The sequence below is a fragment of the Numida meleagris genome, chromosome 9 (assembly GCF_002078875.1).
Source record: "Numida meleagris isolate 19003 breed g44 Domestic line chromosome 9, NumMel1.0, whole genome shotgun sequence".
NCBI lineage: Eukaryota > Metazoa > Chordata > Aves > Galliformes > Numididae > Numida > Numida meleagris.
This window is the reverse complement of record NC_034417.1, coordinates 9938301-10226658: the sequence shown is the minus strand read 5'-3', so window position 1 is coordinate 10226658 and position 288358 is coordinate 9938301. Positions and strand designations below refer to the sequence as shown.

General features: G+C 37.8%; 7 protein-coding genes and 1 long non-coding RNA gene across 27 annotated transcripts; 3 read left to right on the top strand and 5 right to left on the bottom strand.

Moving 5' to 3' along the window:
- SPATA5L1 (spermatogenesis associated 5 like 1) lies at positions 6799–13881 on the bottom strand. Of its 2 annotated transcripts, XM_021407938.1 has the most exons (8): positions 12691–13881; positions 11983–12168; positions 10516–10674; positions 9796–10005; positions 9137–9364; positions 8489–8623; positions 7696–7821; positions 6799–7100 (listed from the first exon to the last, which is right to left on the bottom strand). In XM_021407938.1, exons 1-8 carry the CDS (start codon positions 13864–13866, stop codon positions 6948–6950), a joined length of 2373 nt encoding a protein of 790 aa, XP_021263613.1. In that variant the 5' UTR covers positions 13867–13881; the 3' UTR covers positions 6799–6947. The 2 variants fall into 2 exon arrangements, with proteins under 2 accessions (XP_021263613.1, XP_021263614.1); XM_021407939.1 differs by lacking the exon at positions 9796–10005.
- On the bottom strand, positions 72019–83305 carry LOC110404061. Its single transcript, XR_002442050.1, has 3 exons — positions 82026–83305; positions 75453–75578; positions 72019–72490 (listed from the first exon to the last, which is right to left on the bottom strand). It is a non-coding gene; the product is annotated as an uncharacterized LOC110404061 (long non-coding RNA).
- On the bottom strand, positions 94230–99522 carry DTWD1 (DTW domain containing 1). The gene is made up of 4 exons (XM_021407952.1): positions 98955–99522; positions 98062–98205; positions 97210–97483; positions 94230–95653 (listed from the first exon to the last, which is right to left on the bottom strand). The coding sequence occupies exons 1-4, from the start codon at positions 99228–99230 to the stop codon at positions 95424–95426; spliced, it is 924 nt and encodes a 307-aa protein (XP_021263627.1). The 5' UTR covers positions 99231–99522; the 3' UTR covers positions 94230–95423.
- On the top strand, positions 100366–221567 carry FAM227B (family with sequence similarity 227 member B). Of its 15 annotated transcripts, none has more exons than XR_002442044.1 (12): positions 100368–100676; positions 101811–101903; positions 103518–103767; positions 104420–104487; positions 105168–105238; positions 106307–106411; positions 107457–107534; positions 108485–108584; positions 109335–109436; positions 110054–110180; positions 112305–112428; positions 217462–217971. XR_002442044.1 is itself a non-coding variant. In XM_021407965.1 (6 exons), exons 2-5 carry the CDS (start codon positions 101853–101855, stop codon positions 106379–106381), a joined length of 444 nt encoding a protein of 147 aa, XP_021263640.1. In that variant the 5' UTR covers positions 100374–100676; positions 101811–101852; the 3' UTR covers positions 106382–106411; positions 107457–108478. The 15 variants fall into 15 exon arrangements, 5 of the variants coding, with proteins under 5 accessions (XP_021263640.1, XP_021263639.1, XP_021263638.1 ...); XR_002442041.1 differs by having other exon boundaries at positions 100369–100676; positions 105168–105223; XR_002442042.1 differs by lacking the exon at positions 107457–107534 and adding an exon at positions 220053–221567 and having other exon boundaries at positions 100370–100676; positions 105168–105223; positions 217462–217555.
- Positions 117637–147055, bottom strand: FGF7 (fibroblast growth factor 7). 4 transcript variants are annotated; one of them, XM_021407955.1, is made up of 4 exons: positions 146837–147055; positions 145740–145978; positions 119228–119331; positions 117637–118752 (listed from the first exon to the last, which is right to left on the bottom strand). In XM_021407955.1, the coding sequence occupies exons 1-4, from the start codon at positions 146899–146901 to the stop codon at positions 118558–118560; spliced, it is 603 nt and encodes a 200-aa protein (XP_021263630.1). In that variant the 5' UTR covers positions 146902–147055; the 3' UTR covers positions 117637–118557. The 4 variants fall into 4 exon arrangements, with proteins under 4 accessions (XP_021263630.1, XP_021263631.1, XP_021263632.1 ...); XM_021407956.1 differs by having other exon boundaries at positions 145740–146324; positions 146837–147042; XM_021407957.1 differs by having other exon boundaries at positions 145740–146239; positions 146837–147042.
- GALK2 (galactokinase 2) lies at positions 182783–234058 on the bottom strand. Its single transcript, XM_021407941.1, has 10 exons — positions 232955–234058; positions 230616–230704; positions 229422–229545; positions 224571–224661; positions 221574–221720; positions 208822–208920; positions 206315–206467; positions 200700–200910; positions 191753–191954; positions 182783–185222 (listed from the first exon to the last, which is right to left on the bottom strand). Exons 1-10 carry the CDS (start codon positions 233005–233007, stop codon positions 185015–185017), a joined length of 1377 nt encoding a protein of 458 aa, XP_021263616.1. The 5' UTR covers positions 233008–234058; the 3' UTR covers positions 182783–185014.
- Positions 234144–254998, top strand: COPS2 (COP9 signalosome subunit 2). 2 transcript variants are annotated; one of them, XM_021407942.1, is made up of 13 exons: positions 234144–234345; positions 243472–243585; positions 244593–244670; positions 245247–245372; positions 246680–246790; positions 246903–246980; positions 247859–248033; positions 249058–249236; positions 249399–249451; positions 251726–251823; positions 252586–252668; positions 253441–253499; positions 254245–254998. In XM_021407942.1, exons 1-13 carry the CDS (start codon positions 234292–234294, stop codon positions 254387–254389), a joined length of 1353 nt encoding a protein of 450 aa, XP_021263617.1. In that variant the 5' UTR covers positions 234144–234291; the 3' UTR covers positions 254390–254998. The 2 variants fall into 2 exon arrangements, with proteins under 2 accessions (XP_021263617.1, XP_021263618.1); XM_021407943.1 differs by having other exon boundaries at positions 234146–234345; positions 246701–246790.
- On the top strand, positions 262638–288021 carry SECISBP2L (SECIS binding protein 2 like). The gene is made up of 18 exons (XM_021407937.1): positions 262638–262655; positions 271057–271235; positions 272529–272853; positions 273390–273525; positions 273939–274168; positions 274267–274291; positions 275050–275165; positions 275411–275542; positions 275920–276003; positions 276960–277127; positions 277280–277421; positions 278185–278354; positions 279567–279699; positions 280460–280622; positions 281312–281532; positions 282218–282372; positions 282852–283071; positions 283530–288021. Exons 1-18 carry the CDS (start codon positions 262638–262640, stop codon positions 284201–284203), a joined length of 3291 nt encoding a protein of 1096 aa, XP_021263612.1. The 3' UTR covers positions 284204–288021.

Genomic DNA, 288358 nt, shown 5'->3' with positions numbered 1-288358 from the left:
ATGGCAGCGGTTGGGGCTGGGTGATTTTGAAGTCCCTTCCAACACAAGCCATTTTATGATTATGTAATAACGTTATCTGAAAATAACAGATTATTAAACCAAAATCCTTTGATCCTTAGGCCAAGGTACAGCATGGGTAGGGTCTATACAGCCTCCATGAAGTTCCCTGCAAAGGTGCCTGATCTTTGGACCAGGTGAGGCCAGTCGGCACCTATTCACACTAGGTTTCTTCTGAAGAGTTTAATTGGAGGTGATGGCTGGTTTATGAGGGGGAAATGCTTTCAGCAAATAATCTACCTGCTCTCTATTCAAATCAGCACCTGAAGGTAAACAACTGCTGAGTACAACTGCAACTCCCGCAGTCCATTTCCTCAGTAATGCTTTTTAATTTCCATTCCTGCTAGGCTTTTAGGTGATCGTGTTATCTCATGTTGCTGCTTGTGTGGGAGAGATGTGCTATACGCTGAAGACTTCGGACAATGAATTAAAACTGCGCTGAGTAGTGCAGTCACATTTGTTTAATCTGAAAGCTTTTTTGGGAAACATCCAACACCAGCTACTGCCCAGAATCAGTGAATTGTCCCCATCACTTGTGTTTGTTTTCTACAGCTAGTCCTAGGGGCAACAGCCTTCCGTGCTGAGACAGATGACAACTGGAGGATGAACAATTTCCTTTAATGATTGCACCAGTCCCTTCTGTTACTACCACTTACTACAGAAACCGCATGCACCAATGAAGTAGCTAGGTAGTAAAATACAGCAGAGAACCATAGAGCATGGGGGCTATCAGGCAGAGAAATGCTGACGTCAGCTATCACATGCAAAGATAACCAAACAAGGAACTCAGTGCAGCTCATGGATCCTGCAAATCTCATATCATTGTGGATAAGACCTTTAAGTACTACTATAATAACAAATATTTGTAGTTAAAATAAAGTTGCACAGCAAAAGGAATATAAAGTTGTTAGGTTTTTTTTGATTGCCAAGCTTCACCTCCCTTTTTGAAAGCAAAAATGAATTCAATTTTAGAGCATTTGAAATTTTGCTCAAAGATCTTGTGAACTTACAGAGTTCATATGTAAAATGATGGTCCTTAGATCCAGGCCACTAAGCCTGTTCCATGTCATGGCTTCTTTAAGGATATATATATTTAATGGTGCATCTGATAAGCTGGAGAAAGGGGAGACGTTAAAAGGAGGTTGACAAATATGTTTTATCCTTCTCAGGCCCTAACTCTCTTATTAACTCAGAGAAAAAGTAGATGTGCTAGTGACAGGCTGGGACAGAGTAAGTGAAATACAGATCAGAAATTTTAAAAGGACTCCTAAAATAAAAAGGAAATGTTATAGAAGGCTGAAAGAGCCGGCATTTCATAAAACCTGATTCAGATATCAGAATAGACATCAGCACTCAGGTTCTGCTATATGTTACTGCTTTATGAAAGCAGGTATTTTAAATATTTGTTGTAAGTTTCTGCTGATTGCTTGAACTTATGGACTTGCCCCATTTATTTACAAAGTTACATCAAACTTACACTTTTGGGGGGAATAATTATTCAGTTTGCATGTATACTGCAGAAAGTAACCTTCTATTCTTCCAAAAAAAACTATTTGCAAACAAGCTGTAATAATTATCAGCCAGCTGCAGCTAGAAAAGCATAACTGTATAGATTCTAATGATTTCAAATGGTTTTTAACACATAATTGAAAAAATCTACCAAGCCAGTAAATATTATAATGAAACTTTGTAATTCATATGAAAGTTGTGAAAGTACTAGAGAGGGTGAGAGAAGATAGTGATTGTTTAAAACCTAAAAACCTAGAACACAGGAAAGTAGAAGACTGAAGTAGAAAAGAATGGAGAGAGGGAAGAAAGAAGTGAAGTCTATTTCAACAGCCTCCAAATTGCACAAGGAATAAAAAGCCATGGGTTTGTGCTACATGGGACGTGGAAGTCCTGCTGTTCTCACAAAAGTCAGCCCATAAAATTCAACGGATTAAATCCTTACTGTCTTAACTCCGATGTCTGTGGAACGAGGAAATAGTTTGTATATTGCTTTATAGACTTATGTTGAGTAGTTCTGGGGGTGGATGCAGTAATTGGCCATGGTGTTTCCTACTTAGAGCAATCTCATCAGAACATTCTCAAGAACAGTCTGAGAACTCAGAAAGCTGTCCCAAGAACTAGAACATTCCTCATAAAATTTTTGAGGCGCAGAAAGAGATTTTGATTTCTTACATTAAGGAAAAACAACAACAATAAAACACCAAACAACAGCTAACAAAGCAGAACATTGCTTTACCTTTGCTATTACACCTCAGGAGAAAATGAGAAGCAACAGCCTGTGAACGGTGGTAGGCACACTGCCTAATGCACTGCCAGCAGACACCACTGAGAACTGCTTGAGTACAAAAAATTATGTACAAATGGCTTACATTTGTTTCCCTGATGTTGTTAGATACTTCGGTCAAAAGAAGTAATGGTATTCAAAGACCATACCAGTGATTTACTGAAGGATAAACGCATTTAATTCACGTATCAACTCAGAGCACAGCACAGCATGTTTTTGGATTGATACAGGCAAGTAAAACATGGAAATACACAATAACTTACAGAAAATATTTTACAATACTTCTGTTTAAATGCTTAGAAGTTATATTCTTCAGAGAACTGGATTTTTGTGGTTACACACTACCCACTTTATCTCGTAACGTCATTCCTTAAAATGAAAGCCAAGCTTGTACTCTGAAGTCCTGTAATTCCTATCACTCCTAAAAGCTGCTGAGTCATACTTACTTATTCAATTTTTACGCTGCATCTTAACACAAGTGTGGGATAAATAACACTTTAACTTTTTCCTCTCAGCATCAAATACATCTTTAAGAAAACAGAAATCCTCTGAAGCCACACTACTCTTGTTACGTGTTTGCTGCAGCAGAACAACCGCTAGCAGTAGGTTCACTGTTACTCTCTTGAGGAGGGGCTTCTTCAAATTAATTCGTTTCAGTTTTCTTTCTTCCTCTCAGCCAGAAACATGCATTCTGATCATCCAGTGCAGAGGAAACTTTGTAATGGAATGGGACACCAACAGAAAGTACTCAGAAAAGGATTGTTCTACCACTGGATGCAGATGTGCCCCCACTAACTTGTTGAGGATCTGCCTGCTGCATCATTTCCCTAGCCGATCTATCAGAAAACAAAAGGTTAAAGAGGAAGCGTCTCTCTAAAGAGTTTTCCTACTTTTAATCTCTTTCATTTTCTCTTTGTTGAAGAAGAAGTCCGTAATAGTTTGTACTGAAAGTGTTAGAAAAACAACTTGCTAGCTATGCAGTAAATTTAAGTTTCCATGTGAACTGCCTAGCAGAAGATGAAGAAATTAATGTTTAAAGTAGTTTTGGATAATGTAAATTTTCTAATTCTAGTAACTTGTTCTAAGTTTAAACAGGAACAATATTTAAATGTAACAAACTCCCTCATTTTTAATTCCTTTTTAGCTGTGCTGAAGTTACATTTTCACCCTGCATTCCTCAATATAGCCTTAACTAATCTATTAGACTCCTTGCTAGTTGAAGCTGAGCACGCTTTTAAGTTCTAGCATCAGCAGCAGAACCTTAACTTTGACATAAGTTGTCATTGCATCTAATGTAGGAAATAAATGCAAGCATTTTTGGCAACAAATGCTGCCATACATAGACATCTTCTGGCTACGCTTTGGTCCATATACAGTAGACATACAACAGAAACATATAGGATAAAGAGGGAGCAAACCAGGGACACTAATTTAGAACAGCTTATGGGTAGTCTGTATTTACAGAATTTACAAAGAATGCTGCAAAATGTTAAACAGATTTTATTATGATAAAACTACTACAAAATTAATTTTGAGAAAATGAACTATGAAATTCTATTAAAAAAAAAGTGTGAAAACTTTTTCCATATTCAATTGCCGTCTGAATGTTCAACATCTGACATCAAATGCCTACTGAAAATGAGCTTTGCAACAGATTTTTGGACTAAGTGGATGTTGTATGCCAACTTCTAAGGCAACATGAAACTCCTCATCCAGAGCCCAAAAAATGCAGGGAGACCCTAGAAATGTAGCAGAAGCATTTCCGCACACTGATTTCAGTAGCCAAGTTTGTGCAGAAGTGATTCCACTAGATTCATAGAGTACCTTTAGAGGCAACAGAAACTTGTCACTTCGTAAGCTTTTTGACACTTTCCAACTCTTCTATGGGTTTCCATTTCTGATGGATTGTTAAAAGCTGGAAGAAATTGAAAGGAAAATATGAAAGAAATCAGCAAAACCCCAGCATTCAAGTCCTCTCTCAATAAAACGTTACTCTTCCCTCCTGCAATATCATAGATCAATTTATCAGTGAAGGATTTCTAATAGCTTTACATTAACCTATTAGAAGTAATCAAAAGTAACAAGGGATGTGATATCAATAACTTGTTGAACAGAATCACTTTGATATTAAATAATAAACTCAAATATTATCCCCAAATAATTTCATTTTCCTCATCGCTCTAAGTGCTCTACTAAACTAGGATGTTTTTTCTTGCAGCTGCAGTACTCAAAAACATCCTTAGTTTTGTAACTCAGGAACAAAGTGAGGGTAACCAGTGTTTCCTCTGCAGCCCATCCATCCACTGTTAGCAGTGGAAGGGGTAAGAAGCAGCGTGGGGCCAGCACCACCAAGCAGGCCCAGAACAAAATACCTGAATTCCCCTCTTTAAATAATGTAGGGGAGATTCACTGCACAATTAGTTCCACTTCTAAATAAGTATCAGCTTCATGTTTTTTTTTTTTCTTATTAATATTTTCCTGGTTCTTACAGGGTTATTTAAGTGTATTCCTTGTGCTGGGAATACACACCACAGCACTATTATATGTGTTAATTACCTTCTGAGGCCGGGTAGGATCGACAGTTTCCCATGGCTCTGGATTGCCACTCTTGTTAATGCTTTAAGAGAAGATAAAGCAGAAAAGGTATTGTGTTTTAGGGTGTGAACTCACATACGTCCTTCCTTGTATGAGCAATCTATGATCAGCACATCTATTCCTGCAGGTAAGCACTTCCCTGCAACGCCTGTATACTGCCCTGGGAATTTCTCTTCTCAGTGTTGGGTAGGAATCAGTTACAGCTGGCTTTACTTGTGGCTTCCAGAGCACCAAACACAGCCAGCCTTGCTCAAGTGTAACGTGCAAGGCAAGAAAGCTGAGAATCAAAACTGAATAAAGACTCAAAGAAAAAGGGGATTTTAATCCTGATGGCTAAAAATGTTCGTTCCAGTCACATTAAAGTAAACAGCAAGTTCTCCAGAAGCTGTGGGAGCACAGGGCTTGGTGCAATGAGCGGCCGAGCCACCGGAGCACTAACGTACGGGAAGCGCACGCTGTCACACAGCCGGCCTGCGTCCCCGAGCCCCCACTGCCCCTTCCTGGGAACATCTAAAGCCAATTCACCTAAAGCAGAGAAAAAACGTGACCTATTCAAAGCTGAGAAACCATTCGCTTTAGTCTAAACGAGCGAGTTTCTTCAGTATTTAAGAGGCGCAGGTAACTTAATCTTTCCCGGCGCTCTGGAACTCGGCTCGGACTTCTGACCCTTCCCACAAAGCAGGGTTCGGGGCCGCTGCTGAGCAGCGCCAGGCGGCCCGAGCTCCAGCAGCAGCGTTCGCTTACATCACGTCGGATTTGCTGACGAGGGAATAGGCTGAAAAAGCAAGAGCCCCAACGGCAGCGCAGGACACGACTCCAACCAGGGGGATGAGCTGAAAGACACCAAGGGGAGAGGTGAGCCGCCCGGAGCGGTTACCAGAAACGCAGAAGCGATGCCCGCTGCGTCCCCGGCCCCGGCTCCCCCCGCGCTGCAGTACCACGCACAGCGGCAGCCCCGAGCGGAGCCGCCGGGCGCACTTACTTCTTTCTTTGCCTTCAGGATCTGGAAGAAGCTGGTGCTCATCCTGCCTGCAAACCTGCAACAGACCGTCCCGTTACCGCACCGCTCCTCGGCACCGCCGGGACCCAGAGCGGCACGGCACGGCACGGCACGGCACCCCGGTACCTGGCGGGGCGGAGCGGGATGGGACGGGCAGCGCTCTGCGGGCAGCGGTGCGGGCAGCGCTCTCTGCGCCCTATATACGCCCTGGATACGCGCGGCGCCGCCCACCCGCACAGCGCCCCGCAGCCCGCACCCGCCGGCAGCGCGGGGCAAACGGCGCGGGCGCCCCCTGGCGGACGGCGAGGGCGAGGCACGGCGGGAAGCCCCTGCTCACCGCCCGGCTGCGGTACTGCCGCCCTACGAGCGTGCTCCCGCTCCGGCCTAAGAACACAACATCTATAGGCCCTACGAGCACAGAAGGCTGACCCGCCTCTTTCCACGGCTAGGCTGCTGGCCCAAAGCGGGAGCCCAGTTTCCCTCTGCCCCAGCTGCAACGACAGAAGCTTAACCCCGACCCCAACCCTTTCCCTGGTGCTGAATTTTGGAACATCCTTTTAAGAAAGCCAGATTGTAAGCACTTCCCTCTAAAGCAGCTTGTCTTCTGCAGGGCACGGGGACTGTCTCCCACCTCAGATCCTGAAAGCTTTTCCACTTTTCTAATATTCACTGTCCTTTCCCGATGCCACATTTTAAGTTAAAAATTCTTAATGGGCCAGTGTTTGTAATCAGAATTAGGGAAGCCGCAGTAAAACAACGCCGTTTCACAGTACTTAATGTACCTCAAGTGCCCATCTCATCCTCTGGAAACCCAGCCCCAGCAAACAGTTTTATTCATCACCAACAGCACAGATTTTTCAGAAGTGAACTTTTACTGTATTTCATACAAACTGAAAACAACAATATAAATACAATATGAAAAAGCAGAAAAGACATAAGAGACTAGAAATCTGTCCCTGTGATATATTTAGTAATACTCAGGCCGCATAATTCCTCTACGATTCAAGAGGTGAATTCCTGACTATAAGTTTTTTCATAAAATTCCAAGTCTTTTGTGCTTAAAGATGGCCTTACAGTCTCCAGTGATTTTACAAAATGTTCGTGTTTTACAGTAGTTGCTTCAAGTCCATTCTCCTGCAATGCCAGCAAAGCAGCCTTCAAAAAAGAAACAAGAAAAAAAATATTATAAGTGCTCCATGGTTAAGTCGCACAGAAGTTATTGCACGTATTTTAAAATATTTTGCACAAAACCAAATTTTAGACAAACTATCTGCCAACAGCATTGTATGATTTATGGTATTTACCACACATCAGATAAGATTAGTGCATGTTCTACATTTACTTTTTTTGCCTGGATTAGACAACGCATCCTTGATCATTTTTAGACTTTCTTCCTTGACAATACCCGGTGTTTTTAGCTGCTTGCAGTACATGGAATACAGCTTCTCTGGATCTGAGCTTGAATTAGAAAGGCCATGTGAAGTAACAGGTAGCACAACTACTTCCGCCAGTGGGAGAATTTACTTCTACCAGAAAGTTATCAGAGAAAGCCTTTATACTGATTTGGCTTTTTATCTTAAGAATTAACTTTTGCTCGATCCCCTTGTTTTACTCATTCTCTTCACATTTTCAACTGTGGAACAACCTGTACTACAGATGGCTCAGTAATATCTATGAGTTAGTTCTCTTTTTTCCATTGAAAAGCCTTACTTATAGTTTATTTCACAGATTAGCCACAAATACTTCTTACCTCCTTGCACAGATTTTCAATATCAGCTCCAGAGAAGAAGTCTGTTAGGGCTGCTAGATCCTGCAGGGACACATCAGTATCTAATGGGATCTTTTCTGTGCAGATTTTCAAAATGGAAAGCCTTCCCTGTAAGGTGGCAGGTGGCGATGAGAAAACCAAACCAAACAAGAATTACTCCCACTCCAAAACAGATCCAAATTTAATATTAGAACTAAGGAAAATACAGAAATATACAAAAACAGAACTACCATTTTTTTGGTGAAAGAGTAAATAAAATATTACTAATGGAGATAACCATAAGAGTAAACATTATCTCATTTATGTCTATAATTACAGTTACTCGTTACTTCATGAAATGAGACTATTTTAGGCTGATTCCAGATATAGTCTGCTTTGGGTCATCTCTTATTTTTTAGGGTGGGGGGAGCCCAGGACAAACATTTATACCACTGATCATTTACAAGGAACAATAAAGATTTGAAGGAAGGACAGCTAGCTTCTTATGGTACTTCCTGCAGTTTGTTTTTGTAAGTAGATAGTTATTTCAGATTTTTGTCTATTTTCTATATGAGTAGTGTATCTACATAATCAGTTCAAATGTTACTGGTATTTAAATTACAAATATAATTATCCCTTTCTTTGTGTACCTTGAGTTTGGTACCTCATCTTCAGGGAGTCATCCATCAATTTTGAAATGCATTATTAGATTATGTTCTTTTTGTTCTTAAATTAAAGTACGCAGGCAATTTTTCTCTGTCCATATAAAGCCACGTATGGATTTGTGATACATCACCTTCAGATCTGGAGGTGGAATATAAATGACTCTGTCTAGTCTTCCAGGGCGCAGTAAGGCATCATCCAACATATCTGGTCTATTTGTTGCAGCAACTACCATGAGATCTCTGCTCAAAGTTTCCTGAAACTCTAGCTGAGTGAAGAGATGATATGAAGACGTTAGTGCAACACAGTTAAGTATAGATTAGATTAGATAAGACATTTGTTAACTACTAGTGACAAAAGAAAAGGGGAAGGGAGAACAGAAAAAGCATGTAATTATTTTCCTTTCAGTCTTAGTACTTTATTTTCCTTAGGGCAAAAAATGAACCCGTATAACAGCAAAAATGGTACAGTTAGTTTAAAATAACAATATCAAGGAAGATGATTTTTGTGACACAAAACGTACACCAACTATTTCTGTTTGTGAGCCTGTGTGGTGGGTATTTTGTTCAAACAGAGTTTCACCGAGGATCAGATGATATAAGAAGAGTGAGCAGCCTACACATGGTATTTTACAAAACTCAGAAACAATGATGAAGTAGAATAGAATCTTCTTAAGGTTGAGGATTTTAAGTTTAAAAGCGTGAATGACAACAGTTCAAATTTTTTGAACACCTGGGCCACACTTATCATTCTTCCTATATAGAAAAGAGAACATGGATACCTGTCTTTCCTCATCACTTAGTTCCTCACATTGCCCCTCAAGCTGTAGTTTATTTCCTCTTCTTTCTGTGACTTTCAGGCCAACACCATCCAACTCATTGAGAAGAACAGACAGGACCCGCTCTGAGACACCGTGGCCAGTTTTACCATGTGACCGAGATCCCAAGATAGAATCAATTTCATCTAGGAATATTATTGCTGGACTACTTGCTCTTGCTTGGCGGAAAACCTGTTTTTTGGATTTGTAAAATAAAATGTTAATGCATATGTTCTTTCAGGTACAGTGAAATCACTTGTTCACATATAGTCTTACTTTTACTAAGTAATGTGGATTTAAAGATAAATTAATTCACGCACAAAAAAAGGATACGTTTATTCAAAAAGCCATTCTGGCTTACATTTGCTATAGACAAATTCTGCTTCTGAATTAAATTCTTAAGTGAACTGAAAACAATAGGGTAGAAATACTTTCAAAGCTTAAAACTAGCATCATTTTAGGGCTCGGTTCCCTGTTCACATAAATGGAAAACCATAAGCTTTCTCTATTTCATAATCAGGTAAGAGTTTTAACTATCACTTTTTCAAGAGCAAAACGTAGACCTAACTAACAAAAATAAAGCAAAAGTAATCTTTACACCGTATAAAAATTGAAAACTGTACCTGAGATAAAATCTTCTCTGAATCTCCAACATAAGGTGAGAACAGTTCAGCACCACTTACAGAGAGAAAGGAACAGTGACAACTTGTGGCCACAGCCCTGACTAGTGTGGTTTTGGCACACCCTGACGGCCCATAGAGAAGAACACCCTTTGGACGAGACAGGCCCATCCTTGCAAATGCCTGAGGAAATTTCATTGGCCACTCTATGCTCTGTCAACATATAAACAAGGGATGAAATTCTCAGTAATGGAGCTAAAGATCGAAGGCAACCGATAAAATAGCTGGGCACAATACTCCACTCATTAGTACATACATTAATTCAGAAGCAACACAGAATGCTAATTGAGTCTTCCTTCCTCTCCCTTCTTCCATACAGCCACCCCTCTGGAAGGTCCCTCTCAGTCTCAAACAGAATAAAAGGCAGCTCTTGAAGGATGATATGCAAGAGCCACCTGTGGCTGTACATTCAGAAATGGACTGCTGCAGAGTTTTTCAGCTACTGAGAAGCATAGCAATTACTCCACTGTATTATGCTTGCTGCTCTTGCAATGCTAAATGACAAGCACTGTAATAATTTAACGTAGTACAAAATAATGCTTAAAATAAAATGTGAAACCATGTAATTTGCAAGATAATGCATTTCCGTAATATAATATCAGAACACCTTGGATGACAGGTCATCAGAAATTGCCTGTTTATCTGAATACATTTATATATTACCTGTTTTAACTTCAACTTCACATCTTCAAGGCCACCAATTTGCTCCCAAGTGACCGGTTTACACTCTTTGAGTCCAATGGCACTTCGAAAAGAGGACGGTTGAATTTTTCTAAAGGCTTCTTGGAAATCCGCCATGGTGATCACCACTTCAGCTGAATCCTGACAAAAACCAAACAAAGTGCATTAGTGATATTTTTACATCACAATTTTAATGCCTTATTAGCATAAAAAACACTTTGCAAAAGGCCAAATACAACTCATAATCAATTAAATTCCTGCCCTAACAAGCTCAAGCAGTGCATATACAAAGATGTAACAAGGTAGAATATATTCTCTTCTTGGCAAGTTTTTATAAGGAAAAAACAACTTTATCAGACATGAGTATTTTAGAGAGAACTGTTTTTCCTCCCTGAATCATAGCACCATTATGCAGTGACCAATTAAGTCAAAGAGATGCTAAGTCAGGGTTACTACATACAAATTCCTAGACTCTCTCGAATAATCGAATAAAAATGGTCTAACATTCATAACTCTCAAACAGACTGAAAAGTTCCATTATTAAACTGCAGATGCAATAACAGAACTACTACAATGTACTCCACCAAGGAGCTTGCAGTTCTCATGGTAAACAGGCCACCTACTTGTTCATTATTTTCATTTGCCCATCTCTTTCTTTCTAGGATACCAGGTTCAAATTATGTTATTATTTTCAATATTTTTATGGTATCTGGAGGAGATGGATGTTCTAGAAAAAAATATTCTCTTCTTCCTAACCCAGTGAAGACAGAGGGTTCTACCATTCCCTGCAGATGCTGACACTCTGGAACTTTTGCAGATATGGCTTAAAATTTCCACTCAATGGCAAACACATTCCTCACAATTCTTGTAAAAGTCAGCATAGACAGAAAGAACAATTAAAAAAACATAAATTCTCTAATTCTCTATTTACAATATCTAAGAAATTAAATTCCTGCACATTGTGCAATGGAATGCCTTGCATCTACCACTTAATGTTATATCCAATCAGGATCCAAATGGTATATTTTCACTGTTAGTTACACATTTATATCGCAACTTAGCTGTAATTTGCAGTTATTAAGAAATGGAATTCTAAATTGCTGAAAATTTCAGAAGAGAGCTTTGGTGAACATTATCTTAGCTTCCCAAATAAAACTCTAAAACTCTGCTTCATGCAATCATAAATATATATGCATATAAAGATAATAAAAAAAACCCTTCTGCAAAACCTTTTACCGTCAAAGAAGAAAATTTACTTTCAAGACACTTGAAGGAACTTAAAGGACTAGTGAAAGGGCAGGCTTACATTTATAACACACTTGTTTTTTTCAGTGTTCTAATTTCTGAGTTCTTCATCTTGTTCAAATTTTCAAGTAAAACTACGTGCTAAAGGAGAAAGGGTGTTAGATAATAGTCATGACTTTCCTCTTGATTGATCTGCAACCATACCAATGAGCTGTGGAACACAGCCTGCATAGCAGCTTCTCTGCAGAGCGCTGTAAGGTCAGCTCCAACATACCCAGTTGTCATTTCTGCCAGTTTAACCAAATCAACGTCCGTAGAAATGGGCATACTACACGTGAGCATCTGCAGGATGGATCTCCTCTGCATAAGTGTTGGTGTCCCAATAATAACCTAATTCAAAGAAAATAAAATTTCAAAGTAGTTATTTTATCATATTCCTCTCATTTTGTAGACCTGGGAAAGCAAATTTGTCTCTACTTTAAACCAGCTTCCGAAGATTTATACACACTTACACTGTAGCTAAAGAATTTAGGAGAAACTTGCTAGTAGCAGTTTATAAATGATGGATATTTAATGCATCTTTAATTTACACCTACTTTCCAAGTGAATAGTTCTGGTATAAACAGTTGTTCATAATACACTGCTAGTTACTGTCCATCAAATCCTGTTTTAAGGTAATAGAAACATCTGACTTAGCAGCAACATTATATCAATGTTCACAAGGGCTGAATTAGATAACGATTAGGTTTATTTAATCAAATGCATTATGTAAAACACAAGCCAAAAGGAAAAGCACCTTCAAGGTTGACTACGTGAACTGGGGGCTCATCTTTATTAACTGTCCCCTTGCCACCTCCCCTAAATAGAAAGAGAAAAGAGAAGGACTGAGCACGGATAGCAATGCTTGCTTACTTCTCTGTCAAACCTGCCCGGTCTTCTCAGCGCAGGATCCAAGGCGTCGGGCCTGTTTGTCGCTGCCACAACCACCATCTTATCCTCACGACCGACGCCGTCCAGCAGCGTTAGCAACTGAGCAACAAGGCGATCCTCGGGAGCGCTGCCGGAGCTCCCTCGCTTTGGGCACAAAGCGTCGATCTCATCAATAAAGAGAATGGTCGGGCCTTCGCGGGACATCTCCCTGCCCTTTCCAAAGACGCTTCGCAAACTCTCTTCGCTTTCTCCTGGCCTGGAGCCATACAGAGCGGGGCCGCTGATGCACAGCAGATACGCACCCACCTCTCTGGCCACTGCCTTTACCAGGAGCGTTTTCCCTACCCCCGGAGGGCCCACCAGCAGCACCCCGTTGGGGACAGAAAGCCCCAGCTTCTTAAACGTCTTTGGGAAACGGAACGGCAGGTCAACCATTTCCTTCAGCGACTCTTCCACATCGTCCAGCCCCGCCACGGGAATTTTTGCTGCGTCTTCCGTTAAGCGCCTGTACCATTCTAGCGTGATCACCTCTTTCACTGTTACGCTTGTCTGAGGGGTTATCAACCCGGCCTCCTCTGTCACGGGGTCTACGGAGAGGATTTCAATGTGCACCACGGGAGCGCGGACATTCGGGCCGACGGTCACAACGTAGTGAGGAGAAACGTAGACGTTCCTCAGCAGCTCGCGGACCGCCTCCCGCAGCCCCGCAGCCCGCCTGGGCGCTCCGCCCCGCAGCACCACGCGCACGGCCGCTCCCCGCAGGCGGCAGGAGGACAGCGGCTGCAGGCGGCCGGGGCTCAGCGTCAGCCCGCGCAGCGCCGCCGCCGTCAGCCCGGTGCTGCAGGACGGGTCCGCCTGCACGTACCCGTCCGCCAGGTCCGGCCGCGGCCACGCCGTGCACAGACAGCACCCGGCGGGCAGGGATATCCGCAGCGGAGCGCCCAGCCGGACCCCCAAGGAGGAGAGGGCGGCGGGGCCCAGCCTGCACCGCTGCGTGCCCTCGTCCCCGGGGTCCGGGGGGAGCAGCTTGAGGGGCGCCGGCTCCATGGCGGCCCGCTCCTTACTCACCCGCAGCCGGCGGGACGCCCCCAACCCCGCGGGACGCACGGCCCCGTCGCTTCCCGCGCATGCGCCGCAGCGGAGCGCGAGCGCGCGCATGCGTTGGAGCTCCGCCTCCTCTCTCACGCTCCCGCCTCCGCGGAGGGGTTGGGAGGCTGCTTCTTCTCGTGAGCTGTGTGTGCTTTCCCCTCCCTTCCCTTCCTTCACCTCACCTTCCTTTCCCTCTGGGGAGCGGCTGTTTCAGCATCCGCTGAGGGTGAGTCAGCTGTGACAGTGCTTACACAAAAACCTGCTAGGGCGCAAGATGAAGCCCTCGTCTGTGAAATCTGCAGTGTGCATAATTTCAGTCTCGTGAGTAGCTTTATTGTGAGTAAAGTTACACGCGTGCTTTATGTGCACAGACTCCATTTGAGACTCCATGTGCAGAGAACTGGGATCTCCCTCACACGGGGCAGGGAGGGATGCCCAGCAGGACCAGGGGCTGTCTATTCTGAAGGCTTCTGCAGAAAAGCATAAGAAAATCTTTCTGACGGTGTCCTGCTTTATCACATTCCTTAGCGAGCCGAAGGCTGTACACAAAACTGTAACCAGTGTGAGCAAAAAGAGGCAATGTGAACGTCACCAGTTCAGCTAATTCGAAATACTTCATATGAACTCACTGCAATCAAGCAGAGCCCCAAAATCATTAATGCAACTTTTTGAAAGTGCACAAGATTGCCTTTTTTTTTTTTTTTTTTTTTTTTTTAAGAGGGAGAGAATGGTATCTATGAATTTTTATGGGAAGCATTGCTGAATAGCTGCCCTGGATTGAAATGCGTATCTTTGAGTAGTCATGCTCCCGAAACATCTACAGACCCTGAAATCAATAGTGACAAAGTGGCAAAAAGGTGTTCCACCAAGAATCGAGTTTAAGCTGTCAAAAACAAACAAACAAACAGAACAACCCAAAAAAAGCACCCAAAACCCAGCAAAAAAAAAACAAAAAAAACCAACCAAGCCAAAACAAACCCAACACATTTTTCTCAATATTCACTAGATGGCAGCTGATCTTCAAGAATGACTTGTTTCTCCTTGCAGATCTGGCATTTCCAAGGGAGTAGTCATCAGCTCCTAGAGAAATTGAATGTTGCCCATCATTGTCTTCGCTCTGTTTCAAATATCAAACTGAAAATGCAGCACAGTGAGTGTTCAGATCATTTTCAGCTTCATTCCTCTTTCTGCTTTTTTATGTTTGGTTTCTTGCTGCTAATTTATGGGGAGGAATGTTCCCTTATTGTTTGCTTTCATATTTTGTGGGCCAGATATGCTTCTTTTAAAGTGTCTACAATACTGCAGTAATATTCTGAAGAGAAGGAATAATGTTTCTGTTTTTCTTTTGAATATACCTTTTGATTTTCAGTTGAATAAAATATTGTTTGTGATTCCCAATTTATTGTAACTCACAAAAATAACTGTCTTGTTTTATTACTTATTTGCATTCAGAATAACCAAGCTATTAAGTTGAATATATTTTGGTAACTTTGGTTATATTTTGTCAAACAGATTATTTTTTAAATTAAAACTGTCAATGTATTTAACAGTTTTTCTTAAAGGCAAATGGATTTGAAAATGTACGGTAATCATCTATAAACTAAATAAAGAAAGCTCACAGTAGGTACATAACATGTTTGTGCTTTAGGACAGCGTCTAGTGGAAGTTCTCTGGCAAAATGTAAATGCTATATTGTATGTATGCTAGATACTGCACATTTAAAACACCACATTCCATTATAATAAAACTTCATAGATAAATTGTAAAGATATTCTTCAAGAAGGATGGGAATGAGCTCTTGTATGTCTGCACATTTTTATGGGAGGGCCACCCTCAGTGTGTTTACTTCATTTTCTATTGAGAATCCAGTCTTCTATCTTTATATGGAAGAGATTCCCTTTGCAGTTAGTAGGAATTTTGGATGTGCAAGACATGTGAGGTTAGGCCCTTGTATTTCTCAAAGAAGGATGTGGAAAATCTCTGACTACTGCCAGACAGCTATTGTGAAGTTATTGCACCTTAGATAACATACCTGCTGCATCTCTGCTGGAAGTTATTGCCCTCACTGCAAACGCATCAGAAGAGAATGCGTGCCTGCACCTGAATTCTTCCAGTGGAGGGTCTGGTGTCTTCGCTTAGGTTGCCAAGGAAATGCTAAGGGACTACATTTTTGTGGGAGTGACTTGAGACCCAGCTGCATGTTGCATTCCCTTCACATATCTTTGGAGTAGTATCCTTTCCGAGAAGGGAAAAACAGACAGCTGCAAATAATTTCTTAAGAAACTGCTTTTGTCACTTTGTCAATATTTGGCCTTAAGCTTTTTGATTACCACTTAGTGATGCTTGGTTATCTGTTTCAGCTTAATACATAATCAGTGATGTTCTTATTTTTGACATGGAATGGTAAGATCCTTCTGTGCTATTCAATATAGAAATGAGAGCACACTGTGGAGAATTATACAAGGACCATACAAGACTGAGGGACTTAGCAAAAAAATGACAGATGAAATTCAGTATATGTAAGTGTGAAGTGATGCACAAAGGGAAAAGCCATCCTCTAGTCGCTTTTTTAACATCACGGTAGATGATTTCATGAAAATGTCAGCTCAGTGCTTGGTAAGCAAAAAGCAGATCAAATGATAGAAAAGGAACAGAGACCAGAATGGGAAACATCTCAGTCCTACTGTGTAAATCTATGGTTTATCTGCACATTAGATGCTATGTGCATTTCCGATCTCCTAACTCCAAATATCTCTGTTAGGACTGGAAAATGTTCAGAGAAGGCAATAAGAATGATCAGTGGCAATGGCTTCAGTGCAAGGAATGACTGGAAGTAGGTTATGACTACTCAACAGAACAAGATAAAATGTTGAGGTGAGGTGACTATGGGAGAGATCTCCAAAATTGTGACCTGAATAGGAAATGCATGCTTTAAGTGTTCCCTTTAAGAGCAGGAATAACTGGGGCTATTCAGACCTATGTTCAAAACAGAGAGAGATAATCCATCGTGTGGTAATAGTTCTGTAGAACTTCACTGAAGGATACTATGGATACAGATTTGTTTGAAGGTGCCAGGGGAAACTGAACAAATACTTAGAAAAGAACACTGCTCATGAGTGTTCTCAGGATTGAAAAGATCTGTGTGAGAAGAGAGCTCATGTAAAATTGCTAAAGAGCCATGTTTACATTGGTGTCAGAACCTTCTGTAAGCTGATCAAGTTGGAGACGGGAGTCTTTGAGAGTGTCATGCATGCTTATTCTGACTGTCCATTTCTGACCACTGTCCACACTTCTTTTTTTCTGTTCAAAGGCACTTTCTTAAAGCATCATCACATGCTTGTTCTTTAAGTTATGCAAAGAATTCTATAAAAGTAATTTGTTCCAGGCACACAAAGTGATACCTAAATGTTCCGTATGAACAATTTTTCCTCTTAGAAAATCCCATATAGGAGTGTATCATACAGGATTTTCTTGCAGCTTTCTAGGAATTTCCCAGTGGTTTTCTAGAATTTTTCCCAAATCCTTTCAAGGAATTCCCACTGTTGTTTCTAGAAATTTTGCTAGTGCTTTTCAAGAATTCCCCTTAGTCTTGATAGAAATTTTCCAGGTGCTTTCTGGAACGTTCCTTCCCTTGCTTTCTGGAGAATTGCCCCAGTGCTTCCTAGGAATCTTCTATATATCCTTCCACTTTCTAGGAATTTCCTAGAAATATAGATTGTATCCTAGGAATTTTCCTGGTGATATGTAGGTATTTTCCTCATACTTTCTAGGAATTTTCCAATGCATCCAGGAATACTCCCTGCTTTCTTAGGGCTATCCTCCAACTTTCTAGAAAGTCTCCTGCTTTCTAGGCATTCTGTTTGTTCTTTGTGAGAACATTCCTAGTTCTTTCTAGGAATCTGCTCAGCTGCCTAAGAAGTCTTCCCAAGCCTTCTAAGAATTCTGAGCATACTTTCTGGGAATGTCCTTGGTGCTTCCTTTGAAAACATACCTCCTAAGTTAAGAATATTTAGTATTTTGATTCTGCTTTCCATTGGGCTGAAGTATTTATTTTTGCCTTACAAGTTTATATGAGTTGCTGCCTGATATAAATAGCAGTTCACCTCTTTGTTTTTGTTCATATAAAAATGAATTGTCCATACATTACCAAGGCATTCTTCATTGGGATATCCTTACTGTTAGTAAATTATATTAAAGACAGAGGCATTTAAGTAATTCATTACTTTTTCTTCCTCCTAGCCCAATGCAAACAAAAAACTCGATAGTGTGGAAGCAAATACAAATAGGTTAGATACACTGGATACCTGTTACGTTACTCTGTGTATCATTGTTGACATAGTGTTTATTTGGTAAAATACATTTTCGTGCTTTTCCATCACTCATCTAGGCTCTCAAAACTGGGAAACCTGATCATATGTTTGTCCAGTACTCGTGTATGTCTTTAGTAACAGCACTAATTAAAGTAATGAGTGAAAACTTTGAAGAAAATAAAAACAACTGACTTCGGTGACTTTTTACTACTAAATCATTTAATATACTACAATCCATTTTGTTTCTAAATGTTCTTGTGTGCTACCTCATCTGTAAAGACTGTTGCTAGAATTAATATTTAATTTTTTTAAAGTGATAATTCTAAGATATTACTATTTCTTCCTTTGATGATGCCCTAGTGGTAGCATGCTGAACCTCATTCCAAACAGTAGAACTTAATGAAAAATCTTTAATGATTTGACAGGCTTTTCAGAAAGTTCTTAAAACCTGTCAGATCTCTGAATGCACTGAAGCCTTAATTACCCTGACTAGCTTCACCTGAGGCCTCCAACCCACACCTGTGCCCATGGGCAGATGCTTTATTTATACCCTAGACCGGTCTTTGTTCTCTGGCTGTCTGAGCTGTGTTGTAAGTGTTTGTCTTCAGAAATAGTTGTAATGTAGCTGTGCTTGTGGATGAGGGTCTACCTTAAGGTAGGCTTGACTAGCTTACCTGTGGACCTGTCTCATCTCTGCAAGTTTGTCCAGTGAGCTGAACTCCTGGCTGACTTGTGCTCTGCATTGCTTTGGTAGTGCGGGCTTGGGTGTGTTAAGTTTGGTTTCCTTGGTTTTCCCTCTCGCAGAGCTGATAATCTTTGTACTGTGATAAAAAACTTTTTTGCAACGTTGCTGGTATATCACTGTTATGTAGGAATGCACCTGTTGGAAATGTTCCTTATGAGTATGAGCTTTCTTCTTTAAGAACTTGACCTGTAAGATTTTATTTTTTAACTTGTTATCTAGGCCCTTAATAAATAGTGTTTAGTTATTACAGGTGTCTGCAACTACTTTTGAGTTCCTGAGTAGGTAGGTACCTGTAGCGAAAATGTTAAATCATGGCTTGAAGCAGTGATTGAGCACCTGGTGGGAAGGCAAGGCCAACCCCGGGGAGCTCAGGTACATACAATGCACCTGAGTAACCAGAACGGGTGGAGGCAGGATCTACCCCTTTGCAGACCTTGTTTGTGCTTTTCAACATCTTCATCAATGACATAGATGATGGAATTGAGTGCACCCTCAGCAGGTTTGCAGATGACACCAAGCTGAGAGGTGCAGTTGATACAGTATGGGGAAGGGAAGCCATCCAGAGGGACCTGGACAGGCTGGAGAGGTGGGCAAGAGGAAGATTCTTTCCTTTGTTTCTGTGTCTATGGCTGCTGCATTTGAGCATGTCCTCATTTGCTACAGCCTAGCACTTTGCTACTATGCTGTCATTGCTGTGCTTTTCATCATGTTACAGTGTTACTGTATCCCATTTGCACCTACTGTGAAAGTCAGAACATAAGTGATTTTCCTGCTTACATTTTTGTGGCTGATCTGTGTAAGTTATAGTAAGGCATAATGATGTACGCTGGTTGTCTTATTTCCTGTTGTGAGCTCTAACTTCCTTAGTGTAAGACTCTGAGGTGCTGGGATAAGTCGTGATTCAGCCACTTGAAATGAAGATTCACATGTTGTACTTGCAGACTAGGACACTGTGTGAGGGCAGAGCATGTAATCAGAAGCTGCACACTGATTATCATTTTGAATAAACCCTGGATGGGATTTCCTTATGGTAGCCTATTCTGTTGGACGAGTTTATACTTACGACTGCTACAACTTCTGCAACTTCAACACAGGACTTGCTAATGTGTGTAAATGTTGTTCTTTACTTTTTGACTCTGATTACATGTGAAATTCTACAGAATTGTTTCTACTTCTCTTTGAAGTTCAGGTATCAGATAATGTGATCAATTTTAGTGGGCCATCTGTTTAATGGTATTTAAATAATTGCTTCTAAATGCTATAGGACAACTTAATTTCTAGCTCTTAATCTCTGAAGTGCTTTTAAGAATGTATTTCATCATTTGAAGTTCTGATTCAGAAGAATGAAACTATATTCAATTACTTAATAAATTTTTAGAGAGCTTTGCTTGTCATTTATAGAGGTTGTCTGGCCTGCTTCTGTAGAAAATTAATCAGATGCAACAATGCCCTGAAGGAGAAAAAAAGCTAAGTTATTTCACATGAGTGTATTGTGTATTGAGTCAACAAACGTTGTCTTATGTTTAAATAAGCGGATGGTAGGCTGTTAACTCTATTGCTGGTATGTATTTGCAGTGAACTGGATAAGCTGGTTTCTTTTATAAAACAATAGGCTGGCTGAAAATGTTAACATAGATTGTTTGATTTAGTGATCACTGTATCACAGAAACGTACTGCTGGAAAAACTACTTATTCTGTCACTGCTTGGGAATTCAGTTAGTTATAAATTACTTCTCTCATTCTTCTTTTAGTGACTCACATGAAAGCATATTAAAATGTTAGAGTAGTTCTAAACTGCATGAGATTAAATAAATTCCTTTAAAAGTTTTCACTGATTCCTCTTGTAAAGAGGACAAGAATTCTAGGGGAGGTAATATTAGGATTTAGTTACATAAATATTTATTTTCTATACTCGTTATACTAATCACAAGCATACTTGATTAAAGATAGCTATGTTAATTCACAAGTCTCAGTAGCCTATTGTTGAGAGGGTCGGAAATGAAAATTGACAAAGCTGGCATTGTGGCCTCATTTCCATAAGGATACGTGCTCACTGCAGGAAGGGAATTAAGCATACTGTTTATTCTGAAATAGAAAACAAACATAAAAACAACCGCAAGTAGCCTAACTGTGGGAGATGGACAAGCACCTTCAACTTCCCCTGACCACTGAGGGCTTGACACTACCTAAGAAATGCCAGTTATGTTGGGAAATCTGACTTCAATTTATTACCAGTAATTTGATACAGATATACCACATACAGTGGTAAATCTTGATTTCTGTTAGGCGATTGTCATGAACTAAGTACAATGTATTTAGTTTTTCTGCTGTACCAATTGGCTTTCAGGCATCGAGTATACTGCAGTATTAATAGAAATCATCTGTGTTCTTTAAGAGGAACAAATAGCAGCCTAAGGAGAAAGGGACCAAGACAGCAAAGAAAGGTCAGAAATCTTGAAAGAAGTTTTTATGTAGAGTAGGAAAGACAGTCTAAAGAGAAATCTAGAAGTCTTTTGGACAGAAATCTGTTTCTTATGGGAGGGAGTGGGAATGGCTTCTACAGATTTTACTGGAGTATGAAATATCAGAATTCTATGTATTTTCTTTGTGTTTATGCTCAGTTTATACTTCTTCTCAAGAGAAGTTTCTGAAAATCCTTGGAGAGGCAGTCCATCTGACTGCTGGTAGGAGTGACTGTCTTTCAGTAGTATTAGTTTTTCCTTCTGCCTTTGGGTGGAGTCTTATGCCTTCAGCATTCTTCTTTCCTAAAACAAAGATCTTGGAACACAATCATGCCCACATATCAACATTTTTTCCCTTGTCATCATTGCTTAAAATTAAATAAAATACTCTGGGCTTGTATGAATTGTCACTTGTCTGTGTTCTTGCCTTTCTGTTTCAAGCTGCCGTGTTTTCACTTATTGCTGTTTCCTAATACTTCTGGAATGAGCCATGTTTTCTACTTACCACCCAACCTTTGATTACCAAGCTTACCGAAGTGAGATGGCTGTGATTTACAGGGGAAGTGGGAATGGTTGCAACACCACCAGAAGAGTTCCATATCTTCATGTTACAATGCAGACTATTTCAGATAGTTAAATATTCTTTTAAAGCATACTGATTTTTACCTGCAGCAGTTAAGTAATGTATCCCAAGTGCTCAAATGAATAGTAATGAGAGAAGATCATAGCTGGCAACTTCGATGGGTTACTTCCTTAGCTTATGCTAGGCCTGACTGTGGAAGTAAGATGACTTTTTTTTTTTTAGACAAGTCAGCGTTGAAGGGTCACACAAATTCAGTGACTAAACTGTGTTTCTAGATTTCTAGGTGTGAAGCCCAGTGGAAAGTGGTTGTGTTTACTACTCACACTGCACCATCTTCGATGGCTTTGTTTCTATTTGTGCTTTTTGGACAAGCATTAAGCTCCGTAGACAATCAGGTAAATAATGAAATTCTCCTTGATGTGTTGTTGGCTTAGTTTTTCTTTTAAATTAAATTCAGATACCAAATAGCAATAATCTGAATCTGTCACTTGTTTCTGTTAATGAAATTAGTGTTACCCGTGCTGGTTGTTTCCTTAGTATTTCACGTGGGTATTATTCCCGTTCCGTCATAAAGTTCAGTTGTTAAAGAAGTTCAAAACAATGAATACTGCAGATAACAAAATAATCAAGCTGACTCAACTACTCTGAGTTACATTTATTGATTCATTATCACTGTGACTTTCAGGTATTCAGTCTGACACAGATCTGTTACTGTCCAAACACCAGAAATTATTTTAAGTCTCATGCCAAACTACCTCAAACCAATATTTCTGGTTTTGGTTTGATCCAAAACAAGAGATCACTTGAAAAATTCAGCTTCAGATGTTCAAAATTGGGATTCAAATACTCCTATGAGGCTATAACATTTTCTTGCGTAACAGAATTATTTCTATTGAAAAATGAACCAGCAGCCTCAATAGTTAACTTTGTATGGTTTTTATTGTTCTAAAATCCTTTGTATGGCCTCCAAGGGACTGAATTTCTGGCTGGGATTTATCTAAAGAACAAGTTATTAAATGGAAAATTGAAAATAATGTTTTACAATTTTCCTACTGTTGAATGTAGAACTCTAGGGATGTTCAAATATCTCTTTGGTTGGTACTTCAGAAAACATTTCATGGAATTCATGTTTTTGTTGCTTTGTTAGAACAGGGCATCACAGAAAAAATGTAGAAGTAGGTAAGGTAAATCGTGTATACATTCAGTTGGTTTAAATTGCCAGTCTCTTGAAGAAAACTGGACACATTTGGTTTCTCAGGCTGTGTAGTACTGTCATGAATGTTCTGCTGCTATGATGAAAGCATCTATTGCTTGCTGCAATCTGCTTTTCTTTCTGTATAATTTTTGAGAACATAACAGAATTCATCAAACATCTAGCAAATGTCAACTAGTATATGTGAGCTTAGCTGCATAAAAGCAGCTTGATACCAGTGTTGGAAAAGGGATAGAACTGTATTTACACAGTGAGCAGGCAGCATCAGGAGAAGTGTTTGTAGCACTTCTTTTGTTTTCCTCCAATTAGTATGTAAGAGAAGGGACAGAGCAGCTTCGTTTATAGTTAGGCCTCACGGAGTTCTTACTACTGTACCAATATCCCTCAAGAGACCTGGAAAACCCATCCAATAGTAATCATTTGATTTCATTAGTAGCATACTCTTGCCTTGATTTTAGCGTAGGGAGAGGTAGTTGCGCATCTTCCATTGTAAACTTAAAAGAGACGTAGTAATGAACAGGCCTCAGCCAAACGTAAATTAATTTAGATTCAGTGCAACTTTTTGTTACCTTTGATAGTGAGTTCATGTAGAAATGACACAGTGAACAAAGTGACATTTCTGTTTCAAAATGGCTTTCTTTTTTCTCCTTCCAGAGAGCTCTAGTTCTGTATGTTGTTGGTATATTGTACAGTATACAACATAACTTGAAGGAATGCATCAGTGTCCTTTTGAGATGATCACTCAAACTTTCCTTTGTAAAAGTATCTATAGCACAGATTTATCAAACTTAAAAAAAAGTATTAAATATTACTTTAACATTTGAAGTAATGTTTTTAGTTATGGAATTTCTAACTGTTGGATCTGTAGTAGATGTAACTGAAGGCATAGTGCATAATTTAGCAAATGGCTGCTACATAAGTATAAAGGTTCTGTCAGACCTATAGCCTTTTAAAGAGTGAGCTTCTAAAAATGAGTTCCTTGGTCCTTTAGCTAGTACTGTGGGAGCTAAATTGATTTTTATAACTTCTAAATTGGAAACATATCTTCATGGACAACTGACGTAGTGTGAAATTCAATGAAGACAAATGGCTGGTAGTGCATCTGGGATAAAATGATGTCAGACCCAGGTACACACAGGGGAGCAGCTCTGCATAGAGTGATCTGGAGGTCCTTGCTGACAGGTTCAATATGAGCTGACAGTAGCTCCTGGCAGCCAAGAGGGCAAGCCTCATTTTGGGCTGTGTTAAACCCAGTGTAACCAGCCAGTCAAAACAGCTGATTCTCCTGCATTACCTGCATTGATAACTTAGGGATTTTGATGAATGTAAGGGATGAAGAATGCAGTTACCTCATTTACGTTGGCTTTCAGATGTTATCAAGGTCACCTCTGTTCTTTTGCAAGTATTATGGACACATCTTATTTTGAGGAAATAATTGCGGCGAGGCTCTCTTTTTCCCAGTAGAAAACACTGTGTTTTCTTTAACTTTTTCTGAATTCTGAATTCATCCTGTGTACGAGATAAACTTAGTGCTATGATGCAGATGTTGTAATTAGACTTTGATCCTAATTAACTTTTTCACTGTTGTGACTGAACAACATTCTGCTGTGTCCACTTTGAGATCTTATGTGGTGCTTAAAAGTGCATCGGTTAGCTAACTAAACCCAAGCAAAAGATGATTTGATTTGGATACCTACCTTGTTATTTTGAGATCCCTTCTTAACTATATATTCAAGTAAGAATATCTTTTAGAGAACTAAAGAGGCTGGAAGTATCTGCAAGAGATATACTTCTTCAAAGTTTTAAGCATCTGTTGAACTTGTGTAATGAATAATTCCTTTAAACAGCAAAGTCAGAAGCATAATAATATTCTTCCAAACTCATTTGTGGATGAGTACTCTAACATTCACCGACAGTGCAAATATGTACATGTTGTATTTTTATTATTATACCCAAGAAAACAAGAGTAGCAGAAAATGGGGACTGATTTTTTTTTCCCATCTCTCAAGCTAACCACATTAGCTCATGGGTAATCTGCTGTATCACTCAAATTGCTGTGGCAACTTGAAAAGCATCTTGAATATTACTAGCCTGAAGGCACTGTTTTATTTCCAGAATCTCTCCCAAAGGAGGATCCTGTCAAGAGTAGCTTCAACTGTAATTGAATGTAATACTTAAAGTTTGTGAAAGATTAAAGTGTGTGATTAAAAAGTAATAAAGTCACTTGTCAAATACAGTCTTGCTAGTGGTAAGCAGCTGTTTGTTACCATTGTGCTCAACTATGGTCTTTGAAGCAATGTTTGGGAAATGTACCTGCTGAGCTTGGTGGAACTCCATCCAGTCTCAGCAGATCTCAATTCAACTTCAAATGTCCTTGTATATGATAGCAAATAAGTATATACTGATTTCTGGAGTAAATTAGTTAAAACATATAGTTGTTACTACATGAAGATGTAGCCTTAAAAGTAGTACTAACAAAATTGTTGACGCATCAATACTGAAATTCTTGATGCATTAATACAAGCTTCTTATCCTTGCCATCTTTGTTTTCTTGACTAAAACAAATTCTTCAGTTCAGGAAATTCTTGGCAAAGTGTCTGCACTTCAAATACAAAAAACTATATGGCATCTCAGTTTATCTCAAAGGAAACCTTTTCTGCAGGCAGTCCTACAGAACCAGAACTTCTCACAGAAATAGCTTGCAAGTTATATTTAGCTTTCAATTGAATTACAGATTAGAGACTAGATTTGTAATCCAGTGGAGCAAGATGTGTGGCTGAGTAAACTTACAGCTATGCTCTCCCATAGATCCAAAGTACTGAAAGTGATGGTTGAATAAACTTGAAGATTAATTCTTTTAGTTTGGATGATGTAAGTAGATCTGCTTATTGAAACAACACTCAAAAATGAAGTTTCACTTTTTCCCAGACTTTTCAGAATGGGAAGATCTCTGCAGAAACACCTTTCCCTCAGAAGTGCAATGTATGTTTTATCCACTTGTTTTTTTTTCACTTTTTAAAGCTTTTTTGTTAGTCTTTCAAAGCTGTTAGAGGTTGTTTTGATTATTTTCCCTTAAGAAAACAAAGGATCAGGCTGTCTGCCACAGTTCTTTCAAGTTTTCTATTCAACTTTTACCTTTACCAAACCTAGCAAGAGGTTGAGATGTAAGGTCAAAATCGCCAGCATTCTATTTCCTCCATTGCTTAGAGACAACTTTTTTTTTCTAGAGCTACTCAGTTGGTGATTAATTCTCTTAGAGAATTTGTATGAGAAATCTCACTGATTTCAGTGAGAGCTGGATGGAACCCTGACAGCCAATCTAGGCACAATGCCTACGTTGCATAGAATGGTATATAACCATTCACATTTGCATGAGGCTTGTGAAGTCCCTGTGCAAATGGCTCTGTGTTTAGTTCCCAAACTGATGTCTGCCCATCAAAGTATTTTTTCAGACTGAGTGCATTGTTTTCAGTACTTACAATGGCAAAGAATCTGCTCTAGACTTTGAGCTTTGAATGTCTAGCTAGAATACTTGATGTTTGTGAACATAACTAGCAGTCAAGATTTTATTTTTGTTCATTTAAATGTGTTGTCCTCTATTGGCTGGTTTAATTTTTTTGGTCCAAATGATAGTGCCTTTGAATTTACGAAGAAGAAACTCTCTCCTTTAAAAAGAGTTGTTAACAGGGATGGAAGTATTTTCATGTACTTGCTTTTAAAAAGGAGCTGAGGACCTGCTCCATTAATCGTGTGGTTAATGGAAGAAAGCCACTTAACAGGGAGTAACTGGTACAAACATGGTGAGAACACCTATCCAGAGGATATCTGCACTTACTGCATCCCAGATTTGAGTCAGAGGGTAGGTACAGAGCCTTCCAGCTTCAGATTCTCCTGTGTCTCTTAATGTTTTACTGAAAAATATCTGTGCTACATAAAATGACACACTTCAGAGTAATTTACATACTTTTGCCTCTTTATTGTGCATTGTATTATCTGAGACTAATTTAAACCAGACCTTTATGAAGTCATCTTTCAGAAAAATTAAATACTGCCTTCTAATTTCCATTAAAAAAAAGCCAACTACAGTTGACTTCTGGAAAAATGTCTCTGCAGTGGGAGTGTTCTGAAGTTTTAGAAGCGTCAGTACCCTTCACCCATATTCTGACTTCCATCAGCTGCTGAAGTAAAATGATCTTCTGTCAGTCTTTTCTCACTACCCTTGTAAGGAAACGTTTCTTCTCATCCTTTGTCTGATTGTTTTTTTTTTTTCTTTTTAGCCTTAGTGATCTACTGGAATAATATTTCAAGTAAGTCCTTTAGATTTCCAGTAAGTATTACTCAATAATATACATGGATGATGTTTAGCAAGCAGACAATGTGCAGACCTTTCACTTTAATGAAGTATTCTTCAATCTTTGTTAACAGTAATAAACAAGAACATGCAGTAGAGAGCCTGAGAGGGTGCTGTAGCAATAGGGAAAGGCATGGTGAAAGCCATCATTGTCACTATCTCCTGCTGCACTGGAGAAAATGCTGGAGGGAGGTGGTTGTTTAGGAACTCCCGTTGCTTCTCTTGCCATCTGGCTCTAGGCAAAACTTCTCTGTGCTTCCCCTGCCTCTGCCCCCTGTAATGTGTGGCATCAGTTTGGGGACTGAAAATAAAATGTTAGGCATGCAAACCCATCACAACATTCTTTATGAAACAGACATAGGATAGGAAAATGTTTTAAGGCCTAAGGAGTCTGTCAAAGGGAAGTCATCTGTGAGAAAATCTTTGACAGAGAATACCATAATTATGTATCAGCTCAGAGACACACACTGTTTGCTTCTTTTGAGCAAGGAATACATAGGATGCAGCATTACCCTCAGATGTATGTGGGTGCCTCACCAGGAGAACTTGACTTGTCTTAAGATTTTATGTCTCACTTCCATTTCACAACAATAACTCAGCTTATGTTTTGTACATTACAAATCATATTTTTGCAAGAATTAAAAAAGTTATGAGACCAGATTTGTTATTTTTGTCTCTAACATACACTGTAAAAGATTTCTGAATTTTTCTGTTATGGCATTGTTAAGACTTGAAAGGATAAATGGAGAAAAATTTTCAGTAGTGAAGATAGTGTGTAGTAAAATAGTAAGATATAGAATGTACACTTAGTTAAGGAGATAGAAGTTTTATTTTCAGATATGTCTTCCTTCCAAATAAGAATTTCCAGCTTTTGTAGTAGTTCAGCTAAAATTATCCTGTCAGATAGGAAGTTATATTAAATTTAAATGATCCAGAAAGTGCTTCTGTTCTGTGGGCAAGTGAACCTGTTTGGCTTGTTGCTGCATTTTTACAATTACTTCAACCTCTGTGCTTTCTCTGCACCTGCCTTGCAGTGACATCTGCTGGGAGAAGCAGGAAGCCTTTATTGTAATTACAGCACTTTGGAATGGAAATTAATTGCTCTCTAAATTTGAGGTCATCTTTTTGTCTTATCAACATTACATACAGATGTAGCTATACTAATTGCAAAATACTCAGTGCTAAACTTCCAACTTAAGTATTCTAAGTATCATACTGTTGGATACTCCAAATAAATACTTATCCTTTTCTTCTGGTTTTACATTTGCACATTTTATATACAGTATATAAACATTGACGATAATTGAAAAGTGGGGAAAATATAGAGGAGAAATCACCTTTTATTTTAGTAGAGTTTCAGTGGTAGTGGAAATAGGCTGATAATTGGATAAGAAACCTCAAAGTCCATGCCTAGCTTTATAATATAATATGTTGCTTGAAAATCTGAACAAATTGCGATGATCACCTGGAATATATAAAGTGATACTTAAAAATCACTGTAGTATAAGCTGTTCCTGATTAGTTCCTTATACAAATATACTTTGTTCTGGAATTCTGATAATTTGTTTTCCTTTATGCATGATCGTCACTTATTTTCTGACAGTTCTTTTATTTGTGTTTCTTGAGCCAGAATTAAATGCAACACACCTGGATCTTTACTTGCTGTGGCTTATTCTATATGTTATTTTTCCTTAGGTCTTGTATTTTATTTCCTTTTGCCTTAGTTTCTTTTTTTCTGCCTTGATATATCAGTGTTTATTATTTAGGACAAAGGAATCTTTTCTACTCTGAGAATGATTGCCATACTAAGAAAGCTTGTTTCCTATACTGCAATTGAGTTTTATCTTTTTTCCCCTTTTTTTCATTTTTTTCCTCTTTTTTCCCTCTATTTTGAGTTCATCATCTGCTTCTCTGATTTGTGTTCTCTCTGGTCTCCTGTTTTATCATTTTATGCATGTTTTAAATGAAAATGCCATGAAATCTCATAAAGATTTACTGATTTTATATAATGGAACTTTATTGCATATTTTATAATTGGAGTCATGCTTTCTTATAGTTGATTCCACTAGAATCCTTATCTTGCTTTGCCACTGTTGTGCCTCTAGCCCTAGTATTAGTGATTATTGCAGTCAGAGATGCCACAGATGACTCTAATTATTTTTATTAATTTACTTTTACGTAGCTTTTCATAATCTGAGAGCCATTACCGCACAATATTGGTACTTGAACTGAGGCATTTCAGTGTACTGAGAAGGGGAAGTTGCTTAGCAAGCTTCTCAACGGAGGTGATAGATGTCATTCATTATCAGCTGACTTTAATTCTTAGTGACAGTGTGTAATAACAAATGTTAGTGCTCACCTAAAGTGGACTAGTAAATAAGATGTTAGATGCCAACATATGCTATAATTATTTATGTTTTAAATAGAGGAGATGAAAATGAGGAGGATTACAGGCCAAAATGTGTACTGTTAGATTCATAGTCGGCAAAATTCCTATGTTAGGTAACTTCATAAGTGTCGAAATAAAGCAGCCCATCTTAAAGTGGTATTTAGGAAGGCTGTGCTTAACCATGAACTCCCACTTTTGTCTCGCTGTGCTTTAAGTGAAACAATGTATCTGCAGACAATTCACAGAAGTCTTAAGTGCGTTTTAGTGCAGTAGAATTTGAAACTGCTTTTCAGATGACCCAATTGCTGAAGCAGACTGAAGTTTGGCCAGTCAGTTACTTGATAGTATCTGTTGTATGGCCAAAGCAGATGGACTGCATGATGCTCTATAAGTTTTTTCTGTCCTCTCTGATGTCTTGCCCTTAATCTTTCACCACTTGTACACCACATGCCCCAAAGCATCCATCAGTGCAGTTAGTCATAACCAAACGAGTGAGATAAAAATTTCCTCATTTTTTTTATCTTCGGCTTTTCTCTTAATTTTTTTTGAAAATAAACAGATGCTAACATTTCTTCAACTCCTCTCTCAAAATGTCCTTGCATAGCACTCCATGTTAAAATCACGCTGCTATTAGTGACACATGTAAGTCACACACAGAGCAGTAATGAAAAGCAGTCCAGTCAGTTCTGAATTTTGAATGCTATCACTATTATAATTATATACTTTGTATCATACGAGTGAAATTTGAGTAAACAGGATCCTTGCTGAGAAGGATATTATAGACAACCTCTATGAACGTACTCTTTTTCCTGAGTGTTCCTCTAATATCTATTCTAATAGATTTGACAACACTGGCAACACATTCACTTTTTCATTAATAACAGTTTCTGTTATTAAATAGTTTGGAAACTTAATAATAGAGAGCTTAGATCCATTGTCTTTTTATAGTAAACCGTGTGGGTAACTGTCAATCTTCAAAGCAGTTCTGTGTTTGAAAATGTCTGTATACGTGTATGTCATGTAAATGTATTTGCCCAGGCATTTAAGACAGAATGGTTTGTTTCCTTCCTAACTACATTTGTTCTCTTTCAAAGCACAAAGAATGGTACTATCTCACTTTATTTCTGCTGTCTGGTACAGACAGATTATTCCACCATTCAAATTTAAAAATAGAAGCTGGTTTTCCTGCAATATTTTAAACGTACAAACTCAGTATGATTACATAAAGTCTGAGTGGTGTCATGCATTTGAGTTCTCCTTTCCTGTTCTCATTATGACTGAGGATTAATGTCTGATGCCAGGGTGATTCTCCTCAGCTGGGATTTCTCCTGGTTATTTCTTCCTTCCAAACACAGAAGTAGGGTGTTAAGGACCTGATGAGTCTCTGGTCAGTCTTTGCTTTGTGAAATAATTTTGTGATCCCTGTAATGAGGTACCTTTACAGTTGTGAATGGTCAAAGTGTATTTCTCACTTCTTGTCTTAATTCTGTGTTCAACACAGTTGCTATGTAAACAAGGCCAGAACTCTGTAATTTCATTTGTTTCAGATCTTGTAAGAAGTACTGTCGTTTTTATTCTTGTTCTAAAAACTAACTGTTGGAAACTGCAGGAGAAATTAGTTCTTTTATAAAGAAAAATGTCCACGTAACAGAGGGATGCTACTAATAGGCTTAATACACAGCAAAGGTGATACGATGTAGAGATCTGAAACTTTCTGGACAGAGTTGTTGCACAGACAAACTGTTGGAATTGAGAAGGTGAGTCTTCCTCCCGAGCTAATCAGTTATCTGCAGCACAGCACTTCTGCTGTTGAAGTGGTTACGATGTGTTTTCTGAAAAAACTGTCCAATTTACATTTGTTCCCAGCTCTACTATTGTATCTATCAGGACATGAAAACTCAGTAGTTCTTGTGATAATTCTGTTTGTTCATTTAAGGGACGGCTTCTTTGCTAAGGATGTCCCTAGTGAGAAATGCACACCCCCGATTTCTTTGGATATCTCCTGAACTGCACCCAGTCTCTGTTGAAGTAAGAGTGTTAAGTGGGCATGTACCTCTCATTAATTACAGTGTGAGTTTTATTTTATCCATGTATAAGTTCTTTTCCTTACAAACATCTTTCTTCATACTTACAACGTACTTAACAAACAGATTCATCTTGAAAGTTATGAGTTCCCTGAATTATTGTCAGCATTCACAGTAGCTTCTTTTGGGTTTTCTTAAAAGCATTCATAATAAGGTTCTACATAGAATGAAAAGTTATTCACTGATTTTCCTGAAAGTTTCTGGTGTTTAAAAGGATTTGATTTAAACTACAAGTATATTTTAAAAATCACTTAGATTTCATTTTTCTTTAATTAAGAACACTAAAATGTAGAATGTGATCACTACAATTATTGAATATGAGTATTTAAGCTTAATTCTTTATTCTTTTTAGAATTACATTTTTTTTTTGACCATAACAATAAAAGTTCTCTCTAAGTATAGCATGTTTCATTCTAAAAGCTTTTCTCTGTAAGATAAGTAGATTGGCAGCTTTGGAAACATTTCTGTAATCATCTCTCAGAGCTCTTCAAACATGCTATTTTAGGTTTATTTTGTCTTAAAACAAATATTCAGAATATGTAGCTAGAACTTTTGACTATGAAAGTATTCCCTAAAAAGGAAATCTGAAGTAATATCCTGCTCATGATCTGTCTGCAAAATCTTGTAAAATGCATATTAGAGAAATGAGGGAAGGTGAGAGGATTCAATCTGGAATGGATTACTGAACTGGCAAAGCCTAGTTTGCATTTTGAAATATTCTATTCCACTGTGATTTTGTAATTTGTCTTGGTCATTTGTGTGTCATGGAAAAAGAAACCTACTTGCAGGTTTTTCAGCAGACTCTTGATGTGTAGGGGTAGATTCTCTTTTACTAATACCAGATGTCATTATTTTCCCGACTTGCCCAGTTTCATACTGAAAGATCCAAATTTTTCGGTATTTATGACTTCTTAATAGTTCAGCAAGTGCTAAACACTTGCTCTTGTATTACCAGGTCTCGAATGCCTTGCAACACCACTCCTGTTTTGATTGTCATTTTCATAGTAAAGAGTTTGATATGGCATGAATCTTTTTGCATAGTTAACAAGTTTATTGCCATAATTTTCTCTGACTGTAGGGAAGATCAATCATTTTTTGGGAGAGACAGAGTCACTGTATGCATATCTGCTTGGAATGCGGAGTGAAATGTAGGGGGCAGATCTCCAGCTGAGGATCTGCTCGTAGGAATCTTAATGATAGACAGACAACTTTTGATTCTTTTGGGTTTTCTTTGATCCAAATTCTTAGTTCATGAGACACCAACACTTTTCATTTTCACATCAACTGTTATGTTTTCACTCATGGACTGGAACTCCCTGACAGCTTTAGACTGTCTGGTCATGCTATAAGAGGAATGAAAAGAACAACTTTATCATGGACAGAATATGTCACTAGTATTGTCTCCTACTGCTTTTACTGTTTTTTTTGGAAGAGAGGGTCTACTTTAATGGCTTGTAGGAGACTGATGGGCCCTCGAGCTCTTTGGGGAATTGATAACAAATCAGAAAATAGAGCATGCCTTGGAAACTTAGAAGATTGTTGTCATTTTTCTTAGGAAAGTTGTGCTTTCTCCTATAAATTTGGATCCTGTTCTCTTGCTGCATTAGAGTAGTGTTATTCGAAGCAAAGGGAGGAATTATATTCATTACGTGAATGAAAATATACCCATATAAAGTACTCAAAGCCGCCTTCTTTCTTTACCATAAAAGGAATAAAAAGTCATTTTGCATCCTAATAATTTCCTGACTGTTTAGGTACAGGGACATTTTCATTTTGCAAGCACTTGTGAAATTTTATTTAGGTTATTGCTACTTCCTGGTAGAATCTCAGCTGTAGTAGGTTGTGCAGAAAGATCACTGCTATAAACAGATAAATGATTTCAGAAGTGGTCTGTTGTGTATATTTAATATATGTAGCTAGTTAAAAGCTATAAATAATGGAACTTACCAGGTGTGTTTCTTAGAGGAGTTTAAATTGAGTGTTATCTACAAGTAGACAGCAGAAGTTCTTATGCTCAGTTGTGACTCCCTTCCATTTAGAAATGGAGCAAGATTACAGTTAAGAATCTCTTGGATGTAGTTACTGCCCCTGAATTTTAACTGTAAAGCAGTCAAAGTATCATTGTACCAAAGGTTAACAACGTTTGCTAAACTTTTTTAAAAAAAAAGTCCTTTTACTGTGAACAAGTCTTTCGTGAACAGAGATCCCAGTGCTTAGGCTGACTTTTTAAAGGCTTGTTTAGACTTCACATGTCCACGACTACACACATGGGACAGAGTAATGCCAGATGTATGTACAGAGAAGAATGGCTGGAGCACAGCCCTGCACAGGTGGATCAAGGGATCCTGGCTGACAGGCTGTGTGAACCAACAGTGTGCTGTGGCAGCTGAGAGGGCAAATCATCTTCTGGGGTGCATTAACCACAGGGTAGCCAGTCAGCTGGAAGAAGCAATTGTTATGCTGTATTTAGTGTTGGCATGCCCTCAGCTTGAATACTGTGTGCAGTCTGGGCTCTAGAATTTCAAAAAAGTATTAAGATAGTTGAGTGCCTCCAGTGGAAGGCAACAAAGCTGGTTAAAAATGTCTCCTGCAAGAAGAGGAGATTTGGGGAGATTCAGGCTGGATGTTAGGAAATACTTCTTTTCTGAAAGAGTGGTCAGGCACTGGAATGGGCTGCACAGGGAGGTGGTTGAGTCACTGACCTTGGAGGTGTTCAAGGAATGTTTAGATGTTGTGTTGAGGGACATGGTCTAGTGGAGGTACATTGGTGGTAGGTGGATGGTTGTTCTGGATGATCGTGTAGGTCTTTTCCAACCTTAGTGATTCTATGATTCTAAGAGGATGAGGTCACTGTGTTTGTTATGTTTGGAGAAAGGGAGGTCAACAGATGACCACTGATCTCTACCTCCTTCTTAGAAGGGGAAGTGGAGAGGGAGGCGCTCATCTTTTCTTCCTGGTATTGTGATAGGACGTGTGGGAATAGCTACAAGCTCTTTTGAGGCTGTTCAGACTAGACATCAGGAGAAACCTCCTTACCAAGAGAGTAGTGGTAAACTGGAACAGGGTTCCTGGAGAGGACGTTGATGCCCCGTGCCTGTCTGCGTTTAAGAGACATTTTTGTAACACTCTTAATGATATGTTTTTACTTTGGGTTAGCCCCATAGTAGTCAGGCTGGATTTAATCTTTGTAGGTCCTTGCCAACTGGAAATATTCTGTTCTGTGTATTTCTTGATGATTTAAAGGTACATGGTTTAAAAAGACACTTACTGAAAACCAGCAAACTTAGAATTTTTACAGCCAGGAGGAGCAAATAAGCTTTTGAAGCTTTGAAGAAATGATGCTAAATCATAAGAGGAGAAACTCCAAATACTTTGTGGATCGGTATGGGTACAAATCATGTTGCTATAGACAGGCTAACTGGCCTATGCAGATTATTTTAATTTAATTTATTTAATTTTAATTCTAAATATGGGTCAGCACATGAGCAGCCAATTAAGGTATCTCTACTTGGTGCTATGTTGTGTTGTCTCTTACAAAAAGTAACGGATGATTTATACTGAGCTATGAATGTCTTATTCAAGAGCCTGTTAATTTCCTGTGTGGAAAAACTCAAAGTATTTGGTATTTCTCATGCATAAATACTCATTTTCTGTTTACTTCATCTCTGTGTCCAGGTCTGGCTCTATTCATGGTAAACATGGATACAGTGCTTTCCAGGGATGCTGTTTTGTGGAATCTTACATTATAAAGGGAAAACAAGATGTTATGAAATAGATTTTAATACTTGGAATTCTATTTTTGCTGAAGCCAGATCTTTATAAATAATTTCATAGGTAACAGAATTTTAGTGTGTGAATACTTGCTCTCAGTGCCTACCTTTCAATTCTCCCCCCCCAACCTGTGCCAAACTTCAGGAAGATATTAATGAGGTGACTTTAGGTGTAAGTGTGTGTAGATGGGAAGGAGCACAGAAGCTGTGGTCCAGGCAACTGTTTATTCTGAAGGTGGCCAAGTCCCAAGTCTAGGCTTGTTCACTTCCAAATAAGAATTTATGGCTTCAAGAAAAGACTTCTAATAACATTACTTAGCTTTGTCAGCTAGAGAAATCCGTAGAGAAACACTGCTCTATTTTTTCCTGTGTCACATGTGGCATTATATTCCTTGAAAAAGGTCATTGATTTTTCACATTCTACAAATATTTTGTAGTCTCTTGACCTTGTCAGATACAAATGAAGAGCTCTACTAGATAAGTGAATGGCTCTTCTAATGGTGACTTGGCTAGTCATGTAATTATTGATCTTTGTTCTTTGCTGCATAAAGGAAGGTTGACTGTAGAGATTTTTAAATGAAAAGGATCATTATAAAAGTAAATAGTTTTTAAGGATCCTACTTCATGTGTACTTTCTGAGGCATTGGCATTATAGCTTAAGACTCAGCGTATAAAGGATTACTTGTAACCTAAGATACTTAACAATGGATAAGCCTCAAGCAATTTTACTGATAGAGATAAAATGAGGTTTGCAATGAAAAGAACAATATTATGCTGTCATCAAGAGTGTAATATGTGAATGTGATTCTGTTCATCATTATTCTGTTGCTGTGGTCTTTTACAAATGAATTTAAACATCTTGTACCAGCTGTCCATATAAACAATGATCACTGCTTTTGCTACCATTAGATCATGCAGACTGACCCTAGGACTATTTGGAAATGTATTACAGTGACTTCATCAAATAGAGAAGATGGGAAAAGAAGTGTTACTCTGTTTAGTTACAGTCATATGGTAGTACTTAAATGTGCTAGCTGAAAAGCAAGTTAAGTTTTACACTTTCTCATTCAGCTTCATATTGCTGTCTCTAGGATGTCTGTACCATGAACTGCTGGTGTTCCAATTTCTATAAAAGAAACATCAGGCTCCTTTACATATGAATCCTTATAACTTTAGGGAATTACATCAGGGTTTGGAAAGAAGCAGAACTGTGTTACTTTGTCCAATGACTTGGAGTACCTGGAGTTCAGCTGCGTCTTCAGAAACTAGATGAGATTCTATTCATTGTTCTGATCTGGGAGACAGAGATAATGTTACTATGCTGTAAAATCCTCCTGCCCCTCCCCAGCACACATATGCAAACCATTCTGTACTCATGGGAAAAGTGGTGCTCCCTGAGGCTTAGCAGGAGTGGGTGGTGTAGCTTGCATCTGAGTTCTTAATGGCTTTCAGTCTCAGCTGAACCAAACCTGATGTCTGTCTGACATCTCTGCCTTGTGATAATGCCCCGCTTATAGCAGCTTGCACCACTCAACATTCTTCTAGAATGCTCCTGAGGTTCCTGCTGCTTCCCTCCTCAGTCCAAATGAGCAGGCTATTGATGTCAAAAGAAATTGCATAGTCAGCACACCAGGAAACAGGAGGGTCATCTTATTATAGAATTTACGTTACAGTGACACTGCAACTTTCTTCCTTACGGAAGAATCACGGAATTGTAGGGGTTGAACTCTAGAGATCGAGTCCAGTGCCCCTGCAAAGCAGGCTCCCGCCAGCAGGTTGCACAGATAGGCATCCAGGTGAGTCTTGAGATCTCCAGAGGAGGAGAGTCCACAACCTCCATGGGCAGCCTGTTTCGGTGCTCTGTCACCTTCACTGAGAAGTTCCTTTGCAGATTGGTATGGAACTTCCTATGCTTAATTTTATGGCTGTTGTCCCTAACCACATCCTTCTCTCCAAATTGGAGAGGTATGGATTTGAAGGATGGACTGTTTGGTGGGTTAAGAACTGGTTGGCTGGTCACAGCCAAAGGGTTGTGATTAATGGTTCTATGTCACGGTGGAGGCCGGTCATGAGTGGTGCCCCCCAGGGCTCAGTCTTGGGACCGGTGCTCTTCAACATCTTTATCAATGACATAGACAATAGAATCGAGTGCACCCTCAGCAAGTTTGCAGATGACACCAAGCTGAGTGGTGCAGTTGATACATTGGAAGGAAGGGAAGCCATCCAGAGGGACCTGGACAGGCTGGAGAAGTGGGCCCACGAGAACCTAATGAGGTTCAACAAGGCCAAATGCAAGGTGCTGCACTTGGGCTGGGGCAATCCCAGGTATTTATACAAACTGAAGGAAGAACTCCTTGAGAGCAGCCCTGCGGGGAGGGAGTTGGGGGTCCTGGTGGACGAGAAGCTGGACATGAGCCAGCAGTGTGCGCTGGCAGCCCGGAAGGCCAACTATGTTCTGGGCTGCATTAAAAGAGGAGAGGAGCACAGAGAGGGAGGTGGTGGTCCCACTCTCCTCAGCTGTTGTGAGGCCCCATCTGGAGTACTGTGTCCAGGCCTAGGGCCCCCAGTACAAGAAAGACGTGGAGCTCTTGGAATGAGTTCAGAGGAGGGTAACCAAGATGATCAGAGGGCTGGAGCACCTCTCCTATGAGGAAAGGTTGAGGGAACCAGGCTTGTTTAGTTTGGAGAAGAGAAGGCTCCAGGGAGACCTTATTGTGGCCTTCCAATACTTGAAGGGAGCGTATAAACAGGAGGGGGAACAATTGTTCACAAGGGTGGATAGCGATAGGACAAGGGGGAATGGTTTTAAACTGAGACAGGGGAGGTTTAGGTTAGATATTAGGAGGAAGTTTTTCACACAGAGGGTGGTGATGCACTGGAACAGGTTGCCCAAAGAGGTTGTGGATGTCCTGTCCCTGGAGGCGTTCAAGGCCAGGCTGGACGTGGCTCTTGGGCAGCCTGATCTAATGGTTGGCGACCCTGCACTCAGCAGGGGGGCTGAGACTAGATGATCTTTGAGGTCCTTTTCAACCTAGGCGATTCTATGATTCCCTTGTCCTGTCCCCCACAGACTGCTGAGAAAAGGTTGGCCATGTCCCTTTGACTCCCACACTTAAGTTTTTTATAAACATTAATCAGATCCCCTCTGAGTCTTCTTTTCTCAAGGCCGAATAGACCCAGGTTGCTCAGCCTTTCCTCATAGAAGAGATGCTCCAGGCCCTTTATCGTCTTTGTGGCCCTCTGCTGGACTCTCTCCAGGAGATCCCTGTCTTTTTTGTACCGGGGAGCCCAGAACTGGATACAGTACTCCAGGTGAGGCCTGACCAGGGCAGAGTAGAGGGGGAGGATCACCTCCCTTGACCTGCTGGCCATGCTCCTTTTAATGCACCCCAGGATCTCGGTCACAGGTCTCCAACTGGACTATGTACAGCCGATCACCGCCCTCTGAGCTCAGCCTGTCAGTCAGTTCTCAACCCACCTCAGCATCTGCTCATCTATCCCACACTTTCTCAGCTTTGGTATCAGGATGTCACGGGAGACAGTATCAAAAGCCTTGCAGAACTCAAGGTAGATGACATCCACTGCTCTCCCTGCATCTACCCAGCTGGTGATGCCATCATAGAAGGCTACAATGTTGGTCAAGCACGATTTTCCCTTGGTGAATCCATGCTGGCTATTCCTTATGACATTCTTCTCTTCCAATTGCTTGGAGATGGCATCTAGAACAAGCTGTTCTATCACTGTTCCAGGGACAGAGGTGAGACTGACTGGCCTGTAGTTTCCTGGATCCTCCTTCTTGTCCTTTTTGAAGACTGAAGTGACATTGGCTAACCTCCAGTCTTCAGGCACCTTTCCTGTTCTCCAAGACCTGTCGAAGATATAGAGAGTGCTTTGGCAATCACCTCTGCCAGCTCTCTCAGCACCGGTGGATGCATTCTGTTAGGGCCCGTGGATTTGTGCACACTGATCCCACCTAGACACTCCCAGGCCACCAACCAGCAGGGAGCTCTCCATTTCCTGGACTCTCTCTCTCTTGTCTCCAGAGTCCTGAGGGGGAGTCTGTGAAGGCTGAAGCAAAGGCGGCAATATGTCACCTAAAATATGTCTGTGCAGTTAAGTGAATGTTACTGCTTCTACTATAACCAACACAAGCAAAGTGGCAGGAGCACTGTAGACCTTAAATGCTTGTATGTAGAGGATGACGGATGGTAGCAGGGCTGCTAACTTTAGCATTTTTCATACAGCTTTGGAAAATAACACATTTTTCACTTGTTAGTGAGATATAGGATTTGAGGCAGAAATATGGGGAAAATCATATTATGTAAATATACCTTGAAAACTTTTTTTGAAATCTTAGGCTACATTTATTAGAAATCAAATAAAATGCTTTATACGTAACAGATACATGAATTATTTGTAAACATTAATATAAGTTCAGACACTTTGCTTAAGACATGTCTTGTTTTCCATCCACACGAAAATAATTCCAGTACCGATTATGGAACCACAAATTAAAATTATCAAAATCTGTCATAGCTGCATGTTGCTAGCAAGTAGCTGGGATTTTAGTACTGCTTGTTGGTACCTTTTGAATGTTGCCTATCACATGTTATGGGGACTTCCATTACTTCTAAGGAAGGCAGTTCACAGTTCATGTGCCTTCATACTGACTAACTGGAACAGGGTTATTTACTTGATTTTTGTTTTGAACGCAACTTGGTAGTCAAGCACTTGTTAGTATTAATACTCTTTAATTGTTTTCATACTTAACAAGCAAACAGTAGATGGTCTAGGCAGTATCATTTAGATGTAAGAATGAACTACGATATACAGCATTTGTTTGGGGATATAAAACTCTGAAGACTGTGGATCTAAGATTCCATTTAGATTGCTAGTAAAGATTAAAACCCCCATTTTGATCAACTAGTATCTTGACCCAAGCTTTGTTGTACAAATTATCAGGAGAGATAATTACATTTCCTACAACTGTTTTCTTTAAAGATTATCCAAATGCATTAGCACACCTGTAAAACTAAATAAAATTAAGTTAAATATGCTGTAACTAATATATGTTTCCCTACTTAAGATAAAGTGCAGAAGACAATAGAAATGGAAAACTAGTACATTCTGGCTCTAGATGAAAATACTGCTCTTGAACTCTTTCCAGAACAACATGTACTTGGATTGGTATTAAAGAAAAGTATTGTGAATGTCTAAGCCAGATGACCTAGCACATTGATAGTGCAGGGCATATTTCACAGTTACACAAATACCTAAACTGTTTTTCAGTCCATAAAACAAGTATATTAGAATCTCAGCTAAAAGCAAGCAAACCTGTTTTTCTTAAGTGCTTTTCTTCTGAAATTGACTCCAGTAGCTCAAAACTGCTGTATTACTGTTGTAGAGAAGCACTGTATTAACTCTTAATGAGTTCAGGAAACAAGATGTGAAATGCTGCTCTAATGTTTAGAAACCCCTCAAAGCTGCAGTTTTTATACCCAATATACCTTTGGGTAAACATGTCAATGGACTTCTACTTTGAGTTGTTAAAGTAATGTTTATTGATGAGCATGGCTTTTTCTTCTATTTTTAGTGAATGCTGTATAGAAGATTTTTGCAAATACTGGCAGTGTGAAATACTATTCAAGGAAGATTATTTCTTGAAGCCTGTTATCTTCTTTCTGCTTTCATTTTATCTCATTCTTTCTTCTTGCTGAGTTCCTGTTGTCTGGGATATTGCTATTCTCTACATATCTTGAATACCTTGACATTTTACCCTCTGAAGCCAGAAAAGGGCATGATACAAGTCCTGTTGTTCAATTCCAGATTAAAAATGTTGGTTGTTTCACTTATAGCTCTTGCACCACTACTCTGTCCCTGAAAAGTATTTTCTAGGCCCTCCTACAATTTCCCAAAACATGTTCCCCAAACAGTGAAATGCAAAAGGCAGACTTTTCATTGCTTGGTGGTTTCCTCGGAGACCCTTTCAAATATTCAGGTTTCCTGCAAACTTTGGTTATATCTTGAATACAATAAATAACTTAAAAATAATTAGCACCTCCCTGAAGTGTTTTTTGTCTTATTCTAGATGGAGCTAAGTTACAAAAATTTAAAAATAGAGGTTCACAAGTCAACTTTATTATAAGATCTGACTCTTAAATAAATACTTCTGCTTATTCGTTGCAGGCAAATGAAGAGCGTTGTTCTGGAAGCTGCCAAGAAAAAGGACAGGAAATTGTAAGTGTGTATCTAGGTGGATAAAGATGCCAGTGAAATCACTTAGAGTTTGACTGTCATATTGACTCTACATTGACCCCACTTGTCATATTCTTGTAGGTAGGTCATTATGAACATATATTCTGGATCAACAGATTGGTATGTGGAGGCCTGAGAGTATCAGAAACTTGTCTCCTCACATTGAGGTCCTGGCTAGAATAGAAAAATATTGGCTCTGGAGGAATTGGGAAAGTCAAGGTACCCATGAGAGAATACAAGAAAGGACTGATTGAAATAGAGGTACTTTCTACAGAGTAATTGGCAATAGGATGTTGTTAACATCTTGTCATTTTTCCTCATTGTAAAATTCTACTGAATCTTTTAAGTCCTCTCTCTTTTCAAAAACCCTTTTTCTCCTCCTTATTTCTTACAGGATATAGCCTTTGTTCTTTTGAGACACTAACTATTCACCTGTTTCCAGAGGGATGTTCAGGAAATTTTCCTTCAAAGAGTAAACAAGGATTTGCATTCTAGTTTTCCTTTCCCAGAAACAGAAGGGTTCTGCCCAATGGAAAGAGAGTATGTGATATTTCTAGAGCTGAAGGTGACTTAAGGCTTTCTCTACCAGATCTTGTACCATTGGGGAAGATGCTGGAAGCCTTCACAGGAATGTTTGATACACTTGTTCCTCTGGAGGAGGATGATTTCTATTTAAGCTATTCGAATGAATGAACAATCCTAAAACAATCTATTTGGAGTCATGGCATGTGAGCTAGAAGTTAATTAAGTTGTAGCATACCATTTAATCTGCATTTATTTTCATTCACTTGTGTGTTTTGAAAAACAGAAGGGGGTTGTTGTTTAATAAGCAATTAACCACGTAGGGATAGAACGGTATATTAGTTGAAATTTAGATTTCATTTGAAGAATTACGATAATTCACTACGTATTTGGAGTATCAATTATTATAAATGCAAGGATTTCTCATACGGATGAGTCAAATCTAGAAAATTTTTCTATCATGAATAGATGGTAGTAAATATGGACATCATAATTGCTTTTATAACTAGAGTTGCTTGTAACTTGAATGAAACATTTGTCTTCCCATACTTTTGTCAAAATTACTTGATGCTGACTGGGATGAATTTCAGGGAATATCATGTCCTTTCTTGGTATGTGGAAAAGGATTTCTTAGTGCTCTGTTTAGACATTGCATGGCATTTATTTCTAAACTTGTGCTTGACTTCACAAATTAAGTTTTGGGGGAAGAATGTGAAATTTAAGCCCCCAACTTTTTTGAACTTTGATTTTAGGACTTACTAAGCACAGAGGCTGTTCCGGGTGGAATAAAGGCTCTTTTTGTAATAGTGCCTTTAAAAGCTTATAAAAGAGTGAAAATATTAGTTTGATGCTTTGAATAAAACCTATTCTTTGCTCTACTAAACAAAAGAGTAGTTTTGCATAAACTTATACAGTTGTTAAAGTAATGCAAATACTTCTAACACTGGAACAAATGTTTATACTGAGCCAGTGTTCATTTCTTTAGTGTATTACTGAACTTTATAGGCATTACAATTTTTCCCAGTAAGAGCAGTCTAAAAATATCAGAAGCTGCATATATTTTAATCTTTTTTTCTGAATGAAAGGACTATATATGCCATTTTGCGTTTAATAGTCTTGCCCAGCTGTCTGATTTTTGACTGCTGTTGTGATCTGCTTTATGTAACTTATGGCAAGTTTACATATTTTTCGTGACTGTTAATACTAAATTCTATACTAGGAAAAGGTTTAGGAGTCCTTCACAAGAAAACATCCAGTGCTATGTGGTCACTGTGACAGCTTATCAGGAAATGAAAAAGGATAAAAATAAAATCTGTTTAGCGAAACATCTACACATGATTCAGTACTTAATTCTCTTGATAGCATAAAGGACTAGGACTGTATGTTTTCATTTCATTAACCTTTTTAAGTTAAGATAGAGCTGAAATCAGATTTCAAACATAAATCATTATTTAAAAAAATGAAATCACAGAGTAGCTGAATTCAAGTGTAGATTTAGCAAGGAGTCAGTCAGAAATCCACTACCCTGTTATGATCCCTATGCTGTTATCATCAGTCACTGTGGTGTTTTGTTATTTTTGTGACATAAGCAAATATACAAATGCTACCTTGTGTTGGTGTTGCATTCTCTAACCTGCTAGAGTTCATTGTTGGTTCTTTGCTTTTCTGCAGTAGATGACTTAGCTTTCACTGTGCAATGTCTTTGGGGCTATGAATTAGTAAAAACCATTTTACAAATGAGTAGTATACAGTTAAAGAAAAAATAGGTTAGTCATATCACATAAGAGAAATGGAGTTGGAATTTAGGAATTCTAGATGGCAATGAGACTGAAGTAGCTATGAACACACCCCACTACATGTATGATAATACTGTAGAATCTTCAAGTACTGAGAATTTAAAAAATTCTGTTTTAAGCTGGTATTAAAATGAGCCACTGATAGATTAACTTATTTCTGTACATCTAATGACAGTTGCTTACAATTAAGGTTCTTCTATACTGTGACAAAATAGGCAATGAAAATCAGCATTACTGAGGAGTGGACCACTCATTTCTTTCCAACAAGCCCGTGATTTCTTAGTCTTTGGTTTTCTTTTAATCCAGTGTAAATTGTAGTATCAAAGAGAAATACTGTGATATCTTAACAGGCTGAACAGCACGGGCAAATACCTATATGATAGCTAAAACAAGTTCATAGGAGTATGCTGCTTTTGCTCAGCTGTGGTTTTGCTTCATAGATTACTTCTATGCTCAAAAACAAGAGAAACTCTTCCAAATGGCTATTCAGCACAAGCAGGTTAAGTACCATCTCTGAATATACCAATGTCATTCTGAAAGTTATGCTTCCTATTTATTTCCATGGAAACTACAGCAGGCACAATAACACTGTTAGAATAGGACAAATTCAGCAAGCATCAATGAATATCAGCAGGTACCTGGAGAAATTCAGTTCCACCCCTTTGCTTCATACGCACTTCCATGTCAGATGCCATTTTGTCAGCCTGCCCCTCTGCTGCCATCTGTCACACAGCAACAACATGTAACAGAATATTGGTGGGAAGGTTCACCCTCTATTGCCATACCACCACCATCTGCCTCTGCTGTCACAGGCTGACATGAAATAGGTGTTACTTTTGGAGCAGCACTCATTCTCCAGGACAGTTCGTCTTTGGTTGTGAAGAGATGGAGACTGTAAAGATAGGGACATCACTGCATGTGTCTAAAACCAAATTGTATGAGAATATAGAATGGTGTGAGATGAAAAAAGGAAGCCATAAAACTTGATCTTCTGTTTTGCTGTTTTCACTTGAGCCACCTGAAGTTGTGGAGAAAAGAGCAAACAGAATTCAAATTCAATTCTGGATCTATCAGTGCAAGAATTACTGTAAAAATGTGACCTAAATAGATAGGATATAAGAAAAAACCTTCTTATGATAAGGGTAGTGAAGCACTAGACTGGGTTGCCCAGAGAGGTTGTGGGTGCCCTGTCCCTGGAGGCGCTTGAGGTCAGATTGCGTGGAGCTTTGAACACCTGATCTGTAGGTGTCCCTGTTCACTGCAGGGGAGTTGAACCAGATGGCTTCTAATGGTCTCTTCCATCTCAAATGATTCTACGAGTTCTTGTGTTTTCATTCCAAGAGGTAAATTGGATCATCCAGCTAAAAGTTCCTACTTCATCTTTTCTTAAATATTTACTTACCAGATTTCATGTGAATTACTCATTTGTTATTCTAAGTATCGGCATAGTGGCATAACACAGAACATGTAGCTCATGCTAGAGGATTTTTTCAAAGTGAAAACAAAAAACTGCCAGGAAGAGAAACATTTGTGTGATGTATTGCAGTCTGACGGGATCTTAGATTATCCTTCTATTAACAGTTTTAATTTGAAGGAACTTCTATCAAAGCAAAATGCATATTTGGGTGAAACCAAACGTGCTTTAGACTGTGTAATAGATAATTACTGCACATTGCAGCAAGCTACAGAGTTTGGTAATCTTATGTACACCAGTGCAGTTCAGTTTTGACATTTTATGTTGTGTTTCACTCTTAACCTTCAGGGTATGTGAATTAAGGACAGATGCTTTGTTAATTTGGAACCAGTGACCAAGCTTAGGACACTTGATTTATATCACTTCTGTACATGTGGGTGGCCTCTGATTTCACTCTCAGCTTTCTGTTCCTTCAAGCTGTAGGTTGCAAACTCTGTTGTCACTGTAGAAGAATTAATTCCAGTTGGCTGCTACAAGTGTTTGCTTTTGTCTTGCATCATATGACATCTAAAGTGCAGTTAATGGAATCTCTTTAGAATATCTACTCATCTGCTTTACAGTACTGTATGTTTGCTGGTTTTTCCAAATTTGAGCATTGCTTAATTACACCCATGGAAAAAATTAAACAAAAGTTGAGGGGGGAAAAAGCAATGGGACAGCTGAAAAGAATCACTGGCATTCCGATACACTCCTTAAATAAACACAAGCTGTGTTCCGTGGTTAAACATGCACTGTACTTGTCTTCAGCCACAGTTTTCTGTCTGCGGTATACAGTATTTAACCAGAAGATCATTCCTATTTTTACCAAAACATTTACAGGAATAAAGAGTATTCTGTCATAATGCCACTGAAAATGCAGCCTGGCTTAAGGCACAGCAGAGGATAAGGGTCTCTATCATAAGCAAAAGACTGGAAATACAAATTTTTCACTCCTCCACTAATGTTTTATTGAAAATCTAGGTATTGCACTGTGAATTTTTTTTTTAAGGGAATACTTGATAGATGGATGTTTCAAAGGATAGGTAGCACAATTTCACTCTTAACGATGCATTCTTGATTCTGACTCTAAGAGTTGGTTGGTTTGTTTATTGTGATAGCTTAAGATTGGGTTTTTGCTAGAGGGGAGAAAAACAATTCTTATCGGGTGAATCTGCAGCCTTAGCTCTAAAGCGTAACGAGTCATGTTCTTCCCTATGTGTAATCTTTGTTTAAAGGAAAGATAGGGATCTTATTGGCTAGTTTTCTGTCTTAGTCTATTTTCTGGGGATTAAATTAGAGCTTTTTATTTGTAGTGCAAAAAGCTTCTTGTTTCTCTGAGCCAGCCAGTGTGAGCGGCCTTGGAGGTGTTCATGAGTCAAGTTTGGCAGGTGATATGACTAGCTATGAAGTTTCCCCATTTTTCCCCTGAAGTCGGTGGACGTGTAGGATGCTCTAACTAGCGATTCAGAGCAGTCTCACTTATTTGCTGACTTGTCTTTACTGGCTGGAGTTGTAGCTTGGAGAACCTGTGTGTTCAATTCAGGTGCTTAAAGTTAAGATTATTTCCTTTTCTCTCCTCTTACGCACAGAGACTCAGCTTGCGTTTATGAGCCCCTAGCAGCTGAAATATGATGAATACCAAATCAGTTCTGTTACGGGACAGTATCTTCACAAAATAAGATAAATGGAGGAAGCAATACCAACGTTAGTGATGAGCAATTTGAAGTTTTAATGTAGCTCATACTGGCAGAACTTCTGTGACACCCAGCAGTTATTTCCAGCTCTTACTTTTTTTTTACCTGCTTCTCACTTGTGCATTTGTATTGCTAGTTCTTTCATTGTGTCTGTGGAAACCACCTGGCATGCTGTGGCTGATTTCAGTAAAGTCTGTCAGCACCACCACTGTTAAAATAGTTTAAATAATTATATATGCATCCACAGAATTACTCTTTATATATTTTAGTCTAACTTGATTCTTAGGACAAGAGATGAATTGCTTCTTTTCTGCGTGGAGGAGGGAACATTTTCTAGAGTCTGATACTTGTGGAAAAAAAAAAAGTTTTTGCATCCAGTCCATATTGGATGTTAGTTGTAAGTACTCTTTTCCTCTGTTTTTAATGTTTTCAGGTAAAGTTCATGTGAAACTCTGAGCAAGAAGTTGCACAAATTATAGGAGTTGCACATTTTGTATTTTTGTGAGTTTGTAACAGCTATGAGTTATCAATTCCATGCCTCTGAGCGGAGGGCAAGTTCTCAGAGTAGTGCAGGTACCCAATTTACTGCATATGCAGGGATTTTTGAAGGTAGACTTTCTGATAGACCGTGTTCTCCATGGCTTAAACCAGTAAATAGAATGCTATGAATATTTGAAGAGGTAATAAACTCCAGAAGGTTCTCTTGCTTCTCCTAACATGGTAGAATTTCTAGCTACAGCACTTAATGACCAGTTAGGGCAAATGAAGCTATATTCTTGGGCAAAGCAGTGTATTGTATTCAAAATGTGATATATAAGACCTTCACTGATGTCAGAATGCACGGAACGTTAATCAGTATGGCTGTTTTATCAACTGCTTCATATATAGAATTGTGTGTATATTCGTGATGTTGAATTTTACTTATGTTGTGCTCTTTGAATCTTGTTGCAGAGAGTACTTATTCCCTCTTTGAAATCTGCTTTAGTTTGAAAATTAACCCAAAATCATATATTCATGACATTGAGTTCTGGTTTCATAATTTTGATAGTCAGCTACTTTATGGAGATGAAATATAGCCTTGGCTAGAAAATAGAAATTAATGAGGTATGAAATTATATTTTTAAAAAACAAATGGAAGAAAATTTTTCTTATAAATTCTAGTGTTTTTCAGCTATGAATGAAAATGGTCAAATAAACTTTATTGTAAAGGAGCAGATGCCATTATGTTTGAATGGCTTCACCCATCCCATTAGGAATTAACGTTTTTGACATCCAACTGTCTTGTGTAAGTGCTTCCACTTGAGACATTAATTCAGAAATTTCCTTAAATATGTGTTAACATTCAACATATTCAACATCCAGTGATGGATGCGTAGTTCCAATGTTATTCTTAGTGCAAGCAGACACTTAGCTGCAGGAACATTTCCTGAATCAAGACTGGAATTTTTTCCTGCTCTAAAGATTTTACTTCAATTATTGTGTTCCCACAGCTGATCAGAGAAATAAAATAAATAATATGGGTTCTGAGGTTTTTATACTAATATTTTAAACAATTAGAATGTTTACTGTGTGAAAGTAACCCATATATTAGAAATCCAGTTCTTAATTAGTGCAAGTTTGTGAATGTGCATGCAAATAATCCAATTCAATATGTTATTTAAAAAAAGTACTCTCTGTTTTGGGGAGTCTCGCACAGTGTGGACTTAGAACAATGAAGAAAATTCTCATTTATTTCTTTTTTTAGGAATTTGTGTTCATTTAATATAAACCATTTCATGACTTTTAAGATGTCTGTGACATTACTAAACCATCATAATGTATACTTAACATTGGTTACGAACATAACTATTGTTCTCTCTGCAATTCTTGAATTTCTTTTAATCTTATCCAGAAGGCCAACATGTTTTTCATGAAAGCAAAACAGGAATCATTGGCATCTGATTTTTTTTTTTTTTACAGTTGTTTAGATGCTAGAATCTTATGTTTTCCATAGTTTGTAAGTATAACAGTTGCATGTATGTTTGTGTGTGGAGCCAAGGTACAGCTGCCATCTGGAAAGGCAACACCACAGTGGTATGTTTGGAACCACAGTGTGTTTTGCAGCATGCACGCGCTGAACTAGATGATGATGATAACTGGGAAGTCTGGTTCCCTTAGTCTCCTTCTGTCAGAGCACACCTGTCCTTTTGTAGCCATTCATTCTCTCCCCACTCTTCCTCTTCCCCTCTTTTTTCCCAAACAAATACATTTTTCATTTACTTAGTTATGAAGCTTTATTACTTCATAGTCCATGAATTTTTAATATTCCTTTTTTTTTCCCCACTGTGACATTTTACACTAGAATATAGAGAATGATCAAGCTACATTGTTGTTGGTGAAGAAGCACACAACACTTTATTTTATGCTTGACATACTGTAAATCTGAAAGTAGAAAAATTACAAAAATAAAAATATTTTCAAGACATACTCTACCATTTGTTTGTAATTTACACACATCAATAATAGCATCTTATGTTATTACGTCAAAATACATAGTTTTTGAAGAGCTTTTACACTAAATCAATTTTATTGTTTCGTAAATGAGGTTGTTTATCAAGTGGAAAGCTTAAAATTATCTGTGGCTGGTGCTGCCATCAGGTACATTAACCCATTTATATACCATAGTTGTCTGGCTATCCTTAAACATATAAATTAGCCTAATTTGCACTTCCACTCCTCTTTGGAATGAACTTTTAAATTTAATTAAAATAAAATCCAGTCATTAGTACAAAACTGAGCTGAATTGTGGATCCCAGAATTCATGCTAGTTATTTCTGAGGCATTAATTAGACAATTTTTGCAGTATTTAATCTTGAAAGAAATGTTTAGTATCATTGGAGCTGTAGAAACTCTGAATGCGTGGACAAGTAACTTCCGATTTGAATGTTTCTAATTCTCTTCTGTACCTCATTCTGTGTAATGCATTTAATAATGTTTGTAAATCTGTACTAATTTCTACTGCATCAGAGTTGCCATAAGGACAGTTCTTACAGACAAAAGTATCCATCTCAAACTTGTTATTAACGAATATACATCTTGGATGTGAAATTACACAAGAACTTCTGCTACAATATTTTCTTCAGCCCGTTTGAATAAGTGGATATTTTTTCAAGTAGCTTCCTCCTTCAGTTAGTAATCTTGGTGCTGTATTTTGTGGCAAGGCATATCTAACTGCTCACTTTCATATGCAGAGGTCAGTTTTTGCTTCCCTTTTTACGCAGTGTCTTTACTCAGGTAATTTTTGGAGTGGAATGCGCGGTTATCTTGAGTTGCCAATTCAACCACCAGGTGGCCATCAGCGAGCAGGAGTCGGCCTGTCCTGGGATGGCGGCTCTATCCCAGCTGTGGGGGTGTGAAGGGGAAAAGCAAAAGGTCACCTCTGGTCGCTAGCACTAATTCTAAGATTTCTTGATTGTTGTTACTACTCTCATTACTGCTGAGCTCTTGATTTCTGCTATTACTGTACGGTGTATTTTTGTACGAGCTTCTTCTTTGAATCAGTAACTTTACTACCTTTAGAAAAGCATACTTGTTTGTTGGGGGGAGGAATAAAACAGCAGAAATAATCTATGAGACTCAGATTTATATTTGGCTGTGGCTGTTTATAGAGTTTGGATTTGCTGAGAATAATTTATATTAAATTATCTCTATTATTAACGTTTAAGAAAGTTGAGTATTTGCTAAATTAAAAGAACTGATAGCCATATATAACAATATATTAGTTATTCTTACAGTTACCAAAAAGGGGGGGGGGGGAATAACAGGTATCAATTTAAGTTTTAAATAAAAAAATCTGCCTTCATGAGATATGTGAGCAGAGTCTCAAATATGTCCTACTGCTATTGTATTCTATCAGTACTTGCCTTTATAGTAGGTCATCTAGCATGTACCACGAAAAACCTAAAATATCTACTTTTTCCTTCTTGCAATAGGAGTAGTATATTTAGAAAATAATTAATAAAACATGCTTATGCATGTTTCATCTGTATTAGTGTCTCATCCAGGGAGGGCTTCTGAGTATTTCTGTAACTTGTAACTGCATCAGTATGATTTTGTAGAATATTTTAAAAACAAAACCAAAGGAGTCTCAAATCATCAATCATAGAATGGCTTAGGTTGGAAGGGACCTTTAAAATCATCCTAGCTCCAGCCCCCTGCTGTGGGCAGAGTTGCCAGCCACCACGAGTCTACCCAGAGCCCCATCCAACCTGGCCTTGAAAGCCTCCAGGGATGGAGCATCCACAACTTCACTGGGCAGCTGTTCTGGTGCATCACCACCCTCCGAGTAAAAAATTTCTTCCTAAGATCTAACCTAAATCTCTTCTCTTTTAGTTTCAAACCATTCCCTCACTATCAGACTGTGTAAAAGGTTGGTTCCCCTTCAGCTTATGAGCTCCCTTTAAGTACTGGAAGGCTGCAGTGAAGGTCTTCCCAGAGCCATCTCTAGGCTGAACAAGACCAGCTCCATCAATCTTTCTTCACAGGAGAGGTTCTCCAGCCCTTTGATAATCTTCATGGCCCTTCTCTGGCCCCACTCCAACAGCTTCACATCCTTCTTGTGCTGGGGGCCCCAGTCTTGGACACAGTTTTTCAGGTGGGGCCTCACAAGGGCAGAGTGGAGATGGACAGTCCCCTCCCTCTCCCTGCTGCCACCCCTTTTTTGATGCAGCCCAGGGTACTGTTGGCCTTCCAGGCCACAAGAGCACACTGCTAGCTCATGTCCATCTTTTCATTCACCGGGACCCCCATGTCCTTCTCAGGTGGGCTGCTCTCTCTGAGTACTTCTCCCAGTCTGTACGTACACATGGGTTTGCCCTGACCCAAGTGCAACACCAGGGGTTTAGTACAGTAATTCCTTAAACGGCCTATATTTTGCTCCCCTGAAATTCAGGGTCTTAACTCTGCTCTATGCCAGGCCTTTGTTACTCAAGATCACAGACTTGACCAGGGCATGGTTGCTACAGCCAAGCCTGCCTCCAATCTTAACCTCTTTAATGATCTCCTCTGCATTCGTGAGCACCAGGTTTAGTAATGCTTCACCTCTGGTTGATCTGTCCAATGCCTGGACCAGAAGTTGATCCTCAATGGACTCCAGGAATCTCCTGGACTGCTTGCAGCTCGCTGTGTTGTTTCCCAGCAGCTGTCTGGGTGGGTGAAATCCCCCATCAGGATGAGAGTCTGTGAGCCTGACACCTCTTGCAGCTGAAGCAAGAAAGCCTCAGGTGGCCTGTAGTAGACCCTATCCTTTACTGGTCTGATCCCTGATTTTAACCCACTACCTCTGTTTCTCAGAGACAGCTCTTCACAGTCCATCCACTGCTTAACATAGAGGGCAACTCCCCTGCCCCTTCTACCTTGCCCATCCCTTTGAAAAAGCTTGTAGCCCTCAGTCATAGTATTCCAGTTTGCAATTTGTCCAACCATGTATTTGTGATAACAATTTGGTCATAGTTTCCTAATCGCACTGCAGTTTCCATCTCCTCCCACTTATTTCCCATGCTGTATGTATCTAAATATTATTAAATTTGAAAGTGTCCAGATCTATAGTGGGACTATCTAATCTTAATTACAGCTACACCATTACAGCTATTGCGTGAGATGAGTAGCGCAGGATCAGTGCCAGTTAACTGAAATGCAAGTAGGCAGATGTAGTACAACTGTTTTTCCTGATTTTGTTAGGAGAGTACAACTTGACCTTAATATCATTACTGCATCAAATTAATGCCATTAAATTACCTCCAGCAGATTTTCTAAATATCAGCATTTTATGGGAATGCCAAAACAATTTGCTTTGTTTAGAAAATCTGGTTCCTGTCATAGTAACATACATTGCTTTCATGTGGAAGAGGCTTGAACTCTTCAGTATAAATCAAAAATTTTTTGCCCTACTGATTTAACAGAGCTTCAGCTTCATTCACGGGAACGTAGTTGCTTTGAAAGATACAAGTTTAGTAGCTTTAGTCTCCACCTCTTCTTTTTGAGTCTACTTTCCTAGTTTCCATGTATTTTTCTTTGCATTTCACAGCCTGTATCCTGTGATTTACAGCACTTTCCTTGAGCTTCCTAATACTTTCATTTCAGAAACGTTTTTCTCTTTGCGTTGTTGGAATATAACAGCTCTCACAATAAATTAAATTCTAAGATATTTATGCAAAAGCAGAATTTGCATTTCTGGCCGTATCACATATGTTGTTAGCTGCGGTATGAGAGACAAAAGCAAAAACAACTGTTGGAGGGTATGGCTGAGCATTATGTAATGACAATTGTAGCATTTAACAATAGGACGTACTTCCAAGTACTGAATTAGAGAAACACATATTCCTGTACTAAATGCTTATTGAACTGATAGCTCAGTTTATTAAGTCTTTTTGTTTACTTTTTAATTCACAGTGTCAGCTGAAAAGCTCAACGTTTTTCTTGAGTAGCCAATTTTAGGGAGTTGTTTACTTTTTAGCATTTAGTAGGTAAAAGTGAAATCAAATCTTTTTGCAAGAAAATGTATTTTATAATCTCCTTGTGTGCATTGAGATTATGTATAGTATATGTGTGATCAAGTCTGCATAATAGGGTGAGTTGTGATACTGAGATTTGCTACTAAAAGTTTTAGTTACTTAAAAATTCCTTTGATTTTGTTTGCTGGAAGACACCCCAGTCATTAAATGCAAGAAATGACGAACATTGTGTCTTCTCCTTATTGTAGTTACTAAATCAACGGACTTACCAGAAACTTCAGGGTCCTGCTATTAGAACTGATTAGGAGAAAGCTTTTGCAAGTTGACCATGTGTAAAACTGATGTGCTGTTGAGTCACTCCTTTACAAAATGCATGAATCATAGAGCTGATTAAGAAACACAGGAAGGCAATAGGAGATGAAGATACTGACAGCGTTATCAAAAGTAATGGGAAATTTGGAAAATAAAGTGTCAATATATAGTAGCCCTATTACTGAGAAAAATGTTATTAAACCTTCATTTCTGAAGGGAAAATAAAATCAGACCTGCCTTGATACCACTATTTGTTGCTTGAAGGGAACTATGATAAAGAAATACACTTATTTGTGTGGGGTGAACTTAAATTGAATCAGACTAAATATTTGTCTAATCCAGGGTCCTATCTTCAGTAATGACCAAAAGCAGATGCCTGGGAAAGAGCAAAAAAAATTGGGCAACCATTCAAAATTGACTGTGCAGCTTCGTCTACTCTATTCCTTTTTCTCAGGAAGATGTTTTATCTTTGTGTTTACTAGTTATGATGGATTTTTTGTTTTATAACTTTAGTCACCTTTCAAATTTGTAGAAAAGTGTGGCTTTTCACAACACCCTCCAAATGACTTTTTTTTTTTCCTAAAATGCATGGTTGCTGCTATAGTTAAAAATATTTACATTAAGTAATAATAGAATATGACTGAAGGACTTGAACAAGTTGGTTGTATGAAGGTAATGCCTCCTATTTTATTATTTTGGCCTGCAATGTCAGAAGCAAATGTTGGTGGTGTGGCAGCAGTAGAGGTTGAACCTAGAAAAAATGCATAGCTAATGGTGGTGGCTATGTTGAAAACAGTATTTTGTAGCTGATAATTTGCTCAATCAAATAGTGATCTATGTGTGCTTTGCATCTGTTGTAGTTTCCATGGAAATAAATAGGAGGTGTTACTTTCAGAGCAACCTATGTACTACTTTAGTTCTTTAACATACAATGGCAATGGCTATGTGAGACTATACAATAAATAAAACTTTTTCATTAATTGGTGGGAAGTCATAAAATTACATAGTAAGATAACTTCCCTATAATGGCTGTTGCATGTTCACATTTTCATCTTGCTCTAGGTAGCCTTGTCCTGTAACTTGCCAGAACCCCATATTCCAATAGCATGTCACTGAAGTAGGAAAAACACCAGAATAGGACTCCACTGAATATTCACAAAATAAATTATTCTACAACAGATTAACTTACTTTGACAGTTTCATTGTTGCCATCTAAACCCAGAAAAACTTGGCTAGTGTTATGTAAAGATGCATTTGTTCATCTATTTTGCTGTGGAGAATGGGGAAGTGATCTTCTAGAGGCAACAATGGAAAAGGAAAAAATTAAAGAGGATGTGGAAGAATAAAGAAGAGAAACTGTTGATTATGTAGTAGTAACCACAATAAAATAATTAGCTTAAATAGGGAATTTCTTAACCTACTGATACTGGAGGGACTGTATAAGCACTGAAAGCCAGTGTTAATATGAGACTATTCCCTCTTCCGTTTCAAGTTTGTTTTAGTCTAGGATAACGTTTTCCATTGTCAGGAATTATATCTGTTGTCTGACTCTGCGGTAGCTGAATAATCTGTCAGCTGTTGTTCAGCTATTTAGTAGAAGTATGTTTCCCCTCTTTGCTTGCAGGTGCAAGGGTTTGGCATCGGTGGCCAGGGGGGATTCAAAGCAGTTTTGGCCAATGGCTTTGTTTGTGCAGTGCTTCAGCAGCCCCAGATTGTTCGTAGCCGGTGTTATTATTTAAAAAGGTGCCAGTACTTGTGTTATTTCTTCTGTGTAATCTTTGCTTTCCCATTGGTGGATTTCTAGTTTATCTTCTGTGACTTCTCTGCTCAGGTTAGTTTCTATTTTCTAAGCTTATAAATGAACAGAATAGTGATTTTTACACATAGTGTACCTAAGTATTAAAATACTTAGGTTTTTTTACTACTATATTTCATAAAAATTACCTACCAAATCTAAATGTTTGAGAGACCAGTTGTTGAGAGAACAATTGTAAGAAGTTAAGTCCCTAAAATTTGTTTTGTTTTGAAAAAAAAAATTGACTAGTTACTAGACTTAATCATCCTTTTCTTTTTTGAAGTTTGTTGAGACATACTGCTATATCATGCTACTCTCTTCTGCTTTATACCTAGAAGGAAAAGAGAACCATATGTTCTGATTTAAAGGCAAATCCCAGGGCTTCTCTTTGTGGTTTTAAGGTGTGTGTAGATGGGCAGTCATGTTGTCAGTGCCTCCTAAGTAAAGTATATTCACCAAAAAATATGGCCAATGAGCATTTATACCAAGGTAAAAAGCTGTCTTGGAATTTCCTGGCTTTTTTTAAGACACAATCTAGATTTCTTATCTTTCTGTAATGCTTGATCTATAGGCTTTTTTCTTCAGGAAACTGGTTGGTGATTTAAGAAGCAGAGGAGAGGGCCAAGAGTGGAGTCCTTGCAAGCTGAACATGTTTTAAGTTAATACGTTGCTAGGGGACACTTGTAGGGGAGATGATATTTAGAGCTGTTTAATGCACAAATCCTGAATTTGGTCTATTGAGCATCTCAAATATTTTGAGTATGAAGACTTAAATAATTATATCCTCTAATCTTTTTCACCAACTTTGTTGATGAGCCTTAAGATTCTCCATTTCCATATTTCTTAGTGAGATAATATTTCTAAAGGAAAAAAGTTGACTTTTCAGTCTTTGTTAGATTAACTCTTTTTTTTTTTTTAACATGTATAGGCAGGATTCAGTTATGTCTCCTGTAAATTCTTTGGGCAAAATCTTCCATGTTCTGCTTGGAAGCTTTTACTAGACCTTAAAGATGACCATACAAACCTGACCAATTACCTTGTCTTGTCAGGAACCTTATTTCAAATGTCCAACAACAAACAGAGATTATAAAGCTAGGGCAAATACATAATGTTACTTTCTCATGTTACTTTCCTCACTTCCAAAAAGTTAAAGGACGTTCTGAACCTAAAGGTTGTGCTTTAATACCTGTCAAAGGCTTTGTCTTCCAACATTTACAATATCCTCCAGCAAGAAGTTTTACAGTTTAAGATTCCTTTCCCTGTTGCGCCTGCTGTCTGCTACTTCCATTCAGTGCCCCTTGGCTCTTGCCATTGAATTCGTCATGATTTTACAGCCATCTTTCTTCTACACACATCTATTTTTCAGCTGAAAAGTGCTAGTCTACTTTTTTACTTTTGGTAAAAGCTGATTGCAGTCTCCTTGTGTGAAATGTTGAGAAGTAGGTAAGAAATAAGTAGATAGCTTTGGCTTCTAAGGTGGTTTGATCTAGCAGGCAGGAGGAAGAAAAAGAGATGTGTTCCCTGAATACCTTGAATTATAGTTTTGTCTGTCCACATATAACTCCTGAAGCCAGGTAGAGGAATTGAGGAAAAACTCTGAACTGCAGCTGCAGTGTATATTCCAAAAGTCGCACAGTGGTAACTTTAGAAGAGGAAACAGCTCCTAATGCTGCTGGCACAGCTCCAGAAATGAGAGAATCAAGGATTGTGTGAAAGCATGAATAATTGTGAAAATATGTTAGTGTTCTGAGCCTTGGGATATAACCTTTCTATGTCTGTAGAAGGGAAGGTTTTTCAATAATTGCAGCAATTAAACCTTTGATTACAATTTCTAGAATTACATAGTACTGGAAAGCTTTTAGTGAACACTAGAAAAAACAGTATGCTTCACATGGATATTTTTGCTGTTTTGGCTCACCTTAGTAAATGTAGTACATCAGTGTTTTTTTTTTTTCTCTAGAGTTTTGGTTTGATTCAGATTTGAAGAGCTTTAAAGATCTGTTTGTGTCTTTAAATCTCTTAAAATCTGAAGACTTTCTCTTTTTTTAAATTGGTCTTTCATATTGTTAATAAGTGATGCTTTGTCTGATTTATAAAAGGCATAGCATTTGAAAGTGAATGAGCTTTGATTTGAGGTTGAAGATAAATATTTGCCCTGTCATTCTCTCAAATTCTGTGATTTCCGTAATTCTTGCTACAACATTGTGAATTTTCAGCATAGACTTAAATAAAACATTAAATGGTCAGGTGTGTTTTTACTTACATTATAACAGTTCCTTTTTGCTATTATATATCCCACATAGAAATTAAGTGAAACTTTGCATAATGAATAAGATTTTATTTATTCTGGGGAAAATACACTTTTTTTTGTAAGCAACATCACTTACTCTTTTCTATGTGCAAGCAATGAAAGATGATGTTAACGTTGTATTTTGCAGTCAATACTCTTTGTACTAGACATACAGTACAAATACAGGCGTCCCTGGATGTTGAGCTTTCTGGTGTGCTTTAAAGAAGCACATGAGTCTTAACATTACTGTTTCTCTAATCACTGGTGGTTTGTAAACGTTTTTACTTTGGAGCTGGATAGAAATATTCCCCTTCATTGTTCAAAAATTTTTAGTCTGTTTTCATGTCTTCACAACTGAATGGAAATGTGTCCTTTGCCAGGTATGCATACTGGGAAGGAGTAGAAGGAAGCAGACCCTTAGCAGGAACTTGTGTTGGTATACTGAAGAAGCTCAATAAGGTGATCTTATGCTCTTTCTCATTGAGCAGGCTATGGGAAACACACAGCCTCTGTAAAGAGTATGCACAGCAGTAAGTCACTTTTCTCATCAGGGTTGTTGAGAATCGTGCATACAAACACCAGTTGGATTGATAGTTTACCTAGGGAGACAACAGAGACAGTGAGTAGTGTAAGCAGTGACAGAACTTTGAAGCTGAGACAAAAAACAAAACAAACAAAACAAACAAAAAAAAAAACCACAATCCAACAACAAAACTAACTGGTTCTAAAGTTCAACTACTTGCTAAAATTATTGCTCTGTCTTTACGCTGTTTCCTATTTTGACAGCATGCATCTCAACATTACCGTTTGCAAAAGACTACATTCAGGTGACTTAACCATCTACATTTTTGTTGCACGTTCAGCAGTACTGTGAATAGGAAGATTATTCCAGAGGCTTTCTTTTTTTACTCATATTTTTTTCTGACAAGAATGTACCTTAGCAAGATACCACACATTGCTTATTAAAGTGGTAAAACACTGCATAGATAATTTTCTTCCATATCAGAAAGCAAATGCAGTATGCATATATTTTTATTACATGTTTAACCTGAGATCTTTATTTAATTCTGTATATACTTACTACATTTAATAAAGAGAATATTCTTTTGCTTCAAACACACTGTTTGGACAAATTGAAATTAATGTTTGTCTTGTTAAAAATACAAAAAAGGATTTAAAAATTTGATATGTTTCAAATTATAAAGCCAACTGTTTTCAAGATTGTCCTCCTTTAACAACAGGAACTTTTGGTATAGGTAGTAACGTGTTAAATCAAATATTTTTGGTGCACAGTGAATTTTAAGGCATTTAATTCCTTCCTCCAAATTTGAGTTTGTATTATTTTTTCCTAAACTATATCAGATTATCTCTGTATGTAATTCAATAATCACCTGTTATTAATAGCTCATCTAAAGAGCTTTATTGTATTAAACAAATTTGAATAACAAAATAATATTCCTATAAAAATGTGCTCTCTGAAACTGAGCTGTCGTATATCAGTTCTTATTTAGATTTTCAAGTTCCTCAAAGCTGAGGAGTATGGGACAGGAAGAAACAATCCAAGCTGCTCATGAAAAGATGCACCCATAATTTTGCAGGTCATGCTTCAATTCTACCTTGAAGTATTTCTAAATTTAACATCCGAGTTTCACTTTTATTCTTCCAAAGAGTGTTAATCAATAACTTTATGATATCTATTCTTTTGGTCTTGTAAATTCCATTTTCTTGAGTAATTGGGATATTTTTATTTAGGAAAGCTTTACAAAATGAGACCTACAAAAACATCTGAAGCCTAACCTTTTCGGGTGAAGTTTCTAAATCTTTGTTTTGCAACTCATTTTCAGGACCTTATTTGTAAAATGTAATATTGCATTTTCTTTCATGATAATATAATTAATACATCCAATGTAACCACTCTGTGCTGGAGAACACAGAGTTTTTATTGTAGGACAGGATTTGAATTCAAAATTATCTTTGCAAGCTGGGAAGGACTATGAGTGTGTGTGGGGGGAAGTATCATAAATCTAACAGGGATCACAGCAAGCTCTCGCACTTAGAGGTTAGGAGAAATTTGTTGCCTAAAAGCAGTGATGGAAACAGCTGAGTATCTAACAGTTCTGTCGAAGATCTTGGTGCCATAGTGTCATGGTTTTGTGATTTTCGGTTATTGGTATTCCACATCATAACATCATGTAGTGGACATACCTAGTTCTCAGAAGAGAAGGACTACTACAGTCCCCACGGTACTTTGCTCCTTTGTTACCATTTTCCAGCCGGAGGGAAAAGATAGAAGCTCGCAGTATAAAAACTTGCAGATCACGAGACCTCGTCCCTTTTTCCGCCGTCTCTCGTCTTGGCAGCACCTCGCTCTCCAGCCGTCTTATCGTCGGTAGTAGAGTAAGGCCTACCTTGATTTTGGGACATTCTCTCTCTCTGTATTGAATTTATCAGCTTAAATTGTAATTATATTGTATTATAGTGTGTTGTTTTGCATTCCGATATTTTATTTAGTAAATTAGTTTGTTTCTCCTCAGATTGTTGCCGCTGTTCTTTGCTCTCAGGGCCATCTCCCTACCCTTTTCCCCTTTCCCCTTTTCCCGGGACGTGGGCCCTTGGGTCCCCCGTCCCCTTTGTCACGGAATCGGGCCTAACGCCCGTAAACCGTTGACACATAGTGTGTTAAGATTTGATGTGAGTTAAAGATGCTATGCATTTGTAAGAGAAAGGAGACGTGATTCAAGGTGTTTAAAAAGACAGTCCAGTATCAAGTAACCTATCCGGTCTGCTAAGATTGGTATATCCTCAACTTCAGTATGATCAGTTTTGTTTGTTACATTTGAAGGTCAGTGCAGACCAGTTAAAGAGAATACTGAGATGAAGAATAATTACATGTTTTGAAAACATGACTTAAAGGAAAGACAGGTGAAATTGGGTTTTCTTCACTGAAAGATAAACTTTGATAACAGTTCTTGGGTATGTAGAAAGCTGTTGCAAAACAAAAATTGATTTTTCATGTCTCTTGTGAACAGGGCATACCTAATTGTAGCTGAATTAAATTAGATGCTTGGTAAATAAAGATAATGGAGAACTGAAAACGTTTCCTCAGATGGTGGAACAGTCATTCTTGGCATTGCCAGCAATCTTTTAGGTAGACTTCATGCTATTTTGACGTAGAAGGTAGTCAAGAGGAAGTTGTGAATCCTTTCAAGTCCTAAGATTCCATGAGAAACTGGATTATTTACTTATTCATTTTACTGGTTAACATTTGGTTTCAATCTTGGAGGTGTGATTTTGTTGGCAAAGCTTTTTCATGTGGAAATGTTTGACGGTTCTTACATATCTCAAGGCAAGAAAAACTTTTAGTGATGATGATTTGTATGCAACTTAGCTCACCAGGTCAAAAAAAGTACATTTAAGTTGTGGTGATATACATGCATAGCGGCATGACGTATCAATATACACCTGGATAAGATCTGGGATGCTTGCTAAAATGAAATAGAGATGAATTGTGTCAAGTTGCTCGCTACTTCCAGAAAGTAAAATATTTACATCAGTCGATGGAAGTACTGTAAATAACTTGAGAATGAGGAAAAGATGATGTTAGTTATAGAAACATGGATAAGATGTACAGCTTCTTGAAGGGTTACCATTCCCAATCCTGTAACTCTGCTATAGCTTTAGCAGCTTCTGGATGTCCAAATAACAGCTTTAGCCAAAAGTCATTTATAAATCAGGGTAAATTACTTTTAAAATAAATGTAATCCATGTCACTTGCACATTGTAACAAATAATGTAGTTAATGTTTTGCACTATTTTTTTCATTTTGATTTCTATTCTCCATTGAATTTATTGTGGATAAGAAAGAAAGATAATATTTTTGGTTTTAACACACTTGTATCATCAAAATACCCACAGGAAATATGGCATTAACTTTACCATTTGCTATGAAATCTGTATACTTCAAATAAACTAGCCCAAATATTTTTAGAGTAAACAAAAAATTAACTTGCTGTAGTTCGCTTTCATAAAATATATGTGCAGCATCTCAGAAGTCAGACAGTACAATACTACACAGGATGTGGTTATGTTGTAATAATGTATTATTCATTTGTCTTTGGAAAGTCTGAGAAAAGCCTTGACCAATGTAATAATTAGAAAACAAAACAAAATAAAAACCCAAACCACAACCAAGTTTCATACTTTATGGGTCAAGAGTTCCCCATTCCTGCTGCAGACCAGACCGATTTCAGACAATATCATTTTTAAGTAGCTGAGTAATATTCTGTCTTCCGTTGGCTGAGTAATCTATTGTACGTAAAGATGAATGCTTAAAATTTCTATTCAGAATCATTGTACATGGTTTTTTGGTAGTCTCTACGGAGAAATATTGTTCTCTAAAGAAATTAGTTTCACTGTGCATGTACTCATAGATTTTTAGAGAAACAAATACGCATGAAGAATGTTAAATTAACATTTCAAGAAGTTACTGTGTGACATCTTCAGTGTCTGGACACTGTATTGTAACAAAGCTTTGTATATTCACGTTGTTCTTTCAGATGAGCAATGCTCACAGAGTACTCATTGTTCTATTATTTTCAGTGTGCGGTTCCTTTTTTTCGCAGACGTTTATTCCTCAAAGGATAACTGATTACTTTTTTTTCCCCATCCCCATGTAGCATATGTTTTTTGCCATAGAATAGATGTGATCTGGGCTAACTACGTAGCTATTTTATTAATGTTTTTATACTTACAGGATAGCTAGATCAACAAAAAGGGCAGTGAAGACTGTTATTTTGGCAACAGTAAACAGGATGGTAACTTCTTCTGGATTGCCTTGTCAGTTGCTCAGTATTTGTTTCAGTGTTAGTGTTGAGATGTTACACCCAGAAACTGGATGGCAATCTAAGCGATTTCCAAACCTTGTGAAGTTGACAGACTGCAAAACGTGCATTATATGTCTGATATAATGGTGAATGCAAAGAGTTTGTCACAACATTTTGGTTTTGTTTGTTTAACAGAAGGTATTCAAATATAAATTCGGATGCCATCTAAAGGTCAATTTTTGTATAATAGAAATGTTGCAGCAATTATTGGAGTTTAAAAGCAAAATAGTACTTTATAACTCCATTTGCATACATGTTCATATGGTTCAGTTTTGTATCTTGTTTGTTAGAACCTGTGATGTATGTGAAACAATGGAATAATTTTTAAACCTAAATGAAGTGATCACTACATGTTAGAATTCATCTTTAGGATTTTTTTTTTAATACACATACACTTGCCTGGTCTTTGGCTGCTGCTTCTATTTCAGACTGAATAATGGATTTTCAGTGTCTGAGTGTCTGCTTTTTCCAGCTATACCAGTTGGTCTAATAATCTGGCTGTACAAACTTCATGCTTTATATCCCCAGATTACCTTGGACGAAACATTACAGCTGTGAGGATAAAGATGAAAGCCTAATAGTAAGAACCCTAAATTAATTCTTGTATGTTTTTCTTTTATCAAAAGATTTTATTAAGATAAGCAGTTATCTGGGAAAATGAAGAATCCCAATTTGCAAATCTCTGAACAAATTCAGTGATAGCTTACTTTATATATTCAATACAGACAGCATGAATGCACTAGGGATGCACATAAAGATTGACCTATTTGCCTTTTTAGTAGATTGCTTCTGACTATAATTTTCTGACAATGATGTCAGTTTCCAGAAAACCTGTAACCTATTTGATTTATAGAGGAAGTTATACTATAAGGAATTTTAATTTCTATTTAAGCAACCAAAACAAATAAAAATCTTAGAAATTCCTTTGCCAGCACGTCTTAAATTCACAGAAAATAAAAGATCAGTTATACATATGTGGCCAGCCAACATGCATAAAAATGCCTTTATTTATCATTTCTAGTTATTTTATTTTAATATGAAGAAATACTGGAGATTTGCATGGTCAAAATTCCTCAATTTATTCTTCTTTTTTTTTTTAAAAAAAAAGAAACAAAACCAAGCAATTGCCAGCAGGTTTCATATTTTATGAAACTTTTTTTTCCATTTATACACTTGCCATCTGTAGCCTTCTCTGTTGAACATGTTGGTATAGAGATGCTGCTCGTATTTCTTGTGTAAAACTTCTTAGTTTTCCACCGCTTCACTGAGATTTTTTCAGGAATTGATATTCAAATAAAAACTGCCTCCTACATGTGAGCTGGCAGTGCTGCCTATTGACGTGGTTCCTTTAGCCCTGCGCCATCAATACCTCTGAAAAATTAACGTGAAACTCTTCCTAATCTGACAGTGTTATTATTAAAATTGTCAATGTATTCATTTACTACAGGTACAAATAATCCTGCAACCAGCAAGGTAGCAGAGTATTAAGAATTTAGTACTGCATCTGGGATACTCTGGCATTTAAGTTTTACCTGCCATACTGTGTTTACCAAAGCTCTAGACCTGTAAAATGTGAAATTCATTATGAAAAAGAGCTAGAGATGCTTAGTTACAAATTCTAGTGACAATAAGGGAAGGTCATGAACCTTCCTGATAACTATGAGTTCATACACAGGTTTTTTGGATCACTGATCTACAGGGCTTTTTTTTGACTGACAAAACTGTCAACTGAATGAATTAAAATGTGTGGTCATTTATGCAGTTTGTATATTGAACAACATGAAACAGAGCATGGAAATGTGTGCACAGACGTATACGTGTAGGTCACTCCAAAAGTATTATCTCCTATTTACTTCCATGGAAACTAGGACAGATACAAAAAGCACAGAACACTATTGGTGGCAAGATTCTACTCTACTGCCATTCCGCCGACATCTGCCTCTGCCTTTGTGGGTCAACATAATAAAATAGGAGGCATTACTTTTGGATCAAACCTCATATTTACATAGAACTATATAAATATATATTTACATGTAGATATGTACTAAGGGGGAAGAGGCAGCTGTTCCATAGTCTGCTTTACAAAATGACCTCATTTCTTTATTAACACAGCACGGCTTATTCACGCATGAGCCAGGAAAAACAGTGTCCTTTCCTCATCCTGCAGTTGTGTTATTGGTTTTCCCACTTCATGTGTGAATGGAATTGGAGTTGTCACCTCATTGTGGTCAGTTCCACACCTTTTTCAGAGTAAACAACGTGTGAACTTGTATATGCAGTGTCTGAGCCAAGGCCTTTTTATAAACCAAACTTTAATTTGTTATTGTTTTGGCAGCTACAAATGTGCTTGTGAGACCATGTGGGCTGGCTGTGGAAGACACTATAAAAACTAACAGCAGAACATTCATCTGGAGATGTTCTATTTTATTTAAGAAAATGTAGAGCCCAATCCTGCCACCTTCTCTCACGCTAACAATCCCATTAAGGTCAGCCAGGAATTATATTTCTGTAAGGATTACTTATGTACATAAAACTTTACTGGATTTGATCAATGTAGGGAGTTTTCAAAATCTGTAAGGTGTTGTGATAACTGGGGCTGTTCAGCCTGGAGAAGAGAAGGCTCTAGAGAGACCTGAGAGTGGACTTTCAGTATCCAAAGGAGGGCTATAAGAAAGAAGGAGACAGACTCTTCATCATGGTCTGCTGTGATAGGACAAGGGGAAATGGTTTCAAAATAAAAGACAGGAGATTTAGGTTAGATTAAAGAAAACAGTTTTTTACGATAAGAGTAGTAAATCACTGGAACAGTTTGCTCAGAAAGGTGGTGGACACCCCCCTCCCTGGAAACACTGAAGATCAGGCTGGATGGGGCTCTGAGCAACCTAAAAGAACTGTAGGTGACCCTGTGTACTGCAGGGATGTTGGATGAGATGACCTTTAAAGTTGCCATCCAACTCAAATGATTTTATGATTCCATAACTTGTATCTACTGAAATGGTATCTGTGCCATTGGACCTGATAAAAAATTAAGTGATTATGAATTAGGGGGAAAAGTCTTTGTATTTTTTTGTATCTTTTATTTTGTAGCTTAACATAAGATTCGGAGCAGCTCAGAAAGCAAATGGTATCCTGGGCTGCATCAGAAGAGGGGTGGCCAGCAGGGAGAGGGAGGTGATTGTCCCTCTCTACTCTGCTGTGGTGAGGCCCCATCTGGAGTACTGCATCCAGTTCTGGGGCCCCCAATACAAGAAAGACAGGGAGCTGTTAGAGAGGGTCCAGAGGAGGGCCACAAAGATGAGCAGAGCGCTGGAGCACCTCCACTACAAAGACAGGCTGAGGGAGCTGGGCTTGTTCAGCCTGGAGAAGAGAAGGCTGCGGGGTGACCTCACTGCAGCCCTCCAGTACCTAAAGGGAGTCTACAAACAGGAGGGGAGTCAGATCTTTACAAGGGTAGATAATGGCAGGACAAGGGGAAATGGTTTTAAGTTGAAGGAGGGAAGATTTAGGTTGGATATCAGAGGGAAGTTCTTTACCAAGAGTGTGGTGAGATGCTGGAAGAGGCTGCGCAGAGAGGTTGTTGATGCCCTGTCCCTGGAGGTGTTCAAGGCCAGGTTGGATGGGGTCCTGTGCAGCCTGCTCTAGTATTAGATGTGGAGGTAGAGGGCCCTGCCTGTGGCAGGGGAGTTGGAGCTTGGTGATCCTTGAGGTCCCTTCCAACCCAAGCCATTCTATGGTAAGATTGTTTGCAAAGGAATATGTGAACGGGTCACGACATGAAGACAGGATTATCTTTGGGATTATGGGTTCCCCCCCCAAGCTGTCTTTGAAGTTGCTGTGTTTATTTTGAGGGACAGTATGAATTGAGTAGAAGAATTTGCTACTGCTCTTAAACTTACAGCCTCTGACAATTGAAGGTGCAGTATTCCTCCTGCTAGTTTTGATCTTCAGCTCCCCATGTACTATCCCATTGTATTACTGGCCAAACCACCGAGTCAATATTCAGCATAAGAGACATCTTGAAACAATTGCATTTTGGAAGTGATTTCAAAGCAATTTAGATTTATACAAGGAACTCATTAAGAAAACCTAATTTAAATACCGTGTCAATTATTTATGTACATAGACTATATATTGAAATGGTTTAAAATTTGAACCAGTTCATCTGAAGCAGAATCAATTTGGTAAAGATAACAAACACAAGTGCTTCATTGAACAAAGCATTTTCATTGCCACTTGCTTGCCACTGATGTTTTATTCAGAAGTCATCGGTAACCATCTTTTCATATCATTTCTTATAACGTTGTAACATTCCACTTTGGAGGTGCAGAGTGAATGTAGTTCAGTGTTTTCCACATCGTGTATAACATGCTATAGTATTTATTCATTTCCTTTCTGCTCTCCGTGTGTCCACAAAGGTTTTAAGTAAGTTCTCTTTCACAGGAAGAAGGATGCTTGGCCCATCCCTGGGCCAGTCCTGTTTAATTAACATCCTACATGCAAAAAATTCTTGTTTCTGCAAAACTTGTCCAGGATACAGATATCTAGGTGTCTTGAGAATAATAAACTAAACTTTTTTGTTGAACTCTACTAAGTCTGTATTTTTACGTAAGGTTTTTGTCAAACCTTGGCTAATTTTAATCTGAAATTAGAGTGGTCTGATACTCAGAAGCTGATGTTCTAACAAAACAGCAATGGGATTTGTAAAGAACTGAGCTGAATCAAACCATTAGTTTGCTTTTTTGAATTTGAACAATTCAAACCAAGATCTCATATTGCTTTATAGAAGACCTGCTCAATACAGAGTCTCAGCACTTACTGCAGTTTGTAGAGCTGCTGTTTGTCTTGCCTTCATTCTCACGCTAGACGTGAGAACTAAGCTGTTGATGAGAGAAAGAACTATCTCCAATACCTATATTCTCATGCTGCTACTGTTTGAAATGCCCTGTAAGTACTTGAGGTCACATCAGCCTTCACTCTGTCCCTGCCTTAATTCCATTGTCTATCTCATTTCCATGTTTCTTTTGTGCTGTGTTTGTGCAGGCTTAGATATCCCAAAGAACTGTGAGCTAATATAGATTCAGACCTCCCTGCCATTTTATCCCCTTTTTTATCCTCTCTCCTTCAGCAAATCATCTGCCAGCAATTTTTCCCTGTTAGAATAAAACTGACCTAGTATGTGTGCTTCTCTCACCTTCTGGCAGTGACTATGCCTAAGACGAGTTAATTGTAGAAACAAACAGAAGCTAAATAAGTTTGAAGTCCCTCCTTATTATTAAAAAATGAGGAATAAAAGTGCAAATTTTGCCACTGTTTTATTCTTTTAGACCCTTTGGACTAAAACTTTTATTATTATTCTTTCTTGTAAAATATAAGTTATCAATCTTTTTCATTCATTGAGAGAAGACACAAAGAAGTAGTTAAAAAACAAAACCATGCAGAGGTAAGCAGTTAATTTCTATATGATCTGAATTAGTTAGTGTCTGGCTATCCAAACTGAGATAATCTGAAGTGAGTAAACTCTCTATTAACAGCATAGGAAAAAGTAAGCTTACAGGACTGATACTCACTCAATGTCAAAGAAAACACAGAATAGGTTCAGTAAAGATTACTAAAGATAGAAAAGAGAGCAAAACTCATATGCTGCTATTTGAAGTGCTTTGATGTGCCATTTTTATTCCGTGATGGTTTTCAAACCAAACTTTTGTAGTCAGAATAAACTGAATCATATTGTGCAAAGCAGAAATTATCTTTTCATTTTCTCTCCAAATTTGAGAATGAATAAAGCAAGGTGAGGGAGGTTGGTAAGCAGCATAGTAGCTTGAAGACAAGCTGGGAGTTAGCTAACAGCAGCTGGGGATTTGCACACTTTTCCAGAGAAAACTGATGCTAATTCAGTGCCATCAGAAGTAATGGCATTGGAGAGGTGAAAAAAATTCTTTAACTGTGTCACATCTGGGCTGTGACTCTGGCTTATGATGCATGGCTGTTGCATCTGTATGCAAATGACCTAAGTATCAAGTTGTCTTGTGATTACTGTATACATTTGTATAGCTCTAAGTAAACATAATCGTAAGTAATATGAATGACACTGATCTCTAGCCATTCTGTGTCTTGCTTTTTTAACACTGCAGTTGCTACTCTGTCCTTCCCGTATCTCTAGGGACGTGAAACAACACTTCGTTCTGTACCTTCAAAAAGAAGCAAGTGGTCTGCTTTTCCTCTTTCCTGTTGGTGGCTTTTTTTTTCCCACCTGATTGTAGTAAAATTTGAATCGGATGAAGAATAATGGATTTAAATATGGATGAAGAAAGATCTTCTTCCACAGCATTAAAATTTGGTTCAGTAGATTTGTACTTTCATTGGTATATGTGTAATGCCTTCAGTAGGAAACATTTTCTGCTTACATATTTCAGAAGACAAATTAAATTCATGGTAAAGATTGGGTGGTATTTGCCTTTGAAGGACATTGAACTTCATGACTTAAGATGTGCCTTGCAGCTTCATCTTCCTACCTTACTAAGAGCAGGTGTTAGTTGCTGTTTTGTTTCACTTTCAGAAGGAGATGAAGTTAAATCTGTTCTTAGGTATTCAGCCACAGTGAAATTAAGGGGGGAAAATTGCAAGTCATGATAACATCAGCAGTCAATATTGTTTCTTTTTACAGAACCATAAACAAGATCATGAATCCAGTCTCCAAAAGGTCTCGATGACAACTCTAGTAAATTTAATCAATCTGGCTACAAGGATGAATAGTATTTTCCTGTTATGCAGTCTATCTCTTTTTTTTTGTCTGTGAAATGATTCAAATCTAATTAACCTAGTGTCAAGCTCTCTGATTTCCATCCAATGGTTCTAACACAGGGCTCTAAACAATGCTGATTTTTTTATATAAACTTATCTTGAAATATTTGTTTTTAGCATGATGCAGCATGATGATTCTTGAGGCCCCCTCTAACCTAAGCCATTTTATGATTCTTTGAAAACAACATCACCCAATCCCCACTTCAAAACACTAAATACTTGCAGCACTGTGAAGTAGTTGGAGATTCTTTCCTGAATTCCCCTGTAGGTCAGAAACAGTCAAATAAAAAGCCAAGCCAAGTATTAGATGTTGGTAACAAAAAAGAATGCCTGCTGTAACAAACACATATTCCTTAGTTTTTTTATGTTATCTTTATTCTAGTATGGTCCGTATAGCGACAGAAAATAAAGATGAGTAAACATTTTAATGAATATTTTCTGGGCTACCTCTTGTTCTTTGAACGAAAGCCAATAAACGGAAAAGATTTTTCAGCAATAGCTTATTGGGAGGAATAAGTTATAGAGGAGTGCTTAAGATGCACATAACTATGGATGCAACTTGTATGTTTCAAACATTTGCTTCCTTTTGGAGGTAATTGAAAGGTTTACCGTTTCCTAGTTCATGTAAAGTTCATGTAATCATCAACTGGTTACTTTAGCGATGGAATCTATGCTGTGAATTCCTGGAATAGCTGGGAGCAACTCTGTGCACTGTCTACATTCTGTGTAAGTGAGATGACAGTCGAGTATAGCCATATCAGCTGATCCACAGAATAAAAACTAATTAAGATACTGCAGATTCAGGAAGCACTTTACCCATGCTGTGTCCCAGCATCCTTGCTATGCATTCTTTTCTCAGCAATTGTTCTCCACGAAGCATTTAATTTTCAAACTACTGGTATAAATTGGAATGGTGATTCAATGTGTTGTTTCAAGACTTACTGCTTTAATCTGTCCTTTATAGTTATTGTTTAAGAGGCTTCTATTAGTTATCTAATTGACTTGGTTTATGTATTTACCTCAAGAGGTTTTGACTCTGCTTCTGTAATTTATATACTGACATCTGAGCTCTACAGTATGTAACATTTTGTGTGCACAATTTTGGTGCAGTTATTTGAGTGTTCTCTCATATAAGAGTGTCACTACTTACTATCTACTGTTTTCAGGTTACAGACAGAAATCAGTAATGTGGTCTGCTGATCATTTTGGCAGATAATGCTGTCAGGACGAGTTTTGCTTGTGAAGGTATAGTTGCTACAGATTATGTTTACACAGTAGGTTTTTGTGTTGGAAACGTGTATTAAGGATCTTCAAACAATATATATTTTTTCCATTCTGAGGCTGAACTCTGCATTCTGATACCCATTTCAGTGTACCTGTCAGAACTCATATCTGAGAAGAACTATACTAAAGGAGAACCATTGTGTGGCTGATCAAATCAGGATTAGCATTTCTTGTTACTGAAGTTTCAGAGTTGAAGTCTATATGCTGTGGAATGGGAAAGTGACCCTAGTGATGCTTCATTTAACTTTTTATTTTTATTTACATATGGCACAGATTGTATGGATGACCACCTGCTCTTACTGCCAGAATCAGCTGTTAAAAATGCTGCACTGTTGAGATAGGATATTTTTATTTTTTAATTAATTAATTTATTTTATTTTATTTTGCTTCCCTGAAGTTTGTAGCTGCTGATACTCTTTAAAGTGCTTTTGAAGATAAGGCGTATGGCAGACAGGGCATATGATGGAATAAGCATACATAGAATGCACTTCTCTATCTGTTTGATCTCTCTAGATGCTGATAATTGCTGGTGACATTACTGGGCTGGCTGCAGCAGGAGCTACAAAGTGAGGGATGTTAGAGGATTTAGTAGAGGGTAGAGTAAGAAAATATGGCTTAGAATCTAGAATACTGCTTAAGACTATAAAATATTATGATCAAATTTATACTGTCATTTGCACTGAAGGATGCCCTTTGAAAATAATTTTCCGGGTACGTGTAATGTGTTGCAGACAAAAGTCTTGACTTTAAGAATTTTAACTTGATTTAATGTACTACTAATTAACATAAACTTCTGTTTGCTTATTTGGATATTCAGGGGGGGAAAAAAAAGAAAGCAAATAATTAAACGCTTGAATGTGTTTATTCTCCAGTCTCCAGACTCAACTTTAGTCAAATACATCTCCCTGCTCCCATCCCCCTCCTAGTCCCGACTTCCCTTGTTTTCCCCACGTCACCTTTGGTCCTTTTCCATTCCTCTGAGGATGAGGTTGCCTGTAACCAGTTCGGTCTACCAGGGTTGCTCACAGGCCGCAGCCCCTCATGGCTGTGCCCAGTGTGGGTCATCCCTTGGGCTGCAGTCCCTCAGGGCTGCACTCCGGCGTGCAGTGCGGCTTCCGAGAGCGTCGGTGTCCCCAGCTGCCTGTCTCCTCAGTGCTCCCGGTGCCTCTCTATAGATCTCAGGTCTCCTGTCTTAAGCAGCATTTCAACTCTAAACATAGAATTATTACAGACTTACTACCACAGTATCCGTAGCAGAAAATTGAAGCAATATAGAAACTCTTCAGTAATTCACAGTGGATTATAATGTACTATAATCTACAACAGAGAAAATGTGCCACTTAATCGCTGCAGAATTTAAGTCGTTTATCGAAGAGAATGGAAACTGTGATTACTTGAGAAAGCAGGTAGGTTTTCCATTGGAGAATGTAGGCTGAGATATTTTAGGGACAGACTCCTTAAGCACTGACTCCTTAACAAAAACAGCCTTTTTCTAGTTTGGACAATTAACTTCAGCTTTTCTTTAGTAAAATAAGCACGCAGATAATTATTTTGGAATTTAAGAAACTAATTGTAGTGATCATTTTATTTTTGAAATTTTTGTTTCAAATAGGAATTTAGAAGCTGCTCAGGTAAAACTGGTAAGTGCGCACAGCCTGATTTCCCACTTCTTATGAAAAAGGGTTTGTCACTTTTCCTTTAACAGATCTGGTTATGATGAGAGAATCTGTTAACCATCATTGCCTTGCCTCTGTTAATACTGCAATGACTGTTTTTATAAAACAGAATATAATCCCACGTTTGTAATCTCCACTCCTTGTGCACAAGCCTCCAGAATTGGAGCAGTTTAAACTCCTTGGAGCAGAACCTCTAAAAGGAATTAACTGCTGAAACAGGAAAGAGTATTAGAAGTTATTCAAAAAAATGTCCCAAGAATGTACTGAAGCAGAAATGGTATTTTTTGCCCAACAGTGTAAAGAGGTGGATATTATACCATTATACCAAGTTAGATATTCCTTATAACTATTGCAGAACATAAACGTGTCCATACTAATATAACATGCTTACTGAATTAAGCAGGTATCTAGATATTCAGACACAATATGGTTATTATTTTGTTTTTTTCTGGAAGCAGTCACATGTACTATATATCTACCCAGTTACTCTTTTTTTTTTTCTAATTAAAATTATTGATCTTGTTTCATTTACTTTCGTAAATGTGTAGTTGGCAAATAGAGCTAAGATTCAAATTGTTAAGAGCATGTGGGATAATTGAAAGAATAAGTAATTGGGGAACTAGGATGAAAGTAAAGCAGAAATGACTTGTTCTGGAGAGTTTCACATTTATAAGGTGTGTAGATTAAAAATCAGCAAATTGAAGTGTAAGGGAAATACAAACAATACCAATGTTACTGTAAGAAATGAAAAGTAACCTGTGTTATAATAATGAAGACAGTCTTTTCCTTGAAGACACTGTATGTCTGTCATGGAATTCTTACCAATGTGTTGTGGAGTCCTAAAGCAGTCTTTTCTTTCATAGGTAATGAAACTACAAATTAGAATATTATCCAGACACCATTCCATCCTTGAATATTTTATGTGTTGTGACTTTTACAAGCATGGTAACATCATTTTTTAACAATAATACCAAACATGCCCTTAAATGCATCCTTAGAGCTTTATTAGCAAGACTTTTGAGCACTCCAAATCCAAATACAGAAGAAGAGTAAATTCAATTTAGAGATTTATTTTCAATTTTTCTTAAAAGATCTCATTCTGTGTCACTATTTTACAACAGATATGGTAGATTTAAACTCAAGATTATCATTTTTAGATGAAGATTAAGTTTGGATGTGATCTGATGAAGTCATATAATATAATGGTAACATAATAGAAAGGTCCAAATTTTTTGCTACTGCCAGAACATATATTGAAATACCATTTAAATAATTCATGTTCTACCATTTTTTCTTTTCTTCAAAACAATGCAGTTCTAAGTGTGAGACTGTTTCAAAAATATATGAAGGTGTAATCAATCTTCAACTTATTCTTTCATGATCTCCTCCCGTGTCACGTTTCCAACTTAGTTACAGGAATATTTTTCTTTTTAAATGGAAGATTATTTTTCTGTAATGATCTGATTCTAGAAGCCAAAACCTGGAGGCAGGTTTGACAAACGTAATAAAAGTGATGAAATGAAGACTGTTCATAAATTTGCAAGATTAAAGTGACATTCTTCTTGATAAGCCTTGATTTTTGTCCCTTGATTTTGCATCTCTAGAGTTTTTTACTAAATTGGTTGTCAAAATTATTTTAAATCAGGAGCTTTGGATCTTGATTAAAGACAGCAAAGTTTGCATAATTTCCAACTCTACACCTTGCAGAAGTAATGAGAACTTTGCTATTATTATTCGAATTTAATGAAAAAAAAATGACCAGTTTTACCTTCTTCTCTGAGGGAAAGAAATATTTCTGTTATTTTTCTGCTGGAACTTTGAAATACTTAGTTTTCATGTATCTCTTTCCAAATTTAAGTATTCATTTTACTTTTTGTTCTGAGTCGGGCTGTATCTGCCAAAGCTTATCTAGTATTACATATAATCAGTAGCTTACATATTGCTTGCTTCTCTTCCCCAGGTGTCCTGCCTAGATTTTCGGCCTATACTTCATGCTCCACGTTGCTCTGTGTTAGTATAGCAGCAGGCTTTTTAGGCACACAGAAGGTCTGTGTGGGGCTCAAAGATTTTTTGTAACTATTCATTTAAAGAGTCTGCTTACAGAGTGGGAAAACTTATCAAACTTGTGAGATTTCTGCAGCATAAAAATAAGTCAAATTCTATTGTACACAATGAGAAAAACCCTCTAGGCACCTGCTGTTCTCTGCCTTACACTTATTACTAATAATTGTAATGCTGTGAGCTTTCCTCTTTGCAGTACTGTCATTTGTTTTCCTCTGTAAAGAGCCTTTATTGAAGCAATAAAAAATGCAAGTAATTCAGTAAGTATGTGAGAATTTTCCTGAGGCAAGGTATCTTATTAGAAACTGACTTAGGTAGATGAGCATAAAGTATTAACGGAATACTTGCATGTTTCATTTTATATTTTCCTCACAACTGTCCTGTTCTGGCAAGCTAGATGAAAAGAATATTCCAACTAAAACATTTCAATTTTACCTTGTTTTGACTTCTGGTGCTGCCATCCTTGACTATCATGTCATGAATTGCTCTAGTATGTGTTGAAGCCAACAAGTGTGGCTGCATATGGGATGAACTGGCAACTGCAACATCCGCATAGCTATCCTGGAATGATGTAATGAAAAGAAATAATCGTTTAGGGCACAGTATTCAAGATCAGAATTCAATATAATTTGTTTTCAGAGCATGGCATTCGATTTCTTTTGGGTTTTTTGTTGGTCTGCATTTGTAATAATATGAAAGGATGTTAAAGAAACATGATCTTCATCCAGATGTACTTGCAAAGAATTTAAGTCTGAAGGTGTCTATATTTTCTTCCTTGGGATTGACCAGCGTACAGTTAATCTATGAAACACATTGTACAATGTGATTCTTATCAGACAATCATGAGGTGTTTTCAAATTTAAAGTAGTAGTTGATTTCTTATCCTCAAAAATAAGCACCATATGGTTTTGTAACTAGTTCCCTGACTGGCCTCCCAGCTCATTTAGTCTCTGGCTTCCTGACAAAATTGCTGACTTTCTTTGGTCATGCATCAGAGTAAGCTATTAGTTTTAAACAGAACCCTTAACTTGTAAAACAAAGCTTTACTAACTCATGTCTACAGTAATATGCAAATTTGATTTACTAGCATGTATAAAACAGGCATTGGATCTGTGGGGAACATGTGAAATGTTTCCAAGATAATACATGAAAGCTTTGACAACTACTTATTTTTCTTTCTCATCAGGGTGTGGTGAACACTGGTTACACAGACTTGCCAAGTAGAAAGGCTACTCAAGCCAGTAGCATTTATTCCAATAACATCTTGAAATTATTAAAGCTATTTATCCTGACAAAGAATATTTTCACTTTGAACAAAAGGATGATTTAGATTATGGGACTATTGATCATGTCACTGGACGAATTTTGGTGATGAAGGTGAGTTTCAACACCAGTTAAACATTTTTTATAAATAAAATAATAAAGTATTGTGTGAAAGCAGAGGTTTTCTTACTGAGTTTCACTATTCGATGAAAACCTGCATTTCAATATCTACACGATAATGTGAACAGAGTTTCTCGCGTGTTTCAAATACAGACAAGGCACTGATAGGACTAAAATAGATTTATAAAAATATTTGTAGTGTAAAAGCAATGTTGCACTTTTAACCTGTGTTTTTTAAAGAATGCATTAGTGAGAGTCAGCCCATTTGCTGAGCTGCTGAACTGTGCCTTAAGAACTTGCCAGCTTGTTTATGGATTCATCAGTATGCACTGAACAAAGGTGCAGTGGAATAGGTGAGCTGCATGTGATAGTCAAAAGGACTTTGGATAGTTTAAGTACTAGATACAGTACTTAATAGTGTGATACTACTGTGTCTTTCAGCCAAGGTCAGGAGAAGTAGGGCATTGTTGCTTGTAAGGACACAGGGGCTTTCTACTGAAGCAAGCAGTTGTTTAGCCTTGAACTGTGAAATGCATTTCAACCCTGAATGACAACATTAGACTACATCCTGCATAGTCTCTGTAGTAGCAGTGACCTTCTTCTACCCTTTGACCGCTTATTCTATGCAGTTAAACTGCGAGGTGGCCTTGAAATATATGAAAACTGAGATTGCTTATATGGTGACTGTGGCTTTATGTATGCAAGATGTTTCTTAAGACAGTCTTTTTGAGTTATGTTTATTTTGGATATAGTAGCGGGCAAGGATTAATTTCTATCGTCATGGTGAGTTAAGATTGACAGGAGTCCGTATCTGTGCACAGGTAGTATTAAACCCAAGCACATTCCCGCTAAACAAACATTTGCAGTTTGGAATTAGTTTGACCAAGAAAGTGTTTGTAAGCATAAGCTTACAAGATCAGCTTTTAAGGAATCCTTATGTTTTTAAAAGACTTAGGTTTTTTGTTTAATCTTGGGGGGTCGGAGTGGTTGTTTTTAGGCCAAATTTGGTGCAGCAAGAACACAAAGATGGTTTTTACAACCAACTGAATTCAGTGATCAGTATCATTTTACAGGCAAGGGGCTATCATCATTAGAATCAAGTAAGGGTCAAATCCCGTTCCATTTACTCGTGTAAATAATCCCACTAATTTCAGAAGAATGGATGATAATCTTGACAACTTTGTCTGAAGAATCAGTTTGTCATAATATAAAGAAACGCAGTATACTGTAGAAATCCATCTTAATGGTTGTTTTCTTCTGTAACAGAAAGGTAGGGTATGATTTCTAGAGTTTTCTCCCCAGACAACATCACCGTCTATTCCCATTAGGAAAAAAAAAGTTCAAGAATCAAAAATAACCACATTCATATGATCTAGGAAGATAATATTTTCTCTGGTGACCAGGAATAAGACCCAATGGAATGGCATGGAGCTATGTTAGGCTGGCTGTTAGGAAAAGGTTCTTCAGTGAGAAGGGTGAGCAGGTACCAGAACACGCTCTCTGGGGCAGTGGTCACAGCACCAAGACCAGTGGATTTCAAGAAGAATTTCGACAGCTCTCTCAGAAATATCGTTAGAATTTTGGGTGGTCCTGTGTGGAGCCAGGAGTTGGACTCAACAATCCTTGTGGATTCTTCCAACTCAGGATGTTCCATGGTTCTATGAGCATTTCTGTACCTTTTGATAGAAGGCATAAGGGAATTCATTCATCTTTGTTGTAGTCCATGTGGCATTTAGATGATGAGCCTCATTAGGAACAATTGTGTAAAAAAAACTGAGCTCCTGAAAGGTAGTGTGGCTTTAGAAAAGTAGCAGGCAGTGGTAAGCCATGATTGCTAATATATCATGTTGCTTACCAATTCAATGAAAGACTTAAAATTCAATGTTTTAAGATCCTTGGTGAATCACTGTATACCTTATGTTAAAAAGAAACTTCTGATGTTAATTATATATGCAATAAAGAGCCAGTATGATATAGATTAGGGAACCAATCCAGGGCCAATTGAAAATAACATAGTCTGTTCTCAAAAGCTTTTGGATCAGGGCCTGTGCATACTGTATAACTCCAGATGTCATTGTCTGTGTTGAAATATAAGTATGAAATGGAAAATGAATCATATAGCAAGGTTTTGATTATGTTGAATAACATTTTCCTCATAAACAAGATTATGCTTTTCACATTTAACTACCTCTAAAAACAATAATAGAATGGAAAAAGAGCAATACAAATGATTACAGGGAAGGATAGAGATAGCTCACCTTTTCAAGTGTTAATGACCTTGGAAGCTTTTGTACAAAGTAAGTAACAGCAGAAATATCTATTAGTTCAAGAAAAACAATTTTTTTCCTTTGATACAAGAAGCTGATCTTAAAGGAATAAAGAAGAGAAAGAAGACTGCTTCAGTTAGGGAACAATTCCATGTCCAAATTTTGTGTAGCATCCAAAAGACCTTCCTTACTGCCTCCTCCTAGGGTCACTGACTTGGAATGGTTCATCCAAAGTATTCTTTTAATACCCTAGTGCTAAGATCTGTTTTCTTTGATTATTGTTAGGCAATTTGTAGACAAGTTTTAAAGTTTTCATAAAAGCTTCCTAAAATGATAATCCAGCCGAAAATTAATCTCTTGTGAGCTCTAAGAGCCAGACTCTGGTATTCTTTCTGCATTAGGTTTTGTCTTGATTAGGGAAATTCATATTGGTACACTGATTTGCTCAGTGCTTACTTGGGTATCTTTTAACAAAACATTGTGCAAGTGATGACAAAATGTGTCTCCAAGTAAAATTTATTTATTTATTTTCAGCTTAATGAAATGATCTAGTCTTTTCCTAAAGTGGGAAAAACATTTCCTTAAACCCCCCAACGCATATGGTCAGAAAGACTAGTACTGGGAGCAATAATATTTTATCCCAAGGAAGCATTGTTGAACTGTTTGTGTGGTCTGCATCCTTTAATAGTGTTCAGATGCTACACTGTGGTCTGTATTCCTACTAATGCAGTAAAGGTTGTGAGAAGTCACTCGGGAATTTGACATATTTCATTTTGTTTCTTTTTTTGATGAACTATTTTTCCATATTTGCCCAAGTGGATTTTTTTATTACTATTTTTTTTTTTACGAAACGTTGTTTTGCAGTCCCATATCCACTTGCAGGACCCTGGTGTCCTCACTTCATCCCCAGGTTGATGAAAATTCTGTTATTCCAAAATTAGTTTTCTGGCAACAACAAGGTATACAAATTAGGCATGTAGAAAGATGGGCAGGAAATGTCTTCTGCTGCCACGAGTGTCAGTAACACAGTTTCAATCAAAGGAGAGCTTGGACTCTATGCCTTGTTTTATTTTACGGTTCACAAAGAACACTATTTCTTCTTCTGAATGTCTGTTGTTTTTTTTTTAATAGGCTTGGCAGGTATTTTAGGACTGACTTATTGCTTCTCCTAATCCTGTTTTTTCTGAAATCATGACAGTTTTTGTTCTTGCTTGAAATAGTGTTTATCACATTACCAGAGGAGTCACACCTGCCCTCCGTTTGCTTCTCAGTTACAAATGCAACTTCTATTAAATGTACTAACTGCTTCTTTCTTCTCTCGTGTGCTTCTGTCAGATTTTTTTTGAATTTCATTAGGAGAGACATATAGGAACAGAAAGAGATTAATGTCTTGCCCAAAGTGAATTACAAGTGAGATAAGGAGCTGTGCCTCAGAACTTTTACTCCAGGTACAAAGCAGTGCTTTTTTCCTCTTTACTTAGATGTGTGTTCATACATAGGAATTTTACTGGCAACCAAAGAGTTGTATAATGGTCATTGCTTTTGAATATAGGAAAGCTGACATAAACATTAGCTTTATACTTATACTCACTGTATCTATATTAAATATACATATTTCTGGGAGCAATAGGATGACCAGAAACAAGTCATTACCGAAACAGAGAATGTTTCTACTGAAAGAAAACTGTCTGACACAGTATTAGAACTGCATTTGCAACTGAAATAAGGTACAGAACTCAAAATGACAGTCACACCAGTTTTAACACAAAGGGACATGCAAAGTAAGAAAATGCCCTCACAAGAATTTACTTGCTCGTTCTGACCTGTAAAATCTGTATTTCCCAGCAGGTAGTTCCTTAATTACACAGAGAATGTTGTATATGTTCAAATCACCTACAGATTTTCCTATCTCTACCTTTTCCCTGAAGTGGTGTTTATAAGAAGATATTGTGCTTCTTGATGCCACTGGATGTTATGCTAAACAGGTTAGTCAATATTTTCTTTTGTTCAGCAGTTAATTAATCCAAAACTAGCAGGGTGGTCTTGGCTAGTAAAGCTCGTCACACCAGCAAGTAAAGGGCTTGATTCTGCCTGAAACATTAATGCTATAAGCAGTGAGGAATGAAGGACATGTGCAGAATCGAACCATCTAGGAAAACTCTTCACTTATATGGGCAAATATTTTTCATCCCTCTTTATTAGATCACAGAATATCTTATCCCTAGGGCCAGGGAGACAATATTATAGGCTTTTTGTCTTCTACTGTTCTTATTAGAGCATAGTCCTTTGTGATTTTGCTATACTTAATTCAAGAGAAAACAGCTTTGTGTTTCCAGTTCCGTGGCATTCAGTCAAAGTGACAATTAATTCATTTGCAGAAGTATCAGTCTGCATCTAGAGTAAGTACATCAGGAAAGTAACCCTGTCTTCTTTAACTGGTTATTTTTTAATCTGCCTCTAGATACATGTGTTGTTCAAAACTTATTAAAACTGAGCTATTTCTTATGAGAGGCAGAATTTCATTGGCAATTATCTTTACTAAAGACAGACAAAGGAAGTATTTGGGGAAGAAACCAATCTGATAATAATCAGAACTGAACCGTCCTTAAGGCTTCCTACATTCTGTTGAACCGTGCAGTACTAACTCTGGAAGAAGTGAGGTGTCAGATTTCATTATTCTTTAAACTTGGTTCTTATTAATTTATTAAAATACAAAACCATCCCTGAAGAAAAATCTGATGTATGTCCTGGAACTTGTAAGAAGGTCATGTGGCAGTTGGTATTGTTAATGACAAAGCTTATCTTCCAAACTGTTGTTTTACAGTTTTGTATTGAAACTTCATTCTTTGTAATGATATTATATTGACATATTAGAATAGTTTGTAATGTATATTTTAAAAACCTAAGTAAAATATTTCCCTCTGTGCTGTAATACACTGAAGTAACTGATCAATCTTATATGCAATAAATGCCTCAAAAAGTGAATACTGAAAACAGTAACATATAGTTTCAATTTATATTCTACACACAAATAATGGGTTTACTAATTCCTAGACTTTTACCTGATTAATTCTGGGGCATACAAATACAAATCGGAAGTTTATGTTTAGCTTGATTTTAAATAAACCTTTTTTTACCCATAAATAATCTTATGGATAAACTAGTTTTACATTTGTCCAGTGCAGCACAAATCTACCAAAGGTATGATGTCTTTGAAGTAATACGATAAGTATTTTTCTCTTGGGACAGAATATGAGGAACTAAGCATGAAAACAATAAAGAAAAAGGCAGTAATTGAGGCATTGTAGACTAATATTAGAAAACAATACATCAATGTTTGTGGTAATTAAAAACATACTCAAATGTGTTTCAGTGGATCCTGGAACTGAGTTGCTGGGATGCTCATTAGTTCCATGGTTTCTATTGATGTCATAAAGAAATATAGAAACCAGAAAATGCTTGAGAGAAGCAATGTGCAGAAGTCTTATAATCAGAGACGGATATTCACTTGCATTAATAAACAAGAAATCTTTCTTATTCTTAAATGTATACTATTAACTATTATTTCTTAGTCTTTCTGGAGATTATAAAAGTCTTTCAACGTCCTTGTATTCCTTTACAAAGAATAAAGCTTGAAGAGTAGCTATGCTATGTGTTCACCTGTTCATAGTTTTTTCACATGATGTATTTCAGCTCAGATGTGTGTTGCACAGGGTTATCTAGCCACAACGCTTCTGCTCTGGACTTGGAAATTGCCTTTGGTATGATTGGTATTGCTGGAGGGTGAGGTGCAAGCAATAGCAGGAGCACTGAAACCCTCACCAGAAGAGCTTGCAGAGGTATCTACAGCCGTAAACTGTTTCAGTTGATGTGAACTTGAATTTAAAGGAAAATAAGTATTTGAAAAGTTCAGCTTTAGTACTGATTCTCTAAGGAGGATTTTGTATCTGATACTGTGGAGGCCCATAGAAATCCTCGAAAATTGAGGTCGAAACTTGGTAAGACAAAAAAGGGAAAGACTATATTTTAGCCACTTTGTCCCTTAGAATTGTGGCACTTTTCTAATGCTCCTAGAGGCATTTTGCATTCTCGATTCCCCGTAGGCAAAATGTGTTTGGAAACTTGGATGGATGCATCCACAAAACTCTGCCCTGCATAAAAAATTGTTGCTTCAAAAGCACAGTTCTGGCTTACTTTCTTACAAACTGTCATCCTAAAATGTTCTAGCGATGCATTTTTGGAAAATACATAATTAGGTTAAAATTTCCTATAACTATTACATTTCTATTTCATTGTAAGAAAAGGAAAACAACACTAAAAAGTAAACAGTCCTTTCTTGCTCAACAGTCTGTTTATGCTTTGAGTATGAAACACGATGTAATGCTTTATCTTGGATCTGAATCATTTCATTTTGCAGGTCTTACCATTGCGAAACAAATTTAAACCTCTGATCTTCCTCAGACTGTAGCTGCCTTTCAGTCTGGTTGGTCTGTCAATGGGTCTTCTGTGTGCTGTTAAGTACGCAACTGAATATTCACACCTTGGTGTTCACCTCTCAGCCAGTGTTCTCAAAACTTGGGCACTATGTTGGAGTGTATGTTTCAGTGCTCATGTAGTGGCTAATGAAGAACTGTTAGGTACTCACTCTGTCATATGAAACTGTGGATGAAGTTCCCTAGATTAATATTCTTCCCTTCCCTGGAAAAAAAGGAAGAGAACATTAGTGGTTTCGACTTAAGCGTTGACAAGGAACAATACTGATGTTGGTCTTAAGGATTTCTTTTGCTGGATTTGCTAGAGGATTTGAGTCTCAATTAAATTCCATAGAGAGGTTGTGGAGTCTTCCTTCCTCGATATCTTCAAAAACTGCCTGAACATGGTCCTGGGCAGAGCCTGCTCCAGGTGTCTCTGCTTGAGCAGACGGGTTGGACCATATAACTTCTAGATGTCCCTTTCAAACTTCACCGTTCTATGATTCTGTGAATTGTGGAGTATGGCAGGAACTGAAGCATTTCCATTTCTGAGAACTTCTTCAAAAAAATTCCTACATTTGTCTTTTATCTGTGATATGTTTTTCTTCCAGCTAAATTAATTTCCCTGGAGAGCAGTATCTTTAGTATTTTTATTCTGTATCTGTAGCTTGTATCATTTTCCAGTGCATTGACATTAAAAGTATTTTAGTGCTAAACTTAATACAGCAGCCAAGCTTGCTTCCAGGTTCGGTGAACTCAATACTGCTTCTACCTGGGCACCATTAGTTGAAGATGTTGGCTTCCTGACAGCATCCATGGCTGGTATGGTAATTTGTTTGATCTAAGCTACACTCCTGGATTACTGTGCAGTCTTGGTGATAAAACATTCTACTCAATTATGGCAATAGGAACAAAATAAGAATTCTTGAACCTCTTCACTTGCAAATAAAAGTAACGTAAGGTTTTTGCACGCACATCCAGCACTTGCTGAATGCTCGCCATAATGTAATTTTGTGCGTTAACTGAAAAATTTGGCATAAATTATGAGGAATCAAGAAAGCACTCTGCAGAATGTTTATCTAGCCCAATAGAAATTCTCTAACAAGTCTGCAAGGCCTTATAGGATCCCACAAACCACATTTCAGAGATCCAGAACTTTTTAGCCAGCAGCACTGCTGTAAAATAAGCTGTGGATGTTTAACTAGTCAGATGTATACACATTCCTAGCCATTGCTGTAACTATGGGCCACTTTTGGAAAGAAATAAGAGAGTAAAAGTTTTATCCAGCAAAATAACAAATGATTTTAGCTTCTATAACGTCTGCATAATCTTTCAGCAAAAATTCTAAAGGCATTTAGACCAAGCTCAAAATGTATAAATAGTGATAATGGTTAACCAATTTCTGCTAACTGCATGCTTGAATCAACTTCTTGTTTTTCCTCACTTTTTGTTTAATATTTTAAGAATTACATACAAATTTCATTTTTTTCTCTTTAATTTTTACTAAATTGCAGGGAGTGTTGCTGACTGTAACTTAGGTGGGACAGGTAAGCCTGTACATATTAAATAAAATAACAAGAAAATAATTTGGCTGAACTATGTGTGCAGGATTTCTTCCTGACAGCTCTTGACAGTTACGAGCACCTTGACTGGTTCCTCTGGAGGGAGCTCCTGTCATACAACGTGTCTGGAAAGGAAACAAGGAAGTTTGGACCCTTATCTTGTGTGAGTCTAGAGTATAGACTTCGAACACTTAAAAATAAGATTCTGCTGGAGACTGGATGGCTGGTGTGCATGGTGTGGAGCTGTGCAGAGCTATCTAGCCAACTCAAGGACTGCAAGCAGTACATGTGTAATAGAGCAGCACTAAGCCTTTTTTTACCCTGCTTTTTAGTAACTCTTTTACCCATAGCTCAAGCACCTGCACATGGCTCTTCATTGTACTGTGTAAACTTGCAGACATTTCCTGTTGGTTATAGGCACGGTGCAATGGACATTGACTAATACTCACATAGAGGTTGAACTACTGCCTCTGGGAGTTGATGCTGTCAGATCATAGTGGAGGTGTTGTGGTATCAGAGAGTGTAGCTTTGCAGGAGTTGTAGCCATTCTGCACGTAAACTGTTGCTAGTGTACTTGAACTTTAAAAACAATTAGGAGAAGAAATAACAGCTAGGTGATTTACTTGTAAAATCAACAATATAGATTAATATTTATAATAATAAAAAAAGTGAATGGTCTTCACTTAAGATCTCATCCAGCAACCACCTCTGAGGAAATGAGAAACGTGCTGGTTTCATAACAAGAGAGAAGGAGATGTTATTTAAACAAAGAACATCTTTGTTTTGCTAAGGAAAAATATTAAGGTAGTTTTGGGAGTAAAAGATTTTTTTTTTCATGGAAGAAAAACAAGATTTTCTCAAAAGCTTCAAAATGTGCGATTTTTATGCCAAGTGAGATGCTCAAGCTTTGCAAAAAAAAAAAAAAACACACACAAAGAAAAAGAAATGCAATACTGAACTGTTGAACCATTGCTGTATTGGCTTCACAGCTTGTTAAAGTAAAGTTTAATGAGCTGAAGAATAATACAGTCTGCCTTCCTAAACAAACTACATGACAACAACTTATTTTGGTTTTCTTTCAATGGCATCATATCTATTGTTTTGACCCATATGCTCATTTTATACATTTGCATTTATGGCATGTCTTTGACAAATGTCATTTGGGGAGGGGATATGTCTCCGCACCTACTGCAGGAGGTAAACCTATGGAAATTGTTGGAACTTCAACTTGAACAAGCTGTGTCTTCGCACATCTCATCTACAGGATAGCATAGCTGGTGAGTTGAAATGACATTCATTCTTCCTTCTTTCTAATAAACTGCAAAAAGTTATAGTACTTCATGGACTTCAGTGAACAAAAGTCTACGGTTCGACATGTGTAGGAGAAAATCCTTTAATAAAACAGCTTTTATGCACTGGATTTTCTGAAACTGCCGAGCATTTGCAGTGTAGCCAGCGGATCTATTTTGTGCCTCAGCTGGAACCTGAGTTGAGGCATAGGCCTTTTCCCCCTGAAGTTACAGGAGGTAAAATCTTGGTATGTACCTACGTTTGCAACTGAGCAAATTTCCACAGCTGACCCAAGAATACAGTTGGCTTCTTTCAGATGCAGCTGCATACAGTCCTTAGCCAAATGGATGGGTCATCATGACAAGGGGCCTCTGAAAGGAGAAGAGATGATAAGGAGCAAATAGAAGAGAACTGCCAAAGTGCCTCCTTCAGCAAAGCAGGATGCTGTAGAGAGTAATGTTAAGTGCTGCTGTTTTTGAATAGCCGCATTAAAAAATCCAACAGAAAACACTCAAGTACTAGAAATGTTATTAGTCAAGATGTTTATATGCTCTTCCCCGAAGATTAAAGAAATTATTTTTAAAAGGCTAAGAGGATTTATGTGCAATAAAATGGTGAATTCCAAATAGAACACTGCAGTGTTAAACGTGAAAAAAAAAAAACCAACAACAAAAAAGCAATGTTCAGGGTGCTAAGGACTTGTGGTTTTAATATTCACTTAGTTGTTTGTTTTGGATTTCATTTGTTTATTTATTTTGCTGCATAAATCCTGAGTTTGTAAAGATGGCTAATCTTTCTAAATATATTCCATGACACACAAATAAGGAAGGCCATTTCTCTGGAGATGCATGTGATCTATATCATCAGGAAGAAAAAAAGACAAAATGGCTCTGAGGCTGGTGACTACTAAACCCTAGGTTCACTGATACTTAATTTCAGCAGCACCTTTGAGTCACCCTGTGCAAGCCATATTTATTTCATGTGAGAATTCTTCACTGCTTTATCTGTTTTAGGGCTGCTGTTCTCCACTGGACCCAGCTTAGAGGGCAAAATTGAAGCTCATAAATGCTTTTGGTCCAAGCAAAATCAGAGATGATAGTTCATAAAAGAAGATTTATAAGCTAAATACAGTAAAACTTAGTACTGTAGTATATCTGAGGCAGTAAATACAAGAGTTCAAAGTCAAATTTTTTCAGCAGTCTTAAGTTTTCTGACTTGCTGTCCGTCCCATAAACCCAGTTTGGAAAGGCAAGATGATACATCTATGTTTCATTGAGTTTTCTAAAATAGGTGTAGCTTCACAGCTGTAAATGAAGCTAATCTGCTTGTGTAATTGTATCCAACGCTGCGAGTTTGCTGTTGTATTTGCCTGCATTTTAGAATCTCTTAGAAACACCAGGGAAAACAGACATTTGTGTGTAAGACTGCTTTTATCAATCCCCCGTTGCTCAAAGCAGACCTATGGTTGTCTTATAACTGAAGGCTGTTCTCCATGTACCGGTACACTAAATTCCTTTGGCTCATGCCTCTCAGTCACTTGGAGGACTCTCGCAGAAGGTATGAAAATGGTGTGGCCAGAATATCTTTGTCTCTCTAATTGCCAGGCTCCTGGGAGCCATAGCCAGCCATGTGTGGAGATAATGAATGAAATGTGGTTCTACAGAGAAACTGATTCAAGCCAGTATCTATAACTTCTTCAGTTCTCTTAAAACAAAACCGGGAAAAATAAACAAGCAAACTAAGCAAAAAACCTATCATGGATGCAATATACATTTTAAGTTTTGGATTAAACTGCCTCTTTGCAATTTAGTTTGCTTGTGTGCCCTCTCTCATTTGAATTGTGTTGTTTTTCTTTAGTTGCTAAATCAGTGAAATATGTTTGTTACTGGAGTGCTATGTGGTGCTTCTGGGAAAAAGAGTGGCTCCTTTTGTGTAACTGTGGTGGTTTTGATGGTTTAGGTGGGGTTTTGGACAGCCAAGGTCAAATATACCACTGCTGACAAGATAAAAACCCTTACTGAAGAAGGAGACAATATCAATGGTATTATAAATACAATCCTGTTCTTCAATTAGCAGAAACTGCCATGGCTGCTTTGATCAACACTTAACAGTATCCAAACTTAAAAGAAAAAAGCCAAATTGCACCAGCCAAGGAGCTGAGCCATGATGCTAACTTATTTAAATAAGCTGCTCAAAGAAAATATAGTTGTTTCATAAAACAAAGAAAACAAAGCAAAAATATCAATACATTTTTCAGAGTTGTTTTTTTCCGTTTTTATTGACACAGCAATAATAAGGACACTTACTTCAGCAGATGAGTAAACTAGAAAATTACTCTTACTGTGTTCCCTTTGTATTCAAAGGGAGAGTGGTTCCTTCAGATATTGATTGAACCATAACATACCTATTCCAAAACAGTCCTTATTTTGCTGTAGATTTAAACTCTGTTTGCCTTCAGCTCTAAATGCTTTTTGTGCTCTGTATATATAGTATATATGTCAGATGGTCTCCAATGAGTGATCTGTATAAGGCCTTCTGTGTTGAACAATTTCCTCAAGTAAATTCTGAGATAATTTCTACAAGACAGAGGGCAAGGTAAATAAAGTTTTAAAATATTTCAGCCCTTTCTTCCTCTCTCTCTCTCTCACTCTCTCATTACAAGAATATCTGTTAGGTGCTGTTCAAGATGTACTTTTAGTAGTGTTTGGTTCTCCCTTTGCTGGTATGCAAATATGCTTCTACACTTGTAGGTTTTTATAAGCTGTAGATCAAATTTGTTAAATGAATAAAGTGCTAGGACTGGACAGTATTTGCCTTCATTTTCTATGAGTACTCAAATATGAAATGGCTGAACTGTTACTGTTGATGTGATCTGGTGGTTGAAAAGGTTCAGAGGAAGGGAAACTAGAATTTGACGCTGATTTAATGAGGACTCTAAGAGAATGAGCAGAACTACAGACCATGCAGCTTGACTTTACTGGGCAAATGTGTAGAACCATTTAAAAAATAAATAAAAGGAATTGGCAGGCATGTGGGTAAGTATGTTTGGCAGAGAATCACTGCTGCTTTTGCAAATGTCATTTTTCAAAAACCCAGTAAGAGTTTTTGATGGATTCAATGAGCACAAGAATAGGGGTAATCTAGTTGATATTACTGGCACTGTTGTGCCTTCAAACTAAGCCCCGATTCTTTATTAGTAGAGTTAATACAGAAATATACTAACCATACGTGAGAACCGTGGCTAGAAGTTTTAGGAATTACTAACAAATTTTAGAGCTGTGTTCTACCACTTGAAGTCAAGCTGTGGAATCTCTTGGATTACTAAAAACGTTAATTCCTGGACCTACAATGGATTGTGTGTGAATTGAGTGCTTCTCACATGCAGCGCCATGGAACTGAGGAACTAAACAAAACAGAGACTGTGGATTTGGAGCAAAAGTGAGTATTGAAATAAACTAAGTGTTATAACATAATGGACGTAATCCTCAGATTCCACATATGTGCTCTATTTAGCCTCACAAGGGCCTTGTGTTAGACTGCCTCTTAAATCTTAAGAGTATTTATTTTGATACCTTGAATAGAGAATGCACAAAAATTTTAATAGTTTTTATTAGCATATGTAACTGCCAAAATGCGATTCTAGATTTGAATATCAACACATGGATCTAATTTTTTTATTTAGATGAAACAACAAACTGTCATAATTTATTGTATGCTTGATTAATGTACTTTAGTGTTGTCTTGATAACTTGAAACAGTGGCTTTTCTTTTATAAATGATAGATTTTTAATGTACTTCCTTATTTTTGTCTCAGATGTCTTAGATATTTGGCTCAGTTCATTGGTGCAAGTGGCCCAGCAAACTCAGCAGAACTGGAAGATCCCAATTCTATTACTGCTGACATGCCAGCACTAGAACTCTGGAAAGTGAAAAGGGTGCTGGAAAACAGTGGCAGAACTCATACAGCATTAGTTATGGGAAGTTTCCCACAAGAAGAGTGCCAACATGTAGAATGATAAACAAGAAATGTCTTTTCTGAATTGACACATCACATGCAAGATAAATATACATAAGCACAAGTTTAACTGAACATGTCCTTTCTCTATATAGAGAAATCAGAATGCTGCAGGGTCCTAGGAAAAGAAATCCCATCCATTTCCATAGGACCATCCATAGATTGAAGAGCTACAATATTGTGTATTGCCTTCTTCCTTGAATCTACTGCGCTAAGCCTTCATGGACTTGAAAAGATTCTAGATTATCTTGTTTCTTACCCTAATATATTTTTCAATGTGTTCTCTTTTCATAATGAGCAAAGTCACTGTTAGGCTGTGCCTATGTTAGACATTATTGTGCATTTCAGAATTCAGCAATATATTTTTACTGTCAAATACCCTGGCAGCTGCTCCAGTCATTAAGTTAAAACCAGTTCCCAGATAGAATAAGCCATATTCAAGGAGAAGAGGAAGCTTTTGGCAATGCAAAGATTTCTATTCTGTTCTTTTGCCAACATAATTTTGACTGAAAAGAATGCAAGCATTTTTGTACTCTTAACTGACATAGGTATGCTAACTGAAGCCAACAACTGTAAATAGACTTAGATTTTTGTAAGATTGAGAGGAAGTATCACAATACTTCTGCTTGAATATGTAGACTGAGGTGCTTTACATGAGGTTTCTGAAAATTGAAGCTTGCTTGTCTGCTGTAAATAATAATAATAGACTGTAGCATTGCTTTTGTCCGAAAGCCTGTAAACAGAAAAGGCTAGATAGAGTGTTTCAGTTGCACTGTGATCACTGGAAAACACAACTTTGGGTCAGCCAGAATTCATGCTGTGTTTGGCAAACAATTTAGTCACAAAAATGAAGCTTAAAATATTTTTTATATTTTTGAAATACAGTATTTTTATTTAGCATTAACAACAGCATTTGAAATGAAGTCTGTAGTTTTAGCTTGAGTGAATTTTTGCTGGAACTCACAGTAGTGTTCCACTGCAGAAAAGACGCTATGTGGTTAGACAAAGACTTCCATTTTCAGTGAGGTGAAAATACAAAGTTGGTTCGCACTGGAGAACCAGTTTCCACCTCTTGCTGAGAGGCTTAAGGAATATTTCATTTCTTCCTCTGGCAGGTAGTGGTGAAGAAACCACATGGTTATGAGTGTTTTTAAAGTTTAATGTGTTACATGATTTTCAAAATTCTACTGCATCTGACTTATCTTCTGAAGCCATTTAACAATGGCAGTAATTTGTGATCCTTCACAACAAGTGAACAGGAAGAATGCTCTATTTTCTTCACATAAACACTTGGAATGTTGGTATTACTAAGTGTCACCAGCCAAAATCAATGTTCTTTGTAAGTTTTAAAGTACTGAAAATAAACGGAAATATTGCCTCTTGAAACAAGGGATAACTGTTTAGAGATTATATTGACAGTCATTCAGTACCTTAAAAGTAACCTTCTCTTCTGGTATCAATAATAGATTATCATCTTAATAGCATGTAGTCTTTTCATTCTAGCAGGAAAGCTTTCTTGTTTTTACATTGCTGTGGTCACTATTTTGCTGCAAAACAACCTGGATGATCTCAGCTGGCGCACAGCCCTTTGAGACACAGAAGTCAATGGTACCTGAGAGTGATGGAAAATTTATCATAGAGGTAGGTGGAATGGGTTTCCACATCAATTTCTGTTTTATGTAAGTATGTTAAGATCTTCATTTGCTAAGAGACGTAATTTTTAAAGCAAATCATTGAGACAAAAACCACAGCATAAATACCGAAACTCAATGTAAAAGGAAAGTATGAATGGATTATTATGCAATTGGGGCTGCAGAAGCCTAAGTGAAACTTAAAAACCAGATAGACTTGAGCTGAAAAAAGTTGCCAGCAGCAGTGGCAAAGGACTTAAATCAGGTAGGATTACAAGTTCTTTGGAAGGTTTCTGCTGTAGATTTGAAGTTGTCATCTCTTTTCAATCTCAATATGTCTTTACCCCATGCACTGACGTGACCTTTTATTCAACCTAAGCTTGGATGACTTTGTGCTACCTTCCAGGAAAGGAACTGTTTTTTGCAGTTCCTTCTTACTCATTTTGAGAAAAGGATTAAATCTTTCCTCTGACAGAGCATACAGGCATGCTAAAGTGAAGCCACTTCACGCTCCTGGCCAAACAAAGAACAATAATACCCACAATAAGCAAAAGCAGATGGCTTCAGTGGCAGGAAATGAATGAGCCAGACTGCAGGTAAAATGGCTTTCTGAACACATCTCAGAGGTTTGTAATGACAGGTTCTTTGTTATCTGGGGCCTCCCCACAGGAGGCCAGATGTCTTCTGTTGTGAAGGGAGATAGATAGAGATGCTCTTCCTTTTCCTCCCCCTTTAACTTATGGCTGTTTAAGTTACTGCTAATGGAAGTAGAAGCCTGTTTTTCCCCCTTGCTCTCTGATGTTTTTGGAAAGAGAAGAGATAGTTAGTGAAGGGGTATTCTGATATGAAAGGAAAGGCCCAGAACTGGCCTTTACCTCCCCGTGACCCTCATTTTAAAGAACAGGGAGGTCAGTGCTGCTAATTGCACTTGAAAGGATTAACCACTCGATTGCTTTCATTTGGTGGAAAAAAACTATTCATTAATCTAAAAGCTGAAAATATGCATCAGAGGTATCAAGACATTTTCAGTGTGAGGTGGATGACCTAGATGGTTTTGGCTTATACCAGTTCTGAAATTAAATAGAGGATTAAAATCTTTTTCTAGAGGGGAGAGCACGAGATGGAGAAGTATGTCTGGTGCTCAGAACAGATCTGCAGCAGAAATGACAATAACCTCCTTTTTCTGTCCTTATAAAAGGTTTTCACAGGAATATCAGCATATTAATTATGGATATTAGATGTGCTCGTATCACTTGGTATAAGAATAACCTCAGTGTAAGTCACAGTAGATGAAAAAGAACCTGAACCAATTCCTGGATGTGGAGCCCAGATTTAAAGTCTTTTCTGCACATTGTTTTCACTTGGGAATTAAAATTAATTTACTTTTGAAATAGACTCTTAATTCCCATTGCTCAAATAAAGCGAGGTACAGAAAACTTAAATTTGGAAACCATTTTTAACCTTACGAAACTATTTTCTGAAAGTAACAAACAACAGCTTATATAAGCTTTTATCTGACCTCTACTTCTTAAATAAAAAAACATGTTTTCAGCGAAACGTGTCTTGGAAGTACCTTCCCCTTCCCCCAAGATTTTTCTCTCTGGTTCTTGTAAAACACTAGGTCAGGGGGTTCATTTTATTTTTGTTTGCTTGAAGTGGATGCAAGTTTCCATCTCAAATTTGTGTGATTTAAAATCACTTGTATGATTTTTAAAAAAAAATACTACAGCAATCTTCAAAAAAAATAAAAACAGATGAATAAACTATCAAAATTCAAACCAAAGGAGACAGCATTAATCATTGTAAAAAGCCCAAATAACCTCTCAGTAGCAATAAAACGAGTAAGAAATGTGTTACTCCAGTAGCGTCGAGATGTGACTGATTTTTCTAACTCCTTGCTACGCATGAACTCACAATATCATTTACAGCTTTGCCATGTATGTGTATATATACTCATACATACATATGCAAATTTAAAAATGCTTTTTCTTATTCTGACTTCAAACCTATGCTTCTTGCAGTGCTGTCATAACTCATACACTTCATAACGTAACTGGCATTTCTTCTTGCAAATGGAGATGTGCTTTGGTTGTCCATAGAGAGACGATTTTATTTGCATTCACTTCTGCAGATGAGATTACAAATCTGAAGAGAAGTATAACCTGCAGGGAGTATATCTGTAGCTGGTTGTAAGCAATATTTACTTGGATTTCATCAACACCTTGAAGCATTAAAAAAAAATATATATGTTCAACAAATCAGTTGTTTGAGCCTGCATGGATTCCCATGTAATAGTAAAAAATTATTTTCTTGAAGTTTTTTCAGTGCAGTTTTTCTACGCTTACTAGGCTATGAGGGCACTCTTTCTGGAGAGTATGGCACAGACGATAATTTAGTCAGATTGCTAGAGGAAAATATACAACAGAAACTTTGGAACTTCTGTTTAAAAATAATCTATTATAGTTCTTCAATCTCTGTCACTTTGACAAGATCTAGTTTTTTGTCAGTAACACTTCTGAAAATACTCAGAAGTATGTATCTGCCTTATATTCTACCTGTAATCAAACATTTTTTTAATCTCTTAAGACTATATTTTTTACCAACATAATTTTATTTGGCAGAACAACCTAGTATGATAAAAATAGATTTGTACAATTCTGCTTGTAAAATAACAGATCCAGTATCTCTGCCAGCGCTACCTTTACTGCTAGAGCTTGGCAAAGGCACACACAGAATTACACTCACACATGATGACTCTGCCAGCAGTGCTGCGCATACCAGCAAGAAGACGAAGTCTTATTTATGCCATGCAAATCTGCACAATGCTGCAGAAGAAATAACAGTAGATTCACAGTCTGCCTAATTTAAGGAAGTCCTGTCAGGAACGCTGAGGTCAGAACCACAATCTATCATATTTCTTGTCTCTGTATTTTTAGCTTAGTTCCTGAAAAAAGATCTACATTTTCAGATAGCTCCAAGTGTGCAATGAGCCCTTTCTGCTGCTTAGAATACAAGAAAATACATCTACAAAATTTTACTATGATATGCCATAATGATAGAAGTGAGTGCTCCCCAAAATAAAAACAATCTTACATAAACACCTGAATTCTGTTTGAAGAAGTCTACAATTATCCAGGAAATCGAGAATAATTTTAAACCAACAGTACGTGAATGGTACTACAGAAATCATGCACTGTACAATGATGTTTAAAGAAATGTCTTTTTTCTATTACAAGGACAATTTTCTAGAATCAATCATCAAGTATGTAATTTATACTCCATTTACTCAATGTGGCTTTTCATTTACTGTTGTCCCCAATCCTCTATTAAATACCGTCCTAATAACTTCAGTAAGTTTTTGAAGTCATGCAACTGAAATCAATCTTACCAGATAAAACATACGAAACATCCAAAACATAAATAATAACAGAAGCTAGCATGCAAATTCCTTTTTTAGAGCTAGAGAGATCCATACGGGATGAGGGCCAACTCCTCCAATCCCCACCTGAAGAAATTCATTGTGATTAGCAGATCAGGTTCAAATACTACAGTACAGTATTTAGTAAACCTTTAATTTTTTTCAAATAGATAATTTACATCAGACCTGCTCATCTGAGTAGTTCTGCAGCCTTATGTGTGCATGTCATGCATACACAAGGTTACTTTTAGAGGAAAAGCCTTAGCCATGACCATCTGTTTCCAGATTTCAGTTAGGTAGAATTACATTATTACGATAGATCATCGTTACAAAAGAAAATAAAAGGTTGTTACCTACAGGCAGACAGTTTATTCCTTTCCTGCGCCACACTTGGCATTTTTAATCAACTTGTACATAAATGAAAAGAAAAAAAGCAGATTATCATATTGTCCTTTGTAGCTCTCTTTCAAAATCTCTTGGTGATAATCTACGAAGAAATAATAAATTGCTTCTATTGTGGAAAGGTATGTATCTGGCTTTCCTTTCTGATGACGCCAAAAGCAAGTTTTCCTTGTTTTCAACTCAATTTGTAGTAACCCTGTCAAGAACAAAAAATTGACATGGATTAGAGAAGATGGATTGGGGAACAGGATGCCAAACAAGCCTTCAGTTGTTCTGGCTTTGACTTTGTTGCTAGCCTGCTAGATGCCTGAATGCAAATAATTTCCCTCCTTCCATCTTCATTTTTCATCTGCAAAATGGTGACAATAACTTTATCTTCTTTGTGGTTCATTTCGAAATTTGATGGAAAAAATGCTATAAAATCTGGTTTACAATCCCCGGATACGCAATTAAAACCTATAGGATATCCTTTCATTCACTCCAGCCTCACTGCACTTGGGAAACTGCAGTTTGGCTGCGCGGTCTGATCAGATGGCAAAAGTAAGTCTCCCACCTATGAAAACTTAGCACTCTTCATAAAATGATGAATAAACTTCATTTTTGTAAAGTTAATAACTAAGTGTAAAACAATCTCAGTTTTGCTAAACTCGAGCATGCAGGACTCTGTATTAATCACATTTAGTCACTTATGTTACACTAAGAGACTCAAGATCTTATCAACAATATTTATGTAAGTTATAACGTTCTCATGCACGCTGAAGCCTCTCTGAGCCTTCGATTCCCTTTGTCCCTAAGTTAATATTATCAGACTGGGACAAGTCAAGAAACTCCAGTGCTGAAAATTTTAAGTAATGAGTAATTATGGCTTGTGCCTGTGGTAGTTAGTAAATCTATGGTCTTACTGCTGTGCATATTGTTATTTTAACTCTGTTGTTAATTTTCTGAAGGGGTCTTAGTAGCAGCTTGAAAATACTGTTTGAGGCAGAAATTTCACTCCCTTCCTGATCTTCTGTATTCCCAAATTTTATAAGTAGCTTTCAGAGTAAGGTTCACAGAATGGCAGAAGTTGGAAGGGACCTCAAGAGATAACTTTGAGTCCCACCCTCTGCTAAAGCAGGCTCCATGCAGCAGGTCACACAAGTTGGCATGCAGATGGGTCTTGAATATCTCCATAGAAGGAGACTCCACCACCTCTCTGGGCAGCCTGTTTTAGTGCTCTATCAACTGAACTGTAAAGAAGTTCTTCTGCATGTTTGTACGGACTTTCTGTCTTCCAGTTTTTGGCCATTGTTCCTTGTCTTATCACTACATGCTACCGAAAAGAGTCTGGCCTCATCCAACTGTCTCCCACACTTTAGATATTTACAAACATTGATCAGATCCCCCCAGTCTTCTCTAGGCTGAACAGATCCAGGTCTCTCAGCCTTTCCTCATCCTGGAGATGCTCCAGGTCCTTTATAATCTTTGAGATTGAGGCAGAAGGGATTTGCATACCTTGGATTCACCTTGTCTCCACTGTAGACTCCTAAATAATAAATCAACTTACATTATTTTAAAAAGAATGTGGAAACTTGTGATAGAATTCCCACTTATTTGCATTGCACTCTCCACTTTTGATTTTAAGGGAAGAAGAGAGATGAAAAGGACAAGGGATTTGACAGAAAAAGAGGATGCAGGGAATTTTTATATGATTTTATATACAGGTATTTCACTTAGCCATTTCTGTAGCAATAACAACTTTTTTCTTTTTACCTTGAAGTCTTTCATCAGTTATTATTTTGTTAGTTTGATTCCAGGTACTGTCAATAAATATTATTTTCTTCAGTTTATTGCATTCATTCACATTGCTTGAGATGCATTCATTTAAATCTTTTTCTTCTTTAGGCTCTATTCTTGCTTTCTTAAGAAATGGCTCTTTGGAGCAGTCATCGTCTTCATCACAAACGCCTTTCCTGGAGTATTTTTGGAGATGGAAAGCGATGTCTTTTACTGAGACTGAACTGGGGCCAGGAAAGATAAGTGCTACCTAAATGAAGAAAATTAATGAGATGTGAGTAATATGCTAATGAAACAGCAGGAGTTATTTCATTAAAGAATAGAAACTTGTGATCCCCACCCACAATCATTTAAGTCAGTAGAGGGGGAGAGTTTCTCTTTAAATATTAATATTTAAAATATATATTTTTCTAAAAGGATAAACGATTGCACTAAAATAATGAATAAAGACACTTAATTTTAAGGATGTTTAAATCTGGCCGATGCTGACTAGGATGAGCAGAACATCCATTTGAATATTTTTGAACATCTGGATATAACACCTTATTCTACACAGCATCATATATTATCTATGATCTAAGGTGCTTGAAACAGGAAATTCAAGGCACTTAGATGGTACTACAGTATTTTCAGGCTTTGCAGGACAGTCTGTAACCATTATACATCCGTAGGCCCATGCTTTGAGATGCTCAGCGTGGAATGGACTGAATAGTGCTTTTCTCTGTCTCTCCTCCCAGAAGAGAGCAGTATCAACTGCAGAAGGAGGCATGGGAGATAGCTCAGTGTTTCCCCTGCGCAAACCCCTGTTATTTATATGGAATTTCTTACTTCATGTCTTTTTTCTTTGTATTCTGGAATGCAAGGGTACTTGTAAATTGTAACATCATCAGGTGCCAGGAGCTTAGCATGCACAGCAGTGCTCTTGCCATCAGTTTCATTTGGGTGTTTAATAATGTCAATCTTCAAAGGTAACTACAGTAATAAAAAAAGAAAAAAAAACCTTATTACCACATACAAAACATATACATATACAAAACCCTATACAAAATTCAGGATAAATCCTTATGGGCATGTAATTAAGACGTATTTCCTTTAAATAGTTTTAAAATTATTTTTTTTATGTTTATAACTAAGCCAGAGACAAGTGACAAGGAGCACCTGTCAAATTCTCTCAGTTCATGTAAATACATAAGTATGCAATGAATGCAATTTGGAATGGTGTAGCACTAGTGTGGGTAAAAGCTCTAGAAACAGTTTCAAAAGATAAATAAGATATGGGCTTAATTTAAGCAATATAATGGTCTTAAAAATTAATACTCATCTGTATTACATATTCACCCTTGGTTATGGACAAATCACAGTACATTTTGTACAGGCTAGGGTTCTTACAAGCTGAAGAATGAAGGTAAATACACTTTTAAAAACAAAGTGAACTAACACTGAATGTGTTCGTGAGTGACTTCTGCTTATCTTCCCAACAATTAGGTACAAAAACATTTATGTGAAGAGTGGCACGCTGTCAGTGCCTGTACATGTAATTTCTCAAATATGAGCAATAATCTTATCTAAATAGAGTTTATTCATTCATTATCACTACTGTGTTAAAGATAACTGTTCATAAAGAATGAATCTGTAAATAAATGGTCGTAGACCATCTGTTCTCTGTCCCCAGTAACTAAAAGACACAAGAATATTACAAAAGATCCATAAGAAATATTAACCTTCACTGTTGGAATTTCTGTGGTAGGGACAGTTTCAACAGGAACAAAGCATGTATAACAATAAAACATCCTTGAACTACTGCATCGTGGGCATTTTGATCTCCCACTTTTTTTTGCCTTTTCAAGTACTTCCTGTGATGCTAACTGTAATTTTTGAAGCGGGTTATCTTGAAATGATGATGGAGTCTGCAGTTCTAGACTTCCCAAACATGCAATATTTCTTTTTGGTCCTTGAGGGTTTTCTTCATTTAGAATTGTAGATGAATTTAAAGACATGGTTAGCTGAAACAGACAATGTGGTTTATCTGTTAAGTAAAGATCTGTTATAGTATAATTTATAAGAGATTATTCTATATGATCCTATCAGCAAATGTATTTTCTGTAACAAAAAAAAGCACAATCATCTGATCCAGTTATTGTAGCACCAAAAACTCCAAGCAGACTTCAGGAGCATATAAACAGCCAGAGAGAACTTGAGATCTGTATTCTTAATGCACATACTCTGATCATTTTACCCAGATAACTTAACCTATTCACTTTTCTATTTTATTTTTTTTCTATGGGCAGGATCTACGTCTACAAGCTTGTGAAACACCGCCCAGCAGTTAATACCTGCAGCACTCCCCTTAGTTTTCAGCATGACTACTGACAAGGAATGAAACATCTACAGGGCAGAAAGCTGTAAGAGCTAACTAACCAGACCTAGATCTCTGTGCTGAAATTCATTGTGTACGGGACGCCTTCAGCCTGGCTCACTCCTGCTCCTCTCTGCTCGTCAGCCCGCGCAGGAGGAGCAGCATCCCGGAGCTGTACGCTGCCGTCTGCGCACTGCGCTGCACCACTTCAAATGAAAGCAGTAATCCCCGTGTTTACTTCTGGCTAACCGAGGCTGCCTTTTATGTCAGGGATCGCGCTTGAGAAATGATGTAACCCAACAGCCACGCTTAACGAAAACAAACAAACAGCGATTCCCCAGATGTGATCCAAAGGGAACTGTTTAGATAAAACCCAGTGTACCCTAATTGAAAAACAGCAAAGATAAAACGCTCAGCAAGTTTTACAATAGGAATTTAAAATTAATCCCAGATAAATTAAATACTTGTGCATGCTTTGATACCTCCCCCTCCTGCAGCGACATGCTTTAACTTTTGACGGGTCAGGAAAACCCACTGACATAAAGTCAAAACCCAGCGCGCGTACAGCTTTCCTCCTGCAACCTTTTTTTTTCAGTAGCCGGGAGCAAAAGCAAAGGGCCAAACGCGGCCCGCATCCCAGCACAGCGGGCGGCGGACACTACTTCCGCGACGGCAAAGGCCTCTGCAGAGCCCCCTGGCCCCGCCGCCCGGCTCCCGCCCGTGCGCCCTGCTCCCCGCTCCCCGCCGTGCCTTCGCCGTGGGTCGCGGTGCTCTGCGCCGCTCCCTGCCCCGCAGCCCCGCGCCGAGCCGGCTCCTAGCGCGCGCCGCGGCCGCAGAACGCCCCGGAACGCAAAGGGCGGGCTGCGCGCCGCGGGGGAACGGGGCCGGAAGGACGTGGCGGCAGCGCGGTTTGGCGGGAAACGGTTGCTAGGGGCCCTTAGCAACGGCACGCGCCGGCCTGCAGCGCGCGGCCTTTCGCCCTCAGCTCCTGGAACCTTTAGCGTTTCCTGCCCGGTACTTTTTTTTTCACCGAGTGTACGTAACTGCATGTTATGGCTGACGCCGAGAGCTGGGGGATTTTGTCACGGTATTTCTGTGTTGTTGTTGTTGTTGTTGTGCATCGCCCTCTCCACTTGCAAGCTTCTCTGTGGAGCTTGGGCTAAGTGAGGGCACTGCCCTGCAGTGACACCCCACGTCCTGTGGTCACTGGCTGCATTTTTAGGCTGAAATGTCCGTGCAAAAGCAGTAATTTTGGTATAGGGAATATTTATCTTGACTGAGCCAAAGGCAGTCTGCGGTATCTTAGTTGCAGGAGCCCTAAGGGAAAAAATAACATCGTGGGCAGACTTTTTGCTAGGCTGTGATCTGTTGCAGCCCGCAGACCTCACTGATGTTGGCCATATTGCAGCCGCTGGCAGAGAGCACCTGCCGGGGTTCCCTTGCTCTGCTTCAGCCCGAGCTGCTTTTCATGAGATGTACCATCTCCTCCTTTGCTTGAATGATTTCTTTGCATGCTTTACCCACCTGTTGGGAACAACAGAGGTCATCATTCAGAAGCTGTGTCTGAAATCGGTATCACTCCTCAGTATTTTATCAGGGTTGTTCTTTGCACTGTAAGCTGCCATCTTAGCCGTTCTTAGGAATGGATGCTGAATCACTTTTTGTTCTGAGTCCCTAATTTCACAATTTACTAAAGAGGTTTTTTTTTTTTTTTTTTTGAATGGGTGTTTCTTACATTCTTACATTTCTTACGTGTTCTTTGTGCTTGGAAGAAACAGTGTAAATTAATGTTTGAGTTTTTAATTATACTGAACCTGGTGTATACAAGTTGACTGATTTCAGTAAGACTTCTGCTCATCTACAATCCTCACGTTGCTGCCAATTTATAAACAAAACTGGAATGTATAAAGGCAAAGCAGCCCTACTTGGTGACACAACTTTCGCATTTTTTTTCCTGTGTATATTTTAGAAGTACGTAAATAATATAAATATCTTGCTTCTTTGCATGGATATATTTAGAAGAAAATGGAAGTTCTGCTTTTATGATTGTGTGTTCTTTAGCAAGTTTCTCAGCATTTAGGAGTGTGAAGCGATTCTTCTGGTTTTTTGCGGAAATGACTATGAACGAGCTGTATACAAGCTACCGTGATTGCCTTAACTGTCAGTTTTCATAATCCAAAGTTTAAATTTATGCTAATATGTGTTGTCTTACGGTTTTTAGGGCATTCTGGTAAGAACAGTTCTTACTGTATGTCAGTAGAAAATGCAAAAGCCTCCTTTGACTTTTGAAGAATTCCTCCAGTCTCAAGACTTGGTGAGTCTGACTGCTTGTTATTCTAACTACCCATGTGTACGATGGAGTGAACATGCAGGAGTGGGGTCATGAGCAAAGCCATGTGAATGTAAATATCGAGAACTAAGTTTGAACATAGATCGTATTTCCTAAACCCTCAGGCATTGGAAACTAAGAGGTTTGCAGCAATGGCAGCCTATCAAGAGAGTGGCCTGCTAACTTCTTTTTTTCGGAAAGGTAAACCACGGAGGAAGTTTTTTTCTGCTGTATAGCAGTTTTGTATTGTTGGAAGCATGCTTGAGTGATGACTGTGACCCAAGCTTTGTTTAAAATATTTGATCAGACCACAGCATTACTAGAGTAACACCAAGTCCTGAGCCCTAAGGCAAAATGTGCTGATGAGTATGACAGGGTGAAAAGCAACCTAGTTTTGTTTTTTAATGAGGTTGCTTTCTATTCTTGTACCAGGAAGAGTATTAGGGAAATTTTTAAATGTGCCTTTATATTTTGTTAAATAATTTAATATAATGTGAATAGCAACGATTCTTCCAAATTACATTATTTTTGAAGGAAACAGAAAATTCTTTTTGACCCGTCTACATAATTTGCAAGTATTGATTGTTTCAAAACCTCTAACTACAGAGCCATGAGGAAAATTGTTCTACTGCACTGAACCCAAACTTTTTATCTCACGCAAACAAAGAAACAAAAATGTTTAAAAATATTTTCTCAAGTGGAACATTTCATTTATAAGAATTTAATTTTTACTTAAGGACAAATTATTTAGAGGAACAATCTGATATAAAAATTGAAACATTTTAATTTTGGGTAATGTCAAAACAAAATATTAATATGTTTTAATCTTCCAGTTGGTTTTACTTGCCTTTTCCATTTTCATCCTAAAATGCTCATGTGTATTATTAGTTTGCTTTTCATTTGATTTGGCAGGGTGGAGGGACAGAATAATTTGTCTTCCTGTCCAACTATGATGGTAGAACATGCCATTGTTTTTCAGCTGTATTAGGGGGCTTAGAAACAAATTGATCATTCTGTATTAACACTTAGTATGTTATTTCAGGGGAGTAACCAATTTGATGATTGACTTCAAATGACTACCGTTGGTTTCAACAGGTTGTTCAAATGTTTAAGCAACTAGTTTTAATCCTTCACTGACCATGGAGCAGTTTCTTCTTATGCTTCCAAGGCTGTTCTCAACAGATGGAAGGCATTACTGTCCTTTCAGAGAACTTAAATTGCACATGATCTTGTTTGTCTCTTTAGAAACATAACAACCTTTTTTTTTTTTTTTCCTGAGTTATCTCTTTTTCTAACTAAAAAGTTATAGTCTTTTTAATTGCTCTGTGTATGCTATAATGGGCCTCCCTGGCCTATTTTTGTTTTTCCCTCTTTTTGAGATGATATAATCATCTCTGAATGCGGCACACGGAACAGCAGGAAATTGCAGTCTATGTTAGCAATGTTGCCAAGATCTGACGCTCTTAAATGTGTAAGTAAAATGTGTTTATTCTGGTATTGCAGCTCTTTATCCAAAATAAATTTCACAGGTTACCAAATTTAATCTTTCCATTTGTATCATACTCAGAAATAATTATTTTTGATATGTACTGATTGCAGAAGGACTGGCCAAGAGATGTCTTTTTGGATGAGCCTTATTCTTTGGTGGATAACTTAAGAAAAGACTGTTCCATCCGTGCTGTCTCTAAGAGTCTGTATGAACATGCTCCATTGACCTTCAGTTCACTCTCAGATTTGGAGAAGAGAATGAACACATGCCTTATTGTACTAAAGAAACATGCTGAAAGAATATTTTCATTACAGTGTGGACCAGCGTCTCTTGAAGAACAGCTAATTGCTCCTGAACAGAGTAATAGTCATTTCACTTTTTTAAAGTAGAAACTATAGTTAGAAAATGAGAAAAAAAAAATCCGAATGCCTTCAGAAGATGTACATAACTAGTGACTCCTACCTACTTCTTGGTAACAGCATAGAGTCATAGAAAAAAAATTAAGAATTTAAATGTAGGTAAAATTTCTAAGTTTAGAGTTTGCTAAATTCCAGAAATGTAAGTAAAGTTTATAGTGCATGTTCGAAGTTTTCTAGGTACTGTTTAAAACAAAGACATAGTTCCAGAGAATTGTTTACAGCTTTTCCTCATTTGCAAGTATGAAGTGTCAACTTTATAATTAAAACAAATCTAATAAGCTAAAGTCCCTGTGCTGGCTAGATCATAGGAATGTTTTGTTTCAGACCTAACCAAAGTGTCTATGAAAACATGTTCTCCACAGATCTTGGTGTTATGAAGTAAAGATGAGATGTGTAGAAAGACAAAAATGGTGATTTTCAAGTCTTCCAATCCTTGCAGTAGTGCAGTAGGATGATGCAGTGTCTTGTTTTGTGTGTGTATGCATCTAGACATAGTTACAGATAAATGAAATGTCTTTGATTAGAGCTTTTAGTCTATAAAATCATCAATCCAGATTCTATTTCTAGATGAAATTTGCTAATTTTTTTTAAAGAGATTCCTACTGAGCAAACTGATTCAGAAGAACTTCTGACTTGGAAGAGTGAGATGAGGAAAACAAAGGTATATTATGTAAATATGTATTTTTAATTCTCTTTGTGGGTTAGATGAGGAAGACAAAACTTGCAAGTCTTTTCCTTGGATCCAGAAGTTAGATTACATTTACCTTTGTATATTTTTGGGGTGGGAAAAAAAACAAAACAAAACAAACAGCCACATTTGGAGAAGTATTTTTTTCTTTGTATCTCTAAAGGTGTTTTGTAGTATATACATCACCTAAAGTCTCAGTTTTAGACCATTGCTCCTAATCTGAATTAGACTCAAAGTTCACTGCATGAATTTTCTTAGCCAAAAATATTATTTATATAATTGTGTGAAATAACACTAATTTTGAATTGTGAACTTAATAACTTTTCAGATTGCCAAACACGTTACTGAGGAGTCAAAAGGTAGAAATGTAGAAGTGAGCTTTATTATGTTAATTACGTTTTAAAATTACACAGCGTTCAACTTATAAAGATGTTTTGAACTGTAAGTCAAAGAAATACCTCTGATACCAATCCAAGGGAAGGAAAACTGAGATTCATTCAAACTTCAGTATTACATTTTCTAGACTGCATGAATTTAGGTGTACTGCATAATGGAAATTCCAAATACAGTGTAAATATGCTGAGTAGTTTTATTCATTTGATATATTATCATCTTCTCTTTGGAGCTTAGTTTGTGACTTTCCAATGAGCTAGGTGGGAGACCTGAAGAAAAGATGTCTGGAATTCTAGTTTGGAATATCTTGGCTCTGGTATGTTATTAACAGGTTGGTTGTTTTTTGCGATATTAATGTGAATACTGTCAGAACTGAGCCATAAATTACCAACAAGCAAGTGAGTTATTAAATAGAGTGATACATAGCTTATAAGACCATTCTATATTTGTTACTTGGTCTTTTAAAACTCGGCTAAAGATTCTGTTAAAGAAACTATTGAGATATGTAGAAGCGATAAATCCTCTGTTAGATTCTTCTGGGTCATTTGGGAAGTGTAAGAACATAAATACAAAGCATGGTTGCTCCTAACATATCTGCCAGTGGGATAGATTTCTCTAAGAGTTTTGCAGTCTTCATGTTTGAAAATTTCAAGAACATAGGAAATAAAGCCTTGAGAACCTGCACTGGTCTCTCTCCTGAGGTCCCTTCCAACCTAATTTAGCCTATGGTCCTGTGATATCAGTATCAGTTGGTCAGAAACCAAGTAACTATGGTGGTAATACAGACAAAGTACATACTGCATTGGACACGGTCAGCTAAAGAAAATACCTTAAATAACTCAGCTCATTTCAAATCAGTGCTACTCGCTAGGTAGACTCTTAAGCACAGAGTAATGTAGCAAGTCACTGCATATGCTGTATGACTGATCAGAAGTTTGTACTTGACTGGAAATTGATACCAGAGTAAATATGCCAAGTATATCGAAAATGCCAAGAAACAGTATCATCTCAAATTGAAAAAAATAATATATATAGGTTGAAAGAAGCAAAAAACCCAGCAAATATAAAAAAATGGAGTGGGTTTACTCGTACTTTCTAACAGGAAATATTTTTTTGAGAAATCTCACAAGAAACAAAGAGTGTCAAAGCTTGAAGGGATCATTTCATGTAATCTGACAGACTCTTATGGTAATAAAAGAAAGCAACTACAAAAGAAAGTATTTTTATAAAACGGAGTCACCAGCAAATGAACACTTCTGTTGAAGAATGTTTTGTAGGTATTTATTTAGAAAAATCTGCTCTTATTTTGAAGCACTGTTTTCTCAGTGCAGCATCTGTTTAACACAAAGGGAACATAATTATCCGCTTTAGTTACTGAAGATTTTTCTTTTCTTTTTAGAGTTGTCATTACCCTGGTTTCAAGGCAAAACACCTTTTAGAATTACCAAGACATTTGGAAGCTTCAAAACTTTGAGACTTAGTTGTAAAAGCTCAACATTGCCAAGTATGTACTCTTTGCTTCAGTATCCTAATCAGAAGCCGCCAATAAAGAGTATTGCAAATATCTTGACTCATTCATCTCAGTGTGTTCCACTTTCAGACATGTTTTAGTATCACTATTAGCATTTCTTGAAGTTACAAAACAGATCTAGGAGCTGTTTAATTTTAGGACTCATGATTGTTGAAGAATTCTTCTAGCTGCCCTGTCCCGTGTCCTGGAGTTGGCCAATAATAAAAGTAGTGAAACAAACAATATAAGATTCATATTAAACTTAAAAAGAATTTCAAAAACAAGGTAAACCCAGAATTACAACATAGAACGTAATTATTTTACAGTCTCCTTGGCATATATGTTACACGTCATGTTAAATGGCATGGTTTTTTTTGTTTGTTTTTTACTGTATCATCAAGTACAAAGATTCACAGCACTCAGGGAAAGACTGAACATTATGCAGTAGGAGAGATGCCTGCCTGTAACACCTCTGTCTAATTACTGCAGGAATTGTAAGCTTGTTAAAGTATGAATTTGCAGCAAGTATGTAAAACACTTGAATACTATTATGCAAATTAATTCCAAATGAATTTCTTCTGTGTGTGATCATACACTTGTACTCCGTAGCTGGGGGGCATGAGCCTCATCGCTATGAAACTGATCTTGTATTAGCATATCAAACAGGGCCTCACTGCATATGCTACTATATGCTCACGTCTCCTACCTGGGGGCATAAAAAGCGAAGATATTCCTTATTTGTTTCGTATGACCACAGAAGATAAATGAAGACAGTGTCCAGGAGCTTCTAGGTGCCCTGATAATTAATGCTAGATAGTGGCTCTTTTTCATTAGGTGAGGAAGGATTTATTTGATGATATGCTGATTCCTTCCATATGTGCGCACCCATCTTTTACTACTGATGAGGGATCCTTATTCTATCTAAGGATAAAGCTTTTGCACCTGCATCTGGACTCAATTAGCCAGGAAAATTGTAGTGGACAGTTTGGAGTATTATTGTAATTGTAACCTTTCTATTCTAATTTTCTACTCGTTTCAGTGGGGATTACCAATGTCTTCAAATTCTTTGGTTACTTCATTAGCAGACAAATGAGAAGCCATAGTCTCTTCTTGTGTGGTCAGTACTTTAATTAATGGCTGAAAAAAATAGGGGTAGTTTAGAGCTATGTCTCTGCTGTCTTTGTGATCAGCCTCAGGAAGTGATCTCTGTTCCCGTAGCCAGTTAGTTGACCCAGGGTGACTTTGTCCTTGGGAAAGGCGGTTTGTGGAGGTGACCCTCTGTCACTGCCACCCCTGCTGAGATGCACCACTCACAGCCTCGCTGTGCTTATGTCCACTGTTGGTATTGGGTCTCCATAAATGTTCAGTGAGCATTGGTAAATTTTGACGGGTTTAAAAATTTTGGCTATTTTTACTTAAATCTATGCAAATGTACCCAGATAGCCAAGTTACAAGTAATATCAAAATCCTTTTAGCACTTCTGCACTGGTTCTGGAACAACTTAGAATCAGTGCTTGCCTCCAAATGTCAATGGAAGTTTCTCTGGTGCCTGTATCTGCTCTGCTGTTATGATTAGTTACAGTATTTGTGCTCTAACGTATTTTTAATTATGTTAGGATTTAAATGCAACAAGTGTGATTTGCTGCCTTATTAATTTTGTGTAACTTAGTTTTTGTGGTTTCAACTCTATGTATTTAAACATTTTGTCTTAAATTGAGTGAAAATTAACTAAAAAAAACCAACAAAGTAAAACAAAAAAAAACATTGAAAAGCTGAGAGAGCTGCAGGTAACCAGCAAATGCTGATCTGTCCCAACTTAAGATGACCTAATGATGAGGTGCCCAAAGAACCTGCTTTTGTTCTCAGTAGAAGCTGAACATTTCCCCTGCAAGCTTTTTTTCTTCAGTATTTCCTGTCTGAAAGAAGGTTCCCACTTTCTTCTGGATTGTGTTCCAAATGAAAATCCTTGCACTTCCAATCTTTGGCTAGCTTTAGTTTGCTCTGTGGTTTTAAGATTTTAGAATTGCAGCATTCAGCGTGATCAGTATTTTATTGTTGGTTTGACAGAAGGATGCTCTTGAAGTCTGGAGAAGTTTTTTTCCTCTCAGAATCATCTGTTGCAGTGTTTCAGGATTTGTTTTGGTGGTGATTTCTCCAAAAGTTTAAGGTATAAATGAATTTGATGCATTCCTGGGTCTGTTACTATCAAAGACATAAGCTACAGATTCTACAAGCGATAGCTTGTTGTAGATTAAGACTGAGTACATCAGTTGTAGCCCCTTGACTAACTTACATGTAGCTTTAAGCAGCAGTAGTTGAACACGGGAAGAGCTAATTTAGTTACCAAGTTTATACCATGATGCCTATAATAAGCATTTAGATCAAAATTGGTTGTTTTACTTTGCTTACTTTGTGTACTGATGCTAAGACTTGCATAAGGTGTGATTTTGCAATATTTAGGTTAAGAATATAAATTAAAAATGTATATATTCTATTACCTCAGGTGATCACTGTGTTCTTTATTAAGAAAAGAAGGAAAATATTCAAATGGCAGGAGCCTGTGGTTATGTACACCGGCTTTGATTCAGTACAGCAATTAGATTCCATCTTAATTATTGGCTGATACACCTAACATATGCTTCAAATAATCCATGTTCTTAAGTACTGTTCTGAATCAGGAACTACTACAATATACTTAAAACCATCTGTTAATACGTTTAGAAGAAAATATTAGAGTTAGAGGGGAAATTATTTTAAGAATATATTTCAGTGTTGTTTCTTTGTATTGTCAGCGTCTCCCATAATAGGATACATAAACATGAGCTTTAATAACCTCATGCATCACTATATTAGGACACAACAATATATGAATTTCTGCTGATGCCTTCTTCTTGGGTTTATGTTTCCCCCTTTGAAGCCTAATGAGGAAGATCAGGACCACTTTTTGGACAGCATCATGGAAAGCTTTGTGGCGCTTTTTAGTCCTGTTCTCAGGGATAATAAAGATTCTTTTTTTCAGGTAAATGAACACTTAGTAATTCCATGGATATATAGAAAGATGCCGTATTTTGGCTCATAGAAGTATTAACATGTCACATAAACAAATCCACATGTATCCAGGTTGATAGTGTTTGGCTACACAAGGGAGCTGCATGTATGTAGAAGAGAGAGGACAGACAGAAATATTGAGGAAATCTAGAAATTATCACTTCCTTACTATGAAGTTGATTTTTTTGGCTCATATAATGTGTGAGTAGAAAAACGATGTTAAAAGATGAGAAATTTCCAATTTTCTTGTTTTTATTTAGCTACCATGATCACCTTACTATTATCAAAGAATACTTTATCCTAATTTTAGCCCTAATAATTTGTTTAAATCACTGTCCTCTCATTCCATCTTGACTGGGAACTTTGACATTGGCTGAGCACGTTATTGAGAAGTGTGTTCACTTACTGCTGGTACAGGTGCCTAATGTTTCGCCCAAGTAATAGGAGATAGTGCTGTTCTTTTTTCAGAAGAATGACTTTGCAATTACTACACTTCACTTGAATATTTTTACAGTAGCTAAAACAGATTGTAGTATGAAAGCTTTTTTTGTAGCTTTGTTAGACACAGTGTTATTCTTATTTTGGCAGGTGTATCCTGATTGCTTGTCGCAAGTCATTTATATCACTTCCTGTGAAGCATTTCCTGAATCCCTTAGAAGATTTGATGATGATTCTATGGACAGATTGGTAGAGTTAATTTTTCAATGGATATGAGGTACTGGTGTGGGTTTTTGTTGTTGTTGTTGTTTTGTTTTTTTGACCAGACCACCAGATGTGCATTTCAGTGAGAATCTACTGCTTCCCCCTCCCACCTCCATAGTAATAATATACATATCCATAAATATATTAAAAAAAAAATCAGTACTGGAAATGCTGGAAATACTATTGTCAAAGCTGGCATTTTGTGCTCTGATCTAGTAATAACGACGATGATAACAACATCTTAATTCTGATTGTTGGCATATAAACATGATTAAACATTGTAAAACAGCACTCTGGAAAGGAAACAAAGAATCTGAGCTGTCTATCTATGGCATTATTTCTCTCTTTTTAGTTTAAGAAAAAATAAAACTGGATTTGACCTTTCAAAATGCTTTTGGCAAAAACATATGGAGCAAACTATGTCTATAACATACTTTGATTGCTAACCTGTGCTGTATAAATGTCTTGGCAATCCGGTTTAGTATTCTGTTGTCTGAATGCAGCTGATCCTGTGGAACCATTCTGCATTCTAATTATTTATTTGAACAGTGAGATTGGCTGGACAGGACCTTCCAGTGTTTAATAATGATGAAGTCTTGCTGTGAATATGAGAAATTTTGGACAGCCTGCTTACCTTTCTATCTTACTATTGTGATACAATTTAGCTACAGTTTTGCAACTATTCCCATGTAAGATGATTGAGAATTAAATATTTTTCCCCATTAAATTAAGCAATTTCAGTGCACAGTTAAATCTGAAAGTCCAAACTCCTTATGCGTGTTGTATTAGAACTACGAGTATAGCGAGAGCTCTGATGTCACTGAGTGTTTCAAAGCTGAGTGGATGGCAACTGATAATCTTTTTAGAGCTGGTGACTATCAGGATAATGCTGAAAAGAAAGTGTAGTATTTTTAAAGTTATGTATACGCTCTAATCCAGTCCTTTTATTGCAAGTACAGTACAAGAAAAACTGTATTAATTACTGAAAAAGCTGCTGAACATAGTAAGCATAGGTTGCTTTTTAGTTAAACAGAAGACTAGGAGATCTTCCCCATTGATATTAGTAGATGGCCTTGAAGTTCTCTCTCTATTAAAATCCCCAAACCAGAAGAAAGGTATAAACACGCATACAGGATTCCTGACTGTACCTGCTTCTCTTGGAAATGGTATTACCATTAAATATCTCCATGTCTTAACAGTGTTTATGATTCTTAGATTGTATATGTTATTTAATATCCATTTCAAAACTTAGATTTAGAGTAGATTTCTATCTTTAGTTCTCGTTTATTTAGATTTCATGACAATGTGGAATTCATTATCTTGTATGTTGAAGCTGATTGACAAATGCAGTAGAGATGTGTTTTTAAAGTAGGCACAAAATACAAAAATATTTTCTCCAAACCTTTCTCTATGTCAGTCAGTGTTTCTTGGGCAGAATTTTCTTTTTAGTTACAGACAGAGAAAATTATGTATAGAAATAAAAATACCCTGAAAAATCTAATTTAAGGAAGGTTTACATATTTCAAGGTTATATGCACCAAACCTCAACTGGGCCTTTAACTTGAAAGAGCTGCATAAACCCACAGTGAAATCTGTAATGTGTAAAAATAGATAATGGATAGAATTAACTGAAATTTAGTCAGACTGGAAAAAAAATCCTGAGAAACAAGGATATCGCTGCTATGGCAGAGATTCTATATCTGCATGAAATTTATAGTGTGGGAGCTGTGCAAAATTCTACTGGAATGAATGCTGAAAACCACTGACTAAAGTAAATTATGTATTGCTGCCAGAATAATTCACAACCTCACAAAAAATATGCAAATGTATTAAATTACTGGAATTGGAACAACCACAAAATAAGGATATTTATCCGTGTACAAAATCAAGCAGAAGTAGAAGGGAGATTGCAAAAAATCTCCATGAAGACACTGGTTGCCTTTAAATATACGAATATAATTGTTTTAGTTATCAGACTTTGTTCCTTAGCTTAAGGTTGAGCATAAGCATAGCATTGTTTACATTGGAGACGAGAAAGAAAGTAATTTTAATTTAAATTGGGGTGAATCACAGAGCACTTTTCAAAGTAACATCAGCATTTTTCTCAATTCAATTTTTGTTTTTTGTTCTTTTTCAGGTCTAAGGCCAAGGAAATGTGTATGGAATAAGTGGAATCTTTAAGGTTACCACTGTAAATTGTAGAAGCGAAGGTGCTACTGCTGACATACAAACTAGTGAATCTGCCAGCTCTGCAGCAGCTCGTAAGTCTTGTAAATATTTTTAAATTCATAATGCACATTATGTTTATGCATACTGTAATGTAAATTCTTGTACATCACAAAATCTAATTGTCAACATAAATTACTAGTAATATTTTCGCTTTATTTTTGCACAGAATCAAAATGTCATAGCAATTAAAAATAAATGGATTGGTCATTTCCTCTAATCCTATTAACAGCTATTTTTTTTTACTACTCCTTTCTGTAGCACATGGTTCTCATTTTCATTCTTTCTTCTACCTCTTTGTCCTCCCTGTTCTAGTGAATCAGATCTGTGGCTGTATTATTCTATGGTGCTAGACGGGTGTTCTTTGTCGTCGCTGCTGTATTAACATCTTACCTCACAGTTCTTGTGCTGATGCTGCTTCTCACTTGCTCCCTTTCTGAATGTGTGATCTGATGTTTTGTTTCTTCAAGTTAGCCAGATTATTCTATCTTCTATCATATCCCCCATGTCTGAAGTTTCTGTTTTCCTTCCTCCTTTATTCTGCCAGTCTTTTCTTGCTACTCTTAGTCTTCCTTCTGCCCCCAAAGCTTTTATCTGCCTTTTTTTTTCCTATCCTTTTTTTCATATGCTCATGCGGTTATGTGCTTTTGTGGATTTAGATCGCTCCACCATGACCAAGGTAAGGAAACCTTATTTTTGTTGTAAAACAATTCAGAGGTAAACATCTGTGAGAAAACTTATAAATTTGCATGCAGGATGTCATTTAAGGCAGTGACGTCTTTGATTCTTTACTTTTGCATTTTTAATGTATAATTGAATACATAAAATAGGAATATTCGTAGCTAGTCTTAAAGATAAGCTGAAGAAAAAAATTAGAAATTCTTTAGTGATGGAATCAACCTGAATAGGGTAGGATGTCTGTGTGCAGATCCCCAGCCACTAGCATTTTCAATGATACTACTCTGACACATCTTCCATACAGTTACGTTAAATGGTTAGGAAAAGATAGAGGCTTCTCTCATATTTGTTAAGGAGAGAACGTTTGGAATGTGCTGTACTCAGGAAATCCTGAATTAGTGAAATACTGCACACATATCAGAGGTAAGGAAGTCTTCTAGCGTGTGCCATCATTTCTCCACAAACCTTCTCTTGAAATGTAGATGTAAGACAACTGTGTGGTTTTTTATGGGTGCAATGGGCTATCTAAGCAACAAGGAAGAGTTGCTCTTGAGAGCTCGCTGAACAATTTGGTCTCTACAAATGAATGCAGCTTTACAGAATCTTTATGTGGATTGGCTATGCACCTCTGTGACTTAATAAAGTCAACTAGTTCACTGTCATTATATATTACCTGTTAGCTTTCCTGAATAATTTTCCATTTTTTCCTTTAGTAGTTCTTTTCGAGTACAACTGAAGGGGAAAAAAAAGGGAGAGCCACTGTTTCTTTTAAATTGAAAGTCAGTGTTACTCTCTTCAAGTTACAGTCTTGAAAGGAAATTCTTGTTTACAAAATCCACTTTTTGTGTGTTGCTCTGTTTGCAGCACAGGTTTTAGAAACAGAAATGTATTACGTTGTTGAAGACAATCATCAGAGGAACATTTGGGTTTAAAATATAATATGCTTTTACAAAACCAGAAGCCAGTGGAAACATTTGCATGATTTTTATAAATTGCCATGGTTTTCTTCCGGTATAATCATGTTTCCTTTGCCTTTTAGACCTCGGTCATTACAGTACTTTGCTAGTATGTGAAAAATAAGAATATGAAACTCAGTAGAAAGTGATTATTTGCAGAGCAGGTTCAATAAATCACCTCAGTTGTTGATTATAATAATACTTCTGGCCTGAGTTTGTTTCATTGACAGTATTTTTTGAAGTCACTGAAGCTATTGTGGTCTTAATGCTTCTTTGCAAAAGAGGATAGAATGACTTGTTTTTTCCTATGAAAATATAATAAAAGGGAGAAGCCTTACTATTTTAGCTCTTCCTATTATTATCCTATTCTGTGCTCTACCACAGTGCTTTAGGCTCGCAAGGCACTCTCAGTTTTGTTTAATAGTCTCTTGTTCTAATTTATGAACACTGAGAAGCTTGTTGCTTGCCCAGATCTACTTTGGTGCGTAATGTCCCATGAAACCAATAGGAATAGAGTGTATAGGCAAGTTAGCTGTCATATTAGTGTATTGTGTCTTACACAAGAATTGAGCGTCCATGGTTTCCACATGTTCAAGTTCATCTGGAGATCTCTTGTACTGTTCCTGTACTATGCAATAATATCACAGCAACTCAGTTAGCCATAAACAAGCTAACCTTGTTAGCTAGCTTGAACACAGACAGCAGTCTAACCATGACAATATGGTGTCCTGTGTTATGATCGAAATCACTGTGAATGTGGGCAGAAATTCAGAAACATCCTCCCTGCTGACTTGTGCCCTGCTGAGATTATTACGGTGATTTAAAGCTAGCGTGGAAATATGTTTAATGTATTAGCAGCTCACATCAGGCTTGTACCTCTTTTACTTACATATGGAATGGGACTTTGAGAATGGCTTCCTTAAAGTTATGTATGAAATTTATAGCAGAACCAAACTTCAAAGGCCAGTAGATGAATCATGACAACTCAGCAGTCACTAGCTGATGACTTGCTTTCTATCTATCAATACTGATGCTGTCCGAGGTAATAATGAATTGCGAGAGAACAGGGACTCTTCAGCCTGGAGGAGTGGAGAGTCAGAAGGCATCTTATCCATATTTATAGAAACCTGAAAGGAGGATGCAAAGAAGCTGGTACTAGGCTCTTCAGTAGTGCCCAGTGCCAGGACAAGATGCACAAACTGAAACATATGTTCTGTCTGAACATCAGGAAACCCTTACTGCGCTGGTGACTGAGCAACGGAACTCTCCTCAGACTATCCTTCCTTGGAGACCCTCCAAATCCAAGTGGACGTGGCTGTGGGCAGCCTGTTTTTGGTGGCCCTGCTGAGCAAGGGGGTTTGGACCAGAGGTGCCTTCCAACCTTGAGCATTCTCTCATTTTGTGATTCTGTATTGGACTTCGGTTTGAAAACATTGTGAACTTTGTGACAAGTATATGCATTATACTTCATTCTCATCAGGAAGTAATTTTCTCTGAGTTGAGCCCTTTTTTCCTCCTCTATATTATGAGTCAATCTTGTCAAGTGCCAGGACTCTTAGTAAAAGCATTTCCTAATGAAAGAAACCTATTTTGGTGAGCTATCATCTGCCTTCTAAACAGAGTTGGAGAAAACCTATTTTTTATGTCTGGAATCTAAGCAGGTTTCGAATTGTCTGGAATGCTTGAGATTTACAAGCTAGCTTTCCTCAGCCAGGTATTGCGAAGTTCTTTACAGAGCTTAGGTTTTAACACTTGATGGGTTTCAGTTGCCGTATGACTGATTTGCAAATCAATCAATTTGCAATCAATTTGGTTTGCAAATTTTTCTAATCAAAATCTGCAGCGCTTTTTTATATAAGACTATTCAAATATTTCTGGATTTCTGCTTTGAAGACAGTTCTAAATGAAAGGTATTGTGAAAATTGATACACTGGGTGGATCTGATCCTGCTTTCTGTTAAACTTTTCCACTCTGTACTAGAGTAGAACAAACTAGGATGTGTTCCAGCCTTTAAGACTGTTTGTTAAAATGCCAGAAAAAAAATTGAAGAGAATCCATGAACAAGGGCAAAATTCTGATTTTTTTCTCAATTACTACATCTCTGTTACTAGGTCAGCGTAATGAAGGTATTGCAACATGCTAGGCCATATGACTGTGTGCTACTGCAGGGATTTGAGCTGGGGCATCTTTTCCTGAACCATTCACCTATGGGCTGTATGTCAGATATGACAGTAAAATGTAAACCAGCTTTGGCTTACCTAATAAGGATGGTAGTATAATAATCCATTATATAAAACATAGAGCAGTACGTGCAAATTACCTTTGGGATTCAAGAATTGCTTGACTGTATGCTTATATTCTTGCACAACCTAATCAAAAGATCTTTAGAAGAACCTCTCTGTATCTAATTTAAGCGCTTTTTTTGGCATATGTTTGCATATGAATGTACATACTTGCACACAAGTTTAAACTTCAGTTGAGCTTTTAAGCACAGTCTTGTAGGAGATTTTGCTCTTTCCATTTTTATTTCAAAGCTTCATCTAAGCTGATTTGTATCTAGAAACTTTTGCTAGTATATTAATGTTGATTGTGAATAGGAACTTTATTTCAGTGTTTATGTATTCACAGAGAAGCGCAGACGGTTTTCAGCAAAAAATATTCTCGGATAGTACAGACTATTGTTTCCCCTGAACAAGCAATAGATAAAGCAGCAGAAGCACAGTGGAGGTTTACTGATGTAGTTGTATTGACAAATTTTCTGCATTGTCTCGTTCATACCTACACTTCAATTTTTGATATGACTAAGTCAAAATCCACAAGTAATTTCCAAATTATAATATTCAATAAGCAAATATTGTTAAATATATACATATTTCTTAAAGAGAATTGTTGCAGGCAGTTCTGTGTGAGTGCAGTTACAAAGGTGTCTCAATATGTAGAAAAAATGTTTGTGTCTACATACCTGTGCTGAAAAGTAGAGCATTTAAGTCCATTAGTAATTAGACTCCATCCCAAGTTGGTAATGATCATGCAACAGCTGTTTTAGCTAAATTTTGGTGATCTTTGAGCACAAATCACAATGCTGAGAAAACTTGTAGGCAAACTGAACAGAATGAAGTAACTCTTCAGGCACGTAGGGCTTAGTTGAACACTTTGATACCTAGAGAAGTAAAATATCTCTTCTTCATCATGTCACGTGGATCTGGGCTGGTGTTTCAGATTAGCCATATGGGTTCTTACACTGCTCTGTGAGCATAGGTTCCACCATCTGAGGATTTATTCTGCAACTTTCTTTTACCTAGTATAACTCTGAGCTGCTATTAAATCAACTTGAGTGTGTGGCAAAGATTTTTTACGTTTTTGCATTGTTTCCTTTGAGATGTCCATTGTGCGATTCGCTGCAGGCTGTCATTTTTGTCTGCCATCCAATGTATGTTGGCAAGAGGGTTGTGTACTAGACTTTGTGTCTGGTCACAGAAAAAAATTCATGCGTCTCAGCCAGACCATTTTGTTATTTCTTTAGAATTAAAAGCATATGAAACAGATGCAGCTTAATAAGTTCTTTTTTTTTTTTTATAAATAACATTTAAATAACTTAAAACAATAAAGTTCAAATACAACTTAAAATAAAGTTTAATGCTGTAACAACAGAAAAAGCATGTATAACGTTGGAAAAAAAAACAATATTAAAAGCTGTATGCCCTAACAGGAATTATACAAAAGATAGGATATGTTACATAAAATACCTTAATATGTCTGAATTTTTGCTTCGTCGTTATATAAATTGTTACTTTGTGAAGAGTGAGATGAAGTACGTTATTTATTCCTATTATTTTACATACACTATTTTGAAACATCTTTTAGAGCAGCATTAAGTATTTGTTTCATTAATAGATAGGAACATTTTGTAGTAGAGTAAACTTATTTTTTCCAAACTAACTCTTTTATCTGAATGCAACAATAGACATTTACAAGATTATATATTTTTTTTCTGATCATATAGTTTATGTATAGGATATCGGTTTCTTGGGGGAAGTATTTAAAATACTGCTCAGCCTCCACACTTACTATTGACTTGATAATCTGACAACTCGTTCCAGCAGCCTTAAAGTCTGACATATTTTACACAACATTATCATCTGCTTATTATTATTATAGCAGCCATATTTAAGAAGCAGATTGTTTTCTGTTTTTTTTGTGTGTTTTTTTTTCTTTTAAATTAAATATTATCAGATAATCAAGTCATGACTTATTCTTCAGGGTAAATTAATTTAAGAAACTACCCAGTTAAAATGACTAAGATAATGATTGTACAACTCTTTAGAATTTTTTACAGCTTTTAGTTAGGAAATCTGGTTTTGTGTATATTTTCAAATCTTTTCCATGTAGTCTCTTAAAAATAAACATAAATGCGCAAGTCCAGCTTGTTCAGTTTCTCAGTAGTATTCCAGCCTCTCTTGATACCTTGTCAAATAATCTTCTTAAAAATAATCTTCCTGCTGGAACTAGTTCTTTACAGATCATGTATGATTAGGATATTGCCAGAGGAAGAAAGTGGGATGCTCTGTGTTCTTTCTTTGTTTTTTTACCCTTCATGGGAACACCTTTGTGGTTTAATGTAACAAACATCTCTTTTCCTTTGTGTGTCCATTTTGCAGAAGCATATGTATTATAATGATTTTCTTCAATTAGTTCTATGAAGTTGCAATCCTCATTGCATACTTTCTGTTGAGAATAAACAATTTAGAGTAAAATAAGTACAAGAGCTTTTAAATAGATTCATAGAATACTTAGATTGGGGCAGATGGGAGAAAAAGATGCATCATACAAATGACATATTTTTAATGTTATGAATATTAAATGAATTGATAGATTAGTAGTAACCAAATAGTATTATTAACAATGATAATAAATAAATTATGCTTCTGAAGCCTGAGTATTGAATACTTTAGCTTTATATATCTATTCCCTGTTAAAATTTCACATTTTAAAAACATACACAAACTCCAATAACTGAATTTTCAAAGTGAGTATGAAATTCATACACACATGGGATACATTTTAATTTTTTAGGAGTTTATTTCGTACAAACTGTTTCTTACAAAATAATGACGTATGTTTTTAAGATAGTTCACGATGATTGTGAGAGAAGTTAGCGTGGAGGTTGCTTAGATGATTGAGGAGAATTTAGCACCCATACCTTTCCATAGAGTCTTCCTGACTTGTTCATTGCTAGAAAGTATTCACTTTCCACTCCTTTGATTGCCACTATTCCAACTGCCACTGTTCGGATTTCTAGAATACCTGCGAAAGTACACAGGAAAAATTACACTAATGCAAAATATCTTTTCCAGTCAACCTGTAAGATTTATAAATTTTAAATATCTACTGAAATCGAGATGTTAGTATAAGAAATTTTTATATTTTCGAAGAATCGGTGTATCTTAGAATTTATCATACTCTGGGTTTCATTTAGAAGAATTATATCTGTAGCCATCAAGGTTCAAAGAATTTGTGTAAAGCCTTTATTTTGAAGACACGTGTAGCTGTATCACAAGTGAGCAAGTGTAAAACCTTAGTACTTGCAAGTGATAGGAAACAGACCACAGTGTCTTACCTAAGATAAAATATTTGTTTGACCTTTGCAAGCTTTTATGACTGGTAGGAATGGGCAAAGATACCTGTATTTGAAAATAATTAAAAGTTGCACTGGGAGCTTATTTATTCAAGACTAAAAAACACCTAGTGTTTTTCTATATATTGCTATAAATGACTTCATTTTCATCTGGCTGATGTAAATCAGCAACAGCTTTCTGCAGTCACTATGATACATTTAAGTTACTTGCAACGTAAACGTACATTTAGGTTAAATTAAAAAGTCTGAGAAAAGGCAGGAAGATGGTACACGGTATTAAGGAATGCCAGGTTGTTTTCAAGCTTAAATATTACCATTGTTTTGAGCAATGGTTTCAATTTACATTTCTGAGTCTGAGATGTTTTTCTCCATTTTGGATCACATGCAGAACTTTGTGCAGTAGCATTTGTATTGTGACTTACTGTAGGAAAAAGAATCCTTCAAAGCCAGTTCAACCAGTGGCAGAAACTCAATAGCTAAGCATGGGGAGAGGAGTGAGGGAGGTGGAGAGAACTGTGTTAGCTTGTCACCTGAACGATCTTCCTCTTGAACAAAACCTTTCCTTTCAGATTTGTATTGACTCTTTACAGCTACCTCACATGATAATATTTTTTTCATTAGTTATTTTTTAAGAAGGCATGAATATTTCTGATATTTCTTTCCCTATACTTTTCTATATCTTCATGTTTTTTGCTTTCTTTCCTTTCTGTCTTGCTTTCTTCCTTTTCCTTGATATTACCATTGTATCAGTCCTGGCCTGTTATTACCTACTTTTTTTCGCTCCTGTTTTCCTCACCAGTAGATCAGTTACCTCTTCTCCTGGTGTGTTCCCTGCTGGGCATTCGTTTCTTTGAACGTTTATACTTCTTTATGCTAAGCCAACTTTAAGTAAAGCTTTCAGAATTCTTTGAGAAGTTCCACTCTGCTGCAGTCCTAACAACAATTCTTACAAAGGGCAATTTCTAACCGAAACTACAAAAATTATATTAACTTTCATTTAAATTTCACTTGAGAGAAACCACAGTGAGGCTGAAAAACAGATGAACATCTGCATCTAGCCAAACAAAGAACATGAGAGTGGAAGGGATCTCTGGGTCATCAAGTCCAGTTCTATGCTAGCCTGGGAATTGCATCAGATAATTCTCTTTTCATAAACGTTGCCAATACTAAATTGGAGTTGTTATTTCTTTGCCCCCAGTGTTTCCGCCAAAGGCTGTTCCAGAGCCTGATTTATTTTAATGGCTACAGACTCTGTAGTAATTTGCAATCTGCATTTTTTCAGTGACAGTTTATATCCATTTGCTCTTCTGCCTATGCTAGCCATTATCTTAAGGAGAGGGCATTTTTTTAAAGTTTATGTTTGAATTTTCTATTTATACAGAACTAAAAAAAATGAAAGATTCAGAATGACTTTGTCATACTAATAGGAATGGAGATTTCCTTGAGTAAGCTGCTGTTGGCTGAAGATACAGGAGTAAGAAATACTATTGCTTTTAAAAAGCAAATGCCAAAAGCTTTTGCCTAAGGCAATATTTTTATTATAATTTTTATTATATTTTAGCTTTTTCTTTAAATGAAGTGGATATTGACATACTAACCTGCTGGAATTACTTTATTCCATTTTTGAGTACTTGTTTTTCTACTCTATACTCAGTTCAGATAGAAATGGCTTTTAGTGGAAGCTCAACACTAACTAAATAAAACTCAGAATAGTTTTTCTGGTTGATGGGCTCAGGATAGAAATAAGGGAGGGAGAAATATTTTATGATCCTCTTGTATAGAAAATATGGATGGCAAACTAAAACATTAGCTATCAAAATTATATTCTACACATTCTTTGAAATGACAGTATATGGGATAGATTAATATATTCATGTATTAATGTATTCAGAGATCGTTAACATGTCTCTACATTGTTAAAATCCAATCTGTGCATAAAAAACAATGGATTTATAATTAAAGACATAACTTTACATTCATAAATTATTATGCATATATGATACTATTAGCTATATTATTCTTTGCTTTTCAGAATTGCAAGCAATTATGTGCCCCCAGAATTAGGGCTAGCCTCACATAAATGACATTTCACACCCTGACTCAGAGGTGATACAACATCCAAAGATGTTTGTAGGCCGTTGAATGGCACATTCCTGAAGTATTCTATCTGTGCATCTCTCCATAAATTTTAGTGAAGGAATATAACATAAATAATTATGCAGTAATTATGTCACATTAAAAATATTGTACTATTGGCAATGCTAAAGACAAAGAAAAGAGACCACTGATAGTTCAGTGCAAATAGTGCTTGTGTATTCGTGATTCTCTTTAGAGAATGTTGCGGCCTATCAAAGACTGCGCATGTGCTCATTTTTCTGTTCCTAGTTCTAGATCATTGCTATTCTGTTGTGTCTTAGCCAATCTCCAAAAGAGAAATTTTCCCTTTCTAGCAACACATTTATTAGATTTGGGTCTTTGAGGCAGCATCTCATATGCACCTTTTTACTTGAATCATCACTAAGCTTCTCACTCTATTTTAAGACATATGACCCAAGTTCCCTAGCAAGATGACAGCATATGGTAAACCTCTTTTCCTTCTCGAGTCTCTGCCTCAGTAACTCTTGTATTTATTTCAGAAGTGTAGCATTACTCCAATTAATTACAATTTTCAATTAAATCATATAGGAAAGGAATATATTTCTAGCAAACTTTCGGAAAGTTAAGACATTACATAGAATCTTTTGTATGAAACTCACTTGTTCTGTTCATTACAAAGCGTCATGGACATTCAAGAAATTAAAAAGTTTTCCTTTAAATACAGAAACTATGCAAAGAAGCTGTTCAGGTTGGGAAGTCATACGCTGAAGGTTTAATAATTTATCCATACTAGCACTGCAGTTATATCACATGATTAAATTTAGCGTCAATATCAAAGGTCTTCCACAGACTGGGAAGAATGATTTTTGAGTAATACGGACAGAGCATTCGTTACTTTTTTAACTACTTTACAAGGTGCTTCTGAGCACACAAGACAAGGTGATCAGCATTTTCCTCCCCACCTATTAAGTAGTTAAAGGAATTTTAACACTTACAAGCAACATAATATCACTGTGAAAACACCCAATCTACTTTTCTGTTTATTTTTTAATATTCAGCTTGATTTGAGGTTGAAGAGATGTACATAATGACATCACCGTTTCTTCAAATTACAATTTTATAATGTATGTTGATATAAAAATGAATTTCTGTATTATAGCACCAAAGTAGGAAATTGCTAGAGGTTATATCAAAGAATAAAATAACATCCATAAAGTAGAGAAAGTGCATTTTGGTTGTCCTTCTTTATTTAATTTCCACTCAGAGTCTGTATTAAGTCAGGATTAAGATATCAAGATTACTGTATATGGCGTTATAGTCATATTGGGCTGTCTTCATTTTGTACGTGTTCCTAATACTCCATTACTACAAGAGAAATTATATGATGGCAAACGGATGCTAAGGTTTTTTGCTGTGTATAGGAACGTGATCTATCAGTAGGTGTCACAAGGTGAGAAAGCTGTTCAAACAGAATTTTGGTCAACTACAGATATTCCTGTTTCTTCTGTCAGTTCTGTAATCATCTGTAACTGGTAATTCTTGCCAATAGGATGTTGAGCAAAAATAAATCAGGATTTGAGATGATATGGTCATCCTTATGTTCTTAATGTTTATTTGGTAATAGAGTTTTGATTGTTACATTCAGCCAAGTCTGTGAATGAGATCTTTTTATGAGACCTTTTTAGGTTTTCTTTCTTTCTTGTTTTATAAACTCACATTTCTTCTCTTTTTTGCTTTGAAATTCTGTATCACTATTAAGTCTTTGATAGGACTAGCCAGGAACAGCATTTGATTTACTGAGAAGTAACCCAATAATCTCATTTTTCTATAAATGCAGGAAGGTCTTTGATTTTGAGTAACTGATGTTATTAAAATCAGCAACAATACAGCAGTTTACTTTGAAGATTAATTTTATTAGTTTTATGAGGATAGTAATTTCAGTCAAGCAATTCTTACTATTCTAATGAACCATTTTTAATGCCACTTCAGACATAAATTTACATGAAAGAAAACGTGTTAGTTTCATTGTTCCTCCACTGTGAACCTAAGTTTTCGTGCTTAGTTCTTGTTATCTGAATCACTGGAAGTAGGTAAAGCTCTGTATCTGCAGAAAAATGGTAGTAGAAGAAAACTTACTATGTTTTGTTGTTCTTTGTAGGCAATTCTATACCTAAAGTGTATAAACCGCAATATCTGTAGAAAACATACTGAGCTGTCTTTGTCTGTCCCCAAATATCAGTTTAGCACCAGATACTTCAGGGAAATAATAAAGAAATAAATGTACAGTCAGAAAGTCTGCTAAGGATAACCTCTTCTCCGCAGTGTAATAGTATAACATTCACTGTCTTATTCCAGCAAGTCCATTCTTTGAGGCTTCCTTTTGAAGTAAAAAGTTCTAATCCTTTCAATCTCTATTCACGAAAAGGAAAAATTCTCCAAGCCGGGAGGGGAAAGAAAAAATTCTTATCCATAGGTTTTGAGAATTGTTTAATCCAGTTGCTCTTTTAAAATTCTAATAATTTCAAAATTCCTTAAAGACATGCTGAAATTATTGAGATGCTGATGATAGTAAATTCACAAGGCCAAACTTCAAACAAGTCTTGTATAGCATTGAGTTAAAAATAAAAATGTAAACTATGTTTTCCAGTTGCTTTGCCTGAAGAATCCCTGTAAAAATTTAGGAAAGGTTTAAAAGAAGGCTGGAATATACCACAAATTAACTGGGAAAGAAATCAAATTAGAGCCAGAAAGAGAAAAAAAAGACAAACAAACTGAAAATGGGCATGTAAAACTGAAAACAACTGTGATTTCTATTAAATCAGCATGAAATTCCAAACAATTTTATATGGTTGTACGGTCAGTGTATCAAGTATAGCTCAGAATTGCCAGAGTGAATGAAGATTCCTGCAGACCTGAAAATCTGTCTGATGTACTTAAAAGACACTCATCTGAGATAGGCTATGATTTCTCTGTAGAAGATGGTGACTACGGATGCTTGCAGCAGTCTTTTCAGCAGCTGGGGGAAATTAAATATCAGACAGCTGATATAAAATCCAGTAGAAAAAAACTAAAGACACAGAGCAACCCTTTAAGTTGACACAGCCGTTTTAGTGTGTGGAATATACTTCAGTTTTTGGAGACAAATGTGTTCTGGTCTAGAATGGCAATTGCACAACGCTTTATAAATATACATGTGTACTTCGGGACTTATTTCATGACTGTGACTTGGAGAACAGGACAGTACCTTGGACTGGAAATTCAAGTAGAAAAATTGACATTTAGCCATATCACTAGTACAAAATAGAGCATTCTCCTGTAAGATTTTTTTTTCCATTGCTGGTGGTATTTGATAGTTTTGTTTTGAATCACCTTGGATTTCTTTGCTAAAGAACAGAGAACAAAAATACTCGGCGAGCTATCTTTTCACATGGTAGGGAGCTGCCTCAGTACATTGGGTGATAAGATTCAGGAAGGTTTAAGAAGAGCTTTTAAAGAGCATTGTATTCAGTCTCTCATCAGTTGGCTCTTTTCCCAAATGTTTCATATGTTGCTGGTACCCTCTGAATGTTCCATTGTCTTTCTGGTCATTACTTCTGTTATTTGTTAGTATCAGAATGTCTCTAGGCATTAATACAGAGGGAAATGTTTACATCCAGTAGATTTTTCAGCAAGGCCAGCTGCAATTTTGTCCCAGTATTTTTCTGTTCTGCTAGGTACAAGTGTTTAAGGGTAAGACAGAATTTTGCCTACTGCTAGGAAGAGTTCTGTAGTCTTCTAAATGTTCAAAAGAAGGGAAAACAAAAAGGAAAAGTAGGGTTTTTAATAAAAGAAAAACAAAATCAAATGTCCAGAAGCTAGCTATCATTTTATGTTTTTACTATTTTCTTTTAAAAAGCTAACTATATATCTAAAACTAATTTTTTTTTAAATTCTAAATGCTTTAAAATACTTTATAATATATGTTTATGGTACTTAATTGTCACCTCTCTCAGTACTGAAGTTGAAAGAACATTCTGTTGTTGAATTTTTGAGGGAAGGAGGCTGGCACTGACAGCTAAACACTTGTCACTTATGTGTTTGCAGATCCTTTCCTAATCAGGATCATCTTGAGATAAAACATGAAATTTCAAATAGGGAAAGAGAAGGCAGAAAAAACTTAGAGAATAAGTCAAAACAAAATAAAACTTCTAAGATATGTCTGACTTGTGTTTCTAATTAAATTTAGAGTACGTATTTATGAATTCAAGTGACTTTTAGAAATATGACTCAAGGCCAAGAAAAATGCTCTCATTGCTTACAAGACAGTGCGTTATGGTAGTTATGCAATTTGTTCTTTTGATCTGGGTTTTAATGAGTTAATGTTTGTTTGTAACTCTTAAAAGAAGAAAATACAAATCACTATAGTCAATCACACAGAATTTCAAAAAGCTTTTACAGTGTTACTAGTGCATGTGTGCATTGAGTAAGGCAGCACGATAAATACATTCATCAGCTGCCATACTGCATTTGAAATGCTTGTCCGGAGGAATCTGTCAGTATTTGTTTCCTGAAAGTAAATGAATAGTTCAGTTACGTGGTTTTGTAAGTCACTGGTTTCAAAAAGCGTCAACCCGTAGGAGTGTATATATGAAGTATTAGTTTGTCCTTGAGTTTTTTTATTTCCTAATACTATTTGTAAATTTATTCATTAAAAAGTTTGTATTTAGGTAGGCAAATTTGTGTGCTCATTCTCTCTCAAATCGAATGGTAACAAATAATGTTATTGATTTAAGAGATATTGTAATATTTAGTTATTTTTCTACCATCTCCTCATTGTTAAATTGACAGAATGTCAAATTTGCTTTTCTATTTTACATACTCATTAGCAAGAGAGGGAAAGTTTACCAGGTGGTACCTTGTAGAACGTATGATCATATGCTCTGTAAGAAGAATAGGTATAAAAGAATGCATCATAATAATTTTCATAGCAGAGTTTAGATTGTCTCCCTTCTCAGGAATTTTCTCTGGAGATACATTTTGAATAAACCCTTAGGTATGGTAACAGAAAACATGGTGTCAGACATGTCTTCAGCAGTGCACATATTCACTATCACTTCCCTTTTTCTTCACTGCAATGTACTTGCTTCTCCCTCTGATACTCAGAATATGGATTTTATGGCAGAAACACATAAAATATTTTGCCATTATGGCAGAGACCAATATGAAAGATTAAAAAACTTTTATGTAGAGTCTTTGTGCCGTATCCATGCATACATTTACTGTGCATGCATAGACTATAGGAAGCGTGCTAGATACGAAGATGGCTATAAAAATGACCTGCACATAATCTGCAAGTCTGTCAAGGATTTTCAGTGGAGCAGCTGAAGCTACTGCCTCAGTGAGGTCCCAGACATCTGGATACCATGGGCAAATACCTGAAGCACTTAAAACTCCTGGTTTCCTCCTGTTTGTAATTTCCAGGCAGGAAAACCATAGTTGTTTAAGGAATCATGATTAATGATAGAGAGGTATTCCTAGAGGACGCAGTACAGCATATTTTTTGGTCAGGCATCCTCAAGAATTTGCTTATAAGATTCTGCATGCGGAATAACTGCTTAGTTAAGCATCAGTGGCTGATGTTCAAGAAGTTTGTTTTTGCAGTTCATTGGACACAAGAACAGCAGGCATACTGTTAGCATTACTGTAGGCATATGAACTAACTGCTAAACAAAAGTTCATCAAAATATTTTTGTACTGTGTTGGATTTTCATTTATTTATCATTTTAAAGATTCCTTAGTTGACAGTGTATGGTTCATAAATGTATCTACTGTTTCTTAATACTAAAAACTGATTAAAACATGGATTACTAGATAGAAAAACTTTCTAATAAAAACATTGTCCTGGTGGTATTTAACAGCTGACAGAAAAGTATGTTATAGAGCTGGCACTGTGTCAAGGTTTCTTTAGGAAGCTAACTTAATAATTCCATGAAGACAGCATAAAAGTAAAACAAAAAAGAGGAAAGAAGGTGGAGGAGGAAACTAAAATACCTGTTTAGAAATGTCATTACTTTACTTACAAGATGTGTGCTTGGGCTTGTGAGTGTTTACCATTATGTCAGAAAAGGAAGGAGTAAGCTAAGTTCCTCTCTTAATTCTGCATTGTTCAAAGTGTTTGGAGTTTCACATGCATCATCAAAGGTATAATCTGGCCGTCTGAATATGTATCACTGGTATCACAGCACAAGAAGTCTGGTTTGAATATCTAGCCTTTTTACTCACAAACTTACCATATTTGATCTGCAGTAAGAAATATTAAAAGCCAAAATATATTTTCTAGTTACTTTTCAAAGTGAATGATAAATGTGAAGCAGCGCTCATTGTTTTACGACACTCAGTAAATCTTACCTCCACTAAGTACTGTAGTGGAGTAGTGTGGATTTCAGTAACCATATTGCTGTGAATTATTGCTGAAGTGAAATAGCTTAGGATTTCTGAAAGTATTTGCCCTTGTACTGTATTGTTTTGCTTTGTTTTTATGTCGATTTTCTGCTAATGTTGGTGGGTTAGATAGATTTGCAAAACAAATGCTTCCTTCTTCATTCTGAATGACAGCATAATAAGAATTGAGCTAGGCTATTAGACTCTAAATCACCTCTCCTATGAACGTCTCTTGGGAACGTTAGTGCTTGCAACCACTTTCTTTGCAATATTTCTGTTAATTTGATCTTCCAAATGAAAAGGATGTGTCATTTTTCTCTAAAGTAGATTGTAAAACTATGGAACTTTTCAGTTTAAAGGCCTGATTTGTGAACACCATAGAACTTACAATGGAATTACCTGCTGTCCCAGTCAGTCATTCACTTTCTCATGAAACCTGTTTAGAACCCTTCAATTTTGCTGATCTCCACTGTGCATAGAAATATTTTCTTGCTCAGCTTCTTATATAACATGTTGTTGTTTCTCCTTTTTTGTTGGAAACTAAATTTTCCTCCAGTAAAAATTGCCTTGGAGCTAAACATATGGTTCAATGAAAAAAAAAATAGTATATATTTTCAAGTTAATAGTGTCCTATAAAATCCAAATCTTGATCCCCAGTCTGAAAAAGCACTCTCTTATTAAGCATTAACAATTTATTGATAGTAAAAATGGAAAAAAGCATGATGGAATGCTTGTTTACAAAATAACTAGAAGTGTTTCCAAGCACTATGAAAATTAAGTTAAGTGCTGAACAACAAATCAAGGTCACGTCAAGGATATCTCAAGTATTTAAATCTATTGTGGCAATTTCACTAGAATGAATGATCTCTTATAGTTTTGCAGACTTTTAGGATCTAGCTTCAGAATGGCAAAACTGTGTGAAACTGCTGGTTAGCCTTTTCACAGCAAGATGAGATGTGTTCATTTTGTGATACAAAACTTCTCAAATTCAGAGCTTCAGTCCCTACAGCTATTTTACTAATCTAAAACTTGGAAAAATCCACATTAGACCAGAACGTCCTGTCTCTCCACATTCTTATAGAATGCAAAAGTCTGTAAATAAATCAACTTATTCTTCAGTATTTGTCACTATCCTATTTCATGTTTTCATGTAATAAAGTGCTGTTGTCTTGGAAATATTCCCCAGTGTCACTGCGGATTAAATTTCCTTCCCCCTTTCCTGTGTAGAATTAGCCATCATAGCTGATGTAAAATTAGTTGTGTTTTTTCTCTGTGAGACTTTTTCATCTGTTTTTCTAAGAAGAATAATCCATATTAACATATCTTTTGTTTGTATAAGAAATTGATTCCTTGTCTGTTTTGTGGTCTGAAGAATTTCATTTCCAGGTGCATTTCATGAGATGCTACATCTTATCACCCAGATAAGCTGGCTGCAGGCAGTAGTTAGTAAATAAATACACCATGGCATTGTGAGCTGAGCTCATCCTGTTAAAGGAGGCAAAAATACATCTAAACCAGAACTTGCTCTTTTTCATATGCAGTATCCCCTCACTCACAAGGACTGCTTGTTTTGTTCTGCGTAGTGTAGTATCTCCAGTCATTCCTGTGCCAAATTTTCTGGTCCCTGACATGGGCTTGGGAAACAAATAGTGTAGCCACATGCTGGGGACAAAAAGAGTCTAAAAATTCCCCTCTTATTCTCTCAGGATTATTTAGAACTGTACATTGTTGGCAAACATTACTGGGATCTATTTTTAAATGCTCACAGAATGATCATAGAGACATTCGTTGGGCTGAAAACTATATTATCTGTTTAAATATACATTGAAATGCATTTTTATGCAGTTTTTCATAGTGAAAATGTTAAGAAAATTTAATTCATAAACACTGAAATCTCTACTGGGATAGATATTCATCTTTTCATACTCTTAAGTACTTAAGTCAAGCGTAGGGCCAATGCTACCCAACTGAATACCTTTCAGTTAGATTTCCAAATCAGATCTGCTACCTGGGGTAGGAACAGCTGAAGACAGACATCTAAATACATCGATTACATTGTCTACAAGAATGCGAGCAAGCAGTATATAATTCCTTTCAAGGTACAAAATGTAAGAAGCTGCTAAGAAAGTCATACTAACCCCTTGCTGCACCACGGAGTGGGGTGTGATAGAAACCATCTGGCTCATTCTTTCTGCCTTCATAACACTGCTGGACATATATTTATATGATATGGTCTCTCAAATTGTTCTGTTTGCTGCCGACAAATAATTTAGATTTTAGTTGAATTTGAAAAATATATATTTGACCAAACCTGAACTGTAAGCTAATGAATAGAGAAAATGGGGAAAAAAAACAAAACTACAAACCAACAAACTCAAACCCTGAGTCAAAAACAATCAAATGATCTAATCTAATTCCTATAAACAAATAAGGATTTTTATACCTGATATTTCTCCTGTCTTACGGTAGGAATCAAAATGTGTGTTAATTATTCAACAGTCTTTTTGTCTTTTTTTTTCCCTCGAAATAGCTTAATAAATCCTTGTTGTTATTTCACCTGATATCATTAATCTACTTCAAGTTACACACCACTCTAAAACTTTTGTCCAGCATATCAACCCGACTCTAAGAAAACCAGTATGCTGTTTGCCATTGTTTTACACATAGGCAGATTTTTAAAACCTCTCTTTTTATTTACACAATCAGATGTTTGTAAATGTGTTATTTTCCTCGTGTTAATCTTTTGTACTCTGCTAGCTTTGTGATTCCACAACAAAACTGAGAAAAACAGCAGCAGCGACAGTGGTGGAGAAAATTGTTTCTCTGACTCAGGAGCAATTACTGTTGCCAGAGCAAATACACAGTGGGAACTATAGCCAAATTTCTCTTTTATTTTGTATTTATTTTTTGTTGTGATTTGTAATCTGCCTTTTTAAATGCAGCTCAGTTATCCAGTTTCAAAATCATTTTTAAGTTTTTTCAGTCTTGTCTTCAAATGTAAGAGTGTAGAGGAAATCAGGTATTAATCATTTTGAGTTTGATGACGGAAATAATTATGCATACCCTTAGTTTTGCCCACATGTGTAATTATCGTAAAGTAAGTGAGAAAACTATTGCAGCTAATGTCATGTAAGTGAATCTCTTATAATGCCATCTGCAGCTATTTGCAGCAGATTCTGAAATGTGATGGGTTTGTACACACATGCCTGGGGAGTATAGTTAATTATTTTCATTTTCATAGTATGTGCTGACAGATCTTTTTCAGAAAGATTCTGTCATAACACCACTTGTTGTGGCCATGAAACCCAATTCCAGTAGCAACTGGGATCGTTCATCACATTGCACAAAGTAATAAGCACCTTGCACCATCTGCCACTGGTGCGCAGCCTTCTGTGCTCTGCTCTTCTCAAGTGTAACACGAAAATAATGTTCTGGCATTTTAGTTGAAGTTACTTGTACCCTTAAAAGAAGAAAGACGGGCTCTAGAACTAGTTCCAGTGTGTTGTGATATAGTAACGTTACGTTATTTTCTGAAGAGAAGTTATCAGTCCCAGCTAAATGGTGGAATGTCATGGAGTAAAGATAGCAGACTAAACAGTTAACAGAGCATAGCCTCAGCCAAGTTACATGAAGAATTTCTTTAAAGCACATTTTTGTTAGGCGTTATTGGTTTATATACACAATGCAGTTTCTCTAGCTTTTGTTCTAATGGTTACACCCCCAAGTGTAGATCGATGTAGTTGTGTTTATTTCAGTTACATTATAATCATTTTAGTCAGCAAAGGGTACATAAGGGGAACATATAAAAGGGAAACTACGAAGCTGGAAAGCTGCCTCGTGTTATCAGCCATTTTTTCATGTTACCCCCTGTAGCTAGCCCCTACAGGCTAGTTTAAAAAGAGGATCTTCTGTATGCACTGCTGCCTAACTCTGCCTTCCTTAAACACCTAGCTCATAGTGACCAGTCCCCTTAGAAAGATTATAGAATCCTTTTGACAGAGATTAACCCAAAACAAAGCAGTTCGATTTTAAAAAAATGAGTAAAATCAGTCTGCTTTACCACTAGTCTCTCAAGTAGCCATAGGAAACTATTTAAAATATGATAGAAATGTTTTAATTTCTTCACCAACTAAGGAATATGTTGTATGGCCCTGAACTGCAGAAGGAAAGATGTGAGCTTTTCTGTACCTGTAAATTGCAGTAGTTTGTTTTCTTGCCTCTCAGCACACAGGTGCTACGCTATCACTGCATTGTGGCTGTTTATAGTAAAGTTGTCTGTGACCAGTCTGTTAAAATATTTGATGTCTTAAATTCAGATCCATCCCAGCAGCCATATTATTATATTGGCAGCATTCCAAATTTCCATCTCTGACAATAATCAAACCGCCTATTTGATAGATTACAGTGCGGTGCACTGGCATAAGCATAAAGACAGACTCCTCTCTTGATCTTGAGACAAATGGAAGATTTCATACCACTCAAGCATTTGATAACAGCTTCATACAGGGGCCTTTGGGAATGCTTCACTTTATATTTTCTCTATGACAATTCATATAATTCTTATTTTGCTTTTTTATGCATTGATGTCATGAAGTTTTGACAGGCTCAATAGAAGTGATACGTAAACAATCTGTAGCAGACTATATGGACTCCTTTAAAATCTGGAAAGCAGCTGGTCTATGAAATGTAGATGTTTGAAAATGACTTTCGGCTAATAGGCTTAAACAAGGACCTTGTTCAAGCAAGAAAAATAGAATGTTCTCTGTAAAGGAGTAAAGCAATATGGCAGGGATTTCTTCTACAGGATCACAGAGTTAGAGGGTTCACATGATGGTAGATTTGTAAGATTATGGGCTGAGTAGGAGAAAGTATACGTACAAACAGTGTTTCCCTCACGTTTTTATTTTGTGGGGGATTTGCATTAAGTGTTTATAAATTTGAGCTTATTACTCAGTTTGCAGGCCTGTTTATAAATACTCTATTTATGCATATTACTTCTCCTTATGGTATGGTTCTTATCCAGTGATTGTAACATAAAAGAAAAGTTACTGTGTAATATTAAATTCAACAGAAAATTCTAGAACTGCCTGGAAGACTCTGAAGTTCTACAGCACAGAGCTTGGCTGTGCCCATACTGATACTTTTTAAAGTATACACAAAAAAACTTGCTCTTGGTAAAGAATTTGTTACGCTTTTTGCTCTCACTAAAGCAATTATGGGTATTTCAAGCAGTTAATGTAGTGAATAAGCCTTTTCTTTCTTAAAGTATTTGTGACTCCAGCTGTATTGCAACAGAATGTTGCTGGAGAAAAAGTACCAAAATTGACTGAGAGGTGCATTTTTACCACACAGCATGAAACAAAGTGCATCTTATCCTCTTTTTGTGGGACGTGAATTCCTCCTTGACTATCAACGTATTCTTGCTTTGTATGTGAATGCAAATGTTACACTGTAGAACAATTTCTACAAAAACAGATTATTATGATTCTACTATTAAATATGTATACTTAAATAAAAGTGTAAATAAGGCAAATACTTTCTACTCAGTATAGATATGTGGATCTGTGGTTTTAATATAGCTCCAAAAACCTTAGTATAAACTTCTGTTTATTTCTAGTATACAGAAAGGTAATTTTGCACATAAATCTGAGAAGTTATGGGTAGCTATTTTTCAAGTTAAATATCCTAAATTGAGTACATCATGATGTATTGTGCCCTTAAGCCTGTAGAATAAATAGAAAAAGGAATATTACTCTGAGATAGAAGTCAGTAAGATACAGATAAGTAATTCTGACTTGAAAGTCAGGAAGAGATTAATGGTGGAACAAGAATCGGTACCACCAATGTTATGAAACAGTATTTTAAAGTAAAAGCACGTGGATTTGCAGAAGCAATAGTTACTACCTGGCATCCTTTAAATTAACTCCTCAGCCCGGTGGCAGGCATCAATAACAAAACTCAGACTAATTTCAGGAGAGGCAGGCTTTTACAAACTCTCTGTATTTTTCTCTCTCCTAATATGGATCTTTCAACTCCTGAGCAAACTTTTCCTGATGAATCACAGCGTTAGATAGCTTATCCACTAGTCAGTAACTTAACTCCTCCACAGCTGTACAGTACTCTTTTTTCACTCTCAAAAGCAGCTCTTTAGGCTATTAATGATAGTTCTTTATGGTTTGTCAGTAAGTCGATAGGAATAGAACGCCCCGTGTCTTGAATATTTGTTGAAAAGAAAGTTAATGCTGTACTTCCCAATGATTACTTTCTCATGTAGATTACATCTCTGTGTTTTTGAGAATCTGTTTCAATCAACAATACTGTGCACGTTAATGAGGGAGTATTTTTTCATGCAGAAGCCTATATTAATGAAATAAACATGGCATAGTCTGGCAGAGCTCAAATCAGGCACTTTTTGTACAATACCACTGTGACAAACTGCAGCACACGTGATTACCATAGATGGTATATACAAATAATTCTCTAGTGCTGCCTAAAAGAGGCTAAGGGGAAAACAAAGACCCACTGGGATGGGTATGGAGCTGGAAAAGAGCAAACTTTTTCTAGGAGATGCATCTAGCTCCTACAAGCAGGAACAGGAACTATAACTGATAGTTCCACTTTGCTGAGCTGATACCATCTGAAAGTATCCATAGCTGCATTGCTGAAGTACGAATGAGAAAGCATTGTAATAATCTGTGATCCAAAACTATCAGTATTTGTAGTGCTGTGTACAGACGAAAGTGCCATGCATTTCCTTGCATCACCTGCAGTGGGATTAACACACATTCTAGTTTTGGAACACACATCGTTAATTCTTTGGGGAAGTAAGCATGGTTACTTTCTTGTGTAATTGTGTAAAACTAAATTTTGTTAACTTTCTCATATACCCCAAACAAAAAGATATCACAGACAGAAAAACAGTGAGCAGCTAATGTGAAGAAGGAGAAAGGAAACTATGGTTTTTTTTTTGTTTTGAAGTAATTTAGAAATCATCATATATATGCTATGGGATTTAGACTGAAGTATTCCTTTTGGAAATTTAACTTAAAATGACATTTGAACGCTTGTAAACACTTTTAGAAAATTGCCTCTGAGATGTCTACAGATCTTATCCGAAAAGGACAAGATATGTACAGAATACCTTATATAAGAAGAAAAATGGGATTAATATTCAGTTCTGTTTTGACAAAGATAGGTATTTATTGCATTCCAAATGTTAAACAATTTTGAATAATAATTTCTCCACAACAATTACGATAAATATCTCTTCTCTCCCTAGATCATTTGTTGCTTAAATGACATAGGCCTTGGACCTCTCATCACATTCTCTTAAATAACCTGATTGGATCAGAGCCAGGCTGTTCACCACCTTACTAAACGTGTTAGGAATCATATGAAAAAATTGCTTTTGGTCTAAGCGGTGCTAGTTTTATCATTGTACTACAGACGAGATTTGCTTCCAGTGTTCCATCTGGATGAAAGTACCATTTCAGAAATTGTCATTAAATCATTCAGATCATGCCCTAGAACAACATGATTAAAATAGATGAGTTCAAATTCAAAACACTTGATCACTTAGTTAAAAAAATTAACAGAGCATGATTTCCTTGAAAGATGTGGTAATAGTTTCCTAGAAAAATGTGGCAATCTTTTTTTTTCTTTAATTTTGTTGCATGACAGTTATTTGCGTTTCTGAATTTCCCAAGTCACACAAAGAAGCAGACAGAATTGAAGTCATACGAAGTCATTTTAGTTTGATATTTACAATCAAGTAGTCTGGGCACCAGTTCACTTGTTTGAACATTCTGATTGAAGTGGGTGTGTATTAATTTCAAAGAACGGTTTCACTACTGGTGGTATTATTTTTGTTGCTCAACTTACAGAATCATAGAATTGCTCAGGTTGGAAAAGACCTTAAAGATCATCAAGTCCAACCGCAGGAGGCATTTAAAGGGACAAGTGTAAGTGGCTTAGGATTCTTGCCATTTATTTTTATAATTCATGCAGACTTTCCTTAGCTTACACTCAAAATTCATGTATCATTTGGTTTCCTTTGAACTAATGGGTATTAATCGCAAATGGCAGCAGCCACTCACCCAAACATATGGCTGTCACATTGATAGTAAGGTAGAATAATAAGCCAGACCACTTGTCTTTTACAGCCCAAGTAAGAAAACTTCCTCACAACTGCTGGAGCAGCTGCTCAGATTGAATAGGAGCACTCTAAAACAGAGTGCTGGTGCTGTAGGGGTAGCAGGATGCGAATGAGCAGAAGTCTTAGAACACCTGTGTATTGATTACCTTAGTAAGGTAGCACAGCCAGTGCAATTTAGTTGGCTGACACTGAGTTAGGAGAGTTGCTTACAGGGAAGAGGATCTCCTATTGTTTTCTGCTATGGTTTTCTTCATGTTTCTTATGCTCTTACATGATGAGGTGAGTGCTAGTATTTATTTCCTGAGTGTTTGAATATATATTTTTTTGAATTGTAATTTGAACATAAAGTGTACTTTATTCATTTTTATCTGACTTGTGTATGGTGTTTTAGAGTGCTCTAAGGAAGTGCTTGCTTGCCCTTGAACGTATTGTACCATAATGTTTTGGTTTTAAAACTGTGTTGGAAATGTTGGCCAGGATCTCCATGCTCACTTAAAGATGCAGTAGGTTCAGTTTGAAGAGTGGAGCTACTGGAAATAGGAAAGAGGGTTTTTCCACCATGTAGTTTGAACATAGCCTTTTGAAGTTGTATCCAGTTTGGCTTTTGTTTAATAACACTACCCTATCCACAAATATTGTTTAATTATTTTTTCATGTTTGCAGTTCATACGTTGTCAACAGGTGCTTAGTGTGTTGTAGGGTTTTTCTTTTTTTTTTTTTGTACTATTTTGGTGTTATTGAATTGTATTGCTAAACTCATAGAAGCAACAGCACTGAGTGGGGATAATGTGAATCTCACTGTTTGTCCCTGTCCTTATAGCAGGGCAGTATTACAATTTTTCTTGTAGTGCTGGGAAGTTACACATCAATGGTGACTTCAAGGCTTCTCGGGTGCAGTTTCCCTGCATAAGCAGGCATGAAGGGCTGCTAATTTGGAGGATCTTGTAGTGTCCTTTCCCACAGTGAAAACCCGTGGGGTTTTTTTGCAAGGTGGCTCTAATTAGCATGTCTCACTGCTTGAATCATTATTTGCTGGATTTACAGACCTGTTTTCCTAAATTGCTGTAAAATCTCACCAGTATGTACTCAACTGCTTGGATGTCTGTGTTTCATCATGCAGACCCTAAGCTGCTTAGGTTATCCAATGGAAATATATTAGCATAGTAGAATTCTGTTAGTGAAAGGTGTACTTCTCAATTGTATTGAATCTTTAGGATTCAGTTATCTTTCCCCATGTCCTTGCAAGTTTCTATCAGGTAGTACAACTGCTGTTTTCGGAAAATCTTCACTGCAGAAACTACATGAGGAATGAATGTGATTGGTTCATTCCCTGCTCTGTGCTGCCTTCTTTCCTTGTTAGCTACACTCCCATTTTCTCCCCAAACCAGCTGCTCAGTGGCTAGCTGGAAAGCCTGAACATTGTCCCTGCTAGACTTCATGTAGACAACTAAATGCAAATCTAACATCATCCTGCAACATTACGAGTGTGTTATTCAAGAAGCCAGAAAGCTCCCATAGTGGGTATTTACGCATACCTGACAAGCATATAGAACTTCACATTCACCACCATATTGCTTACAGCTGTGCGTACAAGCAGTCCACAGAACTGTGGCACCTGTGCAGTCCTGAGACTTCAGCCTGGCACAGATGCACGTGCAACCTTTTCAAAATTTCCTGTTGACTGTGAATTTTTTTCCTAGTATCTTCAGCTCTAGATTATATGTGTATTCATCCATAATCATTTCTGTCCTTAGCAGAGATATATCTGTGTATTTACTGTGAACAGTCACTTCTGATTGAAATATGAAAACACACTTGACACTTAAAAGTCACAATAAAAACTTATAAAATTAGCAGAGGTTATTGAGGAGCATATAGTCTTGTTAGCATGTTTTGGTTTTTTTTTTTTTTAAAGACTCTACCTTCTACTTAGACAAATGTCAAAATTGCTGGTATCAAAATAACTGAGGACAAGTCTGATCAGCTTCTTTTTATAGTCTATAGCACCTCCCAGTGTCTATTAACACATTCAAATGAAAGCAAACCATCTCACCAAAAATAAGAGTATGGTATATGTACTATTAAACATTAGAAGTACTAATGCTAAGAGACTCAAAAAAACAAAAACAAAACAAACAAACAAAAAAAAACGCAGACCACCTCATGGGTAATAGAGGTTTTTACAGAATATTGTAATGGAAGTGGTGCAGTTGAGCAGTAGGTTTTATTCTCCCTGTTTCAGAAGTTATTTTGGTAGTAGGTGCTATGAGATAGATCTGTTATCTGTGTTTTTGTTTAGTTTTGTATTCATCTATCAGCATTCTGTCTGTACCTAAATTCGAAGGACGGCACTCAGATGGAAAATGTTGGTTTTTAAATGGAGTATCTGGATTCTTTTATCATTACAGCCCGTTGTTTTCAGTTTGAATTGTCAGATTCCCACTATAAAATCAAAAGAGCAAGTGCTCATTTGGAACAAATTGACATAGCTCTGATGTTGTTAACTGAGATATACTTGTCTGTTTGACTGATTCAGCGTTTCTTAGGATATTTTAGTCCTCTGTTGATGAAGTGCTCAGGTACTAGGTTCTTGGCAGAGGCAGTGTGCTCATCTCACTTGTTTTCAAAGCTAAATAATAGCCAAGAAAGTGTATTGATTGCATTGGAATTTTTATTGCTTTTTTGTGTGTTTGCATGAAGTCAAGGGCCACATCTGTGAATGTCCATTTCTAACTTTTCAACACCAATTGTTACAAAAACATTTTCCATTTGTATAAATGATGTCATGTGTTATGAAAGTTTTGAAGTGTGACAATTCAGTGCTATGATTGTTAACCTTTGTTATTGACATAGGAATTTTCACTGTTAACTTTTTCTTAATAATGTTTCTAAATTACGTATACCAGGAGGCTAACTTGGCCTTTCCATCAGCTCATATCCAGAATTAAAAATTAAAAATAAAGTCAAAGGTCAAAAAAAACAATTGAAATACTGTTGCCAAATATAGTCATAGACAGTCAATTATGCAATGAAACCATTGTGCCACCCAAGGAGAGTAACAGCCTTCATTGGCCTGAACTTATTTGGTTTTAATGAAGAAAGTGTTCCAAAATATATGACTAGCTGGTACACCTTGCAGTGTGGAAAAGTATAATTGCATGCTTTAGGATGTCTTGATCTTTCTGAGCTTTAAGGAAAATATAGTGGAAAAAACAACTTTGCACAGTATTCCAGGATCCTCGAAATCTACAAAATCAGATTCAGATACTCAAACAATACAGAAAGCTGAAAGCTGTGAAGGGAGATGTCTGGATTTTTGTTTTGTGTTGCAAATGTGGTGTGACAAATTAAGTTTTTTACCAAATTCTATTTACCAATATGCAAAAGTGTCTTATTAAGATTTGAGTTCTGCTTCCCTGTCTAGCTGCTGACTTTGATTATTCTAGTTAATATTCTATGAGTCCATATATTTCATATTAAACATTCATTGTCTATAACACTAACACAGTATTTTTGTAGGTTTGGAAGTTTTTTCACTATTTTTTTAAAGCTCTTTTATACATAGTTAATTTTATTTATTTATTTTTGGATAGGGGCCTGGAGAGTTTGAAGAATTTTCCCAGAGTCTGTAAGCAAGTTGCTTTTAAAAACTTGGATTAGCCTCATGTCTCTTGAGTCTCAGGTCAGGGCCACTTTAGCAAATTTTCTTCAGGATGGAGAATTAACATGCTTAGTGATACAGCACTGATTATTATTATTATTATTCTTTCCACTGAGAAATTGAAAAATAATGGAGGAGAAGATGTGGGCTAGAAGGAGTGTGTTCTTTTTTTAATTTATCTGTCAACTAGTTCTGCAGCAAGCTGCTAGATTTGATTGATGATTCCATTACAATGGGACATTTCACATTTCTGATAAATGTCAGTATTGAGTGATTCAGAAAATCTCCAGTCATAGCTGAATTATAAATGTATCAAGTCAGATGAATCAATTTAAGCACAACATATGTAGGCTTAGCCTATCTTCCACTGCTCACGTTTCTTTTGGCTCGTCCCCTGGTTTTGAAGCACACAGATATACCAACAGGGCTGTGCCTATGTTAGCTCCTGAGGCTGCTGTCTGCACCTGAGCCCAGAGCTCATTACAGAACTTATGCAGTCACTTTGTGCTCAGATTGAGAGGAACACTGAGTATAAACTGCTATTGTTTTTTCTGTGGTAAATGCTACAGAATAGATGAGATGATGAAAATTCAAGAGGTAAATTCAGAAGTAATAAAGCCTTTTCTGATTGTATTTTTTGAAACCTCTGTCATGGTGTTTCAGTTGAACTTAGATCTGAGCACTGATAGGTGAGCTCTTTAGAATATTGATGCAGTGGTTCAAGACTTTGCTCCCTCCTTTTTTCTCCTCATTTCTCCCAGAGGGCACTGTTAGCAAAAAAAAAAGAGGTAGAAGCTGGAAGACACACAACTCAGATGTTTCTGTTAACTGCATCTTTGCTAAAACGCATCGTCAGCAGCAGCTGATGGTGAAAAGCTGGGATTTTTAATAAGGTGTTAGTAAAGGTATAGGCAGACTCTCTATTCACAGGTTCAAACTTCAGGGGCAGCAGTTACCAGCAGTGCTAGATAAAGAGCTAGAGGTTGGAAAGGACTAGGGAAATCTTTTGTATTTTGATCCAGTTAATGCCCCGTTAGAGAGAATGTCATCCTTGCACTGTAGGCTATTTGTAGAGGATATATATAAATTGCTATTTAAATGAGATCTCTCTCTGTTACAGTGATTGAAAAGATTACCAGTGTACTAATGTGAAGCAAAATCACTTTCACATGAGTGAGGGTTTGTTTTCTACTTAGGCCAACATATTGGTTGAATCAACAAACTCTTGAAAAAATCAAGAATGCAGTTGGGAAGACAAGCATTCTGCATGGCTGGAGCACACCAACCCTCAAATGAATCTGGTGCATTAATACATGCCTTCAAATATTTGATTTTCAAACATTGAAGTCGTGCTCCTTTCTTTAATGTGTATATAAACAACAGAAATAAAATTTGATGTGAAAGCACAGCATGCATAAACCAATACCTGTTTTTGCCCAAGCATATGTAAAGTACTATTGGAAATAGTTTTGATTTCTAAGTAAGTTTGAGTATTTAATCATGGAGATGCAGATAAGGTTTATTTTGTCAACAATTTACATTTGCACAAAACCAAGTTAGAGTTCATTTAATTTTGTGGAACACTATGAGATGTTGGATTCTGATCAAAATAGAGATAGTTTTCCAATAGAAGTTTAGTTGAGGATAAAACTTTGAATCAAAGTTGCAGCCGTTTCATGCCTAGATGTCACTGGGCTATCTTTTTTTCTTTTTTTCCTCCTTACGTTTTTGATCCTCTTCACCCACTGAAAAGAGGAGGAAACAGACACTTTCTGGGTTTAGAGTGCACATGGAATATGATAGGATCAGACATGTTAGGATTCAGGTTCCAGGAAGGCTTTTCTTGTAACTAAGAGGCCCTTTGAAGTCTTTAAAATGAGATTCCAAAGGCAACAGAGCGTGGAAAGTCCTAAAGCATCATCCAGTTGTAGTTTTAAATCCTCTTGGATAGAGTCAGAATGAACTCTGATTTTTGCTTTCCTTTTTTTTCTGTACAAAAACAATAAAATCTCCTGAAATTCATAGATGCAAACTTGAATTAAAAACTAAGCAGTGTTTAGGGGAGAGGTATTTTCTGATAAAGATGGAGAGTTAACAAAATGCTATGTTATCTCCATGATCTGCTCGATCACTCCTTTCAGTCACGAATTCTGAGGGTCTGTTTTGTGTGCCTACTGAGATTGTTTTGTGTGAACAAGATGCGATATTTACTTCTGAATAAAAATCCAATGGTTTATGCTTGGGCTAAGTATAATTGGTGATTGTCAGAGAGAAAAAATGCATTATGAATAATAGATTTTTCTGGATAGCCACACATTTTGGCTGCTTTCTAATTCTTGCTTTAGTTTTTTCAGTGCATGACACATCTGTGTTTTAGTTTTCAGTCTCTAAGCAGACCTGTTTCTGTCAGGTGCGAAGTGACTTCCTCCACTTAGTGAAAATTCACTTAGTTTACTTGTGAGTTATTTGCTTGTTCTACTTTTGAGTTTCTAGTTTTGTGTCCACCAGAATGCTCCTCTGCTTTCTGAAACATACACAGAATAATTTTCTTTGGGTACATAACAAGGTTATCACTGTTATAAACAGGGATTCATCAGTTTGCTTTCACAGGTACAGTAGGCACCTTTCTTGAACTAAGCAATTAACTTCTAGTGCACTTTGAAACAAGTGAATGATGAATACAGGTTAATTACAATTAGTGAGTCGAGATTTGGTCCAGTGTTATGGCATGGAATTTTAATCGACACACTTAATGCAGTGGCTTTTACTCATAGAATATGCATTATATGGATATGGTACTTTCTTCTGTAAGTTACTTGAGAAGTTTGAAACCCTAATTCCTCACCATCTTTGCCTTCTTACGTTTGTAGTCTTGTCTGAGAAAAGCTGTGTGAATTTTGGCACTTGCCAAAGTTATCATGTAGAATGATGAAGTTATCATTCTACAGACATTTCTAATTGTGAAGATTACTCTTCACAGTATCCATGCTTCACAATTCATGGACTGAAAACAAGTCGTTGACTCTGCAAGACTGTCAGTGCAGTTTCTGTAATGTAGTTGTTATGGTTAAAAATATCATTTTCTTGTTTTCATTTTAGTCCATTTTAGTGATGATTCAGTGGAGAGAGAATATATTAGTGGCAAATTAGGATGAAATTTGAAGATGCTTCTCAGAGCAGTGCTTCATACCTGTTGATTTATTTGGCTGCAACTGTTCTGGGATCCCATCCTGAGAAACATATTTGATTTACATTTTACTAATGTAAAACTTCCAGAACTAGAGTTCACAGAGCAAGAATGTTTGAACGCACAGAATAATCCATCTTGGTAATTGGTATAATTTTTAAATTATGCTTTTCAGAAATGCTGGATAAAAACAGTCGGTTTTGTCTGCTGATGTTAACCAAACAAAACAATTGCTTAGGGAAAGCAGGTTAGTTCAGGTTGTCGTCTTCCCCCTTCTCCCCCCCCTCCCCATCATTTTCTCTAAGTGTGTTTTAGTGTAGAGCAATAAACACATCTTCAGAAAGGCTTCTTGCTGTTGATTAGAGTATATGGCAAAACAAACAAACAAAAAAGCTAAATTTCGGAGTTTCTCAGAAAATTAGTGCTCATATTTTTCTTTCTTTTTGTCTATATTTCCCTGTTCTACTTATCTAACAGAAACATTCAGATATTATTTCTTACTGTACAATAGCTAAATTACAGGGAGGGATCCAAATTTAAGATGGTGGAAGATTTCCCATATACTTAAGTTTATTGGAGACACTTCATCACAGTGCATCTCAGTTACCAGATAAACTGTAAAAGTGTTGCCTGTTTTTCTTCTGATGCTCATTAAATTTACCAGAAAGAGTTGGGCGTTTTTTTTACATACAAAGGTAAGGGTGTAATAACTCAAGGCTGTGTTTCTCTAATTTGTAGCTGTTTATTACCATCAGTAAATCTTCATAAAGTGCTCAGGAAACTCTACCTGAAAATGATTTGCCTTTAACACGTGATAATCAGGTATTCTCTGCTGGTTTTACTACAAAACATTTCAGGATATCACTAGTGTGCTTCAGCAGCATGGAATCCTCCAGATAATTGAGTAACTTTACTTGAATTTGAAATAATGCTAAATTACTAACAGAGTTCTTAGTTAAGCAGTGTATTTATAAAACTATTCAGCTTTGTATGCTGCCGTAATATTTTTCAAGTACTTGTTTGTAAATAAAAACAGAGGAAAAAAATGGGTACAGCGGATATTCACTTCTCTGCAAAAATTCAGAAGGAACTTTTTCAACCGCCAGTAATAGTTTTTCCAGTTATTTTTATGAGAGCAGCATTTCACTTCCAAACTAGCCCTATGGATCTCTATTGTAACAATGTCCTCCTGAAACTCAATGGGAGTCTTCTTGAATATGGACCAAATAAATTATTTGGCTGCTGGCCATGTGTTGTCTTTCAGAGCAGTACAGTTGTTCACTACATAATAGAACAGGAAGAAAGGAGACATATGGAAATGAAATTTAAAAGAAACAGTAACATTAGTCAATGAAGGTTTAGATGCTCAAGTTGCCAAATAATTAATAGAGTCGTGAAATAAAGAAATAAATTATGAAGCCCACTCTCTAGGTGGTTAGCATTGGAAAAAAATGCTGTCTTTATAGAAAATAAGCAGTCAACTTCAGTTGAAAGATGAATCACACTAACAATTCTTGAAGCTTGGGGGTTTAATTTGTTTTTTTTTTTTTTTCTTAATTTTGCTGCTGCTTTTGTAAAACTACAATGGTATGAGCAACCTATATTAAAACTGTATTTAATAGCATCATTGGAGAGAAATTTGATCTTTCAGATGACTATAAACACTAGACCGGCATGTTTCTGCCTCCTAATTTTATTTTTAAATATGCAATGTAATCCTATGTGTTTTACTGTTGTATATTAAGACATTATTTTAAAAAAAATTAGATGTCATGTTTGTCTAAGTATGCAATCTATATGTAATAACATGAAAGCCAAAATGTCAAAAATACTGCTTGTAAATTTGATGCCTTCAGTAGTCGTTAATGGGAAATATATAGGATGTGTGTGAAAAATATAGATTAACACAGCAATTCTTTTGCCAGTTCAAAAGTTGTGTTTGCTACAGCTTTGCAAAATATTATATGTCCATTCTCTCTAGATGAGTCATCTTTTTGGAAGAAAGAGGAGAGAATATTTTTTCATCATCATGATCATTGTAATAATGAACTGCAGAAACTATAATAGATTTGATCCCTGGCTTGGCAAGCTCTCTGAAAGATTTTGCAAGACAGTTTACATAATTCTTTCCATTGAACTTTCTAGTATTGCATATATTTTAATTGTTAACTCAAACATACCAAACTTATAAGTAGTTTGTAGACTATATAAGCGTAGGTTAATGTTTCATAAGTATTTTATGAGCGGAGTTTGTGGTTATACATTTTCATACTTACAACCTTAATTCACTTGTTAAAATAGGCTCTCTGTTTGCTAATAGTTACCAGCTGTAACTAATACATTAGCAGATCTACCATGTAGTATTTAAAATGACGCATTTCAAAAATCAATAACAAATGTCCTGCTGTAGGATTAATTGGCAAACTTGTCTTGTACAACGGTCAGTACACTATACAAAATTCTTTTGAAATTACTATAAATCAAGAATAGGGAAACAATGGCGTGTAAATTCTTAAAAACTTAGAAGTCAAGTAGGAAAAGCAAAGATACTACTTACTGTAGTTGTTGTTTGCTTCTCTCGTCCCTTTTACTTTGCCTCGCTTATCAATCCTCATATACCACTGAGTTCGACAGAAAAGTCTTCTCACTCTTACATCCCCCCCTTCCATATAATCATAGCTTCTGGTATGTCGCTCAGGGCTGGAACAGTTCACATTTGTAGCCATTTGCTCTGGAGTCATGTCATTGCAAGCTAAAGATATAGTGCCCATTAGAAAGATAATGTAAAAGTATGATCTGTAGAGCAAAATTGGCAGGATCCATGTCAGTATCCATTTGTGCATTATAGTGCAGTGTTCTGGGTGTTCATGAACAACATAATGAAAATTAAATCTCAAGTAGACTGTTGCTCTTAGGTCACCGACCTGCCTTCTGTCTTTACGAGTTACAGATTCATTTAAATGAGATTGTTCCCTCTTCTAGAATTCTGATCGTTATTCCTTAATAGTTAATGACGAAATAGAAGAGCTTCTTAAATATCTCTTCAGTCAGAATATCCTTTAAAGACACAAGTTATAAAAACCTTTGTTGTTGTAACCTTCTGTACTACTTGAATTTGCTGCTTGCACTGAAAGTAAAAGATCTGTGAGAAAAGGTGCATGTGTAAGTCTTTATGCTCAATTGTTACAGACGTGCAAGGATACATTATGCTACTGAAAAGTACTTTACATAAATGTATGACATGCTAAGCTGGCTCTTACAAATATGCAAACGTATATACAATAGATATCTTTCACATAACTGATCTATTACATAAACAGACATTTAAACTGATTGTAAACATTGTTCTATCTTCACTCTTAAGTCCTTCCAAAAATCCTCTACTAATATAGCAGAAATACTTTCTCATGCATGGTAAGATTCTGCTGATTATTTCATACATATATCTTCACTATTAACACGATTATCAGGTAACACTTCCCTAGTTCGAATTTCAAGACAGACTTCAGTCTTAGCCTGTGTTTTTATTCCTGCTTTTGTTTATCAATATGAACAGTTTTCTTAATGCTTTTTAGCATCTAGCATATACAAACGAAGATAAAGCTTATTAACTGTTAGAAACTTAAATGTTCTCATAAAGGACAGATAACTTACTTGTTCCTGTTGATAAGAGCCGGATACCCAAGTATTCCATTTCTGTTGTCTGCTTTTTGCAACATGAGACACACCACTGCAGCTACAAACTTTCTCAGCTCAGAAAGACTCCACCAAAATAGTAATTGTTTCCATAAATCAACACGCTGGAGAGATGTGTGCTTATGCGTGTGCGTGCATGTGTGTGTTGAGCCTGTTGTTCAGTCCTTTTCGATAAATACCTTTGCTGACCTCACTTGGAAGCAATTAGAATTTAACCAGTCAGCTGTCAGTTGAATGCACGAACAAAAATAAAAGGAGGCTTGCATTGTATCGTGTCCAGTGGTCATCAGAGGGAGCTATGTACATAGTTTATACTTCAAATCTCCAAGAATCTACTTTCTAAAAACACAGATCCCATGATGTGTGGATAGAATTGCTTTGCATGCTAGTTAGTGTTTCTGTGCTTTGGTTTAGGTCAGTATTTTTCTGTCTTAAAGAAGAATTCTCCCCTCTTTTAGACACACACACACTTATTTCAGTTTTCTTTCAAATCTTTTCTGCGGCTTGGTGGGTTCATACTCTGCTTATTGCATTTCTGATGGACATACAAAACATGTGGGTTCATTATGTATTGTGGAGAGAGTATGCTGTGGCCGTTATAGATTGTGCTACTGTTTTTATATCATAGACTTGAAAAGAGGAACCACTGCAAAGAAAAAAAATATCACTGAGATTGTATGTGATCTTCCACTAGGGGAAAATGAAAGTGCATATTTGGATGTTTGAAAGACTGACATTCAGATTGCAAGCTTTATTAATGTGAAGGGAAAAGTGCTACTAGGGAACAGACTTCCTTAGCATAGGTGGTTATTAGTTCCTGAAACTCAGAATGTGAAGGGAAAAGTTGTAGTAACACAAGTAAAACTCTCATGCACCAGCCAGTGGATGGGCAGCAGGCTTTCACTCCCCAGAATAGGAGTAATGGGTAATGTGCCTGGCTTTCTGCTTATGAGCTTATATCCATCCCTGGCATCAGTCTTCTATCCAAGTCTGTGCTCCATTTCATCTGTAAAATCTGTTGAGATTCTGATGAATGTATTTTTTAAAGTTACAGAAGATAGGTTTTAAAGTAGCTCTTTATCTTGTTTAACTTCTACACTGTAAATGAGAATACACTTAAAACCCTTCTGTAGATAATATTAAGAAGGAAAGTTTGGAATTCATGAATCAAGAATAATTTAGTTGTCTATACTTGATGCAATAATGCAGTTTATCATTACCTGCTTTGCTTCCCTTGCCACTCCCCCAGTTCTATAGACATTGTTAACAGTTACTTCTTAGAAATTAATGGAAACACTGTATAGAGGCAGCTAAATACCGTGCAGTGTACATATGTGCCACCTTGTGGTAAGGGGGACACAAGTAACATGGGGGCTTTCACTGGGATGATTGCAAATAAACATCAGAGGTAGAAGAGGCTACCCCACCTTGCATTACACAGCCTTTCCTGTGTGCAGGGAATGACTCATTTCCTTCCTTGAAGTCCTCGGCTTCCTTGTTAGTGCTCCCTTGGATTAATCCAATTTGTCCCTCATTTTACTTATTTATAACCATTTTCACTCACAATCCAAGGGTGATCAACTTTTTAGTATCTCCATTTCAGCATATTCTGTTCTCTATATTCTGTGCCTCAGCCTAGTTTTCCTAGTCAGCAAGGGCTCAGTATGTGCGTGACACTGTGTGACTTCCAAAGGCTGAATGTCCATAGTAGCTACACAAAGAGACTTTCATTAAGTTATCTCTTATAAACTGCGATTACAGCAGTTTCCACCTTAACTTCGTGTCTTGTCAACCCACGTCTACCCTTCTGACCAGAAGTGGGGCTGCAATGATTTATCTCAGTTGTGTTTTTGCCAGTACGTTTGCTGGATTTATATCGGTGTGTTCTCAGATCTACTCCACAGTCTGAAGACAGAATGATAGCAATGAAAAAAATCTGTGGTATTCAAAAGGCTTATCTGTTGTGTATTAAAAAGAAAGCAACCAAAGGTAACATGTCTCATGTATTTTACTCAGCAAAGTAGGATGCAAGTAGAAATGGTTTTGTAAATATTCTGTGTGGGTTTTTTATGAGCAGTAACAACTTTCACTTTCAGATCCAAACTGGTTTTAATTTTTTATTTTTCCTTACTAACTTACTGTTTCTGACAGTTAGTTGCAGGAGAATGATGTGTACCTGAGGTTTCAGTTCTAGAAACCTCGAGCTGTGCATGGTCCGGACATAGATATGTATTTCTCTTGAATCTGAAAAATAAATCATTTGCTATGTATGTTTATGCTGTGCTTCAGATATTTATGAAGTTTTGGATTTAGAATTAAAAAGAAAGTTTAAGGCACTAACTGTGAGCTTAGTCAGTGAACAATATAATTATTCTTTAATTACTGCTGATAGAAAATGTGAGAATGTTGAAACTAATTATATAACTTTTTTCAAAATCCTTTAACTGTATTTTTATTTAATCACACAGTTTTGTCTTGCTGTGCAACAAGTACAGCTGCTTAATTTTTAATGAAAGGATGCCATCTTGATCTGCATATGCAAGTCAGGATTTTTTGCATGAATTCAACTCACTTCTTTTTAAGCCAAGCACAACTAATATCCTTCTCAAATTGTTTTATTTTAGTTTTATGGAATATTTATCTTGCCTGGCACTTCTTCCTCTAGCTTCTTAAAAACTTGCACACTAAGGGCTTTGCAAATTGAATCCCAAGCAGGTCTTTAATTATACAAAGAAACTGTTGACCTGATATGCTGGCAGTTTTGTATTTCTCTTGCTAAAGTGTATTTGAAGAAGTGAAGTATCGTGGCAACATGAAACATGAAAATTTGCAAAATAAATGTGCTTTAACCCATCCTTTAGTATTAAAACCTGCCCCCTTTCCATTAACTCATGCATTGGTTCCTGCTCACTCGCATTCACTTGTAGCAGTGCTGTGGGCAGTGCACATATTGGAAAGGAGAAAGTGAAAATAAATGAGAAGAACTTTGCTTTTAGTTATGAAAATTGTGCAGTTTTGTAATATGTACCACCCAAGTTTAGCATTGGGTCATAAAGGCAGTTTAAAAAAAAATCACAACAAGAAAACTCTCCATTTTGTCCAACTTGCCTTCAGGGCAACGCATACCTGATATTCTGCTGCTCGTTGTTCTCCAATTCATTTCCAATTTGCTTTAGAACATCTGCCAAAATTCTCAGAATTGGAGACAGTAAGAAGATAGTCTCAGTGTCAGACTTTTAACCTAAGAAGTTGGATATTAGGACCCTGTGGCAACAGCTAAAATGGGATGGAAAAGTCTTATGAAATTCCCTTTGTAATTATTAAATTTTACATTGTTAGTAATAAATATGAAATAAGGTCTTCAAGCTTTGCTTTTAATTCAGAGTATGGCTATGCACAGATAGGAATATCCAAGACTGAAATATGCACACAATGTGTGTTTTTGTTTTGGTTTTTTTTTTCAAGTACTCAGACAAGCCACCCACTTCTACCCTTTCACCTAGCTCCATACATAGCTTAATTATTGTGCTTTACTCAATAGTTAAACATTTTATTGACCATAACAAAAAAATAATTTGTGAATGAAGTCTAAAGCAAGAATAAAACTTTGTTGCCACAATAATACATACTCGTTATTAGCCTATCTGCAAGTCTTTTAATCTTAGAAAACAGTTTTAGTTCCTTTTAATTGGAGCCCATCTGAAGGCAGATTTGGAGGACAGTTTTCAGCCTATTTTTTTTTTCTAACTGTGGCTTCATTGATCTTCTAATGCTGCGTGTATACCTCATTGAACAAAGGTTGATTGAGAATGGAAAATTATCCTCTTATTCAAATATTTATTTATATCTCTAATTAATATCTCATCATGGAAAAGAACTAGGTTTTGCAAGCTATATGGTCCTGTCTTTGATTTTAACTGCAATTTGCACTCTTTGATTAAAGCACAATAAAGGTGATATGAGCAGTAGACATCCAGTAACTACCTTTTGGCATCTACTCATAGTTAGACAGTGGTGCATTAAGCACTGCACTTTGATATGTAGAGATACTGCCAGTTAAAGTCAGAAAGAAAATGCCATTAAGAGGATTAGTAAAAATGTGCAGCAATTATAATGACATGTCTTAACATCTTATGCTTGTGTTTAATAGAAGGACTGGCAATGTCACTTAGCAGTGGGTAATCTAATATGTATATATCTATAGTACGTAAGTCATCTGAAAGCTGGCTGTGGAGAATAGAGATAGCAAGTGGTCTGAATTTGGGATAAAATGCTTTGAGTGAGAGATTAGTAGGATTTAATTAGGGGAGTGGGAATGGATGCTGCCAGGAACATGCAGGAGAAGGAAGAGCTGGCACGGAAGAGAGGAATATGATTCAGAAGGACTACTGCAGAAAGTTGAGCAAGGGATGGGGATCAAAGGACAGAGACAGTAAGTCAGGAGGCAAGGAAAATATGACAGGAATACTTCCAAAATGTAAAATGAAACCAGGGTTTACACAGAAGCAGTTTTTTGGTTGATCATGAACCTACACTGCAGATCTTTGGCATGGCCCAAAATATGAGGGACCTCCGTTTGCTTACAGCCTGCTATAGCTGGCAGTTCCTGTAATCAAAGAGCAGCGATAGATCCGAAGTGTACTGCTTCCAGTTGAGTACTCTGCATGCAATAGCACTCCTGGGATGGAATTTTAAAAACTTAATCACACTCACGTACATGCTCCACATGTACTGTGCTGTGGGGTAACGTACTCCAAGGGCACAAAACGCCAGTTATTTATCTTGTGCGTTAAGTTAGGGAGGGAACTCGTGAGGAAAAGAATGATGACACAGATTAGTCTGTATCATGCTGCATACTCACAGGGACTGCCAAACTAATGTTATCAAAGTAAACTCTTGTCATCTCCTGACTAATAGTTACATTTTTAAAGAACATTAAAGATATAAAATTATGGGTAATATATTCTTACATAAATCAGAATGATTTATGAGTCAGATTTCTATCATACTGCAGTGATTTACACAGCAAAACATCTGGCTTTCAATCATATTAATGTATTCTGGGTAGGTAGTGTGGGTTTTCTGGAGTTTGTTCCTAGCCTTTGCTCCTGCAAAGTGCACGTTTCATTCTTTTTTTTTTCTTTTTTCTTTCTCCCGAGCCGATTTTCTTTCTTCAAATACTTGATTTTTCCCATGCAGCTCCTGAAAGGACAGTCTTTTCACTGAGACACACTCGCCTAACAGCAAGAGCTTTGACTGTGATGTATGTATAAATGGACAACAGAAGGAATAGAAAATATACAGATGACATGATTAGCCACATAGATACTTTCATTGCAGTTTAACAATATTATTCAGACTTTCAAATAAACACTTGCCCATACAGTGCATTGAAAGTGTCACTGTATGGAATGACACTGATATAAATTATGACATCTTCAGTTTAAGGGGCATGGCTATACCTAAGCTGGTAGCAAAACTCTACGTACTTAAGTAGGTCCAGGGTTTCACCTGAGCTTTAACATGGATTCCTTCTTTTATCTTATTTGCAAGTGTTTTAAGTCTTGAGGTTTAACTTGACTTTTCTTCAGTGGCTTGCATTATTTCTGTTTGAAGTAGGCAATTAAGAAGGGTGATGTCATCAGTAAAAGCAACTGCAAAATACCAAAACATGAGACTGTATATGGCAGAAAGGCTACTGGATTACTGCTGTTTTTAATATTTGATTTTAGGAAATAGCTAGAGTAAACCCTTTCCTAACCTTCAGTTAACTATTTGGCTGTATTATATTATGTCTGATCTAAAAGCAAATAGTAAGAGGGGGGAAGGGAGGAAAGGGCCCTGTTCCCCTGTGAGGTTATGCATACAGTTAAAAACTCATGAGTAAATTCAGAAAAAGAGCAATTCTCTATAATAGTTGCATGTTATTAAATACCTGTCAGAGACAGGGACCCCATTTAGCCTCGGTTGTAGTACTTCCCCGTTGTTTACTGTTTGGATGACAAATAAACATTTGCAGAACTGAGTGAATTTACTAAGAATGCCTTTAATAGAGAAACTGTTAATGACTGATTTACAGCGTGTTCTCCACCACTTTCCCTGCTTTTCTCCATTCCCTCACTGATTATAAAGTCCACAATATCCTACTAAATCTGTGTAACGTCAGGCCAGAGTAATCATTTGATAATCTGTAAGAGTGTGAAAGGAGGATGTGAGAATGCTGAGATCTGTACTCAGACGCCAAGTACAAGAGCAGGGTTAGAACCAGCGTGTCAGCATGGTTCCTGAGGCATGTAGTGTGGGTATGGACCAGTAGACCAGATTTTCTGTGGCTTGAATATAAAGGGCAGAGTAAAGTTTCAGAATGCCTTTGCATTCAAAGGACATTACAATTCTGACATATTCTCAATTTGTCGAGCTCCTTTCACAGTTCCAGCAAGAGTTTTGGCAAGGTGTGACGTTTTGTTGCCTAGAATGAAGGTAGTTTTTATTCTGAGGTACTGTCCTGCTTCTCTATACGTGTAGTTCTTTTGTAGATTCAAGGAGTGATCTGTTCTGTTGGGGAACAGCTGTACTGTCTTGAGTTTAAATGTCTCTCACTGCAGCTGTCACACTGTTAAGTAGTTATTTGCTGGGCTTCTGGCATTAGCAAGGATAGAATTTTGTCAGCAGCTGATGAAGGTCAGGCTTTAAAACAGATCTGAATCAGAACTGATATAGGTCTGATCTGCCTCTTTGCTCCTGGCTTGCTTTGCTTATCATAATTATGACATTACTAAGATAATTTCTATACTTTTAACAGTATTTCAGTTGCTAGTTTTTTCGTGCTTACTTTTGACTAAGATTGTCCGCTGTAGCTAAATTTTATCCACTCAAACCTAAATATTACTGTTAAGTGAAATTGGAATGCAGAACATTTGGGAGGTGATAAAGAGGCAGAGGGGGGAAACCAGCCAAGGACTAAGTCATCTGTGTATTCTATTCTTTCCCATGGCAGACAACATTTTAAACTTTAGTACTAAAGCGGAGAGAAAACTTGATGCCTTAATAGCAGTTTGTCTTGTGCAGTGGTAGCTTTTCTTGTCAATTTACAATATTGGATTGAATGAATCTGCAGCATCTGCCTAGTTTCTACCTACTGCATCTCTTGGCAATGCCATACTTGACAGCAGATCTTTTCTGTATTAAAAGAACATTTTTTTGAACTGACTTTGTATGACTACAAAGAATGTATGATTACTGCTCTTTTGCTTCAGTGGTATATATTTCCTCATCCATTAGAGATGAAAAACTATGGCATGTGTTTTAAAAATATATGCATCATGTTTGAGAAGAAAATTTTGTAAGAATGTTCATTATTCACTTAGGAATTATGTGATTTTTGGAGACTGCTGAGCACAAAAAATAAGTGCATGTGATGTCTTGTAAATATCCAGTACTCTGAAAATCGTTTTTAAAACTTTCTCATATGCATATATACACCGGATTTTGATTTTCCTGATACCTATGAAAAAAATGTTTTATAAACACAAAAGTAGGTATACCAGCTCCAGCGATAAAATTGCTGTGCTGAACGTGGGAGCCAACTGTGAGCGTGTGTTTTTTATTTTTAAATCCAGTTCTTAAAAAAACACACACTAAGGAGATAAAATCACTCTTTCCTCAAATATTTATTTATTTCTTTATTTGAAAGAATTTTAACAATCAGTTTTTTGCTAGTTAACCACATTGCAGTAAAATCCTTCTCTGAAGATCATGCCTTTGTTTATTTGTTTGTTTCATAGCATTGTTAGGCATGAACAATACATTGGCAGCATCTGGTATAAATTCTTGGTTTCTAAGATGTCTCTGGTGAATAGTTTATCAAATTTAACATGTATTCTATAATCTTTAGTTACAGATTAATTTTTCTACACAAGTAAATGGTCTGTGCCCTTCCTGATAAATACTGTTGGTCCCTAAAATGTTTATCTTTTCTTGACTGAGAAGCCTGTGGAAGAAAAGAGCTATCTTAAAGTATTCTAAAATCTTGTTACAATTCTTAGATCCTAGTATGAAGATTGTGAGATTTTTGTCAGTAATGCCTTTTACTTTTGTCTGCTTTTTTCCATGGCCTTGCAACCAACATGACTTTAATAGACATTACTTCAGCAACAAGAAGAAAATCTTGACTGGGGATCTTATCAGTGCTCAGAAATACCTTAATAGGCAAGGGATACGGCCAGGCTCTTTTCAGTGATCATAGAATCATCATAGAATCATAGAATGGCCTTGGTTGAAAAGGACCTCAAAGATCATTGAGTTTCTACCCCCCTGCTGAGTGCAGGGTCGCCAACCACTAGACCAGGCTGCCCAGAGCCACGTCCAGCCTGGCCTTGAATGCCTCCAGGGATGGGACATCCACAAGCTCCCTGGGCAACCTGTTCCAGTGTATCACCACCCTCTGTGTGGAAAAACTTCCTCCTAATATCTAACCTAAACCTCCCTGTCTCTGTTTAAAACCATTCCCCCTTGTCCTATTGCTATCCACCCTTGTGAATAATCATTCCCCCTCCTGTTTATATGCACCTTTCAAGTCTCCCTGGAGCCTTCTCCAACCTAAACAAGCCTGGTTCCCTCAACCTTTCCTCATAGGAGAGGTGCTCCAGCCCTCTGATCATCTTGGTCGCCCTCCTCCGAACTCATTCCAAGAGCTCCACGTCTTTCTTGTACTGGGGGCCCCAGGCCTGGACACAGTACTCCAGATGGGGCCTCAAAACAGCTGAGGAGAGTGGGACCACCACCTCCCTCTCCCTGGTGGCCACTCCTCTTTTAATGCAGCCCAGAACATAGTTAGCCTTCCGGGCTGCCAGCGCACACTGCTGGCTCATGTCCAGCTTCTCGTCCACCAGGATCCCCAAGTCCCTCTCCGCAGGGCTGTACTCGAGGAGTTCTTCCCCCAGTTTGTATAAATACCTGGGATTGCCCCAGCCCAAGTGCAGCACCTTGCATTTGGCCTTGTTGAACCTCATTAGGTTCTCGTGGGCCCACTTCTCCAGCCTGTCCAGGTCCCTCTGGATGGCTTCCCTTCCCTCTAATGTATTGACTTTAGATGCCCAGAGACAGAATAAGGGGCAGCGGGTACAAACTGGAACACAAGAAGTTCCATACAAAGGAAAAACAAACTTACTTTGAGGGTTACAGAGCACTGTAACAAACTGCCCAGAGAACCTGTGGAGTTCCCATCTTTAGGGGTATTGAAAACCCTCCTGGACATTTCCGCCCTAACCAACTGTAGAGAACCTGCTTTAACAGGAGGTAGATAAACAATTTCCAGAGATCCCTTCCAACTCCTATGGTTCTGTGATTGATGAGTCTCTGTACAGCTGTGGAAAAAGTACTTGATTATGCCCACAAACGATGAAGCAAGTTTGCATGAATGATGTTAATGCTGGATTTACCAAATTCAGAGTTTTTTTATTTTGCAATCTTACTATCAACTAATCCAATATCAGAAGAAAATTTATACTTGCTGATTTCCACAATTTGTAGCGTGAAGCAGTAGGAAGTGTAGAATCACAAAACATTTAAAAATACGCAGAAGCTGACATTTATTCCATTAGAAATATTTTGCACAGTGGGAGTGTTCTTATGCCTCCAGAGGAATGTTTGCAGTGTTGAATCAAGGTACTTCTGCCTCTTTCTTCAACGTGAGGAGCAAATAATTTTACTTTAGACTCTTCTAACCAAACAATTTCTGTAATAGTTACAGGCACAACTACTGTTATCTCAAACATAGCAGATGTCTCAAAGAATGCAACTTTGATCAAATATCAGTCTTTTCAATGTCCACATACTTCCTGAGTAGCTTATTGCCTGAATTGGCAAGCTTGGTGAACCTGTGCGCGAGGAGAATGTTGAGCATCCTCAAGTATCCAAAGGGGCCTATTAATGTACCAACAGGTGTTACTATGTGGAAGAGAATAGAGAACCAGCTATGGGATGAAGAAAATTAAATGGCATTAAAATCACTGAAAGAGAAGAAATAATGGAAAAATCCTGGCAAATCCTAAAAGAAGTGAGAGAGATGTGAAACCTGGGGATGAAAAGAGGAAAGTAAGGAGCTCCTAATGTATAAAGTAAGTCAGAAGAAACAAGAGCTACAAAATAGGGGATCCTGTGAAGGTACGCTTGAATGGCCTGGAGTCATTTTACCGAAGTGCAGGGAAGGATCAAGGAATTTCTCATACAAATCCCCTCTCCTCCTGTCTAGTGTTTTCTTTCAAAACTTAGATTATGTTATTTCTTCTCTGACAAATCAAATATGCATGAAGCTCTACTGTGTGGAATTGTTTCTAGGTTTAGTGTAAATACATTGAATAATCAATGTATTTTGACTCTGGTGATGTGCAGTAAAAGACTTCTAGAGACTATTGTACTGCACAGGGAAAAAGCTTTATTCACACAAAAAGTGTTTGTTTGTAGAAGCCAGAGATAAGTTGTCTGTTTTGCTTTTATAAACTGTACTATTTCAAGGCAAGTTTAGCAAACCTGATTGTGTGACCTGTACTTTTCCCAGTGGATGTTTCTTTCAGCTGAGGCAGCCAGGATAGTAGCAATTGGAGCTAGTGCTGAGCAGGGTCAGCCTGGGTCTCTTTTCTAGTTCTGCTGAAATTTAGGTAGATAAGGGCCAAAGACATTGATGTGCTTTATTTTGTGTTGTTGCTGGTTGGTTGGTTTGGTATTTTTCCCGCTCAAGAAATCCATTCAACTGCGTACTTATCAAAAAAAGTAGAGAAGTTCCCTTTTGCATGGTCTTTGGTTCCTTTCCTAGATGCAGAGGTGTAGGGGGAAAAGTATCTGGCTTCAGTATGGTCACATTGAAATCTGTTGTAGAAACTGAGGCATTGAGGATTGATCCTGAAATTCCCTTTGTGACATGTGGTCCCTGTTCCTTTGTGAATGGAAATCTTGCTCTTTTCTAATGCATGTGGAGAAAACAGCTGGTCTATTCTGCAAAGCAGTGCTATTATGTCTTAGTCACAGTTTTCAAGATACCAGATACTAGCTTGCATTTTGCAGAAAAAGAGCTCCCATCAGCACTGGCAAGAAGATAAGGCCTCCAGTTAGTGGCTCTCTAGAGCAGAAGATTATTTTTGGAACTTTCATATCTTTTTTACAGGCCAGTAAACCAAAGCAGTATTCCTGTAAAATATAGAGATCTAGATATAAAACAGTCACTCTTTTTTTTTTTTTTTTCTGAGCTTTATTTCTTGTTGATTTGTAAGCAAAACTGAAAATACTGATTTTTTTGGGGTTTTTTTTTTCTTTGTTTCTGTGGACAGTGTTTTAAGATAATGGTACACCAGAGTGTAGCCAAAATAGGTGTCTGAAGGACCAAATTGTTCCATGTTTCTTAGGTCTTCTTGTAAAAGAGGAGAGGTCTGGTCTTGAGGGTTTTTTTTAGTTCCTGCCCCACCTTTCTGAAGATGCATATGCTCTCCCTCTTCAGTTTTGAGAAACACCCCCAGGGCATCCTTTTTATTTGAACTGATTTTCTGGATGTTTATCTTTTTCGATCTGGTCATGAGAAGCACATCTGGTTCCTATTTTAATCAGTATTCCAGGGGGAGCAACATCATATTATAGAAGGCTAACAATGCTACAATAATAATCCATAATGATGCAACTTCTGGTAATTTAAAACTGTTTTATCCACTGTTTGTAGAAGTGTGTTAATGATGTAGGCCAACTGATCTCTTTGTAGATTAAACTCACCCTGGGTCCTAATAATAGAGAAATGTCTGACATCCACATAGACAAACCCTTCGAACTGTCAGGAATTCCTGGTGTTTTTTTAAATGTCTGAACATTTTAGTATTTATGGAAAGTGCCAAACCAAAGGTTGTGGAAACTAAAGCAATCTGTTGAAAAAGAAAATGGTAAAGCAGCTCCTGAGTTTGTTTATGGGTGAACTTTTGCTTTTAGAGATGATAGGGTTGGAGGTCTTAGTCGTGTTTTTCTTTACTTTGTTAGTTGATTTAGTACTTGGCCTATACACTGAGCCTGCCGGAAAGTGACAGTGATTAGTTTATAACAAGGCTGTGTGCTAGCCGCTCAAAGAAGTTGCCAAACAGCCTTCAGGTGATAGTATTTTTTTCTGTATTTCTTGGTTTGAGTCAGCAACAAAGGGGAGAGACTGACTGAGAGAATTTCTTGGAGTTATGCGTGCATACGTACTTTTAGTGAGTATGTAACGCTGAAACATGATATCTATGAAATTCTCATGAGTTCACAACAGTCAGTAAGACAGCAGACTCCAGTACCTAATGTAATGTGGTAAAGTTTGTTGAAGAGTTGACCTACCTCAGTTATATTCATATTTACATCCTTATGTCGTCAGCTCCTTTAAAGAATTACCACTGGTGCCATCTCCATGCTAGGCTTTCACATTATTGCAGAATAATCTGAAGAAGTTCTCCTTAAGAAATATATTTGGCAGGTGGGGAGAGTGTATACTTGAGTTGAGTGAGCTCTAATTTCAGAGTATCAAACCCTTTCATTCAGCATTCAAAATATTTCTTGGAATTGTCACTTTAATATATTCCTGCTTCTCTCTTTGCTCTGATTCTGCAAAGTTCCTCACTGAAGCAGGGTATGGTAAATTTTAAAATTGAAGGTCCAATTTAATATCAGTATGACTGAATTGGGAGTGACATTCTTGGCAGGATGACTGCGTTATACATTAATTATTTTAGAGACTAAAATTCTACGTGAAAGTTGTGGTTCATGACCTCTAGTCCTTTCTACTCAAACCTGGTTTTAAGAAAAGTTAAAGTTTGAAATAAAAAAGAAAAATTAAAATTTTGCAAATTGTTATGTTTTAGAGCACCTTGACTGCAGTCACCATCAGTGGAATTCTTCTAAAGGTCTGTGCTCCTGGTGGGAGAGCGTGAAGGAGGGGTACAGAAATGAAATTCAGCAGTTAGTGTCTCTAATTTATTAAGAAGTACCGCTCTTGTTTTCTAAGTACAAGCCTTAATAGAGGAAAGAGAGCAGCAAATGGTTAATTTCTTAACACTTCCACGATATCACAGGTTTAAAAGAGCAAACTATATAAAACAGCAAAGCAATGAAACCTTTAGAACTTACAGAACATAAAATTTTAGAATTTTATCTGAACTTCTGTAAATATTCTATACTTAGAACATCAGGTGAGGGATATCCAGTGACTACATTAAATTGGAAAAGCCACAGCACCTCTCATTGCTTGAAGTTTTTGTTTTGCATTTTTAAATAAACTAGAAACAAATGCATGAATGCTATTGCAACTGTGTTGGCCAAGGAAATGTTTTGAATAGCTTTGTTCCATCATCCTGCAACAAAGTCAGTTACGCTGATGAAATGTTAGATTTTTAACTTCCCATTCACATGAGAGAGATTGTAAAAGGCTATTCCTTGGCGTTATGCATCAAGGAGTGACTTGCTAGAATGGTGCAGTTCCTTCTGCTGGTGGAGTCCAATTTTTATAACATCTATGCAGTAGAATATTCTTCACTTCAGATACTGAACTGATTATTTCTGCTGCAAACATCTGAAGTGATACTACATTGCTGTTAGACGTGGACGCATTTCAGTGGTAGATAAAAGGAAATATTACTAGCCACTATTTACAAAGCTCCTTTGGAACCCTCATGTTTTGTAGCTATTATATTTCTTTGACAGGTATTTACATAAAACAAAAAACTTTAAGAGATACTTTATTGTGAATTGGGGCAGGGGAGTGGAATTATAGAATTTTAAAGAATGGAAAGATGGAAGATTCCCTGATATGTTACTTTGGTGAACTGGATGTTATTTGACCCTTATTCCTATTTTTTGAGATATTTCAGCTGTATTTCATAAACTGTTCTCATCTTTAGAATGTTCCAATTTGGAAGTATTTTCATGAGTCAAAAATACTTTTGCTTCTACTGAAGGAATGGGGTGGAGAATCATTTCGCTGTCTCTTTGGCATATTTAGATTTCCCAAGAAGCCAATCTCAATCTATGGGTACTAAACCGAGTTTCCAACCTGGGAATGTTTTCAGATGGTTTGCACTGGCTACTGCTTCCAGTGTTGAAATTATACCCTGAGTATAAACCAAATCTGTCTTTCAGTGCTCTTGGTTTAATTTCTGTATTCTTTTGTCTGACTTAGTTCTTTCCTCTAGAATGTTTCCTGTATGTATTATGATTTAGCTTCTACATGAGCTGTGTAATTGCTTTCAAAATACAGCATAACTGTGTAGATAACAACAACAACAAAAAAGTACATGTTCACATGATTTTCCTTGTACGTATATTTAGGAACAGGGTAAGTATTGTTGCATAAAACACATTCCCAGTGTGGGATAAAGGCTCAGTAAATGATGAGGAGTCATAGAACTTCTTTGGTTTTTAAGAGCTATATTTTATCATTTTATTTTATTTTTCCCACCATTTTATTAGCTAGTTGGAACACGCGTGTAGTTTCTCACAGCCCTATCCTGGATGTCAGTACCAGAACAAGTGCTGTCTTTTTTGCCAAATTTTATCAGCTTCCTCTCCACCTTCTCCCAGTAAAAATCACAAGCTCCCCCTTCCACTCTGGGAGATGCTGCTGTCTTGTTTACAGAAGGCAGTTCAGTTTTGCCTTTTGTCTGAACCGTGACACCCTTGGCTGGAGAAACAGAGGGCTCACAAAAATAGTTCCTTGTGTGTGTAGAGCCAATTTGGAATTTTCCAGAATAGATGGGTAAATAGGATACATGGAGGGCGGAGAGAGACTGGAAGAGATCTTTGGCATGAATCTCCAAGTAGTTCATCAAACAAGGTTAATATTACCAAATCCATAATAGAACGAAATTTACTTTATTAACTGTAGCTAAATTTATAACTTCTCACTTTTATTAATAAGCATACTACTTACAAATCTGGCTTAATAGAGCCTTTACTTCTTCATCTTGTGTAGTTAAAAATCGTTAGTTTTATTTTCTCACTGCAACAAAGATGGTGATGATACTGGATCATATAATTCCTCCATTCTGGAGCAGAAAACCCACCTGACTTCAATGATTTTCTTAAAAACTGATGGTATGATAAAGTCACCCTATTTAGCAATCAATATTAGAAGATAAGAATATTAAGAGCAGCTTTATTGTACAAAATGAAAGCAGATAAATGATCTCTGCTTTATCAAAACTTTACACATTCTAGAAACATATGCCCTTTCAAATCAATACAAAAAAATTCCTAGATATTAACTTTTCAAACAATAACAGCTGTCAGAAATCAATCCCTCTTGATGAACTGCTCTTGGAATAAACCAGATTTACCTCAAAATTAGACATCATCATAGAATGAGTTTCTAAAATCAATGTTTTATTTTTATACTTAGTCCAAGGAAGTCAAGTTGATACAATTCATTGTATGTTTATTGCATATTTCATAATATGGGAAGTCTTGTAACTGAAGTTTAATTCCACCTTTGCCCTTGCTCACAGAGTAAGGAACATTTACTCCAGTTTATCTATTTATTTGTTTTTTTTCTCTGCTTGTTTTGGTCTATTTACATGAATGACAAATAAGTTGAGACTGGTGTGGATTCAGTAGATTGTATTGCTTGCTGAGTTACATTATTTATTCCAGGATGTTATCGAAGAGATGAGTCATTTTACAAGCTTGACCTTGTTTTGGTTTGGTTTTGCATTTTTTTTTTTTTTTTTTAAGGTAGATGTAAATGTGAAAATTAAATATTTAGAGAGAGAGTTTCAAAGTGTAGGAAAATGCCTGCTATCTTAGAGCTGGGCTCTTTCTAGATCCTTCACCACATGCCTACAATTCACATGCAATTCCCTGCCTGCCTGCACCTGTTTAAGCATTTTGCTATTCTGAGAATACATCTGTGTGTGTGGCAACCAGACTGTTCTTTAAATGGAGATGCATTTCTAGTGCCTTCTGGGCATCATTAACCAGTGTATTCAGATACAGGGTTAGCACGATGCTTTTTGAGCTGTGATTTTAAAGTGGTCAAAAGCTCAAATGATTTCTTATTCATAATTCTAGTTGTAGCCATTCATTTTTATTAATTAAAAACATGGCTATTATGTATTTTATGCAACTGAAAGCAAGATGCAGGTTTGCCTATTTACATCTGAGGGGAGAAAAAAAAAAAAAAGATCTGTGGTTTATTGCCCATCTTTGGGAGGATTTCAGTTCTAACTTTCCATTCAACTCCGAAGTAGAGACAAAGAAGAGAGTTCCTGAGTATTAAAATGAAAGCTGGGAACAGTGAGAGAAGGTCACATCTAACCTAGTACTATTCTTGATAGTGACTAGTACAGTAATGAGGAACAAAGAAAGCGTAGCCTACCTTTTTGTAGTACAAGTTTCACCAGCCCAATAAAACAAACTAATTCTAAGCAGATAGGAAATGATATAAGTGAGTTGCTATATCCTCCACTCAGCATCATTTCTCTACTGATGGTAGCATTTGGTAAAAGCATTTTCTCACGCTGCTGATTTGAAATTTGTATCCAAGTCAAAGTAGAGCTCAAAGGGAGGAGTCCTGTTTTCTCTCTAGGGAATTGTGTTGTCTCTGTCAACTGCCTCTGCTGTTAACTGCACTAATTAAGCTGCTAATTGTCACACCCAGAGATACTGTCAATTACAAGTCTGTAAATCTTTTCTGGCTAACTTTATCACAGTGCTTTCCCTTTACTTGGACACTGAACACAAATGTGATCAATATTTTATTTAAGTGCCTAACACTTTTCAAACACAAGATCCAGTAATATGGATACAAATGTATGTGTTATTTTTGCTCAAGTATTGATGTCTGTATTCAAAAATGAGTGGCATAGGAATTAAAGTATTAGAGCCAAATTTGTATCATTCAGGAAAGTGGTGTCCCCTTCTTGTAAGTATTTATATCAAAATCTCAGAAAAAATCTACAGTACCAGTTCTTTGCTAGTTCCATTTTAGAAAAATTGGGGAGCATATTAAAGTGCTTAGCAGGTCCTCATCACCTGATAGTTGTATTCAAAATTAGCATAATAATTAGAACCAGAATCTTAGCTCCTTCTTCTTTCTCAGCCTCCAATGGACTCAGAGAGTAGAAAGGCCTCGGAGTATTTCATCGTTTGCTGGGGAGAGAGAGGGGGAGAGGAAGCAAACTGAACTCCTCTTGGAAAGCCTCTTGGAAATCTGCTCTTTCAACCAAGTGTATCTTTAAATCTGAATAGCAGTAATGGAGAACAGAGATTTTGTGCCTATGTTGTTTAGCTTTTGGTGGTGATGTTGGGTGGATTTTGCATGTATGCATTAATTTGAATGGCTAAGATATCACCATCCATTTCTCAAGAGTTTACCACCATCAGCTTTTTCCTGCCAATACTCTTACTGTTGTTAGTCAGAATTACATGCAGTATTTAATCAGAGAGGTGGATGACGTGTATAGATACACATATACATATGTATATACATATTCAACTGTTCCACTCACAAGTATGAAGAAAAATGTTCATGCATGAACAAAAAATTTCCTTACCTAGACGGGCAACAAAAATATCTTCTCGAAATGTATAAGTATTTAAACTAGAGAAAATAGTTGCAATACACAACATACTTTGTAATTTCAATGTAGTTAAGCTCTTTGGTGGTGAGTAAAAGAAAAAAGAGAACAAATTTATTTTCATTGTGGACTTAACCTATTTCTGTTCCCTAAAATGCACTGCTCAAGACTGTTAACATATTTTGCTAGTATCTCCATAGCTGAATATAAAGAAACTTTGGTGTTTTTTTGCATGCAGACAGAAAGGTTCTGGAAGCATTCATCAGCCATGTAATCTCTCTGACAGTGCACACACTACTAGTGGAATTTCCTAGATACACACGCAATAATAATTTGCCTCATCTCATAGAAAAGTTGGGCAGGGGAGGACATTGAAATAATTGTTTGTGGTTGGTTTGTTTTTTTCTTTTTGAACTACGTTAACTATAGATACAGCCTCACTTTCAATTCTTCATTTCTTACTTTTGTTTGTAGGTACTTCATGACATGCTATGATAACTAATGATGGTGTAGATGCTCATGTTTTTTTATCATTTTGATTAAAAAAGTGTTTTTTGTGTCTTCTATTTAAGCTGAAAGCAACAGCAGAGTGAAAACTTACATGAAGCAATTTGTGCATGATATCAGAGCAAGCTCAGAATTTGTTCTAAGTTTCTGCCTGCTAAGCTTCTACAAAAACGAACAGAAGCTGCACGTGAAGGGGTATTGCAGAGACCATTTGCAGCTTAAAGATTACTAAACAAATGATATGATTTGACTTTATTTTAATTGAGGAAAAATTGGATTTTAAGTTTAGGACAAAATTGTACCTGGATTTCCATATGATTTTGTAAGATGTCAGTTTACTTCCGACTATGTCCTACGTAACCTGATTAGGTAATCATCTTGAGCAGTTTGCTCATGTGGCTGTTCCTCTACGCACTGTTGATTTATAAGGCTGCTTTTTGATTTGGCTCTACCAGATCTGAGATATTTTCAACAGTCTTCTGAAAATTTATTATAGCAAATGTGATATTGTTTCCAGCTGTTTCTACCCAATACTGTTATTAAATACTGGAAGATAAGGCAGCCAGATCACTTTCTCTATCAGCCTTTGACACTAGGTCACGGGAATTAATAATGTTCAAAATGTATCTCAGTTGGAAAACCCCGTCAGAGATCTCAACTAGCAGCAGATGTTAAAGAAAAACTGATCAAATTATTACCTTGCACTGTGAAAGAGGAGAAATATTCTGGAGACCAGTCATGACATTTGGTCTTTCTGGGTGGCCTGCTTGTCTTCTCTCAACTGATATATTCTAAGCTCTATTCAAGACACTTTCAGGTCATTGAGCTAGCAGCAGCAGATGTCATTCCTTCCACCACACATTAAGATATTAGTGAGGTAAGATGTTTGTAAGATATTGAGAATGATTGTATCTGAGCTGATGCAATCAGACTTTTAAAATTCTTGTTGTTACTGCTCTATTTTCTAAGGACATAATATAGCTATCTAGAAAACTTCCATACTGTTTCCTAATTGTAGCTCCTAATTACCTTCAAGCTACTGCTGAAGATGATATACAAGAAATAATATTGAAAGAACAGGAACTCCCACCAAACCATTGCTTGTCCACCAGAAGCAGCTGATTCAAATCACTGTGCTAACTGCAAACTTAATATGCACTTCTAGTTATTACTGATATTGCCAGCGTGATCGAGGGCTAAACAGCCATTATGTGTCTGCTTAAACACTGATTTGTGAAGTAAGGGTTATGTGTACTGCTTATGTGAGTAATAGTGTATAGTTTATGGTGTCTGACAGCTTCAGGCTTGAAGAACCACATCCCTATTCTTAAAACCACTCTCCACTTGGGAGCATGTCTGGCACACCAGATGGTGTGGCAGTGGTGACAGTCCAGGTTGCGGTCACAGCTGAAGAGTTTAATAATAATCTCAATTTAATTAAAATATTTTAAAGGAAAGAAACCTACCGGGCAGCTTGGTTAGTGTGTTAAAGCTGTCAGGAGCAGAATGCTTTAAGTAACGTTTTAATAGTTTGCACATGTTTAAAAAAAAAACACCACAATTAAAAATATGTTTAGAGTTTTTTGTTTGTTTTAAGCCATGATGTTCTATTGATGTGCAAGCGCACAAACGGGTACAAATGAGGTCTGGTTTTCTTGCGTATACTTGCATGACTTGGTGGATGGTGGAGGCTTGTGCCCTGCCATCAGCAGGAGGGTACTATCTAAATATACTTCTGAAGATGCTAATGCCAATCATGGAAACTAAACTTCTTATGTGCTGAAATAATATTCAAGAACTCTTCAACGTGATTGCGTTGCTTTGCTATGCTGATAGAATTTATTTCCTTTTTCTGCCTCTTCTTTCTACTAGGGCAGAATTCTACTGAGTAGAATTTCACTAGCTGTATGCTGATGTTGTCTGAATACACTGCTACTGAGAGAAGTTGTTTGCTTTAACCTTGAAGAGATCTGTTTTGCTTAAGGACGGAGTTAAGTGAGGTGCACTTGTTTTCTTTAAGGATTGAGAGATGTGAAGTGCACTCTATCTATTGAACATCTCGGTATCTTGACCTGCAAATAAGCTCATTTTTCCAATGATTTAAAAAAAAAAAAAAAAAAACCAGCTGATCCTCATCTGGTTTAATTGTGTTGTAAAATCATCTCTTGGAACATTATAGTGTAATATACAATGTTTTACAAAACTTCTAATATAAGTTTTGGTTATAGTATACAAACTTGAAAATATTGAATCCAGAAAATTGTTATCCAGTAGTTTGGGAATATTAAATGAGCAGAATTGGGAAAAGGAACCTCAGTTCCTTCTCCCAGAACATCATATGAGCTTTCTGCTTGCAAGATGTTTTAATATACGAAAGCCTTCAGCTATCTATTGCAAGATGTTATGTGTTATAAGTTCTCTGATTACTTTCTAATTTTAAAACAAATGAGACTAGCAGAACATCAGATTAAACTTTTTTACAAAGGAAAACAAAATAGAAATGGCTCTTCGTACAGTTTTCTTAGGGACCAAAGGATGCTGTTAAATACCAAATTTTTAAAACTTCAGAGATTTCTGAGTTGGTTAGGAGAGAATGTCACAGAGAACTATAAAATACAGTCACCACCTCTGTGGTTCCTGAGCCACAAAATGCTTGTGGCCAGGAGAGATTTCTGTGGCAATATCACTGTGCTTGCCATGCTCTTACAGTCATCTTCAGGCATCTCATATTGGTCAGAGTTGGAAGTAGGATGCTGCACTGCACGTACCTTTGGTTTCACTGAGTTTCTTACATTCTGTTCTAAAAAGAAACAACCCAGAGAACTCTCATTTTTTTTCCTGTGAAGAGAAGTTGGATTTTAAAGCATTATGCATATATCAGATGCAGCAATTATTTCTCTGATATTCTTATTCTTACAAGCTCTCAGTATGTTCATTTTATCTTCTAAAATTTTCTTCTGAGACCAGAAAGCCTAATCCATAGATTTTATATTTAAATAAGAAAGAATAGCAAATCTTGTTTGTTTTTTCTTAATTATCTAATTTCATTCTTACTCACAGCCCATGCTTTTTAGCTCCACAGGCTTGCCTAGAAAGACATCTTCTTCTCACGTTCTCAAGTTTTTGAGAAGTTTCAGTGGAAATAAGTGGTATCTGATTTTCAAAGCTGTTCTTAATTTTGATGTTAGAATGACATTTACATAACAATTTGAAATATTTCCATCATTGACTTCTTGAACGTCCAATTTTTTCAATCTCCAGTCTCTGTCTGATGTCTTGTTTTGTGGTCTGCTTATCCTGTGCTTAGTCCCTTTAGTTTTGAATATCTTTCCTTGTAATCTTTCTTGGGTCACCAAGTCTTTCTTTCTTTAACAAATCCATTTTTCTCCAAGGCTCATAGGACCAGTGATGTAGAAAATTTCTGTTCGGGAGAGCAGGTCCCAATGTGTTGATACCATGTCTGATGTTGAGTTCCTTTTTTAATAAGGGAGGTGATAAGCTGTACTTGTTTCTTCAGTGACAAAATACAGGCTTACGAATCTCAATGAGGTGGAACAGAATCTTCTCCATAGAAACCCCTCTTCACACCTTTTGGCCAGGATGGCAGGAGCACCACTTCTCTAAGGGTCTCCTGTTTCCTTCTTTTTAAATTGAAGTCAGATTTTGAAAAGCATTTTCTGTAATTCATTCACATCTGGAAAAGGAAACTTCAGAAGTTAGAAATTACCACACTTTATCAGAGGAAAGAACAGCACTGCTGTCTAATCAGAGGCAGCATTTCTCATTGTAATGACAAAGATTGGACTGATTTTTTTCCATGCTGCCTTGGCTGTTAAGAACTTGTGCAAATCTCAGACACTAGATTCCTTGCAAGAGTTAACACAATAATTAAAAAGCCTCCTAATTATACTGTTTTCGTATGATTACTTTGGAAAACAAGGAGTGAAAGGAGGTGCAAGGTGCATTTCTGAGCCTGTTTGGATGTTAGTGTGTAGCTCAAAAAGTGTTGCCGGTCATGACACAGAAAAACAGATTACAACTTAGTTTACAAGGTTGTCATGCCGGGTATGGCAGTTGCATTTGAGCACTGAAACGATGCAGATGCTTCATGGAATGAGAAGAGTTAAAAATCTCCAAACATGCTTTTAAAGATTGCTTTAAAGATTTCTTCTTTAATTTCTTAAGAAGTAACAGCTGGTCTCTCTGCTTATCGCCAAGTCTATTAGATAATGGTCTAGCTGTATTAGATACCGGTTTGAGACTGATTGTTGCTGCACTCCTCAAAGTTGACCTGCTGTATTTTTTCTCTTGCTTTTCAGAATAAATTTTGTAATCCTGAAGAGAATTTAGTGACACATTTCAGTAAGCAAACCAACTTTCTTTTACAAGCTGAGTCCATCTAACATGGATTTGTTGGCAGATGATTTTGAGCCATACAGAAAATGTTAACCTCTCCACTGTTCTGAATGTATATGCATTCTGTTTCTCTTCAGTCACAAAAATATGTAACTTTTGTTAACGAGAAGCTGCCTGAAGTCCTTATTTTCATACTAAGCTGCAAATACATCTATCTGTTGAAATTTCATAATACAATAATAGTGCGTGTAATATAATATGGGCATTTGTTTTCATTCTGTATTTTGCATATACTTATGTACACATGCCATGCACAAACTTTATTGACTTTCAAAATTGTATTAGTTGACACTTTAATGAAAATCTTTCTAAAATATGTCCAAAAAATTGTTCAAATGTGATGTTTGGTTACATTCAGAATCACAAAACTTTAGAGAGGCATCAGGGTGCTCCAAAAACTGTAGGACTTCCATAATTAGCACCATTAGCATAATCTCTCTGGCTAGTTAAAAATAACAACATTAACATATTTTAGCTTTATTTTGAAAAGATTATTTGAAGAGTGATAGTTACAGAGGCAGAGAGAGATGGAAAAGCAAAAGGTGGGTATAGTATTATTTCTAAAGAAAAAGGTAACCAATTCTACACACTACACTTAAAATGCAATTCTATCTGCATCTTGATGACTGAAATAAAGTACTTTCCAAAAAAAAATTATGTCTGTGCTCATGAAAACCAGGAAGGACTGGAAAACTAGAGAGAAGTTCTGCACTTCTCACAACTGCTGATAGCTATGCTTGTAAGCCTCAATTTAAGCAGTCACTTATATTCAGTGGTGTTGAAGACAATGGTAAAACAATTAATTTTTAAGTTTGAAAGATTTCAGTGATCCAGCTGCAAAATACCTGAGCTCAAATTGTAATAAAATAGCAATGGCTCTATGCAGACAAAACACCACTTGATGTCAGTGGGAGTTTTGTCTTGTAAGGTCTTCATTATCCAGACCTCTGGAAGAAGGGCTAAAAAAAAAAAAGCCATAAAAAAGTAACTGTAATAATCTTAACAGCTAGATGTTAATGAAAACGTCAAGACTTAATATGTTTCAGCTGATTCAAAATTTTAAATATGATTCTGATTTTCTTTTTAAACAGATAGTAGTTCTGTATTTTTCACTATTGTGTTATAGTTGCACATCTGTAAATGTGGCGTGGCAGACCAAAAACCTCTTGTGCCTGTTAGATACATATCTGCCACCATTAGTATTATCTCTGTGAACTGTAAAGATTTAGCATACGCAACAATGAAACAAAACCAGTCACTATGGAGTCACTGTCACACTAAATGCATCCAACCTGTACAAACGCTTATGCCTAAAGACCTGTCAAAATGAAGAATCAATGTGAGAATTTTGCAAAGATGTGACTTACTCCTGAATGTCTCGTACTTCTTTTTTCCAACTTCCTTCTCGTTTCACTCCGTTTCATTTTCCTTGCCAGGAACTGAGTCCTGCTGTAGAGAATGCACTAATTCCTTAGCAGTAAGGGAGAAATCAGATAAAATGAATGTCTGTGGGGCTCTTCTCTGTAGGATGACATGTTGTAAAAATACAACTGTATTCTGAAAAGTGACTCTTGAGATGGCATCTTGGGAGTGAGTGGGGGAAGGTTATGTTTATTATCTGTTAATGACTTCCAGATCGAGTTTGCTCGGTTTGCAAGCTTAAAAAAAAAAAAAAGAAAAAACAGCCAACAAACAACCTTTTTTTAACTGCCTTCTCTGCAATCTCAGTTTGAGATTTAAAAACCATGCTGTGCTAATTCTAACCCAAATATTACTGTCAGCAATAAAAAGGTGCTTAAGGGTATATTGTCTTGTAGTTATGCTGTCCATCAGTGGACTGTAAATGAATTTTAATTCTGTTGATGAGAAGCCTGTCAAAATCAGAGTTTGTCTAATTATTGGTGATTAATTCCTTCTTTCTACCTCTGTTGAAATGGCTTGTGGACCTACCTACTATGGAGGAATGTTGAAGGAAGAGGAATAACCCACTGTGCTATTAATTTAGCATTGCTGTTAAGGATTCACGAGTGAGGAGACAGTAGTTGTAAAAGTGTTGTTGGATTACTGGCCATCGTGTTGAGCAAACATTTCTCATAGGTGTGAGCATCTAGCTTTCATGCGTAACACAAATGAGAAAAGGTTGTGGGAAGAAGCTGTATTTTAATTAAATCAAATTATGTAGTTTAGAATTCATCAGCTTTCGGATGTGCATGTAGTTTAGATCCAGCTGTAATAAGATGTTATCAGAAATAGAGCTAGCAATTCAGTAAATGTTGAGATAATTTAAGCATGGCCTCTGACAGTGCCTATATGACAGTGCCACTGCCCTGGGTCGTTACAGTAAAGCAGTGAGTGTTATCAGCAGTAACACTTAGCTCCTTTCTCTTTCTGCCGGATACGCGGTCATTCAGCGTGGACTAAAATCTTGTCAACAAAGACCGCACAGCTGCCATCTCAGGCTGCAGGGCTCAGCCACGTTCTGAGATGTGGCTGTTCCATGGCTGTGTTCCATGTTCTCACTGGGCTAGCGAGCTGGGATGTGGACTGTCTGTCTCTGTTTCACTTGCACCAGCACAGTGGGATCCTTTAGGATCAAGGTAGGTGGGGAAAGTCTTTTTGGTGTTTGGCATTGTTTTTCTCTTGTTTTTCTTCCTGTCCAGTCTTTTGGCATTGTATTTTTACAGTGGGTGTTCTTTTACTCTATGGCAGGAGATCACCAGGATTTGAAATCCCTCCTGATTTTAGTAAGCAGTGTAACTTCTGCCCTTGGAACACCTTTAGAGGAGCTCCCAGTCTTCCCTATTCCCAGTGTGAGGGTATTTGTTCCTCACAGACACTCCACACCAGTAAAATCTGATTGCAATGTCAGCTGAATTCTTGGGGTCAGCCTTTCGGGCCCTTGCCCACCTGCTTGCTGCTGCACGGTTCCATTAGAGTATTTTTGTTTGTGCTTCTCACTTCTGCAAGCAGTAGGAGGTTTTCTTCTGGCACACAGATGTTATTCCCAGATAGCATGTGTCTGCCACCTTTTTGTGAACAGGGTTTAGATTATACTCACTTTGAGTCTGGAGACTAACTTCTTTCTTTCCTGAATTCATATCTGAGGGCTAAAATGTTGCTGAGCTTATTGGTTTCAGAAAGTCCTGAGCTGCATCTGTAACACCAAGCCTTTTCAAATATGTTCTCATTTGATTTTAAAGCTGAGACATAAAGAGTGCTCATATCTCTGCAGAAGGGACATTGACTTAACTGATGGGCCATAGAAAGAACTACTGAGACAATCAAAATGATTTTCTTCATTGGTGATTAGACCTACTCCAGGAAGAGTTTAAGCTAAGCAAGGATGTGGCCAAGTAATAGTTCCAGCTCAAGTCTCTGCAGTGCAGCTAGTTAGAGCTCCATTCACACCTCCTTGAAGCTCTGCACTTCAATCCAATGCCTTATTCACAGTCCTCTAAACGTTGCTTTGCTAAGACAACTCAGACATCCTTTGAAATTATTACTGAGCTTCTGCAGTGGAGTAGTGCATCTCCAGTGACAAAGTAGAAAGGGACAAGTTTAAAAAAAAAAAAAAAGCTTCCCAGTAACTACAGCTTTGAGACATGTTGCCCAAATGTACGTTCACTGTCCACAGTCCTTCCTCTCTTTTTCTACAAGTCGCTCTTGCAAGCCCAGCTATATGCAGTAGCACTTAAAAGGTGGATGGCTCTGTGTGTTCTGTGTGTCCTACTAAGGCAGAAAAGTCTGGATATGCAAGCTCCTGAAGTGGATGTTTTCTTTTTTTTCCTATTAGTATTGTATCATCTTTCTCAGAATTCACATTAGCTGATACGGGTGTGCTTGGTACATCATCCTCCCTCTTTTGCCAATCGTCAGGATTTTGGAACCTCCTTCTTGCACATCTGCTTGTGAGTAGATGAGTTGTTTTGAAGGCATGTGGGGTAATTGTCATTGCAGGAAAACGTTTTTGAATGGCATTTGTCTGCTAACATCAGAATTCGAGGAGATAATTTCATTTCAGTTCTTATTTGGCAGCTCTTTGTCTTCCTCTCCATCATCTTTTCTGTGCACTGAGTAGCTGTGTTCAAAGATAAATTGGGGGGGTTTTGTTTTGTTTTCATTTTTAAAGAAAATTCTTCACTTTGTGGTTCCTTTCATTTGGTGATTTTATTTCTCATTCTAGGAGCTTTTGTATTTCTTTAAGGCAAATGAGGCATGTTAGTGGTTATTTGTAATTCTTTTTTTTTGTTCAGTGGATTTCCTGTTATGCAAAAATGTAAAGCTTTTCTCACTGTTCTTCCAAACTTTTGTTTTCCTCTCTTGATAGTTTTGTACATCTGTGTCTGCTTTATAACCTGTGGCTAAGACGTACTTGCCCAGTTAAGATCTGGCTTTGTCTTCATGGATGCCTGACTATTTACTGTAAAACTGCAAGATGGTTTAGAGACCTTCAAGAAGCGTAGGGCTTCTTTTCCTTAACAGCTTTCCTAAATGGACACGAGGGCATTGAAGATCTATCTAAAAAAAATTCAGCACGTCATTCTTACATACTCTATTTGTCCAATAATCATCTTATTTCTGCAACAGAAAATAAGAGGAGCTTTGCAGAACATAAGGTTTGCACTTGGAAAACATGTGTGCATATGTGTGCATTACACAAACTGCAATGTTTCTATAGGGTGCCCAGTCAAAATCCCATTAGCAGCTTCCTGTTCAAACTGCACAAAGCTGAATACTCATACACCCATGTTTTTCAGCCTCTTTATTTATTTTTTACCTGAGTAGGCAGGCAGAAGCGCATCAGTCTTGTGAGACTGGATATGTACTCTCTACCTTGTGCTACCTTAACTTAGCAATCTAGGATTATTGATAATACTAGTCTAAAACATACGAGATGGAGCTCATATGGGGCCCCCAATACAAGAAAGACAGGGAGCTGTTAGAGAGGGTCCAGAGGAGGGCCACAAAGATGAGCAGAGTGCTGGAGCACCTCCACTACAAAGACAGGCTGAGGGAGCTGGGCTTGTTCAGCCTGGAGAAGACAAGGCTGCGGGGTGACCTCACTGCAGCCCTCCAGTACCTAAAGGTACAAACAGGAGGGGAGTCAGATCTTTACAAGGGTAGATAATGGCAGGACAAGAGGAAATGATTTTAAGTTGAAGGAGGGAAGATTTAGGTTGGATATCAGGGGGAAGTTCTTTATTATGAGAGTGTTGAGATGCTGGAAGAGGCTGCCCAGAGGGGTTGTTGATGCCCCATCCCTGGAGGTGTTCAAGGCCAGGTTGGATGGGGCCCTATGCGGCCTGTTCTAGTATTAGATGTGGAGGTAGAGGGCCCTGCCTATGGCAGGGGAGTTGGAGTTTGGTGATCCTTGGGGTCCCTTCCAACCCAAGCCATTCTGTGAGCTAGGCATCCATGTTTTATTGCTAGAATTAGTAAGATGTTGTCTTGTTTCCAGTGAATTGATAGATCAGTATGTTTCCAATAATGCAATAACTGGATTAGGCAACTTTCTTAGTGGCATTTTGCATTAACTGATTCATTATCTGCAGTGAAATCTCTTTGGCATAGCATTTTCTATGGGGAAAAAGCATGCAAAATGCATTTGGGCGTTTTAAGGGGATAATGGATTTATTAAACATTTCACTGAGAGTGTGATGCGTATCCTACAGTACTGAAAAATGCTACATGTTGAAAAAGGATGTCAGAAGAATAGGAAGACAGCAGTATCTACGTATGGCCAGTAAATGAAACAGAATGTTCTTTCTATTTTTGTTAGCAGAGGACATAATTTGCAAAGATCTACTTGAAGAAAGGAATTATATGGCAGATGAAGAAATAAGTGGGGATTGTGAACATATAAATGACATGCCAAAGGAATCTGAAACCGTAACGGAGATTTGCTTTATTTACTTCTGATGTTAAAAGAAGCACGCTAAGGGTAGCTTGCTAACAAGAGCTATGTTTCTGTTAATATTTACAAGCTACATTATTAAAATGGTTTATTCAACAGAGATCTACATAGTGGCAGCATCAGAATATAGAGGGCTATAGAGAGAAAACGTGTAATTGGAGAAAATGAGCTGAAATATTAGGGGATTTTTCTCTACTCAGTTGCAGTAATTTTAGATGTGATTTGTTTTCAAAAAAGACAAAGTTAGACAAAGGTAATCTTTAAGTTGTGTAGATGATGCTATCGGTGGCTTTGAATACTGCTGCATTTCTGTTGGACTTCCCTTTTATTAAATGTATTTATGCTCGGTTGTTTCTTATATTATTTAATTCAGCTCTCCTTTCTATCATATTTTAAGGCTTTCAGGTGTTCGTGAAAGGAAAATACTTTAGCTTTACGTGAGAGTTAATTAAGTCAGGTTATGGGGGCATCATTAATGTGGTAAACTGCAGTTTAAAATGAGATTTACTGGGTATATCCTCGATACAACTATTGCACACCTTGATTTTTATTTTAAAAATGAAAATTGGTTTGTGTAAAATGCTTCATTGATTTAAATTAATTCAAGATGACTTGCAGGTGTCTTTGTTCCAAGCAGAAGACTTGGTCTTACACCTGTTGTAGTCTGCAATTTTCCTGCTTAAAATTAAGAGAGAAAATCTCTGAGTTCAGAACATCACCAGTTTTTGTCAGAGATTCTGATCCCTATCATAAAGATAGGGTGCCACCAATAGATAATGTACTCCTTTAAAAGAGAGTTTCTTTCAACAACACATTTTCAGCAGAAATATTTGTTAATACATATGGAGAAGTTTCTGTTTTCTTTTGCTATTATTTGCAGATAGTTTAATGATATGCCTTACTGACTTTTCTCCCATTTTTACAGTCTCTTTGTATTGTTCAGAATGCAGACATGTGCTCTTCAGATTTCATGGCCAAAGTCCTTTGGTCTCCTACTATCTGAAAAAGCATAAAACAGATAATGCTGGTTCACATTCCGTGACTGGCAGAACTGATCGTACTGAAGCTTACGAACTACCATATCCTTTTTGACTCCCAAAATGTTGCATTTTAAAACCTTTCTTCAAAACTTTTTGCCAAATTGGCTTAAGCCAGCTGGGACGAGAAGGAGAAGAATGCATTACTAAAATCTCACCCTTTTATTTCGCTTCTTTTTCTGGTATGCTCACAACAGCTGAGCTGGTTTTCTCTTTTCTAGACTGAGGCAGACCACAGCAATGCAGACGGTCTCGGCAAGTGTTTGGCCCAAAAGAGAGAACCTTAGAAACACAGGAAAAAGATTTGATCAGTTCTGCATCTTATTATTCCTTTAACCTAAACTGTGAATTAAAGTGTATTCAGTAAGACTGCACTTCAGCTCAGTTACTTTATGTTTGTTAGTTTTTTGGGGAGAATGAGGTTGAATGAGAAACATAAATGAAACCTCACAAAATGTAATGGAGCTCCTATCGTATCTGGATTCTAGGTTTATATGTTGACTCAGTTCTGTTATTGCACTGAACTGTCCTCTTTGGATCTAAACGCTTACAAATCTTGGAAGTTTAAAGTCTGTTCAGTATTTGGACATATTTCTGCCTGGCATTTATCTTTCTGAATGTAGAGAGGATTTATCTGTTGTGTAGTACAGATATTCAGAGCCTTTCGAAATGAAACATTTCCTAATTAATTCCGGGGTTTTTTTTTTTCCTGATGTATATAAAGTTGTTCTACCTGGACCGTTTCTGGTGCATCTAGTTAAAATTTACTTGAGTTCCTACCAGATATTTTCTGTCGAGAATTCTCAGGACTCTTATTCTCTACGTACAGAAGTGTTTGCACACAACGTGTGTGCGTGCAGTTTGCCACTGCTGTTCAGTACCACGCGTCCAGCACAGGGAAATCGCAGCGTAAGGAACACTGTCAAACCTCTGCTACAAGAGGACGAGTCCCAGGACTTCAATGTATTTAGTGTCAGCTTCTCTGTTATAGTAGCTTAACTTCACGGCCTTTAACAAATCATTGTATGGGAGACTGGAAAACTTCTTCTCAAGTTCTCAGTGTGTTATTTTTATATTTGTCAAATTCTTTTTACAAACTTTACAAGGAAAAAATTGTAAAACTTGTTATTAGGCTGACTAATGGGATAAAAAGGAGTTCAGACGTCTTGTGAAACAGATTGTTTTTCTCAGCAGATTTTAGGTGACTGTTCACATTATGAGCAAAATTATGTCTAAAAATAAGTTGTGTCCACTTCTTTATGGGTTGATTGAGAATAGAAATTTCCACACCATTCTCCCTTTAATGTGACCACAATGGGCAGTTATAATTTGTCCATTTAAGTAAAAAGAATAAATTAGCAATCTAGCCACCATAAACTGTTGGTATATCCACATCTGCTGACATGTTTATTGTAATTTGCAATAAGCATGATGCTGATTTTCAAAAATGTTCCATTTTCTTTTTTGAGAGTATGAGTTATAAATTCATGAATCACAGAAAGCAAGACTGTAATAAAACTTAAGAGTTGGAAACACTACATAGTACTCATCTATGTCCCTCTTAAAAGAAAAAAACCAACACCAAAAAACACAGGAAATTTTTCATAGTTTGATTAAAAGTCTAAAACCTTGTATTCATTTTACAGCTAGACAGAAGGTTTTTCAATGCCTCTACATAATGAGCTAAAGGCAGCTAATGAACATGTCATCAAGTGTCTAGAGAAAATCTAAATATGGACAAATACTCAAACGTTACACTCAGAACGCTACACAGCACAGAATCACATAAAAGAAGACCATTATTTTGTCTAAAGATGTATTTTTAATGTTTTGTTTTAGTGGTATGAATTTCAAAGGAAAAGAACTTACCTCCAAAAAACACATCTAGGAATAAAAAGTGGCCCCTAATGAACAAACAAAGGAAGTAAAAAGAAGAAAAAAACAAAAAAAGCCTTTGCAACCATAAAAGTAGAGTTCCAAATATCATTCCTCTTACAACATGTTTCCTGAAAATAGGCTGTGGAGCACAAAAGTCAGTTCTGGAAACATTATAACTATGAAACTAAGTCCAGTAGTCGGCACTTTCAAAAATAAATAAAAACATCAGGCAACAACTGTATGCTAATTGCATTTAAGAAATGAAAGACCACCTACATGGGGGGGAGAAAAAATCTCATTAGGGGAGCTAAAGCAGATAGTTGAGATTCAGATTCTGTTAACGCAGCCCCTTAGGCTTGCTTGAAAAAGCTTGTGAAATCGCTGCCGTTTTCTTAGCGGTGGAAGAGAAGTACAGGATGTGTACAGGCATCTCACGTCCACCAACTCAAGTGTGCTGTAGTTAAGTTCATGTGTATTTCTTGGCATTGGCCCTCACAACTTGATTTAGTCCTGTTCAGAGGATCAGAACAGATTTTTCTTGTTGGGTGAAACACAGGGAGGAAGGAGAACGCCAGGAGCTGGTTGTGCAAAGCCACTTGTACACTAGTTTAGTGTCACGCTAATAAATCCCATAAATCATTATGTTCTTCTGTCTGTAAAATTGTATTTAGCCAGCTGACATGGGTCATAGAATTCATCTTCAGACATGAAATCTTAATTTATTATGATTAAAAATGCAACAGATTATTTTCATAGTATCGAGAGTTTTGTGGTGGAAAAGAATTTCCTATAGAGTGTTCAGACAGCCCGTGGGTCAGAGCAGCGGCTTCAGAGCTGCTTTTCCCATCGTTCCCAGAAAGTTCCAGGCCTGCCCATCCAGCCACGTGGAGCTGCTGCTCGGTGGTACTCGTCCTGCTTTCTCAGCCTTTGACGCTGAGCTCTGCGTCTTGGTCTGCACCCCTAGCAAGTGCTTACCAGAAAGCAGCTTTGGAGGGCAGCACCCTGAAATCTCGTAGTCATGGAAGTTAAGTATTTTATGAATTTCAGGCAAGACAATAAATTCTGGAATTTTTCAACAACAATAGTGAGAGGCCTGTCAGTCCGACTTGTGAAGCCGCTTACACTGGCCACCATATTCCCTCTAGAGGAAGTATTGAAAATCAGTTCCAACAGTGCCCCATTCTCCCCCCACTGGCCATCATCAGGTTATAGATCTTCAGAAACAAAAGGCCTTTCTGAAATGGGAAAAAAAAATAGGAAAGGTCTTGTGGAAGCTCACTGTCTGTTCTGCTGCTGCTCCACTTGGATGTGCTCTACACAGAATTACACAGGAATGTAACTGAATATATCTTTACGGGGTCCAGGCCTGCCTATAACTGACTTAAAACAGCTCAGCAGATCTTTCTCCATTGATCATTAACTCTTTGTCCCCCAGTATTTCCATTCATAGTATTTGGCTCTGATTAAGTTCATGATTCAACTGTGGAGCTTTAACTTTTTCAGGCAGAAGTTCTGCAAAAGCCTTGCTAGATTCTTTGGGTTCTGCTTTTGGCTTCTGTTTCCTGTTTGACCTTGTAAGTCAGCTACGAAAGTTAGAGTTGAATGTTTCTAATGTCACAAAATGAGGTTTAGACCTTCATAAAAATATATATATAATTTGTGCAGCTGCTATTGCTGCTTGAAAGAATCCTTTCTTAGGGATAGGGTCCTGTAAGACCTTTGTACAGAGAAGAGCTAAGACAGATGCCCGGACAAGAAGGGAACGGTTTCAAGAAAGGATGGATGTTCACTGGGAGAAAAACAATGGAAAACTCTTCAGCATTTATTCAGAATGATTTAATTCTAATGCTATTGATATTTAATCAGTGGAAACACACACAAGAATCCCATTCTAATTCAGAGCAGCTCAGCCAATATTAGATATGTGTATGACATGTAAGGGACAGGTAAGAAGCTGGAAAATGAAAAAACATTAAAAAGCCCTCTATTATATGAAATCCTGCAAAAAGGAGACCATCAGTAATTATCAGGTACTGCAGTAAGAGTTTCACACAAACCTGCTTCAGTGTTACTTGAAAAATGAATTTGGATTTAAAAAAACAACCACATTTGGCTTGGTCACTGGCTAATAGAGCGTATTCTTAGTCCCATCCCAAATCACATGCAGCTTGGCTGGAAAGAAGACAGCTGCTTGGGCACTAGTGTGCTTCAGTTTGAAGTACATCTAATCTTTATTGAGTTATTTGAGCCTCGTGTGCCAAATGCAGAAAGGCATGCTTTTGTGAGGAGAGAATTTCTTTTTTCTTTTAATATTAATGTGTGATTTTGGCCAACAAAGTAGAGCTTAGGAGACAATAGCAATTCTCTAAATGCATTGGACTTAAAATCCAATAAATATACCAAATGCTTTAGTATAAATCCTCATCTAGTTTGTTGCTTCTGCAGGAACCGCTGCCACTGGAAATGGATCTCAAACGTTTTATTTGTCTGTTAATTCTGAAAGCTTCTTAGTGTCTTCTCACTTACTCTTTTCGTTTGTTTTTTTTTTCCACTCCTTTGCGGTTTTTCTATCACTAAGTCTTCCACATACCATGAATGTGGAATGCGTTATTAACTGCATGTGAGATTCTGGGCAAGGCAATCTTCCATGCAAGCTCATGCTCCACGTTACCCTACAGAATGAACTGGTTGCTAGGGCGTATGGGCTGGGGTCGAAGCCAGGTTCCGCTGAACTCAGCGGCCTGATTTGCAGAGACCAAAGCGGTTCCAGGAAACATTCTTTTACAGCCTTCCTGGTAGAACAGGAGTGGACAACCCAAGGGAAAAAAATCTGCCCAGAAAGCACCAGTTCCCAAGGTATGAATTACAGCGTGGTCCTCCCGCCTTACAATGAGCAGTGCAGCCGTGGTGAGGCAGGTTGCGTGGCAGAGGTGTGAGGCGCTGCTGACAGCGCGGTGGCAGATTCCTTTTCTTAGTGAATGCGGTGCTGTTATCACAGGCTGCGATGTGGTGTCTCCCAGAATCTTGTTAACTACTTTTGATATGAGTCCCAAACCAGAGGGCAAATTATAAGACAGACGATCAAGCATGCAATTCAACTTTTGTCTTTCTTTTCTGTGATACTGAAACTCTGCTCGTGCAGCAAAAAGTCTGGCGAGGCTGGGAGAGCTGTGCTAGTGCAGACGCGCCAGCAGAACTGCCTAGCAGTGCGTCCCAGGGAGCGATTCTCAGCAAGTTTCACATCCCCTTGTCTTGCTTTCTGCACTGCAGTGTGAACTAGTGACTTATCCACACCGAAGCTTCCCTCTCAAAATTAGCATTTTAAATCTAATGTAATATGCTGTAAGATTCGCAGGTTTGATGATGTCAAGCTTTCCTTGTCTGGCTTTCATGCTGTTGTTGCAGCATTAAGTCCTTTTATAGAACTCCTTGCTGAAGCATGTAGTCCCAAGGATCAGGGAGCGCTACTTCAGTCCTATCCACAACAGGAATGATTTGCGTGGTATCTCTTTTTAGAACAAGATCTTGTGAACATTGTTCTGTGCGTATTTGGCTGTGTCTGGTTGGGACTGAGCACACAAAGGAACTTCTCAGCTGAAAACGCCAACCTTTCTCTTGACTGAAACTGTAGCACAGCAGTTGCTCTGACCTATCAAGATGTTATGAAAGGGGCACATGGACTCAGAGAGGAATTTCAGGATTATACTGAGTAAGTGCACAGCAGTTACTAAAATAAAAGCTGACATTCAGATCATATTAATTTAGAAACTAATGTTCCTGAAGGTGTTATGCAAGTAATTACCATATGGTAGGTTTTATGCAAGTAGTTAGTATACACTTGTGTGTAGAACAAGTCTAAGAGAGCAAATGTCAAATAGACAGTCGTGATCCACTCCTGTCAAGTGAATGGTAAAATTACTCTTCTTCTAGTTGGGAGCACGAGAGTTTTCCTACATACAAGACAATGGAGTCAGCAAATACTGAGATGAAGAAGTACATGTCGATGGGACTAAGATAATACAGAGTGTTAATATGGCACCAGGCCGTATTGCTGCACTTGGATGTTTGACAGTGTCTCTATTCCAAATCCTGTTTTGGAAAGGTTTAGGACCCTTTTACTCCACAGTAAGATTAAACTCATGATTGAACAAATTACAGTCAGATATTACAATAAAATAATTTACACTCCACTGATAATCATCGGCTTGTGCTAATAGCATGAGTCACCTCTATGCCTATTCTCTGACACTGATTTTGTTTGTCTTCCAAGTGTGTGTGTGTGTGTGTACACTGATTTGCATTATTTTTAACTGCAAAAGATATATTGAAAATATAGTTAGAAAAAGCTATTTAAAATGCAGATTTGGAAAGCCTTAACATGCTTACATGTTGCTACTTCATGTGCAAAAATTCTCACCCAAAATCTTTTTGCTTTGTTCTTAGAAATGCTACTGAAGTTCTTGCTGCTTACTTTACACATTGTTGGTGTATCATTCTTATGCTCTTTTTTCTTGAAAAAAAATTATATAAAAAAGTCTTCAAATGTTTAAAAAGCAAATAACAATAAAACAGACATGGATTCATTCAATTTTTTTGTTTAAAATTTGTTTTTATTAATTGCAGATTACAGAAAAATTATGGTAAAAACATTGAAGCAATTAAAAGAGAAAGGAAAGAAATGAATCAGAAGTTTAGAAGGTTCATTTTTTACTCTTTTACATTGTGCCAGTTTTCTGCTTTCCTCTTCTTTGTTTATGAGAATATCATTTATACGATTCACAGAAATGCACTGCAGCCCATAAAATTGCCCACATGTTTTTGGGAAGATTCCATGACAGTGTGTGACATTCTCAAGACATTAAAAAGAATCTAAAATATCTTTATTCTTCTCATCCAGTGGTTAGAGCTTCCATTACTACAGCTGAACTGAAGTTCAATTCAAATATATTACTGAATGAATTGGTATGTGTTCTGTTGTGCGCTGTTTCTATGAGAGGATAAGGAGGAATTCACTCAAATTAAGGATGGTATTTATTAAGACAGGTGGTAGTAAAGCCATGGCATCATTTTTCCTTAACATCTCTAGGTTAACTTGTAACTTCTTGAAGATGTTTACCAATTGTTACTTGATTTTTGGAGTCTTATGTTTACAGCTTTGTGGGCAAGCACAGCACATCTGCTGTACATTACAAACGAACTACAAGAGATTACATTTCCATTGATAGTGTTAGTGAATGTTTAGAGAGCAAACCTTTCTGTAATTCTAGCTCCTGTTCTTTACTGTCTCCCTTATCCCTTGTTTTCCTTTTCTCAACTGTATCCTTTTAACTGTCTTCCCCCCAAGTCCCATCTCTTCATTTCTCTTCATTGTGCCCAGGCATTGTCCTTTCCTCTCGAGTGCTTGATTTGCCTGATCTACAGCATTCTCTGTTCCAGTCCTCCTGGTTGTCAGAATACAAAAATCTTCTTTAGTGATACTGTTACCATTACGGGTCCCCTCTGAGGTTCCTGAAAAGATCTGGCGGTCTGCATTGGCTCTTGTTCATCCGCTGTGTTCAAATTTGGCAGAGTCCTCTCACAGAATTAGTAGCCTCTAAGAATTCATTTTTGGCCTGGCTTAGTATGGGTAATGTACAGATGATCTCTTCTGAGAGATCTCTAATTTGATGCAGACTTCTGGACATTCACATGTGCTTAGCATCATAAAAATATGCACATGTTATGTCTTTTATGGCTGAAAGGGTTATGACATGAGCAAAACTTCTGCGTTTTCATTGTAGATAGCAGAGAAGTGCCAGTCAGCGTGCTGTGAAACAGGGCGCGGGGAGCTGATCTTTGTTGGAAGCAGAGGTAGATCTTAATGTACACTCACCTCTTTGTGTGACCGTTACCATTTCTCCTGCTGAGGAGAGGGGCACTGAACTGTGGGTGTTACACTGCCAGTGCATTGCGGTTACAACCTGGAGCCTGCCAGGAGCTTCTTCAGGCACTGCATGAAGTGCAGGAAAGTGCAGCTTGTAAGAATTAATGATACTAACTCTTGGTCTCGCCTATTTACTTTTGCTTATTACAGCTGGATGAATTTGCTCTTCTACCTTGTAAAAACACAGCTAGGACAGAGCAATTAGCATATGGTACCTGTTGTATGGGTCACAGATAGCATGCTCATTGAAACGTTCATAAATCACCCTTGCGCCAAGATACAGAAGAACTATAGTGAGAAGTAAAGGTTTCCTGCTTAACATAATGTGTTCCCAATGTTTTATTTGGCCCGCAGATTCCCCTCCACTATTATCATTAATTGCAACAGCAATAACTGTATCTGAGACTAGTCTAAAACATGTCATGTTTAGCAAGGCCCATCCATTTCTGTTTCTCTTAATTCGTCGGGTCGATCTTCCATTTTTGTAGGATTCCAGAAACAACTCCTGGCTGCTGATGTAAGCACTGAGCAGCCCTGCACGCACTGCAGGGTTCCTACCCTTCAGCAGAATGGTTCAGTGCTCTACTTGGTCTTACTTTTATGACAGAAAAAGGAAAAGAAAAGATCTGTTGTAATAAACAATCATCACTTTTTCAATTTCAATGCGTCAATAGATTTTGGTAAATAAGCATTTATGCTGAAAATATTTTAATATTGGGGAAAAATAGATTTTGTAATCAGTGTTCTTTTAATTCCTTCTTCAGAAATATATTTCGATAATAGCAACTACTCATAATAAAACCCAGAAAAGGCTTTCATTTACTGTGGCGTGGGAAGTCCTGCCAGTTACAAATGCTCTACATAGTTTCTTTACAATTTTTATGTTCTTTAGGCCTCAACAAAAACCAAAGCTCCTCTCCCAGGTTTGGTAGCAAAGAGACCATTATTCTCCAGTGCTAACCTTTGGCCATCATTTTGGTAATAAGTTTTTTTAACATTTTTTAGGAAAGTATTCAGCTTGTCAGTAGGCACCATTGACACAGTGCAGCCGCCCCATCCAGCTCCAGTCAGACGTGACCCGACAGCCCCAAATTGCCTAAAACAAAATAATAGAAAAAATAATGAAAAATAAACCAGAAGGGGGTAATTTGTCATATATAAAATTCCTATAGAAAATTAGTGAATACCGAACTCAAAATACACCTATGTTGTCTGACTTGCTGAAGTTCACTTGGTTGTATGTGATAGTCCAGCAATCTGTAGTTACCATTTTGGACAAAAAGATTTTGACCCTTTAAACGGCAATGCATTTCTATCAGTTCATGTAAAAGAGGCATCCTCTTTTACAGTGCTTCAGCATCAGCTGTTCTAAGGATCACAGCACAGCCAAGATGAAGAAAGCAGGGGAAGAAAAGGGATTTTGTTAGCAACATTCATAAGGCATCAGAAGTGAAAACAGAAATACATGACAAAAATAACAAAAGAGGGTTCGTAAACTAATTGCACAGGATGTAGGCATGCAAGCCATTTTCTAATGTGGCAAAGACAAATAGCTCTATTCTTCCAGGACAGATCTAAAACATGCTGAAGATTCACAGGCTTCTTCTGCAGGACTACTGAGAGGGCCGGTCAAGAAAAGGAGAGTTCAGAAACTCCTAACAAGTCATACACAGAGTCAAGCATCTGTTAGGATTGGGAAGGTACCCATCGCTAGAGCCACATGAGCTTAACAGATTTACAGCAGCAAAGGTACAGTAAGAATATATTCTCAAAAGGAAAAAAATGCCCTTAATGAGGAGAGGGAAGAGAGAGAACAATGACAAATAAAACATTGGAAATATAAACCATTCGCAGTCTCAAGATACAAGCCTGCTAGAAACGTCCTACAGCAAATCCCATGCCATTACTGTGCAACATTCAGATGTCACCTCATTAGAATTTAGACGAATTACTTTCATTAGTTTGCTGACTTGTGCTGCTTATCTTTAGTTAGATTTGAAAAAAGTAGGAAAATACCATGTGGCGTGCACTGAATTTCTTTGGGACATTTCTAACATAGTTAGAACAGGATGGTTTAGAAAACTCATTTGAAATCTTAATTCTCATGGGAGGTCTAATCTGATTTGCAAACAAGTACTTTTGATGTGATTCTAAGATCCATGCTTTTGTGAGACTTAGTGGCCCTAGAAGAGGTTTTAGGAGAGTGAGCGTCACGTGAATAACACATTAGAAAGTGACAGCTCATTCCGAGTAGGCTGTAGTGATTTTTCGTATGTGCATTTTATGTTAAATGAATCTGGTATACTGCTGGGTTAGTAGAAGTTTAGGTCATATTTCAAGCAAGTACTTACATATGTGTTTCATTCTAAACACGCTTACATATCTTCTTGAACAGAAACACTTTCTTCAGTGTGTCTGTGTGGTGCCACCCTGCATATTGACTCGATTTTATGTTCCTTCTTTATTTCCTGTTGGTGTTTTATTTTACTTATTATTCCTGTAAGCCACTCATTCTCTTATGCAATTTTCTGTAGTTTATGGTCCATGGAGCAACCTCCCAAAATGAGCAGGATCCAATCCAGTCTCAATTGCAATCAATAGGGAAATTCCCATTGACTTTGTAAAGACCAATCCACTTTTCAAAGCGGTAAATCAACTCTCTGTATTCATTCGGACCATTACCTCAGTCAGAACGTTGTATTTCAGATGGTGTCTGGCTCTTATTTTGGTGGGCAACTGAAATCCCTTCAGAATTGTTCTGAACCTTTCATTGATTTCATAATTCTCTGTGGTCATGCTCATGCCTCATTTTTACTGAGTCATTTTAAAATACTTAGTTGAAATAAAGCATAATGTAGGCAGAAAATATGCCTGATTCAGAGCTGAAGTCACCGTGTTTCAAAATACTGTGGCTACCAGTTTCAAATGTGGCGATGTGATCCGATGCTGAGGGCGTAACGCTGCGGGCTCGGCAGTCTGACACCTGAATGTCAGGCACCTGGTGTTAGGAGAGGTCGGAAGCGAGCACCTAATTCTGCGTGTGCTGGGGAGGTAGAGCATGGGAATTGTCTGCGCCAAACGTGAGAAAGTGAACGCTGGAACAGCTCTGAAACTGCCTTTTTCACGGAGTCTCACTCAGCTCAGTCCTGCGTTAGACTCTGCTGGTAAAGCGGGATTCATAGCCGCACATTCTTTTCTTGTGCACCAGCATTTAAAGTATGCATTTATGAAGAAAGGAGCAGTAAGAGCAAACAGTGACTCTTTCAGCAATAATCTTGTGGATGGAGCACTCACCCACACAGTGGGCGACGTGGATTTAACACGTGGGAAAGTACCCAATGCACTGCCCGGGCTATAGGGCGGCCACAGGGACAGGTAATGGGGGGTGAGAAGGAGCACGTAAAGAAGGCCATGATGTCAGCGGTCCAGTGTCGGGGGCACTCAGCTGAATCCTTTGCTTCTTGAAGAGCTCATCTACCTTGTTCCAGTATCTACTGGTTAAAGAGAGAACTGTGCATGTGTGTGAGTGAAAACAAATGCTACAGCAAATGAAAGATGATAAGAATGGAAGTCGCCTAGTTTGGGATATAGTAGCGATAGGTAAGACACTGCAGAACCACATTTTAAAAACAGTTCTGGTGGGAGAGGCGAAAAAAACTCAGAGCAATATTGTTAATTCAAAATACTCACATTTGTGAACCAGCTATTTAGAAAGCATAGAGTTAACATGAGGAGATTTAAATATAAATTAAGGGGTGGTGTGGTGGGTGCATGTTTTGTGGCTTAGTGTGAATTTGAGTAACATTTTTAAGTTTTGTGGGGTTTTTTTTCTGAAAGAGCTGCAAACTTGTTGGGTTTTTTTGTTCACTGATCTTTCAAATTGTGCCATAACTCCGGGCTTAAGAAAATAATGCACCTGGACGTAACATAAAAACTGTACCATTTAAAAAGTAATCAGAGAGGATTCAGCCATCTTCAACTGGAAGAGGCACGGCAGGTAGCAAAAATTACCAGCATTTATACCTCCAAAAGATGGGGACCAGGGGAATGAAAGTTACTTGCAACATTCAAAGCGTGTGGGAGAAAGCACCTAAGGAATTCATGAGTTCGGTTTCAACTTTTTGTCCCTTAACTGTTTAGTAAACCACCTGTGTTTTAAAAGGCCAACAGGTAAAACGGCTATTAATAGCACCAGAGAGGTTAGACACAGTACAAGTCTTCTGTCTTCACAAAAAGTAAAATACTGACCAACTGGTGGTTACGCTTTTCAGCACTACAAACCACAGCAAGTATGGATCCCTTTCCTTCTTGGCAGATGTTGTACAGTAAAACATAAAGATCTCGGCAAAACAGAAAACATCTGGATATGCAGATTGTTCTTCACAGTTTAAACCTTGTAAGGAGAGAGCAGCAGTAGACTTGGGCAATTCTGTGGAATGTATTTTTGGAAGGGCTTTTTAAAGTTACAGGGCAGCTGTATATCATTTGAAGTAAAGAATGTAATTTATGTAGTTGCTGGCCATTTCTGTAGTCACATCAGCCAAGGTTTCCTAGAGTGACTAGAGATTTTACATGCCTTCATTTTTTAATGCACAACTTGAGAAAGATTGAGGTTTTTTCCCGATAGTTTTAAAGATTACGTGCTGGCTTAAGCTGCATGCATCTACAATAGCTATACGCTTTTACAACTCTAGTCATAAAATCATTATCGAATACTAAACTTCTAAGAAGGGGGGTATTAAGAAATATTCATGATGGGATAAGACTGCGAAGAATAAACTAAGAATTTATTTGTTTTTTTGCAATGAATATAATAAAAAGCAGTTGCAATCCTTTAAAAAATACCAGTTAGAAATCATTTCTTACAGATGGCACTCTGCTGTGGTGCGCAGCTATGCCCATCACACTAGCCATGGGCGCTTCTGTTGCTAAGTTAGAAATCTGATGTAACATGGGCACACACATCACTTTTTTCTTCACTATGTATATTTTGCTCTGTGCAACTGAAACGCTCTGATTAATTTTAATTTGATTTAGTAAAATCCTGAGTGCGACCTCCTTTCCCTTTGGTTCTGTGGCTGTCAGTGCTGCTGCCTACAAGCTAGTGGCACGATACCCAAGCGAGGCTGCTGAGCTGCGAAAGCACAGAGCTCAGCACAAATGAGAAACAGAATTTCCATCCCTGTACTGAGATTCATTCTGCTGTACACTACTGCAAGCGTCTGTGCTAGCTTACTCAATGTAGCACAGGTAACTCCATGCTGTGGTGTAGAATGTACTAGTTTATACCTACTTGAAATGGTAGTTTTCTTTCAGCATTTCTGAGAACCTGCTCTGTTAGTATGATTCAGGCTGAACACCCGAAGTGAAGGTACCTGATGTGGCTGGTTACGTCTGTAGAGCTCAGCTATCCAGTACTACTGCCTGAGAAATCAATACTGGGAAGTTACTGTAACTAAGAACTATGCAGAGGTTAATTTCTAAGGCTTTTCTTCTGTCAGTGGGGTCACAGAACAGGCTGCCGATAGCTGGCACCGGGTCTGGACTTTGCAGCCCACACTTATCATAACTCCGTAGAGCACAATTCTTGTCTTCAGCTTCCGATGGAGACGGCCCTCCTTGAGTACCTGGGACAGCCATGCTGGAATCACCTCACTAACCGAGTGCCTGCCGTAGCCAATCTGTGATGTGACCATTATGTGATCTAACAGACTGAACACGGCCTGCGCGTTGCACGCAGGAATGGCTCCCAAGAGAGGGAACAAAAATTATATTGTTAAATTACTACCAGACTGTCCAATGGCTATCAAGACTTCTGTGTTTTATCACAAAACAGCATGTGTATCCCACATGCAAAACAATCTGCGAATGTCCAAAAGTCTTTTGGACATTTGGTTTTTAAGTTTATAGTTTTTTGGCTTTCCGTCTTGTCTGCCAAATTAATGAGACTAACCTGGTATATTAAATAATCATCAGTATCATACTGCATCAATTTACAAACCTGGTAAATGGGTATTACAACTTAATAAATGTGTATGACTATAAAAGTAAGAATGCACATGGCATCTTGCCTCTTTGTAAAATTCGTATTTTCATTATAAGCCAGACTAATGTATTAGAAAAAAATATATATTTTAAAAAAATCGATTGCTGGTAAGGAAGTGCTTTTGTAACCTTCATTTTTAAATGGTAAAGTGTTCCTTTTATTAATGCTAAACTGAAGCAGATTCTGCTTTCTCAAAGATTTAGAGATTTGGAGAAAATATATGATACTTTTATAGTCTCTAATTCTGTGTGACAGGGAAACAACATTCCTTGACCTCAGGCTTGCAAACGCTTATGGCACACTACATTTCACTTCTGGAAGGGCAGTAACCTCTTAATGCTCTGCCTTAGGGCAGAGTTTCCCAAACTATGCATGCCCTTCTCCATGGAGAACAGGAACTGGAAAAGGTGAGCAGAAGCATAAAGGTGGCATCTCCAGGGTCCGTGATGAAATGAATGAGGGGAGCAGCAGGGAGAGGTGGCAGGGACGAAGTAGTAGTGAGATGGCTTGGCTGGGCAGCTGTTTATTCCCCTATGTTACCATTAAAGTGATTACCAACCACTGATTTCTTTTCATGGGCACTGAATTTAGATAAAAGTTAGCGTAAGTTATCTGTCCTGTGATTAAACATACCAGAAAAAGGAATGGAAATTAAGTGAAGCGTGTACATCCTTTCGTGCTGTTGCTGTGGTATGGATGAAATACCATATCTAATGTGAGAACTAAGGATTCATTTTTACTTTCTCTGTTAACACATGGTTATACCAGATTTTATTGTCCACTGTAGAAAAGTTATGAAAATAATGGTCTGCTCCTTGGGGAGGAGTAAAGAGAGAAGAGAAGGGGCAAATGACAGGGAATGCATTTTGGAACGGAGAGGTCTCATTTTACTGCGGCCAAACTGAGTTAGGGAATGCAGTAAGTGGATGAGGCTGGGGCAGGGATGGAGGCTGAATGTTGTGAAGGCTCAGGTGTGTGGTGCGGCGAGCGAAGCTGTGTCAGCTGCTGCACTAGTTAACATGCTCTTCATCTAAATGGCCAGCCACTTCCCAACCCATCTGGTGCCCTAGACAAAAGGCCTTTTAAAGTAAAAAGGAAAAAATGCGGGAGCATTTAACAATACACCGTTATGATTTCAAAGCAACCTAACAATATAGAACAGTTAATTTATGCTCTGGAAGTTCCATGGTGGCAGTTCTTAAATGGTTAAGTAACACATGGAAAGTGAGAGCGTTCAAATAAAACAGCTAAGATGATGCTTAAAGAAAACCAGTTATGACTTCTACAACTTAAAAAAAAAAAATAGCTAACGCATTCTAACATAACACTTGTGATGATGAATCAATCCAAAAGCAAAGTCTGTAATAAAGCCATAAACTGCAGCTTTCATCTGAAAGTATTACACAGACGTCAGCAGGGAAACAATTGACCATGTAATGTCCCTGCAGGAGATTAATTTTGTAATAAGAGACAAGAATACTTTCATTTTAAAATTGCAATAGCCAACAATGTCATCTTTTCTCATCATTTCAAACAATATTCTCAACAAGGGATTACTCTTCCTTGTGGTCAGAACTTACAGGCAGATGTCTACCAGCCGATCCAGTTCAGGACAGCTGCATTCATACATTTCCTTGCAGCTGATATAGCTCTGGTTCATTAATTCTCCCAGCAGCTGGATTGCATTGGCAGGTGCTTCGTTGCATATCTTCTTAAATTCCAGCACTCTGGCAGCTTCGCTGTACACATGCTTTGCACGCTGGTATAGCTTGAAAGTGGAAACTAAACAAAATGAAAATATTAAGTACTACAGTTATCAATCTTTACTAGAAAAGGAATAATGAAATATAAAAACATTGTAAAAGAATTTAGTAATTAATATTTCATATTAGAACACTCTGTGCTGAAACTCTGCCAAAAACTTGTGCTGAAAACTCACCCACATCTTTAAAAGCCCAAATAATGCAGCATTTAGATTTCATCAAAATATAATGTGCACATTTTTCCAGTTTTTTAACTTTGTGCACGTATGAGAAAGAGTATCATTTTAAAAATATGAGATTCAAATTATAGAGAGATTTAATGCAGTGAAACAGTGTATGAATGCTGGGCTGTGCATTTGTTATCTCAGCCCCGCTTTGCCAGTCAGCCCCAGCAGTAACTCTGTGCTGTGCCACCTATTCTCTCCTTTTACTTTGCAGCAGCAAGCCACAAGTTCACAAGTTAGCAGCAACGTGCTGATGGAAAGCACTGACGTGCATGAGGGCAGTCAGTGAATGCTTGCAGGTTTTCAAATAGCAGCAAAATGGAGTCACAAGAGCAGCAGAGAGGTGCCCGGTGCCCTGCAGGCTGCCTGCACCCGCTGGCCTCAGCATGGTGTGCAACTGCTCCAGGCCTAATCTGCATCAATTATTTAACAGAGCAGAGAGAACTTTTTTCTTTTTTCTTTTTTCTTTTTTCCTTTTTCCTTTTTCTCTTTTCTCTTCTCCTTTTCCTTCTTTAAAGAGTTGGATTTTCTTGTGTTTTTTGTTTTTTTTTGTTTTCTTTTATTAAACTAAGATTAATAAAAATGACATTATTCATTCTTCCTGGTGCTGAGGTAATGAAGCCCTCTGTAATTTCCACAGTGCAGGATCACCTTCACTGGAAATAATGCTGCGTTAACAGTATGCTGAAGGAAGCAGGTGCTTTCAGTTTGATTTTGAGGGTTTATTCTTGGTATGTCACCAGCCAGTGTCAGTGCTGCCTGTGTAGACATGAAGAGAGAAGCCCAAGCAGGTCCCTCTTAGCACTGACCTCCTATGATCAAAAGCTGGTGCAAAGACTTTGGCTAACGTTTTGCAGTCATGCCATGAAGAATGGAGCAGTTCCTCTGGGATGGGTGGGAGGGAGCTCAAACCTGTGTGCTCATCAGGGCAGGGACCCCCGCCAAGCCTGGACAGTGGGGCGCAGCAAAGGGAATGTCAGTGGTTAAAAGCCCATCAAACTACTGTGACTTACAGGAGGGTAGGGCTGTTGTCTTTTTTTTCCCTCACCCAGTACATTTCTGTTTGTTTTAATACTGTGGAATTGTAGCTGCTATGGAGGAAGTAATACAGAAGCATGCATGACAATTTAATTGATGATAAAACTGGTGTACTTGAGCTTTTTGGGTTGTAAATACTGGATAAATGAACCCAAATCTTTACTTTGAACACCCGCTGTAGTACATTTAATCATCGCAGCTCAAGCACCTCAGAGTATCCCTCAGTTTGGTTCTACATGTGTTCTTCTCCAGAACAAGGACCCTTTCCTGCTATCAGCTTCTGGTCCCTCTCACTTTTGAAGATGGCAGATGAAACACTCCAACAGAGCTAAAAGGGCAAGCGGAGACAGACAAGCCCCAGATTTGGAACTTGCCATCTGACTCAGACACGTGCAGTTCCTGTTGGGCTGTCCCGTGGAGACAGCCGAGTTCTGGAAGCACTTCAGTGATTTTGGCAATGTACATTTGCAATTGTACATTCAAGTCTTCCTTGATAGACTGGAAATAAAATTCGGTCCAGTGTGAAGACTCTTGTATGTGTTCTCCAGATTGCATCCCTTACTAAAATTTAACAGCGTCTGGATGATCTCTTTTTGTCTTTCCAGAGTAAGTGTAAATCACAACTGTAAATGCTGAAAATAAAGTGCTGAGAGGGACATAAATAGTCTAAAATGATAGAGAAATATTGAACACAGAAGCTTTCTGCTACTGGTGATAATGCTTCTTGTACTATGTATTTTGTAACTCAGTGCAGCCTGCTACTGAGAACGCTCCCTTTTGTCAGGCCTTCTGATCGCGCTTCAAGTTAGAACAGAAATGACAGAACTGAGTGCCCCACAGAAACATCTTGTGACTGTCACAGGGGAAGAGTGTATTCTGTTCTCCTGCTCAGAGGTGCGTTTCACCCCGCTGCGTTTTGTTACTGCTGGAGTTACTCGCACTGTGTTTTGTGGAGCAAAGCCTCAGTGTTTTTTATGTTAAAGGGCTGCTTGGCATTTTTTTAAGGATGGTGTCTCTTTAAATATGCTTTTCTTATAAGCCATTGTTTTAGAGCAAGATTTCTAAATGTGCATTCATTTAGGGAATATCTAAAGTTGCGTGAGAGATTGCCATAGCTCACACTCTCTTGTAAATCACCATTGAACAGTAGTAACCCAAAGAATGAACTGAAAACATGTCTGTTTTCAATTGTAAGGCAAGAGACTTGCCAAAGGCTGTGATTGATTCAGAGACCACCCTTTGGTAGAGCAATGTTCTACTGGCCAGAGTACCTTTAAAATCTCCGAGGTCGTGTTCTGCTCGTCGTGTTACGAACTGGAGCTGCACTGGGCACTGCGGCGCTGGCTGCGAGCCGGAGCTCTGAGCTGCGCCCTGGGCAGCGCCCGCTTGGGGTTGAGTCACTGCGGGTAGGGGAGAACTTGCTGCCTCGACACTGGCTTTCTCTCAGTGTGAACGCAATCCTGGCAAGCAGGTCTCAAATGAGAAAGAGTGGCTGTGTGCTATTTTCAGACTTGTCCTCTGTGGATATTTACAGAATTGGTATTGGGTAAAGTCTGCTATCATTACGTTAGCTGTTGGTTGTTTACAGACAGCACTTGGTTTCAGAAAACGATGTTTGTGTTTCGAACCGATTTAACGTCGTTTGCTTTTCTCTGGCAGCATACTTGCTGTCCAGGTAGAATTTTCTTCAGGACAGCAAACACCTCTGTTCCCTGCAAGTCCTATTCTAAAGCACTGAAACAGTTTGCATACTTTCAGCTATCAACACCAAATGCTTCTGGTAATAGAGAAACTGTGGATCTCTTCTGTTTGCATGGGCAGTCCAACAAACCTTCTCCATATAATAAAAAATAGCGGAGCACACATTATTTCCAAAAATTACGTCTATGTTTGAACCTTCTTGCTTACGTCACTGCCTGTGTATCAGATCCACCTAAGCGAGATCTGAATTAATAGGCCATGCCAAAGAGCTGTGGAGCCCGTGACTTTAGAAGAGTGCGGGAACTGATCAAAATCTGCGTGCTTCATGGGAAAACAACCACATTTTTTACAATTAAAAGAGAGAGATTTCCTAAGCCACATTTTGTCACGGTTAAAAGAAAACTTAAGTGTGCACAACTGATTAGTTTATATCTGAGCTAGGGCTGGAGGGCTCTGAAAGAAGAGAAACTGAAGTAAAGCACTCAGTGTTACACAGGACTGGGTTATAAGGTCTTGCCCTCTTGGGTTCAGATGACAGCAAAGAAGCAGGGTTTAGGGAATGAGTGCCAGATTCTTAAAAGCATTTGGGTCCTTAAATCTATTATTGTTTATGGAAATCAGGTATTTAACCCAACTGAAAATGTACATCTATTTTCCTAATCCAACAAAGTATAATGGCCTGGTTTCTCCCAGTTAATTTCCAAAGGAGGGGTGCAGGCACCTTCAGCTCACTCTCTATCAGTGGAAGGGCAGCCTGCAGAACTTTGTCCCACCTGAGGCCTGAATTGCCCTCTGATAGCCCTTTCTCTGGTGACTAGAGAGGAATGTAAAACCCCTGCTGCAGTGACACTATGCCACGCTGGTATAAGAGCAATTGTCTAGCACATGTCTAGAGTAATGCTTCTCCCATAAAAGGATCTGTGCGATATCCAGTTCTGATGTACTGCTTGCTTAAAACGATGTAGCACCATTTGCACTGATGGGGATTTGTATCAGCTAAGGATCCAGCCTCTGACCAGAAACATGCTGTCAAAAGCTGTTTGTTGAAAATCACTATGTATTTTCTCTCTGCCGCTTTCTGTGTCACTCACTGCTGTGCAAGAGGGAGCTGTTTGATTCCAGATCTAGGCATGCTGGCACAGTCAGAATCTTGGGGGCTTTTTTTGTCTCCTTCAGAAGAGACAATATGGAGATTGTCATTTATTTTGTATGGTATCAGCTGCGCGTGTAAAAAAAGTTTCTTGCGGACTGAAGTGAAGTTGAGCTATGCCTTTTATGGATTGAAACATATATGGATCAGAAAAAATAAACATGGAAAGTTAAAATGAGACCAAAGAAAACTTCTGAAGTTTTTAGCACATTTCACCTGCAGTCAGTCTGTCACTGGAGGAGCTAACCCTCCTTTCAGGTCATCACTCCACTAATTGCATTTCTAAAGGTTCAAAGAGGACGTGGTCCTGAAGGAATCTCATCCACTGCTAACCGCTCTGTGTTACCACTCCACTTCTGTTTTTCAGAGAATGTCAGCAACTCCTGCTGACCCTCTGTGCACTCTCTGAACCCTAGCTTTGCTCCTCTGCAGAGGACTTCTGTAACACCACCTAAGAGCAGCTAGGTCCCGTTCACTTACAGCCACTAAATGCCTGGGAAAGGAGCAGTGACATTTTCCAGTGCGCTAATGTTTCGCGCTGCAGCAAGAACTTTGACATTTGTTAAGACACAACTGACTGACGTTAATGGAAGTTTGTCCAAAATCCATATAAAGTCTCTTAAAACAAACAAAAATCCTGGGCTATTTGTCCCAAACAAATGTGAGTTAGTTAAATGTAAGAGAAAAGCTTACTGTGTGTTTGCAACTGTACGGTCATATTTTTTGTTTTAACTTTATGAACACTTAGTAAACCTGTACTCTCCACTTAGATGGATTTTTTTTTCTTTATAATTAAACACTGTGGCTTCCCAGCAACTCATATTATTTGCTGTAACTTCAACTTCAGCAGATTCCTTTCTTTAGGGGCTTCCTGTACAATTCTGTCTGACCTTTAGCAAAAGACCAGCCTCTTCAGGCTGTGTATTTTTTTCTAGCTGCTTTGGCAGCTCCTTACGATCTGCTTCACTGTAGATTAATGAGCTACACATGGCTGATGGAACTGTTAGAAATTTACAACAGGAAAAATTCACCAATGCAAAATCATGTAGGGGACAGTTTCTACCAGCGTTACTCACGTGGAATAGTACCTTTCTCTGTTAGGCATCCTGCTGATTGAACATGAAGAGGGTGAAGGTTTCTGGCTCATAATGTATATAAGAAAATGCTGCCAGATGGTTTTAATTTGAGCCAGATTGTGAACCCCCTCCTCAAAGTGGGGAACAGTTATTCTGCTGGGACTGCTCAAATAACTGTTTGTAATCTGGCTCTCTGAAAATAAACGAAGGGACCAGTCATTGCTGGATTCAGTGACCCAGTTAGCAGACACCTGCTCTGGGAGTATGGTAACTACCAGCTTGAAGTAATTCTCCAGGGAAATGCAAGCTTTAGCAAAACTGTTGCAACTAACCTAGAACATTCAGAGCCTTTGCTTAACCTATGGCGCACCCAAAATGTCTGCTTCTACCTGGACCTGAGTGGGATCTGCCTGGAGCAGCCACATGCTGGGGCTCATCCCAAGCAACCCATGTCTTTCTGGAAAGAGGTGGTATGCGCTCGATTTCCTCCATGACACGGATCAGGACGAAGCTGTCGCCCCAAGCTAGGAAGGGCTCTCAGGTTCACCAATGTGGAGGCAACTTCTGTTCTTGTAAGGCAAGGGCACTCCTTGATGCACACGACAAAGCTTTACGTGTCGCTGAGCAGCACATCTGTGTCCACCTTCACATACAGCCGTGTGTTATTTTCTGCACAAATAAAGTAAAAATTGTTCTTGCACTGAGATCACCATTAATACAGATGACTTGGCAGTGGGAATGAAATGCTATTCAAACACCACTCGTTGCAACTACAGTAAGGTTTTAGATTCATTGTCTTCCCAGGGGACAAACAGGAGGGCAGTTACACGGCCAAATCTTGATGGTAAACAGATACCTGTTATTCCGATGGTGATTTCATTCCCAGGTCTAAATATCAAAATTAGATTATAAATTTATATGTGAAAAGGAAAAAATGTTTTTAAAATAACTCATCTAAGAAGGAAAAAACATTTTATAGTTAAGGGAATACATTATTTTACAGGCAAGTATCCTTTTGTGGTGAGGCTTATAACCACAATAACCACACGCTAAATGTTCTGTGAAGCCTTCAACTCCAAGACAAAACTATGGTATCGTGTACCTTTGAATGTAAGAAATATTATTTGTTCTAGAGATGTTCAGAAGCCACAAGTGCAGTCCACGTGTAAACATTTGGAAGGGGGATTTAAAGTCAGGATTGTGAGTTGGCCAAGGAGCAGCTCCATGAGGCTTTATAGAGGCTTTCTGCACCACCTGTATCTCCAAACCTGAGGAACAAGTGGGCTGTGCAGTGAGACACTGCAGGAGTCCTTGAGTACCTGCCTATAAAAGGGATTAAAAGTTGCTGTGCATCCAGCCACAGCTTGAGACTTGCCCAAAGCCTGTCCATATCATTTTTCTTTGGGATCTGGAGTTTTTCTCTGGTCAGCCTTACATGCGCACAAAACTTCGGGCAAGCACACAGTACAGTCACTGGAGAGCAGACGAGGGAAAGCTGGACTTCAGGCTAAAATAATAGACATGGCACTTTCATATCCTTAAGCATGAGATATAGCGTCAGTACAAAACATTAACTCTGGGCTTTGAATAATACAAAGGAATTAAAACTACTGACAGTTTATATTCAGCCACAGAGAAAACTCAGAATCCAGTAAATGATCTCCCTAGTGTTTCTCATACAAGTATTTACACTTAACACTGTAACATTGTTAACAGGAAAGCTATTACAACCTTTACAAAGGAAGAAAGGTGCCTTTAAATGTTACAGCTCTTTGTTCATGTTGAGCAAAAGTTAAAGATATTCTGAAATTCCCTGCAGAGATCACTTACTTTATTGGTAGGACTTCTCACATGAAGAAGCAAGGCTTTGTCGTTAAAGTATAGTGGGAAGGCAGAGGGGAGATAAGAAAAATATTTTTGTCAAACACCCTCTGGTTTTCCAAAGCCAACATAAAATGCTATTTGTCTAGTGTGTTAACAAAAAAAATGACAGTGGATTTAGATTATTTCTGTGTCTGTCTTATTTCTTTTTTGTATATACTTTTACAGAAATCTCTTATTTAATTTTATATTGTACATACAAAGAGACTTGCAGCGTAACCCGCTGTAATTGGCCTTATCAAATGAAATCATGGTCATACAAGTTTAAGAGATTCCATTCAGCAGACATCTGCAAACACTATTCAGAGCCCCAGTATAACGTTTCCTTGAGTTTCTTCTGTAGCTTTTGTGTTTAAACTTTTTATCCACACTGTTCTGTTTTTTTTTTCTGAAGGGGTGGGGAAAAACACAATCTGTAAAAAAACAATTCAACAGAGCTGTAGAATTGTGTTTTATAAACCAGGTGTATGGATTATAAACATCTTTGTAAGTCGTCATCGAGGGGAGAGTTAGAGGACAGCATAATACACTCAGAACTTTGTGGTTCCCCACAAAAATGTTGCAGAGTACATGTCCATAGATCCCCCTATTCTTCTTGTACAGCACACAGTAACATAGCTCTTCCTATGAAGGTAACGAGCTGGGTTAGGATACTGTGTTCCATGCTGGTACCCCTCTGGCAATATAATTAGACACTAAGATAATTTTATGCTCTCTGATATCACTGGCTTGCAAAAAAGGTTATAGGTTCAGGACCTGGTCCTTGGTCAATGTATAACATTTATAATTGTTCCAGATGTGCACATTATTTAAATATATGCATCAGCGTGTAGATATATGTTACTGATTTACATGCAGCAAATATATGCCTCCCTGAAACCAGTGCTGGCAAGGATATAATTTGGCTGTGGTAAACAGAGGAGGGATTAAAGCCACAGGGTGGAAACAAAGAAGTATGGGTTATTCATAAAGCAAGATTCTAATCTAAATTGGAAATAACTGTGAATGCAAATGAATTATTTCATAAATGGTCTACTATTAAGTACTATTAGCAACCCTCCTATATACATCTAATACAATTCTTTCAGAAGCCAGTTAATCTTTCAGAAGTCATTCGTGCCAATACTGAAGGCTATATGGTATAATCCTATGCAAGAATATATAGGAAATACTTTAAATAGTGAATTGTTCACCTGCACCAACATTTTTCTAAATATATTTATGTATATGTATGTATATATAGTAACATGAACTTCTTTCTCAGGAAAGAGTAATCTAGAAGATTTGCTTCCTCGTGCAGGTTTTATGAAGGGATAATGTATTTGTCCATTCAGCAATCGAAACACAATCTCTACCTACACCAGTCCTGAACCAGTTAAGAGAGAGCAAACAGGACTTACTCGACTGATGCTGTAACCATCCAAAATATCTGGTTTTGTTAGAGCTTTGGCTTAAAAAGGAAGCCTAACTTAAGACTTTTCTCTTGAATCTATCTAGAGATGACTCTAAACTAGTACAGACTAATCTAAAATCTAAGCTGCTAATTCTTCTGTTGTATACCCCATTCTACTATTTAGATTCTAAAGATTCTGGAGAAGTATTCTGGCGAGAATTGCGCACTGCTTACTAATAACGAGCTACTTTATATAACACAAACACTGTGAAGTAAAAAACACTGTTTCATATATGCTTACCATTTTGCGTGTTTTGACTCAGGATCTGGGAGTAGAGGTCCTCCGGGCTAATTCCCAGGCATTTACAAATTTCCTCTGTGCTGTAAGGCTCAGGATGTAATACCTCCTCGACAATGGTCAGCATTTCCTCTAGGCTAACTCCTAGGTTGGCCTGCACATCTTGGAGTCTCATCATTTTTTTCCAGTCCAAACTTTTTGACTTTGAGAGAAGCTGAAATTTAAAAAATAAAACATGTTGTGCTTTCCAGTTTAACACTAAATTGTCCATTAGCAGCTTTAAGACCTATTTGCTCTTTTCAGTTATTAATTGGGAATTATCAATAGCCATTTTCTATCCATGCATAGCAGATAATATTTATTTATAAAAGATCTGTGCATTGTATGATATCACATCAGTGATTCCTCTTTTTCTATGGATGTCATTACTTCCATTATTAATATTTCAAAGCCCCATTCAGACTATTGCTTGTACAAATGCTACAGTATTGTAATACTGCAAGTTCCCAAGGAGTCTGTTTCTATACTGCTATAATTTGTTCTAACACTGAAAATTAAGATGCTCCTGGAGTTGAACTTGAGGAAGACACTACAAACTGTTCTCATAATAGCCCTAAAAATATAAAAAATATTTGTGCTAGAGAACTAACAATAGTCTTTCCCAAACAGCAGCAACAAAGTAAATTTAAATTATGTTTTTAAAACATAGAAGTTAAAGTTTTGAGTCCTACAAGAAGGTTAAGATGTATTAGTCGGAATCTGTTCCATTCATATATGATTGCCATTGTGTTAACTAGTCATAGGTACACCTGTTTTTCCAACTCCAGATAATGAGGTCATGTGTTATGTATCTTTCTGACTTTTTGGCAGTTGAAGGTAGTTACTTTAACACTCTAGAATCCTAAAAGGGAATACATCAAAGAGGTTTTTCTCTAGGAATTTGCTGCATGTGATGATCATAGAATCATAGAATTAGCTAGGTTGGAAAAGACCTATAAGATCATCCAGTCCAACCATCCACCTACCACCAATAACCCCACTAAACCATGTCTCTCAACACAACATCTAAATGTTTCTTGAACACCTCCAGGGACGGTGACTCCACCTCCCTGGGCAGCCCATTGCAGCGCCTGACCACTCTTTCACAAAAGTAGTGTTTCCTGATGTCCAGCCTAAATCTCCCCTGGCGCAGCTTGAGGCCATTCCCCCTCGTCCTGTCACTAGTTACAAGAGAGAAGAGGCCGACCCCCAGCTCACTGGGGACCCCCAGCACACAACCTCCCTTCAGGTAGTTATAGAGAGTGATGAGGTCTCCCCTGAGCCTCCTCTTCTCCAGACTGAACAATCCCAGCTCCTCAGCCGCTCCTCATAAGGCTTGTGGGGTTCAACTCCAGGAGCATCTTAGTTTTCAGTGTTAGAACAAATTATAGCAGTATAGAAACAGACTCCTTGGGAACTTGCAGTATTACAATACTGTAGCATTTGTACAAGCAATAGTCTGAATGGGGCTTTGAAATATTAATAATGGAAGTAATGACATCCATAGAAAAATCATACTAAGTGGTCGCTGTGGGAGCCTGTTGATACAACACCCTAATTTCAACAGATCAGTACCGAGATAGATTAGCAAGAACGTGTCGGTATCATTTTACTACATTCACTGTGTCAAATTCTTCACCATTTTAATTGAGACCTAGGCTTCTGTGTGTACCAGATCAGGCTGTATGCTCACAGAGAGTTTAAAGCATTGCAGCAAAATCAAAGAATGGAATCCTTTTCCCACTCAAATCCATGTTAAAACTCTCCATCAGCAGAGCCCAAACTTCACCCATCATGTCTTGTTATTCTTTTCAATAAACAGTGGGTTTGAGTAAGATTGGTTTGAAATCATTTAGGTCTCAGTCCAGGAAAGCAATTTAGCACATGTATAACTTCCTGTATTAAAAATATCAGGGTTTTCACATGCATGCCTGAAAAGTATCTGCGTTGCTTTGTGTAAAGTTGGAGCATGAGGTGAGGTGGTTGTTTAAGCAGATCTCCTGTCCAACTATCTGCTATAGATTCTCACCCTCCTGCTCTCCTCCTCTAGTACTGTTGCAGGAGCTTTTCCAGTTTTGCTTTATTAGGGTACATAAAAGTTAACTACTTTTGGTGCCATCTAGTGACTTGCTAAGATTTATGTGAAGCTTAGTAGGGCAGGACAAAATCCTCATCATATGACTCTGACGCCATTGAAAACAGTTTTGTGTTTAGTGGTAGGGAAAGAAGCAGCAGTGTTTAGTGACTAATGCAGAAACCAAGGTGAGACAATTTTCTTGTGGAAGACTGAAGACTGATGCACTGAGCATCCAGAACTCTATAGCCTCAATGTAATGATATTTTAGCTTACTTATGGATCAGTTACAATAACAATTATTACTTCAGTTATTTTACTTAAGTATTCGGTAACTCCTGTGTTGGTGTATGTTTATGATATGAATTTAGAAGTCTTTCAAGACGCTACATGAATGAAATTCCTTTCTCTAATAATTGTAATCCTAATGTTCAGCATCCCCTGGACTTTATTATCAGAAGTTAAACAGAAATAAGAATTTAGAAAAAATAATGTTCTACAAGGCAACAAAAATCTTTCTACTCGTAAAATAAATAATCCAGTTAGAGTATCTGTCACACTACTGTCATTTCTATTCTTCAGTGGAGATGCTGTAGTTTGGAAGAGCTAACTACACTGAGTTTTACAGGTGAAATGTTTCAAATGGAAACTGACTCCTCCAGCTCCATGAGCAGGGCTTGCTGGGAAGTTTCATGTTGCTTATAACAAAGTTTCAACTGTAACAGCATTGGAAAAAATGTTATAGGCAAAGAATTTTTTTTTTTTTAAATAAGTATCTAGCTGCAGCAGCTCAAATTGTAATGGACACAACCAAAATGGGAAAAGACCCATCTATTAGATGTACAAAAGCAAGCCCAATACTGATCCCACAGTTGGATATTTTCTTGCTGCTCTGACTAGATTGATTAAAGATGTGGACAGCGTCCAGCTGGCTCTTAACTGTCAGGATATAGCATCTGTAGTCATTATTGTCTCTTATTGTTCAACACAGGCACACTGGAGCACTGCACTAAGAGAATGATAGGACAATTATAAATAAAAGAAAGCCTGACTAGAATAAGTATAGGAATGCTTCGTCCTTATATAGCAACATCCCTTTCTTATACTTTACATTTCTGTAATACCATCTGAGTGTTTTTCCACATTTAACAAACATTAGCTGATTAAGTACATGGCATCCTAGTTGCAGAAATTCTTGGCTCCACTCTAGCTGAAACTGAAGCGAACCACACACTACGAAGTATGGGGATTGCAGAGCATGCTCGGTCATCCTGCAATACCTACTGCATAAGTGCTCTGATACATAAAGTTAATTTCCTGTAGAACTGAGAGCGTTCTGAGGAATATAATTTACTTTAAACATACTGTTTAATGGTGCACAAGAAAGCATTGAGAGACTACAGCAAAAATAGAAAAAGACGCTCCCCAGAACAAATGAAGTAAGCAGAAGAATGACTGCCTAGAAGGGAATGGTGCAGAACCTGAGAAGAACAGGTTAGGATGCTCAAGAGCTTCCTTGCTGTAAGACAGATTGATATCAAAACGTTCTGCACTACTGCCAGTAGAAATATATGGTGTTGGCATCTTTACTTACACAGAGCTTTCTGCAAACAAGCAAGAAATATTAGAATGGCCTAAAGTGGAAGAGGAAAACAAAAAGCCCATCCTAAAAAAAACCAATGAGAATTTCTTGTAAAGCGCAATTGTGAAGCCCAGCATGTTATTTCATGTTTCTGTTAGCTTAATGGTGCATAAAAGACTTCCCTGCTTCCACTTACATACCTGCCCTCCTTCACCTCACTGTGACCTCTTCCTAAAGACAGTCTTTTCCTGACTCAAAATATTTTTGTAGTGTGTACAACAGCTTTCCATCTGGGTAGCATATGTTTAAAAATAGACAGGTGTATGTTGTTAGTCTACTTAAAATCATGGATCTGCTAAAGGTATCCATTTAAAGACTGCATTGTAGCTAGCAATAGTGTAAAAAAAATAAAATAAAATCCTTCCTTGCCATCATTTTATTAAACAGATTCAATAACTTAGAGCAATTTAGAAAACTGTGATTCAATTCGCAAAAAATGGTATTATAGAACAGTACCTGAAAAGGTCTTCCAACTTAACGCATTTACTGTTACAGTTTGCCTTTCAAAACACATCATCTCCGAAGGCTCTTTGTGCCTTGTGCATAATAATTTCCAAAATAAACTCTTCCTAAGAGACCTAGTCAATCAGTTATCCTGAATTCGAGGTTTGCCAGTTATGCAAGATCCAGCACACAGAGAAGTCCTTATCTTAATTTTGCTAAAGGCACAGGAGTCTTTTTATTAACTTCAATGACAACAGTCATTGAAGTCAACTTCAGCGAACATTAACTGTGTTCACCGGCGCTATTATTTTTACCGTATCTAACATACACCTAAAATGTGGCTGTTTTTCATACTTGAGTTGAAATCCCATTTTAAAAGCCTCCTGTTTTACTTCCCTCCTGTAAAAATATCCCAACTATCATATTTTACATTGCATTTTGTCAGCATCTGACAATCTACTCAACAATCTTTTTATTATTTAACATTAACAGTGGTATTTTCTTTCACAGAACGATTATGCCAACAGGTGCTCCAAGTAGCTGTTTGTTTAGATTGAGTACTAGAGTCTAACCTATATTGTGGCCAAATGTTTTGTGGCAAGGAGTTCCACGCTGCACTTTTGAAAACTTTTATCTATACTATGTGACCCAAATTTGTTTCTATAACACAGCACTCTATGTGGGTTATAATTGCAGTCAATCTTTATGCTTACTCCTCATTTAAGTTAATAAAAAATCCACTGTGTTTTTATAACAGACTCAAGTCAAACCCTACATCTTCATTTTCCCAAATGTATAGTCTACAGAATCCACAAATAAAGTAGAACTTAGATTTGTCATGTTCAGATTCCATATATTTTAGAGATAATTGCAAACTATAAACAGGCACTTTAACCTAAATGCTGGGTTTTGATTCAAGCCTGTTTTTAAATTTTACACTAACGTGCATGCTGCTATTCAGTATTTCCAGTATTACTTCCAGGCCTCCAACTAGTTGCTTTGATGTCTTCTAAATCCTCGAAAATACACATCTATTGACATGCATACATGTAAACATGTGACCACACTGGTTGCTTTCCATTATTTGTCATTATTCAGCTTTAATTAGAAACAGTCTATCTCATTAACTCAGAGTATTTTTTGCTGAAAAAAACAGACATTCCTCCATTCAAATATAACACAAAATAAATAGAATTAAAATCACATAATCTTCTATATAAGGGCACAGTCCTTGCACTTCCATTAAACTCGGCAGGAGTTGTTTCTGCAGAGATGGAAGTGTCTGGTGCTGGAAAGAAAAATGCTACTTAACATAGCACCTAGCCAGGTGTTAAAGTAAAGATATGATTGGTCAGAAGTGGAGAAAAGCACATATTTCGATGAAGGTTTCATTAGAGTTTGACATAAGCCATGCGTTACCTTTGTAGCCAGACGACACTCCATTACCCTAATATTGTAATGAGAAGTTGCTGCTTTATTCATTTCAACACAACTGTTAGCAATAACAAACGCTGCTCCGCTTGGAAGTCTAACATCAGTTGCCCTCAGAGGACTGAACTCTATCAACTTGGCCTATCGAAAGAAAAATGAATGGTTAGTTTTAATTTACTACTAGCTAACAGTGCACTTAGTTCTATAAATCAAATGCAAATTTGCATGTTTTTTCTCTTGGAAATCCAGGGACAGTTAATGAAGGAAGCTGACATGAAACAGCAAGAAAAGAGATTTAACCTCATTGGCCGAGTTGCACATACATTTCAACCCCTTCCCTTGTAGTTGGATTTTAAAATGTTTCCATTAAGTCTTTGGGTTTTTTCAGCATTTCACAGAACCCCACCCAACCTATTTTTCTTGCCTGTTTAAGACATCAGTTTTCCTTTGATCTACAGAAAAGTACCAGACCTGGCTGAAGCTAATGTGTGTGCTACTAGAAACAAGCAGCTTCACGTTCCCTTCCCCTCTGCCAATATCCGTCTCCCCCTTATTTTTCTATTTTCCCACTAAATCAAGATTTAGTTCACTGTGGTACAGCATATTACCAAAACTGCAGGGTTGACTGGAGACGATGATCGTGTTACATACCGACAATCAGAGAAATGAAATAAAACTATATGAAAAGTAGTTACTGTGTTCTTTCTTCTGAGATAAGCGACTGTCTTGCCTCACAGATGCTTTACATAGGCTGTGCAAGATGTTCCCAACATTTTGTGACCTTTTCATGGAATAAGCTAGGCATCCATTAATTAAATAATTCAGGATGTAATGTAATCAAGAGATTAAATTCACATCTGGTTTTTCATTAGGATAAGTTGTAAATCATGTGCCCCGCTTTCGCTACTTAGTATAGACTGTAACTCTGCAAGCAAGGATGTCTTACTGGTTTTGGCATTTTTCACCCCCAGAGAGTTCCTTGTGCAGCTAGAGTGCTGAATAAACAATGACAAATCTGCTTGTACATTATGTACAGCATGTGTGTTACTCCCTGCCACTGAGATTCTGGACCACGTCACAAAATCACTATCAAGACAGCCAAGCTTGCTTACATTTCAGTATACCCTCTCAGAACTGCTACATTAGATCAGAACCACTGAGCTGGTCCAGTCTCCTGTGTTTGACAGCAGCCTTAAATGGATATTTAGAAGGAGTACGAAAATAAAACATATATAAAGTAATCTTTTTTTTTTTCCTGATGTATTTTTCCAGCTTTCCATAAGGAAAGGTTATGGCAGTTATACTGGAAGATTCATCACATTTTGTTTAATAGCCACACATAGGCCAATGTTCTATTAGTGCATCCAAGAAGATCCTTTTTGAACCCTTTTTAAACTTTTGTCTTCCAGAATGTATGGTATTTCTCAATTTAACAATGAATGCTTTGAAAAAACAACTTCCTTGTTTGTTTTTAAACAAGCTGCTTGTTAATGTCATTGTGTTTCTATTAGTTCTTTGGTTACGAAAAACAATGCATTCTCAATTTACCTTCTCTTGTCCATTCAGTATTTTACAGAGCTTCAAAATATCACCCTCCAAGACACTGTTTTTCCAAGGTGACGTTTTAAAATTTTCAGCCAATGTTCCAACTTTTCTAGTTCTAGTATTACTTTTTTGAGATGGGTGGCCAGAACTGCATTCATCTGCAACTATACTGAAGCAAAGATGTTTTCAGTTTGGTTCACAATTTCTCTTCTAATCTTTCCCTTGCTAAAGTAAGTAAATTATAAGCAAAGTAAAGGTCTCCCATGAAAGACTACATTAATTTCAGTAAACGTATTTTGACAGGTTTTAGGTTTGAACACTCATAGTCCTGTGTGCCTTCTGCAACAGAGGATGAACACCATTGTAAATTCAGCTGCAAGCACTCATGCATAACTTGGCAGGTCCTGCATGTCATGGCTAGTCCACCTTCTGTCACCATGTTTACGACAGCTAAATACCTTCTATAACAGAATTCATCCAATTCTGGAATTAGCAGAACTGCGGAAAAAATCTCCATTGTCTTTCTAACTTGACCTGGCAAAACTTCCTAGAACTGTTTGGTTATAAAAAGTTTCAAGAAAGCATTTTTGTAATAATTATCCCATTTGCACTGAATACAAGGCATACCGACTATTCAGATTTCATTATATGGGAAGTGTTCTAAGTTCAGTGATCAATTAGCTGGATGGTGTGGAACCTGGAGCTCGTGCATCTTTCCCCACATCTTTTCTCCTTCTCTCCATTTCTAATTTTTACCATCTTAGTCCTTCAGACTTGTCATACTCAACTGTACACAGGAGTACACATATCCTTCCTATTTCATTTGCAATGGTGCCTATCCTGCTTGCCAAGGTATTCCAGTTTCTTGTCTTTCTGCTAGGTACACATGAAGACGTTGTTTACATTAATGTGTGTTAAACTGTTGGCTTAGATTACAAAGATTCACATACAGTTCCTTCTTCTGCAAGAAAAGAAATGGACTGATCCATTCCTCCACCTTCTGTGCCAATGTAACGTTCACTCTTTGTGCAAATTTCTGCAAGTTCCACCTGAAAAAAAAACATTAAATGTGAACCTTCAGCCAAGATTAATGATGATACTTTTGCACTGCTTGCATATGAACTAGTGAGAAAATGAAGGAGTTAATGACAGCTGTGAGACCATTCTCACACACTGAGTAGCAGAAGCTGGTATCAACCAGGATGCCACACGGCCTCTTTTTCCTTTTATTCTGAAGAAAAAGAGAATCAACTACACAGCCTCCACGGGACCCACCCCAGCCAGCTTTTCAGAGTAACTTTATTCAGATTCTTAACACTAGTAGCTGTCCTCACCCGCCTTCCTCATTCACCTCTCACTCCTCCACCCCAATAACTAATATTTTGTTGATTTATTAGTTGAATCCATATGTGCACTTATCTTGTTAGCTTACAGAATTATGGCAAATTACACTGTTTTAATGCACTGACTCAATAATCAGAAGTAATGGATTGAACCTTACTCAGAAACCCTTTCTCACTGTAAATACTCTAATCAGTGATGCTTGTCATTTCTCTTTGAGATACTGTACTCCGCTTACATTGTTTATCTGACATAATTTGTAAGTATATGTGATTCACATTCTTTTGTGACATTTTAGGCATATCTTTGTGCATTCTGATACTTGCAGGTCAGAGGATAGTATGGGAGTGTAGAATATCTCTATCATAACTGTCAAAAGTAATAATTTACAGGAAAGCTTTCAGCCATCAGGCCAAGTCAAAACAGAACACCAGAGAAGCCGCTGAAGAACACAGACTTTTCAGAATGAGGAAAGTCAAAAGGAAATTATACACATCCCCATACCATGACCCCTATCACTTTGTTTTTCTAAGCACAAGGTAACCACAGGGAAGATGAGAAAAGAACTTTAAAATAAAGTTGCAGTCTGTTTCTCGGTCTGGTGGCAAAGTCAGTTTCAGATTCCTCACTACAGATGAAGCATCACATGACTTAAACAAGCTAACCGGCAAGGCAGGGACATTAGCCAGTACAGAACTGTAAAAGGCAGCAGACAGAGGCAGTAAATCACCACGCGAAGAATGAGATACGTGCAGTGTGCCTTCCTGCTGCCTCACTTCATTTCTGTAATGGCACCACAGACAAAGTTGTAAATGTGATGCTTAGATCAGTATAATCAGGCTGAGCTGCTTGCAAACGCAGTAACAACCATTTTACTCAGTTCGCAGTGCAGTCATGGTCAATAAACCTCAAGCTGATAAGCAAAAGTTATCCAAGGAACATTTACAAATTACTCTCAAACTATGCGGACTACATCTCTCTGAATCAAACATGAAGGGAGTTCAGGTCATCATCAGAACTCATGCTGGTGTTTCTCTTTAAGCAGATCCCCTTATACAGGTGAAAAGACCAAAGGGTTTGTTCACCTCATATGGATGTTGTACAGGGTAAAGGACCACTCATGAGAATAAGAGCACTAATGAGAGAACATGGAAAGTAAAACACTCTTTTTTTCTGTGCTGCCTTTCCTTTGTATTTTGTATTTGTATTTTGTATTTGTATTTTTAAATGAGCTGAAATAGAGAGAATACTTTTTTTCTAACATACAGAACCATTACACATTTTATTTTTCTTACTTTTTAGCGAAAATAATTTCCCTGTGCCTTTTATTGAAGATCAGGTTCATCAGCATTTGTTTTTCCTCTCTTGTCCCACCTCCATAGCAAGACGTCCCATTTCCAGTTTGAACCTTAGACCTCCTTGTCCTCTCACCATTTGTCTCTGCTTCACTACAAATTGTAAATAATTCTGCAATGTTAATGCATGTAATGCTGCTTTTTTCTCCACTTAATGCTAAAATTCTCAGCAAGGTTCCACAGAAACAAAGAACAAACCTCCACACAAAGCAGTCTCTGGATGAACTCCTTCCACATGTGAAGGAGTGCCTGTTTACAAGCATCTGTTGCTGGGACGTGGAAATGGAGGCATATTTCAGACAGTTTTGAAGAACCTGTCTCTTGAGAACAGAGCAATACCACATCCTTGACTTTTGCAGCCACTGGCAGGAGACATGAAACTAGAGTTGATTAATATTATTCACTGGCAGCAACAGAAACTTCTCCATGGTGGCTGAAAAAGACCATGCCAACATACTGGTCATGTACAGTTAAATAGGAGGTGTGGCTTCGCAAACCTGTCCTGAAGTACATCTCCTAAAGCACTGTTACTGTATCTTCCACTCTTGAGCACAGCTGCCTTTGCAGAAGTCAGAAATGGAGCATTTCACCCTTCACTTAGCCTGGCTGCATGTCATCTCCATATAAAAATCCAAATCAGCTACCACTTGATTGCTCAAATCATTTAGACTTTATGAGGCTGGGTTTATTAAATAAATATAAGGAGAAGTCTTGCAGAGGAGGAATGTTAACAATTAGGACAGTGCCACTCCCCTGTCCCTTTACATGTCCTGGTGAGCTGTGCCTGGTTAGGCACTGGGTCTTGCTCCATCCCAGCTCACCAGCCATCCAGCTGCGTATGCTGGGCTAACAGTGCTGTCTGAGCTTGAGCAACTTTTGTTTTGAAACTCAGCAAGGATTGGCAGGACCACCAAGTAGTAACTGGCAAGGGTTGAGAAGAACCCTCTCCACAAGACAGCCCAAGGCATCCCTGAAACATGATTTGGTTTCTAATTTAAACAGGCCCTCGCTGACACAGGCAGGCCTTCTAATACTAGGATGAGAAGCATGTGAATGGAGGGGAAAGCGTCATCTGTATATAAAACAGTTTCTACTTACTATTGAAACAAATGGCCAAATGTTTGCCTTTTTGCTAAAATGAATGAGAGGGCAAAGTTCAGAGGAACTGAATTGTAGCACTGGAAGCTAATATGAAGTCTAAATTGGAGAGTCTTGTGTACATACTTGATACTTGGAAAAGGATGGACTAAAACAGTGAACTGAACCTCAGGAAGTCTGGGCTCAATTTCTAGCTCCACATTAAGTTTCCTACGATTCAGGGAAAGTCCCTTTAATTCATCATGGCTCCATTTCCTCAATAAAATGAGGAGTATCTTCCCTTTCTTTGTATTTAGCAATTACTACTTGGGATTCTTATAAATACATGTAATCATTCCTAGAAACTGAGAAAAAAAAGACCACATTTTGCTACTTGAGTTCTCTGACTTAAGGCGTCCACATAAAACTGCTCTAAGGAAGAAAAGTGCCAGGACCTTGCAATGAGAGGAACTAACTAGTGCCTGTCTCAGAGCAATGCCTCATTTCTATTCAACTCACTACACCCAGACCTTTAAGGCAGGGGCTGTTTCAATCCTCTGTTATTCATCTTTCACTATAGGTATGTCTCACCTGTAAAAATACAGTTTCTCAGATCCCAGATTTCACTGCACAATTTGCCAAGATCCCAAATGTATGTCTGAACGGTACCTGGGCATGCGTGACCTTCTTTCCCCTGGCTGTACCACACCTCCTGCAGGGTTAGCTCAGCATTCTCACAGCCAGGTTTGGGGGAATGCAGCCCAGGCTACAGCACAGCACCACCTGCCAGGCAGTGGTTCAGCAGCAGCCAGCCACTCCCGCTAGGGCTAAAAGAAACTACAACACATCTAAAACAGGCAGTTCTGTTCCTATTGAATTCTGCAGTAGCAGGAATAGGTCCTGATCAGGTGTTCTTGTTGAGCTAGGTAAAAGCAGACATTTCTTCTTCATGAGGTACTACAAGAAATACTGTTGAAAGACTAAACCCCATCTGCACACAGACTATACTTCCATCCCATGTATTCTGATCCATATGTAAGGTCAATTTCTGCTAACCACAAAATATAAATAGTTCTGTGCACCTAAGACTCACGAGCATGATCTTCCCATCCCTAAAGCACTATTTCAAAAACACTAATAAATCCTAATTTAAGTCTTTATAGAATTTTACATACTTTACCTTAAAAGCATTCCTATAATTCCTGTTATCTTCAGTTTAGACACAGTGCAGATATTTACATGATATGTTCAAAGTCATGTGAGTCAATCACAAAGCTGAAATAAGAGTTCAAAAACCTCCCTACTTCCAGTATTGCAGCTTATTTCTCTAAAGAATATGGTATCATGGAAATCTCTGCAGATTGGGCTTAAAATCTTTTTAAGATGACAGTAATGAAAAGGGTAACATAAAGATACTGAAATCAAAGTACAGTTGGGTCTGAATAGGAGCATTACAAATAAAAATAAATGACTTAATTAATCAGATGAATCAAAAATTCCTCGTCCCAACTCTTCTATGATCCATATGCTACCGCCCTCTGGATTTATTATTCTCCCAGGAAAGTTGTTCTAACAAGGCAGGCTAGACCAGAACTTCATTTGTGAATAATACATATCATGTAGGCAATAAATCCTAAGCTGTCACCTACACTATTTAACAAGCAAAGCAATACATTTAACGTACCCTTCCTCCCTCCCTCCCAAACCCTAACACTAGCCAAGAAGTATAACATAATGCTCCTGAGTTAGTGACAGGTCTTCAGTTAGCTAAAGTCAATTTAAAAACTTGTTTCAGAATAAAAATATAGAAAAATACAGCATATATTAACATAAAAGAAAACACAGTGGGTCAGACCAAATCCACATCAAGTTCAGTATTTGTATCTGAAAGTGGGCTCTTAGTATTGAGCAAAGGCCAAGTGCAGAAGACATTTCCCCAGCGCCCAATTTTTTGATAAACAGCTTCCTGAGCTGAACGTGAGTTCTGTACACTCAGTAACCAGTAATGGATTTCTTATTTATGAACTTGTCCAGACTCCACTCTAACCCATCCAAAGTTTTCACATGTGGAACATCCAGTAACAAGACTTCCACAACTTCTCAGGTAAAGAAACATCTCCTTTTGTCGATGCTCAACATGCTCCTGGCTAGCTTCATTTGAACTCTGGCTCTTACAGTGTGAGAGACAATGAACAATTGATTCCTAAGCACTACATCAGTTGCATTAATCATTTTATGGACTTCTCTCACCTCTTCTTACACTGCAATCTTGCAAAGATTTCTAGCTTACTTTTATTGAGGTCGTTCTGTACCTTTGATCATCCACATGGCTTTTCCCTCAACTTTTTTTCAGTTTTATTATCTTAGTTTCTAAAAAAGAACAGAAGCAGACTTCCAGTTTTCCTAAGACTATCTGAGACCAAATTTCACTGCATCTTTTGCAATTTTCATGTGGCAAATGAGCAACAAAAAATACGTGTCAATATGTGTTTAAACAGACATAGGATAATGCAGCCTCAGCCGGTTCAGTACTATTACTGCACCTCTTTCACTGAGCTTGTGAGCACGTCAGCCACTGCTGTGCGAAGTCCCCTTGCCTAAACCTGCTTTGTGCACTTCAATATCGAGCTGCTTTGTACAGCTGGTCTGTTTAGGCTCTGAACACGTGAGAGGGATGAGCATAACATGACAGTAGTAGTAGCTGGTAGTGAGTTAAATCTTGCAATCTCCCTGCTGATCTGTGAGGAAACATGAAATATTGCGACTTTTGAATGCCAGACCCAATATGATACAAACAAACACAAGCAGTGCTGTTGTATCTGCTGGCAAGTATGTATGCCAGATTGGCTGTGTGTGAGTGGGGGATGTTTAGTATCAGTGAGTTACATGAGATACTAAGCTTAACATTTTTGATGTTTATCCAGTATAAAAGATACAGCACATTAAATGAGAATATGCTTAATTAAAACAATACAAAGCGACAACATTCAGAGTAGAGTCAGTGCACGCTTTCACTCACTTGCCTGGTAAGCAATTAAGCATTAAGATATATTTCAAGCAATAATCTATTTAAGGAAGCTGCTGTCTCTCAAGGGTTTCAAAACTGAACCGTTAGATTTTAGACAACTTTAGTTGGAGCATTTGGAAGAAGTGAAAACTAACAATACACAAAATGCATCTTTTTCAGGACGTTCCCTTATTCTTCACTCTTTTCAGAAGCTTAATTCTAAATCATGCTCAGAATGTATCCTCTTGCAGGAGGCAGCACTTACAAGTTTGTCCGTCAGGCAACTGGCTCCCATGTGCAGGCCTAGGCTAGCCTTTGATCTAAGAGCTCTACTACCTACCTCTGCTTTTTGTTTGAAACAATTTAAGGTTCTCCCTGATAAGGAGCAAGTCAATCTTGGGTTACAAGGAAATAAATTACTACCACTTAAACCTGTTTTATCTTTGAGCCACAAGATTTCCTATCCAGCATGCAAAAAGTCTATCTAGGAAATCATATTAGTGGGGATACAATTTAGTCCGACAAAGAAGGGTTGTGATTTTTTATTATTAGTTGCCTTATGTGTAGTTACTCTAGATAGAGAGATTACTTGTAATAAGAACTCATCAATAGCTCTGCATTATGTTAGCTTCTTTGTTTTTTTAATGGGAAAAGTGGATTGTCAGTAAAACGATACTTTTTGCTAGTGTGTATTTTTCTTTGCATGTTTACTTTTCAATATGAATCACCTAAAATTCAGGATTTTTTTTTCAAAATTGCTGAAGAACTGATAAAGAGTATTTTTTCTGACTATTTCCAGGCACTATTGTATTATGTTTGACCATTTATACCTAATACTTAAGCTGCATGATAACTTACAAACCACCCACTACAGCTCGCTTGATTCTCTGTTGCCCTGTAATTTAGTTTAGTTTCTTTCAGTTTGATGCTATTAATAATGACCACGAATGCCTAAATGGTGTTCAGGTATAAAATGTGTAATAAAAATTAACAAAATTCACTTACAAACATTTTCCTAAAAATAGAATCCTCCTAAAGAATTATCTGAGTGAGAACAGATAAGGGAGTTTCAACTTTAATAGTCCCCTTGCTCCCAGAGAGGCCAAGGGCCAACTGCTCTGACTTTCACTCAGCGCAATGGGTCTGGACAGTATGTAAACTGTGACAGAATTTGTCCCTATATAACTGTCACTGTCAATATGTTCCATACCAGTGATCAATCCCTTTCAATCTCACACAAGCCTTTAAAGAAGTAAACTTGTGTAAGATTAAACCCCTTAAAAGAGTAAGACAATTAGTGAGTAGGAGACAGGCAAATATTTGTTAGTAAAACAGAATTAGTGTTGCTTAGTACTTTTTTGGAACAGCTTACCCTACATTACGCAGAAACTTGATATATACAAACCCAGAATGACAGCAACCAAAATAAAGCAGCCTTCTCTATAAAATGATAGCATTAAATTACATCTACCTCAGTGATTTTTTGTAAGTTCACTCCAGCCACGGTTAAACATGCTACATTTTCTATATACAACAAGACAGGAATCGTGATTGCTAATCTTTAAAATGAAAGACCAATTTTCTTCCTGTTTTAAAGTTTACAGCTCATGAAGGAAAGCTCCATGAAGAAAATGCATTCATTAATGAGAGATCTTTTTAGAATGACATTTTCAGTGATCAAAAAAATCAATTCAGCGAGCAAATTTAACTAATTTGATGTTTCAATATCTATTGAGCCCAAATTCCTGTATGTATATCTGGTTTCTCTATGGCAACACGGTAATGGCTCTCCAGTGCACATTCGTTAATATTTTGTCTGGTTTCATCTGAAAAGTCAGACTCATTCTGCTAGTGCCCGTACAACTCTGAGTGGGGGGGGTCATTTTATGGCAAATTTAGAACCTGGTAGATTTTCTATGAAATCCTGCAGGGACTGAGCTGAAAGGGTGAGAAGACACTATGTAAGTGTAAGAAAACATTCTCCATCACTTAAGGCATATTTAAAGTCAAGTGAGATATAATATTGTTTTTCAATCTTTGCATGTTTTATTTGTATATATATGCATGAAAAGAACTTCTGAAATATCCGGCACTATGTTTAATTTATTAGAGTACAGAATGATGTTCTAATTATTTCTGCTACCAGGAATGTCCTTATTTTTAATATCTGTTCTTGACTAGGAATAGCCTGCTGGAAGTTACCATCTGCTTCCAGTTTGCATACAAACTCCCAATTAGCTAAAGTTCATATATGTTTTGCAAGGTAATTGTGCATTCTTTTTTTCAAATATAGGAAAGTATTTGTCAGATACCATCTGAATGTCCTCATAACCACAGCAATCTTAGCTTGACTTTGTCTGCCCTCTAACATGCTCAAATAAAAGATTATCAATTTGGTTGATGAGAGATTACAGCCTTTGATTACCACTGCTATGAAGTACTCTGTTTCCCCTTGATTACAAACATACACAGTCAAATTTAACAAAGAACCTTGATTTTTAAATCCATAGGGAGAATGGATCTTTAGCATTTCTCAGTATTACCAGTACTTTGAAGTACAGTGGCTACGTACCATTTTCAGTGTAAGCAACTTGAGTTTCTTATAGAAATAACCTCAGTATGAATTTATCAAGCATTTTTGATGCAGCAACATTATGAAATGATCCTAATCAGAATTACCAGCACACATTATTAATTTCAAAGTCACACTCTCAGTATGAATATTCACAGAATATCTTGTTAAATACGCAGATATTGAAGCCATATTGTGTATCAGAAATAATTATCGTATCCTTCCTTTATTGTTACAGGTTTCAGAAACAAGACAGAGATGATTCATGTTGGCTCCTCTCTTCTCCCACTGAAATGAGTGACATTGCTAGTAATTTAACTGTTTAAACACAGGTCAGTGTTGAATATTTTGAAAATCCCACACTCCAATTAGTGAACTTCCTATGCTCAGCATTTTCCATTAAATTAAATAAACCTTACTTAGTTTTGATCTATTTTTCCCAATAAGTATGTGCACAGCTGCCCAGCCTTGAGCAACAGAAAAGAAATATTAGGGTGCCTGAAGAGAACTTAGTACCACGAGATTTAACATTTGGACAGCAACGCTATCATCACATCTTTCAAGTAATTCTAGTTATTCAAAAGTACTAAATGATTTTCTGTACTTATTAGTTCCTACCATGAAACACAAAGCTGGGACAATTTAGTGCATTATTCTATTTCCTTTACAAAAAGTATCTTTTCCTGATGAAAAGTTTTACAAAAGATTGGTTTTGTAACAGTAAAATAAAAATCACTTTAAAATCAAACGCTAATACTGAACATCGCTGTTCTTTAAGTGACGCCAGCAGTCTCAGACTGGTGTCCTGTTTGAAGAAGGAAAATGGATTCTTTTTAAAGATCGCATTCTAAATTTTCCATCTTGCTATTTGAATGCTATTGCACTGCTGCAACTGGTTAGCGCTGCACATCTGGCTGAATTGTCTTAGATTAGTATTTTCCCTAAACTATTGTGTATGTGTGTGATGGGTTTTTTAAAAAGTACTGTATGCAAGCTGAAACAATGCCCTATTGCGGACTGCTACACACAATAATTAGAGAGCATATTTTTTCCTGATTTTCTTTCCAGTGTCAAAAAAAAAAGCTATTTTTAAATTAAGCCACCATGAAATTCTAACTATGCTTTTACAATATTTTTCATGTTGGGGTTTATTTTTTTTTTTAGGCCTCTTAATCTCCTAGGCCCAGACTTTTCACTGAAAGTGCTATCTCATAAAATTTCTAAATTTCAACAACTTTTACTCTGCAGCTGCTATTGAAAACTTACATTTATCGTGGAAGAGAGCACATAACTCAAATATTCTAATAAAAATAGTTTCATGGAAGCAAAACAGATAAATGTTCCATTCAGTAAAAGGTCAATTTTTCATACTTTTGGCTACAGAAGCCCTACCATTCAGCCAAATTTGATTCCAAAGCCAAAAGCTCTATGTCCTGCTGCTGTGGACGATAGTGTTAAGATTTTGCAAAGTTCATCAGACTAATGAGGGGCAAAAAGGCAATCTTTTCTCATAAAATTACTAAGACAGTGCACCCCAATGACCAAATGTTGTTACTCATAAGTACTATTATTTACAACTTTTGAAAATATAAGTATCTGAAAATAAAGGTGAGGGGCAGAGGTAAAGTAATTACTTCTTCCATAAAAAGAAGCAAACACATCAATATCCAGAGCCCTAAATATGCAAGGTCCTGATTTGGTTTCTGGAATGCCGTCAGTTCTGGTCAGCTAAGAATTCCCCTGCCACAGGGGAGCTCCCAGCTGATACACAGACAGCATTCCTGGATCCTGCACAGGTAGCGTTTGACACCAGCACAGGACACAGTAGGAACTGCGGAAGTTGCCAGAGCACATTTTATGCTTCTGAGGACTCACAGGCCTAGGCTGCTCTGATTTATACTCCCACTAGCACTGCCTTACACAATGCAGTTCTGAACATAGGAAGCTCTGTACTAACGTGGGAGAACTTTTTTACAGTACAGGTGATGGAAACTGGAACAGCTTGCCCAGAGAGGTGGTGGGGTCTCCTTCTACGGGGACCCATCTGGACCTGTCCGACCTACTGCAGGGAAGCTGCTTTAGCAGGGGGTTGGACTTCATGATCTCCTGAGGTCCCTTCCAACCCCTTCAATTCTGTGACTCTGTGAAGGCTAAGCAGCAGTTCAGTGTAGTATCAAATCTGGATCTGGCTAGACATAGGAGGTCTTTAATGCTAAATCATAAATTAACCAAGAACACAGGACAGTAAAATCAAGTTCAGTAAGATTTGGGGAAAGTTTGAGCCTGAACAAAAGTCTGCAGAGCTGCTATCCTCTGTCTTACCCACCACAACCAGGTGGGTGCCTTTGTCTATCCAAGCACACAAAATCTTAGATTTATTCTTGACTGCTCCTATGCTGACTACTGGGAATCCTCATCTGTAGATGAATTGATTTTTTTCATCACAGGTGCAAAATATTTGGCTGCAGACAGCAGGAGTTCCTGGCAAAAATGTGGGATTGTGTCTCTTGTGTTAGTGCAACTATATTTGAGACACATTAACTTTTAGTACCTTTTTCAACCAGCAAGCAGAAGAGATTTTGGGACACATGAGGACAAGGAAAGACACCGAGTGGAGTCACTGTCTTCCTTTTGTTCCTCCACAAATTTCTACAAAAACACTAAAAAGTTTTGCACCTTTTTTAAGAACAAGTCTGGCATAATTCCGCTGAGTACTCACAGGCCTTGTAAATTCAGCTCAAGATACACACTGTATCATTTATTCTCTCAAGAAAGCTCTGCAATATTTCTTGGAATAATGAAACCTGGCTTCTGGTTTTCCACTTACAGATCTCTACTACATTGTAAAACTTGGGCTTTCTGACCTCTGTCAGTTCTGTGGACTTTGCAGATACCCAGTTTCTCTCTGGACACATGCTCTCCAGTGACTTTGATCAGGAGTTCCCAAGCTTAGCTCCTTTGGTTACCACCATCAGAGATATTTCTGACCTGTGCTGTGATCACCTTTGCAAAACCAGAAACTTCTTGGCAGGCCTGGTACACATGTATAAAAGAAGCACGTCTGTCACCTCCAACCCTGTTCCCGCAAACCTCTCACTCATCAAACAGATCCTCGGTTCCATATCTTCATCTGCCATTGCACTGTGTCTCAACTCACAATCTACAGCCTTTGTTAAATGTCTAATCTCTTACCGTTTGACCATACTCAGCACCAACACAAAGCAAGGTGACAGTGACTGTGGCTGCATCCTGCTTCCTGGAAAGCCACCCCATCTTATGAATCCTGCTTCTTGCTGCCTTAGCCCTGCTTGATACAGCACCTACGTTAAGCTGTGCAATGTGAGCTGGAGAATTTAACGCTGAGCAGATTGCTGTAGCTACAGCCACACAGAGAAGCCAGCACAACTGATCAGAAAAAACTTTCTGTGTGGAGCTGTTTACCTTATGGCTTAGGTAAGTGCTTGTATACAAGCACAGTTAACAGCTGCCATCATCATGTACCACTTTAAGTTGGCTTCGTACCATAATTTGGGAATTTCTGACTTACTTAGACAATAGGCAAAAATATGCATAACAGTCATATTTAGATCTGTTCTTTTCTCTTCCTGACAATGTTCTAATTTAAGATCCTAGTTTCACTTAACCAGACATTTTTACTGGAGAGAACTTCATTCCCATACGGCACTTTCAAGGACCATGACTCCTCCAGAAATTTTTATGACATGAGCCAAATTCTACTAACACTTGTATTGGTAACAGGTCACATACTTGGGGTTTGTTTTTAGACTAATGTTTGTTTAAAAAAGTGAGGAATACATTTTGGATTATAAGCATGTTCATTCCAAAAAAACTGTGAAAAGAATAGGGAGAATCAGATGGAAGAATTTTACCTCTACTTTGTGCTGATTATATAATTTATCAAAAAAAAAAAAAAAAAAAACTGTTCCACAGGCCTCCAACAGATGCTCTGCTGTTAGAGCCATGAAAAGTCATTCAGGGAGAGGGTAAAGGCCTCGGGGGTGTGGTCCACATCCTTTAGCACATATATCCTCAGTCCTGGCCTGCAGATAGCACATCTGGTCCAGGCATGGACCTGATGGTTGGCCAAAACACAGGCTTACAATAATGCTCCTTTTTTCAGCTTTAATGTAAGCCTGTTTTCTTGCCAAATTCAAATCCTGCCAAAATTTGGCCAAAGATGTTTGCTCAATTGTGCAATATCTTAAGTTTATATCCAACAACTCTTTGCAAAAACAATTGCATCGTGTTTTTAATGTTTACAGGCATTAACAATATTTAATTTTAAGTAGAATTTTACTGCTGACACTCTTGTGTTTTACAGTAAATTACCTTAGAGAGGGTTTTTCCATTAGCTTTTAGGGTCACGAGTCCTGCACAGCACACCAAAGCACTGGAGCTAGAAAGACCAGAACTTGGAGGGATGGTTCCATCTAGCAGACAATTCATTCCAGTTGGGTTATTAAGACCAAAATGTTCCTAACAATGAAAAAATAAACAATCTCAGTTTCAAGTACAGACAGGCTCAGGCTTGCAATTATCTGATACTTAGAAAGAGAATCTTTCTGCTGAGTTGCTGGAACCAAGGACCTGCTTCTGGTATCTTCAAAATAAAGCAAAATTTTCATTCTATTCTTCAAGAACAAAGCCAATGGTAGGGCTTCAGCCAAAGGTATGTCTGCAATTCCTGTATACAAACATATGGGCTGACAGAACTGTACCCCAAGCAGAATTCAGGGTGGGCTAAATGCCCAAGAATTTACCAAGCTTCGTGGGTGGGTTTTACAGCACTGGCTCAGCTCTAAGCTGTCGTGGTGACAGTACCAGAGGTTACCTCTACTTTTGTCCTTGTCTCCTCAGCTCCTCACTTTGTGCGTCCCAAAGTGCATCAAGTCCACTTCATGCCTCACCTCTAATGCAGGCATGTGGTACTAGAGAGCCACATCATGCTGATGGGGAACTAGTAGCCATTTAGCTGCGTTCAAAGCCAAATACTTCCATCTCCTGAGTTACCCGTGGTACTGGCAATGAGAAAACCACAGTGGTACTTGAAAGACGTTATGCATGGGAAAGAACCAGCAGTGATAGTAGCTGTCAAGCTATTTCTAGAATAAATTTTGAAACATTTTTACATACATCATAAATATCACAGACAATACACTTAACAGAGAAGTTAGTTATAAATGCTTGTGCACATATTTTTTAATTACTCTTTAGATGCTTTTTTTCTAGTTTACCATAACTCTAAATTTTCTCTCTTTTGTTAGTGTGAAGAAAACATGCAAAATACATGCAAAAAGTCTTTGAATATATATAAGATCCATGAATAGCTACATTTTGATACAGATTTATATGTTGATAAACTATGTTACAATAACCAGAAAAATACTGTCAACAATCAGTAAAACAGCAGTGTTTCCATACAGAGATGCCCACCTTCAAAAGATTTCTACTTTTCCTGAAATAACTTCAACCATAAATACCAAAGGTAGAGATCAGACAACACAAAGCACCTCCTTTAATGTTTTCTGCTATCGCTTCAGATTAAAATTTCCCTTTCTACAAATAGAAGGGAATTCATACCTGAAATACTACTTCTGCCCTTCATGAAGAACACTAGACAGGCTTGTTCAAAAACAGAAAATGCTTGAGTAACCAGAAACTGATCCACAGTTTCTGGACTGTCTTGAATGTGAATCAGGCTTGCAAACTTATCACGCGATGTTTAAATAGAAAACGTACTTCAGTCTCAAAAATGAAAATGGACTTTGCCAAGTTCTGCAATAGTTCTGTCCCAAAAGGATAGCATGTTCAACTTAATATAAACAGATTATCCCACCGGACCCTCTAAATACTTGTATTTCAGTGTTTCTTAAGTCTGTAACATTTGTGCTTATTTTCTGCCAGCACTAGAGTCTGAAAACCTGCTTTGCAAATTAACCTTCAAGTATAAAAGTTTGTCCTTAGGAAACAAATCTCAGTAGCAGACTGCAAAACAAGTCAATTGGTCATGCTAGCCTTAATACAAGAAGAGATATACCACAAAGAAACCTAATCTGTATCTCTACCTCTACAGTCAATGCAATTTAAATGCATGTTACTGAGCTATATAAAATTGAGAATACTCATGTTACTGCAAACATAAGTAATTTATGGAGGAGGGGGGAGCCCTAAACATAGTGGGGGGTCTATGTAGGAGCTGTGGATTGTAATAAAGTGATTTGGTCCAAATATCTTATTTTGAAGACATCAGTGCCAGGTCTGATGCGGGCTTTCTTGGCTGTCTGCAGTGCTTATCTATTGGATCATCCTGTGGGGTGACTTAGATGGCCCACCTACAGGCAAATTTCAAAAGCACATTTTTCCATAATTTGAGCTGGCTGTGGAGCCCTGACCTTGCCGTCACTGTTAATCCCATCTGCCCTTTCAGAAAAGTCACTGGACTGACACTAGGTTGAGAAGTTACTGTGTTTTTTTACTCAAAAGGCCATGAATCACCTGCAAAGGACAGGTGAGATTTATAAGAAGCCTCGATTCTGAGTTCAGGCTGCCTCCCAGGACAGTACTAACGATCAGCAGTTAGTTTCACTAGCAGTTCAGTCTTCAAGCCAGTCCGGAGACAGGCTAGCTCACAGAGGAGAAGATAAAGCTCAAGTGAGCAGACAGGAAAACGTCTGTCTGTTCAGTGTTCCAGCCTTTACCGTACATGTGCTGTTTCCTGCATAGCTGTACTCTTAACTCACTTAGGAAATTTTGAAATTCCCATTCAGATTCCATACCGTAAGTCTTGAATAAGTAATGATTCTTACTGGATTATTCCTTCTGTATGCAGTTTATTTACTTTTATGATTCCTTTTGCCTACTGCATGAGTCAGCTTCACTCAGTTGCTGAGCATGAGTTGTAGGTTTCCAGTGTTAATGGAAATTAATTACATTTTTAAAGTGTTTCCATGGGAGGAAAAGGACTAAAATATGACCTTTGTGTCCTGGCAGACAAGCCTCCGAACCTTTCAAAAGCAAACTTTAATTACGTGATTCCACTGGGAAATATTCTTCTTTCGTCTAAAGTATAGAAATGCCATCTTGATACATGAGTTTGATCATGACTTTACTAAATAAGTAACTATTTGTTATCATAATGTATGTAATAAATATGAAAACAGCACTCTGCAATATTTTAAAACAAAACCACTCATATCTCCTCTTCAAATAACTTAACTGTATATTTAAAAAAAGAGAGAATGCAGGGAAGTATGTTCAAGGTGAACCGATGTGCTTCTCATATTTTACTTCTACATTAATTTCATAAGTTAAATGAATTTGGCTTACCTGAATACCCTTCAGTCCACACAAGAAGTAGTTATGCCATTGAGGTTTGGTTTTATTAATCTGAATGTTATTAACACTACTACTGAAATCCCTGCAAAAAACCAGAAAAACCTTGTGGCTTTAACTTGTCAGTACATTTAGTTTGAAAAAAACATGGCTTATTACTGCCACCTGCTGATACACAAAAGCATCTCTATGTTAATCATTTGTTTCAGTACGATATTTGGTTTTTCATGCAGATCTTCATTAATCAGTTCTAAAGTGTATTCTAGATAGAAGTATAAAATGTTCCTTAATATACTAAATTTTTTACATGAATTCAGAAAATAAACTGCCCTTTGCACCCTTAATCAAGGCAGCATGCCTTCCATCACATTTGTATAAGCTCTCCTGAATCTCTTTGAGAAATATAAATCCAAGTAATCATTTCTGTCAAACCTAGAATAGAGATAAACATTCTTCAGGCTTTCTTGTGATCCCTGCTCAGGAATTCATCTTCATTACCTTTGCTCTTAATGGCAAGTCACTAGAACGGGCATAATGCTGCAAAATTCTACCACGTATGTTACAGGATATAATTAAAATAGCAGCTTATCTATTCCAGGATTTTTTTTATCTACCTCCAGGATAACGCTGATAATGGTTTTCCTACTGCATTTTGAAATAATGAATATGTTAAAATGGTAAACTTGAATGTTCCTAGAGGAACCAATACTCCATATAGCTTCTCTGGAAAGGTAAACGGAGTGACGTGCAGAGGCCCTGGAGATGCATGTATAATCATCACAAAAGGCAGATTGTTTACAAGTCTATATTGTCGAACACCCAATAACTGAAGCCAGTACAGCAGATGTCCAACAGAGAAAAAGTAAAGGCACTGAGAATGTCAGAAAAAGCTAAAAAAAATTATTCAAACCTGGCAGGCTGCAATTTCTGTGTTCATGCAAATGTACAGTCTAATGCAAGCTATGTATTGCCAGTATACAACCTACAGATCTCACACTTCAAGTATCAAGTTAGAGTGACCATTTTGCTGCTGATACACTCCATTTCAATATTCAGTACAGAACAAAGCTATCAGAGATTGCTATACAGTTTAATAAGTTGCTCTTTTTCTATCTGAACTGTTCAAAATAGTGCCACTTACAGGACTTCATCAACAGTGCAGCACTGAAGAGTTGTACAAAGTTAAGTGCAAATTACTGGGGATTACAGAGTAACAAGAAAGATCTGTAAGGAAGTGTTAAGATTACAATACAAGTAAAGTTCAAGAATAGCAGTAAATTCTTCCAGTTTTGATTCATGTGTCTTTGGAACAATCTCCCAGATAATAAAACAAAACTGGTTTTCTTATGGCTTTAAAAAAAAAACGAAAAAAACAAAGTACAGTAAAAACTGATTGTCAAAATTATGAAGAATAAAATAATCTTATGCTTGTTTATGCTTGTTTTATACAATAGTTGTTACTTTTAAAAAGCAAAGATGATGGAAAACAATGTGTAAGAGTGATTACAAGAAAATGAATTTGAAGTCCTCTTTTCCTTGAAAAAGAGTTCTAAAATATTTTATCTGCATAATTATTTTTATACAATCAGACAAAGTTAAGCTTAAATGAACAAAAAGGCATATACTATGGGATATAGTTGCTGATTCTATAGATAAATGAAAATAATGACTTCTTAAAATGCATTTTGCATATTTCTGAAATCTTCTCACACAGAAAAAGAAAGAAAAGTTGGCTTTGAATTTGGCAAGTTTCACATGCACATAATTCATACAAACACAGGATGTGGAACTGGCAAGGTCCCCAGAATGCTTAAGTCTATTTTTTTGTTATTACATTCAATTTGTTATAAAAACTCATTCCTAAATGTCCAAGCTTTATCTTAAATCAGTAAATCTTCAGTCTTGCCTGTTGTCCTCATACTGGCAGGTAGGCAGCTTGATATAAGTACTTTGTAAAAAAAAAAAAAATAAAAACTAAAAATAAGCAAAATTTACCATTAAGGTAAAAATACTCTGATATTGTTTGCCCCACCTGTTCTATTTTACATGGGGTTCCCCTCCTCCAATGCTAGATAGAAACATTTAATTGGTCTGTTTAATTAGAAGAGGTCAGTTTTATAAGTAATGTGCAAAAATAAAACCCACATGGCTGATGTGTTTTTCCTTCCTTGAGTAGTAATTAATCCTTACTACTGAAGACCAATTTGGCATTTTCTCACAGAACCTCAATGTTTTGTAGATTTTTTAGTTTATCCGATCTTTTAAAGAGGATTCTCAGGTCATGCTAGGAGACAGAAACTCACTGATTTATCATCCTTTGATATTTCTGAAAGCATTTTGTACGTGTACTTCTCAATTATAAAGATGCTATGTGAAAGAAAGGTATTGAGAATTTCAAAATTCTTTAACTTTTGAATAGCATTTTAATCTAAATAATACTTAACAATCATTTGATCAGTTGGGATGCTTTATGATGAAAAACAATCACAGCAGTGTTTTATTTGTCCTGAAGTTAGAACTGTTACATGTTTTACAAATGTGTTCACAAAACAAGAATGAAATAGGTAACAGTGATTCTACAGAGGCTTATGCTTGGTCCTTGTTAGTCAAAGCTATTCACCACAGGTTTATGTATCCACCAGTGCTACAGTCTGGAGAAAAGATACACTGTCAACAATTTTGTTACATGACGTAACATTCCAAGCCTTAAAAAATATTTGTTATGAAATTATGGGCATGTTTTCACTTTGTTTTTAAGCGACAAAGTCTTAACAAAACAGAGAATGCTTAATGCCATATTCTGAAACCTCTTCTTGGTTTACGGTTTAAAAAGTATGATTTCAAACTGAAACCAAAGTAGATATATAAAAATAGTGACTGTGCAGTCAATTTGAATACAGAGGCTGTAATTCTAGATCTGGTAGGAACTCTAGGTGCCTCAGAAAACCATTTCAGTTGTTGTGTAATGTGCCAAAGCTCAAAGACCATGTAAAAATGTTTGCCTTTTGGTTAGTGCTTTATTTAGCATCTTTTATAACAACTTTCCCTAATCGAAGCTGTTGCAGTTCTGGAACCCTTGTCTTGCAGAATGGTTTTGCAGTATAGCAGGTTTCTACTACAGAGAGGCAAAGGTCTCACTCAATTTCCTTCCCCCTTGCTCACCACTGCATGTTCCCATTGTTAGCCCTGAGTGAGCTTTTTGTGCTGACTGCGTTACAATTCAACTCACTAACATGACAGAAAATTAGGCAGGCAAAAAAATGGGTGAATAGTGCACTTTATCCTAAGATCAGAGAAGTACTACACCTGGTTAAAGGCAGAGGGTGTATCGATGTTGGAAGTGGAGACAAGGAGACTACGGATAAAATAAACAAAGCCAGGGCATTCCCACTTGGGAGTGGCAAACTCTTAATTCAGCCCAGTCATATTGTGAAAATATACTCCACAAAGTGAGTGTAAAGTATTTGAATATTTACACTTTGTATGGAAGTGAAAATTCCTTTTAACTGCTTAACTTGCAAGCAGCAGCTCAGAACATATTTTTATGAGATTTGAGCTTTAAGCAGGAATACATACTTAACTACTTCCCACTCTTAGCACTATGTTCCTGTCCCTGTGCTGTCATACGCTGTGCTTTCAAGGAGTCATTTGCTATTGGCTTAAACCAAAATCTGCAAAATGCCCACAAAATTTCATGTGGATGAATGACCTGATCTGAACTATCAGGCAACCACACAAATATCGGTCCATTTACAAAGAATGAGGTGGAAAAAATGCAGCTGGAGCTGAAAGGAATGGCAGGAATATTTCCATACGTTCAGTACTTGTGAGCACATGTCTAGAATACTGTCTCCAGTTCGGGGGCTTCCCACTATGAGAAAGACATTGGGAAACTGTAGGGAGTTCAGCATAAGGCCACCATGAGGGTTACAAGGGTGCTGTAGCACATCATGTATAAAGAGAGGCAAGGACAGCTGGTTTTATTCAGCCTGCAAAAGAAAATTATACTAGATAATCTAATTTGTGTCTTTGACCACTCATCACATGGCTCCACAGAAGATTTAGCCAAACTCTTCTCAGACATAAATGGAGAATGGGTAAGATGGAACAGACAAACTGCTGCAAGAAGAAAATACAATTAGACATGAAGCGAATACTCTTCACAACGAGGGCATCCAAACTAGAGAACAGGTTGCTCAAAGAGGTTATGGAGTTTCTACCTTTGGAGATATTCAAAACTTGAATTAACAATGCCCTGAACAACCTGCTGTAACTTTTCAGTCAGCCTTATATTGGACCAAATGATCTCCAAAGGGCCCTTAAAACTTAAATTATTCAATGATTCTGTGTACAAGCAGCCGTGAAGGAAATGGAAGAGGGAATGCAGTGTCTTTGATCTAGGATTGTTGCTAAAGCCCTTGTGTTGTGAAAATATAGGCCCAGGTTCTCCAGAGCAAGGGAGTGTTAGCTACATGTGCAGTAATTGATTACAAAACATTTCACTCCCTTCCCCAGGAGAACTGAACTGCTGCCAGTTGAGGAGGTCACATCAAGAAAGATGAACTAACACACAAAGGGGTTGCACTTCCAGAGCGATTGAAAAATCAGAGGCTTCACAAGAGGAATCCAGATAAATGAGTGGGAGACAGGACCAGTGAACCTATTGCTCTAAACTAATATGTACAGTGTTGATCAAACTGGATTCCATTTGATTGTATCACTCCATGTACACAATTAAACTCCATATTGCAATCTAAGTTTGTCAAAACTCTGAAAAGTTAACCTATGATACACTTGCATAAAGAGGTTCATAAAAATGAGTGAATAAACAAAGCAATTACTTACAAGTACAAAGAATTTGTATTGGCCAGTTGCACAACTTCAGTCTTTACAGGTTCTACTGCGATCAAGATATCTTGTTCTATAGCCATAGGGAGCACAGCATAACCACAGTAGTCTATATGTTCTCCTACCAAAGAGACAGAGAATTAAAAATATTTTTGCATAAGTCTTTATAGAGTAACAGAAACAGGGCTTGTATAGACTTTGGTGTTGTTTACTATATTAGACAACTTCTGAGTATAGTCTCAATTCTTACTATTTCAAGTACACGTTATAGTTTGGGGTATATTGCCTCCATTTTGTATTTCCGCACAAAGATTTTGTTCTTTAGTGATTTTATCTATTGCATATATTTACAAATCTTCATTTTTTTAACACTGGGTTATGAAAATGAAAGAACTCTACAAATATTATTATCCAGAATGAGAACAACTACATTATTTGTACACTTTTATGTCAATATGAAAAAAATAATCAGTGACATTTAACTGATGACTGCAAGAGATAAAGGCAGTACATGACTTCCCCATGTGGTTTCCTCTGCACATATTATTATATGTGCATATATTATATTATATTTAAATAATAATTAATACAGATATGTACAACACACAAGGTAGCATTCAGATATGAAATGCATGTAGTGAACATCTGTCTATGAACAAGACAGATAGCATATGCTGTTTTGGTGTACACAGAACACCAAGATAAAAGCTATCATTAGTTGCACAATGGACTAATTAATTTTAGAGCTCTGTTTTCTGAAATCCTTTAATTTACAAAGTCTTCAAATGCATATGGTTAGTCTATAAATATACAAGAAATTGAGCTCCAGGGAAAGCAAAAACCTAACATGCATAGAGAAATCTAAAGAAAATAAGGCTGCCACAGAAACACAGGTAAGTTTTAAATAAATAATAATAGTGTCTCTCTAGGCAGCCAGTGAATCACAACCAGCTGTTTTGTGGACACATCTCTACAGCTGAGTGAAAAAGAGATCATGGTAGAATCATTTCATGCCTTATCAGATGCATTCCTGTTTGGCTGGTTATATTTGGTAACTTAAGTTACTTAAGCAACTTATCTAGGAAAAAAAAAAAAAAAAAAAAAGATCATCATTATTTTAGATCATGCTTTAAATTACAATACTTCTGTGATGGCAGATAAAATAACAAAAGATTAATATTTCTCTTTTACCTATTAAGTTGACTCGCCCTGGTGCACGAACATAAAACTTGGGAGCTGATCCAAATTTTGCTATAAAACTCTCCTTCAGCTTCAGCAATCTGAAAGGCAAGTTGGAAATCTTTATAGGGACAATATTTGGATAAAAGACAGGAAGTCTATAGTCTAAAATGTGTTCTAAAGTAAATTTGATTCAACTTTTTGAAGTACGTGGAATTTTTTTTTTTTGTTATTGTCAGGAACAACATTAAGCTGCTTATTCCTGCTCTTCACCTAACATTGCAACAGAGATTACTCTATTTAGAAAATAATATTCTAATTAATAAGAAATTTGTTTTAAAATGCAAGTAATCATAAATTAATTCAGGAGTTAGATATCCAGAGGTAACTATTGCTTGTTCGTCCTCTTGAAAAGAATGGAAGGGGCTTTACTTAAGTCCTGTCTAGGTTGTCTCTAGCCAGAGGAAGAGTAGGAGGTTGCTTGTGGCAACAAAATATCATGGCCTTCACCTACTTTTCCTGCTCCACAGCTCTCTAAAACTGTTCTGTAGCAATCTGGCAGCGTGGACTGATGGCTCATATGTGGCATCAGGGTTTGTCACATGAACAAACATAGAGGCACTCCCTTCAGAGACGGATGTGATTAAACCAGGTCTCAGCAAGTCGATTTTCTTCTACATTTTGAGTTTTTCAAATTTCATAAAGATTCTGCACCATTTCAGTACCAATACATATACGCAGAACTAAAATTCCAAACCTCTGATTATGCCTGTGACTTATTCAGACAGTATTTACTCTACAATTTTACAGCAACAGAAGGTTCTTCATATTGTCCATTTAGAAGTTCTGGATGTGTCACTGAAAATTGCAGAACAGAGAAAAATTTGGCATATTGTTTTCTTTCACAAGGCTGTAAAGATATTTAACTTCACACAGTGTTTGCAAACTTAAGATGCTTCCACATGTCATGCAGGAGTAATGGGTTAAAGAGATGGAATTAAGCCATTATCTTACTGAGGCATAAGTGATTTGATGTAGTGATGCACTTCAAAACTACCTTAATGCAATTTAGGTTACACACTAACTCATTTACTTTCATTAGTGTAAGCTAGACATTAAAATGATAAAGCAGTAAGAAGACAAGAAAACTGATCATTAAAACGGGTCTTACCCTAGTGACTTTAAAGCATGTAACATTTATTTAGGGTTTTTTTTGTCTACTAACAAAAATCCATTAACAGGAACCTTGCTATGGCTTCTACATTCAGTCTAAAACTAGAATTGGAAGTCTAGTCAATGCAATGCTAAGTAAGAAGACAGCAATGAGAAACAGATGATACAAAATTTCACAGTCAATTATTTAGTTTGTACTTGTTTGTCAAAGCTGTGTTATTGTCCCACTATATATATTCAAATGTTTTGTAGGATTTTTCTGGGTGGAAAGCCACAAAACAATATTTGCTGTGAACAGCAGATCTTTCTGCACTTTTCTGCCTTGGAGCCCAGCAACAAAACTGTGTTCCCTCTTCAGTTTGCTTCCCTAATATTGCCTAGTTCATCACTTCCAATTAACAGATGCAGTTTCTGCCATTTCATTGTACAATCCCTTTTCTAAGTCACCTGAACGATAATGTTGTAGTCCATGATAAAATAAATCTGTTGGCAGAATTCTAGACGTTAATGTTATTCCTTTTTTTCTGTCAGTATTTAAAATGCTTGTTTCACAGACATTTTTACATTGGTGTTAGCACCAAGCAGAGCAGCCATGGGGGCATGTTTATCCGAGTGCTGACTGATTTTTTTTTAACGTGGGTTTTACAGCTACTCATGAAAGGCCATTCACGGGCTTCAGCCTTCATGCTGCAACACGCACGCTGCAGCGTAAGCACCTACATCAGAAGTGTTAAGCAAATGCATCCTTCACAGCTTCACACGTTCAACTCTGGAAATGCTGAACTCCCTTCCACGTGACCGACACTGAGACAGCGCAGTCTGATGCAGGGATAAGCGATGTCCCCAACCCCTGAGAAGTGTCAGGAGGGCTGTTTCCCTCCTGCCGCAGCAGCGCGGCCGGGCGCAGCAGGGAGCCAGCCCGCTGAAAGGCCTGACGGGGCCGCAGCCCCGGAGCTCCGCGAGAGGCGCCGCCCGCTGCCGCCCGCCGATCGCCACACGGCCCGGCTGCCCCCGGGCTCCGCCGCGCTGAGGCGGATGACACGGCCGGCCGCACGCCGCTCCCCCCTCACACGGTCCGCCCGCCCCCGGCCACCAGCCGACCGCCCGCCCCGCTTACGGACGCGGCCTCACGCTGCGGGCGGGAACGGGAGCGGGGCGGCCGCCCGGTCACCACCCACCTGGGCTGCTCCACCAGCTGCACCGGGAGGGTGCTGGGGGCGTCTGCCGCCATGGCGACCGCTCCCCGTAGCCTCGGGCGGAGGCGGGCGGCGGCTGCGGCGGTCACGAGGCAGGCAGACACCGTCCTTCCGGGCGCCGGAGCTGCCGGCCCGGCCTCCTCTGCTCCCGGCGCGCAGCCACCGGGCCGGGCCGGGCCGAGCTGAGCCGTGCGAGGCCGCTCGCCCCGCGGTGCCGTGCTGGGGCGGCTGCGGCGCGGGAAGGGCGCGCTCGTTCTTGACAGAGCTCAGCTGGCAAAGGAGAAACATTAAGAACCGGACCCAGCGCGGTGCAAGCCGAGCAAACGGGTCTGCATGCTGGGAGGCCGGCGCGTGTAATACAACACCGCGTGAACGGACAGCGCTTCTCCGCGGCGTTGTTTCTCTCCCTCGGCCGTGAGGTGCGGTTCTGCCGCTTCCCTCAGACAGGCCGCCTCAGCTCGTTTCCCCTCAGTATCCAAGGCAGCAGTTACCCCGAGGAACCGCGCTCTCAGATGCGCTAACAAGCCCGCCTGCTATCGTGATCGTTGTCACTGTTTATCATAATACCCCTCACAGTCACCTCAGGAAGGTTTAAATGCTTGGGCTGAGGAAAAGCACAGTAACGTGGAGATGTACGTAACATCCAGACCGAATTGTGGGTTAGCACGCCTTGCTGAGGCGGTTTTTTACCTCAGGTTAGCAAGGGTTACAGAATTGGAAGGGAGGTTTTAAAGGAAAGTGTCCAGGGGAGCAAAAAAACCAAAAAAATATCACAAGCCGTAACAACACAAAATGACCAACGAATATGTAGCGACACAACCCACACTGCAAACACTGCTGGGCCCGTGACACCACGGGCGCTGTGGAGATGTGGGGATGCAAGGCTCGCACGTCCGTTTGTTTCCCTCACGCTTGCAGTTATGACGGTAAAGTCCCTACAAGCCCAGCGGCTCCGTGCCCTGTAAGGCTCTTTTTCCTTTTTTTCCCTCAGTTTAGGCCTTTTCTATCTGGTGCTGTGGCGTCTGCTTGGCAAGCTTAGCAGAGCTCCGCCGCCCTATCGGAGCCAGCAAGGCGCGCACCACGCCGCTGGGACACAGCAGCACCCGGCGCCCGCAGGCAGCCCCGCCCGCCGGCCGCGGTTGCTAGGGCCCGGTCGCTACCAGGGAGAGGAAGCCGAGGCGGCTCGGCGCCCATCCCGTTCCGCCCGTCCCTGCGCGGCAGCGGGTTCCGGGCGGAGCGGAGCCGCATTGGGCGGCGCCGCGCGGGGTTGTGGGAGAAGGGGCGGCCCCTTCCTTCCCCCCGCCCGTCCTCCGGCCAAGATGTCTGACATGGAGGATGATTTCATGTGCGATGATGAGGAGGACTACGACCTGGTAAGGGCGCGACGTGGGGGTTGGAGGGTGCGGCGCGGGGACCGCGCGGGCGTGGCGGCCTCGGGAGCCCGGCGGCCTCGGGCCGCTCCCCGCCTCACCGTCCCGCCGGGCGCTGCCCCGCGCTGGCAGGAGGGGCTGCGCTCCCCGGGGAGGCCGCGGGCGGCGGGGGGTGCCGGGCCCCGCGCTCCCCACGGGCCCAGCGAGTGCGGGCCGCTGCCCGGCGGGCGGCGGGGCTGACCCCGCAGGGTCGGGCCCTGGTGCCCGCTTCGGCGTCCGCCTGCGGAATAGCGCGGGGAGCAGCGGGGCGCTGAGCGGCCCCAGCGCGCCGGGATGCGCCCGTCGTAAACTTGTTGGGTTTGCCTTGACACCGAGCTGCTCGCTTTTCTCATTGCAGAACTCCGGGTTTTTTTTTTTTTTTTTTTTTTGTTGTTGTTTTTGTTTTTTTTTGTTTTTTTTTTTTTGTCTTGCGTTACGTTTTGACGTCAGGTCTCGTTCTAAGCTTTTATAGTTAAAAAATAAAAGGCTGCTCACAGTTAGCAACAGACAGACCCATTTATCCAGGAAAAAAAGGAGAATGTAATGGAATTGCTTTAGTCTAAGACCCTTAAATTACTAAAAGCACTTTTTTTGAAATGAGGAAAAAAAAAACATTTTGATATGTGTTAATAAACTAAATAGTTGTCACTTGGAGCAAAGTATGTAGTGGGCCCTGGTCAGTTATAATTGTTACTATCATCATATACTGAGGCTTGAGGTTTGGCTGCTTTTCTTTTAGTGTTCATTTGGTTTGGGTTGTCTTATTTGTTTGTTTTGCTTTTCTGAGCTTAGCATAGCTTTTTAGAACTGGGACACTCTCTAAAACCTCTTTGTAGCTGTGGACTGGAACTCTGTATGTCATTTACTTCAGTTAAACCTGTACGTACAGCACTGCGGTCTCACTGAAAACCCCAGGCCCCTGCTAATCGAAGACTTAATGCTTAAATTCACTGACTGATTTAAAATACTGTGTTTATTTTTCCACGTGATACTGTCAAATGAACAATAAACAGCAGAATTCATTTTAAATATGTGTAACATGAGAACTGGGCATGTAGAGAAACCATTGGAATTGCACTTTTCAATTTTTAAATACAGCCATCCGCTGTATTTGAATAAGTCGGTGCAGCTCCATGCTCACAACGTGTTATGTCGGTTTTTACCAAGGATAGTTGCTGGTGTAATGCTTTTTCTTTTTCTCATGTTAAGTGCTTTCTTCATTATTGGAAAAACTTCTTGCTTTTGGGAAATGTCAGCCCCTTACTGTAGCTAATTCTCGTAGAACATTTCTATTGTCATTAATTTTTTTTTATTTGATTTGGATTTATACCGGATGAAGGAAAGAAAACCCAGAATTTACAAATAAAGATAGTGCAGCTGAACTAGTTTCTGCATTCTCGCACTAACAAACTGCGACTGGACATTGTTTTCAAACATGCTTGAGACTGTAATTGCAATGTTCAACAAAACTGTTTTCCAAAATAGTTGAATAAACCTCTTGTGAAGACAGGGATTCGTTTCTTCTTTTTGTGTTGATATGAATAATTAACAGAGGGCTGTGAGGGGGTGCATGGCTCTCATTTCAGAGTACATGCTGCTGCAGAAAGTTTAGAAACAGAAGACCACAGTACAAGGCGATGCACAGACTAGTACAGAATTGAAAACAAAAGAGCACAGCTGAGTGTTAGTGGATATTTTGTTACTAGTAGGAAGAGAGGCAGGAATTGCAGAAACTGTTTGGAAAGAGGAATATACAGCTGTTTTGTTAAAATAGAGTATGTCAGATGTCTGACGGGGGGGAAAAAAAAAGCCCTAACAAGTTTTGATTTTTGTCAGCTTTTATTAGAGGTGGTTATGACTGTTCCTGTTTAAATGTGCTCTGACCTGACTGTGTAGAAGCAGTCAGTTATGTTTCCTGAAGTATGCAGATGCTTTGCACTTGAACTGAAATGTGAACTGATAATCTGAAGGCTGAGCTCTCTCCCAGCTTCATCATAAGTTTTCTATCATTAGAGGAATTACTGCAGTGTCAAACAACTGAAGGCTGTCCTATTACATTACAATAACAATACATTACTGTTCTTTCTGTTTTTTTTCTACTGGGTTCTAAGTGAACATTTTTCCTGTTGATGACCTTATACAGTCACAGAAGTTAACTTTATCTATTGGAGATCTTTAGCTCAGCAAAAAAAAAATATGGGTGGATGAAGCTAGATTCAGAATTTGCTAATAATGTACACTGACAGCTTTGATTAGAACATGGATTATTGCACTTCATGCTTCAATAAACAGGATAGTGTTTACTGGTTGCTAGGAAAGCTACTGAATTTTAATTGCTTGTTTGGGGCCTTACATGATTTCAGCCCAGGTTCATTTTACGTGTTTTAGCTTGAGGGTAGAGAGGGAAGGAAGGATCACTGTAGCCGCCATCTCTCTTTTCAGTCTCTGACGGCAAGCTGTGTTTAGAATTGACTTTGACACTGAATTCAGCTTTTCTCTAGAAACTGATAATTCCAGGCACAATGACAACACATTGACAGTTATTGTAATCCCTCTTCCTTAATTTTGTTTTGCTTTAAATTCATAAGGATTTGTTTGTGGTGCTGTTAATGAGACATCTTATTGTGCACTGAAGTTCAATTTAAAAATTAATCAGGGGGAAGGTAGCCAAATCTGTTTGCTGAGCAACTTGTGTATTTGTGTTTGTTGTTGTATTATTTCAGTGACTTCAGCAGAAGAGCTCTGTACGATTTGCATGAAGAGCTGTCTGTTCTCTTTCCAGTGAGGCTGCCACAGATTCATGAGGATCAGCGTGGCTCAGATGCAGGGAACATGCAGATTCCTCAGGGTTTCCCTTTTCAGACTGTGTCAATATTAAGAAGTTTGCAGTTGTACACTTTATTTCAGGCTGTCAGAAAGGTAGTAAACTTGAATTGGCTCTCTTTCTTTCTAGCTCTATGGACCATAATCCATTTCAGAAGAAATTTCTAAATGCTATCAAACTTTATAAGCAATCTCATCAGCAGACGGAAAATATTCTGCCTTACTTTGATGCATTTTTAATAGGTAGAGTTGAAATTATGTGCAGATTCTCACCTCTTCCCAATCTTTACATTTCAGTATTTCCATCATTTAAAAAACTGTATATATGTGTAAATATAAAAAGCAAACGAGGCAGCAAAACCAAACAAACATGCATAACTAGGGAAATAGCAAATCAGGCAGATCCAGTTTACACTCCTCCGCTTCTTTGTTATATTTAATTACATTAGTATGTGATTTTAAAAAAGCATTCAGTATGTTTCACAAAGGAGGTGGTTCTTTGAATTCGTTCCCATTTCGTATTTGATATGGATTCAGTGTGTGTCCTGATGCTCCATTTTATGCATTCTCTTCAGGTTCATTCGTAAACACAGAATCAGTGTATTCAGGGCTTATTTTCCTCATCACTATGATGTCTCATACAGAAGTATTGAGGCAAAAAGGATGAGAATAACTAGTGAGTAAATTCTTTCTTTCTGAACCTTGATAAGCTTGATACAAGTTCTGATTATTATTACAGTTAGTATTTTAGAAAAAGTATTTAGCGCTTTGTTGAGAAATGAGCTCCCCAGGACCTGAGAGGCAGTTCAGTGTTAAACACAAGTAAGTTAGCTGCCAGACTCTTAGAAAAGGATGCCCAGAATTGTAGGAGAGCTGTGTGACAGCAGTAGGAAGAAAAGGCACTTTTTTTTCTGATACTATTTACGTGTCGTAATGCCATTTTTTCTATCTGCAGTCTCCTATCTCATTTCCGTGCATCTCTCAACTTCTGCTTGAAAAAATAATACAAAGGCAGAAGCTGTCTTTCAGTAGAGCTGTACTGACCCCATTGCAAATCGCTGGCTGCACAGCCTAATTATTCCTGGTGTCAGTAACGGGCTGTTACCCACCGTGGTGTGAGCCAGCAGGCACTGGATGGCTTGCGGACGTAGTGAGGAGGAGCAGATTTCAGAGACCTGGAATGTAGAAAAGAAAACCAGGGCTGCCAATGCGTGGTTGAGTAGTTGCAGACTTGTGACACAAATCTCTGTTGTTTTTACCTTCGTGGTTTGTTCGGTTTGCTCTGTTTTTTCCTCCTCCTCCCTTTTTTTTTTTCCCCATTCTGATTTCTTTCTTTATATTCAAGTGCCTAGATGCCACTGGCAAATGCACGGAGAAGCTGTTCTTTGCCTGCCACCTTGGTGCCAGGGTCCACTGGGTTTGGTTGGGCACTCTTGGGGTGGGTGCCATGAGCTCTGCGTTTGTTTTAGATGAAATGTTCAAGAAGTCTTGCTGGCAAGCTAAGAGAATAATACATTGAGCAGTTGTTTTCAAGGTTTTTTTCAGTTGGCCTCATTTGGGCATTTTTGTGTTTTAAGAAAAAATACAAACCAAAACAAAACCAAAGGGCAACAGCAGCAACAGACCGAACCCACATCACTCACACTGTTGTGAAATATCAGAACCTCACTCCAAATGAGTTAGTAGACCTCCTAAATGCCATGGTTATGAAACAGAGTTACTTGAAGTAAAATCAAATTTTTACCAGACTTGTTCTCAGAAACAATTGAACTTCACAAAAAAGAATGCTTTGAATCAGCCCAATGGTTGAAATTTGGTAAAATTACCAGCAATTGAAAATGACAGTAACAAGGACATTGTTGTTAACAATGCTTAAAAAGATGCATTTCTACAGAAATAGAACTCTTTGTATTGTGGGTTTATGTGTGGAAAGTAATCCTCCACACAGCTACTTTCCCTTTTTCAAAAACAAATGTGCAAAGTAGGAGTGTGGTTCCCATGCAGCTAGCTGAGCAATGTACGGAGAGGAATAGTTCAGATTGTTGCTCCACGTGTAAATGTAGGGCTTGGGGAAGTGTGGGCAAGAGGGGAAAATTAGTAACTAATTAAAGGTAGTTTTCACAAAGTACTGATTTCTTTGGTTTTGTACACACTTAGGCAGAGCAGTGGCACACTAACGTGATAGCTGAGTGCCACAAAGTGCTGTTGTAGTCACCAATGCGGAGTGAAGGTCTCCAGGCTCTTGTACATGCTCTGCTGGTGAGGAACAGGACTGTGCTTCGAGAGCTCACTGTAATCTCTCGAGGCTACATTCACTGAGGCTCCCCCTGGAACCACGGCTCATTTTCTCACCCTCCCTGGCTACTGAACATCAGTGGGCCTGTTCTCTGAGCCCAGGCAGAGTGACGCATCATCCAGGACGTGCACAACATAAAATGTTGTAGGGGAAAGGGAGCATTGGGACCAGAAATGAAAAGAAGGTGGTGAAGCACTAAGCTAATTCCAATCTGCCTTTGCTGTTGGAGAAATTGAGAATGGATCTGTGCTGTAAACCCAATGTTTAAAGCTGGCTGGGTGAATTGTCTTCTGCATGTGTTCATCTTAGAAGCCAAGGCTTAGTATTTTAAAGATGTGATGAGATGAATTTGGTAAAAACTCAGTGTAATGAGGACCTGTAAATTAAATTAGTTCCTTGGTACCAATTTAACTTCTATTAAAAATAAAGAACTATATCCCTGGCAGAGTGAGGTACAGGAGAGGTCTATCTACATTACAAATGAACTGACATTGCAATTTTTCTTCCCTAAAAAGTGGTACGATTGGATTGGATTGTCCATAACTGACCTTTGTATTGGAACAATACTTAAGTGATGCCATAACTATTTTTTAACTGCAGGTTTTTTTAAGCTGTATGAGGGCTTTATAATCTCATAAGTATTAATTAATAAAGCACTTGTTTGTTTTGTTCCTCACAGGAGGAGATTTCAGAGATAGGTTCTGCGTAGTCAGATTTCATTTGCTTTTATTTGTTCTGATGATATTGATGCCCATTTAAAAGTATCACCAAGATCTTCATTAAAAAACTCTTAGGCTTATTTTTAACGTTGACTGGAGCTAAAATGCAGCACACAAGTGCTTTTGTATCTTGAAGTTATAGAGAAGGATGTTCTTTTCTATGCAGAATGCTAGATAGTATAGTAGAGAATTTTAGAAGAATGTGGAATTTCCTTTTGTAAACTTGACCAGTTAATCGCAGAATTCTTGCGCACTTCTGTTTTGGTACTGCATTCTTTGATGAAGCAAACTTTCTGTATAAAAGGTGTTGAACTGCAGAAGTTCGGGTAGAATGCAGGGCAGTCAAGGGGTGAGGAAAGGTTAACTTTTCAGTATCTGAGTTTGTTGTTTAAAGAATTTAAAGTTTCTGTTTTTGGCATTGGGAAGAAAATGTGTCTTTTTCTTAGTCTGAACCTCGAAGAGACAGCTTCACACTTTTGCTTTTGGCAAAAGCTCAGTGTTCTTGCATTCGTTTCATACTGCGCTAAACCATCTCTGCATCAGAAGAAGACAGTGATGCTCCTTCAGAATCGATCAGCATAACCAACGCTGATGTTTAAATTAAGATGTAGCACCTTAATGGCTGATCTTAGTTTTGATTGTCTACAGATTCACTCTGTCATTTCATACTTAGTTCAGCGCGGTTTAAATGTTTTCCTCACAGCCATTAATTCTAAATAGACCTTTTAAAGTAAGTGCCTTAGTTGTCTGGGTTTTTTTTTTACTCTAAGTCTGTTAACAGTAATACAAGTAATAATGAGACTTGATCATGTTGTTGTTGTTGTTGTTAAGTTCAGCATCCGATAAATACATTTTTATTCCTGGGTTTTATATTACCTACAGGATGCAAAGTGCTGTTACTCATTACGTGGGGATGGGATTTTTCCTGTCTTTCTGAAAGTGTAGTACTTGATACCTACTGCTGACACCTGTAAGAGCTGTCACAGCTGAGCTCTCTGAAAGTGTACAGTAAGGTTAATTCACATGAAATGGCAGGCAAACCTCTAGGTGTACCTCTATAAGCTAAGCTTTCTAAAATACCTGCGCATAACTAATCGCACCGTGTCCTCCCTAGGGCAGCTTTCACAGATGTTAGCAGCATGCATCTAAACTACTTCCAAACAAGCTAAACCACATTCAGGAGCAAGTGCTACTTCCAGTGTGAGCTCCAGTGTGAATTCTCACTTTTAGATTGCAAAAGATTCCAGTGCGGGGTCTCCACCAGCTGTTTTTAGGAGTGTGTGCCATTAAGAAAAGCACATTTCCAGAAATAGGAAAGCTCTGTCTCCCTGAGAGCTTTGAGGCAATATCAAGATCTTAAATTTAATGTGAGGCGAAGAGCCATCAAGTAAAGGAAAAATGTAGTGATGAGAACATAAAACACTTCCTTTGATGCATTTCAAAGTGATTCCATTAGGAGAAGTTAATCTCTAAAATTACCGCTTATTAGAATATTAATACATAATAAAGAATGAAAATAGTTTTATGGAATATTTAAGTAGCATTAAGAAAAGTGATCTGAAAATGGGCCCGGGCTTGAGTCCACATCCAGAATCACTGGCAGAGCCCAGATGAAAATGTAGATGTTTCTGGCTGTAGGCTTATAGAGCATGTAGCTTCCTGAAAGGAATTAATTCAGTTTGCCTTCCTTTTATCTTTATAAATAGATACTTCTGCCAAAAATATGCCTATTTGTTCAAGTTTAGTGTAAACAAGGCATCAACTGATTACGCGTATCTTAGATGCCAGCTTGTTTATTCTTCAGCAGTAGGTGCCTTCATAAGGTGCCTCAGCTGGTGGCTTTGTATGCGCGTTCTTGCAGTTGCTCCTTCAGCGTTGGATCAATACGGTGAAGAACTGACAGAAATAAGCAAACCAGAAGGAAAGTCTCACCAGTGAAATAAACTACTTGTTTACTATTGTCTTTGGAATAGTCAGTATTAAGAAGGGGAATTTAGAAAGCAGGCTGGTGGAATTTGCTAGCCTTTTCAGTCTGCTGATTGCGTGTGTGAGCAACTTGTCAGCGTATAACAAATGGAAACATTAGGTGTGTGTTCTGAAGGCTGGAGGATAAACATCTCAAGGACCGTGTTTGGTAAAATTTGGGTCAGTGGTGAGTTTCCATAGTTTTTCCATCAGAGTTTGAGAAAACTAGAGAATGAATTTAAATGTTCTCTTCTATGGTTTTAAAGGAACAATTAGCAATATATGAATGAATGAAAGAATATGTTTAGTGCAGATGAACAAGTACAACAAAAGAGGAAATGCCAACTTAAAAAAGGGCGCCCGAATATGTATGATGTACATATTCAAGGGCAAGTTACTCAGATGGCAGTAACTTCTGTGGTTTAACCAGCTTCTGTGAAACAGTTCACCTGCTAATAGCTGAGTACTCTTCAGATGGAAGTTGGCTTGAAAATGCCAAGTTGTCAAATATTTTTGATTCGTGTAAACCTCAAAGTCATTATTTGAGATTTGACTCTGTTAGTGTAAAAAAGTAACATTGGAATTAAGTTTTTCAATTTATTTGCTGCTAGGATGTGTGATGAGTAATTATTTGATTAAATTGTTGTGCCTGTGCTTTACCCTCCTCCTGCCCTGGCAGTACTTTAGCATTTTTCCCAATCATTTTCTGCTTCTCAGCAAAGAGGCAGCTGGTGTTACCGTTACCATTTCCTGAAATGAGGATGAATCTTCAGGATGTGAAAAGGCAGATTGAAGATTCACAGAAGCTTTTTATACCCTGTGTTGCTGAATCATTACTTGAGCAGCGGCTCAGCCAGCGTCTTCCGTGCAGATAGCAAAGGTCATGTAACAGGGCACCTTTTGGCAGCCTAGTGGCCAGTATGTTTGCTTCCCCCGCACAGAAATGACACATGCTATTAGACATCTGTCTTTAAACACCAAAATTAGTTGAATTTTAATAATACAGTCTGTACTTGTCATAAAGGCAGAGTTGGTGGAGCTGTGAGTTTGTTAGTCCAGAAACAAATCTGTTGAGAGACAAGAGTTGGTGGATGGGAGGCTGGCCTGGTGGTGGGGTGAGAAAACATCATCATAAGAGTTCATACTTAGGCTTTGGAACGAAAGATTTTAGGATGCAGTCGTTCCACATCAGTTCGAACAATACATCTCACTATTATTTATCCTTTTTCAGTGAATGTTCCAAACCTTAATTTTTCTTTTTCTTTTTTTTTTTTTAACTTAATGTAGGAATATTCTGAGGACAGTAATTCTGAACCCAATGTGGATCTGGAGAATCAATACTACAATTCCAAAGCTTTGAAGGAAGATGATCCAAAAGCAGCACTAAGCAGTTTTCAGAAGGTTTTTTTAATATATTTTATCTCTTTTACATTGATTATTTAGCCCTCAAGTACAGTATTTTAAAATATTTGCTTACAGTTTGAGTTACTTTCTGGAATTGTAAGAGTAATATTAGTATTTTAACTTTCTAATATGCTAAGCGTATCATTGGCCTACTTGGATTCCTGGCTGACTCCCTTTCAGGATCATGCTTAGGGAGCATCAAGAGGACAGGAGTCCTATTTTATCACAGCCATGATCTTCAGAATTTAGTCAGTTAATTAATCCTAAGTGTCGTTTCATGTGCCAAGTTTAAAAAAAGAAAAACAAATCCTGTTTTTTTTTTTTAATGACTTGGCATTTTCCCCAGGGTCTTACATAATGTATTGTTTTTGGTTTGCTATCTGAATCCAAAGCTCTACGTGTATAAGTTCTGAATGACCTAGTGTTTCTTTCCTTGCTGTAAGTTTTAAGTTTTCAGTCTGTCACCAGAAAGCCAGACATTAGATGACTTTATAAATAAATAAATAAATACTTTCTAAAGTGTTCATTTGCAAATCGTTCCCTTAACTATGCTACATTAAAAATTCCTGCCTAGAAGTCTTTGAGATACCTGAAGAATGTATAGCAATTCAAAGTGAACACTTATTAAGTAATTTTGTTACGAGGTAGTTTCAGTCAGTTTTGGAGTGTGTTACAACTCTGTCTGCATGTTTTTGTGGAGTAGAAGTAAAGTTTAGTATTTGATGCTAGACATCAGCAACAAAATCTGTGAATAACAATTCGCCATCCATACATCAGCTAGGGTGTGAAAATTAATGAGATATGTATCCCTCTCTTAATTTCCTCAATAATATCAGAAGAATAGAATTGAAGAACAGGACAGAGTAAAACACTAGTTTGTACAGAATGACATGGTGGGGGGGAAATGCTTTTATGGGATATGTACATTTTAAAAGGGATGCAAGTCAATTCAAGTTTTAATAAAGTTTTAATAAATACTGCTTTAATTTTTTTTTCTATTTCAGGTTTTGGAGCTCGAAGGTGAAAAAGGAGAATGGGGATTCAAAGCTCTGAAACAGATGATTAAAATAAACTTTAAATTGGTAGGAATTACAGCTATTGCTTGAATAAATAGCATAAATACAAATTTGATCTGGAGGCCTTATAGTGTTATTCAAAGTTATGGCTGTGACAGAACTTTTCTTTTGTAGTCTTCAGTATGTGTGGTGGTTGCAAACCAATGGCAAAATGGATGCAAAATAACTATTGTCAGCTGAGACTCTCTTGAGAATCTGAGGCTCAGCCGTTGCTGTCCCGAAGTGTCATGCCATTTCAGACTGCTAACTTTGTATCTCGATACCTATATCTCTATATGTGTACTTCACCAGAACAAATAAGTGAAAAATGTTTTCATGCTGCATATGCAACACTTCAGTTGTATAGCCAACTCTTATTTTATCAATTGAGACAAATATTTTATGTGTCTATTCAATGGAGCCTTACTCAAGTTATTCCTGATTTTGCTGCTTATGAATAAAGCAGTGATGAAAAGTTCCTCACAACAACCACTACTGCATAATCTGTCTGCTAGGCTTTGTTTCCTGTATGTATGTTTGCAAGATGTAACTCAGATTTTAATCGTTAAGACCAAAATGACATAATTGTTTTTTTCTTCATAGACTAACTTTCCTGAAATGATGAACAGATATAAACAGCTGTTGACTTACATACGAAGTGCAGTCACAAGGAATTACTCTGAAAAATCCATCAATTCTATTCTTGATTATATCTCTACTTCAAAGCAGGTTAGATTGTCAGTTCTTTCATTTTGGTAGTTTTCCTTCTTGCAGTCTTAACTGTGGACTTCTTTCTGTATGGTGCTGTTGTTTGGAGTTTTTAAAATTCGATTAGAGAGGATTTACAGTATTAATTTATCATGATATATTAGAATACATTTCCCACATCTGAGGGATTCTATCAACGCACAGTTTTTCATAAATTTGTCTTTTTAATTAAAGTAGGTTGATTTTTTTTGTGTGTGTATGTTATTTACCTGGAATTTCTATGCTAATAAGTACATACATCTTGTAGCTTTGTGAATATGCACTTTGCCTTTTCAATTAAAATTTGTACTATTTTACTACTGGGGGAGCACTTTGAGGAATTTTGCAGTGAAGTGCTGGTGTTAAATATAATTTATCTTTGAGAATTCCCTGCAAGCTGGGTATGTGTTTACAGATAAAAAGCTGAGCTCCTTTTCTTTTGTGATGTGGCACAGATTTAGAGAGAGCTCCACTGTGAAGTATTACATGCATATGGAGGATCATTGGTCATTAGGGATGATTCCTCTGTTACCACAGTTCCTTCCTGTCCTGCCACTCCTAGGAAAGGGAAGTTAATAGATGAATGATTCAGTTTACTCTTGAAGTCTAGAGGATTGGCTTGGACTGTACCTTGTTGGCAGAGGTCAGCGTGTTTGGTCTAAGTGCACATGGAGCCAAATCTGGAAGGACGATCTGGAACTGTTAACTTCAAATTCACTAATAGCTGCAAATTTGTTATCCCAAAAAGAATAATGTCCATAAACAATACTAATGCATTCTCTGTAGAACCTTTGTTAAAGGTCACACTTTTTTGTTTGTTGTTTATATTTATATGTATATATAAATAGTTTGTGCTATAGAGCTTTTGGTCACACAGTCTTGGTAGTATAGAAAGAAGGCATCTTTGAACGTTTCTCTCTTTGGAAATTTAATTCCTTTTTGATACGTAAATTTTTTTCTTCTTTTAAGTAGCAGGAATGGCTGTTACTGTTTGTCTTTTGCTACACAATGTAAGAATTCATACTACTTGCTTATATAAGATGGGTTTCTATAAGGTAGCTTTCACTTTTATCTAGCATGAAAGATGACTGCAAATTTTAAAATATGAATACTTCCTAATGATATTTGTTTGATATAATAAAAGGAAGTTTACTTGGTTTTGTTATTTAAGAAGCTCGTTACGATTCAGTAAGATGCAGATCTTTCTTATTTTGAAGTTCAAGCATGCAGTTTTAGTTTGCTCAGATTAACTTTATTAACAGGTACAAATTTGCTGTTTACAATTATAGAATTCTGATTTTTTATGTCAGATGGATTTGCTTCAGGAATTCTATGAAACAACACTTGAAGCTCTGAAAGATGCTAAGAACGATAGATTGTGGTTTAAGACAAATACAAAGGTAAAACATGTAACTCATTTTTTTGCTTTTGTTTGTGATACCCTCAGCTAAACTTAAACGATAATTATGAAATCTTAATAGATCTTAGTACTTTAACTTTTTTTTATTACAGCTTGGCAAATTATATTTAGAACGAGAAGAATATGGGAAGTTACAAAAGATTTTGCGCCAGCTACATCAGTCATGCCAGGTACCTTTATACTCTAATCACTGTAGCTTGGTAAACAGCATTGATTTTTTTTTTTTTTAAATCTGTTGATGGCATTTGAGATGTGTTGCTGAGCTTTTTTAGTACAGAGAAAAGAAATACCGTGCTTGCTCTCATTTGCTGTCTGTTTGATAACATGAACTAGAAGCGACAAAAATGTTTCATTCTTTGCTTAAGGATGATTTTTAAAAAGTAATTCACAACTATTGATTAAATTTCGTTTTCGTCAGGTGCAAGAAGAAGAAGCACATACAAATGATCTAAAATCATAAGTGTTTAGTTTCAAAGATAGGGAAGACGCCAAACGAGCTTCACTGCGATCTGAAACTACAGTTACTTTCTGATTTGGAAGGGGGGTGGAAATAAAGATAGTCATGCAGCCTGCTCTGCCTGTTTGTCCCCTTTTCTTCCTATAGCCTGGAAAATAGGTTACAAATATGTGTTAAATAGTTATGTCATAGGCAGTTGAAGAGTTTAATGAATTATTTATATCAGTCATTACATTTATATACTGAGAGAGCATTGTGGTTTGTTTGTTTGGTTGGGTTTTTTTTTTTTTAGGAAAAGTGGAAAAGAATGAAGAGCAAAGTTCAGGAAATTGTTATTTGCTATAAGAAAGACAGTTAAACAAAAATACTGCCTTTTAATAAAGAAAAAGCACTGGAATTCGGCCAGCTGTAACTTCCTTCATTATTAGGTTTTTATGTATGTATTCATATCAGTATTTCAAATTTCTAGGCAAATCTTTGTTCATGACAGGAAATTACTGAGAATATTTGCTAATGAGATTTCTATTAGTATAATATTGAAATTGCTGTTCTCTGAAAACTTCACAGTATTTATTACTTAATCTATCCTAGACTGATGATGGGGAAGATGACCTAAAAAAAGGTACTCAACTATTGGAAATTTATGCTTTGGAAATTCAAATGTATACAGCACAGAAAAATAACAAAAAACTTAAAGCACTATACGAACAGTCATTGCACATCAAGTCAGCTATTCCTCATCCACTGATCATGGGAGTTATCAGAGGTAAGTGAATCTTTCATTTAACTTGTTGCAGATTAGCATAATGAAAATCTGATAATTAGTATTTTTTCAGTTTCAACAAGAAAGGCAAGGGATCCTGTAGGTCCATAGGCAGACAAACCCTATGGGAATAAAGGACTACAAGTGCTGTGACTACAGTCTCGTTTAATGTTTACCTTCTGTAGGACTTCCAGCTTTGCTGCTCTAGTGCCCAGGTACCAGATGCACTGCTCAGCCAGGCAGGACAGCTGGCTACATAGAGAGTAGGAGAGAAGCAGTAGAAGAACGTAGGGAAGACCTGAGCTGTTTGAAATGATGGCAGACAACAAAGGACAAATGCACAAGGCTTGACAGATCGCTATTTCTGTAGTCCCCTTTTGTAAATTTGTGCATAATGTCTCGCCCCACTAAAATTTGTCAGGAGCTGAAGAGCTTTAAGATGTGTTTGAAAGTGTTATTATCCATGAAGATGAATTATAGTGGAATTGTTCTGTGTGTCTTCAAAAAAAGAAAAAAAAACAACTTTCTCCATAGTACTGGTGTGCCTTCTCACTTACTGTGGTGCAGGTGTTTGCGCAGGCAATCTGGCAATAGTGGGTACTTCAGAAATAAAGGGAAATGAAGTGTGTCTCAATTTTTCTGTGTAGTTTTGCTCGACATGTTGAGAAAATTCCAGAAATACAGGAAGTACGTTACCTTTAAAGTTGAAATAAATTCAATTTTTACAGTATTTTAACATAAGATTAAGATGATTACTGGCTGTGAGGATTAGCGTTCTTTTAGATTGGTGGTGTGGGTTGGTTTTGTATTTTTCTACTTTAGAAGAGGTTTGTTCAAAGGGCAAAGCTTTATGTGAAGGCTCTAGTGTTTGGGTCTTTTTCCTAGTGATTTTTTGGAGAATGAAAAGACTCCTGAAAATATTTCAGTAATCTATTTAGAAATAGTGTGGAACTCTTGAGTACAATTATTGTAGTCAGCAACAAGCACAGAGTGTTCCTTTTTCTTTTCATCTCTGTTTTCTTTTCAGAATGTGGAGGCAAAATGCACTTAAGAGAAGGAGAGTTTGAAAAGGCACATACTGATTTTTTTGAAGCGTTCAAGAATTATGATGAATCAGGGAGCCCCAGAAGAACCACTTGCTTAAAATACTTGGTCTTGGCAAACATGCTGATGAAATCTGGAATAAATCCGTTTGATTCTCAGGAGGTACTTCAAGAGATATGATTAAATCATTTAGGTTTATTGCCTCTTTTTTTCTTTTTTCTTTTTTTTTTCTTTTCTGACTTTATAGGAATATTACCCAAAAGAGGACAGTGGAAAAAATATTTAAAATCTGAACATCCATATTTTGCTTTCTGTTCTGTGTAGGCTAAACCATACAAAAATGATCCAGAGATTCTAGCAATGACGAATTTAGTAAGGTAAGATTTTAATTTTTCCAGAAAAAAGAAAAGAAACACCTGTAGTGTCCAAGAGGAATGGAGTAATTTTTTAAGATGTGGTATTTCTCTGCACAGCTAACACTTTTTAATAAATATTGGGCAAACACTTGTAGATCAGTTGTTTGTGGTTGTGATGATGATTATTTTTTTTGTTTAAAGCAACTTTTGTTTGCCATGACATACCTAAATATCTGTACTGTACCAGGGAGGGATACGGAAACATACTGGTATCTTCTGCTAAGTTGAATTTCTTCTGCAATGGTAAATTCCCTTAAAGAAAGTTTTGTTGCCTAGTGCTGTGACTGGAATTCCAGGCTTGGCTGACTTTGTGATACACTGAGGTGATTGACATCTCAAACTAAAGCCAGTAGAATAACTGGATGCATGGATGTTTCATGATTACTAAAGGAGTTTCATAATTCAGGAACATGAAATGAATTTTTCAGGTGTTCTCTATTCTCTTTTAAATACACATGAAGATCAAAAGCATGCCTCTTTACCTCTTAGAAACAGCTGCGAAGTGAGAACTTTTAGGGTATTGATACCATCATGGAAAATAAATTGAACTGAGGCAGCCTTTGTATACTGTGCTATATTAAGTTAACCAGTTCCATCCACTCTTTGCTTTATCAAATAATAATTTTAAAAAAAGCACCACATAGGAAAGCTTCCCACCTTTACTTGTTAACAGTAATCCTTGCTCACATTTTGCAATACACAGACTTATATCATCTTGCTGTGATATTGCTGTGGTGCTGCACCATTGTACGCATACAAATAATTTCTGAAAGTGAGGATATTTGTACATTCATCACATATTGATGAGTAAGTGTTTTGGCAGTTCATTAGGGGAATATTGCCATTAATTCCACTTTAGAGATGTATTTTCTACTTTGCTTTCATAGTTCCATGTGAATTTGAGACAGAAGGAACTCCAGATGGCCTTACCGAAACTGATTTTATTCATATTCCTAATTTATGTCTTTTATCTTGACATTTGAGTATAACTGCTTTTATAAAATTAATAATGCAATTAAGATAAGAAATGTGGAGAAGATAAAATCAGTTCCAAACACTACAATTATGTTTTTAATTCTTCTTGTACTCTACACTGGTAACTTGAATGTGTTACAAATGGTAAAAAGAGACTTCTGGAATAAACAATAAAATATACTTAACTGAGATATCATTTAATTTTGAAGTGCAGTTACCGGTTTCATGTGATACAGTCCAGTCCACTCATGACTCCATTCATAAACTCCTCAAGTTCCACCTTAAATTTCACTGGTCTTTATATTGTCCCTTTCAAAGATAATAAGGGATGAGTCTTTTTTTGGTCAATTTGTACCATTTGAAAATGTACAGAGACCATAAATGCAGATTAGAATTTATTCATAAAATGTTTGGCGTTGATCTTAAGCAGAAATGGAAAGCCTGTATCGATCAATATGTCTTTCAGGCTAAATATTGCTAGCCTGTAGCTTAATTAACTAAGTTTCATTGGTTTTAGTGGATAGTCCCAGTTACGGCTGACTGTTCCTTTAAGAAGAGATGATAATTTTGAATTGTAAGATGATTATATTCCAAGAAAAATGTTGTTTCAATGGTTACAACTCTTAACTGATGCTGAGATGCCTCTACTGAACAATAATTGGTGTCTGAACTCACATTGTTTTTGTAACCTTTTCTTGGATAACAAGATCGAGCAATTAAACTGAAAATTCACTATGAATAAGAATCTAAACAGTAATATGCCAAAAATTAGTGATGGTTAATCCTGATAAGTCAGACATTTCTTCTATCTTCCAGTATTTTTAGAATTCAGTGTAACAAAGACATTCTAGGAAGAATAAAAACAAAAATGGAATCTTTTTACTTGTTGTTGTTTTTACATAATATAAGGATTCATGAAGCCAGATTTCAAGCAATTATACTGTCCAAAATTGGCTGGTTTTAGGCTGTAGGGCTTCTTGTTTGTTTTGTTTTCAAGTACAACAATTTGGAAAACAGAGTACGCTTGCAGAAGAACTAAATGTTCTTGCTAAAGTTTTGTAAATGCTAACAAAAATTGAAAATAGAGAAAGGTCATTTCTGTAGCATTTCATCTTGAAATATTTTTTCCTTGTAAAGGTTTTGAATGTGATTATTTTTCACCAATGCTTAATACTGCTTTTTTTTTTTAGAAGAATGAAGCCTTAATGAGTCTGGTTTTAATTTTAAAAATGTTATTTTAATCTCTCACTTTTTCTGAAGTGCCTATCAGAATAACGACATTACTGAATTTGAGAAGATTCTGAAAACAAATCACAGCAACATCATGGATGATCCCTTCATAAGGGAACACATTGAAGGTATTTTTGCAGGCTATTTCAGTCCTTTTTTTATTTCTTGGTAAACGTTAATGGTTTACTTTCTCTTTGACAGAACGAGAATTCTTTGTTATTACTACTCGATAGACAATTTCTTTACTATTTCCAAGCTTGATATTGATCAGGATCAACATGCATCCAGGCGTGTGTTGAAAACAATGGTTAGATGTATAGTATCTGTATTTAAAAAACAGGAGCTCACTAGCACATGGCTATGAGTTCCGTTAACATGATAAAATAAAGTTATCCTCTGCATTTGTCACATATCTGAGATTTTAAAAGCCTCTCCACTGGAATATAGTGTCCAGTTTCAAGTAGCTGCTTTTTTCATCAAGAGTAGGACTTAGTGTATTATTGCCAGATCAGTTAGCTGGCTAGCTGCTCAAAAGAAAGAGTTAATCCAGAGACTGGGTTTTCTTGCACTTCTTGTTTGTAAAAGAGAACATGGCAAACAGCAGAAGAAACTAAATATAAATACCTCTACTGCTGTTATGTACAGGCTACTGGTAAACTTCAAAGTCTTGTAGGGGAACTCAGTGAGATTAGAGAAATGGATGCCTAAGGAATGGAGTCTAACAGAACTGGAAAGTGAGAAAAGGAGGACAGTTGAATTCAAGGACTGGAGGGAATACTACCTACCACCTACACAGCAGTATTTAGGCCTTCTTATTTTGGGGAGCTCTATTGTATCTTTATTTAATAAGTACTGTTGTTATTATACTTCTGTTTTGTTTTTTCTTACAGAACTTTTGCGAAACATCAGAACACAAGTGCTTATAAAATTAATTAAGCCTTACACAAGAATACATATTCCTTTTATTTCTAAGGTATGTGTCAGTGGAGCCTTGCATTTGCTTAAGTAAATGATTAATTATGAATAAAAGCACTTAAATGCAGTGTTTCCAGAAATAGAACATATAGAATAAAATGTAAACTGTATTGTCAACCTGATGCATTACTGGCAGCTTTGTAGTGTGAAAATGTACATTTTAGGCATCTTCCCACTGCTTTTTATAACGTGTGCTATGATATATTTCTAAAGTACACCGCTACCTTATCCTACTTGGTGGAGAAAAGGACTTTTCTGAAGAGAAATATAAAAAGTCAGATTTGCATAATTAAAAGCAAAATTATGAAAAGTAATTTTATGGATATAGAAATCCAAGTTTTAAACTCTCTGGTTCAAGAGATAATTTTCAAATATCTGTTGTGAAAGTTAGAGAACTGTGGTAAGAATAAATAAATTATAAGACTGGAACTATTGATTTTGTTGTCTAATCTCTGAAGAACAAAATCAAAAACAAAACGAACAAAAAGTATTTATTTTAATTGCAGTCAATGAAGGAAATGTTTTCTGGAGCTTTCAAAATTTTTTCTTTATCCTCTTCAGACTTTTCTGAGAGGTTACTGATCTCTAGATTGTTGGCTATGGTTGCTTTGGCAGGAGATCTTTTCCTTGACAGATCATTAGTGAATTATTTTTTTCAAACAGTAAGAAACAGAAATCTAACCAAATTATATATACGCAAATAAACATTGGAAGGATTTAGTGTTGCAAAGCAGAACACCAACACAATGCATTTTTTTTATTTTTTTTAGGAGTTAAACATAGATGTAGCTGATGTGGAAAGCTTGCTTGTGCAGTGCATATTGGATAAGTATGTATTTTTTTCTTGTTTACTGATCTTCTGTTACTTTAAAACAATCAAAGTATATAAGATGCAATGAAACAATATTTCTGTGCTTTATGACAGTACTGTTTGACTCTTAAACCAAAAGGTAATGATACTGACTTTATTGATTTGCTTGGCTTGCAAGCAAAGTATATTTGTAATATGTGAGCCGAGAGAATTATATATAGTGATTGAGTGGCATGTTTTTTACTTCAATTTTGAATTACATAAAAAAAACCCAATACCTGAATTGTGATAAAATTTGTGATTATTATTAGTAATTGCTGCTTATACCTATGTATATTTTGAAGGACGCTTGCAAGCTCACGAATCATATTATTAGTCTGTTCCGCCTCACTGGAAAAGCTAAACTACAATTTAAAAAATGTTATTTTGGAGGGCAGTTTGTTTTATGTACTAGGAAAGTGCTACCCATAGGTGGGTTGGTATTTTCTTTTTACATAAATCTCCATATTTCATGATTCCTTGTCTTTAATGAACTATTTACTTCGTATTACTTCAGACTTTATATGTGAAACATGTCTAGGCAGGTTGTCCAATGAATTAATTGCCCAATGAATTCATTAATTAATTTGCTTTCTAGCCATAATGACAACTAAATAGGCAGTGTCTCCCTCTTAAGTAAGAAGTCTTCTTACCTTACCTCTTGATTATTGTTAGCTCCTATTGCTATGTGCGTTAGTGACTATAACTATTTATTCCCTTCTAGCACTATACATGGCCGAATTGATCAAGTCAACCAGCTCCTAGAACTGGATCATCAGAAGAGAGGTGGTGCACGGTATACTGCGTTAGATAAATGGACCAACCAACTAAATTCTCTCAACCAGGCTGTAGTCAGCAAGCTGGCCTAACAGAAAACAAGCTTTTACAAATGTACTTAAGGCAACAGTGCAGTGATGTAAACCTTAAAAGAACTGGGAATGGCAAAACTACTGTCGGTTGGTGTGCCCTGAAATTATTGGAGTTATGGCAGAAGTGCTTTTTTGATCAGCTGGTTTGTGTTTTGCTGCTGCATTTATCCCAAGAAACAAAACAGCTTTAATCTCCAGAAGAAAACCAAAATGCCACGGGATTTATGCTGTATTGACATCTTGCCCTAAACATACAACATCCTAGTAATTTGTCAAAGGGCAGTTAATGATCAGAGAGAAGATTTTTGTCATGATTTTAAATACACTGACACATTACTGTTGGTTAAATTTAAAACATGTTTTACTTGCAGAAATTCTCACAGAAATAACCTGCAATAACTTGAAATGCATACCCTTTTGAACACTTCCTTTTCTCATGTATAAATTGAAATGTTTGCTGCATTTTGAAAAATGTCAATTCTCCAAAAATGTGTCCGTATATTTCTGTACCTGCAGTGTAGTAAAGGTTTAGAAGAAACCCCATAATTAGTGGCATACTGTCACTTAGGTTTCAAGCAGCAAAATAAACAGTGCAGTTCAGAGATTGTACAGTTTGTTTCTTGATGTGCTTTCATTATACTTGATTTTCCTTTCATTATTTTTAAAGGAAGATAGGGATTATTTCATTTTCACATCACTGGCGAAGGACAATATGGAGATTTTAAGTCTAAACTTTGGTGTCTGTGCTGTTTATTTTTTTCCTTGAAGTAGCTAAACATAAATACTAAAAAGTCCAAAAGCTGACATTTAGCAGTCTAAGTTAACTGATTTTTATCTTGCAACATACCGAGCTATTATTGCTATCTGGTTGATGTTGGTGAGCATTTATTTGGCATTGACCAAAAATATGGTCATTTTTTATTTTGGTTAATTTAAGAATACAAGTATTCCAGGCAGTACCCTGGGAATAGAAATGCACACTCTGATTATAGAATTGTACAGTCACTAAGGTTGGAAAAGACCTCTAAGATCATCTAGTCCAACCATCCACCTGCCACCAGTACTGCCCACTAAACCATGTCCTAGTAGATGTACTGCATCTACCATTTCCTTAAACACCCCCAGGAACACTCACTGCACTGCTTCCCTGGGCAGCCTGTTCCAATGCCTAACCACTCCTTCTGAGAAGAAATTCTTCCTAATATCCAATTTGAACCTCCCTTGACACAATTTTAGGCCATTCTCTCTCGTCCTCGTCCTCGTGAGCTACCTGGCAGAAGAGGCCAACCCCAACCTCACCACAGCCTCCTTTTGGGGAGTTGTAGAGAGCGATAAAGTCTCCCCTGAGCCTCCTGTTCTCCAGACTGGACAATCCCAGTTCCCTCTGCTGCTCCTCATAAGACTTGTGTTTCAGACCCTTCACGAGCTTTGTTGCCCTTATCAAAGGGTAAGAATTTCAAAGAGATTGTCATCCTCAAAGAGACTGTTATCTTTTCCTAATCAGTGGTCTTTTTGACTAAATTCAGTGTATACAAAAAGACACTGTTCACAGTACAGTGAACTTGGTAATAATGGAATACATTCTTTCCCAACTATTTGATTGTACTGAAGTCCCTTCAGAGCCACTATTCAAGTCCTGAAGTCCTACAACATAGTAGACACATGCCTCTCATGTCCTAAGATTTGAGGATCGTCCATTAAAATACAGAGCTGCAGTACTGGCCACATCAACCTGTCTTCCTGTGGTAGCTTGTTTAGTGTTGACTGAGATAACATCAAGTCCTCCAGTTTAAAGCTAAGGGTAAGACAGAGTCTTTCATAAAGCAGTACCACATACAGTCATTATTATAGTGGAAGGAAAAATATGTAAATAGAGCAATTAGCACCAAAAAAAGCACCTATAATGACACGTCCGTCACGTATGTGCAAGACAGCATGGTTAAACTAAATGTTCTAGAGCAGGACTTAAATGGTACCAGCGTACAATTAAATGGGATAAAATTAACTTTCATTTGAAGGATAGTTACTTCCCATAGAAAATTATTTTGCTTTGTAGTTGTCAAAGTGGGTGGTTTCTTTTTTTTCCTGTGTTTACACATTAAAACTTTATGTGTTGCATGAATAGCATGGTGCTAGATCTTGGATTTCTCCTTCACTGATGCATATTTTTACAAATCTGTCTTTCTAATTTACCCACTCAAAACATGAATACAAATTGAACTTAGGTTTTTAAGCAGAAGCAAAGATTTTTACCTTCATAAAATCCATAGGTAACATTTACTGAAAGATGTTGTTTGTACTATGTTTCTTTACAGTGCTGTGATGTATAACAGTTTTTCCTTTGAAAATTCCACTAAGATCTGGCAGTGTCAAATTGAACTTTTCAAGATCAAATTGGTGTATAATGCTTCCTAGTAAGTGATTCGCGTGTCCAGCATTATCCTCTGAAAGTCCTGGGCTTCTACTCTACAGATCCGGAGACTTTCATGTGGATAGCCAGCCTTGCAAGTTTCTCCTTCCCATTGGGATGGGGAACCTCAACAGCTGTTTCAGTGTGTCTCCCTTCTCTGCCATTTCCTCCCACCCTTACTGTGGGTAGGAACAACTACTCTCCTCTAAAGGAGAGAAGAAAAAAAGAACTGTGCTTAACTTAGTATTGTTTAAAAAAAAACAAGCATTCCCACCTTTGTCTGTTTTAAGTTGATGTAACCTTTCTCATCCCAGGTATGTCTGTTGCGGAGGCAGTTAGTTCCCTTTTGTAAGGTTTTGCTCATAAAATACTAATTATAGTAGGACTAGGCTAACTAGTGAAGGACTGCTAGCTTGAATAGTGAGAGCTAACAGTGTGTTTTTAAAGAAAAATATCAGTCTACCTCTAATAAATTGTTATTGGCATACTTTAGTTCTTACTTGCATGCTCATAGTTTAGCTCTTACTTTGCATATGTGCTCCAGGCACTTAATGAAGGCTTATATAAGCCATATCTTTTTGTGTTCACATCATTGTTAACCTCACAGATGAAACTTGTCTTTGGAGGAATGGGGGGAGGGGTTGTCTTGTCATGAAGCTACAACAGAAAGTGCTAGTAGTTGCTATAGCCCACGTGGTAGATCTGTCTCTGATGTAATTTCCACCTCCTTGGGAAAACTGAACAAACAATTGAAAGGAAGAAGGTGAATAACTTTTTTTTTTTTTTTTTTTTTTTTTTTTTTTGAGAAAGGTTGCGCTGCAGGTTCAGGAAATGCTTACTGGCCTCACTGCATTCTCCAGTCTCAGTTCCAATCATTAAATTTCTGCAAATATCATTAATCGTCATAGCCATGCTTTTCACAATTTTGGATGGTTTTATATGTGTTTTTGCTGTTGGTACATGGAGATAAACCGGTGCCTTAGCTAGTGCCAATAACTGTCTATTTGCAAAAGAAAATGCTAATGTTCTTTTATAAACGATTACAATAGTGCTTAAGCTGTGTGTATAAACCCCTCATTTGAGTTGCTGGCAACTTATGCATTAAAACTGAACGTCATGCAAATGAAATCCTAGAGGATCTGGGTGCTATATCTGCATGCGTGTTAGATTATTTTTATTATTAATATTTAGCAAACATACTTTGGAGGAATTCATTAATTTCTCATCTTAAGGTTCTCCTATGAGTTGGATCTGAAACCGTGATGTGGTGAGGATTTTAATTTCACATTAAGTAGGCTCAGAAGTTTATTGAACAACAACAACAAAAAAAAAAAACAAAGGCAGCTGCAATGCACCTGACAGAATAATATAATAAAGGTATTTGAATTGAAGTCTGTTAATACTGTCACTCTTCATCACTCAGAAATGGTCAGTTGTAAATTGTGTTTGAAAATGGTATTTTCACATTTACTTTTTTTTTTGGCTGGGAGGAGGAGCTGAACTAATTTGAGCAGGAATGGTGTTTGCATGGATTAACAATAAAGCGATACCATTCTGGACAGTACCCCAGGCTTTTGCAGACATACAGCAATTACTTGAGCTAAATTTCCATATGTGTCAGTACTGACTTATAAAAGTTGACCTGTTATTCCTTTTTCAGATTGCTAAGCATACCATTTTAGAGCCAGAATACGCCTAAATTAGGGAACTAGATTTTAAAAAATACTACATTACAGTTAAATAATTGTGTTAATAAAGATCTTTACAAAAAGGATTGTTGCCTCCTTAAATATCTGTAAGTCAGTGCAAAGGTAGATTGCAAACTACATCTGCAGTATAGTAATTGCATATTTAGCACTAAATTTTAGATGTAATAACTATAAGCCTTATGGCAAGAGTAAAGGCTAATCCCTTCCTGGCCGTGCTACAAAGAATTGCAAGGCAGGATGCATCCTGGTTGGCTGTGATGCCACCTTGCAGCTCCTCTCGGTGGGAGTGCTGTGCTCATGCTGACTGCTGCCAGGCAGCAATTGCATGTTGCGATCGGAATTGTCATTCTCAGACTGCAGATGAGCTCCCAGCTCACCTTCCCACTTTGGTTTCAATGCGTTCCCTGTTGCGTTTGCCTTTGGCTGCCTGTGCAGGATGCGACATGTTTTATCTCCCCACGTCAGATGCAAACGTTTTGTTTGCCAAGTTATACTTTGTGTTTTGTGCTTGTCTTTTTCAGTAATTTTACTGAAGGCTGTAGTTCCAGTCCAGTCGAGCTATGTCATTTTGGAGTCAGCTTCATTCCTGCTGCCTCTTCCCCCTTCTCCCAGTGGCAGCCTCCAAACCCAGTATTGGTTGTGGTTGGCATTGAGGCCATGCTGCTGCAGAGCTCAGGCTGAGCCTGCTGAGACCGTGGAGGTGGAAGGGTGTTATTGAGCAACGCTTATTTCATACTATACCAGTGCAATTAAGTTTGTACATAGGTTCAGCTTTCAATATATGAAGCTGCCTTGATTTCACTGAGATGTGCTTAATTGCATCCTTAAACATTCTGCAGGACTTTGTACCCATCGGGTGTGAATAAAGCCTTTGTAAGTAGGGAGCATGAGTGACCACATACAGGCTGTTAGACTTGCTTGCAATTCTGTGATCTTGATTCAGACAGTCACTATCGTGTGCCTTTCCATACTGCTAAGATATTCTGGTGTAGACTTCCTTTTAAAATTGTCTTTCTGTCAACTTAGATTGTCTTCATTTTGGTTGGTGTCCTCCATTGTATTCAGGAAGGATAACTTGTCTATCCTGCAGATGTAGCAATAAACTCAATAATTTATTATCAAACTGCAGTGAGCACCCACTAGATTAAAGCATCATTTTTGCTTCCCAACTATTTCTTCCATGTTGCAGTAAAAATAGCAGTAATTGCTTACAAACTGACAGATTTGAGAACTAGACCTGTAGAACTGAATATTCAAAAGCAGCTACTGCAGTTACCAGTGTGTTAAGCAGTTATTTTATTTGGTTTGTTGGTTTGTTGACTTTTTACTTCTTTACGGACTGCAACACTGTTGAGTACACTTACACAACACTCGATCAAGATGATGATGGTGTAACCAGATAGCCTGGTGTAGTTGTAATAGCTGTGGACAGAGGATCAAACATAACTGGTTCTAAGCGCTTCGGCATGTTTTTCTTTTGGGTGATAATACAGAGTTAATTTTTATGGGAGACTTGAGTTCAAGTGGCCGCTTAGGTCAGCCAGCATAACCTTCTGTTCTATGTATATTGTATAGATTTTGTAGATTTGATGTCTATTTAATCACTGCCCAATTTTGATCTTAGAACTTCTTGTTATTGTTGTTCAAGTATGCATAACAGCCTTTTCAAGTGTGACCTTTCTGTTGGTATGTATCCTGGGAACAAAAGAAGGATTTCATAAAGAACAGCCTTGCCATAAAGAGTCATTATTTTTTAAAAATACAACAAGTATCTTAAGCAAATGTCATAATATATATTCCGTGGTCAGCACCAATTTGGACGAATTAAGCTGCATTCCATGCTAAAATGCCGGTGCACCAATACAATAAGACAATTGTTATAGTAATTCCAGTGGGATTTTTCACTGTTTTCTTTCCCTGCACACAGTTCTCCCACATGGAGATGAAAAGTGACCAGGTTTTAAATAAGTCAATACAATTTTGCAAAAATAAGCAAAATGTATTCAATTATTGGGAATTAAAATACACTTCACTCATTGTTTGATTTATGGAGATTAAGGGTTAGGTGGCTTATTTAATGTTTCATAATTATTTATCGATACCATAGATTTACATCTCATATGTAAGCTCATGAGTGACTGATGAAATGATGTTCAATTGCATCAGCTGAAAGTTCTTGATATAACCAGCTTAATCCCCAGTTTTACTTTCCTGGCTTCTTGTGTTGAAATAACAAATGTCATTGTGTAAAAGCCCCTGGGAGCATAATATCATGACCTCAATCTGTACTGCTACCTTCAGATGGCTTCCTAAGGTTAGGAACAAGTGTTCATTCTGCTGAAGACCATTACATGCTATTGTTGTATACAGCTGACCAACAGGATGGTGTCTGTTGATGAAGACTTCTACTAATATCATCAAGGAAAGTTCCGAGATGTGGAAATGCAACACAAGTGCTGCAGCTTCTCCAGCTTAGAGGAGGTTTCTGTAGTAGTCATGGGTCAGGAGCAGCCATCTTGTTCTCTTCATCTGTGGTAAAACACTGGACTCACAGAAATGGACAGCAATCCTATGGTTACATTTCACTGGGATTACAGTTTTACCTTTCTCTCTTTCCCTCATGATCCATGGGAACTATTATTTTGTTGGCTGCAATCCCATGAAGACTTAATTCACAGAACCTAAGTAATGTTACAGGTATCAAGGCAAAAGTTACATAGCGATCCTACTGTTGTGAAGTAGCACATAAGGCAGTGGCAGTCTCTGTGCAAGTTCTATATTCATATCATCTGTTTGCAAGATGAGGTCTTACCTTGCAATGTAATAGCCATCTTCAAAATACCACGTCAGAAGGTTCTAATGGAGCACCACTCTATGTACAAAGGGATTACATGGATTAATCCAGCCAATAAACTTTTATGAAGTCTAACAAATTGTTACATTGCATATTGAACATAAATCTGGAAAGACTTAAGAAGCTCTACCAAGATTGCTCTGTAGAGACAGTGGTAGTTTCAGTTTTAACTGTCAAATTAAGGCACAGGCTTGTGTGCTTTTCCCCTTGGTTATGCTGTTTACTTCTCGCAAGAACCCAGCTCAATCAGAAGCCTGCTTCTTGCATCAGTACACTTTGTAAATGTATTTTAACTGGAAGCACTCAAGCCTGCTCCAGACTACACTTTGTGTTTTCTCTTTTATGTAGGTATTGAGTCTATTACTCAATTCCCTTCTGGATTCAGTGAAAACACCAGAAACAAAGCAGTAAAGTGTGGAGGTGCAGAACGGTGCTTGACCTTCACTAAACCCTAGGCAGTGGGCACAGTGTCTAGGCCGAGCCCGTGTATGTGATTGTACCGTGCAATCCCTTAGGTGCTCCGTGAGGCTGAACTTGCTTCCCATCCTCTGCGCGTCAGCAGGCAGGTGAACGTGGTCCCATGGCCCAAGATTACTCAAGTAGAAATCATGGCAGCAAAATTAACGTCACAAAGCCTGTGCCAAGATGGGCACCCTGAAACTTCCCTGCACAGCGGTAGTGATGTGGCAGCCACACAGCCCGCTGCAGCAGCTGCCTGGGACAGGGAGGGACAGGGTGCTGTGGCCTCACCCAGGAACCCCTGGTTCTGACCAGCAGCCCTCCCCACGTCTGGAAGCGCCGGGCCCTATCCAGGAGCCCCTGGGTTGGCTGATAGCAGGCCAGGCTGAGGTGAGCCCAACCCTGGTGTGAGTGTTTCACAGCCCATCCCTACGCTCACGACACTTGTGCGACATTTTTAGCCTTTTGCCTCTAAATAAATCGCAAGTTTTTGTTTTCGTTTTTTCTTCACCGCTCCAGATAAATTTCAAGGACACCGCTGGTGAGCAGGCGTTCGGCGCGGCTTGGGCCCGCCCGGCTTCCGTCCCAGATGATCCCTCCCTGCCGCCCTCGCCCCGCCGCCGTCCCCCCTCCCCTCTCCGCCCCCGGCCGTGGCGTAGCCGGGCTCGGTTTCCGTGATAGCTGCGCGCGGGGGAGCGCCGCCCTGGGTGTGTGCGGGAGCGCGGCGATCCCGGTGCGAGGAGCGAGCGCCATGGAGGAGGCAGCTGGGAGCCTCCGCCGCCCTTATTAGAGCCGCCGCCCAGCCCAGCTGGAGCCATGGACAAAGCCGACAAGGTGCGGGGGGCGGGCTCGGCGCTGGGGAGCCGTAAACAACCGCGGTGGGAGGAGGTGGCGGCGACGCCTCGGCGCCGCGGTGAGGGGGGTAGCGGCGGGCGGGAGGGAGCGGCTGCTGCCCGCTGTCAGGCACGGCCGGTGCCGTTCCTGCGCTGCCCTGCGCGGGCACGGGGCGCAGCCCGCGGCCTGCGGAGACCGGCGGCGGCTGAGGGCGGTGCGGGTCGCGAGGGGAGGGCGGTCCCCGCCCGGCGGAGCCCCCCGGTCGGGCTCGAGGCTGGGAGCGGCTGCGGCGCGGCTCTTTTCCCCTGCTGGGCCTGGGGTTGGGCCCCGGCCTGCGGGAGGTGTGGGGCTGTGCCCTCCTCAGCCTCCGGAGCCCGGGCTGGGTCTGCCCGCGTTAACTCGAGATCTGTGGGGCTCTCCCTTTGGTGTTCGTAAAGGGCCGTGCCCTCTATTTTGGGCCTCTCCCTCGGGTTCCTATAGATAGACTCAGTTTCAAGCCTGTGGAATAATTGCAGTTGTGAGGGGTAGTTTAAGGCTGTGTGGTCACCAGAAGGGACTTCTGCAGGCTCCTTCAGAACTTCGTGGTGTGTGCAACCTGGCACTTGTTGGAGTAATGGAAATACGTCCAAGGCTTTGGCTGAAGTTTTTTGTGCTAGGGCGTTGCTGTCAGAGTGAGACTTGTGGATATAGGGCACTAATTCTAGAAATCACCTTTTGCTTCTTTTTCTGGTAGCAGTGAACTTGCTGTTCTCAAAGTAATTGATTTGTGTTACCCTTAACGCTCCTCAGCTTATCTCTCTGAAAAAGATTATGCTGGAACATAAGTGTCTGTGTGATTGTTTACATACACACAGTGAGATCTTCCATGGTCAGGAGGCAGAGCTGAAAGATCCGTCTGAAGTGAGCGCTGCCCTCCATTGCAGCCTCTCTGTAATTCTAAACTTCATGTTCAGCAGAATGTTTTGGAAATTCTTGCGTGGACTTTAGATGTTCCTATTTTGTCTCTTTGTGCCTTGATATGTCCAAGGATTTCTAGTAGTAGGGTGAGTCAAGTAAATAGCACAAGCTTAGAATAGAGCACTCTGAAGATACATAGCTTTTCATTTTGTGCATGCAGAGGAGTATAGTATGGATCTCACTGTGTCTTCTTAATGATGATCTTTTGCTGTAAAAAAAATAAATAAAAAAAAAATTTACTTATCTGTTGTACTTTTTAAAATTAAAATGTTGTACATTTTTCCCTTCTGGCTCTGCAGTAACTAGGACTGTGGTAGAGTTGTGAAATATTTATTCCTTACTGCTTGAACTCTTTTTTTGCTCCATTACTGTAAGGTTTAGACTCATGTTATGATCAAACCACTCTCTTTCTATTTGTTGGAAATTGTGATTCTCAGTTTTCATGAACTGAAGTGTTAGATCTGTCAGTGTGATTATCTTAACTGCAATATCTCAACTTGAGCTCTCTGAAGCAGGAGCCATCATCTTGTTTATTCTGTATGTAGCCTATCCAGCCCTGTTGGTTTCTCATCCACTAGTAAGGCTTCTAGGGAGGCGAATTAATAGCTGATGAGTTTCTAAAATTCAACTGTCTTATTGCTTTTGTCTCCTAATTATGCAGTAACAACTTAAGAGATCCCTAAATGCTTTAAGTTTGAACCTTTAGTGCAGTGAGATAGATTGCAGTCTCCATTATCAGTGTAACTGTGGTGTAAGATTGCATCAGTTTTTGGGTGCTGTTCCATGATTTCTTCGATTTGGTCTACTTTCAGCACATGTATTGCGTGCCATCTGATAAATGAATATCAAAGCATGATAACAGTTTTCCTAATCCTATTCTTCCCTTTCTCCTGGATTACTCACTCAACCACAATAAAGTAACTGTTCCTGATGATAGGGATAATTACTGTGGAATTAGAACATGAATAGGTAGGAATACCGTGCTATGGTAAAACATAGTATTTCAAGGGTAAAGAAGGATTGCAAATGCTTTCGGTGGGGAATGTATTTCAACAGAGTTCTGTGGTGCTGGATGAGTAAATCCGGATGAGACGTCAGCGACCAAGAACATGTGGGCACCTGTATGAGTAAATAGTGTCACTGCACACTGCTCTTGACACTTGTTACCTTCATTCTGGAGTGACTTTGCTTGCTGTGATGTGCAGTTAGCTTTTAGCAGCTAACAAAGAGGAAAACACTTTAAAAAAAAAAAACTGTTCTAAAAGAAATATTTTATTGTGAACCGAAGCTTCTGTTTAGAAGTAGATGAGTTTCAACGGTTAAGTGTAGGCCTTCTCTATGTGAGAGAAAATGCAGTATGTGACCTTTAGCAGCCTTTCTATTGAAGCTGGTCATGGTAGAGAATCCACTTCTCCTCTGAAGGGTACCGCTGTGTCTTGTTTCTAAGTGGTAGGCATTTGTCTAGCTCTGTGATTAAGGCATCTGGTTCTTTAACGCGGTTGAGAAATTAGGTGAAGTTGCAAAATCCAAGTACCTGTGTTTTGTACTGCTGTTGCTTAAATACTGCCTGGTGTGCTTGCCTCTGCTATTCTCAACCATTCAACAGTTGGCCTGAGAAAGCGCTTGGTTGCTGTGGAAGTCTACCTAGATCTGTGTGCTCTTTATCCTATTTGATTTCCTTCTCTTTCTTACTCATCGTGGATTTCTTGATGGTCAGCAGACTGAAAAAGGTCTGTTTTCCCAGGTCCTAGGTTTTGCATGTTGCTTTCTCTTGAACCTTGAAAGGACAAAAGAATTTGGGTTTTGTTAGGGGATTTGTTTTATTACACAATGTGTTCTCCAGTGCATTTACAATGTTAATGCTGTGATGTATGAAGGTCTTCCGAGCTTTCTGGTCAGAGATGTTTCTCATTGACTGGTTTGTGGTGGTGAGGAAGCAGACAGGTGAATGGTTTGCACTGACACCTTCAGTGTGCAGACTACAAGGTACTCATACTCCTACTTCACGTTGATAGTGTGAATTTAGAAGTTGATGTTTACAGCACTTGACAGTGCACATGATAAGTGAAGAGGATCCTATTCATAGCTTTTTATCTTTTGGACAAGCTTTGTGGCTGTAAATACTGTGTTTTAGTTTTTCCCCCTCTTTTCCTAGAATATTCTAACTTTGAACGGTACAAAAGCTAACTTGTCATGCTGTGCCATTAAAATATTAATACTTAATTATTTGTATCTGAAGAGGGTATTTTCTTTTGTGAAAGGAAAGAGAATTCTGTAAGGGAAAAGGGGAAGACCAATTTAACAGTGTATTTGCTTTAAGTGTTGGATCGAAATGACTATGTTTAAATAAGGTTGGATGGAATGGTGTGCGTTGCTAGATGGCCTGCTGCTGGTGTTTCCAGCCGGACTGCATATTTACCATTCCTGAAGCATCTGCCACTTAGAAGCAGCTAATTATAGAAACAATGACTTCCATATTTGTGAAGTTTATCTAAAATAGATGAAATGTCACCTGTTGTACTCCTATTGGATTTTGAAATGTGAAATTAAGAAACAGGATTTTTTAAAAGAAGTTACTTGAGCTGTGCTTTTTATCTTGTTTGTGATGAGACTTCTTGTTTCCAGACTTTGTGGCAGTAAAACAGCTGATTTCATTCTAGCCCTCTGAAATGCAGCATCTGTGTCTATTTTCTCACACTGTAAATGGTAAGATAGATACCCGAGTGTTCTGCTCTAAGAGAGCGAGCTGACAGTGCTCCCATTTAATGCGGAGTGCTGAATGGCATTAAACTACAATGAACAAAAACTTTCCTAAGATTAAACATACAGTGCTATAACTATAGGACAAAGTTTACCAGTCTGTTCCTGCTTGTGTCATCCTCTGTCTTTGCAGCTGTTGATGACTACAGTAGCTTTTATATAGGAAACAAAGGATCTCTTCAATATATACGCTGTCTTGAAAGAGTTGTAATTGTTGGACCGAAATATGTAATGAGACAGTGCAAAGCATTTTGCAAATTAAAGCTAGGGGTGTCTACAAAAGAGACTTCTGTGCGAGTCCTGGTTTCATGTGAAGGAGTGTGTTTCTGTTGATAGGCAAGTGGCTGAAAATCTGAGGATTCTAAATATAAATTTAAGTCATGCTAAAACAAGTTTGGTTATCAAAGGTCAATTTCAATAAAGCTTTTTTCAACGTCATGATGTGGAAGGTTGAATAAACATGAGAAAGATGCATGCCAGGGTAAAATTAGGTCTTGCAATGTTTGCCTTTGGATTGCCTGATCAGAACATACTTTTTTATATTAACTGCATAGGGCCCAGCCCTGTATTTGCTGATGTCAGTGGCCAAGTGCTAATTTTTAGTGGCTGCAGGGGAAATGGCCGGGGAGCAATCACAGCATTAAATAGTATCACAAGTGTTCTGTTGTAAAGATGACTAAAAGCCTGTTAGTGTTTGGTGCCTTTCTTGTCGATACCTTTTGTTTGCTCGTGGCTGTAGATTAGTCCTGCAATGTTCAGTTCCTCTGCACTTGTCACTCTGTGCAGTGTGACTGCTGTCTTCGAGGAATTGCTGTACTACGTATCTCCATGCTCTTTGGCTTGTCTGCTTAGAATTTGCCTCCGAAACAAAATGCCACTTAAAAGATAAGACCCCTTTTTTATTCTGTGCTTGCAGGATTTTTGAAGCACTTTTATTAAAGCTAAGGTTTCGGTTGCTATATTGCTGATATATGTACATATAGTCTGCAGAATAAATGCAAAATTTAAAAAACAGATGTTTGCCCTGAAGTCGTCTTGCTGCTGCAAATACTTTAGAAATGTTAATACAATTACTAAGTCTATGCACACAGATTGTGCAAGAAAAGGGTTAGTAGTTTAATACATGGAAGAGACTTCTGGGCTGTTTGGATTACTTACAATAACAAACTGTAACAGGTCTGTAGGCGAAAAAAGGTACTGACTTTCAAATGCACCCTCACCTGTTTATGATTACAGGATATTCTTTATCTTACTTCTTTCTAGAAGATAAATACTTTATAAGCTGTACAAAAAAAATGTTATTAAACCTATCAACCAATTGCTCTGTCACAGCAATAGTTAATCATTACCTGTGTAAGAGAGATGGCAACAAGGAAGGAAATGTTAAAGTTATCCTGCTGGTGCCCCTTCTGGGTTTTATGAAACTAGCAAAATAACTTATGAAAAACCCAAACTTTTTTTTTTGGAGGGAACCTGAAGAGAGAATCCTATCTTTACTAGAAAGATATAAAGAAATCAAAAACTTCTTATCGAAAGTAGTTGGATGAATAACTAAGGTAACTTTGCAGAAGCAGTTTGGATAATGTATTGTCTTGAAAATATTACAGCTAGAATAACCAAGAATTCTGCAATCTCAGCATAATGTGAAGTCTCTAATCAAAACTATGGGTACCTTAACAGGTAGGGTTTATCTTTGCCACTTGGCAAGAAATGCCTTTGCTGTGGCAGCCTTACTGATGGAGTCATTCAGCTCCTGTTGCTAATCACTTATCAGGTATTGTTAAAAGTAAAATGTGGAAGGCTACTCCCTTGTGAGTTTAATAATGATGATACCATATGCTATCACTAAGATCACTGTACTAACAGAGCTCTGTAAGTGAATCGTTATTAACACTAGTTGTTTTTCTTGTATTTCCACACCAGTCTGCCAGAAAATGTAGGGAAAGAGCAGACTGGAAAGCCCCTTAAAATAGAGAATCTTGTACCACCTGCATCACAAATATCAGATGTTTTGACTGTTCTCCTAGTCAGTACTCCAGTGGTTTATAGTTACTGTTCTGGCCAAAGTTCAGTCACCGTGTTGCTGGAAGGCACTGAGCAGCGGGTGAGGTGTAGCTGTCTGACAGCTTTCAGTGCTTTGTAGGAATTCTGTATTTCTACAGAGCTCATCCTGCTTATGCTTTTGAATCTGCTATGGATGAGACAGCCTTAGCATGTTGCTTTACCATTTATGCTGCCTGGTTTTGTAGGCCAGCCCACAATTGAATCTATTCTGCAAACAGTTCTCCTGGGTGATCTTTAGATGTCATGGAGAAAATCTCTTCATCTTCAGAGTGTTGGTATTTTGGTCATTTATAACACGATCAGTGTTGGAAAGCAGTTAATTTTTTCTCTATTATATATATAGTATAATACTAATTTTTTTCTCTATTATATATATATATATATGTAATGTGACATTATGTTGAAGCAGATGACTTGGGATTTTGCAGGTGGGTATGTGAGTCACTGTGGAGCTCGGTGATAAGCCCAAGGCCAAGGCTCCAAGAAGGAGCTGTGGGTAGAGCAGGGCACTTCTGCACCTAGGAGTTACTTCCTGGCCCAGCAGAGAAGTGGATTGATGGATACAGGAATTAGCTAATGGTGAAATTTGAGCTAAAACTACATAAAATCTCACAGAAGAACTATAAGTGGGCAGATTTGACAATGAAAGGATAAAATGAACAGGCAGATGCTTTTTAATATGCATTTAATACCTGCAGGAAAAGGTTGGTTCCATTTCTGGAAGCCATTAGTTTGGCTCTTCTAGACTGTCTTTGCAATTATGTTGCATTGGGTGTCATATGGAGCTTAATAGAATTCGGTGAGCAAAATTCTTGTCTTTACTCTTGAAATTAGCAGGGAATTCAAATATCACATGTTACAATCAAGTTTTATATATGCATATGTAGAAAATATTCCAATATAATAAAAATACTGCACCAAGCACTGGAAGTTTTGATGACTTAAGAGTATGCATAATACTTACGTGAAACTTCGGAGCTTTTACTGTCTGAACTTCTTTCCTCTTCTCTTTGTGACAACCAAGTAATTAAGTAACTGCTGGTCTTCAGCTCATTTGCTTGGTGAATTACAGCGCAACACAGGATCTTAGTCATTTTGTTAATTGTGATTTTCTACCTTTTGCTGATTAATTAAACTTTCTTCTATTTAAGTGTCTTGACCTCAGTGTTGCTCAAACAAATGCTTAAGCTAGGAGTCGTTCCTGTTCAGTCTGATATGTTAAAAATGCCTATTCATCAAGGAAAAAAAAAAGCTTTCTTACTCACATAGGACGGCTGTAGTTTCAAAATGCTTTTAGACTTTCCCCTTCCAGCTTCTCCTTGCTTCCTCACCCCATGCTCATGAAGGAAGTGTGTGATTTGCACGTGTGTTTTATTTCAAAAATAAACTTGGGAGGCTTTTAAAATAAGCTGTTACACTGAGATTCTGAGCAGTAGCAGAAATGTCTTTAGATGGACTGTGGGATTGACAAGGCAAAGATGTGAACTGAGAATCACATGGTAGACGCGACTACTTGTCAGTATGTTTTCAGAGCTGTTATTTACCTGATTTTTGAGGATAGTGACAAGGGTGTAAGATTGTTCATTGCACATCAAACCTTCAGGGTCCACCTCTTTCAAAACAAGAGCATGTCCTCCTACAGATTGTGTGTGGCGTTTGGAATAGTTTCCTAGGCAAATGAAACACCTGGGGAGTCTTTGCATGCTTTAGAAAGAAATGACTTCGTAACTAGTGTGAGACAAAGGTATTGAAGCTGAAATGTTTGAACAATTAGATCACTTCTGGCTAAACGTAACTTCTGTTGGAATATGGAATTTCAGGGTATGGTGGATCTGCATCTCAGAGTAGGGCTTCTTTAGCCTTCTGAATGGAGCATTTGTCATTGCTGAAGTATAGGATCCAGCTAATCTATTACCAGACCAAAGCTGTGGGTCAAAAAGCCATACAAACTGCTGAGGATGCCGTGGGGTTGGGGGTGATCTTTTCCTTTGAGAGCACAGTTTTGAACTTATTTCTAAGCAGTCCTTAATTCTCTCATCATGACAAAATGTAATCATATTCTTAATGCTTTAAAATATGTTAGAATTGTGCAGATGGTGTATCACAGAAGAAAACCCCACACGCGTTCCATCTATTTTAGCAGTAAACCTATGGTGGCTAAAAAATCTGTTCTATAATTGCCTGGGAACACGGTCAGTTTGGTAGTGCACACCAGGCATTACTACATCTTCCATATGTTGAATTCAATTATGCAAGCCTACACAACTGTGCTCCGCCTACAGTGCAAGTCTCTTTCTTTCTGTGTTCAGACTAGCATTTCCTCTGCAGGATCAGAACTTCAGTTCCTTTTAAATTAATTGGTGTTTGTACAGCACTTTGTAAAGGTTAATATAAATGCTAGATGTTGATCTGTATTACAGCCTGTGTTGACTGGAAGGATCTAACAACCACTTACCAGCTGTTCTCCACCCCTTTCAGTTGACTGCAGAAGGCTTGTAGCCTTGTCACCCTTTTGCCTGCTGTTTGTGATGATTGCCACACAACTTTATGAATCTTTAAGTTTTCCTAAATGGTTTAATTCTGTATTTAATTACAACGCTTCATTCTTCTCTTTCCTCAGAATGTCAAGCTGTCAGCTGAAGTAGAACCATTTATTCCTCAAAAGAAGGGTCCAGAAACACTAATGATCCCAATGGCGCTTCCTAGTGACAGTGGAGGAATTAACGGCGTGGAACCAACTCCTATCCCCAGCTACCTGATCACTTGCTATCCGTTTGTACAGGAAAATCAATCCAATAGGTAATACATATGGTTGTGGTCTTAGTGGAAAAAAACCTGTGCAAATGAGTTTGAAATTTTGTTTAATTTAAGCCAGTGACAACTGCTTGTATATTCATTGTTTGCTGCATTTAATCTCCCTTCCATTCATTAGCGAGGATGAAATGTTTTTCACTTATTTGCTTCCTTTTGATTTCCTCAGTTCATATTCCTTGCTTGCTACAGAGGTTTGATACAAATCTTTCCTCTGCTGCCTTCCAAGGCAGTCAGGAATTTTGTGTTTGAACCTCTGCTTCTGAAGCAAGGCTCCAGGTGTGCAACTTGTATCCTGCCGTGAGGAAACACCTGACACTGTTGCACTCAGTGCAGCTGTATCCAGTTTCCGGAATAACTGGTTATAATACATTGAGTTTAGGATATCATCACTCTAGCCCAAATGTTTTTGATCAAATACACAATTATAAGTTCTTTGTTTTGTACCCATTATGAAAATACACATGTATTTGTTAGTTGTTGTTGATAAATTTACTCAATGTTTGCTTAGGATAGCACTCTATAGTACTGCTGCATTTGTATAGGTAAAAACAAAAATAATCCTTTAGCAACTGCCTACCAGAGATCTGTAGAACTATCCTGACTCTTTACTTTTCATTTTATTTGTGTAATATTTGGGTATTTCCTATGTAGATGGTCTCCTGTTTTTTTAAGGTGTGATGAGGGAGACAATAATTGTGCTTATAGCTTCCAGGGGGGTGGGCTTGTGGTATGCTGGATCTCAAATAAACACAGGAAGAAATCCCCACACTTCATTTCACTAGTAGGCTTCTCAAATAGAAGCTGGCTTTCACATGTGTTTCTCAAGGCTTGCATTTTTATAGCATTTTGAGTGAGGGTGTATTGACTGCTTACTCTTAATATTCCTGAATAAGCTAACAAATGTGTCACTGTTCTCTCTCTGCTGGCTTACCTGTGTAAGCTTTTCTCTAAAGTTGCATATTCTCTGAGATGCTGAAAAAATTGAATTTGTGGTGGGTTCAAAGAATTTCTCAAGGGAAGTGCCCACCTCTCATTTCTAAATTTAATATCAGGAATTAAACAAGTTTGCACATGCCAAGATAAACAAAACTATTTCTGTATTTTTATTCTTTAATGTAATTGAGTCTTTGAGATTTAAGTTCTGTTACTAACGACTAATGGTCTGTAAAATGGTTTTGTCTTTTTCTATGGGAGTGGTGGTTTTCTGATATTCTGAATTTTCTTGACAAGGAAAAACGTACTGAGAAATCTTTTTTCCTTCCTTTTGAATTTTTACAGACAGTTTCCATTGTATAACAATGACATCAGATGGCAGCAACCTAACCCGAATCCTGCAGGACCGTACCTTGCTTATCCTATAATACCTGCGCAACCACCTGTTTCTACAGAATACACGTACTATCAGCTGATGCCAGCTCCCTGTGCTCAGGTCATGGGTTTCTATCATCCTTTCCCTCCCCCCTATTCAGCACCCTTTCAAACAGCAAATGCTGTAAATACAGTTACTACAGAATGCACGGAGCGTCCCAACCCTTCAGGCCAGGTCTTTCCATTATCCACTCAGCGGAGCAGAAGCAGTAACAGAGGACCAATCATACAAAAAGTAAGTATGGCACTGTCCTTTTTTTTAATGGGAGAAGTAAAACTGAAAACAAAAGTATTTGCACAGAAACATGCTTCTCATTTGAGCAAGAGCAGGTATGGAGGTATATCAGTGGAGGAAAAGATGGGCAGAAAAGGTGTTAGCTGGAGAGTTGTGTAACTGTATAGAGCAGAGATTTTGGGGTTAAAATACATGGTGAGCTTAAAATCTGTAAGTGTAATATGGGAAATTCCCACTGTCTCTGCTAGTCTGGTCTGAGCTGAATTACTTCCTGAGAGAAGAAAAATATATTCATGCTTTTGCCTTTTGATACGATGTGGAAGTAGCAAAAATTTCATGCAGAAAATGTTATGAAAAGGTTAATAGATCCAGTATAAGAGACTGTTACAAGTACTTCATGAATATTCCCCTTAATCTTGTCTTCAAATATGTGGCTTCTTTAGTAGGGACCATTAGAATTTCAGTTTGTTCTAGTTTATGTCTATGAAGTCAAATAGTATGGCTTATGTGTGTGCTTGGCTAATCTTTTAAAACAGCAACAGCAGTTACAGATGCACATAAAAAATAAACGTCCTCCAGTGAAAAATGTAGCCACGCAAAAGGAGACAAATTCGTCAGGTCCTGAGAACAGATCAAAGATTGTTTTGTTGGTTGATGCATCACAGCAAACAGGTAATTCCGTGTTTGCTTGGTTTGTTTTTAGGGGGGTGGAGGAACTTTATTTTGGTTACAGTCTTTCTGAAACACATCTATCTCCTTTTATGAGGTAGCTTCTGAGAGAGATCTTTGCAGATCAAGAAGATAATGAAGAAAGGGTGCTGGTGTTTGCAGAAACCTTTTCAGTCTGTCAGAGTACAACATTGCAGTGATGTGATGTTCTTGCAGAGATGTTGCTATTCAAAAATACCTTTATCTTGTTGAGGGAGTTGGATCTAGACACCTTTTGGTTTTTTTTAAGTGTTGCCATTAATTTTAAAGGGAACTTTTTGTCATGTGCAAGGGCTGTGGTTTTTTCCCTTTGTTTTTTTTATCATGTTGGCTTTTTGTGTCTTATTAGTTAATAACTTGTTGAATCTGTCTTGCAGACTTTCCTTCAGATATAGCCAATAAGTCACTTTCTGAGAGTGCCTCCACGATGCTGTGGAAGTCAAAAGGCAGGCGCAGAAGAGCTTCTCATCCTGCTGCAGAGTCATCTAGTGAACAGGGAGCGAGTGAAGCAGACATCGACAGTGATAGTGGCTATTGTAGTCCTAAGCATGGCAATAACCAGGCTGCAGCTGTGACTTCAAGAAATGCAGATTCTTGTGCAATGAATGTATGTAAACATAACTGAGTGACTTAAATGCGTTTGTATCCTGCAGACTAAAAAGGAAAGAAAAGTACTGAAACGATTTTGTTTTTTTTTCTTTTCAGGTTGTTGAGCCATCAATAAATACAAGTAAGCATTTCTGTAGTGAGGCGTGTTGTATTTTATTAGGCTACTTCTGTATTTTTGCTTTGTCTTGCTGGGAATGGTCTGCTTCTAGGATTCTGCTGTAACACATCAGTACTTCTGAAGATCTGTCTTTTCTGTGATAACCACCACCCCCATCAATATCCCCTTGTTGATTTGTTGAATGGAAGTGTATAAGTAGCTATTACTAATAATGTATCAAAAACGCTCTTCAGAGGAGGGAAAAAAAAAATCCAGGGCTTGCAGTGGAAGCATTCACACAAGGCTATGCCTCTGTTGTATTTTGTTTTTGTACCTCCTTACTCTGGACTTCAGTTTGTGGTAGTTGCATTGTTCTTCACTGAGAGGTAAATAACTCTTATTTCTCTATTTGAAAAGCACTTACACTTTAAGGACATGAACAGATGTTGTGATCAGTTCAGTAGCAGTGGATAATGCTAGTGGCTGTTATTTATGACTGGACTGAAAGTGCTGTGAATGTGCATGTGGTATTTCCTTTATCTGACTGCTTGCTGATTAATGAGCTTTTGACAATTTGAATATCTGTCACGTGACTCTTCCATAAAAGTGATTCAGGTAACTTCTGTAAACAGCTACAGAAGCAAATGTTGTCAGAAGTCTAGAATTTCTCAGAGAACTTTTATTTGTATGAAATTTGAGTTCCTAGCTCAGGTTCCATGCATGTCACTGTGATGTACTCTGTCATACCAATTCACTTTTTATAGCTGGCACTTTCCTTTCAGCTGGTGTAAGCTGGACTAATGTAAATTCCCAGGCAACGCAAAAAAAGCCTTGGATTGAAAAAACTCAGACGTTTTCTAGAGGTGGAAGACAAGCTGAGCAAAGAAATAGTTCACAGGTATGTTGTTAATGGTTCTAAATTTAAGTATTTCTTGTAATATGAAAATAAGTAATTTTACAGTAGACTAGATATTATCTGTAGAATGCTTTTCTCTATCTAAAATAGAGACAGCTTGTTAAGTATAATTCCATATAGACTGTGCCTTCTTTGTTGCTAATTAACAGATATGAATGTCTTACATGCATACACGCATCTTGAAAAGCTGAAGTTGCATAATACCAACCATGTTCATTATTTTGTAGTCTGGTTTCAGATGCAGAGGCCACAGCACATCTTCAGAAAGGAGACAGAATTTGCAGAAACGACATGAAAAACCTCTAACTACAAGTCAGTCGAGTAGAGCAGAGCAGAGTCCTGAGCCTCTGTATTTTGAGGTAGTGTTTTATGAAAACGGTTAATACATCAGTGAGATAAATGTAAAATAAGTGATTTTATTAAAAGGGAGAAGCTGCAAAACTTCCTTTTGGCCTGCAGATAAAAACTGCTGTTCTGTGATTGTTTTCCTCTCTAAGTATAGCAGAATTTATTTAGAGGTAATAAATAATTTCTTTAAAGAAAAAGGGTATGCAGATATGAACAACAATTTTAACTTTTTCTGTCATTTTCTATCTGTATCAGCCTCAGGCCCTTCTAGTTTATGTGGATCTTCAGGATTAGATTAAATTTGCTCTTGTCCTTTCAGTTATTTCCATTGATACTTTTCACGTGACTTTTTGTTCTATGCTCTTACTCTTATTTTCTCATTGTTTAGGATGAAGATGAGTTTCCAGAACTAAGTAGTGACAATGGCAACAGCAAAAGTAGTAACATCCAACAGAAGATTTCACCCAAAGTAGTAAGTAGTCCTTCTAAAACAAAAGCAAATTGTTTTTGAGAAGTTGTTTTGAAACTATAAATATTGCAAGAGATTCATTTAAAAAGATACAAATTTATGTAATGTCTAAATTGTGATGTTCTTAAGATATTTGCATTACTGGTTTTAGATCTTTATAAAATATGAATTAAATGGAGCATAGAACCCATCTTAAAAAGACTGCTGGCTTCCTGTCTGTTAATGAGATTGTTAATGAGAGACTGTACAATGTGTATGATGAACACATCTCCATTTCATTGATAGTTTCTCATGAGTTTTGTGCTTTTCTGAAGTTGTATGCTGAATCTTGAGTGAATAGTACATACAAAAGGATTCCTGAAATTGATTTTGAGGATGGTCTGGCTTTATTTGTATAGATTACATCCTAGTTATTCTTTGACTCAAAGGACTTGCATTCAGACCGATGCTTTGATGTGGAATTGTTAAATCTGCAATTACATAGTTTCAGTTTTCTGAAATAATTAGCTTGTTTAGGTTATTCTGAAAGGAAAATAAGCTAAACATCTGCATTGAGGCTGTAGAAATAAGTGTTGTGGATATGCTCTTTTATATGTGATCTACTTAAATCTTTTGTTGCAGAACTCTGTAAACTACTTAACCTATTTGGCTGCTGTCCATGAAAAGCAAGTCCTGCATGAAATGTTTTGAGTGTGGGGGGGAAATCGCCCTCATTTAGCAGTCAGACTGGAAAGCACCCTGAAGATAACTGAAAAAAATAGTATTTCTCCTATCAAAAATAAATACCTAAAATTTATTAGTTCCCTTAGCTTACTTGGGTCATCTAGATGTACTTAATTATTGGATCAACTTACTGCTGACTAAGATAATGACTCATTTGGCTTCTAGTATGTTACTCTTTCTGTGGTCTTCAAGAGAAAGGTCTTTAGTTGTGTTGTATATGCTGTTTAACGTTCTAGTTAGATGACTTACCGGAGAATTCTCCAATCAATATAGTCCAGACTCCAATTCCCATTACAACTTCTGTACCAAAGCGTGCAAAAAGTCAGAAGAAGAAGGCCTTGGCAGCAGCACTTGCAACAGCTCAGGAGTATTCAGAGATAAGCATGGAACAGAAAAAACTCCAGGTGTGTAGCTTTCTGCCCTTCTCCTCCCTATGCAGATGATAGGGGTATCTTTTAGCAGCTGTCCCCTTTGTATTCTGTAAAAGCAAGAATCTCTTTCAAAGAGAATTTTGCAGGTGCTGTTTATTTATCAGTATGTGATGTTCAACCCACAGGAGGCTTTATCAAAAGCTGCTGGAAAGAAGAGCAAAACTCCTGTTCAGTTAGATCTGGGGGACATGTTAGCAGCTCTTGAAAAGCAGCAGCAAGCCATGAAAGCTCGTCAGATCACCAACACCAGACCTCTTTCATACACAGGTATTTCTATCACTAAATGCATTTTGTGACAATGTAAGTTTGAAATGTGATTGTTCTCTTAAGTATGCTTTTTCTGTCAATACTTTAACACAAATAGCTTTTTTTAGTGCTTGCTGCTGAGCACATAACTGACATTTTCATAGTCATCTGTTACAACCTCTGAATCTCATTCCTGAGCAGTAATATGTATCCTGGACTCCATTGTTTTGCACAGTTACCATGTGTGTTGCTTCATTTACCTGCTTTGAGTTTCATCTGTGTTCCAACTTTAATTAAAAAGTTGGTAAAGCTATGTCAAACAAAGCTCAGCAAAGAACAGTTGACATTTCCATTTGAGACTATATTTATTTTATTCTGTGAGAAACAGAAGATGCTTAATTACATGCTGCGCTCTCATCTGTTTTACCCTTCAGCTAACTAAGTTTCTGACAGCAAAAGAAAAACCCACTGTTTGGATAAATAGTTGCAATTTATTTTACTGCTGTGTTGTTACATGTAGTCATTTGAGAGATCCATTATCAGTGTTATAAAGTAGTTATTTTCCTGGAATCCATAACTTCCAAAAACATGAGGCTAAATTAAAGAAAGCTCGAAACCATCTGGAAGTGACAATATCAGATGATGTAATTTTCCTGTCATTATGAACTGCTGTTTTCCAAGGAAGGAAAATGTACTTTAAGAATTCATCAGTGGAAATTCTGAAAGCAATGTTGAAAGAAAGCTGACATGTCTTCTAGTGAAACTAACATCCTTCTCTATTTAGTTGGCAGTGCTGCTCCCTTTCATACCAAAGAGTCTGCCAACAGAAAGTCTTTAACAAAAGGACAGCCATCGATGGGTTGCCTTAATCCTTTGGATTCAACCGCTCCAAAAGTGAAAAGAGGAAAAGAGAGAGAGATTTCAAAACTGAAACGCCCTACAGCCCTTAAAAAGGTAAGTGATCAGCCATAGTGTGTTCTGATTTGAATTTGTACTTGAAAATAATAGTTCTTACTTTTCTTACTCGAGAACTAGGGACCATAAGTGTAGGGTAAGGAATCACAAACTTCTGTCTCTGGTTCTTGTTACACTGATTCCCTGTCCTAGGCATGTAATGTACATAACTTTTCTACCCCTGGAGCTAATTGAGGGCATGCAGACATATCAATAGGGGGTTTCAGGGAGTTTTTTTTAACTATAAGCATTATAGCATATGGAAACACTTGCATAGTTTCCAGTTGCTGAATCCTACTTTGTAGTGCAGTGTAGTATGCAGAGCTAAATTTCCCTACCCTTTTTTAGCAGTGAATATATAACTTGAAGCAAAACACGTTTTTTGAGTGAATGTAGAACTAATTGTTGTTCTGTGTACATGTGCATGCAACGTAGGTGCATGCAGGGAGAATAAAGTATATGCTGAAATTAAAAGGTTAAAAAAAAATAGCCTGAAAATGAACGGCCATAAGAAAAAAATTAAAGAATAGGAAACTAAAAAGCTACTTGCTGTGCTACAGATCTTTATCAAGACTATCTTATGAGCAGTTAGAATCTGATAAAGCTGTATTATGTACAAAGGTTGGCTGTGGCTAAGTTGCTGATGGTTTTTGTTTTTTTCCTTCTCTGACAATCTTTTTCTTCGTCTCCTCTCTGCACTTAGCTGTGAACTACAAACTCAAGTAAATCACAGATACCTGTCCAGAAATGTTTTCACAAGTCTGTTGCTAAGGCCTTTATCTTATTAGTCATAAGCATCGTAGATATACTGCTGTTGCTATCTTTGCACTTCTTTTTATGTAAAATAGAGGATTCTATCTGTTACTGGGGTGCTTCTTAAAGACATTTCTTATTCTTGCATAAGAAGTCTCTACAAAAATGGGAATGAAGAATTCTTAGTATCATATACCCAGAAAGAAGCTGTAGAAGTACTTAATGTTTAAAACTGTTGAAAGCATTGCTTATGTGGAAGTATGAGAGTATACAGTCTATAAAATGCTAGAATCAAGTACTGTCTGTGATCCATGAGGAAACTTAAATGATTTCATGTTTACTTATCCTGGTATGAGTAGGAAAGTTTGAAACACACAGATTATTTTGTGCTTTGGTCAGTCAAATGGCCATGTTTCTTTAAAGATCATCACTTTTAGATGTTGCTGGTTTATTTCCTAGATCATTTTGAAAGAGAGAGAAGAGAAAAAAGGCCGATTATCAGTAGATCATAGCCTTTTGGGATCTGATGAACAGAAAGAAGTTCATATAAGCTTGCCTACTGATCAGTCTCAGGAGCTGGCCTCTCAAGAAGGTGAGTCTCTCTCTTCCTTCTCCTCCTGCCTCCTTCCCCCTGCACCATGACTAACCTACTTAATGTTCTCTTTTTACGCAACGCAGTCTATTGGTGTTACCCCTTTTTTTCCTAGCATTATGAAATACTAGACACTAGATATTTATTCCTGAAATGTCTTGTCTCTTCCTCAGCTGTGGAAAACTCAGTGCAGTATATGTTCTAGTTACACAACCTCCATACAATCCTTACTCATTTCTCTAGAGTAGATATTTGAAGCCTGTCAGATTCACTAACATTTTTGATAAATGGATGGAAAGTTATCTTTTTCTAGCCATGCCACGTTGATTGCAGTGTCAAAGTTCTTTTTTCCAAACTAAAAGTTATCCAAATGCAGAGGTTAAAAATTATAGGTTTCAAATGTACTGAAAACACTTACCAATTAACTGCGGTATCTGGAGTGTCAGTTTGCAGCAATAGTTGTAAGCAGCTGGAACGCTCCAAAGAATTTTCCATGTTGTTGAGGTGAGGGCCTTTTTGGTGATGGAAGGGAGGGTATCTACCAAGACTCCAGATGCACTGCTTCAGAACTGGAGCTGAGTGTCTGATACGTACTTATTTTACTTTGCTCTATTTCAATTATTCTTCCAGGGAAGAATACTGTTTGGTGTTTTCAGAGTATAATTTGGCGAAAGTGAGAGAGATGCATGGGAATTGTAATATTGTTTCTTCTACATGAAAATGTCTTTATTCTTCATAATATTTCAAAATTGTCTTTCAGAAACGGGGCTAAGTATGCCTAGTGATACTTCACTTTCACCAGCAAGTCAGAATTCACCATACTGCATGACCCCGGTGTCCCAAGGCTCACCTGCTAGTTCTGGAATAGGTAGTCCAATGGCATCTTCTGCAATAACCAAAATTCACAGCAAGAGATTCAGAGAGTAAGAGCTCTGCATTATTGAATTCAAGTTTTGCACTTCAGGTCCCCTTCATTTTTAAACGTGGATAGACTTAGTGAATAAACAAACTAGTCTTTAATTCAAGCTTTTGCAAGTATTTTTGTACTACTTCGTCTTCCTGTAAGATGGATAGCTACATGCATATTTTAGTATGTGTAAATGTATACATGCTTACACACACAAATGTGTGGATGTATATTGTGTATATATACACACTTCGGATTTTCTTTGCTGGAACAAAAACTAGATGAAAGTAATCTTGAGAAATTTTTAAAGGGGGGCTAGGTATGCTTTGTGCGTGGAAAAGTGGAGAAATACTTACAAATATTGAAAATACTGTAATATTTACTCTTCCTACATCACTTACTACTTTTGTATTAATTTTTAAGATCATTAAATTAAGGAAAAGAATAATTGTTTGTGGCACTTCCAGGGGTATTTCTGTGCACTGTTAAATAATCCTTTTGCTCAATGTTTTAAAGAACTATTTTTCAAGATGTTTCTTAAACTTTGCTTATGCAGTCTGATTTTATTTTTCAGTCTCCTTTTAAAGAAGCTATTTAAAGTTATTTTTCTTCAAATATCTTTAAGTAATACAATTTTTCTTTAGTAAGACTCAATAGAAACTGAGTATGTGCTATGCTAATATTTGATGCCTTTTGAATTGACAGATACTGTAACCAAGTTCTGAGTAAAGAAATAGATGAATGTGTGACTCTGTTATTGCAAGAGCTTGTCAGCTTCCAGGAACGAATTTATCAAAAAGATCCCATGAGAGCTAAAGCAAGGAGGAGACTTGTGATGGGATTGCGTGAGGTTACTAAGCATATGAAGCTGAACAAGATCAAGTGTGTAATTATATCTCCCAACTGTGAAAAAATCCAGTCAAAAGGTATAAATTATAAAAGTGATTTTATAAGTGATGCCCTTAACTTCATTTTATTTGTGGTTTTCCTGTGCACTGTGTAGCACTGATTAGCAAGGCTAGTACTACTTTTCAGTTGCTGTGCCATGATATAACACTTTAGAATCAATCATGTAATTGCCAGTCTATATTGATTTCATTCTCTTAGTCTTCTGTTCTGGAAGAAGCTTCTCCATGAGGAGTAAAATAGCTGAAGATGAACAGATAATGAACAGACTTTAATTTTATTCCAGTGTGTGTCTGTGGTATACCTGAAGTCCTGAGCTCTGGGTCCTCTTAAGGATAATTACTTAAGAGGAATGTGTATTGCTCAAGAGGAAATATTTTAGCCAACCAACACATTGTTTTTGCCCCTAGCAGAAATACAAATAGAAGCTTTCTGAGATATCAAAAGAGCAAGCTCTGTTCAGCAGGAGAGCTGTGAGAACTCATCTTAATGTGTGTGCAGGACTAATAGAGAATACAGAATATCACTAAACAGAATCACCTCGTGTGCTCACAGGCTACACTCAGATTACAGCTTGTTATCCTGTAGTATGTAATAGTTTATGGTAGTGTTTCTATAGTGTCTAATTTCAGTTAAAGTTGGGATACAGAATGTGTCACCATACTGTGACTTTTGACTAGACATTTATTAATTTCTTTCTTCAAGGTGGATTGGATGAAGCTCTGTATAATGTAATAGCCATGGCACGGGAACAAGAAATTCCATTTGTCTTTGCTCTTGGACGTAAAGCTCTTGGTCGTTGTGTGAACAAGCTGGTTCCTGTTAGTGTAGTGGGTATCTTTAACTACTCAGGAGCTGAGGTGAGTAATTCACGTAGGATATGGCTGGAGTGAACAGCTATGCTCCTTATGGTTAAGAATTATTTTAGCATAGAGAGAAACACATCAAACACATTTGATAATGGCCGTGACCCGATCTCTCTTAAATCCTGTTATTTGAAATTCAGCTTTTTTTCCTCATATCTGGAAGGCCGATTTATTTTTGCCTGTGACACCAGTGTAGCTTTCCTATAGACTTAAAAGACCATGTGAAATTCTCTGGAAGTCTTAAGATTGTAAGGAAAGCAGTATTTTTTTCAAGTAAGCGTATCTTAAAACCTTGTAAACGGGGATTGGTGTTTATATTTAATGCAGAGCTAGTTGTTGGTTGGAGTAAAGGTGTTTGGTATTAGTAGGCTTACGGTTTGTTATGTGGTATACCGTTGATTAAAAGTAGAAACTTGATTAATTCAAAAAAGGGGAAAAAAGTAAACAAGAAACCACCTTGTCTTCATACTTAGGATTTATTTAATAAGCTGGTATCACTGACTGAAGAGGCCAGGAAAGCGTACAGAGATATGGTTGCTGCAATGGAACAGGAACAGGCAGAAGAAGCCCTGAAGAATGTCAAGAAGGCACCGCATCATATGGGTCATTCTCGTAATCCCTCTGCAGCAAGCGCTATCTCATTCTGTAGTGTTATTTCTGAACCCATATCTGAAGTGAATGAAAAAGAATATGGTAAGTGTTCAAAAAAATTACTTCTGTAACCAGAAGCTGGAGATTTCCAAATGCTACTTAATAGAAAACGTAGCTAAAAATGCAGCATTTCTTCATTAGTAGTCTATAGCTGTCCGGGATAATACTTAAATTGATTCATTTCATAAGTCACTTTTCCTGAACAATACATAAAATAATAATTTTAAGTTGCACTCTTTGCAAGTGTTACAGTTACCTAACTTGCATTGGTGGAGGTGGATTCTCCAGTTTTACTGAACTTGTTGCATAGGGAAGTCTAGTAGTAAGACTGTACCAAAGAGATAATTGATCTTCTAGTTAATGTTTTTATAGAAAATGTAGAATAATATTAAAAATGATTGCCTCCAATTGCTGTTTAAATAATTCCAGGATGTTTGGGAGAAATACTTCTATACCAAAATTAATCTGTTTCGTACACAAATTTCTTTTGAAACTTGTAGAAACAAACTGGAGAAATATGGTAGAAACATCAGATGGGTTAGAAACCTCTGAAAATGAGAGAGAATCCTCATCCAAGACTGCAGCACCAGAAAAAGCTGGCAATGGTCAAATTGCAAAATCTACCCTGAGTAGACAGCCGTCACTGGCTGCAACCAGCACTACCTCAGCAACAAATCATGGAAAAGCCACACTGGGTGAGAAGGAAGAGGTGAAACCAGATGACAACCTGGAATGGGCCTCACAGCAGAGTACAGAGACAGGATCGCTGGATGGCAGCTGCAGAGATATTCTGAATTCCTCCATGATCAGTACCACCAGTACTCTTGTACCAGGAATGCTAGAAGAGGAGGATGAGGAAGATGAGGAAGATGATGAGGATTATGCCCACGAACCAATTTCTGTAGAGGTTCAGCTTAACAGCCGAATTGAATCTTGGGTTTCGGAGACCCAGAGAACTATGGAGACTCTCCAGCTTGGGAAGACCCTTAGTGGTGCCGAAGAAGACAATGCAGAACAAAGTGAGGAGGAAGAAATAGAGACTTCTGAGCAGGTCGATGCAGCTGTTGATAGTGAGGAATGGACAAATGATAAGCATGCAAGTAACATTCAACATAAGCCCACCATCTGCGGTTCTTTGAATAAGGAGCACACAGATTCCCTCTACATGCCGTAAAAATCAGCAGGAACTCAGGAACTTTTTAGAAATTGTATTAAAACTAACTGTTGTAAAAGTTGCAGCCAATATTCCGTATGCTTCATCTCAACATTTTGCACTGTTAAACATTTAATGCGTATTTAATTCACAGTATTTTTGTAGCTGTCTGTTACTTGTTTGATTTAAAAATGAGCGTAGATTTTAATCAATTTCTATTTCCCAGAATAGAAACAGTGTGGAAAATCTTTTGGTAAGTAATCATTTGATTTCTTGTAAAAGGAAACTTCTTACAACTGACCAATTTTAAGCAGAGTTCTTTTATGTGACCATTTAGCTCATTCTCAAGGAGATAACATGCATTTTAAGACTGACAAGTTACCAGTGCTGCTCACTGGTGTTATGCCAGGCGTGTCAGTGTATTTGGCTGTGATTTTTTTTCTAGTTCTGTCTAGAAATAGAAGCAAGATTTAGGTGATTGTTTTCAGGAAAAAAAAAAGCTGGAAAAAACCCATTTGTAGTCTTACGAAAAGTAAATGAGGAAATCTGTACGTGGTTCTTACGCTGAGATAAATGCAACTTCTTTGTTGGCCTTGGTGAAAGCATCATTAAAAAGCTGCTGATAGATGAAATGATTACGATAAGCTATCCCAACTTTTGATTTCAGAAGAACTTTAAGCTAGAGGGATACAACTACTGTATTTATTATTTTATTTACAAATTGGAAATACTGCAGAAAAACAGGAAAGGAAAAGAGAAAATAACCCATGCTCTCCACAGTTGCTGTCTGCCAAACCACACAGTGGATCACTAACCATAATCCTTATCCAGGGCTTTCCGTGAACTGATGACTTCCTTTTTCTCGTGTCACTTACCTCAGGAATGCTGTTTTTGCATATTATAATCTATGTAACATTGCAAAAAGGAAGAATAATTCTTTAACAGTGAGTGCAAATGATGCCGTGGCTCAATTTATTGATAAGTTCATCGGCATGCTTTGATCCTGGCCACCTTCTTGTTGAATTAGGGATGGATCTTAACAGTTTGTACTCTAAGCGTGGCCTCTTTTTGTCTGTTCTCAGTTGTAGCAGCCTTAGGAGTTGACCTCTAGAGTAGAAAAGGAAGTAGTTACACCAGGAAAGGGGGAAGTGCTCTGCAGTCTGGGGAGGTGTTTCAGTGGCTCTGAGGTAAAAGGAACAAGCACCCCCCCACCTTGAGCCACACATTTGTAGAGAATTTTCAGTGAAATCTGTTAACTGGTGATGACTTCATTTCAGATTGGAGTACGTTCAAACCTTGCATGCTAGGAGCCTGTTTTCCGTCTTTGTCTTAAATTGGCAAGAGATGTACTGAAACTGCCAGCAGCAGGAGCTTCACTACAAGAGTAGCCAAAGAGTAACTTGCATGAATACACTTTAATTCCACTTCATTTTTCTTTATCACTTATATTAAAATGCATTAAAAAAAATCTCTGGGTTGGCTGAAAGAAAAACACAAAAGTAGTTGGCTTAGTTGGGTGTTCAGTCCACACTTGTTAACATGGGACCAGCGCTTATAGTACAAGTAGTGCTGGCATCTTGAGTTGCACTGGGAAAATAAGACTCTGGGTTTAGAAATGGTCTACCCCTGGGTTTTTGAATGCTAATGAGAATAATGGAGTCTGCGTTATGTAAATAAAGCTTTGATAGATACTGGCATAGCAAATGCTATGTACATAAGCAGTGTAGAGAGCTGCTTGGACAACTGGCTGTTCTGTCGTGTTCTTAGTTCCTCCATGTAATCTTCCTAGATACTAGAACAGGCATTTTGTAGGAAAACAAAGACTGAGGATTGACGCCTCCTGAATGTTAAACTTCTCACTCTCTGTATGGCAGACTTCTGTCTGTATGTTTGCAAAGAGTTCGTGCTTTAGGAAATGATAGGTGTTTGAACTGCTGACAAGCAAAACTTGCCCTTGGATGTGTAAGCAGGACTCAGTGTCAGCTGAGATCAGTGCATACACTGAGGGCAGAGCAGAACATCCGAAGGAAAAAAAAAGTTTGTATCTTTTTGCTTTTTCAGTGCCAGTGATTCAAATGACTTTTGATCTTGAAGTATTAGCATCAAATGCATCTTTTTGTATGTCTTTTTGAACTTGGACTGTCATTTTAAGATTTTTGACATTTATATGTATAAAAAACCTTGTAATATTCAGCCCACTACTTAACTGCAATTTTGCTACAGATTTAATAGTTCTTGAAGGTGATATAGCACTTCTAATATCTCTCAGTTTGCCAGCAAATAAGGAACTAGTCTCTTTAAATGTGGCAGATCACTCTTGGAGGAGCAAATGGAAAGTGTAAAGGAAACTGGTTCTAGTGCTTCCTTCTTGATAAGCCGGGAATGAGCAATAACAGGGAATGAAACCCCAGTTCCTGTGGGAGTGATCATTTGCATCTAAGTTTAGCGGAGTTCCTTACCACTTGAAGCACTTGTGAAGAGTATCTCACTGTGGTAACTTTGATTTTTATTATCACCAGAATGGGAAACAAACAAAAAAAAGCATAAAAATGTTTTACAATACCATGACTTTTTTTTAAGTAGGTGAATTTCTATTTGGTATGCAAGTATGCAGTTCGTCATACAGGTTGTTATGGTTCCCAAGAGAAGGTGTTTCTGTAGTTATAGGTGTATAGATATTTTTGTTGTGAAAACGATAATTCAGAAAATGAGTCTACTTTTCTTAAGACATTCTTTATAGAGATGATTTCACCACTTAATTTATCTGGTAAAATCAAAACCAATGTATCTGTGGTAGGGGTAGGGATCTTTAAAGCTGATAGCGATGGCGATGTATGCAACCTATTTATATAAATACTTCAAGTATCTCTTGAAATAAAATGTGGATTGCAAATATGTGAAAGGGAAAAATACTGAAGAACTTTTGTCCTTAGTTGGGCCAAGTAAAAATGACAAAGGTTCGGGACCCGATCCTGTCAGCGCACGCTTCAGAGCACTGCTGCCACTGGCTGAAGTCTGACTTATTGTTCTGCTCAGGCTGCGTGCGGCTATTTGTGAAGTTGGAGCTGCACAGTGACTGAGGGTATTGACCTGTGTTTTATAATTATAGAAAATGTTCAATGATGCACTTGTTGGTATTCTTATGGTAAAGGTAAGAGGTGTCTTCATGCTCATTTGGGTGGGAGGGAGCTTACACAGTGTGACTCTGTCCGGTTCTTTAACACGAGCTTACATTTAATAACGTTACCTTCAACACATCTGTAAGAAGTATTATTGTTTGAGAAGCTGCTGTTTGCTGAAACTGTCACTAAGTGTTTTCTGTGAAGTTGTGCCAACTAGTGGAGCCACTGAATCGGTTTCAGTGTTAGCCGTGTCAAAGCGAGACGTGGCGCCGTGTTGATGAAACAAAAACCAGCAGAAGCGAGCCATAAAAACGCGTGACGCGGGGCTCTGCCCCACCCTGCCTCGTGGAAGGAAACCTAAGAATGTTCAGCCCCAACTTCCACTCCGGTGAATGGTAACAGTGAAAGCAGAAACCCAGCTGGCACAGCCCACCTTCTCAATGTTCATAAATAGCTCATATATTTTACTTTTAAATAGTCTAATTAGGAAAGCTGTTTAATCTTTAATGTCTTAAAAGATTTATGGTAATACTTAGGTTAAAGCAGTAGAAAAATTATGAAATACAATATGAAGGGGTTTGTTCCATTTCTTTTTTTGCTGTATGAAGGATAATTGTTCTGTCTACCGTACTTTTTGGAGTAATAACAGCTTTTTTGCACTATGTAAATACTAGTGGGGATTCTTCCATAACTAATAAAAATGATTGTAGAAACTGATGGCTTTGGGTGCTGTGTTGGTTTGCAGCTAGGTTCTCCTGCGGTGAGGTTTGGAGCACCCAGCTTCTGTGGGGTGTGGGGCAGCAGGGGCTTTCCCCCAGGGCAGTGCTCAGTTCCCCTTGTCACACACAGCATCCTGAGCCCTAACCAGAGTCGTGTCACACAGGAGAACCTACCAACCTGCAGAGAGCAGCAGGCTGAAATACGTCCAGAGTATTGTGTTGAAAAGTAAAATGTTACTAAGAGGAGTAACCACAGTCATCCCCTCAAATGAGGGTTTCTTGCATTCTGAGAATTGGAGTCACCTTCCTTTGCTGCTGTACCCGTGTGCTGGATT

Excerpts from the sequence above, each read along its gene's own strand:
- SPATA5L1 (XM_021407938.1), bottom strand. The coding sequence starts at position 13,866 with ATGCGCGCGCTCGCGCTCCGCTGCGGCGCATGCGCGGGAAGCGACGGG. Across the intron at positions 8,624-9,136 it reads TAAGTGATGAGGAAAGACAG|CTAGAGTTTCAGGAAACTTT; the intron begins GTATCCATGTTC and ends CTCTTCACTCAG. Across the intron at positions 7,822-8,488 it reads TTCCACCTCCAGATCTGAAG|GGAAGGCTTTCCATTTTGAA; the intron begins GTGATGTATCAC and ends GCCACCTTACAG.
- DTWD1 (XM_021407952.1), bottom strand. The coding sequence starts at position 99,230 with ATGTCTTTAAATTCATCTACAATTCTAAATGAAGAAAACCCTCAAGGA. Across the intron at positions 97,484-98,061 it reads ACAAAGAAAAAAGACATGAA|GTAGCACTTATCTTTCCTGG; the intron begins GTAAGAAATTCC and ends TTCTTCATTTAG. Across the intron at positions 95,654-97,209 it reads AACTGATGAAAGACTTCAAG|GGTTACTACAAATTGAGTTG; the intron begins GTAAAAAGAAAA and ends TGTTCTTGACAG.
- FAM227B (XM_021407965.1), top strand. The coding sequence starts at position 101,853 with ATGCAAAAGCCTCCTTTGACTTTTGAAGAATTCCTCCAGTCTCAAGAC. Across the intron at positions 103,768-104,419 it reads GCTAATTGCTCCTGAACAGA|AGATTCCTACTGAGCAAACT; the intron begins GTAATAGTCATT and ends TTTTTTTTAAAG. Across the intron at positions 104,488-106,306 it reads GTGAGATGAGGAAAACAAAG|AGTTGTCATTACCCTGGTTT; the intron begins GTATATTATGTA and ends TTTTCTTTTTAG.
- FGF7 (XM_021407955.1), bottom strand. The coding sequence starts at position 146,901 with ATGTTGCAAAAAGCAGACAACAGAAATGGAATACTTGGGTATCCGGCT. Across the intron at positions 119,332-145,739 it reads AGAAGCAAACAACAACTACA|GTATTCTAGAAATCCGAACA; the intron begins GTAAGTAGTATC and ends GTACTTTCGCAG. Across the intron at positions 118,753-119,227 it reads CAGGAAGACTCTATGGAAAG|AAAGTATGCAATGAGGATTG; the intron begins GTATGGGTGCTA and ends TATTCTCAACAG.
- GALK2 (XM_021407941.1), bottom strand. The coding sequence starts at position 233,007 with ATGGCGGCAGACGCCCCCAGCACCCTCCCGGTGCAGCTGGTGGAGCAG. Across the intron at positions 208,921-221,573 it reads ATGGAAAAACCCTCTCTAAG|GTGGAACTTGCAGAAATTTG; the intron begins GTAATTTACTGT and ends TTTTTTTTTCAG. Across the intron at positions 185,223-191,752 it reads CGGCTGGTAGACATCTGCCT|GCAATTTGGGGCTGTCGGGT; the intron begins GTAAGTTCTGAC and ends ATTTTGTTTTAG.
- COPS2 (XM_021407942.1), top strand. The coding sequence starts at position 234,292 with ATGTCTGACATGGAGGATGATTTCATGTGCGATGATGAGGAGGACTAC. Across the intron at positions 243,586-244,592 it reads CACTAAGCAGTTTTCAGAAG|GTTTTGGAGCTCGAAGGTGA; the intron begins GTTTTTTTAATA and ends TTTCTATTTCAG. Across the intron at positions 251,824-252,585 it reads CATAAGGGAACACATTGAAG|AACTTTTGCGAAACATCAGA; the intron begins GTATTTTTGCAG and ends TTTTTCTTACAG.
- SECISBP2L (XM_021407937.1), top strand. Across the intron at positions 280,623-281,311 it reads CACAGCAAGAGATTCAGAGA|ATACTGTAACCAAGTTCTGA; the intron begins GTAAGAGCTCTG and ends TTGAATTGACAG. Across the intron at positions 281,533-282,217 it reads TGAAAAAATCCAGTCAAAAG|GTGGATTGGATGAAGCTCTG; the intron begins GTATAAATTATA and ends TCTTTCTTCAAG.